General features: G+C 45.2%; 2 pseudogenes; both read left to right on the forward strand.

The window, feature by feature from the left end:
• The first annotated feature begins 1,691 nt into the window (after positions 1-1,691).
• On the forward strand, positions 1,692-2,654 carry LOC144160587 (uncharacterized; annotated as a pseudogene).
• Positions 2,655-40,724: 38,070 nt separating this feature from the next.
• On the forward strand, positions 40,725-198,484 carry LOC144160588 (uncharacterized; annotated as a pseudogene).
• The last annotated feature ends 89,874 nt before the right edge of the window (positions 198,485-288,358 follow it).

Raw genomic sequence — 288,358 nt, forward strand, 5'->3', positions numbered from 1 at the left:
GGGTTTAGCGAAGTTGGAAGGACCGGAGAAGGCTTCATGGAGCTAACTAGCGGGCATATTTTGTGCTACAGTGAACCCCAGGGAAAGAATGAACGTGGGGATGGTATTTTTTATCCACAGAGATATACCACGAAACTGTGAACAGTTTTCCAGCATTATCGTTAGAGTCATCACTATCATGATGAAGCTAAACAAGCGATACAGGTAAAAGATAGTGCATGCTTTTGCGCCACCGGCCAGCTATGATTATGAAGCCGTGGACAGCTTCTACGATGACGTCGAATCAGCAATGAAGACGGCAACAACTCAGTTCATGATTGTGATGGGACACTAGCGCAAAGGTAGGTGAGGAACAAATGAGACAAAGGTTAGTGGGAAACTTGGGTATAGAGAATTTCGACAGTCGAGGCGTACACTGGTGGTATTTGCAAAGACAAAAAACATCAGGGTAGTGAACATATTCGTGTGCGAAATAAATATTAGGTAATGGACACGGAAAAGTCCGGATGGTACAACGAGAAACGAAATCGACTTAATTCTAAGTGGCAACCCCGGTATCGTTCAATATGTACAGGTGCTACCTAACAATTTGAGTAGCTATAACAGGATGGTTAGTCCAAGCTGATGCTGACTCCTAGAGTAGGAGGAACGAAACTCGTGAAAACTAAGAAAACCCGCATGGAATCAGTAAGCGCTAGATCGCAGGAGTTTAAATAATTCTTCAAAAGAAATTCTCATTTTTTAACGAGCAGAAGGAGGTCAGTGTTAATAGGCTAAATGACAACCTAATATCGATCCTTAGTGAACCAGCAGCAGCTAAGCAAGAAGAAACTTGCTAGAGTGGGCTGGATGAAGCGGCAGCCATGCAGTCGCTTCAAAACCCTTTCTTGTTCATCGTGCAGATACTGGCGTCCCTCGGCACGTCGCAGCACTTGGATTACACCTACGGAGTTATCATCGAGCCTAGGTCGCCTTGTTACGTCAGCGGCGGGAACAGTACCGATCCCACCTTCCACATGGCGTACATCGTTCCCCGCTTCGGCTTGGCATCCACATCGCCTACGACACCAGTCTGCCAGACCTACTTAAGAGCGACACTTTCCTCGGCTCACTTCAGTGGGCTGGATGAAGCGGCAGCCATGCAGTCGCTTCAAAACCCTTTCTTGTTCATCGTGCAGATACTGGCGTCCCTCGGCACGTGGCAGCACTTGGATTACCCCTACGGAGTTATCATCGAGCCTACGTCGCCTTGTTACGTCAGCGGCGGGAAGAGTACCGATGCCACCTTCCACATGGCGTACATCGTTCCCCGCTTCGGCTTGGCATCCACATCGCCTACGACACCAGTCTGCCGGACCTACTTAAGAGCGACACTTTCCTCGGCTCACTTCAGTGGGCTGGATGAAGCGGCAGCCATGCAGTCGCTTCAAAACCCTTTCTTGTTCATCGTGCAGATACTGGCGTCCCTCGGCACGTGGCAGCACTTGGATTACCCCTACGGAGTTATCATCGAGCCTACGGCGCCTTGTTACGTCAGCGGCGGGAAGAGAACCGATCCCACCTTCCACATGGCGTACATCGTGCCCCGCTTCGGCTTGGCATCCACATCGCCTACGACACCAGTCTGCCGGACCTTCTTAAAAGCGACACTTTCATCGGCTCAATTCAGTGGGCTGGATGAAGTGGCAGCCATGCAGTCGCTTCAAAACCCTTTCTTGTTCATCGTGCAGGTTGGTAAACACGCTTCCTTGCACGCTAAGCGATACAGCAATATTTGGCTGCTGCTCTTTCCAAGCCCACTGGTGATTCTTGGTGACCTGTCGGAGTGCGTGCATGTTGTGAAATTACTTATGTTAGCGGGGGATGTGGAGCTTAACCCAGGTCCCGAAGAAGATATTCTTGCTGCAATTGGCGCGTTATCTGCTAAAACCGACGCACGCCGTACCGAGGTAATAGGGATGCTGTCCGAGGTTTGAGCTAATCAGCAAAAACTAGAGGAAAAAGTTTCCAGCTTAGCAAGTAGGCTCGCAACCGTTGAATCCCTGGTGGAATCATACGAAGCAAATCAGGTCGCTGATGATCTACCAAGAGTTGTTGATGACGCAGTTCGAGACCGAACTACGGCTATAAATTCTCGGCTGGACGAGCTGGAAGACGGGTATCGACGGGAAAATCTTATATTCCACGGAATCCCTGACCTTCTGCCATCTGAGAATTGGTCTGAGTCTGAAACTAAAATTCGAGACTGCCTTTCCAATCTACTTCAGCTAACCTTAACCGACGAAGCAATTTCCCGAGCCCACAGACTAGGTTCCTTCGCAGTAAACAAACATCGACCTATAATCGTAAAATTCTCGTCTTCGAAGCATATACAGAAGGTCTTTGCTGAGCGAAAAGAATTTAAAGGTAGTGGCCTCTCCGTTAGCGAAGATTTCTGCCGTGCCACGCGCTTGTCGCATAAAAAGTTGATCGAATTTGGAAAGGCTAGCGGACAGAAATATTTGCTACGGCTCAACCATTTTCTGATAGGCAAAAAAACGTACATGTACTGCCGGGTAACCGATCGGGTTTGCGAAATCCAGACAAGTGAGCCTCGTGCAATGAATGCTGTCGTAAGCGGGCCCTCGGATGGCCTTAGCAATTCACCAGCATAGCGGAGTCATGGTCCGGTGGCAAAAAAAAATATTCCACTTCTGTATACGAATATTTGCAGCGTCGTCAACAATCGCGATACTTTATCTTCCGTAGTCGACACGTGCAGTGCCGACATTGTTGTTTTGACAGAAACTTGGCTTTCTAGCAAAATTATTGTCCGTGAAATTCTAGAGTGCGAGGGTGCTTACCGTTTCTATCGACATGACCGTGATGTGCGATCTGGAGGTGGCATACTTATCGCTGTTCGTGATTCTTTGATATCCTCTTCTATCCAGCTGACGTCACCACAAGAGCTAGTGTGCGCACGCATAGGCTTTCAGAAAAAACACTTTTTAATTTGCGTTGTCTACAGAGCGCCTTCCTCGCCTAACACATTTTGTTCAGAGCTGCATGACGTTGTAAACAATCTGACAGTAAGGTTTCCTTCCATGCCGCTAATACTCCTCGGGGACTTCAATTTTCCGGGCATTAACTGGCAGAGCGATCCCCCTACAACCCAGGAAAGCTCCTCGGAATATTTTGAATTTTTAAGCCTTTGTCTTGATTTCAACCTGCACCAGCTTGTTCTTAAGCCAACTCGTTGTTCCGCGCAGCCCGCGAATATCTTAGATTCATTCCTCACTACATCACCGGAATTTGTTTCTCCTATGACTTATCTACCGGGTATTAGTGACCATTGTATTTTACAGTGTGATTTGAACTCAAACTTTCCTTCCCTTACCTCGTCCAAAGTAATTCGTGATTAGAGAAGTGCTGACTTTGACGCAATTAATAACGAATAAAAAATTTTCATCGCTGACTACATTCTAAGTTGTCACTCCCGAACAGTCGAAGAAAACTGGTCATTATTCAAAGAAAAAGCTACCTCCCTGATTAACCAATACGTACCACAGAAGCGTATTTACTCCGATTCTCGTGCACCCTGGTTCAACTCGCATCTTAAGCGTTTATTGAACAAAAAGGCCGATCATTTCGGTATTTTCTGATTCTGCGCCTTGCGCCAGTGCTGTTTTTCCTGATGTACCGTACACTTCAATGTCGCCGGTTTTAATTGGTCTTGATGGCGTTGTGAAGTTGATACAGAATTCAAAAGTGTCTGCATGCTCTGGTGTTGACGGTATCAACTCGAAATTTCTTAAGGGCACCATTACTTATTCATCTGTCATCTTGCGTGAAATCTTTGCTCAGTCACTTCAAACCGGCGCTCTGCCAAGTGATTGGAAGGCAAGAATGGTTATTCCCGTACACAAATCTGGTAGTTGTTTCTCTCCGCTCAATTATAGGCCTATATCCTTAACTAGCGTCTCCTGCAAATTATTGGAGCACATAATTTATTCACACCTGGTTTCATTTCTTGAGTCAAACTTATTTGTTCCCCAGCACTAACATGGATTTAGGAAACACTTTTCCTGTGATACCCCGCTTTTGTCTTTCACAAATGATTTATTTCAAGCGATGGACGCTAACATTATTGTAGACTGCATTTTTTTTAGATTTCGCCAAAGCGTTCGATACTGTTTCACACAAAATTCTCCTGGCTAAATTAAGCAAGCTAAACATCGATTCCAGTGTACTTTCTTGGATTAAGGGTTTTTTGTCCGATCGTTCACACTTTATTTTTGCTAACGAATGTTACTCTTCTACTGCTCGTGTAACCTCTGGAGTACCTCAGGGATCTGTCTTAGGACCTCTATTGTTTTTAATTTACATTAACGATCTCCCGGGCCAAATTAACTCGTCAATGAAGCTCTTCGCTGATGACTGTGTTTTGTATCGAGTTATTTCCAATCCTGGTGACTTCAATGCTCTTCAATCAGATATTGGCATAGTAACATCATGGTGCTCTAAATCACAAATGAAGCTTAACATTAATAAGTGCAAGGCATTGGTTGTTTGTCGTGCGTTTAGGAATATTGCTCCTCCTAAGTACAGCGTTAACAATGTAGCTATAGAAAGTGTCTCCTCGTACAAGTATCTTGGTATTCACATTTCACATAAGCTCACCTGGAACACACATATAAATTACATTTACAGTAATACCAGCCGTATGCTCGGATTCTTGCGGCGTAATTTTTCATCGGCAACTCCAGCTGTCAAGTTGCTTTTGTATAAATCCTTAGTGAGGCCTAAGCTGGAATACGCATGCTCTATTTTTGACCCTTCTGCTGTATATCTCAAAAATACTCTTGAATCAATCCAAAATCGAGCTGCTCGTTTGATTCTTTGTAATTATTCTAGTCATGCAAGTGTTTCGGCGATGAAACTAACCCTTGGATTGCCTAACCTAGAATTACGTCGTAAATACTTTCGCTTGTGTCTTTTTCAAAGGATTTATTACTCTAATCAGACCCTCAGGAACCAGCTAATGTCCCCGCCATCATACATTTCATCGCGCACACATCATCGTTTCAAGGTTGAAGTTCCTGCCTCTCGCACCAATGTTCACTTTGATTCGTTTTTACCACGAACAACGAATGACTGGAACCATCTCCCTGCCTCCATCGCTGCTATCACTGCCGCCACTAACTTTAAAAATGTTGTCAATGAATTTGTTTGTAACAATACCCACCCCTCTCTGTAATGCCTGCGGGCCTTGATAGTATGATAATAAATAAATAAATAAATAAATAAATAAATAAATAAACATGTACAGAACAAACTGGAAAATTAACTAAAAAGCGAAGGAACTGATCGCCAAGCGTACTAATATGAAAGTGTCAAGTGAGGCGTTTCGGATTGAATTTTCGAGTTGTCGAAACTGATTAACAGACATACAGCAAAAGGCATTCCTGCTTATAACAAAGCAGTGGTCGGGGAAACGCTGCAACAAGTTGAAAGAATGAAAGCAACTAAGACAAAGATAGCCATAGGCAAAGACAGGATGTACGCACTCACAGATGAGCATGGAAATATTACAAATAACTTAGAGGACTTAACTAAGTTAGCAGAACGATTGTACACCGGGCTACTTTTAGCGATGTTGGACCAGGGGAACCTGTTGAGAATGCAAGCTCAACTTGCAATGTCCCACTAGTAGCTGAGCAAGAAGTATGAATGGCTATCAAAGGTATGAACATAGGAAAAGCTGCAGGTGACGACGGCATAAGCGCAGGTATTATCAGGGGGGAGAAGATACTGAATTGCGCAAGCTAGCTGTACTATTTGCGGAATAAATGATAACTCAAAAAGTGCCATGGCCTGGAAAAACGCCAATAATATTATGAGTAAAACAAGGGCTATCCCAAAAGCCTTAAGAATAATAGACCTATCAGCCAACTCTCAGTTGTTTACATGCTTGTAACACAAGGAATCGTAAGCCCCTTATGTGACAGGCAGGATTTCCTTTATCCTCAGAGCAGGCTGTGTTTAGGAAAGGGTACTGAACAACAGATCACATCCATACCATCAACCAAGTGATTAAACATTTTTCCCAGTACAATAAACTCCTTGACGTGGCATTTATATATTACGAGGAAGCGTTTGATTCCGTACTCACCGCAGCCATGTTAGGTGAAATAAAACCCTAGGAAATACAGGAAACCTATATAAGACTTTTAGATAACATATCTAGGAATCCATGGGCAGGATAGCCCTCCACAAAGAAAGCAATACATTTCCGATTTTGAAGGGAGTAAGACAGGGAGATACCTTCTCTCAAAAAATATTGACAGAATATCTGGAGGGGCATTCAAAAGGCTTCAATGGGAAAACGTACCATTAAGGATACGCGGTGAATACTTGAGCCATATGACGTGCACCGCTGACGTAGCCTTTTCCGAGTGAGACTGCAGAACACATGCAAACAATGCTTAAGGAAACACAGTGAGGACGCATGGCCGTGGGCATGAAAATAAATTTGAATAAATTTTATGTAATGTGGAATAAGCATGCAAAGAACGCCTTTTTTAGCTTAGAAAATGAAAGGACAGCGGAGATAAGAAAACCTAACTAGCTCGGACAGATCTTTAGGGCTGAGCCAAAAGAGAGTGAAATCCAGCCAAGAATAGGCATGGGCTTGGGAGCATTAGGCAAAAAATCCAAAATATTGAAAAGTAAGCTACCTCTGTCACTCCAAAGAAAATTTACAATCACTGCATACTGCCGGTGATCACATACGAAGCTGAAACTTGGCGCTTACTAAACAGATGGAATGCAAACCTAGGACAGCTCAACGGGCCATGGAATGAATACAACGAATTGAACTAATCTTAAGAATAAAACTCAGGGATAAGGAACGAGCTACCTGAATCTCAGAACAAACTATAGTGGACGATATCAAAGTTCCAATAATGAACCAGAAAGGGGCTACGATTGGCCCTGCAGAAAGACGAACCCACAACCAGTGACCAATTAAGGTAGCCTTGTTTATACCAAGACATGGTTCTCGAAGAAAGGAAAGGCCAATATCAAAATGGAGGGATGAAATACAGAAGTTCGGTGATAAAATGTGGACGTTATTAGTGCAGGACATGACGTCCTGTCCACTGGCGGGAGGGAGGTCATTCGTGCAGGATGGTTCGAGGTCCGTGGGAGAGGTCATCGTCCGGCAGTGGACCAGAGCATTGTGATAATGCTAGTGCTGCTGATGATGAATGTATACTGATTGTCTTTGTCTTCTCGCACGAAGTCTCTTTTTTTCATTTTTGAAGAGATGCGACGCAACAGCCAGCAGCCGTCGGAGTGACGCTCCGAAGCAACGCCGGGGCCCTCTTTCGAGACCCCGTCATACAGCGCTTCCGCCATGCCCCAGGCATAACAAGCTTCCGAAGGCCCAGCAAACGAATTCGCCACCCGAATTTTCAATCGCATATTTTATGGTGCTAGGTTCAAACATACACAAATTGGCACATTATCTATTACATTCTTTTTTTTTTTCAAATATAGAAGGGTGCATTCTCGGAAGCTGATTTTGCGGCAGTCGCAACTCGACAGTTCAGAACTCTGGGCGTTCATGATAACGCATCTCTATGCTCATTCTGGTGAGAGATCCTCATTTTTGACGATCCAAGGAGCAACGCTAAAAAGTACTTATTTTGGAGCCGACCCCAATAGAACTAATCTAGCCTGCCCTTTCCTAAATATTATTGAAGTAGTTTTGTTAAAACTTCTGCACAATTACAAATACAGAACACTGTATAATTCCCAACGTTGCTTCTCCGATCGACTGATCAAAACGCTCACATTTCACTTCCTACATTTCGCTAATAAAATTACTGAAGTCTACGCTGTGTACGATTCTCTCACTTCCTTTCACGGACAGCACTGAAGCATGGAAACGGGTTTTCAAATTTCCCGTTTTACCGCAACTGCACTGTCCTCAGCTTTTCAGTATCTTTGTTCACAACATGAATAAAAGCAGCTAACACGGCTTCGAAAAACCCTGCAGATTACACAACATGAACGATAATTTGACATAATGTTTATGAAGCGATCACTGGTACAAACGTGGATGCGTTCTCATCTCCACCTGTGCAGAGGTTGAATTCTCTATCAGGCACATCTACGCTTTTATTTTTCATAAACGTACTTGGTGCACAATCAATGCCCGCATTTGGTTTCCAAGAGTATGTTGTAGTAACCGCAATCTCCGCCATCGCAGACCTTTGAACTGATGTCTATCGAATAAAACATGAAATAATCTTAACTTGACTAACGATCATTTCTTATTTTCGGCAATAGGTAATATTCTCCAGTTTAGAAAGCAAACATATCCTGATAAGGTTAAACTGCTGTTTTCCAAGAATAAAGAAATGGGTTTTACGCCAGGGAAGAATGTCTACTAGCCTGTAGCACAAAAAGAAAATGTAACGGTTGGAGCGGAACCATATAGCATTCGACTATAAATACGTTTATGCATTGTACACCTGGAAGTCTATAGCTTGAAAGGGTTCAATATAATTTATGGCATTTGAATTCGCTGAACCTGCAACAACGCTGCAGAAAAGTGTGCTTTGTTCTGACAGCGTGTGGTTAACTGGACGGGCAAGAAATAAATAAACCAAATTTTTTTTGGTTTATAAGTAAGAAAACGGGAAAATGTGTCTTCTATGGTCCTGTAGAAGATTAGCAGCCATAAATTTGGGGCAATAATCTTCGAGTCGTCTACTACATCAGAATTTTTGTAATCACATCTATGACTATGTGTCTTCCTCCCTTATAATTGTGCAAGGGCATGCCTACATCTTGTGTATCCTTCCTGTTACGTTGTTGCAGTGGTACTGTATACTTGGGGTTATTCCTTAACCGAACTCGTCTTCGCTGGCTTTTCCTCATGTGTTCGTTTATAGCTAATATATATTTGGACTCTTATCAACAACAATATTTCGTTTCCTACCTAAATGTTGTTTTTGGGCTTGTGTATATTCTAGGTAGTATTCTTTTCTATTTTTTTGGTTTTGTTTTCTTTACGGCTATCCGTGCTCGCTCAGCGCGTTTAGTTACTGCTGCGGCACTGCACATTCTGCTGAATGAGAATTTTACTGGCTCGTCGGTATCTTTGACTCTTCGCACCTACAGTTTCTTTAACTCATCACGTATCGCTCCTGGTCTTACCCATAATAACTTCGTCATAACGCCGTTCGTATATCTCTAGGTCTTCGCTACTAATTTTTTATAACCACTTGTATCAGCGTAGGTCGTCTTCCTTCGATTTTTATGTCTTGCTTAGCTATGTTTGTTGGTCTTCTCACTGTATATTTCTTTTGATGGCATTTAAAAACGCCAGGACTTCTCAGGCTACGTATTCCCAATGACTGGCGAAAAATATTTACTTGGTAAGCTATATATTACCTATAATATTTTTCTGTAATATTTGGCATTTGTTTCCTAAATATTTTTTGAAAGTCCTCTTTATATCTCTGAAATTTCTAGCCCCACATTCTGACATACTCATTTGTACCAATTATTCGTAGTCTGAGTACCTTTTCATTAGGGCGCGTCTATAAGTGCTTGCTTTGTGGCCTCTATATTCTTTACTAGAACTGGTTCGATTACAAAACCAGGTGTCGCGCGTTTTGCTTTTTCTATATGCGCGCTTCTTCTACCAATTATTTTCGGTATCGTTTCTACTGCCCTAGGACTCCAACATTTTCGGGGATTTTAACGCTGCTTTGAAAAAAAAAAGGAGTTCTTGCCCTAGAACGCTTTCGTTCTTTTTAATTCTACTTCTTCGCCCTTTCTTTTTAATGGATTCTCTGCCACTACGGGCGATCCCACACTTACATTTTCTGTAATGTTTAGCTAAAAACTATGAGTTAATCGTCTATATTTTTTGTTGTAGCTCATCTCTGAGTCGGTGTCGCCTCAAGGTTATATTTTTATATTACACTGTATTTGCCTTGCGACCTTCTATATCTGTACAACCTTTTTTCTTATTGGTTGTCAGGGAAATAAAGTTTATGTGAGCCGACTTGTGCTCTACCTAAACTAAAATATTACACAAACGGTAAAGGAACAGTTAGCAGAGTGACGTGCATAGATGGGCGTTGGCAAAAAGAATGCCAAGGTGTTCAACTTTCAAGCAGTTTTTATTTGGCGTTAACCCTTCTAGAAACAGAGAATCAAATTTAAAACATTGCCAAACAGGTCAACATATTATTTGTTGGCCCTGCACACACACAAAAAGCACACACAAAAAAAACAAGCCAGACGGTGTAGGGTGCGGCAATATTAGCCAGAAATATTTCACAAGATGTAGGTTTTGCTGCTGAGGTCTTCATGCCAGATATCGCTTTAAACTATCACCTCAAAAAACGGTACTCTGAATTTAAATCGCTCGCTCTTCAGAGATGTAAACTGTTTGGCGAATGACTGTTGATAAAATTGACACCTTGTTTGAACCTTTGTTTTTATAACTTCTCCAAATTTGCCAGTGTACATAATTCTGTAGAATTTTCAACAGAAACTAAGAACCGCGTTTATATTTAGCTACGTAATAATGAACTTTACGACGCGGAACAAATGCTCTGTCAGAAAAGTCTCATGAGTAATAATGTCATAGTAATATATCGCCGTAGTGATAACACAAATGTGTTCTCACATCTAAAACGTTTCTGTCTGTCACCCTAACTAGTTCGTTTATCTTTATAGTTTTTTAGCAACTCTCATCAGACCAGCGGTATTACTGAACGGACGACGCATGTATCCCTAAAGCAAGCTTATCTTTAATTAGGCTTACCGACGCCTGTAAAAAATGAAACGTTGGCATTTGAATGCAAACGGTTGTGTTGCTTCAGACGGTAAGTGGAGTACATTTGTACATAAAATAGGTGGTTTACTTGCGATAGTCCTCTAATGCTGATTTGGCAGCACAAATTAGTATTTACAAATTTCATTCTAAAGAACCTCCGTTTTGTCTCTATTCTCCAAGAATTACCTCTCGTAACACAGCAACTGCTGCTAGCCTGTGCATTATTCCACTGTTTTTGGGTGCTGGATCATTCGGCGTCAAACGTTTAAGGCAGTCCACCCCACTATTTTTTGTTTCGCTATAAAAGACAAGGTCCATCAGTTCACTACATTACTGCTTCTCACAACCAGTGTTTTTTGAGAATTCTCTTTCTCTCTATCTCGCAGAAATTAGCATATCCTGGTTAGGACGCAAAATCTAGGACGCAAAAAGATTGTTAAAGTAAAATGTTACTCAAAACACGTGAAGAATTCCCGGTTCCTAAAAGAATAACCGCGCTTTTTTTCCAGAAGGATTCACAGCTGCTAGTGCGTCTTAGAATGCTTTACGCAGAACCAAATCAGCACTTTTGGCCATGTTTTAGAGCATGTTTTAGAGCTGTAACAACTTGAGAGGGACAACTTGAGATTGAATTGGCCGCTCAGTTGTTCTGTATATTTGAGAGAATGTGCATCCAGTGAAGGTAGTAATCTTGAACGGTCAGCACATTACTTTAGGGACGACGTGTAAGCACATTGTGTTTATGTGCTTACCTCAGTGTGGTGCAGGACCTGTAAAATACACAATTGAGCTCATCTGAAAGGGCGTAGAAAGGAATAAAGCTTGAGTTCTGTTAGCTCTTTATATGACTAAGCGGTACCAACCACGCCGGAGTGGGAGCGAAATCGAAGGCAAAAGGCACCACATGCGCTTACGGAAAACTATGCTACTTTATTCCGGTTCGTAATGTATACAAGGATAAGATTGACAAAACAACATTGCGGCAAATAAAAAGATAAGAAAAAGGAAAGACCAGAAACCAAAGAAAGAAAAACATAAAAATGCAAAACAACGTATATGATTGTAACGGCAACGCTCTAATACTGCAATCACTGAGAAGGGCAATCAGTGTATTCGAGTTCCTTCTGACGTAGTGCCAAAGAGTTCTGACTAACACAATTTTCGCCGCCCTCCTTGGTATAATATCAGGCTAAAAATTATCTCGTGTGACACTGCAAGGCTTGTGTATGCACACCACCACTTTTTTGAAGAACGTAAAAATCAAGCAATAATATGAATATGGCAGGAATTAATATTTTCCTGTCTAAATTTGAGCAAGAAGGGTGTGATAATTTTGTGAACGAGCGCTCCGTTGCATTTGCTTCAGAAGAAACCCGAATACATTTAAGGTGTTTCACAGTGGTTGCATAATAGGTACGTCGCATATACACTTTGTTTTATGGGATAACCATGGTATTGGACAAAACGTAGCTGTGTAAGTCAGATTCGGAGCAGCAATCATGGTTATAAAAATGCTAGGGCTCAATCTAAGAAGAAAAAAATTACGCCCACCTCCCCTCGCGGGAACCCCGGTCTGATGCAACGCATCACATGGGGGGTTCCATAGGCGTTTTCCATCGGATTGATTACGCTTGTAGCATAGACTCTCCCGCGAAGGGGAGGTGGGAGAAATTTTCCATTTTCACCGTGCAATGCACATGCAGTACACGTATGCTCAGGTACGGTCTTTATTGTAGACGAGAATGAGTGCCTTGTGGTACGTAAAGCGCACAGTTAAGGGGTCAACGATTGCATCAAGCAATCGTCGAGTGCTGCGAGAGAGTGCAAGCGTAACGCGGACGACCGTCCATTGAGACCGTCGGAGCGCGGCATGCCGCTTTATATTTACAGCGCCCGAAGGAGAGGTGAGCGCGGAGAGAGAGAGTACTGCACATGTGCAGCGCGCGCAGCGCCGGCCACCGGCGCCTAGCAACGGAGTTGCAGCGCGTTGCGCCAACATGCAGCTGTTTGGGAGAGTGTTCGCTGTCGGAGAGAGGAGAGGAGGAGAGGCGCAGCAGTGCGGACAACGCCAGACAGACGCAGGAAGGTGAGAGGGACGAGCATCAGATGCCGTGCATTTAAAAGAAGGGACCTCCTGAAAATAAGAAACCCCGCGTGTAGCCAGTAAGAGCCAGAGCGAAGGAGGTTCAGTGTTAACAAGCCTAATGTCAACCACACAGCGGCACTCGGTGATTATGTTGCAGCTGTGAGCGAGGCAACCTGTAGTGTCAAAACAAGAATACTAACTAAAAAACAAAATAAATAATAGCGAACCTGTAAAAACATGAAGGTGTCAAGTATGTTGATAGACTTCAATTACGAATCGGTTGAAAATATTACATATAAACATACGACGTTCGTACATATAATATGGCAGCGATCGAGAAAACGCAGGAAATGGGGAAAACCCGCAAGCAACTAAGAGAAAGCCAGCAAGCACAAAAGAAAGGATGTTAGCGCTCAATGACGAATAGGGTACCATAAACCACAATTTGAACTAGATAGTAATGGTGGCCAAAACCACTCTACACCACGCTCTATGACAGCAAACTTAGACCAGTTAAAACTACTAACATTACAAGCTGAACATGCGATGTCGCACTTGTAAATAAGAGGAAGTTGGGGAGACTCTCAAAGGCATAAAAGTAGCAATAGCTGCACGTGACTGCGGAATAACGATAGATTTTCTGACGGAGGGGAAGATATCGCACTGCAAAAGCTTGCTGTAGTATGTCTGGAAAGCTAGAAGACGCAGAAAATTTTCACGTTTTGTAAAAAATGTCAAAAACGTTATGATTTATAGGAAGAAATATCCTAAAAACCCCAAGAATTACAGACCCATTGGCGTACTATCAGCTGTTTACGAGCCCATTACCACATGTTTAGTTAGCCGCATAGGAGACAACCTTGTGGCTACCATCAACACAAAGAGCAAGCTGAGTATAGAAAAGTTTACTCAACCTTGCATCACATCGATGTCACCAATCAAGTCGTATAACAAGCCGGCGAACCCGCCACACACCTTCACAATGCAAAATACGCATCGCAAGGAAGTGTTTGCTCTAGCATTCACCGAAGCCATATCGAAACACTAAAAGACCACGGAATAGAGGAAATCTGCGTATGTATTTTAGAAGAGATTTACACGAGCAGAATATCCCTCCAAAAGAAACGCGATTTATTTCCCATCCAAAATAGAGTAAGATGGGGAGATATATCTCCTGAACTATTCACAGCAAGTCTGGAGGAGGCATTTAGAAAGCTTCACTGGGAAACATTGAAGTAAGGATAAGCACTGAATTCGGGAACCATTTAAGGTTTGCGGACGCCATAGTCTTGTTGAATGAGACTACAGAACACATGAAAAGAACGCTTGAGAAACAACGATCAGAAAGCAGAGCCTTGGGGCTAAATTATATGAATAAATTAACGTTAAAGGGAATAGGCATGCAAAAACGTCCTCTTCAACATATAAAACTCAAACGCTAAGAGTAGCAAAAGAATATAACTACGTGAGACCGATGATTAGTACAGACACCAACCACGAGGGAGATATCCGGTGCCGCATATGCATGGGTTGGTGTGCACTGGGCAAGCATTCGGTAATTATGAAAAGCAAGCTGCGTCGGTCAACAAAACAAAAATCTACAACCAGTGGATACTGCCGGTCGACATACGGCGCCGAAACTTGGCGCCTCACTAAACTTGAAAGCAAACTTAGGCCAGTTCAACGAGCCATCGAACAAAGAAGGTTAGGAAATACACTCAGGACAATAAACTAGCTACCTGCATCTGAAAAAAACTGTAGTGGATAATCTCAAAGTTCGGATAAAAAAATAAATGAAATTGTGCTGACCATGAAGTGAGACAAACGGACACTGCGGCCCAATTAGGGTAACAGAGTGGACAGCACAAGGTAGATCCAGAAGTGGAAGACCAATAACACGATGGATGGATGACGTACGGAACTTCGGGGGTAAACTGTGGACTCGAGCCGCACAGGAGAGAGGGCGTTGGCAGTCAAAGGGAGAAGCATTTACCCTGCAGTGAACCTGAACAGGCTGTTGTGGTTGAAGAAGGAGAAGAGGATGATGATGCGAATTATAAATACCACTTGTCTCCATAAATTTGGTATTCGTGAGTGGGCTAAATTTATTGTGTGTCAATATTCGTCACGTGCCATAAACGGCTCCAAAAACTGCTGGGTAAAGAAGTGACAGTTTTAATTTTCAAACTAAAGGAGTGATGTTAACTTAGTTTCGCATTTACAGTTTTTTTGTTTTTCTTAGTGGTTTTTGTTATGGGGGAGAGCGAGTTTATTTAATCTTTTATCTGCGTAGCCTTCAACATTGTCTTCAATGTTTTCTATGTGTGTTTTCATATATTTCAGTTATTTAGCAGTTTAATTGCGTCTGATACAGGTAATAAAGATGGGGCTCTCCTTGTACCCTTATAAGATGTTTAGTGGTGATTACATAAAAGTAGGCTTAGAACTTTCTATATTAAGCGCATTCAGAGTATAGACTGAAAGAATATTTACTTACAGGTCGCTGGAAAAACAGCCAATCAGTCAGGTGATTGCTTCAGTTCAAAAAAATTACCCCCGAGGCATTAACATTAACACTGGCCTTCAGAATACACTGTTCATGTACACTGCATTTTTGTTGCGTATTTTTTTATATTCAAACTTATACTAAAAGAAATATTGGATTTTTTACCGTTAATTTCTCTTAAGCATGGTTTGCCCAAGTTGGAACGTTTTTCCGGAGACACACATTTTAACCTGGCCATGCAAAGAGAAAATGTGCCAGAGTGAGGTCAAATCAGGTATATTAAGAAAAGTACGTCGGTGGAAACTTCAAGAGCACGAGGCGTTTTCCGCATAAATACCGGCCAGAATTTTGCTTCGTTTCCGGAAACAGTAAGTCAACCATATTTAAACAGTGGATCCTAAACCTTTCTCTGTATAAAAGTGAGAAAGGATAGGCGCACACCTAAACAGAAAGCGGTTATGTCATGATTCCTTGGGATATCGCTAGCCGCTTTCAATGCGAAACACCATAACGATTTTTAAAAATTCGTTTTTTTTTAAGTTTGTCTCTCTCTCCAGAATGGCGCATCTTTCACCAGTTATCTTTCGTCTTTCTTCAGTGTTTCTGGCTCTCCACCGAGCCCACTGTTTCATTTGTCTCTGTTGGGTTCTGTGAAATACGGTTGTGTTCTTCCAAATGTGCTGTAATAGTACCAGCCGAACTCAAGGAAAAATATTTCACATGAACATGCTCCGTGCGTCACTTGAAATTTAAATAGCTCAAACCAGTCACATCAGATAATATTCAGAATTATCGACTCGTCATTTTTTACGCATTGCTGGAAAGCTCAACAAATGGGACCAATCCGGACGCGACCTTCCTGCCCCCAAAACTGCAGGATTACATAGTAAAGCCCAAGAATTATTGTGTAGTTATATCTTCTGATGCTGAATTGATTACGCCTTCCACTTACATATCTGTGGCTGCTCCAGAGACTGCCAAATATAGACACCTTTACAAGTGTCAGAGCATGCCACTTTTCTCTCGTGCAAATTGAGGTACGGCTGCATGCACGCACCTTGATCAGTCTTGATAGCTGTGCAACGCGGTTTTTTTTCGCGTTTGCAACCTGCAAATTGATAATTGTGCCTCATAATTTTAACGTCCCGGTGGCCACGTCTGATAGTTTCAGCGGTGGTATATTATATGGTGCCTTTTTAAACCGATAGGTTTTTTGGCTACCTTTGGAATTTTAACGTGTCCTGCTATCTGTACGTTCTCAGCTCTGCTCAAGAATTGTCCACTGAAGTACATCATAGCTGCAAACAACAACTACAAATGAGGCAGCCAGATATCAGGGCTTCCCATGAGTATAGAACTCCGGGTTATTGTGGAAAGAAAGACCAGGAATGTACGGCCGGGCAAAAAGAAAAGATGCGCACTTTTAGTAGACCCCAAGCCCGTGCAGTGATGTTATTTCTACGCACAGTGTGTATTGTTATGTTCTACAGGCGAGGAGGCTTGATGTAATCGCAATTTTCGCCCCCCCCCCCCACAAAGCGTCTGTCTGACAGCCTAAAATAAGGCCAACAGAAACATCGTGCCACCCAGTTAAAAGGGCGGTCATAGTATTAACGCCCGGTTCTTAGGAATTTCTTTATTGATTGATAATGCCCTCATGGTACATTCAAGGCGCCTAAAGAGGGCAGGAACAAGAGAGAACAAATATACACAAAATGAACTCTATGAAGCAGATGCGAAAAATTCGACTGCAAGAGAAAAATGAAGAAAAAGAGAAATACCTGATACACGAAACAACTAAACCAGGTTTTAAAATGCACTTTTCAATAGTATTGGGTCAGCTATGCTTGTTACGGCGGCCGGTATAGAATTCCACTCATTGCTGGTTCTGGGAAAGAAGGACTGGTGGTACTCCAACTGGTGGTATTCTGAAGTGTTACCGGGAGGCGCGTTCAACTTCTAGTGAAGGATCACGTCGAGATGATATGAATCGCGCATGTTCAATCCAAAGCGAACGAAAACAATAATTGGGGTTGCATATCTTGGGGAAAAGAATATTTCGAGACTGCTTCCGGCTGGAGTAGCAAGGAATGGAAGATGCGAAATAGCTCCCATTAGTTCCACGAACGGTAAATTGATAGTTAGCCAAGATGACTCGAGCCGAGCGGTTTTGTATGGCTTCGACTTTGTATGGTTTTGTATGGTTTAGGACCTCGTAATATAACTATTGGCGAGCGCACCTGGTGCAGAGCAGTAATTTTAATGACTATGCAGCTAAGTAAAAATTCATTTTGAGATAACCTGAAATGCGGTTAGCCTTGGCCGTTAGGTATTCTACATGGGATTTCCATGAAAGTGTGTTATTAATGTGGACTCCCAGGTAACGGTAAGAATGATCTGATTGTAGGCAATTATGTTTTAGGTAATAGATTGCGCACTGTATGTAGGTAAGGTAAACATCCATGGATATACACTTGTTATATTGACGTTCGTTTTCCGTAGATAACACAACTTGGAATTGTTCATGAGGTCTGCTTTGATAGATAAGGTGTGGATATAATTTGAAACTTTACGGAATATCACACAGTTGTCAGCAAAAAGGCATAATTAAAATGAAATGTTGTTAGGCATGTCATTCACGTAAATTAAATGAAATGAGGGACCCAAGACAGATCCTTGGGTAACGCCAGAATAAACTGGGATCAGAGGTGAGTCATTGACCTTTGCATTAACGAATTCCACGCGGGATCTGAGAAAGCGGATCACCCCATTAAACAGTGTGGGGTCAATATTCAGCCCGCTCATTTCGTACAGGCGGGAGTGGTTACTTTATCGAAAGCCTTCGCAAAGACGAAAAATATGCAATGAACCGAATAACCAAAGTCGAGCCAAACATTATTAAGTTTTAGGAGTTGCGAATCAGAGGAAAATGCCTTTCCAAAACCATGCTGATTTATAAAAACAACGTTTTTCTAGAAATTTTAACAATTGTGAAAAAATGTCGTGTTCAAATATTTTACTTGTGACGGAGGGTAAAGTCATTGGTCTATAATTTGACGGTTTATTAGTTTCACCGTATTTTTGAACAGGTACAATTTTTTCTCTGTTCTGGTATATGGGTAAAATACCATAATTATTGGATTGAGAAAACAAGCATTTCGAAATCAGAAAAAAATATTCACACGTATTTAAAAAAAATTGTTAATAATTCCGTCAGTTCTGCAAGGCGAAGTTAGCTTTGAATTGTTACTATTGTTTCAAGGCCAGCATTCACAAAATCTATTCGATCCACTGCAAAATGATTTCGAGTCTCCAGCTCCGGACGGATGTCGGTCTTTATGGGAAACGAGAATGTATGCGCAAACGTTTTATTGAGCACTTCAGAACATAAGTTGCTAGAAATTATTTCACCAGAAAATGTCGCCAAAGAAATTGTGTTAGTCTCTTCGCCTTTAACAGTTGTCCAAAAATGCTTAGTGTTTGTTTGAAAAATATTCCGTAGCGTGGTATCAAAAAAAGTTGATTTACAAACTCATAGGGCAAGTCAATAGGCTTCCCCAGCTTCATTGTAGGCTAACCGGAGAGCGGAATTGCATGAACGCTTTGTTTCCCGAAAACGGCATTTTTTTTTGTTTCAGACCTAAAAAGTTCGGTTCACACAGGCTACCCTTTTGTTAATAAATACGCGTCTGAGTGGAAAGTGCCCATTATTTGCTCGTTTACTTTGTTTTTAAAGATGTTCGAGTTAACTTCAATTGAACATTTGAGAGGATTAGGCAAGAAAACGTCAACAAAACCGCCCCATTCGCTGTATATGGTTGAATAACTAGCGTTGCTATGATCTTTATTCTTTTTGAAACCTTTTTGTGATAACGAACGGGGGAAAGTCAGCGAAAATTGCAGTACATGGTGCTCACGTAAACCCTGCGAGTGAATTATGGTTGAAAAGACATCGGGTGATGACGTAAGTATTAGGTCTAGAAGAGAAGACTAATGTGTAACAGGTTTAGGGTTGATAACAAGCTGCGACCAGTCGAAGTCTGAACAAACAGTGATGAAATTGCTAGACGCGGAGAAAAAATGATCAGAAAACGGAACTGATGTGGACAAAAAAATGTTAGGAAAGTTAGTCTCCCATTAAAGTAATTCTTATCTAAGGGTATCAAACCGTTATAATCTCTTATAAGTCGTACAAAGCCTTACTCAACGATTAATCAGTTGAGGGTGAGTGATAAATAACACCCATCATCATTTTTTTTTAAATTCACTTTCACACTGCACCATATTGTTTCGAGTTCAGAAGAGATGGGAATACAGAAACATTCATAACATTATTTAACAACTAGTAGCACACGACCACCAGTTCGGTTGCCTAGATAACTAGCGATAGTTCAAACACTTATCCTTGCAGCTAATACCTCGCATTAGATGTTTTACTAGTCAACCAAGTATCTGGTAAAGCGATTACTTCGGCGCTTGAGGCAATAAATATTGCACTGAGTTTTTGTCTTTTTTGCGAAATAAACTGCGAATGTTAGTATAAAGGTTAAAAGAAACTGTGTTTTGAAGGCGCAAGCACCACTCCTTTCGTTTCTCTGGTCTTTTGCCTTGAGTACGCTGCCGGAGTGAAGGGTTCAAGGATTGGTTACTTCGGCGCTTACTGTTGAACCAGGAGGGTCTATTTCATAAACAGAGTCATTATCTGGACTGCGTCCGTGCCGTTTTCCGTTCATTGCATGTTTCTTATGCCGAAGTTCAAATGCAACATTTTCCTATTTGCCGTATTCAGTCGATTTTTTCTCGCATTTGGGGTTGCCAAGCGGATCTTTGTTCATGGCCACCTGACTATCCTTAGGAAGTGCACGCTTAAACTGAACGAGTTCATTTGTTTTTGAAGTAAAAAAATTTTACAATTGTTGGTCTACTTTTTTCCCATTTGAATTGACCGATTCTGTGGGCGTGTGATATATTGTCTTCTGGTATGTTTTGTTTAAGGGTGTGTTTTTAAAACTGATCATATTTTTTTCTTCTGATTGTTCGGCGCATGCCATCGCAACATCCGGCATGCCCTGAAAAATAAGGTTGTGGCGAGAGCGGTCTTCCGGGTCATCTAGCCGTGTCCGGAGGCTATACATGGCTTCTTCAATACGCTGGACACTTTCGCGAAGTTCATTAACATCAAATTGCCACTTTTCTAGCACAGATTCCACGTTCTCTTGTTTTATTTTGATATCGAAGAAGGCCTCGAAATCCGAATGTGGTTGTTTTTTTATTCCGCAATAGAATTATATATTGTGATTTGAACACCCTCCATTCTGAGAGAACGATAATTCATAACTTGAACGGTTTTTAGGACCTCGCGAAGTACATTATCAGGACCGGTGTTGCTCTCAACCTCCGCACACACAAGCAAGAAATAAGAACAAAACGGTTCTATCAAGGCTTCGTGGCATGGAAGCACGATTACGAATTGAAGATCTGACTAAGAACAAGATACAACTTTACCGCATTGCGAGGAAGAATTCGTGTACGCTTCTCATCGTGGTCGCGCTTTCATGCCCAATGTCCAGGATGTGTACCGTCCAAAGCTTTAAGGAACTCGCCATGGCATCAGCGATAAAGTTGCGGCTGCGCACTTATGATCGGAGGCGATGCAGTCGACAGCACCGGCAAGATGCGCTCTGGTGTTGTTGAAAACTGGTTCACCATAACGCTTAAATACCAGAATGACATTGAAATATGTACCAAACCCTTGATCTTGACATTTGACAGCTCGATGCTCTCTGAGGTGGGGAATGCCGGTTTTATCAAACGCCCAGTTCGACCTTACATACCTAATCAGCGCCGCTGCTTCAAGTGCCAGCGGTTAGGAAATAGTACAGCCTCTTACCGCGGCAAACAGACTTGAGCGAAGTGTGCCGAACAAGGCCATTCGTCAGAAATCTGCGACTCTATCACCATAACCTGTTCGAACTGCCAGGGATCGCACGCGGCATGGTCCGCAGTTGTGAGAAGTTCCAGCAGGAAAATAAAGTATTCACTTTTAAGGTCACAAACAAAATCACCTTCGAAGAGGTGCGAAAGAGGTTCGCGTCTTTCCCTCTGAAGAAGTGCTCTGACGCAGCTCGCCGAGGGACGGAGTGGCGTTTAGTTTCGGCAGGGACCCAGTACCGAGAGTGGGAGTTGATACCTCCTCATTCCCTCCCTGGCTTGCTTCAGGTAGGCCTACCAGTTACCACACCGCTTGCTGCGCCCACCGCGGGTATGGTGGCAACTGTTGCCAGCGAGACCAATGCGACTCCTGCACCTTCTTAGCAAGCCTCCAGTGGACTGGAGGCATCTTAGAAAATGGACACTGTGACCCCGCATCGGCTCACATTTTCACCAGACCATTTAGGCCAACCCAGAGCGCTCCCGACGCCAGTACTGGTGACGGCTCACTCTAAGGGAACCCGAATGGTCGCCAAGTCCAGGGGGCTCAGTTACTCGCCACCCCTAGGACATGTGATGACTAGGTGTACGCCGGCCCGTTCTTGCCTTCAATGCACCCCAATGAGGTCCCTCCAACGCCAAAGCCAGGAGAAAGGCCCAGAAAGCCCCATCCTAGAGTAAGCATCGAAAGCGAAAACAAGATCGCAAATATACACACCATCTCTAGTAGCTCGTAAATCTCCATAGTGTGACGAGAAAATTTTCAACGGAACTGTACAGGCCTCCTTTAAAATATTGATGATGTCTGAGAAATTGCATTCGAATCAGCCAAGTGAGATTTGTCTTCAAGAAACACATATAAACTCTAGAAACACCAATTTCCTAAAATACGACATGGTAGTTACAAAAGACAGGCATGGTCGTGATACGTCAACAGGTGGTGTGGCGATGTTTGCCCGGAAATTCTTATCCTGTCACCCTGTTCAACTGAACACTCTCCTTGAAGCTGTCGCAATTCGCGCAATTATATGCAACGGGTTAATAATGGTACGCTCCCTCTACATTCGTCCTGATCACGGAAAACTGAGGGCCGAGTTTGAAGCTCTCTTAAACCAGTGACCAGAACCATTTCTTTTATTAGAAGACCTATATGCTCATAACAGCCTTTGGGGTTCTGCTCGCACGGATATTCGAAGACGTGTCATTGAGAAGCTTCTTACTTCATTGGGAACATGCGTTTTAACAAAACAACCACCTACACACCAGATTCTACGGCAAAACATATAGTCATACTTTGACTTGGCACTCGGTTCTGCAGTTCTCTTTCAATCACTCGAAGGGGACGTGGGCGTGCACCCATACCGTAGCAACCCCTTCCCATCCACATAAAATATATATGTAAAGGCCGCTACAGTTCATCTGCCTATACCAAGTTAACGAAGCAAAAGCTTATTGTAGTATTAAAAGCTTATTGTAGTAAAAGTAAAATTGTAGTATGTAAAATCTTATGTAAAAGCTTATTGTAGTATGTAGTAAAAGCTTATTGTAATTTCAAAGATACTATTAAAATACAACACACAGCCACGTAGAGGAAGCCGCTAAATCCTCACGGCACACATTCTTGATGCTGCAAGAAAGTCAATTCCGCAGGCTTCCCGTGCCCCGCGCAACACAAGGAGGCCCTGGTGGAACGAGGACTGCAGGCGAACACGAGAGGCCCAGAACAAGGCGTGGGGTGTCCTTCACCGGTACCCCCGTCGGATAACCTCATCTCTTTTGCGTGTGCACCGTGAGGCAATATTGGAGTGTTGGCACACCTCCCTCGCATCCATAAATTTATATACCGATACTCACAAAGCCTCTGGGTAGTACAACAGGGGACACACTCTAAGACCAGGAAAACACACTTACGCAACACTTCCAGCACGTGTACAGTTCTGAACTTAACACAATAACTTTCATGAAACACAAAATGTCATGCGAAAAGAAGCCCCTGCGTGATAGCTACAAGTCGTACACTTCCTACAGTTCTCCGTTTTCAATCAATGAGGTAAATCGCTGCTCTGACTTCATGCGAAAATTCAGCTCTAGGTGCAGATAAGATTACATATACAATGATAACACCAACAGCCAGACACTCTTGAAATAGTCCTACACCTATACAATAAAATATGAATTTCGGAGACCATTCCATGCTCTTGGAGGAAGACCATAATAGTGGCTTCCTGACCCTTTCTGTCCGGCCAGTTATTGTCACATTACGCTCACAAGCTGCTTTGTAAGCTCTTTGAGAAGATGACAAACAGGATACTCCTGTACGTCTTAGAGTCTACCGGTCTTTTCGAGAGTTGTCAAGCAGGCTTAAGGGCGGGAGATCTACCAACGATCAACTCGTTGCGTAAGAGTAGCATGTGAAGAGGACTGTGATTTGGGCAAGTTCGTGAACGTTCAAGATTGTCAATCCAGCGCGCAAAAACACGGCACAAAAAAGAACGAGAAGTAGACAAGACAGCGCTGCACTCACAACTGCTTTGAATCGGTGGTGAGTGCAGCGTGGCCCTGTCTACTTCTCGTTCTTTTTTGTGCCGTTTTGGCGTCCTGGATTGTCAATCATGATCGTATATCAAAGATGCTTTCCTCCACAAGCAGTACTGTATGACAGTATTCTTTGATCTCGAAACGGCGTACGATACTGCTTGGCGGTACGGCATCCTCAGCGATTTGAAGTCTTTTGGCATGTCGGGTAACATGATGAACATGGTTTCCCGTTATATGTCCGAAAGAACGGTTCGCGTGCGAGTTGGAACTGTACTCTCTAGGGTTTATGTGCAGGAAAATGGTGTGCCACAGCGTGGACTTTTCAGCAGCACCCTTTTATTGTGAAAATTTCTTCTCTGAAGAAGGCACTGCCACCACCGATTTCCTGTTCAATCTATGCAGACTAAGTTCAACTCTCCTGTAAATCCTGCAACTTGTCTGTCTGTGAGCACCAATTGCTTTCCTGTTTAATCTTTCTAGACGAACTTCAACTCTCCTTTAAATCCTGCAACGTCGGTCTGTGAGCAACAAGATCAAGCTCGTGTTAGCAGGCTAGCCGGGTGTACAGATAACAATGGCTTTATTTATTTTAGGAAAGTGCGCTCGTGTTTTTATTCCTACAGGCGTGGCATACGGCCAGACCATGACATTCAACCTAAAGGTGTCTCGATTCTTTTCAAAAAGAAACATATGTTTTTGGGTACAATACATTACGAAAAGCTAACATTCATCCCACACATAAAACCCATGAAACATTTATGCTTAAAAAATGACTATCCGGTAGGTTCTCTTGCACATTTTTTTTGGTGCTGATAAACAAATATTTTACGTGTTTTTACCAGCCTAATGGGTTCTCGATTGTACTATGGTAGCATTTTCAATGGGTCAGCCACTGTAAAATCCTCCAGAATTCTGCACCCTGTGCTTCATTTAGAGCCCCGCTTGGCATGTGAGGCCTTCCTGACTAGTCCAGTTGAAAACCTCAATGTAGAATACAAGACACGGTGCCTAGAACGTCAGCAAGCATACACGGGAATGCTTTATGCTTTTAAAACCTCCTCAATGCCTCATCATTTTTTATGTAATTTTTTCATGATACATCCAGACCTAAACTCCTTTTATTTCGCCCATCAATCTCTGCTCATTCCCACTCAAAGTAAGAAAAAAGCGTTACCACTTGTTGTCATGCTTTCCGACACCATAAAGACCCTCGTTACAAAATTTCTATTACCGTGGCAGTTTCGCCCAATATCATGGCATATATCTTTCTCAAGTGTCGAGAAAAACAGAGTGCCCAGACGCGCGGTCCTGCAACATTTTTTGTCTCTGCAGCACAAATATTGGTGCACTTATTTTTACACTGACGCTTCAAAATATGCCACAACTGTTTCCTGGGCTGCCCATGGTGGCACCTTTATTGTCTGTAAATTTACAAATACAAGTGCAAGTATCTTAACGGCAGAGGCCTATAACGTATTTTTTGTAGGCAGTCAAAATCTTCTTATTCGAATTTTGAAATGCATAATTTATACTGCTTCTTTAAGTGTTGTGCGTACATTTTCATCAGGAAAGTTTAAAAACCACGTGTTCAATGTTGTGATTATATTTTTGTGCCTGTATATGGGTTAAACCTGCATGTGACCATGTGCTGGTGGCCAGGGCACTTCGAGATTGCAGGAAATGAGACCGCACACCGAATAGCTGATCGTGGTGCACTTATAACTACAGTTGATAAAACAATACCCTATACTGAACGCAAGTCATCCATCAGACAACACCTTCGCGAAACATGGCAAGAACTCTTGAATGAACAAACAGACAACAAACTACACGTTATAAAGCCACTCTTGGAAGCACACACCATTGGCACACACAACAGACACAATGAAGTTACCCTGCCTTGATTACGGATAGGGCAAACACATGCCACACACACCCACCTGCTCACAGGATCTCCAAGACCGATGTGCAGCGGTTGTGGAGGCCCTATCCATGACCGACGTGCTACTTCATGGCAAGACACTTGATCCACTTCGACGCAAACAGTTGGCGCTACAATACAGACAACCCATCCGGTTTACTCATCATATTTTCAGGATATGTGTCCATATTTTTCATCAAGCGTGTTTTTAGGTTGATTACTGAAATCAAGTTTTTACATTCATTTCTTATCATGCATCATGACAACCTGGCCCTTTACACCAGTCAGCTTCGTTACCTTGTGTTTTCCTTGCTTTGCTTTTAGTGAAATGGTATACTTTCAAGTCACTGAAATAAACTAAACATCACTTTTCCTTCCTCCACAAAAATTCAATCATCATCCTCATCATGTTATCGGTTACTTGCAGTGGTGTTGAGAGTACATGCCCTTGACACCCGAACTAGATTTTACTTGTTAAAAGTTGATGCTGCGTTATACAGCAATACATTCAAAGGATTGAACTTGTGCCTTCAATACACCTAAGTAAAAACACAGGCGTCCACAAGCTGCTAATGATATCCCGTGTATGGAAGAGGTTTTATGTATGAACGACGAGCCTTTACTCAGCATGCATTTTTCTAGAAAAATAATGTACTTGATCACACCAACGTAACTAAAGAACGTTTTATTACCGTGTCGCAGGCGCACAAATGCATGTTGGAGAGTTTGCCTGTGCGGCATGCATAGAAACTATCACAGTGTTCTCTTGATATTGTCCAGTGTACAGATGCAACCAGTCTCTGGAATACTCACACATGAATCACAAAACATAACCTACGGGGTACCACAAGCGGAATGAGGACATGCAATATTGCATCCGGTTTCTCTATGCTATATTTTCTCGTTAAGTAACAAAGGAATTTCGAGTTTTTATGAAGTGCCCTCAGCCATGCGAAACTTAGTTGCGAAGTCCTTCGTCTAGCTAACTTTTTTGCTGGCGTCGTGTTGTGAAGGTAACAAAAAGATGTCTTAAAGAACAGTTCAAGAAGGTTCTGTCTTGTTTTTATTTTCAGAGTTGCCTTTCAACTGAAAGAAGCCGCAAGGTTTGCACCCATTTGTATTTCCACAGAGAAAAGGATACCGCAGGCCCAATGAAGCAAGAAAAGTGGATTAAGCGAACTTCTGATCACGTGAGAACTCAAAGAATACACAAGCCACAAAGTAGGAGTCGCCCAAAACACGTTCACTTGTGACTATAAGCAAATCAATAGCGTAGCGTTTGCCCTGGGATGTTTTCTTTCTTCACTCAAACGTTTAGAGAGTCGACTTACATCCACAGCAAAGAAGCGAATTCTTATGATTGATTGATTATGGGGTTTAACGCGTCTACACTACAATGGCGATGGGCAGCGCTGGAGCGGAGGGCCTAGAATAAGCTTTACCACCTGGGGATCTTTAAAGTGCTCCGAAATCTTGAATACACGGGCGTTGTTGCTTCTCTCCTACATCAGAAACGAAAAGTATTCTTGTCAAGTGGACGCAGTACATAATCCTCTCTCAATAAAAAAATGGCTTGTGCGGTGTATATAAATAAGACGAAATTCTGCGCTTCGCGTCGAACATGGATAATACCATTAGGCCAGTTCAACCCTGGCAACAAAACACTCAGTAAAAAGCGGAATGGAATATTTGCGGCATTATATTTTCAGTTGTTTTCTGCTCATTTTCACTTCCAAATTATTTTTACAATTCACCTTGGTAACTTCTACAGTATATAAACGCATAAACCGATGTTATCATTTCTTTTGTATAAAAAAATATGTCTGTCTTTATATATTGATTATGAATTTTGGTAGTACCAAGCCGGTGATGTTTAAAAACTGTTTTAACAGATTAGTCATGCAACGCCAGTATAACAAAAGTGGTATAAAAATTGTATTGCTCATGTACTAGAAGATCAGGCAAATATATTTTAACAGCCTTACAAGATCAACATAGAACAGTGGTAATTCATCTTTTATGCGATCTCACAAAACTACATATCCATACACAACGATAAGGTGTGGAGGTGATGATGGTAAATTTTGGGCTTTTGCTGAGTAAAGAAGGGGACAATGACCGCAGAGAACCGTAAAAAGGATGTATTAAGTAAATTCTGTATTAGGTGAGTAGGAATAAATTGTAAAACAAAAGGGAAATTTGATGCATTTGTATTGAACCAGTTATTTGGCGAAATGAAAAACCTTCCTCAAAATAACAATATTTGACAAAAAGTTCAAGACACGCTGAGAAGGAATCATGACATCGTTAAACAAAAAGAACGATAAGTTACGTCAGATACATTGCTTGTAGAGATCTTGGAAGTGCGTGCGACGCGAGGGGTTGTGTTTTTCTTTGAAGTGTTAATAATGGGTAGGCCCTTTTCACCCCTGCTACACAATGGTACTAAACAACCCGTGATAACACGTGAGTGCGTTACATCTTCCGGGCATGTCCTAAGCCTAGCTAAATCAACCTAAGTGTCTCTTGGGTGTGTCAGACCTGCACCCTCTCAGTTGTGGTCTTAGTATCTGAGACCATAGGCCTGTTGCGTGCAGTCCGCTGCCAATAATTATGATGTTTCATGATATGCGGCTTGATTTTGGTGCAGGGTTCTACACTGTACTTGGAAGTGACGCAGCTTTGACCATTTGTTTTGCTGGCTCATTCATTTTCATCCCAAAGTTACTTACAAACACGGTAAAGGTTTGTTTGCGTTTTAAAGCAAATACAGATGTTATTAACCAAAGAAAAGACACGACAGAATTTCGGAGATTTTTCAGGCATTACCTATCGCATCACCACAAAAACTGTATAGATAATGTACCGTATTTGCTCGCATAATGATCGCACTCGCGAGTGATCGCTCCATGAACTAGCCGCAGCAGTATGTCGTATATGTGCAAAGCCTAGCTGATGGTGCTCGTGCGTGCCTCTTTTTTTTTCTCTTTCGAAGAGGACATGTATACGTTATTGCTGCTAACATGCCAATATTAGCGATTTCGGCAAGCATGCGTTCAATATTGATAAGCAGAAAAATATCAATAAATGGAGATAATATATTCACAAGACAGAAAAAACGCGCTCAGGTTGCTGAGTCGGCCATAAAGTCTCTTTTATGTCCCGCACTGTAACAGTGGCCGCCACTTACTGGTCGAACTGTTGCCATCTCTCAGCAGACTCGTACTAGCGCGTTCGATGATTCACAAAGACATCAGCATTTTGCGTCACTTTGCAAAGCGGCTGGCGCCGGTGTGCGGAGTTTTTATTATGTTCTTATTTATTATTCGTATTCTGTTCAAGAGAACTATCGTAAAAGTTTAGCCACAACTTTCTTGCGTTTTCTTTGCTCAAAAATGGTTTGTAAAAATTTTTCCCCGCGTAAAGAACGCACCCCTAAATTTACGTAACTTTTCTTGAAAGTGCGATCATTACACGAGTAAATAGGGTATTTCTTATTTCAGCTTAAAACAATATTTCCAGGCAGTATATTGTAAGCTTCTTGTTTAAAATTACGGCTGTTTCATTCCACATATTTGCAGCCGTTGAATGTGGATTTGTGCGGCGTCAAGCTGCCGAAGTTATTCTTCCTAATAGTATTATTGCTGCACCCCAGACATAAACTTTACGAGTATCTCTCGTCTTTCTCTGGGGTTTTTCTTGATTGTGTCACTTATGGCAAGTCATACGGGTGGAAATTTCTCGTTCTCAAACTTACAGCCAAATGTTTTGGTGGTACTTAAAAGGAGACCAAAAATCATGACTCTGATGTCGTACCTGAATAGAATAGAAGCGAAATTATTAGAGGAATTTAAAGAAGGTAAAATTTGTATGAATGATTGAATCCTCGTTTAAAGGTGTGGTTAGTTATTTGAAAAAGAAAAAGCTTAGTGAGAAAGTTTGTTTTCTGCAAGCTGGACCGACGTTTACATACGAAAATTGTACATGATTTAAATTCTATCCGAACCTTATTTACATACATGAGGCAGGAAACGGAGAGCGGCAGTGCCTTTCGCAGTGAGTTCCCCTTATTGATAAACAATGGGCATTTGGAAAGTCCGGGTTGGGCCAGCCATTTTCTTGAATGTGAACTTTTGAAAGTGCCGACCCGGCTCCCATGAAATATTCGTTTGCACTAGTATCAAGAGTGTGCAACGTGTTAACTGTTACACGATAGGATTTTAGGTCTGCAGAAATGCCGTAAAGCCATTTCGTATCTTAAGATTTCTTGATGTCAAAAAATACGGTCATACAATATTGTTTGTGTGTAAATTTAAATTTTATATATGATTCTAAGCCAACCAGCTGATAATTAGAGGATCGTCCCACCCAGAAGACTCCCTGGCAGCTCTTCAAGAAAGTAAACGATTCCACCGGTTATCACCTTCTTGAGAAGCTTACACCGGTATCTTCTACACGCAATAAATCTATAGCTGGCGGGAGAGGTAGGGTCTTTCACCTGCTTCAAAAAAGCCACAACTATCGCCTCCTCCAGGAGTGTGGAAGATGTTCCGAAAGCCATATCTCGTTGGATAGGGGTGGGGGGGGGGGGGGGTAGGCATGTCTGAAGACTGTCTGCATGTAGGTGCTCTATCATAGTGTATGTGTTGTTGTCTGCACCTGGGGCTGAATACTTACAAGTGACAAGAGAAACCTTTAGCTCATAAAGTGGCAATTCATAGTTATAAGTATATTCTAACTTATTATTGTATTGTAAGGCCTTCTGCAGATGTTTTGGTTGCATGGAAGTGTTTGTTTATTGTGGAGAGTTCGACACGTGTGGTGTGTGTTGCGCATGCGTGTTAGTCTTCCAGTGTGTCCTCTATTGTAGTAACCAGTGGAAGGCTGTGTGTCTGTGGTCCATTTATTTATGTATATGTGCCCATACCTTGGATGTGTCTGTGTACGATTTAAGGGATGTAAGAAAGGTGCACCAACTCTCCCGTTTCGCCTCACGCCATACACGGTTTTCTTGTGCCTTTCCATTTTGACTGTAATAAGGTTATTTTTGTGGGTTTTCGACAGAAGATTCCCCCCGCCTTTTGCTGAGTCTCTCCCCCTCGCCAGAAATCGTTGTTCCAAAAGGGGCCCCTTGCGTTTTGCGGAACACCGGAGGCCTGGAGAAGTGGCTTTCTGGCCGTATCCATGTTTTGTGCACTGAGTAGTTGCGCACCTTTTTTAAAGTGTAGCCTTTTCATGGATGAGTGCTGTAGTTTAAATGTTTCTGTAAATTTTCTCCAACTTCCGCTAGCTTGATTGGCCCTTTATATGAAGGTGAACTGTTCAAGCCTTTACCAATGTGTCCTGATGTGGTTCGTGGTGGTCACAACCATATTCGTTATTGCCACTGTCCCATTCAATAGGTGGAATGAGTACTGCAGAGTCAATGTCCAAGTTGATGTATGAGTAGGTTTTGTGTCCTATGTAATGGTATGTGGGCTTGTTTTATTGAATAGGCCTGCTCTTGAAGATGTTAAAAATATTTCAAGAAGGCGTCCTGGGCCATCTGTGGGGAAAGAGCCCCAGAGTGGATTACGTGCATCGAGGTTGCATAAAGAATGAAAGATTCCGGCAGCTGACCCATAAATGCTTCGAACTGAGAGCTCGAGAGCTGAAAAACTGCAGCAATGTTAACGGAGTAGTGTATTAGCCTATTGAAAATTATGGTACGAACGGGAAAAACCTCAGGACGGTCTTTAATTGAATACTGTGACACGCGAAGGACATTCGGCAATCATGGCCACAGCGTCAGGAGACGTACCACCCAATTTCCTGTCATTATTATACATCAAATTTGTCTGTTTGGAATTTAAATGTGTTTTTTGTAGACACATAATGCTCTGCTGAAGGCACTATAGAATATCCTATACATCATCAAGAGTTTCAAGAAGGCCAATACTGTTTCGTTGAAATAAATTTTCTCTTCCACTTGTGTTGTGTGACAGCTGCTGGAGCGTGTATGTTTATGTGTTGTAATATTGTGCAGTGATTATATGTTTTGCGGCGCTTTTCTGGGCGTTTTAGCGCCACAACACGTTATTTGCTATGCGCCGCGGGCAAGAACCGTCCGACATCTTTTTCATCATCGTCAGACGCCCTCACAGAAGACCCGACGGATCGGGCTCCATAGACCGCACACCCTTCTTGGGGCTCTTTGCTGCAGCCGCCAGCGACAAAGGTGTCGGGGGTGCCACATGCGGCCCGGGCGGTTCAGTTGGGTTGGGTGCTGCTACAGGCTACCCCGTGTCCATCTACTCCACGCTCGCGACTGTACTGTGGGCCGGCAAAGAGGAGACAGCTAGAGCAGCCTGAATCTCGATGGTGACAATTGCGGGTTGGGTTGCCAGAGAAAACTGAGTGCGGGTACCAGGTAAGACTCACTGAATTAGGTTCCCGTGGAAACCAGACGCCGCTGCGTCCTCTGGCGAGTTGCGCCGGTGTATGTCCCCATGTGCAAGCGGCTAACCTCTTTCGTGCCTCTGGGAAGGTAACGTTCCCCGTGACTTTGACATTGATTACGGCTTATCTTTTCTGAACTTCTCGCTTGTTAGCAAGTGAGCCGCCTGGGACCCTCGTAGTTGGCGCAGGTGAGGGTTTGCGACGGACAATTTCTGGATTGGTAGTCGTAATGGCCACACTTTGCAGAGGTACGTCGGCCACGGCAGGAGATAGTACCATGCCCAAACATTTTGCATTCAAAAAAGTGCTCCGGTTGGGAGGTATGGCCGAACTGAACATCAAATAAATTTTGCCTCCATGAATTGGGGGAGTTCTGACCGGCCAAAGATTAAGATCAAGTGTTTGGTAGGGCTTTCTTTGTCTTCTGCGTGTTTCGTGATGCCCCTCACTGTTGTTACGCCCTGAGATTTAGGCCCTCCAGCATGTCGGTATTGGCTGCGTTCGTGAGGTCAGGATCGATGATCACGCCCTGTAAGCTGTAAGGCTTTGGTACGGTGTGACCCTTATGCCAAGCTCTGCGATGCGTGCATGGCTCAGGAGATGGGCTGCCTGCGGCTGGGTATTTCATTCTACCAAACGGTCTTCAGTTCTATTTTAATTTGCTTGTAGGACTCCCCAGATATTCTTTCTACGAGGTTCGTGATCAGGAGCACGAACAGTGGGGCTACATTCGTTTCTCTTTCAATAGATTCAAAGGTCAGGAAGCGGGGTTGTTGTCTGCCTATAATACTTCGGTGCGGACCCTTTTTAGGGTCCGATCATGCGGGTGGGTGTTTTGATTTACCATATGGCATAGAAAAAAGCAGGGAATGAGAGTACTTCCTCCGCTCGGTTTATCGTGATGCCGAGAGGGGTCGCTGTGCTTTCTGTCTGGTAAACAGATATGGGGAAAATCCGCCAGTACTTGACCATGGCTCCGGCGGCCACTGTTTGTCGTTTCTTACCTTTGACGCTTAGACACCTCGCCACGGTACGTTACAGCTTCTGTCGGGGCGCTCGGGGTACGCGGTCTCACCGATACCTTCACCAAGATTACTCAAGATTCCCCATGTTGGACCTACGTGACTTTTATATATCCGGAGAAATGAAGGTAACCGCATATTGGTAAATTCTTCAAGAGCGATGGTAATATTCGGCATGATATGACGAAAAATCACACGCACACGAAAATGCAATCCCCGTTGCAAACCCAAGTTAAAAAAAACAAATTACACACAATTATACCTGATGGGAATCTCTAAACTCAACAATGGACCGATATTTTTTTTTTCGAAAACGTCTCGCAATAATAATTAGGCACCTATTTTGCTCTAAAAGTACATTGTTTAGTTCGCGCGTAGATAAAAAAGACATTGCAAAGCCTGGGAAGGAAAGCCTTAATAGAAGACTGGTTTAGTTTAAAATTCGCAGGTGATTTTCGGAGACTATGGCACTGACTTTGCATGAGCTAAAGTCTCCTGAAGGCATAAAACCAGGTGTAAGTGTTTCGCTGGAGATGGCGACAATACATGCCCTTTAACACAGCACCCACCAGCAGATTCTCTGTTGCTACTCCTACAAATATACCATCAACAATACCTTCCTGGATGCCTTTGTCTGTCTTTGAGAAATGCCACTGTAGTGGCATTTCTAAAAATTAGGGAGAGCCCCAATCCTCTAGTACGTCCTTTTTTTTTCAAATTGCAGTGAGGAGCGGCTTTTACAAGCTGCTCGAAAAGATGTTAAAAGAATACGTTTGCTCCATAGGGTATAATGGTTATGTCGAGAGCTTTCAGGCAGGATTTAGGGTAGGATTACACACAAACTATCAAGTTGTGGCTGTGGAATCGTGCATAAAAGAGGGTATCGATCATAAAGTTTTGCATGAAGGCACTTTTGACCTATTGAAAATTTGTGACATAGCTTAGTATTACGGCTTCCTCTGAGACCTCTTGTCATTCAGTAATATAACAACTTGTGTAGCAGCCTTGGTTGTTAATAATGCGAAGAATGATTTCACATGAGATTTTTTGAAGAGCTATCTCTGGTTTATGTGTTACAAAATGGCAATCCAAAATGCATAGATTTAAGTTGGGCTTTATGGTTACGGAGAACTCTCTAAGAAGTCATTTTTTCCCTGGCATCAAACCCGCCAGAGCGAGCATGCTGTGGTCGTTTGGTCTCTCGTTGGTCTCTCGTTGAAGAGAATTGTGGTGACATTGTTTTCTCGAGTATTGTAATAATTTGTTGTCAGTATTTCAGTTTTACAAAAAGGTCCCATGACAAACAAACGGCTGCCTATCTGCCCTGCGAACGCGGACGTCCAGCGAAGGTTTTTCAAACCACTACAAATGTGGGCGGGTATTGCATGTGCTTAGCCGTCTTGATAAACTTGTCACTTGCGTTCTCATTATCTATCGGAAAAGCCTGCCGCATATGGTCACCGTGAAATGATGTGAGCCCCTTTTTCTCAAGAAAATGAAACCCAAGTCTTTACCACAAACGCTTAAGGGTGTCCCTTTGATCAGAGAAGCTTTATCATCTATTGTGCGGTACCGATGCTTGTTTTGTGGATTTATTGAAACTCCTTCATTCTAGGCTGGAAGCCTGATTGCAAAGAAAACGGGTCCTTGATTCTCAGGCAGCTAATGCTCGGCCCTGCCTAGCCTGACGCATGTGGTGGGCGTCCTCGGTGAGAACTGCTAGATCACGCTTCGGTTGTTTGTATACGGGAGGAAATTTTCCTTCAAGCGAGAGGCAAGCTACCTCACTGTAAACTCTCACACGGAGACAGGCGCAAAAGGATGCAACCATATATATCAGAAAAACACAAGAAATCGCGTTAATTAAACACAAACGAACTAATTTGCGGGAACTGTTATTTATTGGTAGTAGATTTTAAACAGTTTACGGTGCTTGTGTGGACTAAGCAACGTAAACTGTTTTATGTGGACTTTCTTTCTTGTACAGTGCAAGACGAGTACACATAAATTTAAAAGTTACAGGAAAAAGATGCGTTGAGTTTCATTACAAAAATAAAGAGAATGCAACATCTACACACCTATAAAAAATGGTGCGAGTGTTCAAACTTGTAGGAAGGGGTAAGGGTTTCTACATCAAGGAAGAAAAAAAATTTGTTGTTATGTTGGTATCGGAACCATAAAAACTTACATATTGGTGCAGTTTAAGCTGCAGCGCGGAAGCCGTGCTTCATCGTGTCTCTACTGGAACGTCCGGAACTTCGTAACTACAGAACTACTCCTCCGGTTGAAAAAAAGTTCCTGCACGAACTTTTGTTAAGATTGACGAATGTGACGTCGTTGCAGGCAGGCGGTGTGAGCAACTTGCCTTGGGGTGTAACGCTTACGGCAATGGACTGTGTGAGTCTCAATAGGCGTCTGACGGTGGAAAGGGCGCCACGCAGGTCTGGAGGTAGGCAAATTTTAGTTGCCTAAACGGCGAATTATAAAATCGTTTCTACAAAAAGGGTTTGTCTGTTCCCGATAGTGAGGAACGATGATGAGCGACTTTGGCGAAATCTCCAATAAATCGGCGGAAGTAGAACAATAGCCCCATAAATATTCTCTGGCTCTTTAAAGATTTAAAGAGCACCCAGGTGAACCGTCGCTAAATGCAGCAAGTTGTCAGGGCCAGGACAAATTATGTTCTTTGAGACCAGAACATCAAAACTAATATGTGTCTCTCACCCCCCACAATAACGCATATTGGCTTTGAATATAGAACATCAAATGAAATCAAACATTTTTATTTCCATAATGAATTCTAGACGGTTCCCTCACAAAAAGCCGTGGATCAGCTTGATGAAGGACAGAGAACATAATTTCTTTATGTTGTCAAGTACAAGGCAAATGGGTTGGTTTTGCACTAAGAACATTCTGCAAAAATAATGAAGTCGCCAAGATTGCTCATACCTACTTCGTATTTAAGGAGTCTTACGGTGGTGTGCGTGAAGTGCTCTAAAGTCACAGCGCGGTTGCTCAGCTGGGATGGCATTACAATAAATTCCAAGGCACCTGTTAATGTAACGAAGCCTTTCGTTTGGTTTTCCGACTGATGCATCAAAATTTAGTGATAAACACAGCGCAGATCTTCAAATGAACTGAGCGAAGGCGGTATAGGGTTTAATCAATTCCGAGAGGATATTTTTAGAGATTCAGCGGTTGTACATGCAAAATACCACTTTATCTCGTTTTGCACCAAAATAACATGACCAGCCCAAGGAATGCACAACACCTAATCACCTGACTTTGCAAGCGCTCCTTTTGTCTGCCAATTGATGATTTTCCCCCAATCCGCAAAGAAGGTATACAGTTAAAGACATATCTGCGCCGCGTAAACATAGTTCATTTTTGGTGCCTGTGTGCATTAGTGGGTGTAGTGTACGGTTTTTTTTTTCAAACACCGGGAAGGTCAAACACCGGGAAATTCCGTTTCAAAACGCCTTGTGGAGCCCCTTGCCCTATCGTAGAGAGCGATTTGTTTATCATGATATGAATTCAGGCAGTATGGTCTAGACCTGCAGTCCTCCACTAAGAGAAAAGCTCGCCGGGTCTGTTTTCTGGTGGTGCTCCGCCACACCCAGAAAGTCAATTGCAAAAATGACATCGTGGGTCGCATAACGCAGAACAATCATCTCATTCCTGATAGGCTTTTGTAATTGTAATTGTAATTGTTTATTTCATCACTTGAAATATACAAATCAACATCGGGTAAGCCCAAACCATGCAAGGCTCGTCGGGCCGTACCCGGCAGTCAGCACAGGCAATAAGTGCCATTAGTTAGAGGTAGACAAAACAGGAAAATGTTTGCGCAGATATGATCTTAGGCCACGCAGAGAAGAAATAGAAAATATCTCATCGGGTAAGGAGTTGAAAATTTTTGAGACATAGTGAGGTTTAACATAGGATCCAAAACGTGTTTAGCAACGCGGTATGACAAATCGAGGACTGTGTCTGAACGCTCGCACCGCCACAAGAGGGCACAAAAAAGAGCTGGACGAGAAGTTTTTTTAAATAATTGTTTTAAAAAACAGGGCATCAAATGTAGGCAGACTGAACTAAGTGAAGCAATCCACGTTAATGCAGATATCTACATTGTAGGCAACGCTGAGGACAATGTTTATAAAATACAGTTTACTTTGCAACGCCAAGTGAAAGAGCACTGATAAACAAAGATATCCCATATCTGAGGATGCTGTAAGAAGGCGAGTGCGCAATTCGTTTGACCGTTGGGACTGGATAAAGGAACGAACATTATATAAAACGCCTGATACCCCCCAAAGCTTGTTACCAATGCACTTCATCTGGGTGTTCTACGTCATGTCGCTATCAAAATATACACCTAGGTACTTCACGCTTGTCGAGAAGGGAAGAGGGATTCAATGACAATCTTTACGCTTTGATTTATAGAGTCGAATCGGCGTACAAACAATTTTTTGTGAGGGTTATGGAAACACACACATTTTGTTTTTTTTTGTGTGTCAATACAAATACCTTTGTAGGAATACCAATCCATGACCGCAATTGCATCTGTTGGAAGGGAGTGAATTGCTGAACTCTAAAAAGAGTGCGTAGACAGAAGAACAGTGTTGTCTGCATACTGATACAGGCGACTCCTTTTTGTGACAGATCCCAAACCAGTGACGTACACGTTAAATAATGGCGATTAAATAGGCCCCTGCGGCACTCCTGATTGCAAAAAATGTTTGGAAATGGAGAAACCGTTTATCAGCACAATTTGAGCCCGGTTGTTGAAATAGTTTGTTAAAAGTTTAACAAAAGGACCCCGAAAACCTACAAGTTCAAGCTTTTTGAAGCAATAATGAATGAGAAACAGAGTCAAACGCTTGGCTGCCATCCAGGAAAAGAGCACAGGGTACCTTATTATTATCGAAGGCAGAATAAATATGATCACAGAACTCTTCTAAAAGCGTTGTAATATTCTTTCCTGCCCTAAATCCAAACTGGGAATCTGAAAGAAGTTTATTATTTTCGAGAAAACGATTCATTGTACTAAAAAGATGCTTTTCGAAAATATGTGCGTTACAAGGTAGGATAGCTAACGGTTTGTAATTCTCAATCGTTTTAAAGCTTCCTCCTTTTTGGAGAGGCTTGACCAGGGCAATCTTAAGCGCATCGCATAATGAATGAAACCATGTTCTATAAAAGAATTGAGCATTGAGATTATTACGTCGCATAATACGCTGAAGTTTCTCTGAAGTTCAATTACGCAAACACCATCTATACCTGCTGCTTTTTTACGCTTCAAACCTAATATTATTTCATGCTAGCCAGCGCAAGTTAAGGGAGGCAAGTATGCCGAAGCGACGTTGCTATTCAAGGAACGCAGCGCTGCACCGAGGGAAACCTGTGACCGATTTGGAGGTTTCGAGTAGTGGTTAATAAAGTCATGCACGGAGTGACCAACATTACGGAAGAGTTTTGAAATTGCTACATCGATCGAGAGTGATGTTTTCCGGCACAGTAACTGGTTAATGGTTGTCCAAGTTTTCTTGGGGCAGAATCGTTTCTCGTAGAAGTATTTGTTAAAGTACTAACGTTCACCGACCTCAACAGAGCTATAACTTTATTTCGTATAGATCTAAACAACCTCCTTAACTCGGGATTAGAAGAGCTCTTAGAGCGCGTCCAAAGTGCGTCCTTTACTTTTATAGCTTGCAAAATTTCATTTGTTATCCAAGGGCTGTTCATACTGCGCTTCGTTATTACACGGTATTTTGTGTCTTTTGTTTAGGTTGTTTCCATATTTTGAAAACACCTGATACATGTCTTGAATAGTAACCCTCTGTAAAAAAACTTCCCAATCAAAATCAGCTGTGGATTTATGAAATTTTACTTTGTCAAGGATAACCAGCTTCTGCGCAGTAAGATGTGTCCTGTTCGACTCCGGAAAGAAAAGATGACAACCGATGAAATAATTGTCGGCCAGTTTCTGCTTGATAACAGCGGCGGTGACTTCAGATATAGGCGATTTAATGTTCAGATGGTCAAGACATGATGTTACAAATTTGTCCCCGAGGTAGTCTTTCCTTGTGAATGCAGATATGGTAGATTGAATACCAAATTTTGCCAAAGTATTAAGATAATCGCACAAAATCGGTCTCGAGAACGACAAAGTGTCGAGATTGAAATCTCCGACAAAACAAAAAATAGAATTCACAGAAACTGATTGGGTAATACTTTCAAGTTCAGATAAAAAAAAACCTTGGCATTTTTATCCGGAGGTCTGCACACGGCTAAAAGCGTAATGTCGAGCGCAGCCGAAGCTCTTAGTGTACATTTATTTCTGTTAGCAATATTAAATCTAGGACACAACGTGAATTTTCCACAATCGTCAAAAATTCGTCCCAGTGCTGCCTGATACTACCAATGTGTACATGCAAAACGGAAAATGGGTGTCCACCGGTTTTAGTTGACAAACTGTAAAATTCGTCAACGTTAGTGCACTTAAAGAAAGAGCTATGCATATTTAAATAAGGCGCTCTAGATTGAGGCTACTGTAGATACGAAAGGCGGAGGAGGTTTCGGATTTATTCACGAAAATGTTTCCTTGCTTCACCCAGACATACTTCTAGTTCTTTTCCCTTCCTCTTTGCCGAGCTTCCCAAAAAAGCTTCTTGTTCCGGCTGGTCAAGTTGCCGTTAAGAAAAATCAAGGGAATAACATCTTGGTTGCCAAGTGATCAGCTTTTTTTGCGGCAAGACATCTATTTTTTTTATCGCTAACGATACGGAACGAACAAGAACCGTCCGAATGACGTTACGCTTCGCCGGGAGCCGGTGGATAGCTTCGACATCATCGTCGCAGGGTTCAATTTTCAGCTTACCAGCCAAGTCACAAATGACCACAGGCAGGTCCTTGGCAGGACGCATGGGCAAACCTTGAATCTCAAGATTGCACGGTCTGCTGTATTGCTCCACGTGCCCGCGTGTAACGGTTGCTGAGCAGAAACGTAATGGGCGTAATGTGTAAACTGTGACACGAACGAGGAGCGCATTAAATTCGCATGGAAACCCCACTTTACGTGTTTACGATTGTTTGAAATAACGGTTCCAGCGCCCAAACCGCGGCTCCAGTTTCTTTTGCACAGTGTTTTTCCAACGACCAAAAGAAGGATTCGCTTTTTCGTTTAAATAATTACGGCAGGGGAAATGTCTAGGCGGGCGCTGCGAGGAGTTACGGCTGGGGCCACGCAGGAATCATCCTACCCAGGCAAAACTTGCATTGAACGACCCGTAACATCGAGCGGAACAACTGGATACCGAAGTCGTCCAGGTGGGCTCATTTTCTACAAATTTAAAGCTGTTTTTTGACCGACCACGTGGGAGCCACCGCGGCGACGCCGACACCCGGCCGGGCGAAATCGGCCTTCCTAGGACAACATGGCTACTTCCGCGCTCCAATCACGCGGTTACGACCTTGAGACGATGGCGAGGACCTAGGTCTCCACCACCGGTGACCAAAATTTGAAGGATTTTCCGAAAATTTGGAATCAAGCTTTACTGCAAGCGGCTGAACGACGCTCCCAGGACTAAGGCAAGATGACGGCGTCCGACGTCGCACCGGCCATCGGCTCGTCGGTCGGAAAAGTGAACGCTCCCGCGACACGTGCCACGGGAAAAAGGGAAAGCTTTCCACGAAGTGGAAGCGGCGCTAAATGCCCAAACCCGCTCCCGAAGACTAGGTTATAGTCATCAAGCCCAGGCAGCGTGTTTCTCTTCACGATGCGTTCACGGAAACCGGCTACGGCACCACCATCTCGGCGTACCCCGGGCCGGAATGAGACTGCGACATCTCCGTTCTGCCATCACGAGACCAAAACATCATAATCGTGCATACCCCGGACATCGAGGCGCCCGACCGGCTCATCGCGCACTTTGCTGTAAATACCGAGAAGGGATCGGTCCCGCTCCATGGATACCTTAGGCAAGACGGCGTAAACACGTGCTGCGGAGTGACCATGGTCCGTAACACGGATACCTCAGAAACTCTTCAACATCGAGTGTGCTGGCGTGCCGGTATCATCATGGAAATCCGAAAATTCGGATCATCAAACAAGGCACGTATCACCTTCGCGGGTAAGTAGAAGCCCCGTTACGTGCATTATAACAACATGGTCGTCTCTGAGCAAACTATTACAAAACTATCCCGGCCTGCATCCAGTGTAGGCTTGTCGGGCATCGAGCGGATGCATGCCCAAACCTGCAGCCGAACACGTGTGGATTCTGAGGACTGCAAGCTCCGCTAGTGGAGGGGGTGCGGCCCCTCACAACTGTGTTCCCCGGTGTTTTGTGTGTGGTGGCACCGATGTCTCCAACTCTCGCGACTGTGTGGCAAAATTCCGCAAACCCAAGATAGCCGCCCAACCGGGCGGGAAAAAAATAACGCCCAAGAAAAAAAGCCGCCATCTGGGGCCACCACATGACCAGCCTTGCTGGGGAACCTCTAACATCGAAAAACCGCCTACTGGAGGTTATGGAAAGCGTCTGTCGACGGCGTCGCTACCACACGGCGGCCTGGAGAAACGAATGGCGGAGACGCGTGGGGTGACCAGGCCCTGGGTGAAAGCCGTCAAAAACGGACGCCAGGTGAGCGGGTCGGGTGGGGCTGCTTCATCCTGCTCCCTTCTTATTCCCCTCCCAAGGGCGCCGAGCGCCGAGCAAGGTCAAATAGCAGCACTCAGGGTCCAAAACGAGATGCGGCTGAAGAAAAATATTGAATTGGAATCCAAAATCAACCAGTCTCCTTCTCCCACCTCCCCTCCCGCGGCTGAGGATATGGAAAGTGAGCTCGTGGAGCCGAAAGTGGCAACAAGCGCGGAGGTTGCATTCGAGCCCCGTTTTTTCGATCAGTTCCGGGACATAGACGCTCGATTCGCGCCATGGCAAACCAAATCTCACTGATGGTCCACACCATCTCCAAATTGCAAGAGACAATCCCCGCGATGACTGTCCACCCTCTGTTCCGCCCCTCGTGCACAACCGGCGGTCCCTATAAGGACGTATCCGGCCGCCTTGTCAAAAGTTCTAGACGACTCACAGAGGGAGATGATGACAACAGCTGCTCGCTCTCCGGTATAGAAGACGCCCCCCTCACCGCAAGTGCCTGCTCCGGAGCAGCGTCGATACAATCCTGCCTCTACCTAACTGACCACGGGGAGCAGCCCTAAGATCAGGCGCTCCAGGTTTGACTACCAAATTTGACCACCCCTGTTCAAATTGTCCAGTGGAACTGTCGAGGCTTCCGCTACCCCGCAAAGCGGGTGAATCTCCGACTTTTCATTTCAACTCTCGACTCGCTTCCGGTGGTGATTGTCCTCCAGGAGCCAGGGAGTGCCACCACCCTTACAAACTACATCACCTTCCAACAGAGTCCTCTACCTGCGTATGTGTGCATAAAAATTATACGGCTACATTAGTCTACTGTGAACTTCAAACTGAATATTCGTATGTGATGGTGTCAATTCTTCCGTTCAAGAATCAAAATGTACCGCCTCACATACTCAACGTCTACTGTTCCCCCCGACAAAAAATGTAACGTTAGCAGCACTCTTTATCCGCGCTCCAAAGGCTGCGGGGAGGGAGCCCCTGGTGATTGTGTGATTTCAACGCCCACAGCACTCTCTGGGGGTACGTGAATGAGAAGAAACGGGGACGCAAGCTAGCGGAACTCACGTCCACGCTGGGCCTGACTCACCACACGGTCCCTGCATATCCAACGTGGGTGGGTAACTCCGTGACTCGGGATACGTGTCCGAATCTTACCTTTACCAAAAATACCACACACGCAGAATGGGCCAACACCGAGGAAACCCTCGGTAGTGACCACTGCCTTATCAATAGCACCGTAAGGACTAAACCATTGGCATGGCCCCACGCAGAAGCTCGGCTCTCCGACTGGAATAAGTTGCGGCAAAGTTACATCAATTGGGCCTCTATTCACGAACAAGGATACCACGCATGGGCACAAGGATTGGTTACACACCTTCGTTTGGTGGAAACTAAAATTCAACTCTCGGAGGCAACGCCAGAGGTGGACAACCACCTTCTGCATATCTGGGAGGTGCGGCACAGCCTCTGCCGCATATGGCGCCGCCAAAAACATAACAGAAAGCTTAACATTTCTATCGCAGAGCTCATCCAGTGAGCGGCAGAGTACGCGGCCCAACTCGCCGGCTCGAACTAGGTGGACCGCTGTAACACGGCGGCCAGACAAATGTCTAGCCGGAGCACGTGGCGTCTCTTCTGCACCCCAATTGACCCGACTCAAACTTGCGGTGAGACACAAAAACATCTACGAGCTATTTATAGCTTCGATGGAGATACCTAAAAATTAGCGTGAAAGCTACGCGACCAGTATATTTGCACTCAGCAGGACCCCTGAGCGCCCGCGTATTCGTATGCAGGTCCAGAGAACGCGGAGCTGGATCAGCTGTTCCAGCTGCATGACCTGAAGGCGGCCCTAGCTAAAATGAAACGAGCAACGGCACCGCGCCGAGACAAGATAACTTTGAAACTGCTTGCCAATCTTCACGACCCTGCCTATGAGACCCTCCTCGCTTTCATCAACTCGATCTGGCTTGGTAAGGCAACCCTCCCAATCGAATGGAAGACCGCCCTCGTAACTTTAATTCCGAAAGACAGCAAAGCCATAAACACAGATAACCTCCACCCCATCTCCCTCACGTCTCGTGCGGGAAAGCTGATAGGGACCATGGTGCGGGACAGGCTGTCTCTGTTTCTGGAAAACCAAAATGCATTCGCAGACACCCTGTTCTGTTTCCGCCCGCACCGGTCCGCGCAGGATCTTCTGCTTCAACTTGACCAAGAAATTCTCAACCCTGTCGAATACCCCTTCAACGATAAGGCAATGCTCACCCTAGACTTGAAGGGGTCTTTCGACAACGTAAAACACGAAATTATCCTGCAACACCTTTCCCAGAGCGACTGTGGACATAACACCTTTTGGTATATCAAGAAATTTCTCTCGGATCGTCAATCTTTCATACGAATACAAGACAAAGAACACGGTACCTATATACTGGGAACGAGGGGAACCCCACAAGGCGCGGTCCTCTCGCCGTTACTTTTCAATCTGGCTGTGATGAAACTTCCGGCTCAGCGGTCGAAGGTCGAAGGCGTCCAGCATGCGCTATACGCCAACGACATTACCATCCGGGCCAAACACGCATCGATTGGAGACATTGCGGCAAACCTGCAGCAAGCGGTGGAAATTGTGAACGCCTACGCCCGCCGCTAGGGCTTTCAATGCTCCCCGTCCAAATCCGCATTCGAGAACATTTGCCCATCGCCTAAGTGCACCACCACAACGGACGTCTCCCTGTCCGGCCGCCCGATACCCGAACACGTGGAGATTAGAGTAGTTTGCCTCTTTATCCACAAACATCGACGGGTAGATACAACAAAAGCCAAACGGCGTAAGGTGGGGGAACAGGTGGGCCGGATAGTCCGCCGGGTTTCCAACCAACGCGGGGGATTACGGTGCAAAGGTTCCTTGCGGCTGGTGCCTGCATTCGTTATCAGTCGAGTCCTCTACTCGACTCCTTACCTGCACCTGCGCACGTTTGACGAGAACGCCATCGAAGTGATTCTCAGAAAGATGTACAAGCGTGCCCTCGACCTCCCGATAAACACGTCAAACCACCGCCTCAAGGGCCTGGGGATGGTAAACACTTTCACGGAGCTCCGGGAGGCACACTTGACTAATCAATATACAAAACTTTCAAAGACGCCGTCGGGACGCCGTCTATTAGCCCGACTACACATCCACCACACAACACTAACGGAAGAGCGTGTACGCATCCCCGAAGTCTGGAGATACGCCCTGCACGTGCGCCCTCTTCGGGCGAACATGACACGTTAGGACCACAGTGGCAGCCGCCTGGGGTGGGCGGAGGCACCCGCCCGGCACTATGGGAACAAGCACGGAATCTTTTACGTGGACGCCTGCGGCCCTCACCATGGGGGGTGGTACACGGCCGCAGACGTCCACCAAAACGTCGGGGTAAATTGCCTAACATTCAGAGCTCAACACATGACACAGCGGAGGAAGTCACCATCGCGCTAGCATCCGCAGACCAGGAGTCGCGAGTCATCATCACCGATTCGAGAGGGGCCTGCAGAAACATTGAACAGGGGTACATTCCTCACTTTGCTTGTCGCATCCTTCAAAACAGCGACTATTTCGGTGCCCCGGCGTGTCGAACCATCGTATGGGCTCCTGCTCACATGGGCCTCGAAGGCAACGAAACGGCAGACGCCACAGCCCGCGCTCACTCTCCGGGCAACGTCTTCAGACCCTTCCGAAATAGATCCCGAACCCAAACCGGCCGTAACATTTTGAGAAAAAACTGAATTATACCTATTCGGGCACGCAATTTGTCCTAAGCCCTGTAAGAGCCTTACGAAGCCAGATGAACGCACCCTCCTCCGTCTTTACACCAAAACACTGCTGTGCCCGGCAGTTTTAAAACACTTTGATCCTGCCTATAGAGGACAATGCCCGTACTGTGCGGAGAAGTTTTCAGACTTCTTCCAAAGGGTGTGGGTATTCCAATCAACTCCGAACTTCGCCCCAAAACCCAATCCCACCCCGGAGGACTGGGAAGCAGCCGACTCCGGCTGCTCCGGCTGCTCCGACTTAGTGAGCCAGAAGGCCCTGGTCGACCGAGCCCGAGCCGCGCCGATCGCCAATGGGCTTTTGTAATGAGGAGCCCACCTAGTGATTGTGAGAGGTAGCGCCGTCCGGGCCACCTCAAACAGCTTACCTGTATGTATCAGCATTAAAGTTTTTCAGGCAGACAGAGTAAATGCCTAAGTAGATAATTTTGACAACTTCAACCCTGTAGGGAGCCCGGCTGGGTTTTGTAGCCGTGGGAAACGAAAACGCAGTCAAGTGGTTGCAGAGAGAGCTGGGTGCAAAATCTGTGGAGACAGGCTGACGTCTGATGCTTGCAAGCTGTGAAGAAACACCGAAAGTTGGGCGAGTAGGTATATTAGTTTGAAAGGAACACACACACACAAAGCGCTTGTGTTGTACATCCCTCCGTCTTTCGTCCCATTTTTTGCTCGCTGTGTGTATCTTTCAAGAAGCTATGAAGCGTCGTAATGAGCCTTGCTGGTGAAATATTTCAGCATAGGAATAAGTCATGGTGTTCTGTCTGTAGATTGCAACTAGGAGGGGGTAATTGAATATTTGGATACCCACGCCAATAGCAAATTTGATCGATGTGGCCGGACATACAGCTCTAGCAAGCTCAGCGGCCGCACAGTACGTGTCTGAGTGGGAGTGACGTCGCCACGTTGTCGGCGGTATCAAGAACGTATTGGACAGCGGATTTCGTCGTACCCAAATTTGGATATGAAATACTGTGGGGCTAAAAGCAGCAAGCACTTTAAAATCACAGGGAGACCCCTGCAAGATTCTTAATTAATAGGTAACCAAGGTCCACGACGGAGGAGACTCAGAAGAAGCTGCTTGATGAATGGCGTTCTTGCAGTTTACTACAAATGCATCGGCGTAAAGACGCTACGAGGGTGGTTCACAGCTCGCCTTGCAAACTGCTGCTCTCGCGGCCCCTGATGTTTTACCCAATAACCCAAAGTATGGTCTTCAGTAGCGCTGTGCACATAAACTCGAAAGGCTGCAAAATGTCTGTGTAATGCGCCGATTTTTATAGCCTCAAACGTACGCCAGTGCCGCACCACGCAGCAGCTGACTCTGTCTTGCTTGGCGTGCAGAAACATGAAGACGCCTTCGGGAAGGTTTTATGCAGGTGTCACATTGTGTCGACGTGGGACACTGACGTAGGAAAAGCTGACAAATTCAAACTTCTTCACTATTCCTAGCGCGTTTAGCTTGTGATATACGCTCAATGAGCGCGAGTTCTTTATGCATTTTCTGGAATTTCAGTAGCTGTGGCCCTTCATGTTTTGTTCCTAAAGTATTCTCAGGTAGCAAGAGCTGTCTGGTTATTCTCCAACCAGAGGAATGTTGTGCAGTCAGGAAGAAATAAACATTGGCAAACTGCGCCAACTGATTTTGAAGTTTACGCTTGCTCTCTAGGTTGGGATTTTTTAGCCAGTCTTGCATGTCTGTTTGGGCTTAGTCGATAGCATGGGTGGTACACGAGAGTGAGTCCACGCGCGGGTGAATCTGCTGCAGGAACCTGCTCCGTTTCAGTGCTATTCTCTCGAGGCGCGAGATCTTGAGAAGCCTTGTTGAGTGGCTTGAAAAGAAGTAAGGCAATACTTCCTAAGTCGAGGCGTAGTTCATTTTATAACCAGTCTGGACATGCCCAGCACGCTTACCCTGATGTTAAGGATGTAAATGATGGGATTTCTTTATTCGGAATAATAGGGGAAGTCCGGAGATGAGGAAGTCAGGCCTAAACTTGACTAGAGTTACCAGCGTGCTTCCACTTCCTCTTGTACTACCACTGTCTAGGTGATTCCAATATATCTCTGCTTTGCGTGTATGCTACGCCGAATGTGTTCCGCCCCAAATGGTTTACTGAAACTTGAGTTTTGCCTGTGTTCAAGCAGTTCACTTTGTAAAACCACGGGATAAAGTCAGCTTTTTTTATTTACTTCAAAAAGGTTCTCATAATTTAACGTGATGTTAGATAGACAGCGGAAGGAAGCCAAGGTGGTGGAAGGCTGGTTAGACCTAAGATGGGGAAACAGTATGAGAAAACAAACGCAGAATTTTGAACACCATTGAGTCCTCAAAAATGGGTATAATACGAGTTGCACAAAGAAACTAAACAATATGTAACATGGGTTTGGAGGAACCAGCAATATAACTATAATAAATGAGGCAGTTGAAAAATGAAGTGGTTACAGTTAGGACGGGAATCACTAAAGGGGTGTTGTTTTCTCTCCTATGTATTCTACCAGGAGGTGTTGTACACCTAGAGAATCTCAGGGTGGTTGGTAGCTTACTTGGCTGTCACATGTGCTATATCTGTGTCAGAAGCTACTTTGACGCCTTATCGTCAGAATAGTGAAAATTTAGTGGTCTTGCCTCAGGTACGGTGGTCAGCGTTATATATTAGAATAGTAGCTGCCGCAAGATTTGACTTTGAGAGATACTCTGCTTTGATCTTCCGAGTGAGACATAAGGCAGGCAAATTTCACAACCACGATTCGGTTGCCTAGGTTCTTTTTTTAGGTAAAAGGTGCCGCACTAGCTACACAAGGCAATTCAAGTTTTCTTGTGGCTCGTGGTTTTCTGGCAAATATCAGCAGAGAAATCTCGCTGAGCATTGAAGTTGCGCATGCACTCACACCAAAATTTCTTTTCTCGCCGCGCTGCCGCGGGGTCATTGCTCCCACGTGTCCGAGAAATGATACGATGGCACAAATGTTGTTTTGATACCCGTCACCTCGACTCCTGATTGAACGCGTAAGTGCGTGAATTTGGAAACGCATGGCTGGATGATTAGCCCAGTCGCTAGCTGCGACGATTTGTGCAGTTTTGCTGGTGGGAAGGGAATGATTACCAAAATCAAATAATTCAAAAGTCCGCCAAGCAATATCGGCCACCAACTTCTTAATTAGCGGCCCACAAGGCGAACAGGGGCCTCCCAATTGAGTTGATATCTGTTGAGCAAGCGATACTGCCGCTGCTACCTCCACTGCTCCTCGAGGTAACGATGACACCACGAGGAAGTCTTAACCAAGTCTCGAAGAGTATTCACAAAAAAAATCGCGCCAATCCACCCCATGATTGTGGTTGGAAAGCAAAACTGTAAACGGCACCCATAACGATTACCCATGTGACGTCACTTAAATTCACTCACATCGCTCCACAAATAGCAAAACCAGAGAGAAGCGAAATGCACTGAACCACACTATTACCTCAAAGAGATATTCTTGGTAAGGTTAAATCAATGCATGATGCATGAACGATGGTTGGTTGAGATGTACTGGTGTAGTAAAAGAGTGGAAACTCTTTTTTATAAAATAAAAGGAACCTCAAACCCGGTGTTAGACGATATCACTTCTCCATCTCTGCCGCCGTGTATGGAGGCGTCGAGATCGGTTGCACAGACGGAGGAGGAGGAAGAGGAAATACTTCTATTCAGGTTTCTGAATGGTGCTGAGTGCCGCCGAGGACAGTGGTTTCTTCTTCACTCGATCCCATAGGCAGTCTGCGCCACCTGTACTCCGTCTACCATCTGAATCTGGGTAGGTAGAGAAGGCCTGGACAGCAGAATCTCCCATTGCTCTTGTTGTGTAGTTGACGGAAAGAGAGGAGGGTGCTCACGGATAAAGTCGCACACCCCGATGACGGGGCGGAGTGTTCCTACTTCTGAGCAAAATTTACATTCAGCGTCGTAGCGATTCGGATACATTAAGTGAAGACGCGTAGGCTGTGGGATGGAGCCCGGATTGTATGAGCCGTAGGGTAGTTTGTTGTTTCCCGGAAAGGTCATGGTATGGCGAAGGTACGGTCTATCTCACAAGGCGATAATGCTGTGTTATCTCCCTGAACGTGACAAGCGGGTGACTGTCCTCGTGCAGCTCCACAGCACAGGAAGTAAATGCGCAGGCTTGTTGGGTGGGCGTATTTGTTGCCCTCCATTGACCCGTGAGTGGGGTGTCCAGATGAGCTGATTGGAACCGTTTGAGAAGTGGTTTTTTAGCACGTGCAGTGCAGGTCAGGACACCGAACCCTACTGGTAATTACAGTAGGCTTGCTGGGAATCGATGACTACCCTCCAAACCCCGGGTTCAGCGAGAGCCAAGATGATGGCTGCCTCTTCTGCTGCCGTCATGTCTTGGGTCCTAAGCCAGGTACACGCAAGGAGGTTGGTTTTGGAGGTAGCCACAATGATGGCGTACTGCTGCCCTCGATGTTTGGAGGCAACTGCGTGATCCCTACCGAGGGTGGTGTTTAGTGCTTGAGCCCGTGCTTTTCGATGACCCTGGTCATGTGTGGGGTTCATATTTCTCAACAAAGGGAGCACCTTTAGTTTTAGTCGCCAAGAGTCTGGGAGTACGTTAAGCGGAGTGGCACTCTGGGCTGCGCAGCTCATCTGGTGAAGCATGTGGTTACCCACTGCAGTTCTGAGTCGGACCTTCTGGTTAGAAAGATGGCCTTCTATCAGCTCTTCCACAGTGTTGTGGAGACCCGTGCTAAGTAGCCTCATTGTGGACGCACTCATGAGAAGACCAATGGCCTGCTCGACCGCCTTTTTAATCACTATATAAAGCATCTCTACATCTTCCTTGTCCAGAAGACGTAAGTAACTCTCGAGAGGACAAAAGCTTCAATTAATCGAAAGGTACCGGATTCCTTTAGGCCTCCCTTCTTGGTGGCAACTCGCCTGATCGCGTGTGTGATTTGAATAATGGTGTTTTTGAGGCGCTGGAAGGAGACGTCACTCTTGGTTAGCCTCGAGATGTAGGCCGAGGATCTTGATGATGGGGTTTGGTGTGATGGCCTGGCCATCAAGGAGTATTTGAATATATTCCTTGGTTTGGCGCGAGGGCGGTCGACAAGGAGCTGTCATTGTTTACGTGCACACTGGAGGCCACAGGCTTTAGCACATTGGCCTACTAGAAGTGAGATCCCATGCATTGGTGTGAGCTTCCTTTAATTTTTGTAACTTTTACAACATGACCAAGGTGCGCACAGGGCCGCTAGACGGGCGTGAGTGGTCGCGTGACGCTTTCACGTGGCATTCAGCGAGAACACAAGGCGTAAACCTGTCGATGTGCTTTGTGAGTACACCAGCTGTCTTCCCAGTCTTCGCGTGGGCTCGTAGCTAAATCGGTAAGACAACAGGCTCTCGCTTTGTTGGTTTATTAGTTCCAGGTTCGATTCCTAGCAGTGCCAGTAAATTCTTTTATTTGTTCGCGGGATTTTTCTGGTGACACCAACGGTCGCGAAAGAACCCTTGGGGGGTAGAGATAAGAAGCTTTGCTTTAAAACGTGTCCGGCTCCCCGAGGATAAGCACGCATAATCTTAGGCCGCCCAATACTAAACCAGACGGGGCCTCTACCTTCGCTTTATGCGCGGAGTATCTTAGGATCTCACAATGTCGGTCCGCGTCCGTGCGCATAGCATCTACAATGGCAAAAAATCACACAGGCACCGGCAGGATTCGAGGCTGTGTCTGGTAGACCAGACTAAGTTAGTGTCAGTCGTGTTACCCACTGAGCTATGAACGTGAGTTGGTACCCGATAGCCAAACGGCTTCCTCTCTCCCATGTAAACGTGCGGAGTACATTAGGGCCTCCAAATGTCCGTCAGTGTCCATCTGTGTGCACACCACCATCAACCAATTTGGGCAATATTAAAAGAGCAACTTACGGCTCAAATCGAATGGCGGTCGGTGCGCAAACCGGATGTCACTTAAAAATTGGGTCATTTCGAGACCCCGTACTCCGCACCCTCGGCATCTTCCACGGAGGTTGCCATTTTTCCCCAAACGTTGCTACACTAGTGCGAAGCATTTCAGTGCCTTGGATTTGATGCGGACGTGATACACAAGTACACTTTGCTGGATGAAACCTGAAACCGTTGCTATCTCCTCAGGCCCTACCCAAACATGCTACACACTGGTCTAGGAGACACCGTGTACAGATGTGAGTGCATCGCGTGTGCGTAGCCTCTCCGTAAACTGTCCAAGGCGACTACCAGGTTTCTGTTCCGTGTGCGTGTAGGGTGTGGTCCCAAGAGTGATTTTATCACATGAAGTTTGTTGTCTGTCTGTTTACCTTAGTGTGTTTTTGCATAATTTCCAAAAGGCTTGACTGATGTGGAGATGAGGTCCGTCTACCATACTGTGTTCATTTCCTGTGCATTTGTAAGTGCGGCAAGTAGGAGGCGTTGATTCGCAGCCTCATTACAAGCTATCGCAGAGTGGTCAGAGACCCAGCTTATGGGCAGTTCATGTATTCATGCTTAAACAGACGTAATGTTTTTCAAGAGAAAAGTGACTAACTAGTTTTTGCAAGTTGTTTGACACCACAACGTCCGCTCAAAACTCACAGAAGTGGTGTAGATAATGGTTTGTCGGGTGTCACATTGAAGGATATAACTTATCATAAGGAGTATACCATAAGTTTCCGCTGTAAAGATACCGGTATTCCCATTTATTTATGTACACACATGTACATTGGGTGCGGGGCAGCACAGGACACAGAGGCAGCAGTTTTTGATAAGTCATTGTAAAATTGGGCACACTTTTGCTTCAGTTGGAAAGAAAAGAAGTGCTTCAGGAGCGCATATCTTCGGACTCATTTTTTTGCTATATATGTAAGTTACATCACATGATACACGGCGATTATGGAATGGTGCTGTAAAGTCTGTTACGGGAGATTTGATGGTGTCGAAAACGGAGGAAGCAACCTCCGACTGTTCCTCTGTTACTCTGTGAGAGAAGGTAGCAGAAACGGATCGACGATGAAGCAGGAGTTGGGACATGTATGTATTGCAAGAATCTAGCTTAAAAGCATGCTAATGTAATCAGATTTCAAAAGCATAAAGCAGAACTTTGTATGGTCGCTTATGTGCTAGGTTCTCTTCTTCCAATCGACATACAGGCTTTCGGCTGGGCAAGTGCGGAAGGCACCACATGCCAGGCGGAGCCCGAGATGAAAGTGTTTCCACCATTTCGATAAAGTGTTTACTTGCTTACCCACAGACAACACTGCCATTTCCTAATAGTGATATTAATAAGCCAGTAAACACACTTAAAAAAGGGTGCTCTTCAGTACCATAAGAAGTGTGTAAGGGAACCTTTAGTATTGTCATAGCCTCTAAGCAGCATGCTTAAGTTTGATTTTTGGGACGAATATGAGCTTTCCGCCAAGCACTGTACCTGGAAACTTGCGTCTGTTTTTCGTTGAATGGGAGGCATCATTGAGTTTGATGTCTGAATCTGGCAGAATGCGACGTCTCTTGTTAAAGGAAACACAAGTACACTTTGCTGGATGAAATTTAAAAACGTTGCTATCTGCTCAACCAGCCAGCTTGGTAACAGCAAGCTGGACTTCGCATTTGCAGACCGACCGAATAAATGATTCGAATTATAGTTTAACGTGGTCTACATAAATTGCACAGGGAATTCATAGTCGCAATACCTCCTTAAGGCAATTCATTTTCGGTATAAAAATAGTGTAGCGAATGCTACATTGTGTGGCATGCTATGTATTGCACATAAACTCTAGACAGTAAAGTCCAAAGTTCTCCGCGGAAGCTTCTCTAAGGCATGTAACTGGAAAGCGTGCTTATTAAATTACTCGACATACGAAATACCTCCAGGGTGTTGATAATTCCGCACCGAAATGTCGTATGCTACGCTTTTTCTATATCTAAGAATACCGTGATACAGCACAACTTGTAGAGGAAATCATCTTTGATTTATGACTCCAATACAACAGCTTCAAAGTTGGTGGATCTCCACGTCCCGAAGACTGCCTGGCATTCCTCGCCAAGAGCGTTGTATTTTAAGCAGTACACGAGTCTCGTGTTAATCATCTTCTTGATGAGCTTACAAAGGGAGCTTGTGAGGGCGATGGGTCAATAGTTGGGGGCGCAGGATATATCTTTCCCCTCCTTTAAGACTAACGCTACGATGTCTTCTCTCCGAGACTTTGGAATTGGACCGAAAAGCCATACTTAGTTGTAGAAGTGTAGCAGTGTTTCAACTGTGCTTGTAAATAGGTGTTTTACATTGTCTCTGTAATGCTGTCTTCACCTACAGCTGAAGGATTACAAGTGCCAATATCTACAGGCAATGACATTGAAAGGCGGAGTTATACGAGGTCTTCGACCCATTATTATAGCTCAAAGAATGCTTTTCATAGCATGTTCTTGGTTTCTTGAAAGTGTTTGTGTAGTGTGATAACTGGACACGTGTTGGAAGTGTTGTGCGAGTGTTGTAGCCAGGTCTTCAATTGTCTTTCCATTTGTGTAAACAATGGGCAGGCTCTGTGTTTTCTGTTGTTTGAGTTTACGTATACGTGACCAAACCTTGGGTGTGTCTGAGTAGGAGTGTCACGTAAATTAGCCGGGCTAACCGGATGCAGAAACAAAAGATGTTTAATATGGAAGGACAAATTATGCGCACGACCCCACACATCAAACCGCTCCTCACGGCGGTAACGTTAAAACGTTCAGGACGCAAGCAGAATATACAGTTAGCTATCACTCACTTTCTAATTAATGTCCGTTTCTGGTTGTAACTGTAATCCGTAGGGGCCGGTTGTTGACTACCACTTTAGAAGCTTGCGGGACACGCTGCCTGAGACCACGGTGCGTAGCTACAGGTGCCGTTGGAAACTCGTTTCGGGTGCGCAGCTCAAGCGTTCAAGCCAGGGAGTCCCGCTCGTGCTCGTTTTCGAAGCAACCAAGGGTGGGTTAGCGCGCTCAGGATCGTTTTTAGAGCTCAGGAGGCCGGGTGCGGCGCCTTTTCAGGGTCAGTGCCTAGAGCTTCAGCGCGTCTCCTTCACTTGCTCTCCTCGCTCCACGTACCTGCCCCTTCCTCTTGCACTTCTTCCAGTCCCCTCCATGGAAGGGGGAGCGGGGGGTGGGGTATTGCCTATAACATCCCCCGGGTCTCCTTTTTGCTCCTCTTATGTTATTTATTTATTTATTTATTTATTTTTCTCGTGTGTTTATTAATTTAATATTTTGGGTATTTATCTTAATACCCTCATTGCACACTGGGCACCTTAAGGGAAATGGTACAAAAATACGTTAATAAATGCCGAAAAGTACGGAAACATCTGCGATGAATTGCAAGCTAAAGGTGGCACGAATATACAACCCAGTTGTGTAAGAACACTAAAAAACGTTCACGGAACATTCATTTGCACTTGTAAAACGTAGCACTTTGGCACCAACCAAAATTGACTTCATTAAACAAACCTAAAAAATACACAATATCTCAAACAAAAAACCAGGCAAAAAATTTGATACTTAGCGGTGCGTGTAGAAGAATTCAGTTGCTTCTTTAACTGTTCACCTTTGGTTACAAGCATCAAGGAAGACGGCATCTGGTTCCACTCCGCTGATGTTTCAGGGATGAATGAAATGAAGTAGGAAGCAGTACGTCATTGAGGCACGCCAGCTTTTCGCAAATAATCTATGGAGAATGAGATATACCTTGGTGGCGCGAATAATGCGTTCTTAATGAACCGTGAAGCTTATATATTATAGATAAAAGGCACATGTGCTAAATCTTTCTGCGCAAAGAAAGGGCGGAAGTGATAAGGAGTTTTTCATGAGCGTTACGCTTGAATAGCGGTCGTGATTGCAAATAATAAAACGAGCTGCACAGTTTTGAACTGCTTCAAGAGTGTCAATGAGTGATTTAAAAAAAATGCTCCCTTACTGAAGCAGCGCATTCTAGTTTGATACGGATTAGTTACGTATAGAAAAGAAATTATTGGAAGCAGAAGTTCTGGAAAATTTTCTTTTGATGTACCCATGCCGTAAGCGCTAGCCGCGAAAGCAGTGACGTGCATCCTCCATGATAAGTGTGATGTGAGAATAAGACCAATATATATATATATATATATATATATATATATATATATATATATATATATATATATATATATATATATATATATATATATATATATATATATATATTTATATATATATATATATATATATATATATATATATATATATATATATATATATATATATACGACGTTGCGCCTCGTATAAGGAAATTGTTAATACTATAGAAAGAACGGCGTTAAAACCGCATTACTTTAAATTTACGCAAATTTATGGCCTGTTGTCACTGCGAGCACCAGATAGACACTGCGTTAAGGTATTTCTGCAGCAACAAAAAATAATTAGGACCTTTTCTTTTATGGTGTAGTACACAATCATCCACAAAAAGTTTTATAGGAGAAGCTGGATTTGTACGCACATCATTAATAAAAATAAGAAAGGCTAACGGGGCAAGCACAGAGCGTTCAGGAGCACCGGAGGTAACACGAACTGTTGAAGAGTTATGCCTTTAGTACGTACATTATGAAAACGATTAGTCAAGAAACACTCAATCCACGTCAATACATTAGAGTCAATATTACGACAACGCAATTTTTTTAAAAGCAGTTCGTGAGACGCTGTATCGAATGTCTAGCAAAATCCAATTGTATACAATCAACTTTAGAAGCCCCATCAAGCACACAATGGATGTCCTTTTGTAAATATTACGAGCTGAGTTTCGCAGGAAAACCCTTTTCGTCAACCATGTTCAACAGGAGTGAAAAAACCAAATGGTTCGAGAAAGTTTGCTCGGTGTGAAATATGACGTGTCCCATGATCTTACAGCAGATGCTGGTTAATGAAATTGGGCGGCAATTGCCTAATGAATGGAGGCCACTAGAGTAATGGAGTGGAACCACCTTGCCGATCTTCCAGTCGTCAGGCCGATTTACGTTTTCCGGTGGTTGGATAAATATTTTAGTTAATATATTCGCTGAATATGCCTTTGTGTTTTCAAGAATTTAAGCTGTAATATTGTTCGACCACTCGAAGAGGATAATTTTAGACCAGCAATAATGTGTGTAACGTTCCCCTTCATTGGGTCGAGTTCACTAAGTAATGAAACAACATTCCGGTTCTAGTCCTTTCACCTCCTCTTTTCCTCCTCTTCTTGCTGCTGCCCGCCTCCTCTTCGACCTTTTCCTCATCCTCTTACACAGGCCGCCCCTCTGTTGTCAACCCTCATGGGGTGATACGGCACTACGTTGCATATGGACGCAGCTTCCACGATGGTATTATGTCCAAAGTGGAATATGTACTTCAAAATTCCTTGTTTGCGAGCAGTCTTCACAACCATGTAGGGCCCTGAGAAAGGAGCCTTTGAACCCTGCAAGCCTTTCCGGACAAGGACATAATCCCAAACGTTTATTTTCGGAACCTTGCCGGTGTGAAGACAGTCGTAATGCTTCTTCATTGCGATCCCGTACCTTTCATTTCTCTCTCGAACCTTTCTTGTTCACGGAGTGCTATTGAATCGGTAATCCCCAGGAGGTGGATTACCGATTTCCACTCAGATTTCCTATTATATGCAATGTATAGACTGCATAATAAAGCTTCTGTGTGCGAGTGATTGTGGTGTGCTACAGCGGCTTCTAGAGCACATTTCCAGACTTCTTTGAAATATGGATAGAGGGAAATGAACTACTTGAGGTCACGTATAGCTTTCTCGCTAACCCATTGGCTTCAGGCTGGTACGGCGCTGAGTAAGAGAGCTTGATATCGCGCTGGAGAGCCAAATTCTTCAACTGCTCGCTGCGAAAGTCTGGTCCGTTGTCGGCCACAATTGGTTTGGTGTTTGTAAACATATCCCGGTTCAAGAGAGAGATGACGATCCTTGCGTATTCCTTTCCGGCTTTACACGCAACCATTCGCGTGCCCTCATCAATTGCCAGTAGGAACGCTTGCGTGCACCCTCTCCCCTCGCCTTTTTTTCTGAGCTCCGCGAAATTAAGGTGGATCGTTGCGAATGGTTCTTTGGAATGCTCTGCGATGATCATTACACTACTTCTGGGTTTGAACTTGGCCTTGCAGATTTGACACTGGTGACAGTTTCGTACGTATTCAGGGATGCCTTGCTTCATGTTGTTTAAATAAACTCTTTGCTTGATTTTCCAGTATGTGCGCCCAAATTCGTCAAGTCCGCCAGAGTGAGGTGAATCGTTGTAAAGAGCGAAATTGCAAAGAGCGGTACCTGCAAACGACCATCTTTCAGTGACATCGTCTCTGTGCTGTCCCATAAGAGCGCGCTCACGTCCTGATCATCACATGGGGCAGGTATGTAGAGTCGCGACATGGCATCGGCGTCCGGTAGGTTTTCACCTGGTCTGTGAGCAATGTCAAATGCAAACTGCTGCAGTTCGGTGACCCACCTAGGCAGCCGCCTTTTTGGATAGGACAAATTCAGAATATAGACCAATGTTTGATTGTCTGTAAATAATCTGAAGCATACGCCTTCCAAGTACGTTCGGAAGTAACGTAGCGCCATTACTACCGCCATGGCCTCTTTTTCGTTCGTAGAATAATTAATCTCCGCCTTGGTAAACGTGTAAGAATAATAACCAATGGCCCTGAGCTGTCTTTTCGGTGATTCCTTGTCATCTCTTTGGTACAAAATCGCCCCTGCTCCGTAATGTGATGCATCTGTTGTCAGTTCAAACGGTTTGGTGGAATCTGGGAGCGTCCACACTGGGTCCGACTATAACATCTTTGTAAGCTCCTGATATGCGCTGTCGCATTCCTTGGTCCATTCAAAGGGAACATCTTTCTACGTCAATGCTGTGAGGCATTTCGACTTCGTGGTGTAATCCTAGATGAATGCCCTGTAGTGGCCGGCAAGTCCTAGGAAGACGCGCAGAGAATGCACCTCGTGGGGTTTGCATAGCTGTGAAATTCGATTGACGGATTTATCTTTCCTGCTTTTCGTCTTGCCATCAAAAACTAGTCACAGAAAGACAACAGAATTTTTAAAAAACTCACTCTTCTTGAAATTAATCTTCACTTTAGCTTTACTAAGGGCGTCAAGCACCTGTGAGAGATGTGATATGTGCTCATCTCTGCTCCTGTAATAGATTATTAGGTCGTCGACGTACACTCCACAAAATTATCCAGTAAACTCTTGTTGATGGTGTTCATCATTTTCTGGAACCATGCTCCACAATTCTTCCATTCGAAGGGGAGTCTGTTGTACTCATATGTACCAAAAGGAGTCATGAATGCAGTGAAGTGCTTGTATTCCTGCTGAAGTGGTACTTGCCAATACCCTTTGCACAGATCGACTTGAGCAACCGGCGATTTCATTGTTGATGTCGTCTATTCTTGACATCGGGTACGGGAACAGGTCAGTCTGGCGATTTACATGCCTGTAGTCTGTGCACAGCCTACATGTACCATCGTCCTTGAGAACCGTTGTGATAGGTGACGGAAATGTTGATGCCGAAGTTCAGATGACACGATACTCCAGCAGACATTGCAGTTCAGTTTTTAGCCCCTTTTTTTCGTAGGACATGCCATATGATTTTTTTTTCGTACAGCAGTAACATCGCGCAGTTGAAACGGCACTTCTATACTTGCTGTGTCTGGCGGATAAGTGCCTACACATAAAAGTTCGGGATATTGTGAACAGACGTTCTCGCTTGTCTTGACCAGCCTGATGGACGGCTTTGTCTGCGCGCATATCGTCTCAGTGGGACGGTCAACGAGCACCTCATCCTTCCAAGACAGGTTGAGCCTCAATCTCTTCATGTCAGGACGGGCTAGGATGAAATTTAACTTCGCGTCGTGCATTAGTAATGCTTCTACGAGCACTTTACTTTCCTGGTACTCGACTTCGACGCGCGTCCATTTATCAAGAACCCTAGCAGTCCCATCATAGCCATGTACCTGGAAAACCCTACCAGGAAATATGTCATCTGGCGAGGCAGGTCCTGCACTCATGATGCTCACTGATGCTCCGGTTTCCACTAAAACGTTTTCTAGTCGCCCGCTGACATACATTGGTGCATACAGCAAATTATATTCAGATTTAATTAGGTACACAGTCTCGCTTGGGTCTTTGGGTGGGACCGATCACCCTCTTTTACTCGTTTTTTGGATGATGAGCACCACTAAGCGTGCCGACCTATTTTATATTATTCCGAGCAGTGTCGTACTGTCGGCTCTGGCCTATTGGTGGCAGAAGGTCGACGCAGACGCCCCTCAGCGCATGGAGGAGTCCTTCCGCTGTGGTAGTAGCCCTTGGAAGAATCTGGCGTTGAACGGCTTTCGCCATACAATGTATGATGAGTGGTACAATGGACGACTCGGGGAGACTTGAATCGGCAAGCTGCAGGAGTCTTTGCTTCTCCTAGTAGTAGTCCACCGACGTCCCCTTCTTGTGTTTGAAGAAAATGGCCTGATCCCAACGCTCAAAGGGGTTCAAGTCGAATGCGCGGATGAAGCTGGCTTGCCAGTCGTCCCAGGGCTTGTCAGCGTTCCCTGCCATCCGAAATTCATACCACTTCTTCGCGTTCCCCGAAAGTTATACTCGTAGGGTATTTATCCGATCGGAGTCTGTTATCCAGTGATTGTTGGAGCACACGTATTCGTAGAACTGAATTCATGCCGCTGGACTTGAGGTGGTACCATCAAAACAACCAGTCTTAACTTCCTGTCTGTACCGGGACGGATCACGACTCAATTCCCTAAAAGTCATTATTTGCTGTTGCTGCTGAAGTTGTTCTTGGAAACCGAAAATGTGTTACATGATACGCGTGAGTCCCTCTGGATGGTCTGACTTTACATTCACTGGTTCACTTGGCTTAATCACCCAAGCTTGAAAATCAGCGGCGCGCATGTTAACCTTGATGTTACTCTTCGACGGTAAATGGTCTAGCGGCAGTTTAGCTTTCGTGGCAAAGAAAGATATGAAGTCAGGTTTGCTGTCCTTTTCGGGGGGGTTCACGGTGGCATCATCCCCCTCCTTTTGGTAACCGTTGACCACCAGACAACAATTTTCACACTGGGTCAGGTTGAACAGCACCCACATTGTCAGGAAAGGTCGGCTGCGCCAAATGTAACGTTCCCCTTTATTGGGTAGAGTTCACTAAGTAGTCAAACAAGAGTTCGGTTCTCGTCCTTTCACCTCCTCTTCTCCTTCCTCTTCTGGCTGCTACCCGGCTCTTCGTCGACCTCTTCCTCTTGCTGTAACAATGCGTACTATGTCATCAAAGTCAGAACAAATAGGATCCATTGGAAATCTTGCATCGCTGCCGCACTTGAAAAATGATCGGTTAGAATGGCTGGAAACAGCCTTCACAAAAACTTGGTAAAGCGCTTCAGGGCAAGCATTTTCAGCGATTGAGTTACATTGAATATCAGAAAGAAATAACCTTGATCTATCCGCGTCTTTCACAGAGTTACAAAATCGTTTCGGAGCGTTTGATAAAAGCGACAGTACTGTGACATTCACCAATTTTTTCTTCGCATCTTTTAAGGCATTTTTGTACGTCTCACTGGCCATTCATTGGTCTAAGCAGTGCTCGGATCTTCTAGGTAACTTGGTTTTTAAATATTTGTCTTTTCTTTGGGCAAATCGCTTTAAAGCGCGAGTATGCCAAGAAAACTGGCGGTTAGCCGTAATAGCTCTGTGGGGAACGTGTGATGTAATTTGTCTCTCAAAAATGTTTGGATACATGCACCAAATAATATTAACCGACCGTTTATCGAAGTCAACAAAAAAAGTTCGCGGAAAAGTTCTAAGCTGCCGTTGATAGCGCCGAAATTGGCTTTAGCATAATTTTAGATAACCTTTGTCTTCTTTTTTCTTGCGGCATGGTAAGTTGAATGAAATATACAGTAGGCTGTGGAGATGTATTGTATTAGTTCGTTCGCTCTAAAATGACTATTCAATGTTTAATTTAGATTATGCGAGAAATGCGCCATTTGTTACGCAGTCCAAAAAGAGAGACGACATGCGGCTATGCACGATACGGCAGTTCCCGCCATGCCCAAAAAATGCCCTCATGGCGACGCCCCGATCACGCAAAAATGGCGGCACCGTGACAGTGTCGAGAACTTTCCGTCGATAAAACAGTGTAAAGTATTTTCATCGCACTTGATTGCAAACAGTGCTTATCATTCATTCATTGACACTCGCAACGAAGCTTTGAAAGAATAAAAGCAACGTTTCAGTCTTCTTGAGAGATAAGTACGGGTAAATAAATACACCTAGGTAGTAGGTATAAAGAACATTTAGGTTTTTGCGCGTCGTGACCCGTCTGTTATTTTAAACCGCTGCCTCACTGGCTGGTTGAAGCATTTACATAACATTGTAGGGCGTAAAGGCCCGACAATCTACATACTCCACACTTACATTGTTCGTTTCACAGTTGGAAAATTTTCTTCTCCACGCACGAATAATTAAAATAGCAATATATGCCTCCATAAATATGTATTCCCCAGCGGTATAAATGGTTGACGTGTCGGGACTACGTAAGTTTCAAAAACAGCTCCAAAAACAGCCGGTTAGAGTGATTTGAAACGGTAATTTTTAAATAAATGAGTGGTGTCGACTGAGTATAGCAGTTCCACATTTTTTGTTATTGTTTCTTGTTTATACGTGCCGCCTTGGAAGTGTGCTTGTTTTCATATCTAGGCACGATTGAACATCCTGGTTATTTGTAGGCGGTCTTTCTATAAATTAAAATCTCTACATTCTACACAAATCCAGATGTGGTTATCTTAGTAAATTTATATGTTCACTGGGGCCTATGCAGGGCATAGAATAATCTCTAGACTACTACATGCTTAGAAAGAGTATTTGCTTACATTTTGCTTCAAAGAACAAGAAATCACTAATGTCAATGATTCGGTAAAAACAAATTACCCCAAAACCGTGTACTAAAAGGCCCACAAAACAAACGAATGGTGTAAACAGCCTCTTTGTGTTTCGTGAGAGACAATGATAAGTAAAAGGAAAATAGAGTTTTCTTACAGTTTGTTTCTCTCAAGCATGGTGTACGCATGTGACAAGCCTATGACGGCGGCCGGCTTTTTTACTTATTCAAACAAAGACAAAATTCTCAGACATGCGTAGCTTTGCAGTCAATGGCAGTCCTGTAAAAAAAGGTTGCTCTGGAGTTGTTTGGCGAAGATTACTCTTTTTTTTACAACTTATTAAGCCTGTGAAATTTTGCTTTGTTCTTATTTTTAGGTCTCGTAGGTTGGGCGACTAAATTCCTTAGCCAAGGAGACAATCCCCTAGAAATGCACGGGGAGTGCACGCGGAGCGATAGTTAACAGCGAATTAAACAAAAAATATTCAGAATCCTCTTTTATCATTTTCATCTTCACGTGCCCTTTTTGCTTTATGCCAAATGTCGCTTTCCTGAAGTGGTATTGCTAGGTTCCTGACAGGTCGGAATTTTGAGCGAGTAGTTGGGTATCATCAAGGAAAAATTAGTTATATTTAGGGGTTCGCGAAATATTAAAAATTTCGAAAAATACTCGAACTAGAAATATGGTATATTCATATTCGTTTAAAAAAAAATGTATTCGAATTATTTCAAATATTCAAAAGGTTTCGAATATTCGGCTATTATCGTATATTTGGATTGTTAAGGGGAGGACGCGGCTTTTACCTTCGAAACAAATAACCGAAACATCGTTTTTTTGAAAGCCATATATCGGCTTTTATGTTTTCTATCCTGTGCGTTTGCAAAGTGTTTCCGCCGAAAACCGTAGCATATTGAGATAAAAAATTCTTGTGCAGCTGCGGGGACAAAATGTTAGCCTAAAAGGGCGAATAAAAACGCCATGTTTCGGAGCGCTGTATCTCCGCAACGGTGCCACCGGGCGTGGCTATTTTGGTACCATTGGATCGCCCGAGCGATCCTCTTTCCGATCCTGGCCGCCTATTTATCTTAATTTATTCACAAACGCACGAACGGCAGAAAAAGAACAACGCACAAATGGTTTCCCAAAAGTGCTTTTTTGCCACCTACGTCGCCTGTACCACTCATTTCTTCGTGACTGCTAGGTCTATTTTTTATTTCGTTCTTCACGTTACGTTCCTTGATAAACAGTTGAGGTCGTGACACTCTTTGTATTTCTGGTTTAGTTTTTGTGAATTTTTATGCAAATTGTCGTTCTTGGTCTATATGCCTGTTGTACATTCACTTCGGAAAAACTGAAAACAAAGAAAAGAGTTGTAACCAAAAATTTCAAGGCTGTCGCGAGCTCGCCCATTTATTTGGGAACACAAAACACTTTGAACAAGTTTTATATTATGTTTTGTAGGACACTCAAGCTCAGTACAAGGTGAACAGAAAAAAAAATTTAAATAGCAAAGATCTAAAAATATTGCTTTGACATTTTTATGGTGATATCGCGGACGCATTTCCAGTTGCTGTGATAATGTTTAACATAATTCCCGGAACATAAAGAAGTTCATCACGAAAGCCACGTCCCCCTTAATTATTCGATATTCGATTCGATATTAGAAGCTAGTTCTTTGTATTCGATTCGTATTCGAAAAATTCGATATTAGCACACCCCTAGTTATATTTAAAAATGAACAGAGGCAGAAGCCTCAAATGCACGCCGTGTTTTGTGCAATAAAATTGGCGGGTTTTATTGTTTCTCCACGAAATCAGCAACTGCACAATTTCTAAAACCGCCGCATCCTAAGCCTTTGTAAGTATTACTGTGCGAAAAAACACGCCAACACCAAAAGAGGAGTCAGGAGTGTATTTGTTGCTAGGAAAGTCCCTGGCCACTTGTTGGGCGCACGGCCACTAATATTCTGATCGTTTGCCTTCCGTTTGTTAAAACGTTTGATCAGTCTCCCCAGTGTAGTGCGGTTTCTTCTCTGACCAGTGTTCCTGTCGCTCCACCCCGCCACCTGTTTCTCCCGTCTGTGCTGTGTTCTGCAAAATGATCTGTGAAATTACAAGCCGAACTCAACGTATACACCACTACCGTTAGCATTGTTAAAAATAACTTTTGGAGATAAATATGCTCGACGCTCCGCTTGAAATTTAAATATTGTATTGCAGTCGCTTGAGGTAGTGTAGAGAACTATTCGACAGGTCATTTTTACACGTAAACTAAACAATCGCGAACCGGAGGACGCATCCTGTCTGCCCCCAAACTGCGGAATCTCATAGCAAAACGGTAGAAATTGAGACGTTGGTATATCGTCTGGTTCTGAAATTATTACGCTTGTCACCTACATATCTGCGGCTGTTTTAGAGACTTCCAAATTAAAGACAATTTATCGTAACCCTTTTAAAATTACCAGAGCATCTCGTCTTTCTTTTTTGCAAATCAAGAATCGCTCCTATGCAGACACCTTGTTCTGTTTTCTGAACTGTTGAATACGGCATGTTTCGCATGCCCCACCTGCACGATGGTAATCATGTCTTATTCTTTCCCGTCCCGGCTCGTACGTCTATTAGCTGCACCGACGGCATTTAGATATGATTGCTTTTTAAATCGATGGCGTTATTGGGCTTATTTTGCAATTTTTGCGCCCTGCCCGCTGTACGCTATGAGCTGTGCTCAACAAGTGTCCGGTGAAGTACGACATTGTTGCTAACAGAAAAGTACAACTGCGGCAGCCAGATACAAGCGCATGCCTTGAGTACAAAGCAGCGGGATGTTCTCGAAAGACCACGATAATACGGCCGAGCCAAATGAAAACATGCGAAATTGTAGAAAGCTCCGCGACTACGCAGTGGTTTTCTTTTTATGCGCCATGTATAGATTTATGTTCGGCAGATGCGTACTCTTGCGTTGATAGCAACTCCCATCTTCACCAAAGCCCCTGTCCGACGACCGAAAATTGCGCCAGCGCCAAAATTGTGTCATACAATCATAAAATGGCCTAAATATAACGCTAGGCTCTAAATATTCAAGAAATATCTTGACTAGATTCGCAACCGTACCGGAATCTGTCCCAGTAGAAAATAAAACCGAGTGTATTACGTTTAATAAAAAAAATTCGTAAATCGCTTTTCGAATTTCTCGCAGCCTCGTCACCAGTGCAAGCTCTGTATGGCAAACTATGAAAGGAGCAACGCAGCCATAGAAAGAAAAAAAAACCCCTAAAATATGCCATATTGTAATTGCACAGCACCGTCACATAAAAATGCTTGGCAAGGCCCTACAGATAAGATGAAAAGCCGATATCACAATGGCTAACACATCCAGAAGCTCTGACCATTCGGACCACATTTGAATACACCTCTATAGAGTCAGAGCGTGAGTGAAAGACAGGAAAAAACTTAGGCGGGAACTGATCACTAGCGTTATATTGGGCACCCAGCCATACCTGAAACTTATCCGCAAAGAAGAAGGCAGCACAGTAGAACCCTTCATAAAGCAGCTCCTTACCTCACAGTTTCCACGATCCCCCAAGGGTATTTAAACTGTCTAACATGACATTTCAAAAAAAAAAATAAGAGAGCTCCTCTCCTAGCCAAAAGGTAACTTATGAGAAAAAAACAGTAATAGGACTGGTCCTGGTAGTCTATGCAGGCTCAACAAAAAAACAGCTGGACGGCAAGGTGGATATGTCGTCGATCTAGCTCGCTTGTGTAAAAGCCCCCCCTTCCAAAAATACAGATTAAAATCACGCGTGGACGGGAGTCAAGCCAGTATAAAAGTCTTTCGAGGGAAGTACCAAAACTTCAAAACCCGCCGTACATGCCGAGGACAGGACATTCGAAATTACAAAGGTAAGAAATTTTTTTTGTGAACAACCATGGAAATCGCTGTAAAGTCGTTCCCTCCTACAGCCAGGAATAAAGTATGGAAATATGACCTCTCTTTATGGCGACCCACCCGCGGAACGATCGAATAGTTGTTTACCTTCATGGCAAACGGTCGAACGGCTGGTAGGGTTTTAGGGGCTGGCATAGTATCAAACACCCAAAGATAGCTTCTCTTAACCACGATGATGAAAATTAAAATCCCGTAACTCCAGGGCATAAGAGTCCTGAAGAAAGTACGCCGCCTTCCAAGACATACGCGAACTCACACAACGTGCTACGTGTTGTCCATGGCTAAAACATTCGCCTCCCTCAAAAACAACAGAAGACGTCCCCTCAACGTAAGCATATAGCCACTCCTTTTTCACTCGAGCCACCCATTCATTTACACAATGAATAATCGCGAACAATTTAACACACCTATCCACAAATATAGATAAGAGGAATATTTAAAAAAAAATGTTCGATATGCCCTTGGAACTCTTCTAGATTTGGGGAAACAACCACTTTCTTCTACAAAACCTTATCCTCCCTTAGCATATGCCAAGTTGCGAACAGCGTCAAGGAATTCAGTTGCGAACAGCGTCAAGGAAAGTTGCGAACAGCGTCAAGGAAACTGACAGCGTCAAGGAATTCAGTAACTCGCGCACCAATACGTTGGAAATTAACTCATCAGATATCCCATCAGATGGAAGCACGTGACAGGTTTCTAAGCATTCCACCTCGTGTAACACGCGTCCACGTCCCATAGCATTTGTAGATATGAACATCGCATTTACTAACGCACGAAGCCTAATACCGAAGCGCGACGAACTTCAGAGTTTCATAACTGATGTCAGTGCTGACATAGTCGTACTAACCGAAACATGGTTGCATGAAGGTATTAGAGATACGGAGGTGTTCCCAGATATCTCGAATTTCACAATTTTCCGCCGTGACCGCCAAAGCAAGAGAGGCGGTGGTGTGCTTATAGCCATTAGAAATACCTTATCATCCTCACTCGTTCTGATTGACAACAACATAGAATTAATCTGGACATGCATATCTACCGGAGCCCTTACATTCGTTTTTGGCGTCTGCTATAGACCGCCCGATAGCCAGCCAGACTTCTGCGACCTACTCCATCTATCCCTCACTGCAGTAACTAATAAATATCCCAAGGCGCCCATATTCCTCTTAGGAGACTTCAATTATCCATTAATCAGTTGGCTGTTGCTTTCCGTATCGAATGGGTCCTCGTCTAACGAACAAAAATTTTTGAACACTGTACTCGACTTTGATCTTCACCAGACCATAATGTGCCCTACCAGGGGCAACAATACCCTTGACCTTCTACTAACCTCGTGCCCAGAGGACATAAAAACCGTTAATATCCTTCCAGGTATTAGTGACCATAACCTAATCCATATTTGCATAGCCACTCTACTGAAAAAGAAATCACCTACACAGAAGATAATCACGGACTACAAGAGAGGAAATTATGATGCCCTTAATGCCGACCTAACCAATTTCTTAGATAACTTTAGGAACACGTACCTACATCGCAATGTCAACGCTAACTGGGAACTCTTTAAAACAACGATGCTGAACCTTAAAAACAGATACATCCCTACTATTCTTATCAAATCTGATACTAACTGCCAATGGTTTAACAAACAACTAAAATTACTCTGTAATCGAAAAAAACGCCTCTACAGAAAGGCTCACCAAAGCCAATGCCCCGCCGCATGGGAACGCTACCGCTCATGCGCTAAACATTATCTAAACGAACTTAAAGCAACTAAAACGAAATTCTTTTCCAATGACCTGCTATCAGTTCTTCAAACTAATCCTAACAAATTCTGGCGCATGCTCTCCCCTACACATCGATCTAGTCAAATAGATCTTGTTAACAATCATGGAGACCCAATCGATCCCTCCCACTGTGCTTCTGCTTTAAATAACCACTTTTCGTCCGTATTTTCCGCTGCTAACAACAACGACACCGAATCATTGCCCAATCATTCCTCTGTAACAATGCCAGAAATTGATATCAGCCCAGACGGTATATATAAACTGATCAATGACCTCAAACTTTCATCTTCAGCCGGCTGCGACAAAATAAATAGTAAATTGCTAAAGAACACCGCATCAGTGTCAAGCCTAATATTGCACTTGATCTTTACCCAATCACTACAAACAGGAGACGTCCCTGACGACTGGAAGAAGGCTCAGATAATACCAATTTTCAAATCAGGCAATCGCGCTTCGCCAGCCAACTACCGCCCTATTTCCTTAACCAGCATCGCATCCAAACTGCTCGAACACATCATCGCGTCACGTTTAATGACCCATCTGGAATCCATCAATTTTTTCTATCATCACCAACACGGCTTCCGGAAACTTCTGTCGTGCGAAACGCAACTGGCTGAATTTACGCACGATATACAAAACTTCATGGACGATAACATTCAAACAGATGCCGTATTTTTAGATTTTTCAAAAGCATTCGACCGTGTCCCCCATAACCAATTAATCCTTAAGTTGTATAACCTCGGAATCCCTCTCAACATTATTTCTTGGATCAAGAACTTCTTAAAAAACCGCAAGCAATACACTAGCGCAAATAACTACGATTCTCCTCTCTCTGATGTAACGTCGGGCGTCCCCCAGGGTGCCTGTCTGTCCCCTCTGCTGTTTCTAATTTACATTAATGACTTGCCTACTAACATATCATCAAGGTTAAGACTCTTTGCAGATGACTGCGTTATATACTCCCCCATCCGTAATCCAGACGACAGCGCTGCTCTTCAAAAAGATCTCCAAATGATTGCAACCTGGTGTAACAAATCACTCATGCCGTTAAACCTAACTAAATGTAAAGCAATGTCGTTCACCCGCAAACGCACCTCACCTCATTACGCTTCTGCATTCATTCAGTTCCGATTAGCTGTACATCTTCATACAAATACCTCGGATTGCATATGTCATCGTCACTTTCATGGGAAACTCATATACAAACTATGTGTTCCGAAGCCTCCCGCACACTAGGATACTTGCGCCGTAACCTGAAATTAGCCTCACCAGATATTAAAATGTTAGCTTACCAATCTTTTGTGAGACCGAAACTCGAGTATGCCTGTTCAATTTGGCACCCCTGGCAATCATATCTTACTAACAATCTAGAAAGAATCCAAAACCGCGCCGCCCGTTTCATTTGCTCCCAGTATTCTAACAATATCAGCGTGACCGCGCTAAAAGAATCATTGAAGCTGCCATCTCTTGAATCACGTCGCATTGTTTGTCGGCTCAGCCTTATCCACGCTTTCTTCTATCGCCCACAATCACGGCACGCCCTCTTACAGCCATCACACAGAACTTCATCCCGCATTAACCACAGCCACCCTATAGCACCAATCTGCGGCCGCACCTCAGCCATGAACAACTCCTTTTTTCCCAATGGAATTACCCTATGGAACAACCTGCCTGATAACATTGTCACGTGCGGCAACCGCCAAACCTTCCGAAATAAACTTAACAGTCACATGTCACAATCTCAGTAAATAGAGCTAACATATGCCCTTGTAGATTACTTTTTGGAGCAATGTATTTTGCGTTTATGTCTATTGCAACACTTTTTGTGCCACTTTGTTTTTCCTTTTTTCTTTTTTTCCTGCTGTTTGTGTTCCTGGTTGAGCAGAAATTCATACCTTGTACGCCCCCCCTTATGTAATGCCTTCGGGCCTTTAAGGTGGAAATAAATGAAATAAAATGAAATGAAATGAAATTAAAACTCATCTTTCAGTCATATCAATCCATGGCAGGCTGCCCTCCTATTTTCTCACTTTTGTTGCACTAGAAAGGCTGCACGTGGTATTATTACATGCCACGTACACGCGTGCACCTGAATAACGGGATGCGGGCGGCAAAGTGGCGAAGGCATGTGCGAAACGAAATTTTTTTCTCAGGGTAAATATTGCAATATCGCGAAATAAACGCTTTGCGTTGTTTTTCCTCTTTCCTTCCACTCACTTTGTTGGTGGAATAATTTGCAAATATTCCCCGGGATTTCCCACTTATTGCTCACTCATCTGATATCTTTCTGAAATTTTACGTAGTGTACAAGCTTGTGAACGTTCCCGTCTTTACACAAGCAAAACAGCGGCGAGAAATACTGAAAAGACATACATTGCAATTGTTTTCACAGCCCGAATCTAGAAGAGTTCCAAGGGAATACGAACGTTTTTTAAACAAATATTCCCCTTATCTACAATTGTGGATAGGTGTGTTTAATTGTTCGCGTTTATTGTGTACACGTATGGGTGGCTCGAGTGAAAAAGGTGTGGTTATATGGTTACGTTGACGAGACGTTTTCATCAGTAGCGTACATAACGTCATACCGCTTATCTATGTTTGAGTATTGGCTTACCCTTGTTACCAAAAATACTCTTTGCTTGACAGGAACCGTGCGGTTGTTAAAATATTGTAAGCAAGTTATATTTAAGATCTGTAATAAGTCGAAACTGCTTTTTAATGGTATTTAAAACCAAACTTTTGGCACCATGGCAGCAGAGTGGAACAAGACCCACACATACATAAAAAAAAATAAAAAAGAACACTAGCAGTTGTATACAATTTGTGTGAACTAAATAAATAAAAAAAAAAGGTTACTCGGAGAACAAACTAACACCAAATAACAAACCGTTTTCAGTATTAATTGAAACATATCGACTTGGAGAAAATAGATGCTGCAAGCCGAGGCAGTACAATGGCAATTGTTATAAAATATCTTTGTTAATGCTGTTAATGACGAAGAGCAAGAAGACCGAACCTTACAGCGAGCGCGCTTTATTCCACTTCTTCATTAAACGTATCTTTTTTAGGACTCAGTGGACCCGCTTCTCTTACCTAGTAGTGACGTGACCAAGATACTAACTAGTCGCCTTGTCGAAAAGAAACTTCAAAATTCAACTAAGCAACAGAACAGAAACCGCAGCAAAAGGAGCGGACTGCCCTAATCACCCGAAGAGGCCGAAAAGGTCAACAAAGCCTCCGTGACAGGTAGCACGTAAAGCATCATCATTAGCCATCAAGAAATGACCATAGATTTGAGAACGAAAAAAAAGGAAAGTGCTTCAATTGCACATCACACTGCTTATGAACACTGCCTAGAAGCAAATTAATGAAGGGACCAGCAGAGAGGAGACGCTCGCAAATCTATTTCGAAATAAAGGAATAAGTCAAATCGTGAAGATCAAGGTTAAAATATAAAGATTATCTTTCTGAGGAAACAGGGGTGGCCGATCGTGAAAAACTAAGTGAGCATGACAAAAATATATATCCTATATAACATGCTAACAAGTTGATAAGTACAGGACCTGTAAAAATAAATTTCAAGAGCATAGCAAGGCAGGAGCCCTTACCATGTGCACCGCAAAACGCAAAGACGGTAGTTAAACTATCCGAGCTCGAAATGATAGTTTCGCGGAAGAGGCTTAGAGTGACACCGCTACAGGCTCAGTATGTGTGAGCAGAGTCTTTTAGACGTGACAAAAAATGAGGATGTTCGAATATTTGTTAACATCTGTCAGCAGAAAAGCGGCGGCTGCTCTGAAGGGCTTCCGTACTTCTAAGAAATTTACAATCGAGCCATACAAATACTGTCATTATCGATCGCAAATCGATATTCATTTGTGACGCTGCCTATGCGTGAGATGTTGTACATAATTGTACATTTATTTATACACAATACAGTACTCCTAAAACGTCCGTTGAGGGGTTCAAGTATAGGGTAAAAAGCATAGGCCATTGCGCATAAAGAAACTGATTTATTCAGGACAAACTGATGACCCGCGCACACGTTTGCAGGGATCTGCAGATTAAAACACTGGAACCTAAATACAGAAGTTTAAAACCAAGCTTTCGTCCTGTTGTCGTTTTCAGTGTTCAAATAAGCAATTCCGCATGTCTTGTAAGGGGAGTAGAAGTCGAAAGAGTGTATAAGACACATCTCAGCCATACAAGTAAGCGCCTTGAGAACCTAAACATAAAGAAGTGCGCCTAAACGATTGGCAGGCCTGTGGAATTTCCACGGCAACAATTTTGTTTGATTAAAAACACATCACTAACAAAACAAGACACATGCTAAAGCCAAAAATGGCGCCAACTACACACGCAGAACTCTTCAACATGAGCCCCACGTGTTTTATGCAGAACGCTTTTTGCGACACAAATCGTTCGCTTTCCAGATTTATCTCCCCTCTCTTGCTTCAGCCTCCCGTTTTTTCACAATTCATCGCTTTCTTCCACTTTACCCGTACTGCCGTAGATACGTGATCTCCCTCCATCTGTGTCGCCTTTGCAACGGCGCCATATAATCCACCGTCGTCGACTTTGTTTCAGTTTGATTGGATAGGGACATAAAAATCATAGCCATTCTGTGTGACACAAAATGACATGTTTTTATAGTACTTATTGTGGTGGCGTCTTAGAGGTTAGAATATTAAGCCCTACAGTGCTATCCTTTGGCAGTTCCCTAATGCTAGAGCCTGTCTCCGTGCCGGCTACTAAAATTGTCATTATTGGGCTGGTGATGTGGTGCCAGTATAGCGTCTTCAACAGGTTTAATGAATAGTCACCTACGGAGTTCCTTCGCCCAACATAACGAGTTCAGTATACACACACGCACACACAAAAACTGCACAGACGGACCCGGTAAAAGATAAGACTGTCGTGGCTCTCAGCGCTATCATTTTTTCGTACCGACTCCCGGAAACGGCGTTGTTATCCATAGGACGCGGCGGAATTATGAAGCTATCAAGTTTTCTTGAAAAGTTTCCTTACTGTGCGAGAGAATGCATATGAAATTCACAGACCAAAGTCTCTTGCACGAACATAGCTCGCCAATTCTGCTATCTATATTAGTTCAGCTGAAAATCTGCCTTTTCTGCACGCTTCAACACCAATCGACTGAGGGCTGTCGTAGTAGCCTTCCTAAAACCTTAAGAAAGCCACTTATCAACGACTATAGATCACGCTTAAAGTCCACCTGACAAATTCCAGGGAACGAGTCTGTAGAGTACATCTGAATTGCAGGCAATGCAAGGAACGACATGCTAGGTCAGTTTCAAAAACATGTCGCAAGAAAAGCCGGTGCAAGTCAAAGAACAGGGAAGCGATTGTGACGACGCCTACTCTGCAAGCTACTGCAAATCTACAGCATGGTTTTGCGATTTTGCAGAAGGTTGAAGCAAGCTCACAGTTACACGCGTCTGGCCGGAATTGTGTTTTGCACATTCACTGTGGAAGTCATCTGTCTTCATTTCAAATAAATGAAAAAAAAAAACAGGCGGAACGGCGATACGACACGAAATGATGACAACTGACAACTGGGACATTCGTGGGAAACGAGAAAAATTTGTGAAAGTAGGTTCAATGAATACACCAAGGCGAGACAGTGAGGCACCAACAGTAATCGAGGCTCTCCAGGTCGACGTGATATCGCACAGTAATCAGACTAGTCCCATTGGGACTATGAAAGAAGATATAAAATTATGCCTACGACTTTCTGACGACAGGACCACGACAAGAGCAACAGATAGCGTAGTACTAGCACATGGCTTAGAATGTTATTTCGAGTTTTTTACTAGCAGAACATTTCTACCCGAACGCACACTGATGGCAGTCGAGACAAAATATTTCGGCCGCGCAAGTTCCTCCAGACGAAAGTATATCTAGGGTAAAGCAAGACAGGGCAGTCCTTGTTCATAAAGTTCAAGAGGCGAAAATGGAACTCCAAAAGAGGTACATATGTTTTGGGAGATTGAAATCGTCTAATTAATAAGCCGTCAACATAGTCTTCTACAATTCAAAATCCTAAAGAATGGGAATAAAAGAAAAGATTTAAAGCGGGGGCTATCAGGTATGCTTGCAGTGTAAGTACAAAGTTAAGGTGGAGAGCAACAAAGAAAACGCGGCAAAAGACTTTATAAACCAAGTTGTACTACGACACGTCGTGCCTGAAGTCCTAATTACGGACCGCGGAACGGCCTTTACTCTAGAGTTTATGCAAGGAATCTCACCCTACAGCAACACAGAGAACTGAATAATGCCGGCGTACCTCCCCCAAACAAACAGACTAACGGAACGTCTGAACAAGACGGTCACGGATATGCTGTCTATGTACATCGATGTTGTACATAGGTCTTGGGACGGGGTCGTCCTCTATGTCACGTTTGCGTGCAACACAGCGATCCAGGAAACTACGCAGATGACATCCTTGGAGCTTGTCTAGGGAAGCCAGCCGACCACGATGCTTGACGCAATGCTTCCACCCGTTCAAGACGCCGACCTCAACGCCGACCTCTGGATAAAGAACCAGCAGCTTGTGAATGCCGGTCGCTACAACCTCCGACGCCAAGACACCGAGTACCAACCAGGGCATTGTGTGTGGGGTTGGACTCCCATCCGACAACAAGGACTTAGAAGCTTCTCCGACGGTATTTTTTACCCTACCTGATTCTACGACGTGTTGGCCAAATTGTGTACGAAGTGTTGACCGATGGTTATTCGGGCACATCATGATGGCGCACATGACCCGAAGTCGTTTACGTGTTGGTCTCAAACCGTACTGCTCAAGATAATAGACTTTTTGGTTGTTATTCCTTCTTGCTGTTTGGTAAGATGGTAGTTTGATGGCTACGGCCATGCAAATCAGCGTTGAAGGGGAAGATATCTCCCGGGAGGAATTTAGTAACGGCTCCGCATGGAGAACATTGATCAACAAGCGCAAGTCGGCCAGCAAGTATGCGCCCGAGCAGGGCGAGCGAGTCTCGTCCGCACTCCGAGGCAGAAACAGAGACCCTGAGCTGGCGAAAGTGAAGAAAAGTATCAATAGCGCTTCGAGGCTGCCTCGGTTGCCAAAGAAGCATATTTGAATCATCGTTCGCCCCTGAGAAGCTCTGGACATACGGAAGGCGGGCCATCATCGGGTCGCCAAAGCCATAATCACTGCAGCGAACTTGTAAGAGACGAACGTCACGGAGGACATCATGTCCAGAAATGATGCCGAGCGTCATGGTAGCGAGCCCCCCTCGAAGCAAAAAGCCATGGCTTACGCTGGGGTAAAGGACATCAACATCGGCCAAGTCACTTACGAGGTGCGTGCTTACTTCGCTGCTCCCGAGCACTCGTGCAAATGGGTCATACGTGGCATCGATGCCGCCATAAACCACCAGGAGTTACAGCCCAAAAACACCACTGCCCTCTAGGTGAGGAGAATCGAGAATACGAGCACAATCGTAATTCTTTTCGACGGCATTAAAGTGCCTGAATATGTTAAATATAGCCCAAACCTTGTGAAATGCTCGAACTACCACACACACAGCGATATCTGTTACGCATTCGCTAGACTCGTCCACCTAGCCGATATGTCCTGCACCCGAATATGTTATCTGCCTGGGTGCAGCGAAAACAACCCCGAAAACAAACACGACTGCTCTCCGAAATGCACCTTCGGTGGGGAGCCTCACATGAGCGCCGATAAGACCTGTAAGCAACATTACCAGATACCCTCCCTGATCCGTCAACGCCGTAGGCAGAGACACAAGCGCGGCGGCGGCGGCAGCAACACCATCAGCAGACATACGTCACGTAGAAGTTCAGGTGATTGAGGCGGCTCCGGCCAAAGATCCAGAGGACGCTTAAAAGAGCGCTCGTCTTCCAAGCTGCGCAAGCCTTCAAGTAGCAAACAGGGCTCGAGGGGATTCCTTGTGTTCGCATCCAGGTGCCAGCCAACAGCAGCCAATACACCAGCTGTGCTGATCGAGTGAGGGATTTACCACCACCACTACCGAGAAAGGTAACGAAGGGTGTATTTCCAGAGCATGATACGATCGCAGAACTAGAAAAAGAATACGCGTTACTGAGAAGTGCTCTCGAACAGTCTAGGGCAGAGGTCGTAGCACTTAAGACAGTAGATCGAAAGACAATATCAGAGGGCGACAGCCATTCTGAGAAGCCGCCTTCCTCTGAGGATGAGGTTCCCCTGGACGTTCCGGCACCGTAGTCAGTGCTTTTCGTTCAGTCCAAAGGGAGAGCACTCTCTCAGACGGGCGACCAGCCGAAAGGTGATCTTTCCGGCCGAATAGAGAAATTGGAAACCGCGACGTAGAGTCGTTTTGAAAAGATCGGGAAGGCGACGGGCGAAATGCCAGTCGTTTTAGACAAAGTCGTGGATTTTATTCAAACTCTCGTGGCCAGATGCGACAAGTTTCGAGCTGGTGTATCCTCCAAGGGCAAGATGCAATCGTTATAACATTCAACATTGCGGTCCAACACAATAACACAAAAGTCTTGCAATCGAACTGGAGAGTCTTCACCCAAAAAAGGAAGTCCTCAATCAGTTCGATGCACATCGAAGAAGCCCCAAAATATTTCGGTTAAGGAAACTCTCACAGACAAGGTTTCTGTATCTGCTTACAAAGATCACACTTGTCTGGCCGAGTGGAAAGAAAACATCAGTATCCTGGTAAGAAGAACCTCGCTTTCATCATACACAATATCGGCATCGAATACTACAAGGTTGAGCACTTGCACATTGAAATTATACCGGAAAGGCATCTTAAAAACAGCATTTCCGTTCGTAACATGTACAGTTCCCAAGTGACTATGAAAAGAGGTTCACCACTATCATAAATAAGGCAGTCTTTCGGGCAGGGTCAGGTCCGCTTTTAGTGCCAGGGTGGACTAATCCGTAGGAGCACCAAGAAAGTATTAGGAGTTCAGGTAAATGGCAGCACAAAACGTCTTCTCGAGCTGGGTGTACATAACACACTTCATGAGATCATTGAATCGCAACAAACGGCTCAAATATCAAGCCTCTCCAGCCCACCCATGTGGTGTCAGATCTTCGCGGTTTTGGGACTCGACCCCACCGTAGTAGAGGAACGTAAGTGCGCTATTTGGGATCGCCTACGCAAAAAACATCGCGGGTGTACTTTTCCTAAAAACGTAAACCCGCAACACAATTCGGGTAGACGCATAGCACGGGCAGAGGCCCTGCTCAGGAAGATCAAGGACCCCCTCACGCGGTAATCTTCGTGGATGCGGCACAATACAGGCGCACATCTAGCCTCGTTGCAACGGTAGTCAACCATGTAGGCCAGGTACCATGCGGAGCCACCATCAGAGGCTCCATCCCGGCTAGGGCTGAGCACGTAGCGATCGCTTTGGCACTCCAGGACGACGAGAGAGCCTACATATTCACTGATTCGAGGTCGGTGGTCAGGGCATACGCCTCTAGCTTCATCGTCAAAGAAGCTCATAGAATCTTCCAGGGTAGAGTACTCCATTCACATACCATCATGTGGTTCCCGGCACATATCTACTCCCAGCTCTATTCCCTCGCCAACCTCAACGACATCGCCCACCTGCACGCGCGCGTACTAACCCACCACGCGGACGCGAATACGAATCTTTGTCTTGGTGAACCTAGGTTTTTCGAGTTTCGAGAAATTTTTTACACCTTTAATGAGGTAACTAGGCACTACTACCTTGACAGGATATTTTACTCTCCTCCCAGGGTGAACTAAACAGACCGAAAGCTATTACACTGCGTATGCTTCACACAGGATCGTATCCAAATTTGGCTTTATTCTACTCCGTCAATCCAGACGGCTTTATTCCACTCCGTCAATCCAGCCCGGACTGCCCGAGTTGTGGACAGAAAAGTAATTTTGGCCATATGGTCTCGGGATGCCCATCAATACAGAGAGGCCAGAATAGCTGCACAAATGAAGAGTGGAGCTCAGCTCTACGCAGCAGCGAGTTTTCCTGTCGGTTATGCGCTGTCCACGGAGCCCGCGGTGCGGCGGTGAAGCTTGGACTTCCCGTCTCAACGCGGGAGCGGCCCGAGGCTTCTTCACCCCTGTAAAATGGGGGCATCGGAGACTCTCAGGACCACCACTGAAGTTCCTTGTCTGTCTGTTTGTCATCAAGTCGATGCACTCTTAGATGGGAGGCAATGCCGCAAATCATGTAAGGGTTTGTTTATGTTGTTTGTTTTACTACCCGGCCGCGCCCTGCTTTGTTGTCTGTGTCCAAAGCGAAGCCCACGTTCCCCAATTTTTTTACGGTGCATGGGCTATCTCATTGAGATAAGGAGACTGTTTTGCCCTAACCTCACAACCCTAGAATAACCTTCTTTCGTCCACAATGTTCTGGATGTAAATCTACGGCTCGAGAAAGACGCGCGCCGAAAGATAAAAAGACTGCGGAGAAGAAGCCGGGGTATTCGACCCGCCGACGCCCGCATGGGACGTCACTTTGGTCACTGCTGCTTAGGCGCCTGTGTAATAGTTGTTAGGGGAGCACAAGTTCGCTCCAATAAACGTGTTTATCTCGAAGACGACTGCATCGTATTCGGCTTCGTGACAATATATTGGCTGTTACTGATGAATATGAGGACGGATAAGTGCTGAAACTGCGTTTCAAATCCTTTAAAAAGTAAGGGAAACCCTTTTCTGAGCCCAAAGTATATCGTCTACGAACCACCCCACCCTGCGGACAACATCGGCTGCAGGCCGTAATAATCACGTAACCGGTCCAGCGACTCCATCTTTAAACTCCCAATCAGAAACTTGGATTTCAACCTGCCCAAGTAAAGGCAATATGGCAGAATCTAGTTTATTTGAGAAATATTCCAATTTAATAGAGACATACCATGCACCGAATCCAGAATGTACAAAATTAGAGGCTGGAATTGTGGTAGACAACGGTGGAAATTTCGTTGACTGGACGACCTTGCTATAAACGGGAACAAAGTGCTATAAACGGGAACAAAGACGCGGAAGTTTGAGCCATCCTCATGGCACTCCGCTTAGCGAAAATATCCGACAGATGAGTAAACACTATTCCAGACTCTCCAAGGGCGTTAGACTGTTTGTTGCAAAAGAAATACGTAATAGCTTCGGTATGGTACTCCCATATACAATGAAGGAAGTTAACCACATAAGCTGGACAAGACCCAAGGGTCTAGAATAGAACGTAGAGCAGAAGAAGAGGCACGGGAATTCACACGTTCAGCCTTACCAAAACTAACATTACCTACGGGTTCACCTTCTACACCTAGCAGCGCGATCCTTCCCCGTGCCAATGGTTAGTCTCAAGACCGACGATTCGGAAACTTCGTTATGGAAAAAGTAACAGATGTATTTTTTTTAATATTAGTTGCCTGCGGGATAGGTGCATATTAGCAAGATTTACATCAACCTTAAAATATATTAGGGTGGAAATGACATCAAATATAACCTAAAATTTTTGCAAAATTCGGTAAACACGTCACACAATATGGTCAAGTGGAAGTTTATGCTTAAGGAGAACAATTCAAACATTACATATTCTCTTTGTATCAAGCCAAGAAAGCAGCTTTTATAATCGCGTTACCTCAGGATGAGCGCGAGCAGAGTGGGAGCGCAATGGAAGGGGCTACTGAATCTTGGGCGCCACACTCATTTTCTATCTTTGAGCTCATAATATCTCGTTACCTTTGTTCATAAACCCCGACTATTCATCATCTTCTCGCTCAAACTGTACAAGAACCCTAAACCACACCTTTTGTACTGTTATTTCAATCCACAGAAGCACAGAAGGCCTGGGTCGCCAACGGATCAGGCAATTTACCCCTTTTTGATGTCACTCACTTTTTCCCTTAACAAAATTTTCTTTGTAATTTTTATGCCCTGTATCTGACTGACTGATTAAGATATAATTGCAGGCAGATTACTGAACCCAAAACAATATTAGTTTTCTCTACAGCCATGTACAAAATATTGTACATAGCTTCACAGAGATCATCACCTTCAAGTAGAACTGAATGTTTCCACCCACGTGGATATTAGTGTGATACACATGTGTATTTTTTTACGCCCGCAAGTGTTGATGAACAGAGGAGAAATGGCTGAAGGAGCTCACCCCCTCGAGCGTTCCCATGCGCCGCCATTTTGTTTTGTGTGGTCGTATTAATCTTACTAGCCGTGTGATCGCACTACGATTTTCATTGTTCGATGAAGGATATAAATGTATGCGCAACTAGAGAAACTTTAGGTTTTGGCATTTCTTTTTGTAGAAAAACGCAGGATTGAAATGTATACAGTTGTGACATAGCGTACGAAAGGTTTAAACCCCGTTTAGGCTAGAATTTCTCTCTTCGCGACTATCAGTGCTCGTGGGAGCATAGATCGTAAGTGCAGCAGTTCTGTTCTAACATGCGCCCGTAAGTCTAAGTAACGGTATCGCTTAGTACATTTTAAGACGTAAACGCAGAGGTCGTGTGAAACGTTTTGGTTATACTAAATTATGCCCATGGTCTTTGTTCAGGGCCTTCGATGGGTAACCGTGCTTTGCGTGTTCGCAGCGGCTGTGTTTCTTTGAGATTGCTCTAGGCAGCAGTCGCCGGCGCTCTGGCACGTAGTTGGAATTTTTCTACGCCCATGTTAATTGGTTTCGAATATACAGGCTTTTATATATTTTTAAAAGTGTTTATTAGCTAGGTTCACGGCGTATGGGTTGTGGTACACAGTCATAAACGCGTACATAACCATAAAGAAATATTGCATTTGTCTAAGACCTTAAAGCATACCCCATAAGCAGAAACGTACTCACATATACCCCACAATATCGCGAATAATTGTATGAACTCGCTAACTGCTTTTGGTACTCCGGTGGTTTCGTTTCAGCTGCAAGCTGCTCGGGCAACGACGGTTGCACCACACGGTCGATTGAAACATCCCCTAAAATAGGTATCAAAATCCTCCCAGAGAACGGTCACATATTGCGTACTACTCTTGGGTTATTGTGACCTTCACTATAGTGTAAATAAAAAAACACTCCGCGTGGCTCAATAACTTGTTTCTGACAATATGAAGTTTCCAACAAAGAAAAGAGAAGGAATGTGGGAAGAAACGACAAGGCTCATAAATCCACTGAACATAGACCGGATATCGCCCACCCGACCATAGCACAAACTCACCCGAATGATGAAAATAAATAAAGACCACCATGAGTACACTCTGTAGGGCAGCCCTCCACCTAACAATCTTACCATAAGGCACATAGAATAACGATACACAACCGCGGTACCAAAATGGACAACCAAAAAAGCGCGTTGAGGAATGATAAGCCATTTATTTTATGGAGGGAAGAAACTAGAAACTTTGGAATGACGGGATAGAATTTGGCAGCACATCAGCAGGTTATAAATATTCCACAATGAAGAAACTTGACGTTACCTCTGCACTCTGACACTTGGGTCTCGAAAAGCACGAGGCACCAACCAAAAAAAGAATGAGACCTTGCATGTCGTGAATCTTCCAGCCACACCTACAGCACTCCCCGCTCAAAAAAATATTAATGCATGTCTCGTAACCCTACCCCTAGAAACACGATCATCCCCTGTCCTGCAAGTCGGTCTGAAAACCGTAGAATGGCAACCTCTGTGAAGGTAAACCATCACAAGAATCTACAAATAAATGCGGGCGAGGATTTTCGGAGGGAAAATGGTACATAAAGTAACACTCTTCAACATTTGTGGAACATCAACCCTTTTTAACATAACATAAACAGTCACAAGGGTTTGACCAAGATGAAATATTTCGAGTAATACGTATTCCACTATCTAGACTTGGGAGAAAGGTTTACCCCGCTTGTTACTTTACAGTTAGCGCAAGATGATTTGGAGGGCAACAGAAGAAGCTGCTGTATCTCGAGCCTTGGACTTCAAATTGCGTGTTTGAGTTCTCTAACATCTCTTTACGCCCATTTTTCTAAAGCGACACTTTTTTTTCTGAACAAAATTCTCCCCCTCTCTCTATTTTTGGAAAAGAGCAAATATATTCATAACCACAAAGACCCCCAAAAAATAAGGAAGCTCATAAACGCGGAAGACGACGATAGCGAAGCTGTACTCAAAAGTAGCGTGTTTCCGTTTTTCGCCTCAAGGCGTTGTTTAGTGCTCTCCGCTGTACTAGCGACCACATCGGGATGTTCGTCTTTCGCCATCACACACGGTTCGGCGCACCATGTAGCCTCCTCGCCTTTCTTCGTAGAGCACGCTTATCGTAGCAGCTCCGGCCTCCTTGTCTTCCTCCCCCAGGTTCCCCGCACGTCCAGTGCGCGGGTCGTGCGCACGCCTCGGTTTTCCGCTCGCCTATCTCTTCTCTGCCGCCTATCTCTCTCCGCCATCGGGTCGTTGCTCCGTGCCGGCCTCTTGCGGAAGGGGGTGTGGCTCTACGCCTAGCTGCAAAGGTCAAACCTTGTTCCCCTGCGAAGCGTAAGTACCGTAGCGTAGCTTCCGGTATAAAATAAAAAAAAACATTGACACTGCCACTTTCTGTCTCACACGGAACAACACCTCGCATCGGCTAGCTTTTACACTCACATCTTTATCCACAGAACACAAAGGGCCTCTGTTGCTTCCTGCCTAAGGTGATTATGTGTGTTTTCGATGAGCTTCCGAGCTTGAAACATAGTGTAAATGCAGAAATTCTGTTCGAATATGCTACCTGGCAGTCGAAGTAATTTATCCTTCGCACATACTAAGACCGAAAGCAGATATCATCTCCCACGTTTTGTACGGTACGTTCTGCTCGGCATATCAAAGCAGGCCAGTGCAAAGCAAAATGCACTACATTTAGTCATTGCGGCAGCAAACATTGAAGGTGCATGTGCCCACGGATTGACTTTTGCAATTGAGCAGTGGTGTGTGTTTATTCATGAGTGATCGACATCACCAGAGCAGCATATTAGAAGACTGTCTATATCCGACCGCGTCATTTTCGTTTCTATTTTTGGTTTCTAGTCAGTATCAAGTACTCCACTGTAAAAATCAGTAATCATGGTTTTATTCAACTGATGTGCCTACAAAGTTTCTGTTTGGGGTTTGGTGATTCGAAGGTTCGTAATGTCGTGATGAAGGCTGTCTCTAGAAGTGAGTACATGTTGTACAGCACATGCGTGTTGCACTATTTCCCGGATGCTTCAGAACTGGAAAGGTTTCAAATAATGCAGAAAAATGTGAACATCATTCTTAGTTATCAGAAGAAAGGTACTAAGACCTTCACAAGTGAAGACCCATTAACATAATCTCACGTATTAACAAACGCTTTACCAAAGGAACAGCTGGTGGCGTAAATGAGACCGGCTGCCAACAACCCAGTGAGCAGAGTTATCTTTAAAATAATACTTACAATAGATTACATTCGTGCTGTCTATTGAGAAATGGACACATCTGCTGAATACACTCGACCCCACTGTTTGGCCTTTACAGACTATAAGAAAGTTTGACTTACTAAAGGCCGCAGCTCTGCTAAAAGCAAGTAAGGCCAGGGAACAGAAGAGACCTACATAGGACTTCTAGACGACAGTTATCACGAATTTACTGGCAGGAGAGACCTTTACAGGGAAAGCAATAAATTCATGGTCCAGAAAGGAGAACGACAGGGAGATACCGCTTTTCCCAAACTATTCACACCTTGTTTGGAGAGGGTATCCATAAAGATTTATATGGAAAACCTAGGACTAAGAAAAGACTGAGAATTCTTGGGTTATTTGTTGTTTCCCGACGGATAGTCTGGCCCAGTGAAACTGAAAAACACCACCAAGAAGTGCTTGAAGAACTAAAATCAGAAAGCACAGCCGTGGTAATGAGTAATAAGCACTCCAAAACTTTTAGCTTTAGCTTAGGGAGCGAAATGCTAGAAGAAGTAAAAGAAAAATACCTCGGACAGCTGTGCATTGCTGACCGCAAACTAGAAGAAGAAACACTAACTAGAGTAAGAATGGGGTTAAAAAAGTAGCTACCCTTGTCTGTAAAAAGAAAAGTACAGGACCAATGCATGCTGTTGTTGATGACGAAAGGAGCTGAAACGTGCTGGCTTACTGATCACCTGATATGAAACCTACAGCTGGACGGAAATCGAACTAATAATTATAGGAGTAACGGTTAGGGCCATGAAACGAGCTTCCTAGATGAGAAAACAAGTTTGAGTGGATGATACTGTGAAGTCGCAACGAAGGGTCTGTATTTTCAGTGTAGTTACAATAATAGACGGGATAGTGAAGGCAGTAAAGGCTGCTGTGATGTCCCAGGTATTTCACGCACACCAACATCAGCAAGCGTCTTCATCTCCCTCCTACAGCCTATGGGTCCGCTTATCTCAGAGGCGCATACCTGTAGAGAGTGATTGGCGACTGGTTCAGTTTACAGCAAGAAGCCAAGAGAAAAACTGGGGACAATATCACAGCCAAAGCAAAGAAAAATAATTTGACTTAAGCTTGTCATGTAGTGAGGAGAACCGACAACCAGGGGATAATTAGCATGTGCATAGAGATCAGTCTAGAGCAAGATAGATGAAAGACAATACAAGATGGAGGGGTGAAACAGGAGAATTGTGTTTCCAACAGTGGACTCAAGCTGTGCAACAGCGGAGTGGTTGGGAATCATTGGGAGAGGCCTTCAACCTACAGTCGACCTGAGTGGGCTGTTGATCATAAAGGGGACATAAAGTCTAACCTCTCGCCGACTATTCAGAAACGTTTTGATGAACGCCTAATAAGAAAAAGATCATTCAAGCTCAGCTCCATGCGAGAGAAAGAAAATAAAGAAGATAAAAGCTCCGGCCTGGGTTATGAAAGAAGTAAATATGAAAGTCTCAAGGCTAGAAAAGATGACCGAAATTTGAAACCAATGTGGTTGTCTCAGAAGAACTTACTACGGCAATGTTATAGTATTCCGTATACCATAGAAATAGAAAGATCAGACGGGCTTGCGTAGCTCTATATGATGATCTAGTCAAAAAATTTGCATGTACAGCTGATGTCGGGGGTAGTATGCACTGACAATGTCGTACGCAAGCAAATATACACCGACCGTTTACAGTAAAAGTAGTTTGATAACGGTAAAAAGTGAAATGCTGAAAAACTGCTTTAGATAAAATGCTGCGGACATATCAGTATCCCTAGAACTTTTTGGCCACAAGCAAGAAAGCGAAAAGAAAGTGCAAAGGGACTTCCGAAATTCGAAAGCCCCGAGAAAAGGTTGCACTAAAATAACAAAAACCTTAAATTGATGAAGAGCTGTTCGAAGGGAAGGAAGCCCAAGAACAAAAGAATACCGCTAAACAAGGGCGGGGGTAGCGACGTTTCTAAGAAATGAACTCACATTGAATATGCTAAGCCTCTCGTATGCCTGGACATAAATATTCCTAGCGTCATGAATAAACTCAAATATTAAGTGTTGTGAGTACAGACCGCCCCCATAGCCTGATCATTACCAAAAGCTGATTCAATTGGGACACAATCGTCTATGAAGGCCCCCACTCGGCAATAAAATTATTAATAAGATTGAGACAGGCGTGGTGGTGGTGTTGCCCTTAGGTTTCAGTTATCATTGCACGTGATCGTGATAAGGCAAACCAGTAAGGGGGCGTTGAATGTGTCAATTTTAAGTCGGATCTGCACTAGCTAGGTTTGGCTGTTGTCGCATCCTATCGTCATCCGAACTGCGAAAACACCATTTTTTGAAAAAAAAAATTAACATATAATGAGTACATGTGTTCCAGCAATTGTGATAGAGGCATTGTTTTTTTAGCAGTTGTTAGTGCGCCAGCCCATGCCTACGTCCCTTGATGGTAGCTTTTTATTCACCGTTCCCTATTCTGATAGCTTTCCTATTATGTGGCTTGTCCAGCGCCGTTGTAAAGACAGGTATCGGTTCCTCTGTGCCTAAAGCAAAAGCCCCTTGTCCTGTTCAGCCCTGTGGTTAGGCGGCTGTGCATGATAGTATTTATGTATGTACGCATGTTACAGGGGCGGGTACAGATTATCATTTTTGGGGTGGCAACATGCCGGGCGTCATAAACGGGTCCTACCTGACACAAAGTCTCTAAGTTTCTCTGTTCACCTCAAACTAATCGCGAAAGAGGCTGTGCAAGGAAATAATTTTTCTTTTTGAAATGCTTAGGTCTGGCAGAATAAAACCGGGAATACACAGCTTCACGAATATCATTATTGCCTATACGGAGAGTACAAAAGTGCTCTTTGTCATTTCAGAGTTGAAATGGCACAGACACAATGCTGAATAGCTCAAAAAGTCGAAAGCCGTAATACACATCAATAAGAAACAAGGGGGCTGCCGTGGTTACTTTTATATATTATCAAGAATATCTTTGTGTACAGTTGAAAAAAATGGCCAGAAATATAGAAGTAATGTATATACCTGCATAAAACATGTACACGCAAGCAAAGCGTGCCTGGCTGCATCGTAATGATGAGGTAGCAGCGAGAAGGCTTCAGCAGCTCTCAAAATCTTCCAGTCGATTAAACTAGAAACAAAGAACTCACTTTACAACACTGAAAGAAAGAAAAGAAAGTGGGTGTTATTTATTAGTTTTCTTCGATTTTACCACTGTTTCCAAAATTGCAAGCAATTGCTTCGCTGAAAATACCATAGCTTACAATCGTTAGGAGGCGCTTTCTAAACATCCAGTGGAGTCGCCTTCTGCTACGCTTGCTTGAGAATGCTCCTGGTTCAATACCCAGGCTTTGGTTGACGTGGATCAGCAGTAGACGAGCCACTGTTCATCTATCGTCGTCGATCGTGTGAAATTCATATTGCACCTCAACGCAGAACATTTTGTCTTAGCCACAAGTCCTGCAAACAGTATGCTCGGCCTAGTGTGAGGTGATATCATTAAATGTCACCAGGCAATCCCTCGCAGACCACGCGCATGATAGGGATAGAGATTAGGCCCTGCCCGGATCGTGAGCCGTCGGGCGTGCTCATGGACCGTCACGTTTCCCTCGAGGCCGCAATGTGCGGGTGCCCAGGTCAAGGGAATTGCCTGGCCTGGGGATATGGGTAGACATTTTTCTAGAATTTTGAGTGCCACTCGCGATAATCGGCCAGTTGAATTGCGGTCTTTGAATCAGAAATAATTGTCTGGGCGGTGGGATTCTATATTCAGGATGAGGCTATGGCCACCTCTTCCGCAATTTCTGGGCGGTTGGCTCGTATAGTTGCCGAGATTTTAAGTTTTTTAGATAGGTCCGTTATAGCGACTACGTATGCATCATGGTGCCTGTATTCTGCTGCATACACATAGATGGTATTTCGGGTATAGCTGTGTGTTTTGTGATGTCCGGGTATGTGATGTTCGGGGTGCATGTTTCGTGGTAGTGGATTTATTATGAGCCTTTCGTGGATATATGGTGGTATAGGATATAGGTGTGTGTACTTTGTGTGGTGTCCAATATATAAGTCTTGAAGTATGTGTCTCCGTGCGGCTGATCTTGATAGTCTTCCGTACTGGCTCAATAGGTGGGCCTCAATTAGTTAGCTGACTCCATTTTGGAGGCCTAAGGCTTAGAGGCGGGCTGTGGATGTGCAGGGGATGAGGCCAAGTGCAAGTTTTTACGTTCGCCTAATAAGTACATCGACCCGTTGCTAATTTTGCCCAATCAAGAGAAGGTAAGTTAAGGTAAGTTTTACCCAGTCAAGAGTACATGAATCGACTTAAAACGAACGCCTGTAGAATGCTGACCTTTTCATTTTTTTTGCACGCCTTGATGACGCTCTATGATTCTGCGAATTATTTTAGCTGTTTGGGCAGGGTTTCTTTCTATTATGTTTAGGACCTCTCCATTTTTTCAGTCATTTTGAATAAGTAAACCAAGTACCCGGATGCGCGAGATCTCTGAGATTGGGTATTCTAGAATGTGTAGCTTGATGTTTGTCTTCTACGGTTTGAGGGTTTGTTGTGATATCAAAAGTAATTCTGACTGGGAAGGTGACCATGACAGCCTTGCTTTGGCGGCTTCTTCGACCACTACCTGTATGGCTTGGTGGATGTCTTCCTCGATATGCGCATCACGGCCTCGTTTTGCCCAGCGCATTAGGTCATCAGCGTATAGGCTATGGTAAATCCTGGGATTTGGCTGCGTGTTTTGGTATTGTCAGAATGGCCAAATTAAACAGAAGTGGTGATCTGACCACTCCTCTCTGGGCCGTGCCGTGACACCCATGTCAATAGCGCGGGTGTTAAGGCCACCTACATGGAGGGCGCCTGTTCTGTCAGTTAGAAAATCTTTAACATAGTTATAAATTCGTTTTCCTTAGGTTCACTGACTGTAGGCCTTTAAAAACTGCGTCATGGGGGACATTATCAAAGGCGTTTTAGGTCTAGAGTTAGAATTGCCGCAGAGTTGTGAGTGTTTGTACTAGGTTATATAATAAGATAGTGAAGCCGGAGCATCACGTCTTGGGTAGACATGTTTCGCAGGAAGCCCACCATAGTGGGAGGAAATCGATCAGTAGCAGTCATATAATGCATGAGTCGTGCGTGGATGAGATGTTTCATGAGCTTACCCAGACATGATGTCAAGGAGATAGGGTGGAGGTGTTCAAATTGAACGAGTTTATTTGCCTTCGGAATTGGGATTGTTTTGGCGTGCCTCCACGATTTGGGTATAGGGCGTGTTCGCCAGCATTCGTAATATACTGCGTGAGTGATGTGATATATTTATCGTCAAGTTGCGCAATGCTTCATTAGTTATTTGGTCTGGACTAGGGGCTGAGTTGGATCGGAGATCGGCTTGTTCCAGATTGGCTAGTGCCGAGTATGGTGGAAGTGGCGTTTTCGGGGTGTGGGGAAGGTGGATGTTGCCTAGTGCATCTAGGCGTTCTGAATCCTACCCTTGGTACTTCTGTGTTATCTGGGTTAGGCGACCACTTTGTTACATCTTACTTGTACTGGGGTCATTTAGGTGCCTAAGGAGTTGCCACGCCTTCCTAAGGTGTAAGATTCCCTGCAGCTGGTCACATATCTGGTCCCACTGGCTTTGACCGAGCTCCGCTGTGTGTTTTTCGATTTCCGACTGAAGGGCGGTTAGTCGTAGGTTGAGCTTACAATTGAATTTATTAGGTCTCCAGCGTCTTTGATTGCTCTGGAAAGCTTCCCAGACATGGGCAAGCGTGGAGTGCACTGTTACAGGGGGAATATTTTTACCTCTGTTTTGTCACGGTTTTTATATCAGATAAAAGCTGCGCGGCACAGTTATCAATCTTTGTTATGGGGGTTCCTTCTGCATTGTTTCTAGCAGCATGCAAACGTCACCCCACTCCGTGAGTGTTTGTTGTCAGGGGACATATATAATCTTGTCAGTGTGCGCTATATTCTTTTCTATATTATAGGGGTCACTGCCTAACGTATGTCCTCTGTTCGATTTGTCTTGTTTGATGTGTAAAGGGAATATAAGATCGGGGCTGGTGTGTGCCTGCGCAGTATTGCCGACTCTGGTAGCAGTGCTTGGGTCGTTGAGGATATTAAGGTGGTGTTCTTGTATCTTATCCCAGAGGTGTCTCCCTTTTGCACTGCTTTTCTTGTATTCCCATGCAGTGCGTGGGGTATTAAAGTCCCCTAAAATTACGACAGCATGCGGTCCGGCTTCTTTACGACTCAGCGAGAACGGGCGCTTGAATCTATGCTCGCGATGTTTCGGGGAACAGTATACGTTTATAATAAAGATTTTGGTATCGGTCAGGTGTCTGGCGTATACTGTTATTAAGTCGTACTGAATATCAACACTGTCAAACGGCTGCCGGGATGCTGTGAGGTTAGGGTTGACCTGTACCGCCGTTTTGGGTAATTGTGGTTTTAAAATGTCTTGTAGCCTGTTAACCTCGTGTGCGTATCTCTTTTTTGCAACGCATTTATATCGGGAAGGCTGTACTGAGATTTTGCTCAATGCCTTGAAATTTAGTTTTTTGGGGTTGTTCCAACTGGTTGAGCCTATTGTTGATGATATCGATGTTTTCGTCGTGGTCAGTGAGTGTACTAGTTACCTCTTTAGTGATGGGAGCCTCTACAACGCATTTTTTGATAGGAGGAGAGTTCAGTTCTACCGTTGTGGTTGTTGCCTGGGATCGATTGTTGCGCAGTGCCTGATTCTCTGACTGCAAGGTCAATTTATCTTTTTGTAGTTTCGGCGTTGTTTGTTTGAGCGCTTCGATTTCTCCCCGCATGCCAGGTAGTTCTTGTGAATGTGCAAAGGAGGAATTGATTGTTTGGTGTTGATTTTGGGGAGGATGTGAGCACGCGCCGCCCGAGCTGACCTGCTTATTGTTGCGCTGGGTTAGAAGGGGGGTGGTTGGGTTGCTTTCTCTTTTCTTGCAGAGCAACGTTTTTGTTGATCGATGAAGTGGAGCGTCTCCTTTCCCGTTCTGGAAGACCAGGCCAATCTTGTGTGCTACTGAGTTATGGTGGCGTTGGTGGTGGGCGGAGGTGGTTTTTGCCAGGGTAACTGTTTATTCAGGGGTGGTGGTCTCCTGCTTGGCTGGTACCTGGATGGGCATTGCGAAGAGCCGGTGATATGAGCGCCAATACACACAACACATTTGGGCTTGCACGGGTGTTTCGGGTTTGAATTTAGTAGTCCGCTTTTTGGACAATGCACCAGGGAGGTTAGGCAAAAGTCTGGTCGATTTCCTGTGGTCCAGCGTCGGGTGCATGCTTCTGTTCTTTGTCGGAATGGAAGGCATCGGTAGAATGCTCCTCAATATGAGACGTGGAAGGGTGTAATACTACCGTAGAACAGGATTTGCGACGTGATAGAGTTGCGCATTCTTCTGGCGCTTCGAATGCTGCTTATCGGGTTAAAATTTATAAGGCTTTCCGTAATGGCCTCAGGCGACTCGTCAACGGGGACGTTGCATATTATTCCGGTCGCTTTGCGAGATGGGAAAGTGACATTCGTGGTGACCTCGAAGGTTCGGCCTCTGATATTGATGTTTTGATCCAAGCGATTATACTGCATCTCTCCTCCGAAGGGGTGTTGAACATGAAGTAGTTGGAAGCCACGTTCGTTCATAGTTGCTCACCTTGTACATATGATAGCCACACTTCTACATGGCATCCAGGATGCCCGCTTGGCTTGTTGTGCGGAAATTGAGCCCGTCGTAAGGTCGGAAGACGATCTTGAAGTCTTCGTCAGGGAGCTTCTCTGGAGGTGGAATGCGTCGCTTTTGACGAGGGCGATGCTGCTTGAATGCATGTTCGCCAATGCTGTTGAGGTGGGCGCTTCAGCGATTTTCTTGGCGGCCGCATACTCACGATCTGTTTCAACGGCCCGCATACTCGCGATCTGGATGTGTTTCAACCGTCTTTTTGTAGTTCGTCAGGGGGGATGTCTTCCCCTTCCACGACGACTTCCATGCCGCCGCTGGGCATTGGAGTGGAAGCTAGGCCTAACGGGGTAAGCCTAGTTCCGGCGTGGTTTTGTTTGGTGGCAATAGCTCCGGCGATATGAGCCTGGGGTTAAAAAACTCGCGTGGGTCGAACACTTACACAGCACGGGTCCTTTTAGCCAAAACACGCGGTGAAGAACGATGATGTTCCACTCAAACGCCAAAAAATGGTGGAGCCGAAGTGAGGCACGTCATTTCGCTCCGGCGAGATGAGCGCCCACACCCAAAGGGGAGCACGAGCTCTTCGACACCAGCTGCTTCAGTCTGAGTAGAGCGAACATACGACATCACAACCGGGCTGGTAGCTCCTCCAACGAGCAACGACACGGCCAGTGCATGCAAAACGTCTCAGCCGTAATGAACAAGATAGCCGGCACCTGCTGCACCGATGGACATTCATCCGACAAACACCTATTCGTACAAGGGGACACCACCACGGTGAAACGGACGCGGATCGACCGGAACGCTTTCGAGTATGCCGGGACGGGAGAAATGCCGCCCTCAACCTTCTCAAAACAACGGGTAATACAGGAGAGCCAAGTACGACATAGATACGGTGAGAATGACAGCGAATAAGAGATCCAGACGTAGGCCTGGAACGCTCAACCGATGAAGCCATGCTTACGTTGCCAAAAAATGTGGTACCGAACTGAAAAGAGGAACTACGGCGCTTGCCAACCACAACGGCTACATTTCCAAGGCCACCCCGGCGAAAGCGAACATGTAGCCGCAACGAACGCGAGCACGCAGCCATCCGTGGGAACGGCCAATGCGTCAATATGCAGGCGGCTAACCCCTACTGCTAGTTCGCAATGCGGATTCGGCCGTTGGCCAACCCGGCGAAAGCGAGCATGTAGCCGCAACGAACGCGAGCACGCAGCCATCCGTGGGAACGGCCAAAGCGTCAATATGCAGGCGGCTAACCCCTACTGCTAGTTTGCAATGCGGATTCTGCCCTTGGTTTTCTGAGAAGATCATGACATTCAGCCAAAACTGGTCGCCGAAGCTGCGCCACAACTGTCATGGAATAATGGACACACCTGCCGAACTGACGGCATGCCCAATGGCCCTCCAGTCTACGCCTTTCATGACATGCCTTTAAGCGAAGCTTCGATGTCAAAGGTGACGTCAAGCATCTCCAGTTACCTAAACGGCCTTCTCGGGCCACCTTGGTTCAGCGGGCACGGAACCAGCGTTCGCTAGGAAGTACCTAGCCCTATCTGGTACATTAGCCTGCATGTTAGTTACCACCCACCCCTTTACAGAGAACACTAGTGATCGTACCCTAAATCTTTTTGCGTGTACAAAGGTGTTGCTATATATTTTTTGCGAATGAGCGGCTGTCACAAAGCAGCTTTTTGTTTTGGCCGGGGATGTCGAGGAGCACTCTCGTCCTGATAGCAGCCCTGGGTTGCAAACAACGGGTATGACCGAGATAGCAAAAATGGTTTGCGTCTTGCACACTAGAACGGCCAAGATATTCCAAAAAATAGATCCCACAAACCGCATAACATAGATCATAAACTTTGTGACATTGGTAACCGCCTAGTAAACATTGAAGAAAAAAACAGTGGTGATCGATGGTTAGCAGGCCGTCTTCAAACAACCAGCAGAGTGTACATTCCTTCCAGCAGGAGTGGCAAACACTACATTCGCGTCTAAAGGGTGCCAAAGAAAGGTCTCCTCTGGGTAATGTAATTTTCAATGGCGTTTCAGAGTCGTCACAAAAGTTCACTTCACGTTGGGGAGCAAAATATATTTGCATTAGTACCCCAGCCTTAAGGCAATCATTTAGGCACCACTTCTATTGTGCGTGCGCACCGCCTTGGCCGTGCGAGTCATGATCGTGCCTAATCGGTAATTGTTCCGTTCTGTTCACACAAAACCAAACGTCTAATTTTCGTTAACAGTAAAAAACTAAAAACTCCGTAACATTTCAGTACGGAACAACTGTCCTGGTGCAGAATCGCAAGGATAAATCTTCTCAAATACGCTAAAGCCCGAGGTGGTTCAAGGCACTTGAAGTACAAGAAACAGCATATAAATGGAAGGCACTACATGCACCATCACCCCAACAAGACTGTGGTGGAAACTATTTTTCACTCCTATACGTCTACCAATTCTGCATCAACCAGCCAACCCTCCCCCACGTTTCCACCACTTTACTTAAGTTAAGTAACATATGTCGTTAGCGATTGTTGAGGGTTGGTGGATTAGGCAAAATGCTATCAATCATCTACTAATATTCGCAGCGTTCCAAAAACGCGAATTGCTGAGTTTATTCATTGATACATGGTCAGCAGACATCATTGTTCTAACAAAAACTTGAATTTCATGCAAAATACCAGATTCCCAAATACTCGAGTGCAAAAATAAATACAATTTTTATAGTCAGAACTGAGACTACAGATCTCGTGGCGGACTAAACATTGCGGCTAATTCTGAATTTGAATCTTGCCCTATTAACGTCCCCAGCGACCTAGAAATGTTATGGTTGTCTCTAGTAGTTATTAACAACAAAGCTAATATCGGCGCTTGGTACTGTGTGCCTCGTAGTCACAGCTCATTTATTGATATTCTACACGACGTAGTCAGTCACCTAATGGTGCGTTACACCAACCCTCCTGTAATACTTCTGGGTAACTTCAACTTCTCAAACATCACTTCGGCAGACAACTGTACTTGCGCTGCCGCTGTAGGGGAGCCTAACCGAAATCATTTGTTAAACCTTGTAGCACGTTTTAGTTAGCCAGATGGCAACAACGCGGACAAGAAAAAAAGGACGAAAACAGCAAATACACGAGATCTGGTCTTAGCTGCTTGCCACAACATTGCGGTAGGCCCTACCCGGTTACAACTTTTACTACGTCGCGTTCTAAAAAAGTGTAATATATTCAGTACTACTCCTGGGGTGACTACGAAGAAATTATACTGGCCTTATGGTGTTTTATTGGTAACTTTCTAGAAAAATTTGAAAAGCTATCAATACAAAAAAACTGGAACTTATTTAGGATCAAAAGTGTAGAACCAAAAAGTAAGTTACATCCTGCTCAAATTCACTGCAGCAAACGTTCTAACTGGTAGCAACAATGACGAGCATATCGCGTAACTCATTCTTAAGATTTTAAGGCATTGCGTAAATCAAAAACCATTTTATCTAAATTACCCTTCCTTCTGTGCTCTGCAATCAACCACGGCAATATTAGAAAGTGGTAACAGACCCTAACCAGAAAAAATCACGCATAAATCGAAAGCTGATGAGCTGCTGTCCAGCAAGCAGACTGCATCCGCATTCAACTAGTTTTACTGTATCTTTTTTAAACGACGCCCGAGTTACAAACTTGTCACTACAGGGCCCATCCTTTTCCCCTACGCCAGAAATTATCATTCATACCGCCGGTATTTGTAAAAATATTGACTCTTTGAAACTGTCGTCACACTTAGTTATGGGCAATATCAATTGGACGTTACTAAATAATAATAAAATATACTTTTCCATGATTTGGTCTAAAATATTCTAGGAGTCTCAACGTAGTGATGAAATAACGCATGGCAGGAAAGTAAAAAAGGTGGTGCCCATTCACGAATCTGGTGATAACTCATTACCAACTATACCAACTATCGCCCTATTTGCCTAACAACCATTCCTTGAAACGATCTCGAGCACATCATATCGTCTCAAATTGTAGTTCATCTTGATTCTAATTCGTTTTTTTTTTTCAGGTATCTGCACATGGTTTCCACAGACAATATTGTTGTGAAACCCAACTGGCCGTTTTCACTCACTCTCTGCATAGAATTTGGACCGGGGTCAAGTGCTACCTATATTCCTAGACATTTCCGAGAGATTTGACATGTTTTTGAATAATTTTTTTGTTTTTTGAGAAGGTAAACATAACTTGGCTCCTAAAGTCCTTACTGGGCTGCGCAATATTGAACCAGTCGATCGCCATAACTTACAGTTAACCAATGTGATTGGCATATCCTCGAAGTACTATCAGGTGTTCCCCAAGGATCCGAAATCGGACCACCCTTAGTCCCGATTTTTATCATCGACCGACGCGCTAAGCTCAACTCTTCAATTAAACGTTACGCGGAATATTGTGTTAAATACCGCTAAATCTCGAACACTAATGACGCTGATTTACTTCATATTGTCCGTGATACCATTGCTAGATGGTGCCACGATTGGCTTAGGACCGTCACCATAATTAACGCAATGTGATGCAGGCATCCCGGAAGAATTGTCCTCATTTTAATTACGCTTTTTGCAATCCCCTATTACTATCAGTGAATTCATATAAGTATTTGTGAATCTGTATATCAAGCAACCTTTCTTAAGAAGAGCTCTCTAGCGATATAACTGCTAACGCAAACCGAACAGTTGGCTACTAAGAAAAAACTTTCGCACTTTATCTTCATCTTTTCTACTACTCCTGTACAAAAACTTAATAAGGCACAAATAACATAATGCTGCTGCTATCTGGGATCCCAGTGCAAAGTTGAAAAAACGCAGTTGAAGCGGTACAAAACCGTTAGAGCCATTTTATTTTAAGTATTTATCACCGTGGTGTAAGCGTTTTGAATATGAAATCTACATTACTTTTACCAACTCCCAAGGTACGCCGCCAAACTATACGCTCTTGTTTAGTTCAATAAATGTACTATCATTCCAATTTGCGGTATACATTGCTGTGTAGTTCTTCCTAGAATTCCCGGCGCCTGGATGATCCCCACAAGATAAGATAATTTTCATGCTACACCATTACATTTCATCACACAGCTTTCGCTCGAAACGTACAGATTGGCACCACCGTCCCGTACCGCTTGTGTTCATACCAGATATGAAATTATATAAATCAGTATCTGCCGACTTATCAGTGTGACCTGCTTCAAGCGTATTCTACACTCTTGTTTACATGGAGCATGTCATTTTGACTGTTTTTTTGTGGCTGTGTATATTTGTTTTCTATTTATTTACTTATACATACTGCAGCCCCATGGGGCTATCGCAGCAGCAGTGGAGCATACAAAGCATACATCACCCGTACAACATACACTGAAATCTTTCAACAGAACCACACAAAAGAAAAAATAACAGGCACTCCAAATACACACTATAATAAACACAGTGGCGGCATGGATATATTGGTGCCTATTAGCAACAGCAGGTAGAAATGGCGACAAAGAAATAGAGGGGGTGGAGTCAGCAAGTAAGATCCATTGCTCTACAACACTTGGAAAAAAGCTGTATTTGAAAGTGTTGGTGCGGGCGAAGTAGGTGGTCAGGTTTAACTTTGACCGGCTTCTAGTGGTGCGTGATTCTGAAAAAGTTGTAAAGGAATCCTGTGAAAGGCGACGGGAGCCATTTATGATGCAGTGCAGAAATTTCAGAGCGTTAATACGCGTGCGCTCTGAGAGTGGTGCCAAATTCGAAGAAGACAGTGCCGAGGACGGAGAAAAATAACAGTCGTAGCGGTGGCAAATCAATCGTACAGCTTTCTTCTGAATCCCCTCAATTTCATTAATTTCAGTTTTCTTCTAAAGGCTCCAAACTGGACAGGCATATTCGAGAAGCGGTCGTATGAGGGTCTTATATAACGGTAATTTAGTGTCCTTAGGAGTCTTTTTAGTGCACGGTGGAGGTAACCTAACTTTTTTAAGGCTTTTTTGCTGATTTTAGGCTTTTTTGCATACAAGAGAGCTTCCGGGTGAATATAATTCCTAGGTACTTGTATTCTGTGACGCTTTCACGAGTTTTATTGTTGAGAATGTAAAGAAAACGGGAGAAGTGAGGACTGTTAGTGAAGGACAGTAGAATCGTCTTGCGGTAGTTATTTTCATGTACCAGCTATCGCACCAGCTGCAAAACATTGTGAAAGACTCCTGCAAAGTGGCCCGCAGGTGAAGTGATCGTGTGGTACAAAACAGAATCATCAGCATAGAGGCGAATTTTGAGTCAATGTCAGATAGCAAATTGTTAATAAATAGTAAGAAGAGTAATGGTCCCAAGACTGAACCCTGTGCTACTCCCGAAGTCACTTTGACAGTGCTGGAATTTTAGGACTTATAGGACACATATTGATAACGATCTGAAAGAAAACTGGTGATCCAGGTGACAAGAAGGGGTTTTGTAGAATAGCGTTAGTTTAGACAACAATGTAGTACGGGGCGCAGAATCGACGGCTTTAGCAAGGTCAATGAAAATCGCGTTGAAGTGTCTTCCCGCATCAAGGGCAGCTGAAATAACATTAACAAATTCACTCAATTGGGTTAGGGCACTAAACCCCCGCCGGAAACCATGCTGGGTCTTATTCAAAATGTTGTTTTCCTCGAGAAATTTAATGTGTTTGTATATTACGTGCTCTAGGAGTTTACAAGAATAGGGTGTCAAAGAAATTGGTCTGTAATTATTTAAGAGTTGTTTATCTCCCGACCTAAACAAGGGAGTTATCTTAGCACGTTTCCAAGATTTTGGTACAACAACCGTAGCTCACGATTTTCTAAATATAACTGTGAGATATTAGGACATCCATAAGGCATAAAGTACCAAGAATGTGTTAGGTATGCCGTCTGAGCCAGCAGATTTTTTTTATGTCTAAATTGAGAACAAGGTTTATTACTCCATTCTCACTAATATTAATGTCGCGGATGTAAGAAGAGTGATTGGGCACAACAAAAGGGATAACCACCTTACAGTCGCAGGAAAATACGGATTGGCACTAAGCGTTGAAAGCATTTGCTACAGTTACCGCATCATTCGTAGTCTACTACCGACAATGATTGATGTGGTTGACGAGTCGCGTGGCAAGATTGATCTCCACAATTTACGAGGGTTCATTGTTAGCAAGTCATTTAATTCTACGCGGAATAAGAAATTATTTACTGAGCTAATTTTTATTCTAAGTTCTTCCTTTGCCGCGTTAAAACTGGAGACGCTTTCCAGATCGTTCAGTCGCCTGTGTCACACTAATCTAGAAACACGACGGGACAGATGCAAAATCTCTCGCGAAATCCAAGGAATTTTAGCGTTTTTTTTGTTTTAAGAGGAATGAATCGCTTTATGCAAGTTTACTAATTGTTCAAATCGTTCAACCAGTGAATCGACGTCACTCGTTGCGGCGAGTTCATTGAATGCGTAGAAGCTATCCGTCAAATATTCGGTGTTCGAAACATCGTCTGCATTGCTAATGTCCGGGAATGTAGTGTAATTAAAGCTTGATTTGGAGACTAACGAGTTTAAATAAAGAATAACTGCCTTTAGATCCGAAATTCCCTAAATAATTTCACATTCGTACCATGTTTCAGTGATACTAGGGCTGAGGAATACCAAGTCTAAAAAAGCCTGCCCTCTAGTAACAGCGTGGACAATTTGAATGAGGTCGAAGTCCATGGAAAAGTTGATGATGTCACGGCTAACACATGAATAACGGCGGAGTACGTTAAGGTTGGCCAACAAATAGAAGAAGCGTAAAGTCACCTATAAAAATCAGCTAAGAGGAAAACAGATTATGGTCATAAATGTGTTGGACAAGATTGTAGAATACCTCAACTGAAGATACAAGAGGGCGATAAAACACACCGACTACGAAAGTGCGCCCATTCCAATACAGTTTACAAAAAAGGGATTCTGTCTCGATAGGTGCGGATAACACTGAAGACTTGGAATAGCAAGGTGACACCTCCCCTTCTCCCATTTACCCGGTACCTTCGAACAGCAACGTAGCCAGGAGGGATGAATTCCGAGTCATGTACGTCTTCATTTACGCCAATTTGGGTGATACCAATCACATGAGGAGTATAGAAACAAACAGGCGAGAAGAAACTGAGAAACTTGTTATCGATACTTCTGGCGTTAATGTTAACTATTGAAAGTTTGTTCAGTCATTCAGGCGGTGGTGCGGAGGCAGATGATAACAGAACACGGCGAGGAGACGATAAGGTAGCGGCATTAGCAGTGAGATTCGACTTCGCATGCGTTGTTTCCCTCTGTTTTTTCATACAACTAGCAGCTTCGTCCCATTCATACCGAACATCATCAATAAATACATGATCAAGCCTCAAATTCACAGAGGAGACATTATTTCTGAAACACGTGGATGCATCCCAAAGCTTCTTACCGATGGACCGAACCCTGGCAGAAAAATCTTCTGTTACATGCAGACCGAAGTCCTTCAATATAAACGAGTTCTTAAGAATTGAAAATTTGCTGTTGATGTTAAGTAACTTCAGTATCACGGGTCGAGGGTGGCCCTGACGCACCCTTCCAATTCGATGACAGCACTCGATTTAAGGACAGACAACTTTGAGCGCACCAGTGACTAGGCCAGAAACATGGGCTAGAAGATTCGCGCTAGTTTCTTTTGACTGTTCTGCGAAGCCATGAAAAATATTATTGTTACGCCTTGACCTGTTTTCTATATCGTTGTTTTTGAAATGAGGTCTGTAACAACGGCGAAAAAAATTGTCAATTTTGGAGCACAGGTGATCATGAAGCGTACTATTTTCTACCACAGGTATGGACAATTCAAGCACTGCTACGCTGGATTGGAGTTTGTCAAATCGTGAGAGAACCAACTCCTGAAAAGATTTTGTACAGGCGGTATCTTCAGCCATTTTTTTCTGCCCTTCAAGCAGTTCGTTCAACATGCCAAAGACCGTAAAAATTTCAGAGGGATTTGCAGCAGCGATTTGCCGAGCCGAGCTTGAATCTGTTTGGGAGCGAGTAGTTGGACCAGAGCTAGGTCCATCTGCGCTTTGCAAAGTAATGGATGGGTTGGGCTTGGAGGGTGCCGGGTTCTGTTCAATATCTCCGCTAAGCAAAAGGCGATTGGTGCAGAATAAAACATTTGAACACAACGAAACAACGTCAAAGGGCAAGGCAAGAGCAACAGAAAGTGGTCATAGACCATATGCACCGAACATGTTGATAGTAACATACCTGCACCAAAAGTAGACGATGGGTAAATATCGGGCCGGCGTTGCTGCCGCCTAGCCCACTGACGAGAGATGCCGGGTCCTGCTCTTTTATACCCCCTGTGAATGACGTCACGGTCCAGCTGGCGTCTGTGCAGCCTTGATCTGCGCAGGTGACGTTGTACCAAGAGGGCAGCCGAAGAGCGGCAGGCTTGACCGGGTACGCGCCAAGGCAATCGTAGGCATGAGCACCAGACCAGTCTGGAAACACACTGCTACACATAAGCACGCAACCAGCTACACCAGCACAATCGCCAACGGAAGCAACGTGACTAAAGAAACGCCATAAACGCTGCCAAGTTGGTTTCCGAGGTATTAAATCCCACGGAACGCAAAAAAAAACAAGCCGATTTAAAATACCCATACGTCATCACTAGGAACGCCCGTTTAAGGAAGTTTCCACTATCCGAAACAATGATAAACAAACGCCTGCATCGAGCAACTGCGAACAAGCGGACAGTGACGTGGACAAGAATGAACATACATCTACACAAAAGTTAAGTACGCCTTGGAGAACGTAAAACCGTAAGAAGGAGCCTGTCAGCTGGCTCTGGCCATTGGGGAGAATATCTGCGGTGCCGCGAAAAAAAAACGGACGAGCAAAGCTGCCCGAAGACACACCGAAAACCGCAATTTATAGCCACCACCGTGCCGAAAAAGCCCGAAGCCCTCCCTGAGGGCGATGCGCCCCAGTCTCTGTTGTTTTCTGCCTGAGAACACTAGTAGATGCCAGACGCAAAGCGAGGGTTTAGGTTTCCTTTCGCTCTCTCACGGGTGCGTGCCTTCTCATACTTAGTCGCCCTATGACCGCGGACCACGTCAGACATTTTCTTCCCGTGGTCCCCGGTTCTGATCTATATGTACCCTCAGTTTCAAGTGCAGATAACTTTAGGGGCTCACCTTGTCGTCGTAGCACCCTGTAACAGTCTATGTCAAGCGGTAGCCAGAATGGGGTGGCGCCGCGAGTTAACTTACCCAAGTAGAGGACGGCGTGCCGTGGTAGGGCGTACGTTTTTATTTTATTGCCTGACTTAAACAATACAGAAAACACCACAGTTCAGCACTGTCAACGATCATGCAATAACATGGTGAGGTTGGCCGGATGAGGGCTAGTTATGTCCTTTAAAATTCCTTCAATGACATAATCTTCTCCATTTTTGGTAGCAACACAGGCGCTACCTCTTTATAAATATTAACTTCTACAAAGTCCCTTACGCCTTCTCTTAAATATTGCTTTGCTGAAGGGCTAGCGACGTCCCTTTACAGCCTTGGTGTGGGAGAGTGCCAATTGTTGTAGAGGGCCAGCGCCATGACTAAGTCTTTCGGTATTCCATCCTCTTTGTTTACGGAGAGATACCTTATCCCATGAGGGTGTCGCTTGTCGTTTTTGGGAAGTATCCTATGTAGATCATCTAAAAATTATGCGCCCTTTCAATATTAAAAAAAAACGGGATGTGTCGCCTTCAGGGATTGAAAACAATAATCATCTGCCCCCAATGGCACAAAAAGTACCTTTTCTTCCATGTAGGTCCGGAATAATATTGTACCTGTGTGTAGCGGACCAAAAAACCACTTCAGGCCTGGCTGTACTAGCATGCTTTTCACCCACTTCTACACATCCTCGGCGGTTCTCCACAGTACATAGCTCTGTACAAGGACACGAGGAAGATAACATCAACAATATCATTGTTTAGGGTTTTCCACTTCACTGTGCTTAAAAAGTCTTTAAAGAAACTTTCACTCAAAAAGTTCAAACGCCATAGAACGTCTTTATAAAATCTGAAAATACCCTCTGAAAGGTATTCAGTGGGAACCCGATAGTCAGGAAGCAACCTCAGCAGTCTTAGTTGATATACGGTGCGGAGAAAAAGATCATTTACATCCCTTCAGAAATAGGATCGGTTTACTAGCTGTGGGCTCGGTCAGTACTTGGGAGGAAGACGTAGGGCGCCCTTCGGAGGATCGGAAAACCAAGAGGTGTAAATAGTCAACCGTTCGAAACTGGGGAACCAGTGGCGCTTCGCATACATCTCCGCGTGGCTTAGCACAAAAACAACTGCAGGTACATTTAAGGCGGAATATGTGTATCCAACCGGGAGCACCCACGTTCATTTGTTTCCAAGCAGTTCATGAGTTGGTTTTTACGGTAGTATTACTGTTATTATAATATTATATTTTGGTCGCTGTTAACAATATTATAATATTAATATGATTATTATTATTATTATTATTATTATTATTATACTGAATTGCGGGATGCCCTGAAACTCAAGGAACGTGCGCACAGAAAGATGAAGCGCTCTGGTGCCAACCAGTTTGCTCAGGAATTCCGGCGCCTACGTGCCCTATGTAAAATATTGCACAAACGTGATCATACTTCGTACCTGGCGTCGGTAGAAACTAAAGCAACTCACCAACCGGGAGCCTTCTGGAAATACATTAATTCTAGATCTAGTACAACTAAAGATTCTATTCGTCTTCTAGACTCCAACGGAGATGAGGTTGTCAAGGTGGCCGACTGCTTTGCTCGTCAATTTTCTTCTTTTTTTGGGATTAGCGGTGGTAGTGACAACAGCAGCGCCCCTTGTCACCAGGGCGAGAACTCCGGTTGTTTACAACTGGACGAGAACATCATTCGGACCAGCATCAAGCGGCTCAAGCCCTCGCTTTCTTGTGGGCCAGATGGTATTCCTGCTGCAATCCTAAAAACATATGCAAATATATTCGTTCCTGTGTTCACTTCAATATTTAATAACTGTCTCCGGTCGGGAACGTTTCCTCGCTCATGGAAAATCTCTCGCGTATTCCCTGTTTTCAAGTCAGGCCTAAAAACCGATGCTATAAACTATAGGCCTGTCTCGCTGCTTTGTTCTGCCTCCAAAATTTTCGAGTTATCTCTTCATACGGTCTTGTCTTTCTCATTTAAACATGTCCTCATTCCTGATCAACATGGATTTATGCGTGGTCGTTCAACTTCCACGAACCTTGTATGCTTCATGGAGCAGGCTGTCCCAGCAATCGTTGGTAGAAGCCAACTGGATGTGGTCTACTGTGACATGAGCAAAGCCTTTGATGTTGTCAACCACTCGTTATTGCTTGCAAAGCTCACTCTGTTAGATGTACACGCTTCTTTGGTGGGTCTTATACGTTGTTATCTCAAGGAGCGATATAGCTATGTAAGTGTTAACGGTCAAACATCATTTGGGTACAAAGCAACCAGTGGTGTACCCCAAGGCTCCGTTCTGGGTCCCCTTCTTTTTTCCATTTTCATTAACGATGTTGCTTCTGCAATTCAAAATTCTTCTTTTTTGTTGTACGCTGATGATATAAAAATCTTTAGAGAAGTGCGTAGTGTTCAGGACTGTAATTCTCTTCAGGTTGATACAGCGTCATTCCATCGTTGGTGCACCAAAAACGACCTTATCTTGAACCCTTCAAAAACTAAAGTTGTCTCCTATAGTAGAAAAACTCAACAGCTGCAATACTCTTATAAAACTGCAAGCACTGCATTGCCGAGGGTGACTGAAATTCGAGACTTGGGAGTACTATTTGATACTTCTCTGACTTTCTCTTCCCACATTGCACAAATTACCCGTCGGTCTCTTCGTTGTCTGGGTGCTGTTTGCAGGTATTCTTGAGAGTTTAAAGGTCCACTTCCTTTCTTAAAGTTGTATTCGGCTCTCTGCTTACCTCTTCTTGAATACGGGTCTGTTGTCTGGAATGGAACTTGCAAGTCCAATAGTGACCGTATCGAAAGGGTTCAAAATAACTTCCTTTCTATCTTTAAGCACCGCTTTCGTCATGTGCAAGACGACGCAAATGGCATCATGTCTCTTCTGAAAAGCATTCCTTCCCTTCGGTGTCGACGAATGCCAGCTGATATTATCTTTCTCTATAAACTTCTTGATGGTAATATTTTGTGTGGCGATTTGGTTACACTTATCAATGTCAATTTGCTAAATAAACTTTTCAGAAAATTTCCAGCTTTCAGACCAGTTGCTTTAAATAGCCGACGCTCGTCCATCTGCCGAATACAATGTGCATATAATGAATATTCCGTTCGGCTTGATATATTCCAGAGCTCCTTTACTTTGTTCTCTAATGAGTTGAAAACTGTTGTAGCTTAAGTCCTTTATGTCATTCCAAATTTATGTACCCTATGTATTATGTGCAAACTGTTATTGCTTGCTTTTCACTTTTGCTTGTTTTGTGTTTCTTGAATATTTGTACGTTTTTAGTGTCAGTGTTGGTAATGCTGAAGCTTTTCCCTCTTTTTTTTGGAACTCCCTAATATGTTGTTAGAAAACCTTGGCTATATACGTATACTCTATGTCATGTTGATTCAATATTTGCTTGTATAGTTCCTATTTTTCACATCTACTGAACGTTTCGCTGGCCGAGTGGCATGGCTTGCAACACCAGGCCTGCCTATTCTTTTTTGACTTTCTGTTTTTTTTTCCTTTTTTGCTTTCTAAGATTTTTGTAACTATTTTTACTTTATTGTTTATGTCATACATATAGTTTTTGTGTGTTGTCTTGTCTTAATTGTAGTGTTTTTTTTTGTATGCTGTACCAGTACCAAGACCCTAGGGTTGTTCCTGGGCACCGAAAATAAAGGTTGATTGATTGATTGATTGATTGATTGAATATTATTATTATTATTATTATTATTATTATTATTTCTCGCCGCATGATGGCGCCCAGTAAGGACAAGTGCCTCCTCTGCTACCTCGCTTTCTTCGGCAGGCAGGAGTTTTTTCGATGTTCTGCGTGTAAATGCCGTGGGCTCGGAAAGTGCATTGTTCTTCCGGACGAGGAACTGCAGCGTTTGATCTCCGGTGAGCAGCCGTTCGTCTGCAATCTGTGTTTGGCTGCGGCGTCACCCGCTAGGCGTAGCGACCCCAGTGACAAGCGAGCGAGGACGGTGAGCCAGCGAACAACCCGGCCAAACGAGTGGCGTCCCCTGTCGGAGCAAGCTTCAACCCTTCGGCGGACCTACGCGCAGAGGTAGCTGCGTTGAAGAATCTCCTGTCCGAAGCCTGCGCCAGCCTCTCTTTTCTCGGGGATGTTGTGACCTAGCTGCGCGAGGAGAACCGGCTTCTGCGACGGGACAATGTGGCTGGGCTTGCCCATCAGGCTGCAATCGTCGCTTCCCTGCGTGAGGAGGTTCGCTGCCAGCGAGGGGAGCTCGCGCGTCCCCCGCCTTCTCCGCCTGCTTCCCCGAAGCCTGCTAATCCTTTCAGGCCGCCGGGGACGTCACCGCAGTCTGGTATCCCTACGGGGTCGTCGTTCGCCGAAGCCGCCGCCGGTGCAGCGGGTGAAGGTGCCCCCTTCCTGTCCTCTAACACCGCTTCGCCGTTCGTTGACCGCCCCTGCAGTCAACCTGAAACGGTCTTAAGCACTTCGGTTTCCCCTTCGGTCCGCCCTCTGCCCCCGCCTCCTAGGTCCGACACTGCGTTTAATGGCCCGCCGATGAACTTGCAGAAGAAAAGGAGCCCTCCACGCGTGTGTGCGTCGGAAGCTTCCCAGTTGGTTGTGGTACACCGAACACCGAACTCCAGGGCCATCTTTGTTTCAAAACTGTCGGCTAACTCCACATCTGCTCAACTGTTGGCCCACCTGTCAACTGTGCAAGTTACGCCATTGTCATGCAAACGCCTTAGGACCAAATACTACTCCTATTCTTCTTTTTGCGTAACTGTCAACGAGGAGTGTTTGAGGCGCCTGAGCGACCCGTCTATGTGGCCAAAAGGCTGCCTTTTCAAGCCGTCCCAAGGCAAGGTCTACCCTCTTATGCTGCACAGCTGTGAAATAAACTGAAAATGATTATTAAGTACGAGAGTCTCGACATATATTATCAAAACAATCGAGGTCTACGAACTATGTCCTCTCAATTTATTAGAAATATTGTATGCTCTAAATTTTATGCTATTGTCATTAGTGAAACCTGGCTTTCCGATGATATCTCGTCTTCCGACTATTTCCCTTCTAACTACCAAATCTTCAGAAACGACAGAAAATAACTGGACCTAAACAAAAAGGTGGCGGGGTTCTCATCGCCGTTGATCATTCAGTGCAGTGCATGCGGCGTGCTGACCTCGAGACCCAAGACGAATCAGTCTGGCTTGAGGTAGGCCTCACGAGGGGCGAGAGGCTACTCATCGGTGAATTCTATATATCCCCGGATGTATTACCTTCTGAATTTAATCGAGCACTCACATCCATAAAAAATGTCTCGAATGCACACTCCAACCATAAGCTCTTTATACTTGGGGACTTCAACACCCCAGGTATTCGCTGTTACAGTCTTTCCTTTGAGCACGAAAACCATTATGCAGCGCAGAAATGCAGCATGCTATTGGATTTTCAATCGTTCACCTCCATGCAGCAGTTTTCCCGCATAGAAAACTCTAGTGGTAATGTTCTAGATGTGTGCTTCTCAAACTTAAAAAAACGTACAAGTGTGTGCCTCTGAAATATCCCTTGTGCACCCCGACAAGTTTGACCCCCTTCTTATTGTCTCTGTCTCGGTTGCGACCCAGCATCGCTCTGGCAGTGTTGACAATTTTGCAGTTCCGGGATATGCTTTCAAGCGTGGAGATTATGCTGGCCTGTATCACGTTTATTCATGTGCTGAATGGTTTAGTGTTTTGGATGTCAATGATGTTGACGAACAGGTTCGACGCTTTACCGAAATCGTCAGAAGTGGCTTGGAAAAGTACACCCCTTGTTATAAGCCTGTTCCTTCCAAATTTCCCCACTGGTTTTCTAAAGAACTTAGAAGTTCCCTTAACCTAAAGACAGCGCTAACAAAGAGGCCAAGCGTTCTGGGCTTGACAAGAGGTAAGCGGAGTTTAGTTGGTATAGCTCACTTTGTAAAATCCTCTACCGGCGTGACCACCAGCTCAATATAGAATCGTTTGAGGCTGCTGCGTCTCAGAAACCGGCTGAATTCTGGAGGTATGTACGCGGCCGTTCTAAGGCGTCTAAAGAACACGTTAGCCTGCTTAATTCCGATGGTGAAGAGGTTGAGGATGTTGCCACCAGTTTTGCTCAGTACTTTCATTCAGTCTTTCAACTGCCAGATGGCAACTACGAACGCCTATCGTTTAATAACTCTAATTTTAACATACATGTTTGATGAAAAAATTGTCAATGATAGCCTTCAACGCATGAAACCATAATTTTTGTGTGGTGCAGATGGAATTCCAGCAGCCCTCATGAAGGCTTACGGCAACATTTTTGTGCCTGTCTTAACTTCCATTTATAATAACTGCTTACTTTTAGGTAAATTTCCTCGTGCATTGAAGATCGCTCGAATTTTTCCAATATTTAAGCCTGGTGATAAGTCAGCTGTTTCTAACTATCGCCCGATCTCACTCCTTTGGGTCGCCTCAAAACTCTTTGAGTCAGCTCTGCACAATGTTCTTGCTGCCTGCGTCAAGAACGTTGTGACAACAAATCAGCACGGCTTTTTCTCGGGTCGATCGACGGTCACAAATCTTGAAAGCTTTATGACACAGGCTTGGGCTGCAGTTTGTGAAAACGGCCAGTTGGACGTTATTTATTTTGACCTTAGTAAGGCGTTTGATGTGGTTAACCATCAGTTAATAATTAACAAGCTTGCTTTAACATTTTGCAACAATTAACAATTCCGGTGTAGACGCAAGCCTTGTTGCCTTGTTGTCCAACTATCTCCTTGACCGGTCCTTTTATGTAGATGTTAACTACAAAAAGTCTAGTGTTTACCATGTAACAAGTGGTGTACCCCAGGGTTCCGTGCTGGGTCCATTATTGTTTTCTGTCTTTATCAATGATGTGTCAACAGTGTTAACTAACTCTTCTTTTCTTCTCTATGCTGATGATGTCAAACTATTTAGGCACATTAGCGGTGTTCAGGACTGCTGTGCCTTGCAGAGGGATGTGTTGGAATTATCGGTCTGGTGCAGAAAAAAATGCCTAATTTTAAACCCCACTAAAACAAAGGGTGTCACCTACAGCCGCAAAAACCCACCGTCTGCTGTTTTCCTACAGTATTGAGGGAGCTCCTCTGCGAAGGGTTGAGGAGATTAGGGACCTAGGGGTGCTTTTCGACAGTACCCTCTCTTTTTCTCCTCATATTAGGCTCATTACCCGGCGAGCACTCCGAAGGTTTGGAAATGTGTGTCGATCCATTTTTAATGCTATACAATGCAATATGTATACCAAAGTTACAATATGCCTCTGTTGCCTGGAACGGCATCTCCAAATCTAGTAGTGAATATTAGAACGTGTGCAGAAGAAGGTTTTATTCATATTTAGGTACCGTCATCACAATCACAGTTTTCATCCTGATTCTGACTTATCCATAGTCCCTTCCATCCTTTCCTTGAACTGCAGACGTATGCGTGCAGACCTTACATTTCTTCACAAAATTGTTCATGGTGACCTTTCTTGCGCAGACCTGCTTAACTGGTTAGATGTTAGTGTACCACAAAGCCCACCAGGTCGCATCGCCCGTTCTTGACCTCTGCGTGCAACTCCAATCATTGTCGTGTGTGCAGAATACAGAATTGGACAACCGCTTCTTGGAACGCCTTGACATCTTTCAGAAATCCTTTACAATTTAGCGTGCAGCGCTGCTGAATACATTATGTTAAACACCTATGTGATGTCTGTCGGTCTTTTTTTTCTGGAATTTGGTTTCTCTGCGGTTGTGTCTATCCAACTGATAGTTGCCTATTTTTGAAACTGTTTACTGTCATTTGTTCTTCTTATCATTTATCTCTACACTCTTGCCGTTGTTTTTGTTTTATTACTGTCAAACTTTGCTGCTCTGCCAGTCTTGTGACCTTTATGACAGGCAGAGCAACATAGGCATCTTCTTTTTTTATTTTTTACCTGTACCCAGGCTCTGCCTGTGCTTTATTTCTGTCATTTTCACTACTTCAATTTGTGTGTGTCTTGTCGCTTGTTTGTTTCTTGCTATATGTTTCTTGTATTTTGTTTTCAAGTAACTGCCCGTGCGCCAGCACTCAGTCCTGTGGCTGTTCCTGGGCACTTCAATAAACATGATTGATTGATTGAATATTATTATTGTTATTATTACTATTAATATTATTATTATTATTTCATTTTTATAATAATAATATTACTACTTTATCACATTACTAATATTACTACTTTACGCCCTGTTTGCACACCTGGAAGCAGTAGTTACGACTTTGCTCATGGTGACTACATTGGTTTATTTCACTTTCATAGTAACACTGATTGGTCACCAATAGCTAACCTCAACGACGTTGATGAACAGACCGATTTTTTTACTGAAGTTGTTCACGATGGCTTGAGGAGCTTTGTTCCCCGAAAATTTGAAAAGAAAGGCAATTTTCCGCGTTGGTTTTCTGCTGAAGTTAAACGAGCTTTGGGGAGGAAAAATCGAGCGCACAAGCAAGCTAAGATGTCCGCCACAAGCAAGCTAAGATGTCACATGTCCGCCCGCATAGACCATATTTATAAAGTTCGTGAGATAGATTGTAAATCTAGTGCGTTCTTTCACTCATTTTTTCCTAAAACCATTCGTCAGTGGAACAGATTACCTTCTTCCGTGTTTGTACACCATTCTAGTAACACGTTCCTGTCCACAGTTACGTCACTCGAAGGCCTAAACTAACATTGCCATGTGTTTGCTACAGCACAGGTTTCGCTGTTTCTTCAAATCACCTGTCCGCTCACTATTCTGTAATTGCTTCTTTTAATACATGAATTGCATTTTTTCAGCCTCGCCGAACTCACTGTTTTTTTTTGTTTTTTTTTTCAATTATTGTACCAATGCCGTCTTTTCACATGGTGTGTCTGAGGGCTATCGAAAATGTCATATGTCCTTTTCATTGCTTTGTCGTTTTTTGAACCATTGATTCCCGCTTGTGTAAAGTACTTGTGAGTGCCTTTTTCTGAATTATTGTAATAATGCAGTATTTTTTGTGGCCTGTCTTCAGCTTTTTGAAATGTATATATGCGTTCTCTTATAACTTGCTTTCTTGCTTGCTGATAAGTACTTCTTGTGACTGCCTTTTTGTACACCCCCCCCCCCCACTGTAATGCCGCAAGGCGTTGTGGGTACTAAATAAATAAATAATAATAAATAAATAAATAAATACAAAAACGGGGCAGGAAATGTGGCAGAATGAGTTTCGTCAACTCCGATCTCTTTGTAAATGCCTGGTTAGGCACGATAGGTCGAATTACATTGCCGTGGTAGAGGCTGATGCAACACGCAATGCAAAAGCTTTCTGGGGCCACGGCCGTTCTCAAACATGTAAAAATTCACCTGGGAACATTGACCTTATCGATGAACGAGGAGAGAGCATATCGGACGTTGCCAATGCCTTTGCGCGACAATTCCGTTCCACTTATGGCAACAACAGTGCAGCTCGCCCCCCTCCACAATCTCTAGGTTACTGTAAAAACTCAGAAGTGTTGGTTTCGGAAAGTCTCGTTTTGAAAGCTCTGAAACAATTGAAATCGTCATTTTCATGCGACCCTGACGGCATTCCTTCTGCCGTACTGAAAGCGTTTGGTGATATCCTAGTTCCAGTATTGACGTGTATATTTCAAACTTCTCTCAAGTCTGGCAAGTTCCCCGCTCGTTGGAAGAATGCAAGGGTTGTTCCTGTATTTAAGACATGTTCAAAATTGGACCCCACGAACTACCGACCGATATCTATTCTATGTGCTGCTTCTAAATTGTTTCAGTCAATACTGCATAAACTACTCACATTCAGTATAAATACCACATTAATACCTGAACAGCATGGTTTTTTCGCGGGCCGATCGACCACTACCAATCTCGTCAACTTCATGCGGCATGCTTCGGAAGCTGTGCAAGGGAGAGGTCAACTTGATGTAGTCTACTTTGACTTAAGCAAGGCTTTTGATGTCGTCTGCCACGAGCTGTTAGCCAAAAAAACTATCTGAGCTTGATATACAACCATCCCTGATATCTCTTATATGCAATTATCTATGTGATAGGTCATGTTTCGAGCATGTATATGGACAGTCTTCTCTTTCCTATGAGGTCACCAGTGGTGTCCCTCAGGGCTCAGTCCTCAGGCCACTTCTCTTCTCAATCTTTCTAAATGATGTCGCGACAATATTTATTTATTGTAATTTTCTTTTATATGCCGATGATGTAAAAATATTTACATCTGTTTCCAACTCTGCCAGCTGTTCCGCTCTCCAGAGAGCAATCTTGTCCTTCTCGCATTGGTGCTCATGCAACAAACTCCTCATTAATACATCTAAAACTAAGGTAATGACATACACAAGAAAGACTGACAACATCTTGTTTCCCTATACCATCAACGGTGAATTACTCCCACGTGTGGTAGAGGTTAATGACCTAGGCGTCACTTTCGACAGGAAACTGAGCTACTCTCCACATATTCAGGGAATTACTCGTAGAGCTCTTCGATCGCTTGGCGTTGTCTGTCGCGTGTCGAAGGAGTTCAAGGAGCCGATTTCTCTTCTCAAGCTCTACACAACTACATGTCGTCCTCAGCTTGAATATGCATCTGTTGTCTGGAACAGCACGAGTAAAAGAAACTGTAAGCTTGTAGAAAGGGTCCAAAATAAGTTCATATCTATCTTGAACCATCGCTTTGGCGATAGTAGTAACTATAACTCTGGATCGCCCTGTTCATTGACGCTATAATGCTTAGCTTCCAGGCGGAACAAGGCTGATATTCTCTTCCTCTTTAACATTATGCACGGCATAGTGTCTTGTGGTGAGCTGCTACAACATGTTCGTATTTATGTGCCGCAAAAGTGGACCAGGAAACATGATACCTTTTGCAACCCCAATTGTCTTTGTGTCTTGTGCCCGGTGTTCCGACTGCAATGCACGTACCATCGGTATTCGGATTACCTTGATATATTTATTGATTGCCCTACTCTGTTTCGCAAACATGTCTGTGAGTTTGTATTGGCGTAACTGCCAACTTTTCTTATTCTGCATTTGTCTTTTATCCTTGAGTTCATGCACTTAAATGACTTTCATTCCGTAACTTCAACATAAGTATCCATTCGTTTGTTTTTTGTATTTTGTATTTTATTTTGTATTTGAGAGATGTGTACATTATGTTTCGTGTGTTTCTGTTTCCGTGCGCCAGCACAATGGCCCCCCCGGCTGTTCCTGGGCACGCAAATAAATGATTGATTGATTGATAACTAATTCAAAACCTTTTGCCTGCTTGGTGACTAATAATTCAAAGTAGAAGGGTAAATAGTTCGATTGTTGTGACAATAAAAACCTGTCGGTATGTTTCAAGTCGTGACTCGTCATCTGGGGTAAACATCGCGGTAACTTGCTGACACAGGCATTTGGTTGGATTCGGTGGCAAATGTTACCTGTTGCATTACCATACTACAGTAACCATGTAGCTTTTGCAGGTCATAAAGACATTTACAGCACTCGCATGAATATATGCAGTTGAGCAAATTAATCCTAAAATGCATTATCGAAAAATAGTAAATTTGTTACCTTTCCGGCCTGGACAGCCACCGCTAACACCGCCAAAAACTGATTGGCTCTATTATTTGTGTCCTAATATAAGGCGAATTCGGATGGGGCGTTAAATATACGACACTTCAAATGTAGTTTCGAAATGAACGAACGGATTTTCAGTGCCCCATGGTCAATATTACAATCATGAGCATCATCATCATCTCAACCATCATCAGCCTGCTCAGGTGCACTGCAGGACGAAGGGCTCCCCATTGACTGCCAAACACTCCTGTCCTGTGCAAGCTGAGTTTGCTGCTTACCCGCGCAATTTTGTAGTTCATTCCTCCATTGTGTTTTCGGCCTTCCCCTTGTTCAAGACTCATCTCCTGGAATCCACTCTTTTACCCTAATTGTCCACCCGTTGTTGGTTCGTCTGATTACATGACCAGCCCAAGTGCATTTCTCTTTCTTTTTTGAAATATTCATCGTCAACCCCACATTGTTTGCTTATCCAGATAGCTCATTTCTTCTGCCTGAGTGTTATTGCTAACATTATTCGTTCCATGCCCCGTTGAGCCGACCTAAGTTCGAAATCTAGTTGTTAAGTATTGCGCCAAGTTTAAGCACTGTTATGTTCTTGCATGCTTATTCCTCATTATTTTAGATTTATGCATATTTATTTTGTGCCCCGCGGCAGTGCTTTTTGATAATAGTTCCTCTATCATTCTTTGCATGCGCTCTGTAGTCTCACTCAGGAAGACTATGTCGTGCTCAAACCTCAAATGGCTTCAGTATTCCCCGTTTGTCATTAATCGTATGTTTTCCTAGTCAATCTTTCTAGACACCCGCTCCAGACATGCTGTGAATAGTTGTGGAGAGATGGTATCGCCCTGCCACACTGACTTTAGTTCGGTAATTGTTCGCCTTGCTTGTGGAGGGTTATCCAGACTGTGCATCCTTTATAAGTCTTCTAGAAGGCTTAACTACGGGTTCTCTATTCCCTGGTCCTGAATTGCTTGTAAAACGGCATCAGTTAGCCCGGATGGAAATGCTTTCTCATGATCTATCAATGGCACAATAAGGGGTTTATTATTCTCGGCGGACTTTTCTATCACTTGGTTGACGACATGGATGTGATACATGCTTTATCCCCCTTTCCTAAAGTCAGCCAGCTCTATGGGTTAATGGGAATCTAGTGTGTCACCAATGTATCTAACCATAGTTTTGGCAAACGGCTTGTAGACCACGTAAAATAGGATGATAGGTCAGTAAATGTTTAGGTAATTTGTATCTCCCTTCTTGTGTATTAGAATAAGGTTGGCGTTTTTCTAGGTAATGGGCACTTTTTGAGTCTTCAAGCATTCCGAAAATAGTTCAGTGAGTTTTCCAAAACATTGATTGATTTAAAAACATTTATTACGACAGTAAGGCTAGAGGTCCGAGCGAGGTAAAGGGAGAAAGGAGGGAAATAAAGCCCAACCACTTCAGCGCGTGTTCACATTGATGCCTCGATAAAGTCCAATAGTTGAGGAAGTCGTAGGCCAAAGTCATAATATGCCAACTGCTAAATAGTTCCATCATGACAGTTACCGAAGACGCTAATAAACCAGCCGTACTAGCCCAACTCGTTTCTGAAAACGTCGCTATTTGTGCGAGTAAGGACGAGTACAGTAGAGTTCCGTATGGTTCAGGGTTAGGGACGATGAAAATACGGTGGCGACTGAAGACTGCACATGCCCAGCCCCAGTTGCGGAGGTCGGCTGGTAGCCTTGACTGACAATGAGGACGCCGGGGAGAAGGGAAGGCGTGTACCGTTTAGGAACTGTATTCGGTGTGAAGGCACTGTTTGTTTTAAAGTCGTTAAACGAGACCTGGCCACTACGAGGTAAGGGCGGAAGTTTACTAACGTAGCCGACAGAAGTAACGTTTTTTTAGTCGTTGGCATGTATTCTATTTGCAGCGATAAATCCCCAACGACGCAGATGGTGTATACGAACGACACCTTTCCTCGGTAGAGAACAGGGGAGTTTGAGGTAATGTACAGTCGTGTGCGGCCGCATGAGCCGCCTGGTTACCATTCCGGTTCGGCTGGCGGGAAGGTACCCAGTCAAAGCGGACAATGATGTGGTTCCGTTGAAGAATTTCCGCTGGTAGAGAAATTTGTGCACAATGGGTTTACTGGTGGTATGGGAGGAAAGTGCCTGTATGCCCTCGTAAGTGTCCGTGATGATTCGAAGCGAAGCTGGGAGAGCCGTAGTACTGCCATACAGGAGGGAGGTTACAGTGGCGTTCCAAGCGTGCAGTTCCGCTTGAAAACCTTTTATGAGGGCGTCCATATCCCGACACAGCAGCAACTTCGGGGAACGTCCATTCAAGGCCAACGAATTGAGGGGTCACGCTGGCATCAGTGTATACATCGACTGCGCCGTTCTGCTGCGCCGATTGCATCGGCAGAATGCGCCGTCTACGCAAGTGAGGGTTTCTGCATGTGATGGGGTGAGAGTGCGACGCGGTGACGCAATGCGGTCCTGTCTTGTGCAATAGGCACTGGAAAAGTGCATGTTGTGGGGATTTTGCGTTCGTCCCATGCAATCAGTGACATCCCTTGGTCGGTCAGCGTCCGCTTGAAGGAGACCTGTGCTTTGGCCTCTGATGATTGCTGAGGCAGGTGGAAAGGGACTGATTCCTCCAAACTGTGAAGGGGGCGGTGCCGAAGCAGTCCGCTGATCACTCGAAGAATGGCCCTATGTAGTACCTGTATGGTCTTCGTGTGAGTTTTATCGAGGTCGTAAGCCAATGCGCCGTAGGAAAGACTGCTCACTGTGACGGCCCTGGCTAACACCTGTGTGTCGGCTTGATTTGCTCCTTCTTTTTTTGTTAGAGACACACCGAATGTTTTAAAAGATGCCTTTCCGCTTTTATTAGCGCGGTTAGCGCGGTTTTTTGTGCCTATGGGCGGTCCATGCAACTGTATTGGGTCTGGTGAGGTGCTTAACGTCCCGTTTGAAAGTGTAACTGAAATGGTAGGGAATGAAGGAGGCGGTTTGGAGCCGTACACTGCCAAGAACTCCCTTCTCTGGAGCGAGCGTAAGCCCCAACTCCGAAAATGATGAGTTAAGACTGTGGGCATACACTTCAAGTTCGAATATTTAAACTTCAGAAAAGGAAAGTCAGCTGCCTTTGTCTGTATAGTAATGTAATCCGCTTGAATGGTGAAGCGGGCCTCGGTTTGAGTGTAGAGCCAGGGTAGAACCTGAGACATTGCCAAGTTGAACAACAGGGGTACCAAAATTGAGCCATGAGGGACTCCTCTATCCAGGTAGTAAGCAAGTGGATCTCATCCTGGTGATACCCCTGCAGTCATATTGGGCGGCATTGCAAGAAATAGCGAATCCCGGTATGGGCTGGCCTGCAAGGATAGGCTTGGGCTAGATTCTCAAGTATCACCACCTGGCTAACATTGTCAAATGCCCTTCCAAGATCAATGCCCATGACGAGGTTTGGATCTCCTCTGTTGCAATGAGGCTGATTTATGGCGCGCCGTAATACCCACAGTTTCGTGCGTTCCAAAGTTAGGTCGAAGAACCGGTCCGGGCAGGATAAAAGAAGGGTTATTCGTATTCAAGGTAGTAGATAATGCGAACATTCATGCGCATTTCGATTAGTTTGCACAATTCAAAACGAGCTCATCCTACCACAGTTTAGAGCCTGAGTGAAGGCACGGTAACGCGGCCTGCTTGACAATTAGCTTTGAACGTTTAGGCCATGCCATTTTCTCGCGATTCAGCTTCATGGAATGCTTTACAGGTACCCTTGCGACGTTGCATACTAACAGTAAACCAGAGTACACAGCTTTCTATGATTGCCTACACTGCACACCAGCCTCACAGATTATGCTGGTTTTAAAATCTTTTTTGTGGCCCTGCACACAGCCATAAATATCAAGGTGCCACATCAATATTTTGTTCCAGTATTTGTGAACAGCTACATCTAATTGTTGCATTGTTTTTTTTTTCTTTTTGGTGCAACTTGGGGATTTGATCAAAACGGGACAAGGAAGTGCGTGAAGCAAGGATACTTATGCACAATGGGTTCATGAGCAGTCAGCAGCCTACTGCGCTACGTGAAGTATTAAATTGAAAATGTGTACAAAGAGGTGTGGTATATACAAGTGCTTACGGATGCAGGTACCTCTGTTCCGGAGGACAGCAGCTTTACACTTGACATTTTTTGGGAATGTGTTTTTGGCTAGCAAAATAATTTCTGCCATAGCTTTTACATAGTGTGATGATGAGCTGCCTGGTATCAAGTCAACCCGAGATATAACTAACTGCGGTGCTATCATAGACATTACGTCATCGTACACGTCATTGATATTCAACAATGGGTCGTTGGCTGCATAATAGTCGTTACCGCCTATGATGTCACAGGACTTCGACAATATTTCGGTCGCTACAGATTATTGTACAACGATATGTCATTGGCCGAATCAAATTGTTCGCGGTACGATCCCATAACATCATACTCACAAATCGTTGTGAATATTGTATATTTTAAGTAGGAAGTAGGTGCATGCCCCGAACCCAAGCGAGTTTAAAGAGTTCAGAATGGCGGCGCGAACGAGCTATGAAGTAACGCCAGGGTAGTGGGCGCAATCTTAAGTTGTTCGGTCACGCTATCATTTCCTGAGACAAAGAAACTGCTGCCATAACAAATGTTTAGTTCTGCCGACGCAAAAATCCAGAGGTGCGTGGCCACTAGGCAGAAGCTACGTGTTATTGCATAGAAAATTGCCCCACACGCTGCATTCGAATTTCCTATTGGCGAACATGGTGATCGCCAGCAAAAATATTTGCACATTCTTATAAACAAATCATTTTCGGAGTATGCGAGGAAAGAACTCTTGCTTACATCGAGCTGTAAAAAAACACCCTTATGATGTAAATGCGTCATTCAACAAAACCTTCGCCGCAACGTTCTACAGATTCGGCTATATAAGCCATCAAGCTCTTTGCTGACGCTTCGTTTTTTTATATAACAAGAACTGGTATCACAATTGAAACGTTAGTTATACTGAAGTTTCTCTTTGTTGAAACATTGCACGCTACGGTGACAGGCTTAGGTAGATGGGGTATTTCATCACTTCGTCATTCAAACATTGAAACATGCACGCAAACCCAAAAAAAGAAGTCATTCATCATCAACTACAAAAGCGAGAACCACTAGTAGAGGCGGAGTGTTTTGTTTCATTTCGAAAAACATAAGTAAAACCAGTTCTGGAAAGACGCGATGCGGGTGATTACAGTATAAAATTACGAGGGCGGTACACGAACCGCTAAAGGCAGATATGATCGGCTTTGTTGCCATGGTGGCCGATAGACAGCGCGGAGAGGCACCGAAAAGTGCACGCCCGCGCATCACCGTCATTCTTGGATTTCATCGGTGTTAGAACATTTCACACTTTTCCTCCGATTTGTCTGTCTCTTCTTGCTGATACAGGCTCCATAGCTAGCTCTCCTCCTGACGCTCTCTTCCGCCGTCGGTTTTGGGCAGCCAGCTCCAAGCTGCCAAACACATGCGCACGGGCGCGTTCGTCCGGTCACTTTTCTAGTTCCACGCGCCTTCAATGTTTATTAGAACCAAAGCTTGTACTTTTAAGGGTAAGGGTTTAGGTTAAAAAAAGCCTAACCCATCGCTTTTTACACAATTACCTGCAATTAGAATACCATGAAACACTTCGCGAAATGTGCCATGGCAATAACGCCACATTGTTTAACCCCGTTGCGGAGATGACGGAAAAGTAGCACCTGCGAGCCTGTGTTGCGCAATTCATAAAAGGAGCATTACATGGCGTAACAGGCAAAAACAGAGCTACAATTTTGTCCACGATAAAGCGTCTAAGCTAAGCAGACGAAAAAACTTGAACGCAATTACTGCAGCTACTTTACACCTTACCTCCTTTTTGTGTGCATATTCCCGCTAAGAATTACAGGTATTAGCTTATTTTGAGTAACCATAAACGTACATGACAATACAAAATACAGGAAAATAATTTCCTCTCTGAAACCGTGATTGAAAGAAATATCTACGCAAAGCAAGTTCGCAAATCTCTTTGTTGTTCAGTGGTTATAGACCGGCGTATTTTGCTTCCGGTGTGGCGTAGCAATATTTGCACAAAAATTTGCCCCGTCTTACTCAGTTTACACCTATTTCTCCTAAAGGGGGAAGCTCTCCTGAACAAAACAATGAATAAGATATTATATATTTATTTTACTGGCTTCTTAATCAGCTTGTTTTAAGATACAGCACCGAATATTTATTAGAAGAGCTTTCTTTACAGGTATTTGATTTCTCGTTTCATATCACGTACAAACAGTGATTTTTCAAAACAGGTATTAGCGATTGCAGGCGGCATAGAAAGTGTGCCTTAAGACTTGCCCGGGTAGAGCCGCTTTATGGCATGTCCGCCACACTTCCTGGTTCGGGCAGCCGATCATCAGATGGTGAACAGCCAAAATTTGGCCTCCTGGATTGAGTTTTCCCTCCGGCCATACGTTTTCAAAAGATTAGCGGATACCCGGCAGCCAGTTATTCATTTCACTTTCGGCGACCGATTTTCACGAAAAAGAACGGCTGACGTACATCCGTTTTTCCATCGAGAAGTTGTAGTTAAGGAGAAGCACGGCCAGCGGCCGGCAACCGAGTTTTCGCTTTCTTGTGGCAGCTGGCGTTCGGAAGGCGACAGGCCGACACGTGGCCCCTGTGCATCCGCGTCGCCTACGGTGAGCCTCTTTCAGCGGGAGAACGGCATGCATTCTTCTGAGAAAAATTCGTATTCTTCGGGCACCAGTGTTGTGAAGTAGACTGATAGGCGCACGAACTGAGAGCGCAAGTTTTTCATTCCCTAAGCAGTCTTCAGCAGAATCACGGTAAGCGACCAAGAGCAGAGTATTCGGTTTTCGGCACTTGGTGTTCAGATGGAGCTGAGCCGACGTAACTTCCGTAGTTATCCGTCGTGTTTTTTGGTGAGCCGGCCTCATTAAAAGTATTGCGAACTCCCGAGTGCGAAGAACCCCAGTTTAAATCTGGCCAGTAGTGCTGGGAAAGAGACCGGCCCATCTACGTATGGCTTTTCGTTCTGAGAGGAAAAGGCCGCAAGAAGCCTACATATTCACACGCATCTTACTTAGGCCCGGTGTTTCTAGGTATTTTACGAATGAACTTCGTTTGTCAAGTATTAAGGAGTAGTGCCAGATAAATCGGGACGATAGAAGATAGAAGATCCGAACCTAAAATTTGACCTTTCGGGCAACCTGATAACAATTGATCGCAACTAGAAGACTGCCGCTCCGGCAGGTGAGGGCTACCAAGCCTCGACTGCAGCTGCGTCGGTGCAGCAGCTAGACTGTTCGCTTTTCGACCAATGGAGGGTATTATATATATAAGAACACATCCACCGGGCAGAGTTGTGCGACCCTACATTGGCCGCGGTTCGCCGAAAACAACTGGAATACTTGGTAGCCGAGTGAACGGCCTCACACGCGGGCTCACCGGGGGCCACGTAAATGAATCACCACCAAAAGAAGCAAGGCGCAATAAAAGCAAGTCTCTGGTAATTCTGTTAACAAAAATACTACCAAAAATTATTACTTAATATTTTTTTGTTAAAAATCTGGAAGATAAAATCTTGGACTTTTCACGCGACTTCTAGCCATGCACTGTTTTTAATAATCCATTATAGCTGGCTGTTTACAAACAACGCTTAGTTCAGGTATGCTACAACAAGAAAGACTTGTTAATGACAGAAGTTTTATAATTATTTTTTTTATTTTCGCTGCTTGAAGGTGATTCGAGGTACACTTGTGGCGAACACCCTGTGAGAGGTGCCCCTTTGTGGTTATAATTTCTCAAATTAGGAATAGCGGTGTATAAAAAAGATTTTTTCTGTGTAAATTGCCACAACAACTAAAGAAGTGACCAGCCGCAAATGCCACTACTGAAACTGAGAAAGCATTGGTGCTATTCTTACAGCGCAAAGAACTGCTGGCCCTGTCTTCGAGGGCGTGCGAAACATGCCATAAAGCAAAATATAGCGGCATGGTGGTGTGTGCATAAGACCGATACTCAAGTTTGCTGGCCGCAGTTTAGAGGCACAACCATTCAAAGATATAGCAGTGAAATATTCAATATTTTTATTAATCGCAATGATGATGAATAAATATTTGTTTGTCAAGCTGGTGCAGTTGTTAGGGCACCCGCCCGGTGGGGGGCTTCCCTATTCCGGGATACGCTGAGCTCGGCTGGCGGTCCAGGCCCTGTTTACCAGTTCATGCTGGATCCCAAAGACCGGGTTCGTCAGGCGGTTCACCCACTGCTTGTAGGAGGAGGAGTTTATTGGGGCAAGGCCTGGGGTCTTCCGGACTCCCAAATCTGGTGGTACAGTGTACCGGGCGTTGGAGAGAAATTGCAGGTACACGGGTATTGGGTGGGGTAAATCGCACGGAGTAGGGTTCTCTAAGGGTACGTATTTGTCTGTAGTCTTCGAAGGGTGATGGCTTCTGCTCTTGTTAATTGGGAGTGCGGAGTCGGGAAGGTTCTTCGGCCATGACGGTAGTAAAAAAGAATGTCAGCATACCTGACAAGCGGTTCTGTTTTAAGAGCCGCAACCGGTGTTTGTCCCTCTATAGAAATGGTACGGTGTATAAGCGCGCGGGCCGCGGCTTGAGCCGCCTCATTACCTTCGAGAGATTCGTTTTCAGGTATCCAGATCAGCCGCGTGTCAGGTATGTGGGCAGTATTCTTAGGAATTAGAAGTGCCGTTTTTCTGATGCGGCCTCGTTGGTAACTGCGGCGCGCCGCCTGCGTATCCATCAAAATTGTAATTGCATCTGTTCCCGTCGTGATGGCAAGGGTAATAGCAGCTTCTTCAGCAGCTTCCGTTGACGTTGTGCGGATGGTGAGGGCGGTTGTTACTTGCCCTGCTTCGTTGTCGACAAACAAGACGTAGGCTGGCTTGTTTATGTATACAGACGCGTCCGTATACCTTGTGGTTGGATTGTCGCCGTATTTTTATTCATGGCTCGTACTCTTGCTATGCGTCGAGCTTTGTTGTGTAGTGGGTGCATGTTTTATTGGAATGGGGGTTACCCTGATGGCTTGTCTGAGTTAGATTAGAACCCACTCCTTATGGTCTTGCAGTGGCGGTATGGCGTAACTCAGCCGTCGCCGTGTAGCTCGTCCCGTTGGTGTTAGGCGTAAGCGTTCCAGTTGAGAGCTATGATGAACCTTCTGTATTTCCTCCCATGGGTTATGTAGTCCAAGATGCAATAATCTCTTCATCGATGTTTTTGGTGTATTTTAAGGCTGTCTTGTATGCTTGACGAATGACAAAATTCATCATTTTCTGTATGCTTACTACCGATGCCGATCTAGGTATGAAGCAGATTATGAATACTACTCTTATACGTTTCTCTGCGTTAACACAAAATTTGATAGAACTGCAGTGCCCAGACGCTGGACGTTATTCGGGACACCTCTGTAGTTATTTCACATTCAACAACACTAGGGTCACACGCAGGTCTTTAGGGCAATCAATTGGTGCGCGCAAATGTCACGAAAGCTGACTTGCACATTGCCGTATTTCTTCGATCTCTCTTTCAATCAGCCCTGTGAAAGCTCATCAGAAATGTTGATTTACTGTAAAAGTAATCTTTCAATCAACACAGTAAAAAACTGGATATCCTTCTTGCATGAAGGAAATGGTATAGTATATTTAGTCAACGTGGGCAGAAAGTGCACATCCTTCTTGTATGAAGGAAATTGTGTAGATCGATCGTAAGTGTTGTATGGATGGCCAAAACGCCTGCAGAAAGGCATGTATGACGATTTGTAACCAGCTAAACAGTGCGTTCAACTCCCATGAATACAGATGGAATTGTCGAAACATGCAAGTTTCCTGAAAAATTGTCCCTTAAAAATCCGTGAAAGAGTCATTTCTACATCTCTTGAATACAACTTAATTATATTAGCGCCCACCTTCTATGTTTTCACATTCGGGATGCACACAACAAACCAGGCCTAGTAAAGACAATATTTGATCTACAGCAAAGAATACATCCTGCATACGAAAGCAAAGTAGGCGCAGCCAATATAGCGGTGACAAATTGCAAAAGTAAAACAATTTTGCTGTGCGGATCAACAAACAGGGCAGCGGCTAATCATCGATGGCTGGTGGTGTCGTGCGGGAACACATTGGCTTTGGTGCAGTGGCCCCAATGCGGTGGGCTTAACGTGGCGGCACAGTGCGGCTGCGTAATCTGGTTGCGCTGCAGAAGGCGTCGACAAACATCGGGCGGAACTCTAAAGGCCGTCATCCGCCTTGCCTTTGTCATCTGCCTTCCCGGCTGTTTCCCGGCAGGAGGCCGGCCACCGTCCTTGGGCTGACCTCAGGGGGGCCATAGTCCTTCTGCACAATGGCGGCTATCGAGTTGCAGCTGCAAAACGGCTGGAGTCTGGCCGTATGAATTTGACACCGAATGGTGGCGCTAGGTCTGCCCTTGTTAAAAACAGAGGAGCCAGAGATGCATTTAGGGGGCACTTTATTGCATCCTATTCCGCAATAAGAGTTCAAAAACCCAAGCAATGATAGCATGCGTTACAAGGTTCCACGCATCTCATCTGTTACTGCAAGCTCGTTCATCTTATTTTCCTAGTTGCCCTAAATTTGCAATACGCTCCGGGACGACCAGATATGAACAAACTGGTTCTGTATTGGCACCTTAGAATTTAAAATGATGAAACAATTGTCCCATTCGATTCGTCGATTTTACACGAACGAATGGATTCAGCTTGGCTTTTGGAAAGTGATATCCGAAGGGCTCTCCTTACATTGCTCTTGGTGGGCATATTTTCTCAATACACAACGTCTCCATGTTTGACTGCCATGCATGATCATCGATCACAATGCCCATCGCGAAGTTCTTGGAGATACTCGGGTGCATTTTCTGTACAAGTAATACTCTACGGAAGTTGGTGATTACTCCACAAGTTTGTTTAAAGTGCAGTTACACTCTTTGCGTTCTCCAAAGTATCCTAGTCGTCAACGACGTGCCAAACGTAGTGGACATTCTTTTATGAAGCACGTTAAATTCTGGGACGTCATTTTCAAATTTGCGGATCACTGTTAAGTTGGAGTATCGCTTTTTGGAAAGTCCCCGTACTCTTTTACTGCGAACTTGTGTCCATTCAAATCCCATATTTTCTGCTGCAAATTGTTTTTTCCTGTGCTGAATAAGCCGAAATTCTTCTCGAGCATCGTTTGTTTGCTACATCGAACATTGTACTACTATTCGATATATCTGGGGTTGGCGGGGGAATTTACTTCGTCACACACGTCCATGAATCTCTTCGGCATCTCGACTTGCTGAGTGAAACCCTTTTTGTCGTCGGCGAATTTTATTGCGTGCTTCTTGCTTCGTATAACCACGACTGTGTCCTCCAATTCAGCCACTGTTTCATTCCACTTTGAATTCCCCTAGAACCTCTCCTTCAAAGATTTCCTATTCCTGAACCCACTTATAGTTATTTGCTTCATGGTTTCTTTCTTCACTTTATGTTCACGTTAAGAGGTCATACACCCTCTTTTCTTTTTGGATGGGTTAACACCCCGATGGGCACCTGTCATAGTTCCTTTCACCTAGCGTCGCAGGAGCAAAATGGGTGTCACTGTGCAACTATAGTTTCCCTTCTCGGGCTGTAATTCCCGCAGATTCTTCTTACAGAGCTCGAGATCCCGCACTTTATCGAGATCTCGCACACGTCTTCGTATATTTTGCTGACTTTTGTTGCTTGAGGCAAACCTCCTCGAACCACGTCAACGGTTGCGCTTTGAATAAATGGAGTCCGTGAACATTGCCTGATCTCTCGATCCCTGGATCCGGACAGGCCGCCAATGGAATCTGAACCTGGCGACGTTTAACGTGCGAACCTTATCTAACGAAGCAAGTCTCGAGGTGTTGTTCGAGGAATTAAACGGCATTAAATGGGATGTAATAGGGCTCAGCGAGGTTAGGAGGGCAGGCGAAGCCTTTACGGTGCTAAAAAATGGACACGTCCTAGGTTACCGTGGTCTAGAGGACAGAAGAGAACGGGGAGTGGGATTTCTAGTCAATAAAAGCATAGCTGGCAACTTAGACGAATACTATAGCATTAACGAAAGGGCAGCAAGTCTTGTAATTAGGCTCAATAAAAGGTACAAGCTCAAGGTAGTGCAGGGCTACGCGCCCACATCCAGTCACGACGACAAAGTAGTGGAACGCTTCTATGAAGATGTGGAATCGCCAATGGCAAAAGTAAAAACGCAGTATACCGTAGTTATGGGGGACTTCAATGCTAAAGTAGGCAAGAATCATGTTGGAGACAAGGCAGTTGGGAACTATGGTCTGGGGTGTAGAAATAGCAGGGGGGACCTACTAGTTGAGTTTGCAGAACGGAATAACCTACGCATAATGAATACCTTCTTCTGTAAACGGGAGAGTCGGAAGTGGACCTGGAGGATCCCGAATGGGGAGCACAAAAATGAAATAGACTTCATATTATGCGATAACCCTGGCGTCGTGCAGGATGTGGAAGTGCTCGGAAGGGTAAGGTGTAGTGACCACCGTATGGTAAGATCTCGAATTAGGCTAGATTTGAGGAGGGACCGCAACAAGCTAGTACGTAAGAAGCCGATAAATGAGCTAACAGTAAGACGTAAAGAAGAATAATTCAGGATCGCGCTGCAGAACCGATATTCCGCCCTTAACGAGGAAGCCGAGCTTACGACACCGGAAGCCAGCGACAACCTCACACGCATTCTCACGGAGTGTGCAGTAGATGTCGGAGGCACGGTGGCTAGACAGGATACTGGTAAACTTTCTCAGGAGACGAAAGATCTAATAAGAAAACGCCAAACCATGAGAATCTCTACCGCAGCTGACAGAATAGAACTAGCCGGGATCTCGAAGTTAATCAATAAGCGTAAGACAGCTGACATACGGAAGTATAATATGGAAAGGATCGAATACGCTGTAAAGAACGGAGGTAGCCTGAAAGCAGTGAAGAGACGTCTTGGCGTGGGGAAAAATCAGATGTATGCACTTAAGGATAAGCAAGGCAATGTCATCACAAATAGGGATAAAATAGTCACAGTGGCCGAGGAGTTCTATAGGGATCTGTACAGTAGCCGGGACATACAGGATAATGCCGAACGAGACAGTAGCTCAGAGGAGATAGACATCCCACCAGTAACGACGGAAGAATTAAGGAAGGCTTTGAAAGAAATGAAAAGGGGCAAAGCACTTGGTTAGGATCAGATAACAGCCGACCTCTTGAAGGATGGCGGAGAAATTGTACTTGAAAAACTGGCAAACCTGTATACGCAATGCCTAATGACCGCAATTTTACCGGAATCTTGGAAGAACGCGAACATCATCCTAATCCATAAGAAAGGCGACATGAAGGACTTGAAAAATTACAGGCCGATCAGCTTGCTGTCAGTCGTCTACAAGGTATTTACCAAGGTAATCGCTAACCGAATCTCTGCAACCTTAGATTACAGTAAACCAAAAGAACAAGCAGGGTTCCGTAAAGGTTATTCAACAATGGACCATATTCACACGATCAATCAGGTGATAGAGAAGTGCGCTGAGTATACTGAAGCCCTATATATAGCCTTCATGGATTATGAGAAAGCATTTGACTCGGTCGAAACCCTAGCAGTCATTCAGGCATTGCGGAACCCGGGGGTAGATGAACATTATGTAAGAATACTAGAGGATATCTATAATGGGTCAACAGCTACCATCATCCTCCATAGGGAGAGCAGTAAAATACCTATAAGGAAGGGTGTCAGACAAGGAGACACAATCCCTCCAATGTTATTCACAGCATGCTTACGAGAAGTATTCAGAACGTTGGATTGGGAACAGGTGTGAGTAAGGGTAATGGAGAATACCTCAGAACCTCAGATTAGCTGATGACGTTCCCTTGCTAAGTAACTCGGGGGACGAATTGCAAAGCATCCTTTCCCCACTGGGCGAACAGAGTAGAACCGTGGGCCTGAAAATTAATATGCAGAAAACTAAAGTATAGATCAATAACTTAGGGACAGCACAGCAGTTTGAAAAAGATGGCGAGGCAGTGGAAGTGGTAAGCGAATATATATACTTAGGCCAAATTGTGACCCCAGATCCCAACCATGAGGCAGAGATAATTAGAAGGATCAGAATGGGGTGGGGTGCATATGGCAGACATTCTCAGATAATGAATAGCAGCCTACCATTGTCGCTGAAGAAGAAAGTGTGTGACAGCTACATCTTACCGGTGCTCACCTACGGGGCAGAAACTTGGAGGCTTACTAAGAGGGTTCAACTTAAATTGAGAACGACTCAGCGGGCAATGGAGCGGAAAGTGATAGGTGTAACATTAAGGGACAGGAAGAGAGCGGAGTGGGTCAGGGAGCAAACTGGTGTAAAGACATATTAGTAGAAATTAAGAAGAAGAAATGGACGTGGGCAGGGCATGTATTGCGAAGGCAAGATAACCGCTGGTCATTAAGGGTAGCAGAGTGGATCCCCAGAGAAGGCAAGCATTGCAGGGGGCGGCAGAAAGTTAGATGGGCAGATGAGATCAAGAAGTTTGCGGGGATAAATTGGTCACAGTTGGCACAGGACCGAGGTAATTGGAGAATAATGGGAGAGGCCTTTGCCCTGCACTAAGCGTAGATAGGCTGGTGATGATGATGATGATGATATGAAGTCCGTGAACATTCGTACCCATCATCTGTATTCGTGCTGTGTGCATGTTGTGCATCATGGGGTCTGTTTGTGTCGTTCGTGGCACGTTCTGGCCGAACTGCGGCATATTACAATTTGTATGATACGTGATGGCTCTTTGCTTCTTGCATACTGACACTGCTTATATCGCGGGAACTATTTCAATAAATAGTCCCCTCTACGACGGTGTTCGCAGCCGTTAGTGAGTCGTTGAAAGGATTGATGTCTTCGGTGATTAATGTGCATTAAAAGTGCGCTATAATGGGAATGCCTATGGCTCTGTCAGGGTCGATGTCAGCGCTGAAAACGTCAGCGAAAGGAAGCTCGTTCCTCGCCATTTGTTGAGCCGCATGGTGGTCTGGTGGACGAGAAGGTTTCTTACCTCTTTCCTTTAATTCACGTGCTGCGGTTTCAAACAGTCCTTTTCTCTACGAATTGTACACAGTGACACCAACCTTCCGCTATCTTATCAATGAAACGTTGCGTTCGCGTACCCAGGAAGAGTTAGAATTTCGTAACCAATTGCTGCGGTTTCGTGTTTTCGATAGAGCTTCTGTAAAAAAGGTGCGCTGGCTGCCCCCATCTAAACAAATTCTACCAGAACACTTAGTGGCTGTGCCCTTTACACAAATAAGTGTTATTTGCAGTAAACCTGTGCGTTCTGTCTCGTGAGTCGTCGCGCTGGAAACGGTGGCTATCATCTCCGGTGATTCACGTTTCCAATTTGGGTGATGATATGATGATACGATAATATGTGTGTCCACTCCAGTTTACGCAACGTAATCAACCACCAAACGATGAATTGGTGTAGCGGAACGGGACCAACATCCCAGTAAGTGCAGGCGGGTTCCTAATACTTCAATAGATAGCTGACTGATCATGTCCCCCGCAAACAAGGCAGGAATAACGTTTCTGATGTATAGTCAATTCACGCGGAGCCTTCAAAGTTGTCGCTGCTTTGTGTTCTCTCTGCTGGCTTGTGCGGATGGAGTTTGCCATTTGCAGTCATGTGCGCAGATTCTCAGCACCATAGTTCTATATGGAAGATGTAGAGAAGAGAAGGCAAATCGCTATGTTGGTCCCATTCTTTCGTATGATCATGTCCCCCGCAAACAAGGCAGGAATAACTTTTCTTATGTATAGTCAATATACACGCGGAGCCTTCAAAGTTGTCGCTGCTTTGTGTTCTCTCTGTTGGCTTGTGCGAATGGAGTTTGCCATTTGCAGTCATGTGCGCAGATTCTCAGCACCATAGTTCTATATGGGAGATGTAGAAAAGAGAAGACAACTGGCTATGTTGGTCCCATTGCCCTTGCGCAGATTCTTCCGTCAGCGGTGGTCGATTGTATTTCAGTGAAAGCTCATTTCGCTGGGGTCAGTTGTACATGATGACCATCAATGCCCACTCCGACATTTCTTGAAAATCACAGATCAGCTTACACATCCTCCTAAATCCTTTGTAGGGTAATATTTTTGTCACAACGGGTTAAATTTTCCTAAAGTTAGAAGTCTTCTTGTGTGGTCTTTTATTATCAGCGTTGTCTAGCTGAATTAGTGCCTCAGCAGGTAAATCGCAGTTTCGCCGCTTTCGTTTGTAGTTGGTTGTCCACTAATGCTATTTCGGCTTTTCTTTTAAGGTAGCTGCTCAAGTACTTCAATTTACCCACGTCTGCAATTGTGGAATACCATTTGTCCAAAAAAGCAAGCCACTTGGCAATTACCTCCTGAGATTGGTATGTTGTAGTTTGGGTAGCCGCACTTGACCTCGCCCGTGTACCATCGTACGATTCATAACAGGCGCCGCGGCGGTTTGGGAGGTGGGCGTAGAACTCGAAAAAAGGCGATCAGCATGAAACGTCTGAATACAGTCGACTCCTGATAGCTGCTCGCTGTTGTTCTTCTATCCTGTAGATCATTATCTGCATCAAGCTGCTCAATCGCCAGATCTATCGAGAGAAGTGACGCTTCTTTCAGGTTTAAAAGGCGGAGTTTATAGTTATGATCGCCAGTACACATTTGTGGCGTACTCATAAATTTTAATTTGTGGACGTTGATCGCCATTGTTGTTTGTGTCAGGTAAAGGGGACAGTAATAATTTTAGGAAGAAACTCTTTAGGCGAGAGTATGATTGCCTATCCCTAAACCCAAATCAATCTCATTTACATACCAATCTCATTTACATCATCATGACACTTTCATAACATCAATTGCGAACCTAAAAGCAAAAGAATACAAATACCCAACGCGTTCACAAGAGATATGGACTGTACCATTTTCGCGTACTACCTTTGGAAACAACATGATTCGACAAACTTTGCCTTTCTTGTTAAACCACCTTGTCGCCAATGAGATTACCACTGAGCATGCAAACAGCGTTGTATTAAAAAAATTTTTCGTTACAGCGGAATAATTTCTAAAAACTTTGTATAATGAGGCCGCAAAAAAGATTTTCTCTGGAAAGATGTACTTTTGTGATGCCTGTTGCTGTCTGTAACCGGGGCTAGGACTTTGTCAAGTGTATTAATTTCACTTTTTTCCGAGCCCACTGCTTGTCGGAAATAAAGTTTTCTATCTTATCTTATCTAAAATCACACACAACTGAAGCGGCTACAGAGATGAAATAATAACGAAAGGTAAGCGCGCCTAACTCTCAGCAAAATGTTAGAGTTCAAATAAAAGGAGAGAAATTACGTGTTTGTCACCGTTATTGGTACGCCGCACCTCCCTTCTCTTGAAAACAGCCGTATCGTGACATCTGGTTGCGGATGGTTGGGCAACGCGCTGCGAGCTCCTCTCGCTGAAAAGCTAACGCATCTCTCTTGGATTGTCGTTCACTTCTGCCGATGTCAGACGACCCTAATTGCTTGTAGAAGAGGGCGTCAGGGGTTCCGTTGTGTAGGGCCTCTTGGACGTGGGCCGGGTCAGGGCTTTCGGCAACCAGCATTCCTGTCTCTCTTCACCATCTTCTACCTGTTCTCCAACACGGGATGGCCGGCGTCGTAGGCCGCCGTCACTGGAAGCGTTGGATTGACTGGCGGGGAGGGGTGAATGACCGACGCTGATGATGATTGGGCTTTAGGCGCGTAGAGCCTACCCAACCACGCGCGTCTTAGTTATCTTCGTCACCCATTCTTTATGAGTGGTTGATCTTATTATTGCGATTTCTTGGCATGACACTGGTGCCAGAAGGTGCAAACCTTTCTGTTTCAGTCGATCCAGGAAGAACGTCCGACGCATCTGCGAGTTCGGTGGTCTTTGCTGGCCCTGATCATCTTCAGGAGGTTCACTGTTCGGTGGCAGAACAAGGCGGAGGTTCACAAAAGACGGCAAAGACATACTTGTTGATATATTTGCGGCATTATGAATGCGCGTGCGCTAATACGTCGCGAACCTTGTTCATCTGCAGGCTGTCTACTCAACTGCCGATTCCTTTAGATAGCGTCGTCTCTAAGACACACTTCGGGAACATATTCGTGAAATAAAGGCCTTACAAATCACAGAGGACACTCGCTACTGTGCTTAGGCCCTCGACGCGCTCGACGGCTACAGAAGACCCATTTTTTTCTTCTAGCAGGCGCTGGGCTGCGGATAAGCAGCTATGGTGATGCAAAAGCTTCTAATCCTGTAAGTACTGCTCCTCAGCTTGATTTTGTCAAAATAGAAGTAGAGTCAAGAGAGCGCCGGGTAGGTTTCTTGCAAGCAAACGAATTAAATGTCCCTGCCATAGAAAAACACTCGAGCATATGTCGAAGGATTTTATACCTTGCACTATTAAAGAATGTACTTGAATGACGTCTGGAAGTACCGAAACGCTGCCCTCTTTATTCCGCAAATAAAACGATCAATGTACCAATAGCTGCGACACTCACATTGCGATCAGGTAAAAGTGGTCAATGCTTCAGCAAGACTATCAATGTTTCCGCTGTACAGCATGAAATAAGATGGCCAGAAAATACAGCAAAAGGTACTCTGCTCCTAGAGCCACCGCCTGCATGCTTTGACGACTTCCGGGACGGCCTTAGGTGCCAGTATAAGGCCACAAGATCAGCACAGCAACTCGGGTGGGATAAAAATACCCGCATCCCCAACCATTACCGCAAGACAAATGGCCTCTTACAACCGGCCGTGGTGCACGCGTCTTCCCAGAAAAAAGATAATTCTGGCGCGTATCCTGTTTATAGGGGCTGTCCACAAACCCTTTCTAGGCTGGCACAGCCAGAATATTAGCCTGCACCACAGTACACCGTGAAAGACTGTAGTGGGTTTCTTCGCCGCACATGACAAACCAAAGCGGTTCCGTATAGTTGAGACTACCCTAAGTGGAATTAGGAATGTCCCCTCTTTTTAACATCGGCGCCCTTGTTACATAACAAATCTACAACTATCCTATTCTTTCACCTACTGAAAATGCATTGGCATTACTACGTGAATGTGGCTACTGCTTAGCCACACTGGATACACGCTCAATAATTCGTTTCCACATGACATCTATTTTCTCATTGGCACTGAGCATTACTGGAACTTGGTCACAGGACGAACATAATATTAAAAAATGTTCTGAAATTTGTCAAGACAGTTTACTGAATGCCTCTGGGTGGGCATTCTACGGTGACTACCGTATGACATTGTTAACCAACCGAAGTACTAAAATCCTATGCGACCACCGCTGTAAAGTATCTAGAATGGCTATGTGTCAGCAACCGCCTAATAAAAACGTACTGACTCATCTCAACAGGTCTAAACAGCAAATCGAAGGTCGGTACGAAGTACGGCTTATCTAGAAGTCATTAAGCGAGAGGGACGACAAAAATCAAAATGTCAACGACGGCTTACTCAACCTGATCGACAACTTCAAAGACATCCCCACCACAATAGTGAGTTTCAGGCAGTCATCACCAAATATTTTATATCCAGCCATTTCCAAATAGTCAATTGACACATCTCTACAACGATAAATATTTTCACTTTGGCAGAGCTGGTGCGACGAGATTTTTTTAATGAGCGCCAACAAGGACATGGGTGGGTATAGACAACACTGCAGGCATGGTCTATTGCATTCCCCAAAACGTAATCATAAGGGAGAAGCGGGCTACGACGACTCACGTTGTGTTTATCGCATGGTGCACGCACCTGGGCACTCCTCCCTAAACAAAACCACCTTTCGTGGTACCAACCTGAATGCAGACTTAGTACATCGGCTTTGGAAATTTTTTAGGCACTCTTGAGAGTTAGTGGTAGATAGTAATGGCTTTTTTGCCCATCGCTATTCAGAAATGTGACAGAGAAGCTCTGCGTTACCTCCGGTTTGAGAGACCACCCGATAAGTGACCCCCACAGCGGCGAAATAAACTTTGGCCGTTTTTACAACTCCTTGTTCATTCTTACTCTCCGCTACAATCTGGTACATTTTAATAAAATGTCGTCGTAGTTTCCAGACACCGCTGCGTAGTTACAAGAATACATATACGTGCATGGGATTTTAGGAGTAAGCAACACCATTTCCGAGGTTCTGCGTCTGACCACCGAAGCTACAATGCTTTTCTCAATCGCCTCAAAAAAATACACAAGCGGGTACCATTCCCAAAGCCATCAGATATATTCTCCAACAAATGTAATCGTGTTGATATTCCCCAAGACAAAGCTCGTGTATTAAAGTCTTGCTTTGTCTGGCAGGCAGACCGTCCAGCCGGCGTATTCCAAAGAAAACGCGGCTGACTTGGTGCAATATCCCAATGACACCAGTGTTTTGTGGTAAAGTCAATGAACGGGCTGCATGACCCGCTGGGATTTCTGGCACCTTTCACCATCATAGCCAATCTTTGCTTCTAACTTATTTGGAGATTGAAAACATATTTTGACATAACTCTACTACGAGGCATATTGTCAGATTGCCCGAAAATGGTGCAACGAGCTTTTTTTAAGCGAAATTGTATTTCCGCATTTTTACCTATACTATCTTGCGCGAAGAATCGGAATAACTAAAGTCTTTCTTCAGATATTCGCAGATGCCTACCCGAAGCTTATGGCCCCGCCGTTATTTGTGCACTTTAGACCATCATAAAAACTTTCTTGAAGCGCCTGCTGAGAAAGAATCGGATTGATCCTATCGAGGGGATAAGCCTGGAAAGTTCGAGCTGATGGTTTGTCTCGTGGTAACACTGGTCTAAGCCTACATAAAGAAGCACCAGTGAGGCGGTTTTCAGCAGGTACATTTATTGACTGACTCCGTGATGGCGTAGTGCTGGATAAGAGAGATCAACCGGCAGAAAAAATTTTTTACGAAACCAAACTACCTAAATCTACGAGAAGGCGAAATCAGGTTGATGGAAATATTGTCCAGGGAAGGAGAACCCAAGCTTACACGGTCACGAGATGCGCCGTGTCTCAACAGCTAATTTCATCGGTCCTAGGGTTGCATGGAACCTACTGTGTAAGAAATAATTTAGTGAGTTGGATAAAACGACAGGGGTTGAAGCAAAGCGGTGTGATGCTTCGAATGTCCCGAGTAAAGTGCAGTAGAGTAAAATTAATGTCATCACAAATTTTTATACGGAAGGGATATGCCGCCCATTGCCCAAGTACATTTTTTTGAGGTGGTCAAAAATACATTTTTTTTATAATTATGGTTTAGCTATTTCCTCACAGCATCGCAAGTGATTTCTAAGGGCGCGCTAGGGGCGTTTCAGCTTTTTATGAGAAAGTGCGGACACTCTGGAAATTGCACATGATAGGTTCCCACTTAAGGCCTTGTGAAACACAGCCCATTATTCGCTCATATTTGGCAGTTGGACAAGAAAGGTCAATTGCTGTAACTCTGGATTCAAAAAGGTTATCCTGAGCCAAGAAAGCCTTCTTTTGTAGTGATGTTAATCCAGTGTCATATGCCAGTAGCTAGGTCATAGCCTTGTTGGAAAAAAAATTCTGCTGTTTGCCAACAGTCAAATGCATCAACATGGGAGGTAACCATTACCTCTTTTAGTATTCCTGTTTAGCTGACGAAAATTCACGCGGTAGTGGCACGTTACCTTTTCATTATTAACCAACAGGAATCTACCTTTATTATTATATTCACTGTCGAAAATTGCCAGTCGGGCAAGGCGAACACAAATATTTACACCTTACGGAATCATCGCTGCTCGTTATGCGAAGAAACGTTCAGTAGTTACTGCAACAGCTTACCTTACACTGCAAGAAAAAATGTTCGGTTCATTGTGAAATCGGTGTCAATGAAAGTTAGCCTAACGATTTCAGTGCTAAGAAGTTGGTTTTAAATTTTTTTTGCCTAGCACATAGCAGCTCTAAAGAGAACGTTGTTTTACATTGATGCTCGTTACGAGCCCTGTGCGAAAAATTTTCTGATGTACATGCATCCGCTGAGCACGACGTATTAGTCAGCTGGTGCGTACTAGGAGTATATAAAAAAAGAATATAAAAGTATCAGCTCGTAGACCCGGAAAATAAAAAAAAAACCTGCCAACCTACTAAACTGCTTGATGGTGATTGCCAACAGAAGCTTACTGCGTGACTTGACGCTAGTATGTCACTACATTTGCAATACAATTTATGTACACTTTTTGATCAATACGCTGGCAATTATTATTATTATAACTGTGGGTGTTTCCAAACTGTTTTTTTTTAATATTTGATTTATTTATTTCTAGGCACATCACTACGACCTTTAAATCTTTGTGTCAAACCGCGATGAAAACGCGAAGATGTGGGCTACCTGGAAGTGTTTATGTCGGATAGCAGTAATTGCTTATTGATTTATTTTTCCGCTGGCTGTTACTTTCTACATCCTTGCGCGTGTTTTATGAGGCGTGTAGAAGCTGAGTCTTCTTATTCATATGGAGCCATGAATTCTGTGGCTGCGGCGGGCGAGGTTTTTCTGGAAGGTTGAATCCGGACATTCACACCCCCGCCGCTTCCGTGGCACATCTTATCTTCGTCTTCTAAGAAATGGCCTCCAGGCACTATATGCTGAGAAAGTCTCTATTTCCGGAGTTGGGTAACCAGCAACATCAAAAACACGCGAATATAGCTGCTTTCACCACGATTGCCCATGAGGATTTGTTTTTGAGTATTTTTTTTTGCCCACGCACCTGCTCTCATTCGTGCATGTCTTTTCTAAAGTGTGGAGTGAGCCCTCCAATTGCAAACAAGAGGTTACGTTTGCATGAGACGTAAATTGCCTCACCATGACATACCAACATTCAGTCCCCAATGAGAATGTCTTTTACAAATTTGAACAATTGCTTCTCCAGCCAACGTGCATGTAGAGGTTGTCAAAAGCAATAACTATCAGTTTAAAACAAATAAAATGTTCTTAAATGGTCCCAGTGCAAATTCTCCGTAACTTTCAACTTTTTGCTAACCCGCTGGTTGTTTAAAATTGGAAAATCTCGGACAAAAACACCTCGATTGCTACATTATTACATTTCTTTTTCTACAATGCTACATTGGCAAGTTTGGAAAATACATTTGGTGGCCACATGGTGTGGAAGTGCTTTGCGCGGGCCCCAGACTTTGTCAATCATTCAGCAGTTCTTTCTACCCGTAAAAAATGGACCTTACCTGAAATACCACGAGAAACTGGTACTTTGGCCATCCAATACTGGCTAGTAGCTGAAGGGTCTGCGCCAGTTGAGGGAAGTATAGTGGGAAAGAGCGAGTTAAACATACAAAATAGAGTATTTCCACCGATGCTCGATTTATTTAAACTGAAAATTCTGGATCTCGTGTGGCACAGTTCAGTGCTGGATGTGGTGAGAGTGGAGCGTGACATCTCCTGAAAACCCCCACACGATGAGAGACGAAAGCACACAAGCATAATGCAGGAACCTAACATTCACAAACTTTAGACAGGGGAATGAGCCCCGACATCTGCGGAAATATTCTGCGGTATGAATCTGTTCGTTATGACCGTTACCTCACTGCTATTTCGTGCTGCCTGGAAGTGAAGGTGATTCGTCTGCGCGCGCGTAGGAGCATTGTTCTTGTTGTGGCAGGTAGAGCTGGCCCGAAAGGTGATTGAGGTGTGGGATATCAATCATAAAGTTTGAAATCTCAGTGTATGATGGGTAGATGTTAGGCAATGTCGCTCGCCACGACTGCTGTCGAGAAGGTGGGTGTTCTCGAGCAGAGCCGGTTGTGGTAACTGCACAATGCCGTTGCTTTTGGCAGCGAACGACCGGGCGTTCTCGGTGCGGGTGTAGATTTTGTGGAAGATATATTTATCGTTACCACAAACTTCAAATGAGGGTCCCACATCAATTACACAGAATAACATCTCTGCAAAAAATGTGCATAGTGTTAGTAAGGTGAGTAGCCACGACTGCTACGGCGATGGGGCGGGCTACGTATTAGTCTTTTTAATCGTTCACTCAACGTCCCTGCCAGCCGAAGCGAATAAAGCGTAATTGCTGGTCGCAGGCTTGGTTTTGTGAAATGCAGTTCTTGGCCGTGCTGCCTACAAATTGCGGACCTTAAGCAGTGTGACATGAATAGTCCAAGTTAGAATATCTGTAAAGAGTGCACAGAATTTAGAACCTGTCACCAGCCGACAATGCTGCTGTGATAGTTTGACCGTATCATCACTTTTGAATAGAAATGAGGAGACCAGGCTGCTGCTGTGGCAGGCAACTGGCGGACGTTTCTCACCGCTGGCGGCTGATTTGAAATATTGGAAGAAAATCACCGCAAAGTAGTCTTTTCTCCGGCAGTGACTTCTTCAGAGGGGGTGCTGGCTTGATGCCAGATTTGTGCAGTTGTTGCCTCAACGCTGCTGCCTCGTAACGGTCATTTTTTAGTGCGCGCGTTCATTCATAACACGTGTATTAACCGGCACAGCTGGCTTTATACATTTACACAAAAATAGGAGTATTTAGGAACTGTCACTGGTGACGACTGCTCCTTCTAAGGCGCAGTGTCTGGACCAGATATTTTGTGGTAGTTGTCTCACTGGTACTCACAGCAGCAAAGAACCGATGGTCATTCTTCAGCGCAGGTGTTCATCCTTGGCACGCGCAGTAGCCGATAGTGGTAACCTAAATCGGAGTGCTAGTCTAGGATACATCAGACCTAGGGGGAAAACATTCGGTAGAAAATGAACAAAGTAATGGCACTGTTATTGACCATCAAAGTTGCTTCTTTGGTGGGGAATAAAAACCAGTATTTTATGATGGTGATTCACTACCCCTGCCGGAAGCAGGCCATGTACGGTCAATTGTTCATTCAAGCGTCAATTTTTGTACGATCTTGCAGACAGCAATAACGGGTAAAAATGGAGAATCTTGGCTGGGCGGTAAAAATTTAAAAGTTAAAATCTCAGTGCAGAATGACATCATTTAAGAAATCACTAGCCGTCACTGCTGCTGCAAGGGCGGGTTCTCGCAATTATTCTTTTACGGCCGTACTTTGTCTTTATGAAAGCGGAAGCAGATGGACAGCCATTCTTCACCACATGCGTAATTAGTTCCACACGTGGTTGCCACGAATGTTACCTTGGGGGGGGGGGGGTCCTGGGCTGAGCTACATCTACCATAAACCTTAAAGGCTGAGTACCAAATTAGTGAAATAAAGGCCTTGTCACGCACCATGACTGGTGATGCAACGGTTGAGGTTAGGATAACTTTTTGGTCGCTATAATCAACCGACCGTCATTCTTACGCGGACACTTCGAAGGTTGGCACTACTTCGGAGCTTCCAAGGGATGATAGCCTACAACTGCCAGTTTGTCCACGCTTGTGTGCACTTGCAAGCACCCTTGACAAGGCTGCTGAGGAAATCCGCCAGTTGGGAGTGGGGAGACGAACAGAAACGCAGCCTACGCCAGCTGTCGGAAGCTGTCGTAAACACTGCAACGCCTAAACTGCCGGATCTGAACACGCCACTCGTTATCCAGACGAATGCGAGTGACCTCGGCGTAGGGGCAGTTCTCCTCCAGGCGGACGGAGAACAACTGCGACCCGTGCCGTTTTGCGAGCCGTACCGGGATGTCGTTTATGGTTTTAATAGTGGCTCCGAAAGTGGGTTTGGTTATCGACACTGTAAAAAACTTTATGACATCTTTTCTCGTTGAGATGAGAAGTCACTCAAAAAAATGTGTTAACCAGTCCTATGGTTTGTATAATTGATTCAGTAGGAATTGTTTTAGAAATCAGTCACTTGGCAATACCTGATAATGCTAAACACTGGTACTGAAATTTCGGATGGCCTGCATAAAATGCACATAAAGCAATGACTACTAGAACTAGAATCAATTATTTCTACGCCAACGAGACAAACGTTTTAGCCTGGAGATTCTTGTTTGGCCGGAACCACCATTTATTGTCTTCTCAGAATTGCATTATTTACGATTCTCGCAACGAAAGGGGAACAAACCATAGGTGTGCCACATTGCCTGAAGTAAGTTTTACAAACATGGCCTTACGTATTTTAAATTGTTTACAGAGATAGTAAAATTGAGATGTATTGTTAACCACAAGCGCTTTGAATTTTATTGCAGAAAAGGACTTTGCATAGGCATATTTTCATTATTGGGGCATAGTCACGGAAACATCGAATTGAAACCTTAAGGATGGAGCTCGTAACTTTCTCTTCAGCTAATGCTGTTTCTGAAACAAGGGCATGCGTTTTGAAAAAGATGTCGACAGGGGATTTACACCCTGAAGAGAGATTTCTCACATCGCAAAACTGGCCTTGTGTATTGCAGGAATCACGAATGTATGAAGCGCATTTTCTCGAAATGGAAATCAATGTGCTGTCAGCTTGCGTGTGGAGTTTCTTGTGCTCCTGAACTTTCTGTACATGTGCAAAGAGTCTACAAACGCCCCTTGTACGATGACGTGCTGATTGAAACTTCATTGCGCCTGATGTTTCCAGTCATCTAAAATCTTCTTTTTCTTTCTAACCAGCGGCGATTTAGGAAATTGTTTTCTTGTCACTCGCACTTATTGAAATTTACGACAAACCTACGCTTTAGCATGGACGCCAACCAGTCAACTGATGGCATTTTGCTCGATATCTCCAAGGCCGTTCATTGCGCAGGATACTGTCCACTAATATCTAAATTATCAGCTTTTACACTAGAATTACTATCTTTATCTTGGACGGGTAACTTCCTTTCTCTCCATCAACAATTGACACTGGCAATAATTTTTTTTCCTCCCGTGGCCATTTAACTTTCGGTAATCCTCAGAATACTTAGTGTTATTGGGCCCATTATATTTTTTATTGACAAATGCAGAGCAACTGGAGTACCTGCGTTCCGATGATACTCTTCTCGAACGCGTAGGAATTTATTTACTTACCAGTAGTCTTTACAAAGCAGTGTAGACCAGTCTAACAACCATAGTATGGGCCTGTAAATGGATAATTTCTGTTTATAGGGTACAAAAGACTTTCATGGAGGCTTTCGACTCCGCTTCCCTCCTCTTCCAATAACCCCCCAGGGCCTCAGGCTTATTTCTAAATAAAGTCATTCATTCATTCATTCATTCATTCATTCATTCATTCATTCATTCATTCATTCATTTATTCCTTTATTTATTCATTCATTCATTCATTCGTTCATTCATTCATTTATATTATTGACTTACCCCTAAATATATCTACTAGCATGCGCTTATTTGCAGATCATGTTATGATATACCGCACTACCAATAAGTCTGTAGATAAAATGAGCTGTACAAATGGACTTGAACCGTATTTCCCATTCGGTGTGAAATCTGGCTTATGTCTCTCACCCTGTCCAAATGAAAGCTTGTATCTTTCAGTCACAAAAGTTAGAGTTCCACCTTTAAATATGCACAAACCACCCAACTCTCTTCCTAGGCAGTCGAACGTGCATCTAACACACCGTCTTTGTAGGTTCCTGTACCTTAAAATTTTTGTGCAAAAGCCTCCAGGACCTTACGTCGTTATTAAAAACGCTGACCAACAAATGTCAGTAGGCTTGCCTACATAACGTCGGTCCACACAAACTTCAGTGTGCTCCGTCTGCATGGTCTCCTTACCAACTATGATCAAAGCAATAAAAACCCGAAGTGCACTTTTCATGTAAAAATACAGAATTCAACAAAAATAAAAACTTACAACACACTGAACCCCTTAAAAAAAGGCGTTCTGTTGCAATCGTTTCTTTTCTTTAGAAGTATGTAAAATTCCCCTCAAAGCTCCCGTACGCATGTTCAATAGGTTTACAGTCTACGGATTTTCAAACGCATTAAAGGTCACACTTAAGCATTTAATCTGTCTGCACTGCCCACAGCAGTAACACTAGGGAAGGATCTTCCCGACACAATTGTTTCAAATCACAGACCATAGATTGTTTTGCAACCAAGTGTATCAGCATTACTCACGAAAAGTTCGATTGTGCATGCACACTTGTTTTTCATAACCTTTTTGCCGTTTTGAATGCCGTGCGCATGGCTTTGTGCATAGTGAATGTGCTCTTTGCACGATTTGCTCGTGTAGCATCTCCATTTCAACACCTTCCTACGAGGCACCATTAATTGAATTACAGCATGCTTCTTGAAAGCGACTTCTGTTAGTTATTCTGCATTACCACATGGCGTTGTTTTATACTATGCGGAAGCTTTTTATTGGTGGTATTGCGTTTCTCACCCTTGCTTACTCAACGTGACTACACTAATAAATAAATTGTAATAGGTAAAGCGGGTGGCACTAGTTAGGAACTGTGGACAATCTCTTGTAATGGCTATATGCCATCAGACATCGCCATGTGTCTTGCAGACAACCAGCCGCACGTGTGAACAAAAAAAGAAGCTCTGTCGGCGCGGCTTTGGCTGTGATCGCTTGGCGGCTCTCTCTGTGCGGTTCTGGACCTCTGTGACCATCTGTGTCTACCGACAATTACCCCCTTTTTTTGGTGAGGTAGCGGTTGTCCAGCTAAGCCCGTCTCGGTTCCTGACGCAACACCTCAAGGTTCAAGGATAGCGTTGATCCCCGTCGGTCGGCGTCGCTGACGAAGAACTGGAACTACGCAACCGCACCATACCAACGGCCATGCCTGTCAGTAACGCCACGCCCAGTGTGCGTCAGAGTGAAGCTATCATCTGCGCTGGCACTCTCCATGAACGTGCACCTGCCAAGTTCAATGGCAGAGGTGGAAGACTTTGAGGACTGGTTGGCGTTCTCTGAACTCGTGAGTACGCATAACAGATGGGATCACACCATGAAACATAATAACGTCAGCTTTTTTTTGATCGGTCTCACCGAAGTGTGCTAACAACCACGAACCTGGCATTAGCGCCTGGGGGCCTTCAAGACAGAATTAATTGCAGCTTTTGGGCGTCCTGCTGTGCGCAACCTACGCCCCAAAGAACGCTTGCACGGCCTCGCTCAGCAGACAGGCGAGACGTTCACGAGCTACATCGAGGAGGTTTTGGACCTCTGCAAGCGTGTAAACCCATCTATGACAGAGGATGGTAAAATCAAACACGTCATTAAATGCATCGACGAGAGTGCCTTCCAGGTGCTCCTGGCGTGAAGACCGGGCTCCATTGCTGAACTGGTGAATCTTTGCCAAAGTCACGAAGAGCTTCGTAAACAGCGAGTGTGCAAACGAGCACCTCTCTACAAGACGACAGCATAGCGAGATTGGTCCAGGTCCCCGACAGTTCTTCTCTTCTGTTTCACCTCACACAGATGGTGCAGAAAGAAGTCTCCCGTCAGCTCTCCCTGCTGACACACAACCCGGTGTCTTCGTCTTCTTCGGGGCCAACACCCCAAAGCGTAATTCAAGAGCAAGTCGCTGAGGCCATTCCGCGATTCCCACCCGTCATAACTTGAGCGTTATCATGCCGCTCCCGTATGCCGAAAGCGTCGCAAGGACCCCGGTACCGATCGTCACGTTCGCGGACACAGTGGAGAGGGAGAGAGATGAAACTATTCTGCAGCTCAAGTAGGAGCCGCAGCGTTATGAGTCCTAGGAGGAAGGGGGTATCCCACGGTCCTCCGATGGTGGCGGGATTGGCGGAGGTGCACAAATAGTTTCAATGTGGGCAGCCAAGAGGGACCACCGGGCAGCTCGTGGGTTTTCAGGGGGAGCGGCCCAGCTAGACCACGACTAGGGAATATCAGGGGGGAAGGAGTTGGTCGAAATAAAGGTGGAAGACGAGGCAGCCCGTACACAGCGTCAATACGTAAGTTCATTGTCCAGATAGCCACCGCATACCTGACAGTGCGGAAAGGCAGGTGACGTCTGTATATAGTTGAGGAACAGATTGCTGGGAAGGGACAATGTCTGTGCCAGTCTAATATATGCAGCGTGTCTCCGTGACATGAATATAGTTGGGGAGGGACATACCATGCTCGCTTTGAGGAGAGTGCCGAGATGTTCGCGGCGCCTCTTTTGATGCATTGCTCTATCCTCTCTTGGATTGCATTCTTCAGGCCACGGCTTAGGGTCGCCCGCGAAATTAGCGTTGCGGGTCAGACCGTGAGCTCGTTCATTACCCCAAATGCCTTCGTAGCCAGAGATCCATTCAAAGAAAATGTGCAAGTGCGGATGAGCGTGCATGTATGTTGTCAGGCTAGTGCGGACCGCAAATGGAATGTCATTCGAGGCGAAGCTTCTTAGTGCTCCCTTACTGTCCGTGCGGACTGCAATGTGGTGGGTTGGATGCTAGTGAAGTATAAGGGCTTCTCCGATGACTTGAATCACTGCATTCGTGGGCGAGTGGACGTCGACTTGATGCCGTGCGTGAGCTTCGCAGTTTCCAACCGATGCCGTAGTCGTTGTATGGTGCAGAAAACGGGCGACAGTATAGTAGATGTCATGGATTGGTTCGGGCAGGTGCTGAGCGCGAGATGCTACGTTCTTGATCTGTGACTTGAGTCATGTGTTCTTGTACATGTAGCACAGTGATTCTTGCTATGCTTTGCCAGGTTGGCAGCGTGGGACTGATGGGTGGGAGGTGGTCAGTGGGTTACACGAGGGCGCGAAGAATGTCCCGCGCTTGCATTGCAGTTGTTAGTCGGTGGTGCTGAGCTTCATGATAAATAGAGGTTTTTCTTCAAGGGTGTTGTGGAACCTCAAAATGCTGTGGGGGCGTAGAGAGGCACTCCCAATTCTAGGCGTATGCGTTTTCTGAAGCTGTTTCTGTTTTCTTGGCTTGTGTCTTTGTTAGGCGCTGATCAGGGTATGCATACATGACGCGTGAGAACACGGGGATACACTAGTTTGCGTAATTCTTCTTCTTTGAGGCCTTGATGGTGTCCCGTGACACGGGGGAGCATTTGCTGAATTTCGGCAATTTGAGCAATGATGAATTTGATCCATTCTTTTTTTTTAGCGTCTTGTTAGATGATGAAGCCCAGGACTTTGATGTGTGCTGTGAGGGATGGGTAAATTGTTTACTTCCATGGTAATCCGGTTGCGAAATTGATCATTTTTCTTTGTTCTGCTGTCCAGTACACCAACATATACTGATTTCTCGTTTGAGCAGGTGAGTTTGACGTAGTGGGCGTGCCATGTGATAATATCGAGGCTCTGTTGTAACGTGTATTTCTGCTTACCTGGGCTATTCTCTGTACACCACAGTGTGAAGTCGTCAGCGTATATGGCATGTTGAAAATTTGGTATAGCGTTCATTTTGGCGGGGCGATTTTTCATCACCAGATTGAAGAGGGTTGTTGATACTATGAATCCTTGTGGTGTGCCTCAGTGAAGTGGGAAAGGCGAAGATGGTTTCCCATAGGGTCCCAGTATGCAGATAGTTCGGTCTGTTCGAAAATGCTTAATATAATTGGAAATACGTATACCTGGTTTAATGTACGAGAAACGAACTGCAGGAGTGTTTGTACCTGAGCTAGTTGGTTCATTGCCTAAAATTGAACAGCGCATGCTGGATAAAGCTTCCCTGCCAGTTTGCCATGCCTTCATGCATTGTGTAATCCGTTCTCTCATAACCCTGCTAATTTTTGTACCCGTAAAATGTTCTTTCTTTCCAAAAATAAACAGTTGATAATCAGCGCCCGTGTTTGACGCCTCTACTCTTTTTTCGTACCTGCGCTGTTCAATTTCATACCTGGTCTAGTTTCGTTGAGGCTGAGAAGTGTAGTGTCATGCAGTACATTGTCAAAAGCTTTTTTATATCTACTCCTGCGATGGTGCGTAATTGGGCTGGACTGTGCTGTGCGTATACGTCATCATGAATGCGCTTGGCAATGTCCTTTGTGCTCACATGCTTTCAAAATCCCACCATTATGTCATTGCAGTGTAGTGAGCACCATCTTCTTTAGTTTTGGAACACACGATGTTATGGAAAGAGGGCGGAGGCTGGCGGGTGCATTGGATGGTTTACCTCATTTGGGATGAGGGTAACAATACCTTATTTCTATTCGGTGTGTAGGTTTCCTGTTCTACAAGCCCAATTCAGATGTTCGGGTAAGTTCTGCATGTTTCGTGTCAGGCAGGTTGGGATCATTCCGTATGTAATTTTAGCGGGTCTCGGTGCCGTGCTACGAGTTATTTGATGCAGTGCTATGTTTTGTTTTCCGGAGGAAAATTTCGAGTTGACTCCTTTATCCTCATCGTCTGGGGTTGTTTCTATGTAAATAGTATCAATGCTTGTCGTACTACAAGGGGGGTAGAGTGTGTTACGGATCCGTTTCTGCGATATCACGTGGTGTGCGTCCCATCACTAAGCGGAGCAATAAAACGGTGTATTTTGGTTTTTGTTGCCCCAGTACTGTGCGGAACAGTGGCGGAACCCTTGCAATAAGAAGCCTGCCGTTGAGCCCTTCGCATACTTGAAGCCATTTCTGTGTGGCTAACTTTGTCGCCATACTCTTGGGCTTCGTGAGTAAGGCTATGAAGTTGTTTTTATCACGCCGTTATGCTTGTTAAGTTTCCATCGTATGACAATAGCACGACGCTTTCTCCAGAGGGTAAGGAGGTGCTAGTCTACGTAGTGATTGTATTCGGTGCGGGCGATTCGCCTGGTGTATTTACATACCACTTTCCAGATGACTCCGCTCAATTCAGCAAAGTGAATGCCGCTTGTATCAATTTCTTGCAGGTGTTTACCGACATTCGGCAAATTTGTTATACTTGTGCGCCCGTTTGATCGGTTTTGTTTTGAGGACCGAGTGAGAGGGACACTTATTTATATAATGTTGTGGTCGCTCCCGACAGTTTTTTTGGTGTTATCACAGGCGGCTATTAGGGGACCTCGAATCCAGGTAAGATCGGGATTTGTGTCACCCTCCTCATTGGAGCTAAGCCTAGTAGGAAATGTGGTTTCATTCATAAAATTGATGGAGGCTGGTAAATTCGTAAATTTACGCTCTAAAGGGGGCGTTCAAGTGTAGCCCCACACGGGGTAGAGAGATATTAAATCTCCAAGCAATAGGAGCGTGTCTGAGCTACGAATCGCATTACACATCGTATGGAAGGCGGGCAGCGTGGCAATTGTTTGTTTGGGCGGCCAATAGCAGTTTACAATAGTGATGTTATGACCCTCAACTATCGTAGTAGTAGCTACGTGCTATCTTTCAGAGGTATTAGGATGCGTCATATCCAGCTGAACGTTTGCTAGCGCCTCGTCTACGTAGGTAACTGTCGGTATTGGCGGTGTGGATAGTAATTGTGTCTCGTTCCTATTCGGAATAATGCTTGGCTTAACATAGCATTCATATCTCGGAAGGAAAAAGTCTGCTAGTTTCTTGTAAGGTGATATTATCCTGTTTGTTGTCGGTGATGAGCATGTGTTAAAGTAAGTTATTGCGTTTCCGGCAGAGACCTCTACAGTTCAATTGCCATATTGTGAGTGATTGAGAAGTTGGAGTTGATTGGTTGCGCATCCTAGACATGTTCTGCGTTGGTTGGCTCTGGGGTGGCAGGGGTACGGAGCTTGCGGGAAAGGAGCTCCCCTTTTACGACTTGGAGGCGCGCTGTAAACTGTTGTAGCATGTTCTCGGGAGGGGCGAGAGCCAGTTAAATAAGGGAGGCCAGTAATTGCTGTAACAGCCCTGGGAGCGCATGTTGAATGAGCTCGTGCACCTGCTGCTGTATTGCTGAGGGGGAGGATATTTGAAAATTATGTATTGTGTTTGTGTATTGGGTTTAACGTGGGTTGCTTGAGAATCGGGGGTTTAATAAGGAACGAGCATGGGGGGTAGCTGGGCCGCTCACCTGAGGGGGATCTTACTTGTCTTGTAGCGAATCTATATGTGAACGTTGTTCTGCCCATGCCTCTTTGTGGATGAAGCTTGCTCGATGTGCTCGGACGCTTTTAAGGCCATGGCTGCGGTGTTTTGTATGCTCCCGGCTCTTGCTTCGTTCGTGTGACGAGCACAGAAGGTCATAGCGCTTACTTGTGGGGAGCGGTAGCCAAGCGGTTCTTGGCGACGTCGCTCTGTGGCATGGAAGCGGGAGCGGAGAGCTTTTGTAGCGTCGAGCCGTTCTTAATACTTTGCGGATGAGGACTGGTGTTCTCTATTGCAGTTTGCGCAGTGAGCCTCGCATTCATGGAGGGTCGTTGCGGGGTCTAGTTTGGGGGAAACTGCTTGCCGCTGTTCGCACATCGTACGTACTTGTTTTTGTTTGGGAAAACATCGGCGCGATGTTCTATGGCGTGGCAGTGGTGACACTGTTAGCTCTGTGGTTGTTGGGGTAAGATGCGGCAAACGTCGGAAAAAATGTAGCATGTCGGGGCAAGTTACGGCCTTCAACTGTGAATAATATGGTATTTGTCTTCTCTAGTCTCCGGGCAGCTAATTTTTTGCGGCATAAAATGTGAAGCGGTTTACGCAGGGTTTCGTCTGGGACATTGGTGCATATAGCATGGATTACCCCACGAGCATTGGAGCGGCAATTTACTACGTAAGATCAAACTCCGTGGCATTTGCCGTTGATGAGGACTTCTTGTATTGAAATGATTTTGTGCACAGGAATAGGACGCTATGTGTCGATGGCAAGAAGTTTCTCTTAAGCTCGAAGGTTGATGATGTTATCGTTATTTTCAAGTTTACTCCGTGCAGCAGCTTGGAGTATGGCGTTGGAAAGATAAGCGAAGTTGAGTGCAGATAGATTGGTGTTATCCGGGAATTTCATAACCACGCTGGTGGACGTAGCTCTGCGAGGGCGGCCCAGGATGGGGGTTGGTGCCAGTCTCGATGTGATTCAGTCGTTCTGGTCATCCGGTCATCCGGTCGTTCAGGTTGGTTGAATCCATTGAGATAGTAGGGGCTATGAATGCGGAGAGCGGGCAGCAACAGCCGCTCGGCTGGCTGGAAGTTTGGCTGCAAATTAGGCTTAGGCCTGAGCTTTCCCCTAGGGGAGCTGCAGTTGTAGGTTTGTCGAAAAATGCGGGCAGCTGGGCAGGAATTTCCGAATCCTGAAGTGCAGAGCTCGATCACTAGCAGCTGTGATGAGTTCGGCAGGGCTCTGTTGGGAAGAAACGGGGCCTTCAGGAGTTTGAAGCGGGAGCCCCATGAAAGCGCGATCACTGCCACCAAGATCTTTCTCTTCTTCCAGACCCCGTGGGTGTCTCGCCTCACATGGTCCCCATGTCTCACCAACACCCTTTAGCGATGAGGCCACCGCTCTTGTCCTGCCTGGCGTCCCAGTCCAGCTGTTCCTTGTGAACGTGGGACAACCGTCGCATCTGTTCCAATGGCCGTTATGCCGGACATGTCGCCCGATACTGCTGCCGATGCCTGACGCCACTGAACGACAATACAGGAGCCCCTATTTATGGTCTTCCCAGCCGAACGCCACGATAATTCTCCTACGTGTTGACTTTACTGCTGCACCTTTTTATTCCGCATCTTCGCTACCCGTAGCTTGTCCTCCCCTCGTCGTCCGTCTCTTTGTCCCATGCGCCACTGACCAACCGTTAACGAAGACAAAAACTAGTTTACGCAGTTCAGGAGGCATGAACTCCGTTACCAGCGAAATATCCATAGCAATATTTTTATGGGCCTTCGAGTGACCGCATCGAGGACTAGGAGGTACAGCGCTCGTCTCGTATGCTGGAGGTACTGGGTTTGAGCCCTCATACCGGCGGGCACCCACCGGCTTCTTTAGCGTCTACCGGCGTCTCCGGTCGTGTGCGGACCCTTGAAAGGGGAATCCACACCTGGAAAGCTGCCTTTACCCTTGCGAGGGGCCCCTGACGCTTGCCCAGCTGGAGGGTCCTTCGGCCATCATGCCGGGTTGCGCCATTGCCCGGGGTTAATGAGTCTGGCAGCATGTCCTGCCACAGGCGGTTGCAGTTGAGTGTCCACTGTGGCTGTGGAAGGCACCATGTGCATTCGTGCGCTTTGGTGGTGCCGGGCACCTACCCGCAAAATTGGTACACGCGACTCTCTGGCCCCGCAATCAGCCCTTGTGTTGGACAACAACGCTTGGAAAATTTACCCGGTTTGCACCGGAAATCACCCCAATGAAAAGGGGTGGCAGAAAAAACGCAGGTACTTTTTGTCTAATTTTTTGCACTCAAATGTTATCGACGTACTTGTGGAAGGTCTACGTGCATTGGCGTTAACCGACAAGAGCGCTGCTGTTTCACTTATTCATGCCGACCTTTGCCGTGTCCTTAAAAAGTTGGGACGCCATTCCATGGGTTTGCGCTACGTACCGGAAACACACAGCACGTCCATGCGTATGCAGCGTGCACGGCATGAGTGACGATCTAGGATGTTTTGTACGTTGTAGAATTTATCGTGCTACCTTCATGTTCACATGACTTCATAATAGGTTGGAATATTCTCGTTTAGTTGCACCATATTGCGACACGAACCTTAATGAGACCACTGCTGCTATATTGATCGTCAGCGAAAATGCAAAAACTTCGCCTCACTGCCCTGTTTCCATGACCCTGTGCTGTGCGTGAACTGCTGACACAACCATGGTTTTTACGCCGTCTGACCTCTTCATCTGACGGAGACGTCTTCCGCTGCCGTCCGCTCTCTTAACGAACCATGCTGGAACGAGCTGCATGCTTGTTAGTAAATGGTTCTCGGATCAGAATTTCGCTGCTGCAGGTGAGACTATCGACTGAATTGAGCCTGTCGAGCCGGGGGTGGTCATCGCTGTGCCCATTATCACATATGTCACAAAATTAGGTGCCACATCCGAAGCAGAGGTTTTACCTTCCGGCGATCGGTAAGGTAAGATAACCAGAAAGGATGTCTACCCTCTCCCTCGTAATGATGACACCCGCGCCTGCTTGTTGGGTGCGAAATATTTCTCGTCGCTCCAAATGCGCTCTTGGTACAGGCACGAATCTTTGGCAGAGGCTGAAAGCGCAAAGACAGCTTTCATAACACCTGACGGGCTCTACGAGTTTATTGTATTGCCGTTTGGCCTTTGTAATGCCCCTTCCACTTAAGAGCACATGATGGACAGCATTTCGCGCAAACTGAAATAAAAAACATGTCTTTATTTCCTTCACGACATCGTCGTTTTTTTCCAATTTCTAGGCACTATTACGCCCCCTAGAACAAGTTTTGACTTTGTTTTGCTGAAGCAAAGCTGCATCTCAACCTCCAGAAATGTTGCTTCGCCGCTCGGAAGCTCACTATTTTGGGCCACGTCCTTTCGAAGAATAGAGTTCTACCCCACACGTCTCAGCCTAAGGCAGTTGCGGGGTTCCCAGAGCCGACATTTATGAAGGCCCTCAGGAGCTTCCTCGGACTGTGTTCTTACTTCAAACGCTTCGTCCGCCACTTTTTGACCATCGTTGCACCATTTACAAAGCTTCTCTCAGGTACCTCTAAAGACCTCACTACTTGGTCCCCTGCTAGTTAAACACTTTCATGACGTTGCAGAAGCTTCTTACGTTGCCACCTATTTTGCAACATTTCGACCCGAACGCCCCCACCGAGGTTCACACTGATGCCAGCGGTGTTGGTCTTGGTGCTGTGCTTCTTCAGCGAAAGTCGGACTTTGACGAGTACGTTGTCGCCTACGCAAGCCGTATCCCTACCAAGGCTGAGTCCAACTACTCCGTCACGGAAAAAGATTGTTTGACCATAGTTTGGGCACTCGAAATTTCTACCTTACTTATACGGGCCCCTTTCGACGTCGTCACAGATATCCATGTGCTGTGCTGTTTAGCTCGCTTTGCTTTACGGCTACAATTTTATAACATACGTGTCATGTATCGGTCTTGCCACAAAAATTCGGACGCTGCTGCGTTACCTCGTTTTCCAGTGTTATCAGAGGCTGTCTGCATCCTGCCTGCCGACGCTGTTGTGTCGCCTCTCCCTTTCACTGACATGCCCTCTGAACAACGCAAGGACACATGAATTCCTTCGCTCGTCTCTTCGCTCTATGACGTTTCCTGTACTGAACTACCTTGGGCCCTACACTGACAAGCTCTGCACTCGACGCGTCGTGATGGGCTTCTCTACCGGTGGAATTACCTAAACGAAAGGTGAAAGTCGCAGCTCGTAATTGCTCGGCACACCTTCGCACCGACGTTTGCGCTTTACTTCATGCCGATCCAACGTGTGCCCATGCTGGCCTGTGAAAAGGTACCACCGTGTCCGGCTCTGCAATTACTGTCGCGGCATGTACACCTTTGTGCGGAAGTACGTTAGGTCTTGCACTACCTGCAAGCGTCGCAAGTTTCCGCCTTTTAGGAGGGGGGGGGTCCACTGCAGCGGCTTTTTTTTTCCGGAGAAATGTTTTGACCGTGTTGGAATAGATCGGTATGAACCTTTGCCCAACACAGTCTTCTGCAACCGTTGGGTTATCGTCATCGTCGATCGCCTGAGGCAATATACAGAAACTGTGCCGGCCGACACAGCACAAGACGTCGCCTCTTTCATCATACGGCGCTTCATTCTGTGGCATGGGTTGCCCCGTGAGCTCCTTACGTCAGGAGACGTGTTTCTTTTAGGCGTTAGTCGTTCCCTCCTTCTTGAGTGCCGTGTTCATCGCATAAGTACAGCGTTCCATTCGCAGACAAACGGTTTCACTCAGCGCTTCAACCGCGCCCTCGGCGACATGCTGTCGGTGTACATCTCAGCGGATCACGATGACTGGGACCGTGTGCTGCCCTACACGAGTTATGCTTACAATACAGCCATTTAAATCACAACAGGTTTCTTGTCCTTTGTTCGCTTGTATGGTCTCGAGCCGTCATGCACCCTTGATACGGTTCTCCCCTATCGACCGGACCGATCCGAATGCTCCCCCGCTTCTGAAGCTGCCAAGAACGCGGAATAAAGCCGCCAGCTTGCAAGGTCCTTTGCAACTCAAGATCAGTTGCAGCAAAAATCTCGGCACGGCTACACAGCTACCCACCCGACCTATTATGAATGCGGTGGCTGTGGATTCTCTCCACCACACCAGGATTGTGTAGCAAACTTCTTTTTCGGTCTCACGGACCCTGCCGTGTCCTTGAGTGGAGGTCGCCGGTTGAATACGTCATAGAGCCCATGACACCTTCCTCAGACGGTTTTGCTCTGTCTGGAGTGGTATCTTGAGCACCACAATATTTACCCAAACGCTATGGCTGGGTTCCGAAGAGGCCGTTCTTCCATCGACAATGTTATTGACCTTGTGACATTGGTGCCGCACGAGAAATTGCTCACACGTCTATCTGCAGCGCTGTTTCTCGATATTCAAGGGGCTTACGACAACGTACTACATGACGCCCCTTTAAATGGCCTGGACGATGTGGGAGTGGGTGGCCGAACGCACAGATGGATTCAAAGCTTTCCATCTGGACGATCAATTTTTTGTTGACACCACCGACGGCACAACCTCTCAACCCTACGTTTTCCGGGGGGTCCCACAAGGCAGTATTCTTAGCCGGACATTGTTCAATGTCACGTTGATCGGGCTTCCAACAGCCATACCAACCACTGTACATCTCTCCATATATACCGATGATATTTTCATCTGAGCATCACGAGTTTCACGTCCTCAGGTTCGGACGCGCCTTCAAAAAGCCGCGACCCACAAATGCGCTTTCATGCGTTTACAAAGACTTTAAACAGCACCAGAAAAGTGTGCAGTGGTGTCATTTTCTGGTAAAACAATGTTCCAGTATGGCATCTATTTAAAACAACACTCTATTTCTTACGTGAAGCGTCACCGCCTTTTTAGAATCGCGATCGATCGGGACTTATCATGGGCAGCACAAATCCCATCTCTGAAAAAAAGGCTTACGGAAATTATCCAACTTTTCAAATTTCTGCCTTGAAAGACGTGGGGCGTTTCTATTCGCTCAATGCTAAACCTTTACAATGCTATATTTCTCGGTGTTCTACGTTACAGCCTGCCCATTCTGTCCAATACAAGCAAAACCAACTTGCGTGTCATTCAGGCGATGCAAGGCCGAGTTCTCCGAACGTTTCTTCGTCTACCACGTTGCGCCTCTACAGTGGCCACCATATGCACCGCATGAGAACATCCGATAACGACCTACGTGGCAGTGGATGCACTCCGGGCTCACATGAGACATTTCGCTCGGCTGCCTCATCACCACCTTGCATCCTTGCCGTCAACGAGACCACAGCCATTCTTTTCTAAGGTAGTCGCCGCTCACAGCGACAGCCTCCCATCAGGATACACACCAGCGGCAGGACCATCATCGCCCCTTTGGTGCCTCTGGAAGCCAGAAGTGCACCTAACCATCCCGGGAATAACCAAGAAATCGGATGTTTCACCACAAGGTCTCCAACAGCTCTCTATGCACCTTTTACATGAAGCCTATAGAGACAAGAGGCACGTATACACCGATGGCTCGGTGATGAACTCCAGTTCAGCGGGAGCTGTTTGTGCCGGCCACGTCGGTAGACCATAAATTCAAGCTGTCCAATTTAACAACCTCAACTGCATCTGAACTCACAGCCATTCGCGATGCTCTTCTGTACCTAGAGCAAGAATTACCACCAAAATGGGCGCTGCTTTGCGACTCCAGGCCAACTCTCCACAGTATGCTCTCTGCTCTTCGCTGCGGCCCATACGAACAGCTTGTGGCCGATATTCGCCAAGCATATGACTTCCTAACAAGGCATGGGCAGAATAATATTTTTCAATGGCTCCCTAGCCACTCGTCATTTATGGTAATGAATGTGCAGACAAAGCGGCTCATCATGCCCATAAAAGTGCCCAATTGGCCGACATCACGTTGTCGCCCCATGATGCAGCAAGGTCGCTGCTCTCCATCGCCCGCGAAATCACGTTGACCGTTTGGAATACGCCGCAGTTTTCAAACCCCCGCCTGTACTTGCTCGCCACTTACCGACTAACATGCTACGTTCAGATGCCACCCTACTGTGCCGACTGTGGATTGGAGTTGCTTTCACTAAAGCTTACTCATTCACAATCGGCATGACTGACAGCCCGGCATGTGACGTGTGCGCCACGGACGAGACAATAGAACACCTCTTGTGTCACTGTGTCCGGTTTGCAACGCAGGGGCTCCACCTGTGAACCGCTTTCCGGAGACTCGACAACCACCCATCAACTGCGCAAACTGTTCTGTGTCACAGACGTAGCCCATCACAGTCCGAAAAGGCCACAAAAGCAGTACTTCGGTTCTTAAAGAACACAGGCCTGTCTGAACGATTGTAGAGACAGTGTGCACCATGGTTCATTTGTTACACTGTATGTGCACAAACCCTATTGCGATCACCATGAACTGGCCCATGAATTGCAGGTTCCAAGAACTGGCCCAGTTATTGAGTCTACTGAGAATGACCAGCATTTATTTGTTTATTTTCTTTTACCCTCCCTCCCTTTCCCTTTCCTTTCCCCCATCGTGACCAGTGGTCATCCTTTTCTATTACATGTTGTCTCTTTCTCTTTGTTATTTGATTATATTACCGTTTCAGTCGGGGCTTTATTAGTTTTGATTTGTAATTCTTTTCTTGCTCCTCAAGCTCGGTTCCTGTCTTTCCAATACTCTTTCTTTCTCTTTAAATCCCTACTTCCGCACTTTCCATGTGTAGGGTAGCCAACCGGACGGTAACGTCGTGAATCTCCCTGCCTTTCATGCACTGTATTATCCTTCCTTGCTTCCTCAGACCTCTGTCGCCGCGGGAGGGACACTGTTCATGTACAGCGTTTGAAGCCGTAATATGAACCCCTAGTTTCCTGTGCCAAGAGACGCCCCATGATGGTGCTTTTATTCACCGGGGGGGCGTTTTATTGAGACAACGCGGGCTACACTATATAGGAACCGCGGCGAATCTCTGGAAATGGCTATGTTCCATCAGACGTAACCCTTTTGCTGGCAGACAACCAGCCTCTTGTGATCGTGGGTGTGATAATTTGTTGACCGATTTGGGTGTCATTGTTTGTCGGTTCTCACTCCATCTCTATGGGCCACGATGACCATCTCTGCATCGTGGCAAATAAAAACCTTTTTGAAACAAGTTTATAAATAAATAAACCCATAAATAAATAATATACACCAATGAAAGAGCTCAATGGTCACACAAATTCGTACATTAATTGTGTCTGCATACAAGTTAGGCCCATTTGCTCAAAAGGGTCGTGTATTTGGGGTAGGTATTTTGCCCAGTAATTTTGTGTTGTTTGAACAGTATAGATTTGTGCGGGATGTATATTTCTATAGTTGTTTTACACGTACGTTACTGCCTACAAAACTGCGGTGGCCTTGACGAACTCAAAACGCACTTTATTTCATAACTGCAAACAGCTGTACTTACTCCTTTCTGAAAAAAAAATACACATTTGCCAGTTTATTTCTTCTTACTCAGAAGTTTAAATTAGCCATGTGCAAATCCTAGCCCACAGAAAATGATTGTCGAACCTCTCATTTATTAAAGTATTGCGATGATGATGATGCTTTGGTGTTTTGGTGGGATGCGAAATGAGGCAAAGACCACAAGAATAGTGGCAATAAGACGCATAGAAAAAATACATCAACAAGAATAAACAAGATCAGTCAAAGACACGGAGGATGGCTGGTGTAGAACGCCAGGTGGTGATTATGCATGCCATTAAATTAGGTTTAAGAGTTTCTTACTGAAATTTTTTAAAAGCGCACTTGACACAAAACTTGCGGTCGTCAGACCGCAAAACCGATTGGTGTAGTAAGATTTGCTGTCTGTACAGTTGTGGGAAGTGTTTGCATTATGTTGTGTATAGTGCCTCGCATTTATTGCGTGGGTGGATTACGCCTAGGTTTACCACAAAGCTGCAACAGAGAAGGTTTGTTGATCTAGGAATGAGATGCGAGTGTGTCACAAAGGTGGGGCTAATTTGTAACCTAGCCAGGTCCACTTCAGCATGTCTGTACTGTGTGACAGTAGTGTATCGTTCAAACTGTTGTTTTATTAGGTGTAGCTTGCAGTCTGTTTGTTCATTCCCGATTGTTTGCTGTATGTTATTCAGGTGCTGTCAGATTTGTAGCAAGATGCCAGTGTAGGCTCCCACTGTTTTGTTGACGGCGGTCCTCAGTGTAGCAGCCGCGGTAGTCTAAAAACAACCTCAGTACCAGCGATCGCAGCCTTGCGAGGAATCCAGCACATGACCAGGCAAAGGTTTTGTTGCTAAGCCGACATGGATCTGTTAAGACCTAAGTTGACAAATGGGTTTTTACACGGCATTGGAGAGGTCATTCTCGCACAACGCGTATCTTGGATATACATTGAACTTTAGAGTTTTGTGTTCAACTTGGTGTTGTATAATCAGTAGTATGCCATCTCTCCTGAACAGTAAATTGTGGTGTGTGTGGTTATGCTTCTGCACGGCTCAATGCTTGGCCCACGAGCTTCGCAAGACACCATGGTGGACATTCTTAATGCGTCACTGTAAAACTGTGAACGTTGATAATTATATTGAGAGGACAAGAAATCCTGCAGTATTGCGCTTGTTGGCTGTTGATTCTTAAACTTTTTATAAAAGATTATTCCCAACAAACAGGCTGTGATTGAGAAGGTGGTTCGATGTTAATGAGCGATGATGTGCATACGTCTAAAACCCCATAGACATGGCTTAGAAGCCTTTCTCTGACTTGGTATGAGAGGGGCAAACAAACAGATCATCATCATCATCACCAGCCTGTCTACGCCCACTGCAGGGCAAAGGCCTCTCCCATTATTCTCCAATTACCTCGGTCCTGTGCCAACTGTGACCAATTTATCCCCGCAAACTTCTTGATCTCATCTGCCCATCTAACTTTCTGCCGCCCCCTGCAGCGCTTGCCTTCTCTAGGGATCCACTCTGTTACCCTTAATGACCAGCGGTTATCTTGGCTTCGCATTACATGCCCTGCCCAAGTCCATTTCTTCTTCTTAATTTCTACTAATATGTCTTTAACACCAGTTTGCTCCTGACCCACTCCGTTGTCTTCTTGTCCCTTAATGTTACACCTATCATTTTCCGCGCCATTGCCCGCTGGGTCGTTCTCAATTTAAGTTGAACCCTCTTAGTGAGCCTCCAAGTTTCTGCTCCATAGGTGAGTACCGGTAAGATGCAGCTGTCATACACTTTCTTCTTCAACGACAATGGTAGGCTGCTATTCATTATCTGATAATGTCTACCATATGCACCCCACCCCATTCTGATCCTTCTAATTATATCTGCCTCATGGTTGGGATCTGGGGTCACAACTTGGCCTAAGTATATATATTCGCTTACCACTTCCACTGCCTCGCCATCTATCTCAAACTGCTGTGCTGTCCCGAGGTTATTGATGATTACTTTAGTTTTCTGCATATTAATTTTCAGGCCCATGGTTCTACTCTGTTCGCCCAGTGCGGAAAGCATGCGGAAAACAAACAGATAGGTGATTTCAAAAGAGCTGAGTTGAGGATCTACTGTTGAGGTCAGGTTCAAAACGATGGGTATTTATGATTAAACCTTAAAAGCATAAAAGAAATCATAAGTACTCTCATTGGTTGCCGATGTGGAAGGCACCATTTCTTACATTCAGCCTGCAGACTGTTGGCCGTGCTAGTCCGTAATACACAAGATGCAAGGTGAAGGCCCAAGTGGAGTGCAGTATCAAGCATTTTTAGTGTTGGTTCTGATCCCGACGCACACAGAACACTATCGTAGTTTAACCGATACCTGACGAAGGTGGTAAAAACACGCACAAGGATTCCTTGGTCTGCACAACAGCATTGGGAAAAGGGAGGGTAAAATGTTTTTTTTTTCTATTTTCAGGCATTGATGTTTACGTGTTTTGATGTATAGAATAAATTTGACTTTATATATCAAATACGAAACCTAAAATCTTATTCCCCATTTTTAGAGGAATAGATGCACGACTAAGGGTAATCTCGGGTTCCGCATAAATCCCGCGCTTGCAGTAAACACATTGCAAATACCTTTGCCCGGGTAAAGCTTAATACGTTTACGTGCGCCCAGCAAGCAAGTTCTTTGACACCAAGCTATACTTCGCGTTCTCAAATTGAGGGGTTACCGGACTGAAAAGAAGTTTGCACATAATCTGCATAAATCGAATAAGCAATGGTTGGTGGTAATGCCTTTCTGAGGGAGTTCATATTACTCTAAACAATGTGCAGCATGAAACTCCACTTTGCGGTGGGCCATTTTCCTGAACATGTATCCTGAACACTGCTGACTCTAGCTAAGCAAGAAATGTCCTCTTGACATGTCTCTGCGGATAGTATTCAACATTTTACCTCACAAACCAAAGGACTAAAGGTTGCTAAGGATGCCATATCACCACGCTCTATCGTAAGCCTTTTCACTATAAAAATAACGCATTGTAGAACTGGTTGTGAGAACTGCAGGTTTTATGTGGGATTCCTTCGAAACAACCTGTTTGTAGACTCCCAACCCCTAGCGTGTCTTGCAGCTCTTGAAAGGCTATTGTACGTCCAAAATTACACACGTTCTTGCTTCTCATCTTCACAAGACGCTCAAACAAGCAGCTTGTCAGGGCAATGAGTCAGTAGCTTGCTGGAGAAGAAGGGTTAAATCCACTTCTTTGGCCTCGCTCCAAGAACTGAAAATTTGTTTCGAAAGCCATATTTTGGTGCAGAGACTTTTGGAAACACAATCACGACTTTTGATAAGGCCTCTATATTTCAGTGTAGTATATTTTTCCTTCCCACTGTTTACAGTTGGTGGCGACTGAAAATGTGTATGTGTATGAATGTTTATGTCTGGCCTTTTGTGACGGTGAGTCTCGTCATTTTTTTACTTGTCTGGATGTTGTACTACACAACCCGTTCCTCACGCTCTGGCAAAGAGGAAGGCTGCAGCGTCCATGTCTTCGTCGGACATCCTCAGAGTACCTATGAATCGGGCTCTTTGTACCTGACACCCTTGTGGATGGTCTTTGATTCAACCACCACCACCAATAGTACGCCAGTGCCATAGGTGCCACAGGTGGTGCGGCGGCGGTGGCAGCTGTGGCGTGCTCCTCCGTCGCCACCTCCTGCTTACCCTCACGCGGGCTTAGGGCAGGTGAACAGGTAATGATGCAAGTAGCGGCATCCCCAACAAACTTGGCACCACAACCGCTGCTAACAAAGTTCGAATAGTGGTACCACGTACCCGCTGAAACCAGTTGGCACTCCCCCCCTTCGGGGTGTTGCGTCAGCGTACCTCTCCAGGGGGAAGATGCTAACCCCTTTCGCGCCTCTGCGAAGGTGATGTTCTTCGTCACTGTAATATTAGTGACCTGCTTCTCCTGTTTCAACGTTTCGCAGTTCGAGAGTTGGCCATGGGGGGTCCCTGGCAGCTGGCGCAGGTGATGTTTTGCGATTCGCAGTTTCGAGAAGGATTTTTATGCTGGCGGCACTTTTGGCAGGTAATTCGGCCACGGCAGGAGTTTGTGTAAACCTGTGTAAACCACAATGTGTAAAACCTGTGCTTATTGATTCTGGAAGTGTGGGCCGGTCAAAAGTCCGGATGTGTTTAGTTGCTATTTTTCGACATATCGGCGTATGTATATGCGCTTAACAGCTGTGCTACCCTGACCTCTGAAACCTTCCAAATGGTCGAAATCGGTTTCGTTAATCAGGTCTGTCTCAGAGATCCCACTCCAAGTGCTGTCGGGCGGCGGTAGGGTGTGATCCTTGTGTCGAGATTTTTAATGGGCATTTGTTCCAAGAGGGCGTTTTATTGTTCCTGGCTGTGCACTTCAACCCATACTTCACCTCTTCGGGGTTTCGTAGCGCAATACTTTTTGCCAATGACTCAGAGACATTTAAAAACAAGAATATTGACGGTCATGCAACTGGATTTGATTTGTCGATATATTCCACTATTAAAAACGTGGATAGTTATCTCGCTTCGCGAAAGAACTTTCCTGCAGGAGGGAAAAATCACCTTTTGCACGGACTCTTTTATGGTCCGATCGTACTTGGGAGTGGATTTTCGGTTTACCATAAGGCATAAATAAAACAGGGGATGCGGTGTGTTCTCCAGGAAATCTACCCTGACAGTCAGAAAGTTCCCCAACTCCCCTACAGGTGAGCACAGTCAAGCTGTGGCCTACCGGCCAGAGCTTCACTAAGGTTCCGACCGCTCCCGATCGTGGTTTCTCACCCTCCACCCACAAACACATCACCATAGTTTGTTCCAGCTTACATTGGCTGGCTCCGAGCCCGCGGTATGGGCTATACCATCACCATGACTACTCAAGGTGGCCCGTGCTGGCGGGATTGTGTTGTATTGTAGGAGAGTTTGCTTACACGGGCTGGCACTTGTATCTGCTTGTCTAAAAGATGAAATAAAATGTATATATTGCCGAGTGGATTGTGTGTTAAGCAGAAAGGGACCGCGAGAAACAGCTTTTGTGACCTCGGATGGACTTTACGAATTGAAGGTTTTCCTCTTTGGATTGTGCTCAGCGCAGGCTACCTTTCAAAGACTTCTGGACACCGTAAAGTCGGGCCTTAAATGGCAGACATGCTTGGAATACCTCGACGACGTGATCGTATTTCCAACCACGTTCGAAGAACACCTCGAACGTCTTCAGTCAGTCCTCGAGGCCATGAGATCTGCCGGACTTACGCTGAAACCAGAGAAATATCACTTTGGATACGAATAACTGTTGTTCCTTGGCCATGTGGTCAGCTATGCCCGAGTTCTTCGTAATCCTGGCAATGTAGGAAAGTTTCCCACGCCCGTCAACAAGAAAGCCGGGAAGTGTTTTTTAGGCTTGTGCTCCTACTACCAGCGATTTACTAAGACCTTCGCCCACATTGTGGGACCCCTGACGCGTCTTACGCGGGATGATGTTGCATTCCGCAGGAATAACGAACAACAGAGAGCTTTCGACGACCTGCGGCAACGGCTGCAAATGCCACCAGTACTGGACCATGTTGACGAACACGCCGCCACCATGCTCCATACGGACGCCAGTAACGTTGGACTTGGGGCTGTCCTTCTGCAGTGGAAAGATGGTGCCGAGAGAGTTATAGCGTATGCCAACACAACACGGTCACATACAGAAGCCAACTACTCGGCAACCGAAAAGGAGTGTCCTGGCCGTCGTATAGGCCCTGCTGAAATTTCCACCGTACCTATACGGTCGTCCGTTCACGATGGTCAGCGATCACCACTCACTCTGCTTCCTAATGAGCTTAAAAGACCCGTCCAGACAGCTAGCACGCTCGAGCCTCAGGATTCATGAGTTTGATGTGACTGTCGTGTACAAATCCGGTCAATAACACGCCCACGCCGACTGCCTCTCGCGAGCACAAGCTATTCCAGCACTGTCAGATGACTACGGCGATGGCGACACATTTTTCGGCGTGCTCGACGCATCCTCTTTGTCGGACCATCACCATGCAGATCCAGAGCTGCGGCTACTCATCGAATTTTTGGAATCGCGGACCTCTACAGTGTCGAAGCCGTTTCTGAGAGCGGTATCATCCTTCGGGTTCCGCAATGGAGTCCTATACAGGACAAACGTTTCCCCGCATGGCAGAAGCTACCTTGTAGTTCCCGCAGCCCTCCGGGACGACGTTTTGCGGGCTTGCCACGACGAGCTGACAGCGGGTCACCTAGGCTACACCCGTAGTCTGGCCAGGATCCAGCAATCCTATTACTGGTCCCACCTGGCAGCAACGGTACGACACCACGAACGGACGTGTCATGAGTGCCAACGACGTAAGGTGCCGCCACTCCAACCAGCGGGTATACTGCACCCTGTTCAGATACCAGAAAAACCTTTTGAGCAAGTAGGAATGGACCTTTGAGGACCATTTCCGACGTCAGTCTCTGGTAAAAAGTCGATTGTAGTGGCAACGAACTACCTCCATTGGTACGCATAAACGGAAGCCCTGAAGTGGGGAACCGCTCTCGAGCTCGCCCAGTTTTTTGTTGCGGAGATTCTTCTCCGCCATGGTCCTCCTGCTGTCGTTATTACTGACCGATAAAAAGCATTTACTGCTGCTGTCGTCAAAGAAATCATGCAGTTTAGCGGCACCTCCCATCAGAAGTGGACCGGGTACCACCCGCAGACAAACACCCTTACTCAGCGCCTAAACAAGACAATAGCGGACATGCTCAGCATGTACAGATACGTGGGCACAAGACGTGAGATGCTGTGTTGCCTTACGTTACGTTCTCCTATAACACGGCTCAACAAGACACGACAAGAATGACGCCGTTCTCTCTTCTTTATGCCCGACCTGTCACCACCATGCTGGAGGCAATGGTGCCCCATGACACCACCGGCGACAACACGGAGTGGCACGAATTGACGGAACGAGCAGAAGAAGCGCGGCAACTAGCGCTTTTGCGGACAAGATGGCAACAGCTGTACGACTCCCACCGCTACAACCTCCGCCACAGGAATGCCCTGTGCAAACCTGGCGACAGATTCTGGCTATGGGCTCCAGTCCGACGTCGAGGACTCTGTGAAAAACCTCTTAAACGGTGCTTGCGAACATATCGAGTGCTGCGCCAGGTTACAGATGTTACGTACGAAGTAGTGGACAATGTACTCGTGCCACGACGCTGCCGTAACCGCTCCTCTGACGTCATTCATTTAGTGCGCATGAAGCCCTACTTCGCTCGCTGATGGGCTCATTTTGGACAACAACATAAGTGCATCAATGATTTTCGATAACTCTGGGTGCATCGGGGCGATGCTATTTCGAATGGGGGGGGTTTAAATGTCGTGTGGATTCTGTTCAAAGCAGGGCAATCCCCTGTTTTGTATGTGTACCAGTTATTGCACTTGGTACAATCTACAAATGATGGCTACATGTCCTGTTTTCTGGTCAGCCGTCTAGCCCAAAACGACGACATAAACGCGTGCCCCGTAACCTGCGCGCTGGATTCGGTAAGCCATTTTTCACTGAGATCAGGCGTGCTGTCTCCCAATTCCATTTAGGCGCCGCGCCTAATAAATCGATGCAACACCGTACAGCCGATTTTGCCGGCGTGTATCGGGACACAACAATGTGTGTATGTATGCATGTACAAGTTTCTGTGCTGATGTACCGAAGACTCTGCTCGGTGTTTCATGTGCCCGACTTTACTACCTACACTAGATGGGCAAACGTCCAGGTAAATACATCGTTATGCTCGCATCGTAGTGTTTAGGGGCTCTGTATTCCCATCAGTGCGTTATCTCCCACATGCATTTTCAAATGACGTCCTACACGTTAGGGAATTCTTTCGGAATTTTGTTACAAATGGTACTGGCTTGTCATTCGTCGGCACTAGATTGCGGGTTTGCTTGTTGGACAGTTTTGTAAAGTGTTTGCCCCATCACAAAGGTCGGTGGAAACACCGCACCTTGAAAGGAAGCAAAATGTTGGAGTTGTAGCGACCCGACCTAATTAAGAGCCTACCCAAAATTTAGAAAGAAAAAAAAAGACAGCCGCGAAAATACTGCAAAAAAACTCATCACCAAATTGTTAACGCTCCAGGCTTGCTTTAAGGCCACATAAAATTTTTAAAGGCGCACTTACAAGCTGAAATTATTTCTCCCGTGCACTGCCAGCCAGTAATAATGTGGACGCTACGGGGATGCACCATTATTAGACAGAGAGAGAGGGAAATACTTTTGTTGAGTCGTGTGGTTTAGAGATGCGTGGTGGGCACCAGTTGAAGTTTGGCGGGGACGGTGGCACATATTGTGACCAGGAGTGTTTGCACGTCAGGTCCGTGCTGGTCAGCGCACACTCTCACTGCTCATCACTATTTACATACTGGGAGGGGTCTTGGGGCATGCCCAAAATGAGTGAAGTGTGGCGGGGGTGCCACAGAGGAGTCAATTCGGTGAGGGATATTAAGAGTTGCAGACGCGATGGAGTGCTGCCCGACAAGAGAGGGTATTCGTCTGTGAATCACCAGAGCCGTTCCTGACAGTTGGTGAACCCTGGATGAGGAGGGGGTAATCGCGACGGGCGGGGCGGTAATGCACGACGATGTCGTGATTGGTGATAAGTCGGTCCCTTGAGGATCGGGCGCCAGGGTAGGGGTGAGGCTAGCCCAAGCACGGATAGTGATCCCTCGTGCCACATAGTGGCCGCCTCGTTCCCTCCGAGACCAGTGTGCGCCGGGGTCCAAATCACTTCGACCACAGTGTTCGGGGGATTTTTGAAAAGGATTTGGAATACCACCGGGGAAATATGCCCACAGGCGAAATTTTAAATTGTCGTTTTCGATTATGTGCATATAATTGTTGAGGTAGGCCCAGCCGTTAACGCAAGTGCGATTGCAGCCTCCTCCGCCGCCACTGGGGAGCTGGTACACATGCTGAGAGAGGTAACAGAGGGGCTATCCGGGCTATTAAGGGCTGCGTGGGCATTGCCATCGTGATGACGGTAATCTGCCCGTCCACATAAATGATGTCTTGCAGGATGGGAAATATCTTCGTGAGTGCTCGTGCTAGCTTCTCCCAGCGACCCATACGGTACTCAGGGTGCATGTTCCGCGGGAGGGGAAGAACGCGGAGACAGGCATGGGTGGTTCTTGGAATGAGAACGTTCGGGTCGGAGATCTTTGGTGCCCGAATACCCAAATGTTTTAGAATGTGCTCACCTGTGGAGGTAGTGGAGGGTCGGCGGAGTTGGTAGATGTGGTGGGCCTTAATCAGCTCCTGAGCTGTATTGTGGAGGCCTAGGCGTTCAAGTCTGGTAGTGGGTGCATTCTGGGGAATTCGCAGTGCTGCCCTGTATGCCTTCCTATTCATATTGGTAACTTTTGCCTGATCCGCTTTGGTGAGTCTGAGGGAGTGGACGGAAGAAGTAATTCGGCTGATGACAAACGTCTGTACGAGCCCTAGCCTCTCCTCTTCTCTGAGTCCAAGATTTCAACCGGAAATTTGTTTAAGGATTCCAATCGTTTGATTTACATGGGAGCCTAACTTTGAGATGTATTAGGTGTTGCCTCGGTTGCATTCTATTACCAGCCATTGTATTTTAGGGACAGGCACCTCAGGGGTCAGGTGACCATCTATGAAAACTGCGAAGTTTGGGGCTTCGCGATCCGAATGTAGATTATAGGAGTAGCAGTTCGCATTTGGCTGCTGAGCACCACTATAGCTTCTTCCATAATGCTTGTGCCCCTACCTGCAAGGTGTCCTTGGTTTGGACCTCACTACCATATGTTACCGATATCTTTATATAATCCGCTTAGCGACTCTATTGAGGTTGGGTAGTACTTCTAGGTTTTTGGGAATATTAAGAATGGCGAAATAAAGAGTAGGGGTGATGACACCGCCCGTTGCGGTGTACCAGTGGAAGAAAGGGTGAGAATTTTTGATTTTAGGCAGCCTACTTGGAGAAACGCCGTGCTCGCCGAGATGAACGCACGCGCGTAGTTCTTACCAATGGGAGAAAGAGTGAGAATTTTATATGAGATCGATTACTTGGAGAAACGCCGTGCGTGCCGTGAGGAACGTGCGCATGTACTTGTAAGTGCATTCCCCATGAGCTATTGATTCTAGACCATGCCTAATAGCGGCGTGAAAGAACCGTTCGAAGGCTTTTCTAAGGTCCAGAGTGAATATTGCTGATGTGTCGCGCTTGGTAGTAGGTGTCATTATGTCTCGAGATAACTGGAGCAGCACATCCTTGGTGGATAAAGCAGGCGTAAAGCCAACCATTCAATGCCGAAGAGCATCAGTATATGTAAGGTGGAGTGTGAGGCGAGAGAGGTTGATGTGCTCCATGACTTTACCTATGCATGAGGCGAATGAGATGGGTCTGAGGTGATCTATGGTAAGAGGCTTCCCTTGTTCCAACATGCGGGTGATCTGGGCGTGCCTAGATACCAGGGGGACATAACCGAGCTTCCAAAAGTGGTTAAAGTAATCTGTAATAGCTGATATTGAGGAGTCGTCCAGATTACGGAACATTTTAGTGGTTATTACATCCAGCCTCGGGGGTGACCCGGGACAGAGAGCAAGGAGGGTGCTGCGTACCTCTGCTTCTGTGATATCTGCTTCAGGATCAGTATTTGGTGGTCTTTTATATAGAGATATCTGTTGGGTGTCACCAGTGGGGACATCTAGAGAGTAAAGTTTGTCTAGTGGTTATAATGAATTTCTCCTGAACTTTCTTCATCACTATAACACCTCATTTCCTTATGAACACGCAAAAACCGGTAAAAATATTCGAAAGCTGTCGTTGACACAAGAGCATTTAAAAGTTACCCGAAAAAAAAGCAAACTGTTTAAGAAATTCCTACGTACAGAAGATCCAACTGTGCTAGCGGCTTTTAAGAAATTCAGAAATAACCTGAACGCTCAATTAAAAAAAAGCAAAGCCGTCGCATTTCGAAAACATTTTCTCCCATGCATACAGACAGCGCCCTGATGAAGTCTGCAAAATAATTACCCAAACGTTAAAGAAAGAAGCGCACTCTGGCGGTTTGGAACTTCGCATAGGGAGAAAAACATTACTGGTCTTTCTTTAGCCGACCGTTTTTAAACGCATTTTGTGAACATGGTGAAACCTTTCGATAAACCTTGTGAGGTTCCGCTTAGCTATAGATGTAATGAGTCTATTTTTCTTCGACCTACAGAAGAAGCAGAAATGTGCCAGATATTCAACGGCCTGAAAAACAGTTCTTCGACGGATATTAATAGCATCCAAATTAAACCTGTTAAATATGTCATTTGATCTTATTGCTTCTTGCTCGTACACATATTTAACCTTGTTCTGGAGTCGCGATGTTTTCCAGATGCTATCAAAATAGCGAAGGTTTCTGCAATTTATAAGGGAGGGGACAAAAAGAAAACGAACAACTACCGGCCAATTTCCATACTTTCAGTGTTTTCCGAGAAAGTAATTTGATTCCATAGCAATAATTTTTTTAGTAAACACTCTATACTCGCAGAAAGTCAACACGGATTCCGTCAGGGCAAGTCCACTCAGACGGCCCTGTTAACAATGAAATAACTGATCATAAAAAATATTGAACGCAACGAGATCACGTTTGATATATTCATTGACTACAGTAAAGCTTTTGACTAACTAAATCTTAACATGTTGCTTCATATGTTGGATGCGTATGGTGTTCGCGGTGTTGCACATGCTCTGTTTCAATCATACCTTTGTAATCGGATGCAGTGGGTTGCAATTGAAACCTTTGTTTCATCGCAGAGCTAAATATGTTCCAGTGTACCACAGAGAGTCTTTTAGGTCCCTTTCATTTTAATGTGTACGTCAACAACATTGTTAAACTTGACTCAAGTGTTGATTTTATACTTTATGCACGTGACACAAGCCTCTTTATTTCAGGGCCAGATGCAAGTGACGTAGCAACTGGGGCAGAAAAATGTCTGTCATAACTATTCAGATGGTCTAACTGAAATGGTTTAAAAATAAATACGCAGAAAACAAAACTACAAGGTTCAGGGCCAGGAACAAGCAGGCAATGTTAAATAGGCAGCTGACACTTGCGTCTGCCCCTATAGAAATTGTCGGCAGACACAAGATTTTTGGGGTAAATTTTTGTAATGATATGACCTGGACATACCATGTGCAGTCTGTGGCGAAATCTTTATCATCTGCGTCGGGAGCGCTAGATAGATGTCGTCATTTTTTCCCAACAAAAGCCAAGCTGCAAATTTATCATGCCCTATTGGCTTCGCATGTCAATTACTGCACACTTGATTGGTGCACGACTACAGATAAAAATATAAACACAATGCACCTTTAGCAAAAGAAAGCACTGCGTAGTATTGCCAATGTCTCGTTTGCGCACACGACAAAGCCACTGTTTACAGGTTAAAAGAAAATACCTTTTCTGCGAACATACGAGTTTCGTCTGCTTTATTCTTTTTTGTTCTCAAAGCAGAGCTTCACATTATTTTTGCACTCAGTATCTGGGTTAGCCAGAAATTTCACGGAGGTACGCAGTTGATGCAATGACAACTGGCTTGTACCACGCCGACGCACTGACTATGTACTGCAATCACTCGCATACTCACTACCTGTTCTGCTTAATACGTGTGAAAAAAAAGGTGTTGATATTGGAAGTGTTACCCAGAAACAACTGGTGGAATACCTTTTAGACAACTCCTTGTGAACAAATAGTTTGAAGACGTTTTTTTTTTTCTGGTTGAGTGCAGCTTTTTATGTTTGAGCATACGACTTTATGCTACTTTTTTATCGCAAGAACTTTAGGTTGTAAATAGTCCGTTTTACGCAGTAGTTTTTATAGTGAACATGCGGTCGTCCAAGGGTCGTCAGGCACCCTCAAGCAGTACGCAACTGCTTTTCGCCTGATATAACCCCAACCTAGTGTTGAAACAAATAAACCTTTGATTTGATTTGATTTGATAGCAGTTCTTCATTGGTAAAGGGGAAGTTTTGTGTGACCATTGTAAGCCAATGGGACTGCTCGGTCTTCGCACCAGAGGGGTTTAATTAGGAAGCGCGTTTGCAAGAGAGAAGGGGTATAAGGAAAGAGGATATTGTAACGTAGCGAAAAACGACGACGCCGTCTTGTAAGAAAGTTACTTTATTGGAGTCAGATTGCGCTGCCCTAACAACTTTAGGAATACACATGGGACGAAGCAATTGTCGACAAAGGTACGTGCGCAAAGGAGTGCCGTCCGACCAAATTTCGCGGCATATGCTGGGCGAGCTTTTACCTTTCAGCGTGATCATTTCTCGAACCATCTTAATACATAAAAGAACACAATGTATTACATAAGAATATTCTAGTCCGGTAACGAAAAAGCGAAACACTCTCTCTGTCCAGTGAGATAACCCGTGTGTCACGAAAAAAGAAGGGCACGTGCACTCCACTGGGCGGTAAAATACAACACATACATCATGGCAGCATACACTAGGAGTGCAGAACTGAGGAGTAGTGTGACCTGTTGCTTTGTTACCAACGTATTTTTTTTCTGAACACTAGCTTCCAGAAATAGTCTATGTCACATACCGTTTTGCTTCGAACACCTTCTTGTTAAGAAGGGCTCAAAAGTTACCGCTCTTGGAGTTGTATTTTGGAGTTGGAGTTGTATATTGGAGTTGTATATTGTTATAATGCGATGGCCTAGGTTACATTCTTTGTAATCTTGCGTGTGTTTAGGTCAAGGGAGCTTTACCTGTAGAAGTTAAAAATAAATACTTGTACCCTTTTTTTTCACGCAAGAGGAGTTAGGAATGCTTCTTATTGTTGCCCACGCATTGTGCCACTTCTATCGGTAATAATTATGGGCGCAGTTGAGTCTAGATGAACATTTGGCTTAATAATGTTTTAACTAAATTTGAAATGCTTTACCTTATTAGAAAAAACAATATTAGTTCAACGATTCAAAGCCACACCCGAGATATTCAGTGTGCAGTCGTGAAGAACCAGATAATAATTAGGCGGTCTGTGAATCATTCGGGATGACCGGGAATCGTAAAACGCGGGTTTATCTTTTTTTGCATGAATGCGTTATCTACACATTGGAAATTAAAATCGATGTGTATTCACAACCGTGTGCTCTTTTAATTGTATTTGCTTCTGCAACGTCGCCTGGTATTTTGACAGTACTTGAGTTTCCTTATAAAACGCTACTCAATTCTTCCACATTGTCGGCTTTTTAGTGTTGACACGGCTTATTCCAGTGTTTTGTAATGGTTTTTCTACACCGTATCGGCTCTTACAGACAAACAGTACGCACAAATAAATATATACAAAAACGTCTACCACGTTCTTTGTCCTTGCACTAATAAAACACAGTAAACCAGAACCAACCGAGGAATTGGACTCTTAAGATATTTCCACATCGCAGACAAGTTGATTGATTGATTGTGGGGTTTAACGCGCCGACGCAACGCAGGCGATGAGGCGCGCCGTAGTGGAGGGCTCCAGATTAATTTTGACCACCTGGGGATCTTTATCGTGCGCCGAAATCTCGTACACACGGGCGTTTTTGCTTTTCGCCTCCATCAAAAAAGCGGCCGCCGCGGCCGGGAATCGAACCCGCGACCTCGCGCTCAGCAGCGCAACGCCTTAGCCACTGAGCCACCGCGGCGGGTATCGCAGACAAGCTTTATATGTCTTAGCAGAGGGTGCTGAAAATTAAATCTGAGGCGCCCTTTAGGGTTTCTGATTAAGCAATGGGCCTGTTGTTGGCGTTTTGTTGTGTTTTACGTTTAACCATCGAACGCAAAATCTGTAGGAAGAAATCGTGTACTCGGTAGTGCGGTTGCGACCCTCTACATTATCGTTTGATAGGTACGGTTAGAAAGGAGAGCAGCGTTGGCACGAGATTATCCCAGCTTGCAGACATTATTCTAATCTCGAGTGGCAAAGCCAAAGCGCCATTTCACGTTCCGCTTGTGTTGATGCTAAGGGGTCGTTTATGAAGACGGTAGGAGAACGCAGAAGATCTGAGGTCGTCACCACTACAGGGCTCTCTTCTGCGCTGAGTGCATTAAGACGCACACAGAAGCCACAAGCCGGGAAAGATCTACGCACCAAGAGGCGCGTCTAAAACTATGTACAGGTAATTAGAAATGTGTTTCCGCCATCAACATATTACAGACGCTGTCCTGGTAGGTCCCGTGAAAACGTTCGTTGAAAGATTGCCTTCATGTGGTCTTGCCTTGAACTGGTACAGCGGTCGCAGGCGGCATCGAGTCTTGCGCGGCGAATACATCTAGGTGCATTCACAGGCAAAAGAAATGTCATAAAGATCGACTACACACCATCGGCTGCAATCCGGGCGAAAGAAATAGGTGGATGTAATTTGTGCGTGAGGAGAGGCTCCGTTTTGCAGCACGCCCTCTCCTCACACGAAGCACGGCATTGTGTGCGGCTTAGGATTGGCTCTCGATCGGTGTTCGTCCATGATTTGGCGACTGAAGGAAGATTTACTGTTGTCCTATTTATTTAATGTGACGTCTTATTATGCATGAAGCCACATAAGGCAGGTATACGAGTGGTCAATATCCTGCGCACGCTGAAAGGTGGTTGTTGGTGAAACGAGCGAAAGGTTGCTGGGAGAAAACTGGCCACGTCGGCCTCTCGTGAAGGCAGCTGGGCGTTCGGCACTGAACGACGCATGGACTGAGAGGTAAACTGTGTGTGTGTTTTTGCTTGTAGTTGTGACTTACCAAACAGAAACAGGGCATCGTTAGGCGAAGTATCACTTAAAAGCGGAGATTGAATTTTACTATTTATTTGTGGTATCTTTGCTTTTGTGATTCACACCACCTGACGTAATTTATCTGTCCAAAGTATTACTACGTTAGGCTCTGCTGGTGCGTTGTCTACCGGCTTACTCGGTACTTCACTAGCCATTAGGTAAATCCCAGGGATGGCAGTTGCGTGTATAATGTCGTTGCTGCTAAGGACGTCTCGCTCAGATCAGTCACGCTGCTCCTGTGTCTCTAACGAGACGCGAACGGCAGTGACACTGCCCATCGCAGGTGCGTCGTTTTATGTCTCCTCACTGTCCCACGGTATCTGCTGTGCAGCGTAGCACTGAGGTTGGACCGTCCCCGTGCGAAGTTCCTTCGATGGGGCTGGAAGCATCACGGCCGAAGTAAATGGCAGCATAGCTCGAACCAATTTATGAAGCGTGTAGCCACCTCGGTTCTGCCCTGTTTACCTTTGCCTTTGTGGGGCGTGGATGAAGCATGCGAGGAGGCCTGTGGCCGGGGGGCGTACGCAATGCCATCGGTGTGAAATCTTGCTTGAGAAATTGCGAATTAAGCACTGGAGGCATGGCATTGTGGCGTGACGATGGTGCACGGAAGCATTCTGATTCTTATAGTGCTAATGGTACAATGGGCCGACGCAACCTGGTACAGACCATGCGGGTACCGCTTCTGTTGCATGCCGAAACACGTCGTTCCTGAAGCATGATTACGAAGATTGGCCAAATGTGATTCGCGGAGTGTTGGAGTGACGAGGACAAAGCAGCGGTTTGCTGGAAGCACCTCTATACGGATTGATGGAGAGGGGATATTCTGACGTGGTATAGCCAGAATGTGGCCTCAAGCTGCAAATACCAGCTTGGAATATAGCCGGGCACGAGTTCCGTCATAGGTCGTCCGCATGCAAGTGTGTTGCTAAATGAGTGTAAAGCGCGAACTTCCGCATCCAGACCTGTATGAAGCCGTGGACTTGGAAGAGCAGGTTCGGCTTCCCGCGTTCATTGTCGACAAGTTTGTCCAGCCAGAACTGGGAGCCGTGATGACCAGGGACCGCCCAGGGTTGCAACCAAGATCGAGTTCTCGCGTGTCCCAATTTCAAGCTCCAGCACACGCAACACTTATTACGTTGGTAGGATGTCTTTTGAAATTATGCTAAGGCACGGGAAAATATGTAAGGTTCCCGCCACTATAATCGAATTAAGGAATGGTTTTATGGTCCAGCAGACACGTAGCACATATCCAAGGTAGAACCGCCTCTTAGGCACATGAAACCGTAACCCACAAAATCAGTCACTTGGGATAAACCGAGCTGGCAAAAAGAGTAATATTTTTTTTCTGGCGTGCTCAAAGTACACATAAATCTGTGAATAATTACACTAAACATAATTATATAATGAAATTAACCTGCAATGTACGACAGCCAAAGTGGTATATATTGGGCCGCGTTTTTCTGTATGTAGGTTTTTAGTTTGTCTGGGTGTCCGTTGATGCATTTATGGGTTTTGGTAGGTATGTTACAGCTGTTTTACGGCGGTGGCCTTGCATGCCTTAGTTATGAAATTTACGTCATCACTGAATAAACCATTACTTACTGATTTCTGAAACAAAAACACTTAGCGAGTGTATGTTTTGTGGTTACGACATTATGATGAGAATCACCAAATTAATTTACACATAAACTACTTGTAGAAAACCTAATATAAAATTTGTGCTGTAATAACACTTTTGCTGTTGTTCCATACATAATTGACCATCTTGTTCCTACTTTAGGCTACATGGACGCCAAAATCTGTTAGAAATATAGTTTTGGTGGAATCTCGGTTTTGAGGTGATGTTTTGTCTCTTTAGTGTACCAGCCCTGTGCCTGTGTATTCAAGTGCCTCATGTGCCCGTGAGGATACATTTGGATGTTACAAAATGTAAAGGCTCCTTGTTCGCGTGCTTTAGAATGCTCAGTTCCTGTTCGAAAGGTTCTGCCAACCTTTGTTTGGCGTGCGTAAAGACGGCGAAAAAGACGCACCGGCAAACGAAACAAAAAGTGACTGCGGCAGGAACAAGAGTCTGTGAAGTAGCGAACGAAAAATGTAAAGTTAATATGAACAACCCTCCATTCCAGCAAAATGGTGGATCTGCTACCCAAATGGCCAACGTTTTCCAGGACGTGAATGGCCATGCAAAGTTTGTGAAATGCAGGCTACAAACGTGCAAGTGCTAGTTCTATGCGCACCTAGCCACTGATCGTATAGACACTACGGGTTTACCTCGACCGGAAGGATGGCTTGAAGGAAGAAGCAGGGCTGGTAAGACGATATACACAAGACTTGGAGAACTTTGGTTTAGTGTGGCATGTAGTTAATAAGGTACATATTTCCGGTATATCAGAGAAATTATAATTTAATTTATTCATATAGTTAAGGAAGAATGCCTTGAGCAGGGGGAGACAAATGGGGAAAGAGGGAAAAAATGTTCGCAGGTGGCCTCGCTTCTTTTCACACATCTTCCCTACACACGGACTACTTAGTGAAGGTCAGTTTTGTAAAAGTACCTTTCCAAGGGGATCAAATGGCGGCTTGGTGCTTTCTTGAAGTCCACCCCGCAAACGCACAATCTCAAGTCCACGAAGAATATTGCCATCTATCACGAATGACCAGAAGAACATGTAAGTTTTCTCTTGGTTTTGCTGTGGCCTAATACAGCCTTTGTACGTGCGAACATAGTGTGGTTTGTGTCTCCACCCTTCTTTGTCCAGCTCGCCGCGTTCCCATATACGGCTCGAGCTTCGCGATCGCTGCCCGCCTGCCGCCGGGTTTCCGCGGCGTTTACAGCGTGAACGCTCCATGGCTGACAGGGGCTCAAGCAGTGTTTCGGTTCTATTTCGCTTCTCTTCGCCTTTTCACGCCCTAAACAACTTTTTATGGTGATGTCTGCGAACAAAGAGTACTTCAAAAAACAGCTGCGTCTTTGTAGAGGGCTCCAAAACCAACAAGTGCTCCCTGAGAAGGCGGTTCTGCGCTCTTCTCAGCCGTTCCTACGGGCTCCGGTGACAGCAGTAGCATGTCACCGCTTTCCCTGCCGAACACGGCAGGCAAAAGTGAATTTTACTAACGTGTCGTATAGACCTGATGTTAGCACAGTTAGACGTTGGTTTCTTTTTCAAGCGCGGACCGCAAATGCGGCTTTGTTTCGACTATATGCGTCCTAGAAAAATATGTTTCTGGAATCTGATTACTCAATACTTGATAATACCATCTTCTTTTTTGGGGAATATAAGCCACGTTTTAATGTACAGTATGTTGAATGCCTGAGCATCGTTAACTATGTGCCCACTCACGCCTCATCGCATGAACCAAGGTGGGTGAAACTACGGAAAAATGAGTGGTCTTCAAGTCGGGATGAAACATAATCGCTACTTAGGGAATGGAACAAACCCAGTGTAGCTTTAAAAATGCTAGAGTATTTCGTGTACACTTATTCCAGGCTGGCCTCACCACTCCCTATTGTATGCAATGTGCACTTCTGTTTCACAAAACATGGGGGTGGGGAACGTGGACGCTTAGTTATCGTTGTGTTCACATGCGGAGCAAAATCAAGTTGTGGACGTTTTAGTAATCCCACAGGCAAGCCGCGGGTTCACTTTCCAATGGTTTTTGCGAATTTAGTGAACGGCTGATCACTCGGCAAACGCATTTTTGGAAGAATACAGCGGAGGCAGTTCACAAGCGATAAACTTTGTCATTAGAAGAGTGTAGTATCTGACAAGACTATCTGTTGGGTTCTAGATTGTGCCCGCTTCTTTTGTCATATGACGATGTTTCGAAGGAGAGTTCTGTCGCGAATGCGGAATATTCTATAAGCACGTTTCCGCTCTTATCACGGACGATAAATGTAAAAGATGAAATTTTGCGAGCGCTCACCTTGCGGCAAGACGACTCAGCGTTAAATGTTTTTTTGTGTGCTGAGTGCCGAGTATAATGTTGCATAACCCGTCGTATTTCTCTCGTAGGGTGTCCGTGACAGCGTTGCCACATTGGCATGTCCAGAATAGTGACCAATATCACAGGCTTTATACTGGCTAGCGTAATTGACGTGCTATCAGGCATGAGAGCTCCGCTAGGTTATGGAAGAACATACACACAAAACCGATTTGCAACATAGTGCATAGCCGTAGCATGGCCATCTGAAGAAACGCTGCCTATCTAGACACCGTTAGTAAATTGCAGGGCAGTGGATGTACCATCACCTCCAATCAAAACTGGGTTTCGCGACCACGGCCTGTAACACGCACCTGGCGCTTAGACAGACCGAATATACCACACTATAACGGCGACAGAAACATTTACACTCTAATAAATACACCACATCCGCGAATGGAGTGACTGCTCCCCATAAATATGTATTTTCCCCCGTAGGGGGCATCTGCGCAAGCAGATGTTTGGTGTATGTGCGATCCCACGGACCCCGAGCACCCACGTCTAGCCGTGCGTGGCAGAGCCGTGTCCGGGGAAAAGGGGAACCAGGTGGTTGAACCAATGCCGAGTGTTTGGACCTTTAAGGCCCCTCGGCAAAGGCAACACACCACTTTGGCCCACGCTTCACGTAGACGGCACCTCCGGCCTGACCCGTCCGGAGGGAATCGGCAGTCGCCTCTTCCTGTCCTGTACATCTTTTACTTTCCTATCCTCTTTTAACAGCTTTCCTGTCACCTTCTCTCTTCTTGGTTCTTCTCCTTTTCTTGGCGGCTAGGGTTAACCTGGTGTGGCTAACAACCCTGTGTTACGCCATATGTGGTTATAGCCGTGGTGTAAATCTTGCGCAGGCAGGCCTTGCTTGCAAGTACCTGTCGCGTACCCTTGTTGGGCCCCGGGGTGGGCGGATGCACCACGGCCGAATAAAATTTATTAATTCATGGCTTCCTCAAAACCCCCTCCAAACACGATGGGTCCCTGAAAAGGGGCCGCACCGACTTTTCCTTCCCACCACTCCCTGCAATCGCTGCCCCTAAACCGGACAAATACCCCCGCTTCCTAATAATCTTATCAACAGAAAAAGAACACCTCATCTCTTCCAAGTCTGTATTTCTGATCTCGAAATTCCCTGAAAACATTGTGGGCAAATCTTAAAAGGCTAAAAAACAAAGAACTGGTGAACTCCTAGTAGAACTCAATAATCAGCAACAGGCAACAAGTCTTCTCAACCAAACCCGCATGGCCGATCAAGATGTCAGGATCAGACCCCACCGCAGCCTCAACAGCTCGCGGGGTGTGATCTCTCAGACGGATCTCCTAAACGAGACAGACATCGACCTCCTCGAGGGCCTCAAAGATCAAGGTGTGATGGCAGTGAGGCGGATCACCATCCGGAGAGGCAACAAAGAAAGAGCCACGAAGCAGATCATCCTAACATTCGACCTATCCACACTTCCAGAACACATAAATGCAGGATTCATATGTTGCCCTGTCCGTCTATACATTCCGAACCCGTGCCGCTGTTTCAAGTGCCAGCGGTTCGGTCACAGCACTAACGCTTGTCGCGGAAGACTAACCTGTGCCAAATGCGCCCAGAACGATCACCCCACTGATAATTGCAACACACAGGTCTTCACCTGTGCCAACTGCCAGGGACCCCACCCAGCATACTCCCGCACCTGCGAAAAATTCCAAGTAGAAAAGAAAATCATAAACATAAAAGTAACCGAGAACATTTCCTTCCCGGTGGCGCGAAAGAGGTTCGCCTCTTTCCCCCTGGGTAGGTACGCAGACGCAGCTCGCCGGGGGGCGGAGCGGCGTTCTGCTTCGGCAGGGACACGGTACTGTGGCGCAGACTGTGCCCGGCCCGAGCCCCCCGCTGAGTTGCTGTTGGCAGCTCAATCCGTCACCGTGCCGCAGGGGGAACCTTCAGCGGTTGCGGTGGCAACCAACACGGTTGGGAGTGGTGCCGCTCCTTCCGGTTCCACTCCTCTGGCCCCCAGTTCACCTGATGGCACGGAGGAAATGGACGCGGAGGGACCGGCAGGTGCTTCCACCTCCGCCCCACCGCCTGTGCCACCCTTGGCACCCGTGGCGGTCGTGGCCCCAGAAAAGGGCCCGCGAAAGGGTCCACAGTCCAAGGAGCCCGACAAGTCGGCAACTCCGAGGACATCTGAAGAGAAAATGGACGTCAATCCGTTCGTCTCTCCTGCGCAGCGGAAGGGACGGGTCACAATCCCAAGAAAGAAAGAAGCCAGCCAGAGTAACCGCCCCGAACGACACATAACCACACATTCCTGTCCCTCCTAACATAAAATAATGGGAAAAGAAAATTTAATACAATGAAACTGTAGAGGCCTGTTTAAGAACCTGGATGATGTATGCGAGTTACTGCACTCAAATCAGCCTAGTGTCATGTTTCTCCAGGAAACATACTTGAATAAAAGGCACAAATTTCTTAAATAGATACCTGGTATTCCGAAAGGACAGAGACGGCTGCACATACTCTTCTGGTGGTGTGGCCATTGTTGCCCGCAAATCCTTGGCATGTCACACCATCCAGCTGAACACTGTTCTAGAGGCTGTTGCAATCCGAGTAATAAGTTTTAATAGGCTAATCACGGTGTGCTCCCTCTACATCCCACCAGACTATCAATTGTTGAGCTCCGACTTCGAGGCTCTTGTGGATCAGTTACCTGAACCCTTCATTTTAATGGGTGACCTCAATGCACATAATCCTCTGTGGGGCTCTTCTAGAACAGATGCCCGAGGTCGCCTCATCGAAAAGTTCTTAACATCATCGGTAGCATGCCTGTTTAATAAGCAACAGCCTACATACTATAATATAGCGCACAACACCTACTCACACCTTGACCTTGCTATTGGCTCTGCAGCACTCTTTCCATGTCTTGAATAGGGAGTGGACACAAACCCCTATGTTAGTGACCACTTCCCAACATCCTTAACATATATAGGTAAAGGGCCAAACAGTTCTCTTTCCCATAGTAGGTTCAACGAAGCTAGAGCGAACTGGAACACATTCACAGAAACATCTCAACTGCACTACACAGACATTAGACACCTACACGTAGAGGAGGCAACTGAGCTCGTCACGGCACACATCCTCGACGCCGCCGAAAAGTCCATTCCCCAGTCTTCCGAGGCCGTGCGGCGCCCAAGGAGGCCCTGGTGGAATGACGACTGTCGGCGGGCGCGAGAGGCCCAGAACAAAGCTTGGGGTATCCTTCGCCGGTACCTCACATCAGAAAACATGATTTCTTTTAAACGGGCAAAGGCTTTCGGGAAGCGTGCGCACCGTGAGGCAAAACGAGAGAGTTGGCGCGCTTTTCTTACATCAATAAACTCCTACACAGACACACGTAAAGTATGGACAAGGATACGTAAACTGTAAGGACAAAATACACATAGCCTGCCCCTGGTCAGCACAACAGGGGACACACTAGAAGACCAGGCTAATGCACTTCCACAACACTTCGAACACGTCTCCAGTTCATCACACTACACAGACACTTTTATGAAACACAAAACATCTGCCGAAAAGAACTCTCTACGTGACAAGAACAGATCAACTACGTCTTACAACTCTGAGATCTCACTTTTTGAGCTGAGGGCCGCTCTCAAGACTTGTAAGCCTTCAGCTCCAGGCACAGACATCACATACACTATGATACAACACTTACACCGAGACACTTTAGAAACACTTTTACACCTATACAATAGAATATGGATTTCGGGGCGGTTACCTAGGTCTTAGAGGGAGGCCATAGTAGTGGCCTTCCTCAAGGAGGGGAAGGATCCCACCTCCCCTGCAAGTTATCGTCCCATAGCCCTGACAAGCAGCCTCTGCAAGCTTCTCGTGAAGATGATAAACAAGAGACTTGTATATTTCCTGGAATACAACGATCTTCTCGAGAGCTGCCAGGCAGGCTTCCGGGCAGGGCGATCCACAAATGATGAACTCGTTGGCTTAGAATCATATATAAAGGATGCATTCGTTCATAAGCAGTACTGCATTACACTGTTCTTTGATCTTGAAAAAGCCTACGACACCGCTTGGCGCTACGGCATCCTCAGCGATCTGAAGTCGTTAGGTTTGTCGGGCAACATGCTAAACACATTTGGCAGTTACATGACAAAGCGAACCTTTTGTGTGAGAGTTGAGTCTGCACTCTCTAGGGTTCATGTCCAAGAAAATGGCGTCCCTCAAGGTGGAGTTTTGAGCTGCACATTGTTTATAGTGAAGATGAACTCGCTTGGAAAGGCATTGCCACCAACAATATCCTGTTTTATGTATGTAGATGATGTTCAAATATCTTTTAAATCATGTAACATATCTATCTGTGAACGGCAAATTCAGCTTGGTGCCAATGAACTAGCTAGCTGCGCAGACCGAAATGGGTTTAAACTTAATCCAGCTAAAAGCACCTGTGTTGTGTTTTCTAAATTGCGCGCGATCCGGCCCGATCCTAAGATCAAGCTGAATGGCCTATCAGTTCCTGTTAAAAAGGAACACAAGGTTTAAGGAGTAGTGTTTGAGGAAAAACTAACATTTATATCTCACATTAAACAACTTAAACATAAATGCCTAAAAACAATGAACATTTTAAAGGTCCTCTCACAGCAAGCATACGGTGCAGACAAACAACTCCGGCTGCGTGTATTTACCAGCTTAATAGGTTCAAGATTGGACTACGGGAGTGTGGTGTATGGGTCAGCAACAAAAAACACATTGAAAATGCTGGACCCATTGCTGCACTTGGGGCTTCGGCTTGCGTCAGGTGCGTTTCGCACTAGCCCGGTCCAGAGCCTGTACGCTGAGTGTGATAAATGGTGCCTAGAACATCAGCGAATCTACATAGACCTATTATATGCTTGTAAAATTTCATCAATTAGTAACCATCCTTTTAAACCAGTACTTAACGATACTTCCTCATTGCAACTCTTTTTAAATCGTCCATCTATTTCTGTACCTTTCTCCCTTAGAGCGAGGAAGGAAGGTTCTGACTTTGACTTCTCGTTTTTAGACTTATACAATTCATCGTTTACTCACTATTTACCACCGTGGCATCTCCGCCTAGTTTCGTGTGATACATCTTTTACACAAATCCAGAAGAACCGGGTTCCACAAAGTGCGATTCTGCAGCACTTTTTGTCCCTACAGCAAAAGTATCAGTGTTTAGAATTTTATAGCGATTCCTCAAAGACTGCTTCCGCTGTGTCCTCTGCGGCACACGGACCAAACTTAAGCATCTCTAAGACTATGAATTTACTTAGTATCTTCACGGCAGAGGCGTATGGCGTGCTCCTCATTCTGAATCACATCCTTCAACATAAAATACCCAAATCCATCGTTTACACAGATTCTTTGAGTGTTGTGCGGGCGCTATAATCTGGAAAGCCGTCTAAAAATTATGTGATCAATCTTCTTTTTAAGACCATTATGTCCGCGTACGCCTCAAATCTCGAAGTCATTGTGTGCTGGGTTCCGGGCCACTGTGGGATACGCGGAAATGAGCTGGCGGATGAAAGTACCGCCGCTGCTGTACTGACGAACACAGTGGACATAACAGCACTACCTTACAAAGACCTGAAGCCACACATCAGACAATAACTTCACGTAAAACATGGCAAACACAGTGGAGCGAACTGACAGACAACAAACTACACCTAATAAAACCACACTTTGGACGATACACAACAGACACACACAACAGATTCAACGAAGCTACACTAGCCAGATTACGGATAGGCCACACACATGCTACACACTCCCACCTGCTCACTGGATCCCCAAGACCTCTGTGTAGCAGGTGTGGAGAACACCTATCCGTAATCCACATCCTAATTCAATGTAACGCACTCACCACAACTCGACGCAAACACTTTCCACAACTATACAGACAACACATCCCACTCCACCCCTCACATTTTTTAGCCGACAATGCTACAATTCCTTTTAGGTAGGTTTTGAAGTTTTTAAAAGAGATGAATTTTTACAGCTCATTTCATACTGCACGTAATTAGAACCTGGCCCTCTACACCAGCCATCTCCTTTGTTTTTGAACAGCTTCTGCTTTACTTTAGTTTACAATTGTAATTTTAATTCTCATCGCTTTTATTAAATCACAATCGTTTCTGGCGCTCTTTGCCCTCGTCGGCCTTGCGCCATAAAAAGACAATCATCATCATCAAATATGTACTTTCAAAGCTTGGTAACAGTACACCTCAGTCGTGGTCATCACGCAAAAGCAGCGACAACATTGGCGAGCGGGCCAGAGCTTCCTGCGGCTGGTTTTGAAATGGGCCACTAGGGGGATTTCTGTGGCACCCATACAGCCAGCGCTCGAGGCGCATAAGGTGCTTACTGCTGGGTCTTCTGTTGTAAGAAAGGGTGCATGGACGGAAAGGTGGTAGGAGGGTATGGTTCCATCAGGTGTTTTTTTCCCAATCACCGCATCCATTGCCACCTCTCTCTTAAGTCTGCGTGATGGCGTATGCAGTCCGCGATTTCGAGAGTGCGACTTACAGGCAGCGCTCAATGTTCAAACCATATGGTTGGTGACGTACTTTCTTTAAGCGTTGCATAATTTTACGGCATTAGTCATTGAAATGGCGTCTTCGATGACGTCCTGAGGAGGCAACTCAAATGACATGTAGTCTGGAGTGAGGGATTGGCAGCAAATGCCATGTCCTTAGTGACCTTGTTGCGTGGGTTATTCTGTTGTACAGGGGTCCACGAAGATGGTGATACCCTGATGATCAATCATTCGCTGCGCTGTATTGTGAATTGTGGGGGTAAGGTAGCTTGATGGGTTGGGGTTTTGTAGGTCTTTTGTGGTGGATGCCTTGCCAGTATATATATATTCATTCATTTCGGTTTGCGTATAGCTTGAATGCTTTCAATGTGTATACCGAGTTAAGTGAGCGCTTGGAGGACAGGCTACAAATGTATTGTGGTAAGTCCAGTTCAGCTGCAGTGGAGATTGTGACTACCTCCGAGAGTGCTTGGTCAGAATCATGCTAGATGCTCACTACTATGGGTGTTGTTCTTATAGACACGTCAGTGGAAATGGCATACGTCCCTGGCTCTGTGGAGCGATATACCCTAGAGAGTGTTGCTCTTTGACCTCTGTATCTGCGCTTTCACTTGCGGGACCGCGGTTTATACGTGAGTGGTTTGGTCCGAAGCGAAGGTGTATTTCATGGTGTGGCCGGGTGTGTACGTATCGGATATATGCTGATTTTGCGGTTTTCACCATAATGGGCAAGATGTCTGCCCTGGATTGTCAATGTCCTACGGTCTTTAAGGATGCCGTTGGCGTATCATATGAGAGATTTGATTCCGGGTAGCTCGGCGTAGGTATAGAGGTAATCAGTCGTAGTAAGCTTTTGAAGGCCGGTAACGCATCTGAGTAGCTTGTTGTGCAAGATTGTGCGTTGCTTCAGCTGAGTACGAGTCAACTTGAAACCGCCCAAGCAGCACAGGACCGTTGAACCTAACTTCAGCCTGTGTACGTCGGCCGGTGTCCTTCGGCCAGTCGACCAGCCTACGTTCATACAGCCAGATTCTAGCCGTAGCGCACCGGCCATTCCAAAGCCACCCTTGAGCGACCGAGGTACGACAACCGGTTAACAGCCGAGTTGCGGTCGTCGGACTCCAGCCAGACTAAAGCTGCAGGAAATTCGGCCGTGCTACGGGCATTAGAGTTCATCCACAGTACGTTAACTCTACTGAGGCCGGTGGACGACCACTGCATGCAGCACAAGCAGATGACTCACTCACGCTGTGCAGCAGCACAAACCTGGCATTTTGGGTCCACTGCACCCACATCTATGTGAGCTCGCGCACAACCACCCGCTGTCCATCCTTTATCAGCCTCCTTAATTATCAGCGTCAGTTGAAAACAAAATTCATTTATTAAACAGTGGTCACAAATGGTCGTTCCTTAATTGCTGGGCTTCTTTTAGTGCCGAATACATTAAGATTAATTTCTTTGCAGAGCTAGAATCGATGTATTGTCCAGGTATTGATACCTTCCGTGTGGCGGCAAACTGGAATAAACGGGGAAGAAAGGGGGGAGCGGAAGGGCCCTACTTTAGTGACTTGAATTTCACAAAGATGAAAAGGCCACTTTAAGACAATTTCTTTTAGGACAACTTTCCTAAAACCTTTCATGATCTGAATAAATCAGCTATGTTTACAACCGCTGATTGGTCAGTTTTGTTATAAACCCTGCGCGAATGGCTTTACGAAGCGTTTTGGCACTCCACAAAACACTCAGCAGAATTCAATATTATTTTTAACACAAAAAGAATGCGCAATATTTGCCCTTTTTTAGTATTCATACATCAAGCCTTGCATACTGCAACAAATAAAACAATAAATATTTGTTTGTTCAAGTTTGAATGCGTAGTGTTCTCAAACCGTCGGAGGCGAACTTGCATCTTCGCAACAATATTTTTTTATTCATTTATTTATTTATTCATTTATTTATTGTTTCAGAGAGTCGAGGGTCCGTCAAGGAGAGTGGTTTATTCCGAGAGCCGAGCACCCAGGAAGACCCCGTCCGGAAGCGGTGATGATAATGCCAGAAGCCAAGATGATGAAGATGAAGCGATGACGATAGGGCGTCCTATCGGGGCACGGCGATTGTCCCAGCACAGTAGATTGTACCAGGACTGTAGATTCTGCTGATGCTCACACCTATCTCCCCCTCTTCGAAAGCGGTTACCCGGACGCTGTCGAGGTTGTGCCGGACAGCTGGAAATAAGGCTTGAGCCGCAAAACGTGCACGATTTCTTTTCCACGGCAGCGAAGATCGATAACGGCACAGCTTGGAGCCACGCGATTCTTTATAAGAGATGTTTTCTTGAGCACTGTGTATGGTTCGATGGACCGAGAAAGCCAATTTTCTGAGACGCCAGGTTGACGCACAGGAGTCCATAACAAGAGCGCGTCCCCTGGGTGAAACAGGACGTCGCGATGTGAACTCTTCGTACTGAGACTTGCGGGTGTTTTGGCTGGCTTCTGTGTTCAGACGGGCGGGAATTCGGCAGTAAGCGACACGGGAGGCGAATTAGCCCGCAATGAACTAACAGGAAGGGGATATGGAACACAGTGAAATGCTTTTTTGCAGTACAGCAAAATACAGTCAACTACTCTTAGCTTATCTATTGCTAGAGCCAAATCATGCGTGAAATAGACAAGCTGCACTGAGCAACAAAAACCTACGAGATCTGTGTTTACTAGGCTGCTGGCGATTATGTTTAACCAAGTGAACTAAATTAGCAACCCGGCTTCCTCATTCACAAGACACTGGTGTTATGGCAAAATTAAAATCGCATTTCAATCAAAATAGGCACTCATAAAATCTCATGAAGTAACATAGTTCAGGGAACGAAGTTGAGCCTAGCAATGCATGAGCTTAGCGTCTTCTACGCTTATCACCAACAAAATAGTGCACCATTGTTTTTCGCTGTAATATTGAAAGAGCAGAAGCCTCAAACTTGCACTTTTGCGCGCCCTTGCATTTCTTTGGTGGTGAGTCCCAGACATGGAACCGGTTGAGCTCCTGCGTGGTGGCCGCTTGCTCAATCGACACCCTTTAGGGCCACTTATTTTGGTGAACATCTCCGGTCGGAAATCTCTGCCGTGTCGATGTCTCCAATGGTCTCCATTTCTTGAGAGGCCGAATAGCCTCGAGCTGATGCGCCGACGAAGCCGGCTGTGACTGGGGAGGCATAGCTCAAACTTCGGTGTGGCACAGCCTTCTAGTAGCAGTAAATGGCATTCCGATGGTCTAAAATGTTTCCTTATAATGTCCAGTGAGTCCTTGCCCCTTACCCGTTTACCTAGAACACTCATTACGTTTTAACAAACTAAGTTCGTTCATTTCAAATATAGAAACACCCAGCGGATAAAAAAAGCCGTCTGTCTCTTTCGGTTCCCTAATGGCTCTTTCTTCACCCAGGAAAAAACCGGTCCTACACGGGCGGATCTCAAACATGAATTCTCGGGGCCCATACGCCTGCCGTTGTTCAGCTGTACGCCGCTAACCGCAAGAATGACGTATAACTTGAGACCTTACGTAGGCTGCTCTCCTCTTGAACACCGGTTGCCGAAAATTCTATGGCCGTTCGGTGGGCGTATATTCGGGCGAGGACCGCTAACCGAATAAAAAACGTACATCCTGAGTACGTATCTCGGCCGGTCTCCTTTATAACACAGGTTGCCCGAAGAAAACGAATATTCTGCCGGAAGACACGTGGTTCACCGTTGAAAAAGCGAATGCGCGGCACCCGCGCTCCGGCCGGTCTTCTTTAGAACACCAACTGCCACAAGAATACGAATAATCTGCGGCTGGTTGCTTGCCTTGCTTCGGCTGAACACCGCTTTCCGAAGGAAAACATCGGTAGCCGAAAGTGAACTGAATATGTGGCAGCCGGATAGCTGCCGTTGTGGCTCTGAACACGAGTGGCCAGAGAAATACCGAAGCGCTGGTTGTCGAACGTTGGCCGATGGTATGATCAGTGGCTGCCACACCCTGGCTGCTGGCCGGACATGCCAGAAAGCAGCGATGGACGGGCCGGTCTTGGGACACACTTTCTGTGCCCCCTCGGCGGTGCTGTCGAATGTGACCCAGAATGTTAGAACCGCACGACCTCAAAGGCGAATGAATGGCGTGCTGGCCCCAGTAAATTTGTTGCATATTCGTTTGAGAAAGTTTATTGTGGCCTTCCAGTTTTTACGTAAATCTTGAATCTTAGTTGTGCATTTGCTTTTGCTATTGATTGCAACGTCGGGAAGTTCGATATGGCCATTTAGCGGTTCAAAAAGATCATGGCCAACGATAAAGAGGTGAGCATTATCGCGTTCAGTATTACTGTCTTCTATCTCCAGTACCGTAAACTTGTTTGGGGGAGAACTGAAAGCCCGTTGTTGCTTGGATATTGTCATGGCTGAGAATAGTAGTCTGGAGTTCTCTGCGTGAAAATTCAGTGGTGGCGTAGTCCTATTTTTCCGTCCGAAAGGTTGTGTCATCCGCGTAAACCTTTATGCGAGCTGCGGTTTGAATTTGAATTTGAATTGAATTTATTGATCGAGCGTGTACATGAAACGTGAATGGGTACAGATGCACTGGGAGGTCCCAAGGTAAGAACCGCAGGCGGGACCTCCCATGATGATTGTAAAAAAAAGAGCAATCATCAAGCAACACTAGAATACAATGTCAGCAAAAAAACACTTAGCATAAAACAGAGAAAGATGAATACAAAAGACAAAGAAAACCAAAGAATAAATATTACACTAAGAAGAAGGAACACTAAAAAACAAAGAATACAACTCCAATCTATTCAAAAAGGAGATATGAATACAACATCAACAACAAGACATGATACTACACTTACAATTCAATCAAACAGAAGGGCCTAACAAGAAAGTCTTTAATTTGGATTTAAAAACGCAAAGTGAATTACAAGATTTAATATCAGAGGTTAGTGAATTCCAGAGTGAAATGGCGGAGAATCAAATCGTTTGTCTGCCGTAGTTAGTCTGTATACACGGAAGTAACAGATTCTGGCGTGAAGCAAAGCGCGTTCCTTCTTGAATTCCTAAGGCAGGCATTGGCGTGACAATATTAAAGATTAGAGGCGAACTGATGGAGCCCATGGGTACGCTTGTATTGTTGCCAAGTTTCATTGGAAATGGATTACCAGACATGACCTTCAGACTGCAATTTTCTACAAAACTTGCGATGCAGTTGCACATCCAGCTCCGTGGATAGTGGGTGTTCATTTCTTCCGGAATGGCGGCGTGTGTAACTGTGTCAATAGCTTTTCTAGGACAACTGGAACCATTATGTGATAAATGCCGAATTGTCTGCCTCTGGGCGTGGTTTGAGGGTGCTCCGGAGGAGCCATAGACTGTCGCGTGTGCCCACATTATGGGGAAACGCGGTTGGGGCATCCTGAAAGTGTTGTAAAGACTTCTTTAGAGGATGGCTAATTCGGTTAGTGGGCTTCCGTTCGAGCAACTTCCGAAATGTGGATGTTAAGAATATGGGCCGAAGGTTTTCAATGTTATTTTTTCGACTTGGTGTCACCACAAACCCTTACTGCGACAACTGCGGGTCACCGGAAACCGTGAAGCATTTGCTGCTGGAATGCTCTGCATACATACACGCAAGATGCAGTCTTGCGCAGAAACTAGAGCGCCTCAGCCCAGGACCAATAACCTTGAAAGTACTTCTTGGTCCATGGCAATCTCCACCAGCTCAACGCAAAGTACTAGAGGCGTTGTTCGACTATCTGGACGAGATTGGCGTCACTGCAGTGATTTAGAGTTTAGAAGACAGATTTTGTGATCTTACTACTCACAAACTGAGTGTCATTTTCTTGTTATTTTTCTGTCTTCGTTTATTTCTTCTCTTTCTTCCTCTTTCTTCTGCCCTGTAATCTATGGGGCCTTTTCTTTCCCCCTTCGCCTTCCCCCGCCGAGTAGCATGTCGGTGTCGCAATTCCAGCAAACATCTCGGCCTTCTTTTCTAATAGAGAGCCTTCTCTCTCTCTCTCTGAGAGCAGTTGTGGTATGAGTGGATATACCCAAAATTTTTTAGGCACGCAGGTAGCGTTATGGAGTTACACACATCATTAAGAAGGCTAAGCAGGTGTTCTTTGCTTGCAATGTTCATGTTACTGGGCATGGTTCTGTTATTCCATCCTTGCAAGGGGCACTGTTGGCGTTTACCCGTGGAAGTGCTGGGTATTTCCGCCAAAGTGAAGTAGGATTCAGGTTTGTGTGCATTGATGATGGTTTTCCTCGGATATCTAGTGCGAGGCGCTGAAGGAGCAATTTTGAAGTATTCTGGGAAGGGTGTTTTGTTAGTGACTTTTTCTCATTCTTTAGGTGGCAAGCCAGTTGCGAGGGCAATTTTGTTGAAGTTTGAGAAAAATTCCTTCTCGCCGTTCAGAGCCCGAAACGTGCTCCAGAGTTTTACGGCTGCATGCCTTCTAGTCAATAGTTTCGCAGGGCTCCATTCATCCGGCTCCCTCTCGTAGCTTCTGCTTTCCTTGTGTTTCAATTTGTGTTTTTCGAGGTCACGCTAACGCTTGCCGCGGGATTTGTAGAGGTGCATTAGCTCGTGACGCGTTCTGGAAAGTTTCGTAAGATTACGGTAGGGTGCAGGGGGTGTCTATTTCATAAGGGCGTTTTCTGTGCTTGTTCTGTTAGTTGAAGTAATGCACGTGGCAAGGTCGCCAGCCGACGTTGGTTTCTTGGGTTTTTTGCCGCATCTCGAAATGTTTCCCAAATTGTTGTGTAATTAGTTTCGGAATAGGTTTCGGTCGGAGCTTGTCAACTGTGACCATGTAGGGTAGTGATTGCTTCCCGAGGTATTTTTCGATATCACCCACTCTTGGAGACGGCAGCAATCAGTTCAAGTAAGATCAGTAATGGTGTCTCATTCACTGGCATGTAGGTCGCGTCTTGTGAGTGCTTCTGCAGGGTGAAGCGGTGTGTTTCACTCCGCAGTATAATATTTATATAATGCAGTATAAGAATTATAATATTTTACACAGTTAAGCCGTTTGTGTCCATAGTTTCATGGAGTTCATTACCTGGGGTGGGGCGGAGGTGTCTGGATATTTCATTGTGATGTCGGGAATGAAAACGGGAATTGGGAATTTTTTAGACACCGCCGTATTTGTTCTGCAGTCGGCGATTCTGTCAAAGTTGCCAATTTCGACTGGGCGGTCTCGGCTCTCATGTAGGCAGTTGCGAGGAGGAGAGGGCGTGTCTGGCCCTTTTTAAATGGTAGTTGTCTCAAGGTGGCCACAATGTCTTGAATTTCTGGGCTATAACATTAAGTCTCGATTCTTACATACACTGCAGATTGGCCTTGGGGGTTGTCTCCAGGTTTTTGCGGAATTGTTGAACTTTAGAAAACGGTGTATCCTACTACGCTATATGCAGCGCATTTTCCATTTAAATCAGAAAGGCTATGGTGCGTTCTTGCAAAGGGTCGTTCTAGGTTAAAGGCGCCTGTAAGTCGGGTCTGTGGGCTTGTATGACACAGCTGTGCCATTGGTGCATTCGAAGGGTGTTACGTCGCATGTTGTTCTAATTGGATGATGTCGAATGGACGATATTGGCGGCCTTGTGACTAAACAAGGGAGCGACTTCGGCTCGGCTTCATTTATTTTGCTTGTTCTGCATTGTGAGGTTGATGAATTTAGTTTGGCAAGACATCTTCGTACATAGCCGTAAGGCTGCCGGCAGTTCTTTTTTTTGTATCAATTTTGGCAAGGTGTTTTTCAATTTGATCCAGACGTTGAGCTGTCATGACAGATTGGGATTCCTTCATGTGATGCCGGCTACCAAAATGTGCGAAGAACGCTTGGAAGTCCTCTTGAGCTTCTTCGGTAGCGTCATCTACCACCTGCGACTTTGCTTGCATGAGGTAGTTTTGCGTCAGCAGATTTTGCGCCTGATGTGGTAAAGTTAAGCATAGCTTCGGCTCAGATTTCTGTTGGTGCGTTCCTGGGGTGACAATTTGCAAATAATTAGTAGTTGTCACAGTGTTGCTGGTACGGCGGCTGTTCTTTGAGTGTTCACGTTGGCTTTGTGTAAGCGGTTTTATTTCGGACATCGCTTGCTTAATCGTCTTTTCTGCTTAGTCTGTTATACTCTGCAATTTACTGAGTGGTAGTTCAAAGTGCGGAGGGTTAGTCGATGACCTGCGACGAGTTGGGACCATCTAGTAATAGCATTATCATGCTTGCGTGCTTCTCAATCGTATTCTACCCTGGTGCTTCCTGGTGTGCAGCCACGCGCACAATAGGATCACGTTTTTTGCCTTCTTTGTGGGGGTGGTTGAAGGGCTTCTTGTTTTTGTGTCTTCAATGCACAAGGGGCTGATTGCTAAATGGCCATGCTCCAGGCAGACAGCGCAGAGACTACGTTCTTCACAGTTGGCATTGCAATACCATCGTGTTTCTTGCCGAAAGATCAGCAAACTGCGTTTTTGGGGCAATAGCGAAGCATGTGTCCAGTATGGTGGCACTTATACCACACAAACGTTCAAGGCTTGTACGGGTGTATCTTTACCAACTCGTAATGATACCTGACGACGGTGGGAAGCGTGGATTTGGGGAATGTGATGCGTTCTCTTCTGTTCTTTCTCAATCTTTTGAGATCCAGGGTGGTGGTTCTTTCGTTGTAGAGTTGATACATAATGTGCGTCTGAGTGTCCGTCTTTCACTGTGCTCACACCTTTGCTAGTCTCTTTGGTGCTCCGCAAAAGTATCATTTCCACTTCGATATGCACAAAACCGTTTTCGCTTCGCACGGTCACCATCTTTAAGCTGCAATGTCGAGTTGTTTGCTCGTCGCAGTCAAGCATAAACAAGACTGAGTTGGCTTTGTCAATCTATGCGGATAAATTGTTTGCGGATGCAAACAATTTATGCGGATATATCTAGGCTTACTTGCTCTACGGGTCAGAAAGTCCTACAGAGTTTGCCCAGGGATTTTTGCCACGGAAAAATGTTTGAGTGCACGCATTAAAATATAAAAATGGAAAGACTCACCCGGTGCTCGGTGGCTGTGGTGTCCTTGTTCTCTGTTCGTTTCATCTCTCGGAGCTTGTGACGGCTGTGCCAGACACTTGAAAGGTCGTTAGTGTGAGCGTCGTCTTCGCCTTAATGCGGTTCCACGGGTCTCTATTTCCTCAGCTCAGCGGGGTCGCCGAAAGCTTCACACTTGTGCGTGGTGGTATCGTCCATTTCAGCGGGTTCAGAAAGCTGCACTGGTGCTGTGGAGTTTATGTTCTAAAGCGCCGTTCGCTGGGCTCTAATCGCTGCAACGAAGTCCCCCACCGAAAAGCTTGCCCTTTATCGTGGTCGTTCAATAGGGCTAGACCTATCAAGGCCTTGATCCAAAAAGTCACTCGGAAATTGCCGCAAGGCACTGAACTCGCTCGCTGCTGTTGGGGAGATACACTTGTCGCTTATGTACACAAAAAATAGGTTGCGGTAGTACCAATTGAAAAACAGTGGTGAAAACATTACAGTGTCTGGTCTTTTCCCGCCCCCTAACGGAAATCAATGGTGAGAAACAAAATCACCCATAGACCGGTTGTCTTTGAACACATGCCTATGACGAACTGCTGGTGGGCACCAGTTCATTGAACTTCGTGATTTCAAGTTAGAATCTATGCGATTCGGCGTGTTTAAAACCCGAGTGATTTTTACATGTACTTGTTCAAAATAAACGCTTCTACACTTTGTTTTTTCTAAGAAACAGTAGTTCGCAATGTTTCACATTGGTGCACTCGCAAAGTGGAGCTTCTCCCCGTTTGTAATTGGGTTATCCTGCGTGCCGAAGGAGGTGGTCTAGTAGTCTTGACAGTAGTAAATTACCTGCCACGTCGCCTCATTTTGCTTTGCCCACTTTACAACCCCGCTAAGCGCTTTTTCGTGGCAGTAAAAGTGACAAATCTGACGCCCATAAACTTCGTTACCTAACTGTACAATTTGTGTACACCTGTAAAGCCGTACAAAAGGTCCTTTCTCTCCCTACATGGGTACCACAAAGAATCTTGCGGACGGTATTCGGGATACCGCGGACCCCGAACCCCCTTACATAAGCAGTTATCTAACGGAAGGATAACTTTAAAAAGAAGGATTAAAAACCTAGAACGGCGGCAGTCGGAGCCCTGGTCAACTTCCACTGATGAACACCCTATCTGTTTACCAGATTGGGCTCCGGTATCACTCTGGCTTACAGGGAAAGGTTAGACAAAGAAGAAAGAACTCCCGTACCCTGCTTTTTGCAATGTGGAAGATTATTGAATCCCCCAAAGTGTCCGAAGCTCCTTTTAGTCGTTTGCCTGGACCCGCATTTGCGACACATGAATATGATAATTAATTTTATTTAGAAATCAAATCCCATCAAACCACAGTTGTTCTTTCTTATCTCTAAGTTCCCCGAAAGGAATTTCGGATAACGTATAAAGCCAATAAACTCAAAACCAAAAACTCCTGATCCAAGCTTACGAGAATCATCAATCCACAACGTCCTCGCGCGAACCTGCATGGTCAATACAGACATAAAGATCATAACCACTGCACGCTGAACAGCTCCCAAAGAGTCATCTTAGAGCCTGATCTAATAAATCTGCCCTTCGAGAGAAGGTGACTTCGCGACAAGGCGTCTCGGCAGTGTGACAGATACGTCAAAATGATGCTGAAATACGCAGAAAACACATCTTCACATTTCACCGCCTGCCACTCCTGGAGTCAGTCAATGCAGGCTTGACCAGAAACCCGAAACACAGTCAGAACTTACATAACAAACCCCTGCAGCGCATTCAAGTGCCAGTGGCTCCGGCGCGGTACGAACCCGTGCCACGGGAAAACGACCTGTGCCAGACCATCAAACGGAAATCTGCCATTCCACCATCCTGCACACGTGCTAACTGCAGGGAACCGCGCGTGCTATACTAACAAAAACGGCGGAAATTCCAACCGGAAGAGACAATCAATAACGTCAAAGTCACTGAAAACAGCACTTTCCCAGAAGTGCGCAAGATGGTTCCTCTTTCCCCCTTAGGAGGTACGCCAACGCAGCTTGGCGGGAAAGCGGAGGGGCATCTGGTATTGGCAGAACCTCAGTACCAAAAGTCAGACTTCATCCAACCTCCGCGCCTCCGTTGACTCGTCAACGGTATCTCAATACGTCACCACACCACTTCCTGAGTCGGCAACGGTTCTGGCGGCAGCAGTGTCTGTCGGAAGTGATACCACATCCCCTGTTTCCCCTCCACCGGCACAAGTCACACGCAAGGGCCTGCAGGACAGGGAGATGGAAAAAATTATGGCGGCTCCAGCCCCTGCTGCATCGTCTTCTGTTCAAGCCGTGGTACCCCTTAACACCCATGTCATAGGCGGCTGCAGAAATGAGCACTCAGAAAGGTGCGCGGTCATAAACGAACGATTCAATGAGTACTGTAGAGATATCTGACGACGAAATGAATGTCATACCGCTCCTACCTCCGGATTCGCACAAGGAACGGTCCCGACGGCAACGCCTCTAAGAAAGCCTAAAAATCATACAATCGCTTCCCCGGAAGACAACACATAAACACGCACACCCAATCGCTCCTACTCTAAATAATGATAAGAGAAAGCATAAATCAATGGTACTGCGTAGGTCTTCTCAGTATACTTGATGACGTGTACGAGATACTCCACTCCAATCAGCGAGGCGTCATGTGTTTACAAAAAAATATTTAGGTACCGAACATACAAATTACATGAATAGTTAAATGGTATGAAGGAAGGACAGAAATATCCGTGGTAGATGTTCCGGGAGGGTGGCTTTTATCGCTCCAAGGTACTTTGCGTGTCTCAGTTTCTTATTAAAGACCATAGTCCAGGCTCTTCGCATTCGTATTATAAATTTAAATCGGCCAATGGAACTGTGCTCCGTTTACATCCTATGTGATTTCCAGCTCTTGGGCTCTTAGTTCTAAGCTCTGATATATGAGCTGCCTCAATCTTTCATTCTTTTAGGCAACCTCAACACACACATTCCCCTCTGGGGCTCTTTTCCCACGGATGTCCGAGGTTGGTTTATCGAAAAATTTGTAACACCTTCTGGGGCATGCCTATTCTACAAAAACAAATATACGTACCATAATATAGGACACCCACCCTAACTTGCCCATTGCCTCTGCACTTCTCTTTCTGTTTCTTGAGCGGTATGTTGGCACTAACAGATATAGTAGTGACCACTTCCAAACATATTGTCACGTGATGGCAAGACGAATTACTGGAACAATGGTTGAATGCGGAGCGCTATATTTACATCGTCCCGTGCCTCACAGCACCTCAGAGCACAAAGGAAAGTAACGCACCACGGAGATAACTTCGTTCTCTTCGTCTTCTCTTCGTGGCATGCATTTAACGGAACGGATATGTAGGTGGACAACGCTCCACAGGGTCATGACCAATTAGGACTACGACGATGACAATGGAAGCGGAGTGGATGGAACGGGTTCGGTAATGGCAGCCATGTAAGTACTGTACATAGATCGTTATACATTTTAATACATCGCTTCATCTTCAAACAAGGTTTGATTCTTTGATCTGCCGCTATGTAACATTTCGTAAAGGGGCGGGGTACATCCCCATACTGACCGCAGTTTTTCACACCATCTGCATGGACCCAACGGCCAACGTTAAGTGAGCCACGCCAGGTGGCTCCAGCACCCCCTTGCCCAAAGCTCGAATATGTCTTCAGCGTTGTACCCCAGCCTGTGAGAGGCCGATGAAGACCCGCGGAGACCCGCCGTGATGAGACGAACCGCAAACGTCAAAAACCCCAGCCTCTTCGGTCAACGTGGCTCGTAACACGCCGACATCGCTGTGGCTGGGCCAGTATCACCAGGAAAACTAACGTCATCCGTTGCTGTAAGCGACACTTCCTTGTACTTTATCATCACTTTCCTCATTCGCATCAAAAGTTCATCCTGATTAGCTTTTACCGGGCCAGTCTCTCTTAACCGGTATGCCATTACCGGGGAATCATATGAACTCATATATACGCGTACAATGCTCCACAGGGCCATTGCCTAATTGAAACGACCATGATGACAACGACAACGTAGTGGCTTGCGCGGGCTCTCTAATGGCTGCCATATGAGGAGGGGTCAATAGTAACACGTTGAATAAAGTACACAGTGAAGAGCAATGACTACAAGGCACAGCAAAAATCGTAACAAAGTTTCAGAAGAAAACAAAAAAATAAATCTACGTACACGGTGCACTGAGGCAAGCTAAAAGACAAAGTAAGCATACACAAAGGCGAACATATAAGATTAAAGGAGGGCTAGGGCAGCAGGGCCGACATATATGCATTCGTTTACTAGATGGAACAAGAGAAGGGTAATTTACGGGGTACATATTTTAGAGGGCGGAGTGGAGGTGCTCGGCGAGTGATAAATTAGGGAAGGCATTACTGTATGAAGCGATTAAGTTTATCGCGAAAGGTTGAGCGGTTTAGACAGGTAGCAATTCCATTGGACAACGTGTGCCAAAGTATGAGAGAATGTGGGAAAAAGGAGTTATTCGTAGGTGAAGTGCGACCAGCGATGCGCGCTACTCAATGGCTGTGGTTTAGGCGGGTTGTTTTAGCAAAGGGTGCCTCGGCCGTGGGTGATAAAAGAAACAATCGAGTAAGCAAAGACGGGAGATGGTTAGACGCGAAGCTAGCGAAGGGAGGTATAATAAGTGTTCAAGGGCAATCACGCTATGTTGTTGGGATATTGATTACATATAAAGCAGGCAGCTCGGTTCTGGACAGCTTCCAATTTGTTTGTAAGTTTGGCTTTTGAAGGCTCGCAAAAGGGAGAAGCGTATTCTAGTTTGGGTCTGATGAATGTAAGATAAGCTAGTTTTCTAAATCCGGAGGTGGCGATTTTAAGTTCCTAGGTAAGTAGCCGAGAGCCCGTGACCCGTCTGCGAGATTGTTTCCACATGTTTAGTCCAGGACCAAGATGGGGTCATGTGAACACCGATATATTTGTAAGTTGAGGTCGGGTCGTCAGGGACAGAATTAATTTTACAAGTGTAAGAAAAAAGGCTTCTTTGCGCTTGAATGACAATAGCCTGCCCTTAGCTAGATTTAAAAGCATACGTGAACATTCCAACCAATGAAACCGTATTAAGGTGTTCCTGCGGGTTTTCGGACTCTTTCGAACTGTGGATGGACGAATAAACAACACAGTCAACCGCAAAAGGCCTTAAGTTTGCTATGTTACGTGGAAGGTCATGAATGTTCAATCAAGCTAGACCATATAAAGCTAGAGGCAGGCAGGCAGGCAGGCAAGCAAGGGGTTGTTTCATAGTCAGGCAGGCATTTAGGTAGGCAGATGGACAGGTCGACAGGCAGGTAGGTATGCAGCTAGGCCAGTTGTCTTATAAGATAATGCTATGACGCCGAAAGCAAAACCAATATGTAACATAACACGTGAAACATCAGTTTAAGTAACGAGATAAGTGACGCAGTTAAAAGCCACCCTGACACTAACCCTTCACCTTTACAGAATCCAACATACTCAAGAAAAGCAAATTTACAACTCAGTGTTTGCAAAGCATCAGTGACTGACAGAGGTTCTTACCGCATATCTCAGTTTGCGCGTTTCTTCTATTGAGAAACAGGATAACCGTCACACAGAAACTGATCCTATGCCATGCACCTCCAGCTGACGCTAAACAATCTGTGACGTGGCTCGCACTTTCATTTGCCCCTGCGAGGAAAGGAACACCCAAATCTGCTCCGCTTCCGCGTCTTTTACTCTACACTTTGCCCCACCTTACGCTTTCTCTGCCCTATCACCTCTGATATGCGCGTAGGTTGCATCGCTGCATCTGAGCTTCGAGCTGTTTCGCTACCCCGGGTGACAATTACCCACCCAGTCGCATCACACACGACGTGAACAGCCTCTTTTTGATTGGAACCGAGCTCACCCTGAGAAGGCTTCGCTATCCTGGGGCACACTGCTTTTGTGTGTGTTGCGGCTCAGTCCCATTCCACTAGAAGCGTGTGTTCTATTCATCTCACACTCGCTCGGCACCGGTTCTGGCTCTAGTCTCTTGCATACCACTTCTTTGCGGTTAGCCGCTAGCTGCGACTGTGTATGGAGCAGCGTTATACACAAAACACGGCTGCGCTGAATCACCAACCGGTGCCTTCTCAGTATCCGCGTCAACTGGAGTGACCAGAGATGTTTAGGCCGCTTTCCTTCGAGAAGTTGCGACCTCCTCCGTCCCAACGGCACGCTACGTAGTTGCTAGACATCTAGAGTGTCTTTCTCCTGAACGGAAAACAGCTCGACTCCACAAGAGTGGGAGCGCTAGGTGGATTCTTAACGGCCGGAGCAGCCTCACCTGCATCAACTGCTTTATCCGGCTCCTTAAGCTCGCGAGCCTCTACGCGCATTCTCCGGTGTTACACTCCTTAATCTGAGTCGCCCTAAACGCCGACATTAGAGCGGCAACAGTCACAATCCATTTGACCTCACGGATATGGTCTCCGCTCTTATTTATTCCGCGAAACTTCGTTTTCTGTAATGCGACATCCGCTTTGACCGCTACTTCAGCGCTCAGCTCTGCAACGGTTCATTCCGACTGGGGTCGGGTGCCCCATCTACCCGATAGTCTCGCTTTTTGTAATGCGTAATGTGCCTTTCTGAGAGCTAACCTAGCTCTCACTCCTGTTTTGAACACAACGGCACTAACGTCCTTGTCGGTGCATCGACATCCCGCAAGCATATTGGCAATGATTAGCACGGAGAAAAAAATCACGGTCCACCTTTGCTCCATCTGGGTCCAGGCCTTCAAGGTGTTGTTGCTGCGGCCGTTCGCAGAACTGCTGCACCGCTCTCGCCCCTGGATTGGAGCCACGGCTCCGGAGCATCGCACCAAGCAGCCGCTCCGTTCGAGGCTAAGCTGGAATTCTAAGGCAGCCTTCGTCTACGCTTCGCCGAAGATGCTCTTGTTCACTAGAGCGCTCGAACGCCTGTCGTCGCTGGACACGGGAGCTGCCTCCCACAGGGCAGCCCTATCCATCCTTGACGCCATCCTTTTCGCTGCAGCCAGGCGCTTTTGCTCCTTCTGGGTCTCGCACGAAAATGTCACTAGAGACTCTGGCTTGTTGCTGCTGCAGCACGGAACTTCTTCTCCCTGGGAAATCTCCAACGGATGTCACCCCAGCCGTCATGTAGCCTCCTAGTCATCCGTCCGAAGCCTCTGGGCCAATACTGGTCACTCCTCCTGTTGAAATCGTCATCGGTCAATCAATGATGACGAAGATTTTGAAGATAGCTCGTTGATCTAAGGAACATGGCTGACGTGGTGTACTACACAAAAGTACGCTTTATTGCAATATTTGCAACTCTTACCACAGACATCGCAAGTCCGAGATCGAGAACAGCTCGAGACGAGCCCGCTTCATACCGGTCTCTCTTATCTCCTTTCATTGCACGCAATACCTTGCTTTTATTTAAAAAAAAACGCCTCCACGGCAGCCGGCCCTTAACAGACTGAGAAAGATAAATAATTAACAGTTGTGGCAAATCATTGGCCGCACAGCCGGTCACAATCAGAGCGCATCATTAGGCAATTGGCCCATCCCATGTCTTAAACACCTCTCCCATTCCCACGGACACTACACGTCGGCAGCAAAAAACAATTTGCATCGGAACCCACAAGAAAAAAAAAACAACCAGACTAACCCAGTCCTAACGCGTTGTTACACCAAATGCACAGTGTCCAAGCAGTACATCCTCTTAACAGATGCACTCCCCGTCTCCAAATCAGAATACATGGAGAAGACAACGCCAGCAGACGCCATGTTTCGGTCATCACCGAATTACCCGCTCCAAAACAAACCAGAGCATGTTACAGTTTCGAAGAAAGCCGTCGTCGCCGCTGCCGCGGCTCCGACGTTTCGCGTCTTCGTGGCGTGTCGACCCAGGAATATTTGCCCCGGCCGCTTCTGCTTTCTGTACCGCGCCTCCAGTACCGGTGCAGCATTTCGATACAAATGCCTTTACACGCTCTCCCTTATTTTCGATCCGCCAACTACCTCTCGTCGGCAAGCAGACCTGCTTTTCCCATCGCTCCTATTGCTGACTGCATGGTTGGTAAAATCAGTCTGGAGGCCATCCGGCTTCAGGAGACTCTTTGTCGAACAATAATCGACTGAATAGAGGGCTAAACACCAACTCCCAACAGCCAGTTACGTCGAGAACTACAGAACATCCAGCTTTAAAATGGCGCTCTCTAATGACGCAACCGCAGGACATCTCGGTTTTAAAAAAACATACAACCGCAATCGTTGTCACTTCTTTTAGCCCTAGATTTGGACAAGCGTGGCTAAGTACATCTCATTATCTGCCAAATGTCAGCGCCGACAACTTGCTAGGACTTTGTCAGCCGCCATACCACAACCACCACCTTGTCGGTCGGCGTTCTTCGAAAGTGTGACCTGTGCGGCCCGCTTCCAAAGACACCAAGTGGCTGCCGCTGGATAGTGAGTCCGTTCGACAATCTACCCAGCTACGTATAGACAGCCCCTCTACGATGTGAATGCGTGCAGGAAATTGCTGATTTTTTGTTGCAAAATCCCATCCTGCGCCATGGTGCACCCCGCGTCCTTTTAAGCGACTGCGGCAAGGGCTCATTGCCCCGATTTTAGACAGAAGTGCTTCACGCGGTAAATATGGTTCATAAAAAATTCAGTATCTAACACCCTCCGACGAATGGCGTCACCTAATGCTTTCAGCGGGCTCGCTCCGCCTTTTTTTTCCAATTATATCAAACCAGACCAGACCAACTGGGACCACATTGTCCGTTTGTAATCTTAGCCTACAATACACCAATTGAGCGCACCATTATCTACTCAAATTTCCCTGTTTTGTCAGCCGTTTTTCTACCTTTCTCATTGACACTGCTTTCTTAAATGCTCCGGCCTCCCCTGTGACCCCGTTTTCTGGCAAGTTCATTTCTCTGATCAACCACTGGCGACATCTAGCCTGCATTCACACTGAAGCCACGCAGAAAGAACAGAAAGCCTAATACGATTCTGCGCACCACTCCTTGCCATTTCACCACGGTGAAGAATTGCTATTCTGGGACACCGACAGTATCACCAGGCCTGTGTCACTTTTTAACCGCTATATTGGCCCATACACGGCCATTGAGCAATTATCACCCGTAAATAGAGAATTTCTCCTTCAGCTGCTTGACGTGGAACTAAACAATTACATGCTTCTTGCAGGAAGCGTTTCACCTAGTGTGCGCCTTAACAACAAGCGTACAGGCGGCCGTTTCCAATGGAGGGACCAAAAGTGTGAGGGTTGTTTTACATACTCTAAAGGTCCGAAGGAAGATTACATATGGATGGAATTTGCACAACCAATAGTTAAAACGTGTCCAACAGAAGAGAGAAAAGGCATTCGCAGGAAAAGGAACATTTTGATGAACTTGAAACCATGACATGGCGGTTTTAAATCGAGTCAAAGTCGCGTATATTGAATAGTAATTCTCAACATTGGATTATTCGCTTACAATCCCTGCAGAGTTCTTGACTCAAGATAGGGAAAAAGAGCTTTCTCAAATGGAGCAGATTTTCTTATTGCCACAGTCTTATAGCAACACAATATCGAAAAACAAAATTACTGCTGCTTCGGCAGTTATCACTTTTATTGCCGCATCAAAGCGCAATTGTTGTGTCAATACATATGAAGTCCCCGTGATGCTGTGGTGAAGAGAACATGGTTTTTCGTTCCCGTCAAAAGTCATCCCGTAAACGTTCACGCTCACTCATCAGAATTTACACCTGCGGTGATATGTCCGTTGCTCCCTTAGGGTAAGTAGTCCATTATGTCTGTTAGGAGTGACATTGGGCTCATATTAGGCAATTCAATAATGTCCGTTCTGGGTGATATTGGCTTTGATACGACAAAAGAAGTGATACCTTGAGAAGGGGAATAGGTTTGTTTTAGATATTGTATTGCTGCAACAGCACGTGGTAAAATGCAGGATTCCTCTCTGAGCCGTAGGGCTCACGGCGTGACCATAATGAGCCGCGTTGTCGGTGTAGATAGCAGCGAAGCAGCCAGAGGAGCAACTTACAATAAACAGCAGAGAACCGACCTTGCCAAATTTTTTTCACAATAAAAAAAGTACAACTATCATTTTTTGTGACGTTAATGTCGAACGTAAAGTCTACCAAAGAACCCATGCCTCGTATTTTTAATAAACTTTCTTAAAGACAAATTTGCACCTGAATTTAGAGGAAGAGAACGTTTCCACAAGTTTTACAAATGTTCTCCAGAAAGGGCTCAATTTGACTGCTAAAACATATTTTTAAGCTTATGTACATCAAGGGGTGTCACTTCAAAAAAAAATTCGATCCGCACCACGTTGCTAAAGGTATTGGGATAAGTTGTTAAAAATGATCATTTTAGGCTAATTTTCGCAATTATAATGAGCGCAAAGTATCTGTTATTAATATTCAGTTTGAATCGACCATTAGAATCGACCGATTAAACGAAAAAACACAGTTGCCACTACCACACTTTTACTTTTCCATTTTGTCGTAATATTTTTAATTAATTTACAAATTTTGCGCATTTCTTCCAGGTAGTGCTTCTTTAAAGGGTTGTTGCTCCAAAAAACTATTTTTTCCATCGCCAGATTAAAACTAGGCCATTTGTGGGATGCGGCCATGAAAAAACATTTTTTAGGCTTTGATAGGGTCAAGCGCCGCACATTGGTTGTATAACGGTGAATGGCCTTATACTGTGCAGATTTTATGGAAGTGCTTTGTAACTAGTTGTTCGTGCTTAAGTGGTTTTCCGCTTTATAATGCTATCCGGCTTGGCTCAAGTACACTAAAACTATAACTGAAAAGTAGAGTACTTTTATGACCTGTTTTGGCACTAAGAAGATGAGAAGAGTCTAATTAGCATTTTTTTTCTTTGCTGAGGCAAAACAAAACAAAAGCGTTTACAACTGCAACAGCAATAGATATGTATTCACAAAAACTGACAAAAATCTCCTCAATAAACTGGTACATTTAGTTGGTGAAGAAATTTGTTCGTGCAACCGTTATCACTTCTTATGCTTAGAGAAATTGACAAATGCAGAAACGGTTCGAAACATGTAAAAAATCGTATTAAAATGTTGCTTACGCAGATCTGAATGAAAATTAAAAATCAAACGTAAATTCGAATGCATCTTTAAAATTATACAAAATAACTGTAAAATATCACTTGCATTATACCAGACAGTACGTAGCTCTCTCGAAACGAAAAATTGGGGACTAACGCTTCTAGATTGAAACTTTTCCTTCGCCAAGATTTTTAATGCCCACAAGGCGCTCTGGTACTGATTGGCTTGAACTGGTTTCATTTTTTAAGTTTTTGGGGGAAAAGAAAATTACTCTTTTATGATAAATTTTTCCGTGGGCAGGTGTGTCTACATCAAAGAAAATGTACGATGAGAAAACATAAGGAACGGTACTGTAAAAATATTACAAGGAAGCATTTAAAAATCCCTACGAGAAACAAACGATTTTATATGTAAAATATGTTCTGGTGGAGACATCATACTATGCATAAGTTCCCATTATTGATATTTTTAATAGGAGAGAAGGCCTAAGGGCAGTTATGTTGGGAACAACCTATTGAGGGGCAGATGCTTTCAGCTAAAAGCTACTTTAAATAGTCCTTGCTGACAATAGGAACCCATAGTAAAGTCTTGTGATGTCGAGCACCAATAGATGTAAAGCAAGACATAAATGCTCTTTCAAGCAGTTCGCCGTTGTAGCGTAATCACACTGAAACTCTCGTTTGCGAAAGTCTCTTCGCTTCTATTGATGAGGATAGCACACAAAAGAACCTCTGTATAGTTAGACCATTATTTTCGTGCTATTTTTCAATCGTCAGCGCGGTTCCTAAAATTTCTAGATCAAACAAATCTTTGATTTTAACAGGTGAACATAAATTTCTTCACATATTTTCTGAGTCATAAACTCGAAAGACGTGCGGGTGGTAACAATTGCTTCAATCAATACGTTGAAACAAAAGCACAACTCAAGAGAAAAATTGGCATAAATTCGAATATTTCTCCGCAGCGCCTTTTTTCGATATGGCGCCCCAGCAATTCTGTTCATCGAAACGGAAATGCGTTCGGGTCAGAACTTACACTGTTGTGGCGCATTGTCATTATCTTGTTGCGTTGCCACTATCCTCATGATAAATAGATTCCTAAGATCACCATCAGTGGTCCTTGTACTGGCGCGTAAGCAGAGCCACGCGCCACACATTAGATCGACACGACCGTGCGCCTCGGCAGTAGCTCATTTTCGGCCCTCGCACCTGTTCCGGTTGTACGCCATTCTAATACATGTAGGAAGCCGTGTGAGCCACTCCAACCGAATCAGCTTTCCACATGTGGTGACCAGGTGATTCCGTGCCTTATACAGGTCAGCGGCTAACCGACATGGAAACGTGGGGGGACCCGCCGATACCAGCGTTGGACCCGCGGAACGTCAGAGGATGGTTCTTCAAGTTCGAGGCTACCCTCTGGCTCAAACACGTCAGCATACAGCCGGTCAAGCACTCCATCCTGTGGCAGACGCTTCCACAAGCGCTCCGCTGGGTCCTCGCTTGCCGCACAGCGCCACACCCTACGATGACCTTTGGGCTGCCGCGCTTGAGTACTACGGCTATCGAGACGACCCGTCGCCGCCTGCAGCACACAAGGTACTCGCGCGGCTTGCACACGCTACGCCGCCATGCACACTACCATCCGCGCCACCCGCACGCGACGTTTTCTCTCACCGACGCCGACACCCTGCCCCCCATTTTCATCGCTGCAGTCACACCTTCCACGAGAGGACCGATGGGTAACGACATTGTCGGCGCCAACCAAGCACAGCCTGCCTCGTCCGCTCCTACCACATCCCGACCAGGCGCAACTTTACCGAAGAGACTCGCAGCCGATGTCATGGCAGACGCTCGCTAGCCGCACGCGTCCGGCCTTCTCACTTTTTCTACGGCACGCGACAGTACCAGTGAGTCTTTGCTTCGTCTCGAGCGACGTCGAAATAGATGTAATGATGATGCTTAGTGGCTTCTCCTTTGTAACGGGGGGGAGTTGCACAGCGGGCCTTAGTCCCAACGCCACTGTGCAATCATTTCGCCAAAAAATACAAAGAATATATATATATATATAAATATAAATATATATATATCAAAATAAAAAGAAAATACTTCTTCAAAATTTTTGTGCTAGTGTGACATCTCTGTGCGCAAGTCTTCCCAGATTTTCTCTGCTCTTTTCCCACCAAAATTCTAACCTTCGTCTACATACCTCTACTGCTGTCCAATTCACTTTTCCGCTAACCTTACAGCCAAGGACCTCCAGAGGATTGATGGCTCGATCACCGAGGACTGGGCAGATATTTGTGCCCTGCGTTACAATACGTAGCATGGTTTCTCGCTCCTTTCTGCCGCCGGCACATAGTTTTTCATTTAGCGGCCCATGGATTAGCGTTTTTGTCCGCTAGCGAACCGCCCAGGCTTCAAAGAGAAACGCATGCCCCTTGGTATGATCGAATAGTTTTTCCCTTGTGATCTCCTGCTTCCCGATCATGTATATATCTCAGGACTTCTCCGCATCCATGGTCTTTTTCAAGGTCGTTATCTCTGTTTTTTCCAACTCATTTTTATTACCTTGGTCGTTTCCCCTGCTGTTCAAGGTTTCATATACTTTGTCCTGAGCCTTCTGGTTTTTTTTCTTCCATGCGTGTCCACGCTTTTCATGTAAAGATACCGTAACACTTTGGCTGTCCATGTCTGTTCATCAATATTTCTTAGTAGTTATACAAAACATATTTCGCTCTGGGCTTCTCTCTTTTTGAAGGATACCGAACCCATGTGGCTCTGCACTGCCTCATTTGTTGTTTTACTGTGGGTTGCCATATAAATGGACGTATGGCCTTCTGATGTACTTCTAGCACTGATTGAATCTCTGACTTGACACACACTACTGTTTTTGAAAAGGTGAGTGCTGGTATCCCCACAGTGCCTTGTGCTTCATAATATAGGGGTTTCTTTTACCTTTCGTTCCTAAATGCTCCTCGTGCGTTTTTAGATACGCCGGACCTTCGTTTATCCACATGTGCAGATTTTTGTATTCTGTTACCCACAGTACTGCTGCTTGTTGAACGAATACCGATTCCTTTCGGGCGTCGTCACTAAAACACCACAACTCTCGGCTTTGCTCGCTAAACACCAACCCCAGTTAAGTGGCTTCTTCCCCGCCGATACCTGTGAGCTGTTGCAGGCACTGTTTTCTATCTGCTAGAAGGACTATGTACCCGGGATATATTGTTTCACTTCCTGTCCTTTGCTGCTATACCACAGATTGAAACCTATTTTACTGTCTTCAAGCTTTCAAGCTTTCTTTCTAGTGTAGCCATGTACAGCATGAACAGCAATGACGACAGAGAACAACCCTGCTTTAAACCTCTATTGGTGACTACTGGTTCATGCACTTTTGGTCCTCCGACATTTGCCTCCATAGAGGCAAATCGAACAGCGCCACTTAGAGAAGACCGGACTCAACAGCAAGAAAGGTGTGCCACGCAATACACGTTCTCGACGATATTGCATCCTCGACGCTGCGAAAGTATTGTTTCTCGTACGCTGTCATCACGCGCCAGTTCCTGTCACGCTGTCGCTCTCGTCAAGGTCGACGTCATTGGTACCTCTCAAGTTCCTACTTATATGCTCATCCTCAGTCTACCTGCACGCATCGTGAATACTGCCATCTCGATTGAATCATTTGCAGCATAGAGTGATGCAAGTGCCTGTGGTTCCCACCCCGAGCCATCTGAATACCTCAACTCACGTGCACAAGACGCATTTTTGACGACCCGGGCTTGCATTTGATGGATATCCTTGCTCTGCAAAGACTACTGCACAGGCTACTTCGTAAGTGACGCGACAAGCACTCTACAGCCAGACGTCTTGCCACGTCGTCACTTCGACGAATTTAAACAACGATCCGTAAGCGCGACCTAGTCACTATGCACAGCGCACACTCTGGACTAGCCTTCCGTCTCCAAGCCACCGTCGGGCTCACAAGCAACTCGCACGAGAGTGGTTCCATCGACATGCGCCCGAACACAGTAATAGCGACACCCTGTACGTGCTCGATGACTGCGCTGTCGCGTCTTCTTCGGCATGAAAAAGCTGCGACGCGTACCCCCTTACAACGCCAATCTTGCATGTCGGATCCGTTAGCACTGGTTCACCTTACCTGGTAGCAAACGCCGCCGCGGCTTTACCCCGCCTAGTCCTTGCCAAGCACCCAGCCTCACCACCACTAGAGATACATGAAACCGGGCTCCTCTAACGGAACCGACCACGACAGCCTAAGGATCTCCAACTTGGATCCATCTCGCTAATTGCGGCCTCTGCACTAGCTTGTACATAGTGTGTTTTTGTACTTGTTCTGGGCAGTTTTTACTTCGTCGTGCTTCACGCGACGTTGAGATGGGCAGTTGCACATCATCATCTCCTTCTTGCGGCACTAGCCTCATCGGGAACAGATTCGTACCATCATCGTCAGTGGGCCTGGTACTGGTGCGTCAGCAGGGCAATGCGCCCCACAGCAGATCCAGCACGACCAGGTGCCTGGGAAGTAGCTCATCTTCACCTCTCCCACTTCTGGCCGGGCCTACGCCCTTCAAAAAATGTAGGAAGCAACATCAGCCACACCAACCGCGTCTGCGTCCTACAACGAAATAGGCGGTCCGCTTAACAATACAAACCACCGCCTACCATCTCTATACTACGCTCAAACAAGTAGGAAAAGACTGTCCAAAACCATTGCACACACAATTTCTATGGAGATACAGGCTGAATCCTACAAATGGGAGGGCGTAGTACCTTTCTTTTTAAACGCACGCCAATCTGTGGTGCAGAAGATCACAGCAGTCACGTCCAAAAGTACTGCGCTGGGACAAGGACGAAAGCAAAATGAAAAATAATGTACATGCACTGAGTAACAACGGGGCCTGCTGTATTGGGGTATGGAATATATAGAGAAACACGAATGACTTCACAGCACTGAGGTTAAGAAAAAACAAGAACCTAAACAAAAGCACGAAAATAGGAAACGATGGTCACGATGCCCTAGGCCAGGCGCGTATATTGCACTCACTGACATGCACTAGCTGTCTAATTGAGTTTTATCGGCAGCAGGCAGTAGAGGGCGAACATATTTTTCACCTCCTTCAATGTCATGTATGCCTCAAAACTCCCACGCAATGCCAGCTTAACTAGCGCATGAGTAGTATTGTGGCTCCAACTAGTGGCGGTGTGCCACCACAGGAGTTAGTCATAGAAAAAGGTGCTGCCAGTTACGCCCCGTAAAAAACAAGAGTCATTTTATAGGCGCTTGTCAAGACGTTTCCTCCCGGTTTAATGTACGCGGTACAGCATCTGACGGGAATTTCAAAGAACGAGTCGTCGCCCTTGGCGTTGTCATTGCATTCACAGCCTTGCAATGAGTGGCAAACTTCTTATGTGTTGAAAATACGCTGCTTATTCCCTCATCCTGGGCGATGTTTACTTTATGCGACACTTCTACGTCGGAAACGGCGTTTATGCGCCCACGCTTTGCCTGCAGCTACGACGACACGGACGTCGATTTCATCCTTTTAGGACACTCCCCACGACAGTCAAATTTTAAGTTTATGCCGGCCGACGTTTCACCCAAACTCGCCTTGTCCAAGCAAATTTATCAGACCACTGACTAGTGAGGGCTTCCCGTTTGGCTTAGGGAATTCAAAAGTTTTGCTGCCTTCTTACATTTTTTTGCTTAATGCTTATCTTTTTCTTGCGAAGCAACCAGGCTTTTGAAGAGGGGGTTATGGCATGATACAAATGCTGGTTACCCGCAGGGCTATGCCTGAACTGGTGGGCCGGCCTCCATCATAACCCAGCTCGGTGAAGCGTTCGTGGAAGAATTGGAGACGGTTTTCTGGGTCCCGGTTTTTTTAGCACAGCCTCCACATTAAACCGAAGTTTGTAGTAGGAAAGCGATTCGCGTTCCTGCGGGAATTTTTTTTAGCATTTCAGCGCTCTGTTTTCTAACATTCAGGTGTGCTGCAGCAAACATATTCGCCTACTTTCTAACATCTTACCTCAACTTCGTATACTAAATGAAATTGTTCTGCAACAAGAAACTATTTATTCGTCATTCATAGCTCTCATACTACTTCCGACGCCTACCCATACGACTCCGCAGGACATTCTCCACCCGCTCACCTGCTTCATGTTCCTTCAAACGTGGAAGGATCCGTCCCTGGAAGAAGCCACCACGTGTGCCAATTTCACTTCGCCAGACCCGGGACCTTAGATGGACATGCCGCTACTTAAGCCGCAGAAGTCGTCGTGCCCCGTCCAGAGAAAGAGCTGCCTGCATCACAGGAACGCCAAACCCTCATACGCCGTCTCCAGTCGACCACGTTGTGACCGGGGCAGTGCTCTCGCCATCTGCGGAGCATCTCCTGTGCTTCCCGGTGCGCCTGCAAGCTCCCACGTCGCAAGGCGTCCGTTTCTGCGTGCGACCTCTACGCCACTCCCAGGCAAGGCCCCCCGAGGAAAATGTACACACCGGACGCCCTCCCTGGACCGACTAGGACAGTGTAAGGACATTGACCGTGGACAAATCATACCGATCACCGGTGTTGTACATACCTGTACATAGGTTTCACATATTTCTCATAACGCGTTACGCGCTAGGGGGGGAACCCTGTAGCGACACCATCGTCATCGTAATCATCAGTGCCCCAATCATCATCACGGTGCCCGGCCAGCGTCATCAGTTCCACGCGTTACAGATCGAACGTCGAGTCAGCAGCTGGGCGGCCGCACGGCCGCACCGCTCCCACTCCTGGCCGGGCCAACGCGACCTGAATAAATGTAGGAGCCCACCAACCGAGTCAGCCTCCTACAGTAGGTAGGTTGTGTAGGATGGTAGGGAAGGTAGGCACGAAGCAGGCATTCAGTTAATTAGGTTACAAAGTAGGTGGGGAGGTAGGTAGGGAGCAAGGTAGGTACGTAGGTAGGTACCTAGGTAGGTAGGTACGTAGGTAGGTACGTAGGTACGTAGGTGGAAAGGTACAAACACAGGTAGAAAGGCTGGCAACTAGGTATGGAGGTTGGTATGTAGGTAGGGAGGCAGGTATGCTGGTAGGTATGTAGGAAGGTAGGTACGTACATATGTAGGTAGGTAGGTGAGTAGGCAGATGCGCAGGTACATGGGTAGGTATGTAGGTAGGTAGATGGGTAGATAGGTAGGTAGGTAGGTATATAGGAAGGTAGGTACGTAGGTACGTAGGTAGGAAGGTACGTAGGTGTGTAGGTAGGTAAGAAGGCGTGGAGGCAATCAGGCAGGCACGCAGACAGGTGAGTGAGTGGGTGGGTGGCTAGGCTAGCAGCTAAGCAGATAGGCATAAAGGTAGGTAGGTATGTAGGTAGGTAGGTACGCAGGTAGGTAGGTAAAAGAGAGGTAGGTAGATAGGTAGGCAGGCAAATGGGTAGGTAGGTATGTAGGTGTTATATAGGTAATGGTAATTAGGTCCGAAGGTGGGTAGGTATGTAGGCATGCAGGATTGAAGTAAGGTCGGAAGGTAATTAGGTACACAGGAAAGTAGATAGGAAGGTAAATAGGTAGTTAGGAATGTAGCTAGGTACGCAGGGAGGTAGGTAGGCAGTACAAAAGGCATATAGGCACGCATGTATGTATGCAGGAAAATATGTGGGTAGGTACGTAGGTAGGTAGGTAGAAATGTAGGCATACAGGTTGATAGGTAGGTATGTAGCTAGGTAGGTAGGTTGGTAGCTAGGTACAGTAAGGCTTGTAGTTGGGCTAGTTGGTATCAGTAGTTGTACATGGTTGGAAAAGCGCTTTTTTGTAACACAAGGGACAAATGAAGAGCGAAAACCAGACAGAACGAGTGATGCGCTACTAACAACTCAAGTTTATTCAACAAAAAAGAAGGAAATAAATAGACGATCCACCACTTATGCCAACACTGTGCGCATGCGTCAAATTTCTTTGTTATTTATACCGGAGATGCTCCTTTCCTTTCCCTTGCAAGGTAATGGAATGGGAGCTTACGCACTCTGCTTCTATTCCCGATGTCATACAAAATGTCTCCCAAATTTCAGTGGCTATTTTACCATATGATTTGAACAGGACCTCGGAATCATTGAATGCCGGAGCGCATTTGACTGCTTGAGCGGTTTTACAGTCGAAGCAGTGCAATGAGAGATTACTCGAAATGTTCTTCTGCTCACATAGCGCCTGTGCTCCTTGAGCCGCTGATTAGGGCAACGTCCTTTTTAACCTCTATATGCCCGCGTGCACTAAAGAGGGATTTTTTAAACAACACCCATGCAACAGTCAACAAACTTGCGCACTTGCGCTGCACCACAGCTGCGCTCACCAGTCATTCCTCTGCTGTGGCTACCTATCTTCTTATCGATAAATTGCACAACATCGAAAGTTTTCGAGGCATGCAGGCACGTGGTTAGGAAGGTAGCTAGGTGGGCAGGTATGTAGGTAGTTGGTAGGTAAGTATGTATTTAGCTACGTAAGTAGTTGGGTTGAAGGTAGTTAGGAAGCTGGCGAGGTAGCTGGGTAGGTAAGTAAGTAGGTAGGTAGGTAGGTAGGAAGTAAGGAGGAATGTAGGTAGGTAGGTAGGTAGGTAGGTAGGTAGGTAGGTAGGTAGGTAGGTAGGTAGGTAGGTAGGTAGGTAGGTTGATAGTTAGGTAGGTAGGCAGGTAGGTCGGTTGGTAGGTAGGTAGGCCGGCAAGTAGGCAAACATGTAGGCAGGCAGGCGGACAGGTAGGCCAGTAGGTAGGCGAGTAGGCAGGCAGGTAGGTCGGCAGTCAGGCGGGTAGCCCGGTAGGTAGGCAGGTAGGTAGGTAGGGAGGCAGGTTGGTTGGTAGATGGGTAGGTGGGTAGGTAGAGAGATAGGTTGCTGTGTATGTAGGTAAGTGTGGAGGTAGGTAGTTGTGGAGGTTGGTAGTTGTTGAGGTAGGTAGGTAGGTAGGTAGGTAGGTAGGTAGGTAGGCAGGTAGGTAGGTAGGTAGGTAGGTAGGTAGGTAGGTAGGTAGGTAGGTAGGTAAGTAGGTAGGTAGGTAGGTACGCGGGTGGGTAGGTAGATCGGTAGTTTGGAGGGTAGGTAGGTATTTAGATAGGTATTTATGTACGTACATAACAAGGTGAATAGGAATGTAGGTAGGTAGATAGATAGGTAGATAGTAAGGTATCTAGGTACGTGGGAAGGTAGCTAGGTTGATAGGTCCGCAGGAAGGTGGGTAGGTACGTAAGTGGGTGGGGTGGCAGGTATGTATGTATACAATCTTGTAATCACGTAAGTAGTTAGGTAAATATGTACATCGGTAGGTACGTAGGTAGGAAGGTAAGTAGGTAGGCCGGTAGTAGGTAGGTATGTAGGAAGGTATCTTGGTAGGTATGTAGGTAGGTAGCTAGGAAGCTAGGTAGATATGTATGCAGACAGGTGTTGGTAGGTAGGCAGGTTGGTTGGTATGTAGGCGCACAGGGTTGCATTTCAGAGAGGTAGCTAGGTAATTGGGTACATATGTAGGGGTGTTTGCATGTAGGAACCGTGCCAGGTACATAGTGAGTTAGATAGACAGGCATGAAGGTAGTGAGGCAGGCAGGAAGGTATGTAGGTAGGTATATAGGTAGTTAAGTGGACAGGTTGGTTGGTTGTTTGGTTGGTAAGTTGGCAGGTAGGTAGGTAGGAAGGCAGGCACGTAGGTGGGTTAGTGTGTTTTTGGGTGGCTAGGCAGGAAGGTAGGTCGTTAGTAATGTAGCCATGTATGTAGGGAGGCAGGTGGGTAGGTGGTAGGAAGAAATATCGTAGGGAACGAGTGTAGGTGGGTAGGTATGTGTGTAGGTAGGTAGGTAGACAGAAATGAAGGTATGTAGTAGTGTGTAAGTGTGAAGGTAGGTAGGTAGGTAGGGAGATATGCAGACCGGTATGCGGGCAGGTAGTTAGGCAGACAGTTGGTTGGTAGGTTGGTTGGTAGGTAGGTAGGTAGGTAGGTAGGTAGGTAGGAAGGTAGGTAGGTAGGTAGGAGGTAGGTAGGTAGGTAAGAAGGTAGGTAGGTAGGTAGGTAGGCAGGCAGGCCGATTGGAACGTAGGTAGCTAGCTAGGTAGGTAGGTAGGTAGGTAGCGTAGGTAGGTAAGTATTAAGGTGGAAAGGTATGCCGACAAGCAGGTTGGATGATAGGACGGCCGGTAGAAATGTAGGCAGGCTAGGGGGCAGGCAGGGAGGTGCGCAGATAGGCAAATAGGTAGGTTGGTACGTTGGTAGATGGGTAGTTAGGTAGGTATATAGGTATGTATTCAAACGTTTAGGCCGGCAGTCAGGCAAGTAGGTGGGCGGGTGGTTGGATGGGTTGGTTTGTGCGAAAGTAGGTAGGTGGGTGTGTAGGTAGGGAGGTCGATAGAAAGGTATGTAGGTAGATAGATTTTTAGGTAAGTTGGTAGGTAGGTAGGCAGGAAGGCATCTATGCAGCTTAGCACTAAGGAGGTAAGGTTGGTAAGCAGGCATGCAGGCTGGCAGTTACGTGGACAGTTAGGTGATTGGGTACTTTTGTAGTAGGCTAGGTATGTAGGAATCTGCGTACGTATCCAGATGGGTAGGTAAGTAGTTAGAGTGGTAGATATGCAGGTACGTATATAGGTAGCTTTGTAGGTAGGTAGTTAAGTAGGTTGGTAGGCTGAGAGGTAGATAGGTTTTTAGTGGGTAGGTATGTGGGTCGGTAGGTAGGCAGGCAGGCAGGCAGGCCGGTAGATAGGTAGGTAGGTAGGTAGGTAGGTAGGTAGGTAGGTAGGTAGGTAAGTAGGTAGGTAGGAGGTAGGTAAGTAGGTAGGTAGGTTGGTTGGTTGGTAGGTAGGTATGTTTGTTGGTATGTGGGTAGATATGTAGGTGGTTAGGTAGCTACGTCGGCAAGTATGCAGGTAGACCAGTAGGTAGGTAAGGAGGCGGGCAGGAAGGCACGTCGTTGAGTGGGTGGGTGGCTAGGCAGGCAGGTGGGTGGATGGGCTTATAGGTAAGTAAATAGGTATATGGTTATGAAAGTAGGTAGGTAAATTGGCAGGAATTGAGGCTTGCAGTAAGTTACGTACTTTGTTAGGTAGGTACGTAGGTAGGTAGGTATGGGTAGGTAGGCTTCAAGGAAGGCAGATAGGCAGGCAGGAAGGTGTGTAGGTTAGTATGAAGGTAGGTAGGAAGGTAGGTAGGTGTGTAGGTAGGTAGCGAAGAAGGTAGGTTGGTATTAGGTTAGTACGGAGGTAAGCAGGCAGGTTGCTACGTAGGAAGGTTGGTAGATAGTCAAGGAGGTAGGTAGGTCAGTAGGGAGTTGGCAGGAAGGTAGACATGCAAGTAGGTAGGTGGATAGGCAGGTAGGTTGGTGGTCGGTATCTTGGGGCGTAGGGCGATAGGCATGTACATAAATTGAAGGTTCGTAGGCATGTAGGACGGAAGGTAGTTGGGTAGGTGGGCAGGCAGGCAGGTATGATGATGGGGATGCTTGGTGCTATTTGCGCATGACCATCGACGGAAACAGCGCCAGAGAAAAAGAGTTTATGGTTGAAGAGAAGTGTATACCACAAAATGAAGGTACAGAAAATTGTAAACCGGAAATAGTAAAATCATTTAAAGCCAAAGGTGGTGGCTTGTGTATAGGGCCAGATTGGAATATGCATATTATTAAATATGATTTATAAACGTAATGTCTGAAAAATACTCATACACGCGTTTCACAGAAACCATGGCATTGCCAACCAGAAACAACAATGCGTGGTGCGGAATTTGTGACTGTAGAGCTCTATAAAGATTTTGTGTCGTGCTGTGTAGAGTGCCTTCCATTGAATGAGTATGTGAATTACGGACAGGGCCTCTCCGCACCTGCTACGCACAGGTCTAGAAGGCCCTGTGAGCAGATACGAGTATATGACATGTGTGTGCCCTGACGATAGCCCATCAAGTGTACCTTTTGTGTATCTTTTGCGTGTGTCGATGGGGTATTGTCCCAAGAATTGAATTAATAAATGTAACTTGTTATGTGTGTTTTCACTATGGTGCGTTTGCCGTTTTGCGAGGCTTTATGTGGGGATCTATATGAGTATAAGGTAATGTTATTATGTGTACAGCATTCAAGAGGGCAGCAGCAGCAGCCATTTTATCTGCCGTTTCGTTCCCGGCTATCCCACAGTTGCCAGGAACACAGCATACTTATATCAGGAGGATTGAAGTGTATGCCGACATAATGGCCTTAAACACAATATAGGTACAAATTTTTTTGAACGTTTTCTAGACAAAACTTTACGTACAAGGCAAATAGAATGTGTACACAATGGAATTTGAAATTCGATGTTGTGCATTGTGATTTAAAACAAGAAATATGCACTGTGTTTCATCCATGAAAATGCTGTTGTGGGAGGTAATTCTTTTCCAGTCATTGAACTGCAGTCCGTGCACAGCACAAGAGACAGCCGCAGCTGTCTTTGATGCACTGCAGTAATATTCTGCGCACTTGTGCATCTCCAGAAGGAAGAGGACATGTTGCATAATAGCTGCTCTTCGGGAACTGCCTTTGTTGAATTTAAAAAAGGACATGTACCAACGCACAGCCCAGAGTTGCCACGGCGCAATCAAATAAAAAAAATATGTGTCTTGTGGATGTCCAAATATGACGCTTTTATTTCTGAAGGTTCGGCTATCACTCTGAGAGGGAAAGGCATGAAAATAGATGGATGGTTTAAAAACAGTCGCTTTAAGGACGCATCATGAGTGGTCTGTTCAGAAGGATGATTCCCCATAGACCTAATTTTGAAGGCATACAACAGGTCACTGTATTTACTCTGCTGATACAGGAACCCATTCTGACACTCTGCATAAAGGCTTTTAATTGGGCTTGTGCGAAAGGCACCACAGGCAAGACGAAGCCCCAACTGTAGCATCGGCTGAAGCATTTTAGTGCCTTTTTCATTGGTGACTTATACCCGACACCGCCATCATCAAAGCGCGTTCTTACCACTGCAGTATAAAGGTGCAGGAGGAGCCGTTTGTCAGCACCGTAGGACTGCTGTGACCGGACACTAAGAATGTTCACTGATTTTAGATATTTCTTTTTTTACTGCTTGAAGTGAGGAATAAATGTCAGTTTACTATCGAATATTTAGCCCAAAAACTTCGTTCCCCTCTGACATGAATTACTACACCATTAATAGAGATATCAGGGTCCGCATCATTTCCGCGCTTCCAGGAGAACACAACACAAGTACTTTTACAGGGTTCAGTTTAAAATCGTTATGTGTCCGCCACGCTAGCAAGTTTGTTACCCGAATCTGGACTTGGCATTCTAAAATTGAAACCTTACAAGATTTTGAAGATATTTTAACGTCACCTAAATATATGGGACAGAGAATGTTTGGTGACAATGCCTTTCGGAGCGAGTTTTTGTTAACAATAAATAGTGTACAGCTGAATACACCTCCTTGAGAGAGGCCATTTTCCTGCACGTATACATTCAAAAGAGCACTGCTAACCCTCACTCGAAAGGTCCTTTCCGACATGTAGCTAGCGAGGGTGTTCAGCTTTTTGCCGGAAGCACCAAAAAACTTGCGGTCACTCAAGATGACTTACCACCAGGCCGTGTCATAAGCCTTTTTCATATCGACGAAGACTGTAAGGCCAAACTGGTTATGAAAGAAGGCATCCTTCACATACGATTCCTACGCAACCAGTTGATCGTTGGCGGATCTCGCAATCTGAAGCCGCCTGGCAGTTCTCGAGATGGCCACTGTAATCTAAGAAGTACATGAGCCTCTCATTGGTAATTTTCTCGAGCAGCTTACAACGGCAGCTTGTCATGGCGATGGGACGATTACATGTTAGAGAGTTAAGGGCCTTCCCCTCCTTCATGAAAACTACTACGATGGCCTCCCTTAAAAATCCTGGAAGGCACACCGAAAGAAATACCTTCTTGCAGAGATGAAAGAGTGTTTCAAGTGGGTCTGCCTGTAAGATTTATGTTGTCTGCGCCTGGAGATAAAGGTTTACAAACACTGAGTGCGATATTCAGCTCATAAAGTGAGAAGGCGCGCTATAAGATAAAGCCAACCTATTACTATCTCGAAGGAATTGTCACAGAATGTTTTGTGTTTATGATGGTGCCGGTGTAGTGTGCTGAACTGGACACACGTTGGAAGTGTTGTGTGAGCGTGTTAGCCTGGTCTTACAGTGTGTCTCCTGTTACACTAAGCAGGGGAGATCTGTGTTTGTTGTGCTTTGAGTATTCGTATACGTGTCCAGACTTTTGTGAGGTTGGTGTATGAGTTATGGGATGAGAGGAGGGAGCGCCAACTGTCCCTTTTTGCTACACTGGGCGCGCGTTTCCGAAGCGCTTCTGCCCGTTTGAAAGATACATGGTTGTTGGGGTTGGGGCACCGGCAAAGGACACCTTAGGATGCAGTCCAATATTTGCATACCATGGGAAATCTCAGTGGCTGCATGCCGATCTCCTCCTTGGGATTACTGATTCAATAGTAGTCCGTGAACAATAAAGGACCGAAAAAGAAAATGAAAGATATCGCATCACAATGAAGAAGCATTATGACCGACTGCACACAGCCAAGGTTCCGAAAATTAACATTGGGGATTATGTCCCTGTCCGGAAATTCTTGCAGGGTTCAAAGGCTCCTTTTCAGGGCCCTACATGGCTGTGAAGACTGCTCACAAACAAGGAATTTTGAAGTACTTATGCTCCAATGGACCTAATAACATCGTGCTAGCTGCGTCTATGTGCAACGTAGTGCCGTATGAACCCACCAGGGTTGACAACAGAGGGGCGGCCTGCATAACAAGAAGGGGAAGAGGTCGACGAGGAGCCGGGGAGCGAGCCAGAGGAAGAGGAAGAAAGGAGGTGAAAGGATGAGAACCGGACAGTGGTTTGTCTAATTAGTGAACTCGACCCAATAAAGGGGAACGTTACAGGAGATAGGTAGGTAGGTAGGTAGGTAGGTAGGTCGGTAGGTAGGTAGGTACGTAGGTAAATAGGTAGGTAGGTAGGTAGGTAGGTTGGTAGGGAGGTAGGTAAGGTAGGTAGGTAGGTAGGTAGGTAGGTAGGTAGGTAGGTTGGTTGGTTGGTTGGTAGGTAGGTAGGTAGGTAGGTAAGTAGGTAGGTAGGCAGGTTGGTTGGTTGGTTGGTTGGTAGGTAGGTGGGTAGGTAGGTAGGTAGGTAGCAGGAAGGTAGGTAGGTAGGTAGGTAGGTGGGTAGGTAGGTAGGTAGGTAGGTAAGTAGGTAGGTAAGTAGGTAGGTAGGCAGGTAGGTTGGTTGGTTGGTTGGTAGGTAGGTAGGTAGGTAGGTAGGTAGGTAGCAGGTAGGTTGGTAGGTATGTTGCCAGACAGGCACGCTGGATGGCAGGTAGGCTGGCTGGAACGCCGGCAGGCAGGCAGGTTGGAAGGTAGGTAGGTAGGTAGGTAGGAAGGTGTTTTGGCAGGTAGGCAGGTGGGTAGAGAGGTGGGTATGCATGTAGGTTAGTAAGTAGGCAGGTAGGAGGTACAGAGGCAGGTAGGTAGGCAAACAGGCAAGCAGGGAGGAGGGCTGGCGGGTAGATAGGAAGGAGCAGGCAGGCTGACAAGAGGGAGGAAGACAGGTGGTTCAGACAAGTAGTTAGGTAGGTAGGTAGGTAGGTAGTTAGGTAGGTAGATAGGTAGGTAGGTAGGTAGGTAGGTAGGTAGGTAGGTAGGTAGGTAGACAGGCAGGCAGGCAGGCAGGCAGGCAGGCAGGCAGGCTGGCAGGTCGGTAAGTAGGTAGGTAGGTAGATTGGAAGGTGGGTGGGTAGGAGGTAGGTGACTACAGGATTTCCCGCTCAATATAATCCAAACGCCAGTGAATATAATCCCAGCGCCAGTGAATATAATCCAGGCGCCAACCAATATAATCCAGGCGCCAACCAATATAATCCAGGACCCACACAGTGCACACCACATGACAGCGCTTTGTAATTTAGTTGGAAACCAATACCACCCGGGCGCAGTGTATTTTCATCCAAGTTAGATTAACTAGGTTACGTGACCAGTTTAACCAGACGACCTAAGAACTGCGCAATAAAACAGTCACGTGACTATCCAGCACTCTCGCCTAATTACTATGTGAATGCGACGATGGTGTCATGGGTATGAATTATCGGATTTAAATTGCTTGCTTACTCGAAATTTTAGGGGAAACTGCCACAATGCTTAACTCTCGAAACCCAATACGGGCACGTTCGGTTTAATTAATTATCTAATATAGCTACTTAATTGATTATTCGTTAGTCATTGAGTTGGATAAAAGTCAAGTTGATGTAACCAGGGCTTGTGAAGTACCAAAATAATGGTCTCGATAAGGGGAATCACGTGGGAGAAATAAAAAATTGCTTCCTGCTTATGGTCATGAGATAGTCACGTTAGTCATAGATTGGGTTAAATGTCAGAATAATGCCACTAGGGCTTGTGAGGTATCAAATTAAACGTCTCGTTAAGTGGTATCACGTGGGACAAATAAAAAATAGCTTCCCGGTTGTAGTCATGAGGGTCACGTGAGTCATCGATTGGGTTAAAATTCAAATATATGTCACTATGGCTTATGAGGTATCAAATTAAAGGGCTGGATGAGCGGAATCACGTAGAACAAATTAAAATTTGTTCCTGGTTATAGTCACGAGATAGTTACGTGACTCACAAATTGGGTTAAAAGTCAATGTGACGTCACTGGGGCATGTGAGGTACCAAATTAACGGTCTCGATGAGGGGAATCACGTGGGGGAATTTAAAATTTTCTTTTTAGTAATAGTCATGATAATAGTCACGTGATTCACAAAATGGGTTAAAATTTAAAGTGACGCCACTAGGGCTTGTGAGGAATCAAATGAAAGGTCTCGATGAGGGGAATCACGTAGTACAAATGAAAAATGCTTCCTCGTTATAGTCATGAGATAGTCACGTGAGTCATAGATTACATTAAAAGTCAATATGAAGGCACTAGGGCTTGTGTGGTATGAAATTAAAGGTCTCGATGAGGGGAGTCACTCGGGACAAATTAAAAATTGCTTCCTGGTTATAGTCATGAGATAGTCATGTGAGTCATAGATTGGGTTAAAAGTCAACTTGATTCCGCTGGGCCTTGTGAGGTATCAAATTAATGGTCTCGATGAGGATAGTCGCGTGGGACAATTTAAAAATTGCTTCCTGGTTATAGTCATGAGATGGTCACGTGAGTCACATATTACGTTAAAAGTCAACGTGAGGCCAATTTCGCTTGTGGGGTATCAAAATAAAGGTCTCGATGAGGGAAATCACGTGTCACAAATTAGAAATTGCTTCCTGGTTGTAGTCATGAGGTTGTTACGTGAGTCAAAAATTGGTTTAAATTTCAATATGACGCCGCTATGGCTTGTGAGGTATCAAATTAAAGGTCTCGATGAGGGGAGTCACGTGGGGCAAATTAAAAATTGCTTCCTGATTACAGTCATGAGATAGTCACGTGAGTCAGATTGGGTTAAAAGTCAACTTGATGTCGCTAGGGCTTGTGAGGTATCAAATTAAAGGTCTCGATGAGGAGAATCGTGTGGGACAATTTAAAAATTGCTTCCTTGTTATAGTCATCAGATGGTCACGTGAGTCATAAATTACGTTATAAGTCAATGTGGCCACTGGCCTTGTGGGGTATCAAAATAAAGGTCTCGATGAGGGGAGTCACCTGGGACAAATAAAAAATTGCGTCCTGGTTATAGTCATTAGAGAGTCGCGTGAGTCACAGATTAGGTTAAAAGTCAATATGATGCCACTAGAGCTTGTGAGGTATCAAAATAAAGGTATCGATGAGGGGAATCGCGCGGGACAATTTAAAAATTGCTTCGTAGTTATATTCATGAGATGGTCACGTGAGTCACAAATTGGGTAAAACTTAAAGTGATGCCACTAGGCTTTTTAGCTATCAAATTGAAGGTCACGATGAGGGGAAAGACTTAGAACACATGAAAAATTGCTCCCTGGTAATGGTCGTGAGATAGTTAGCGCGAATCATAAATTGGGTTAAATGTCAAAATGATGCCGCTAAGGCTTGTGCGGTATAAAATTTAATGTCTCTATGAGAGAATTGCGTGAGACAAACTAAATAATGCTTCCTGTTTTAGGGATCAGATAGTCTCGTGAGTTATAGATTGGGTTAAATGTCAAAGTGATGCCTCAGAGCTTGTTATCGCCCGCCCGAATGTAAAAAGAAAGTTACATAAGTGAGAAAGAGGCCGATGGTGTGTTGAAAAATTGTTAATTGTATTTCTAATGATGTGGCGTGACTCCTACGAATGATTAATCAGTCACGTGACTTACCATGACGTTTATTTTTCACGAGTAAAAGCATCATCGGTATCAAATGATCGCCATTCATTTGCTTGTTTCGGTATGTGCAAAAAAATTTCTCCTTGCATACATTATTCCCAAAGATGTCGCATGATTTTCATGCGTCATGATTTATTCACGTGACTCACCATGAGGTTAATTACATCACGAGTATTGGCATCATGGGTACGAAAAGAACCCTGTTGAATTGCTTGTTTATGTGATGGGCAAAAACTTTTTGTCATAGTCAACATGTCTCCTTTTGATAGCGCATGACTCCTATAAATGATGAATTGGTCACGTGACTTACTATGAGGTTTATTACACGACGAGTGTTGGCATCATGGGTGTCAAATAAACGCTGTTTTATTCCTTCTATTCGAGATGTGTACGAGAATCTTGACATAGTGAATATGATTCCTTATGATGACGTATGACTCCAATGGATCATGAATTAGTCACGTGACTTACTATGAGGTGTATTACATCACCAGTACTGGCATAATGGGTCTCAAATAAGCGCTGTTGAAGTGCTAGCTTTCGTGATGTGAGGAAAAAGCCTGTTATTGTTAACATGCTACTTTAGAACTCGCATCACACCTATTGATCATGAAATATTTATGCGAGTTATAATGTTTATTATGCCACGAGTAATCACATCATAGGTAAAAAATAAATGCCGTTGAATTGCTGCTTACGTGATGTCAAAATGTTTTTCTTGGTTTGCACGTGAGTACGGATGATATGACATCGTTCCTAATTATCATAAATAGGTAATGTGAAATACCATGAGGCTTATGACGACATGCGTACTCTTACCGTATATATCCAAGAAAACGCCATCACGTGATTTGTGAATACACGCTTTTTGCTATAGTGCCTGATTGCAGGCACTTCAATTTAAAAGCACAAAGAAAGGCGTGGTTTCGCGAATGCTGAAAACACATCGGTGTAGTACTCTTCATGACAGTTCCGACATGGCTAGGCAATATATATATATATATATATATATATATATATAAAACACATCGGTGTTTGTCATGACAATGTGTCATGAAGAGTACTACATTCGCGAAACCAGGCCCAGCTTTGTGCTTTCAAATTGATGTGCCTGCAATCACCCACGTATTCACAAAAGCATGTATTCACAAATGACGTGAAGTACGATTCAATGGCGTTTTCTTGGATATATACGGTGACAGTATGCGTGACTTCGTAAGCCTCATGGTATGTCACATTACATATTTATGATAATTAGGAACCATGCCATATAATCCATAATCGCGTGCACCACAAGAAAAAAAAATTTGACATCACGTAAGCAGCAGTTCAACTGTATTTATTTCATACCTATGATGTGATTAATCGTGGTATAATAAACCTTACCACTCGCATAAATAATTCATGATAAATAGGTGTGATACGAGTTCTAAGGTAACATGTTCACAATAAGAGGCTTTTTCTGCACATCAGTAAAGCAAGTAATTGAACAGCGTTTATTTGACACCCATTATGCCAGTACTGGTGATGTAATACACTTCATCGTAAGTCACGTGACTAATTCATGATCCATTGGAGTCATACGTCATCATAAGGAATCACATTCACCATGACAAGATTCTCGTACACATCTCAAATACAAGGAATTAAACAGCGTTTATTGACAGCCATGATGCCAATACTCGTCGTGTAATAAACCTCAGTAAGTCACCTGACCAATTCATGATTTATAGGAATCATGCGCCATCAAAAGGAGGCATGTTCACTATAACAATAGGTTTTTGCGCATCACGTAAACAAGCAATTCAACAGTGTTTTTTTCATACCCATCATGCCAATGCTCCTGATGTAATTACCCTCATGGTGAGTCACGTCACTAAATCATGACGCATGGAAATCATGTGACATCTTTGGGAATAATGTTTGCTAAGACAAATTTTTTGCACATACTGCAAACAAGCAAATGAATGGCGATCATTTGATACCTAAGATGCTTTTACTCGTGAAAAATAAACGTCATGGTAAGTCACGTGACTGATTAACCATCCGTAGGAGTCCCGCGAAATCATTAAAATCCAATTAACAAGTTTTTCAACACACCATCAGCCTCTTTCTTGCATATGTAACTTTCTTTTTTCATTCAGGCGGGCGATAACAAGCTCTAAGACATCACTGACTTTTAACCCTATCTATAACTCACGAGACTATCTGATGCCTATAAACAAGAAGCAATATTTAGTTTGTCTCACGTAATTCACTCATCGACTCATTTCATTTGGTACCTCACAAGCCCTAGCAACATCATTTTGACATTTAACCCAATTTATGACTCGCGTAACTATCTCACGACCATAACCAGGAAGCAATTGTTAATGTGTTCTAAGTCTTTCCCCTCATCGCGACCTTCAATTTTATCCCTAAAAAGCCCTAGTGGCATCACTTTGACTTTTAACCCAATTTGTGGCTTACGTGACCATCTCATGACTATAACCAGGAAGCAATTTTTAAATTGTCCAACGCGACTCTCCTCATCGAGACCTTTAATTTGATACCTCACAAGGCCCAGCGGAATCAAGTTGACTTTAACCCAATCTATGACTCACATGACTATCTCATGACTATAACCAGGAAGCAATTTTTAATTTGTCCCAAGTGACTCCCCTCATCGAGACCTTTTATTTCATACCACACAAGCCCTAGTGCCTTCATATTGACTTTTAATGTAATCTATGACTCACGTGACTATCTCATGACTATAACCAGAAAGCATTATTCATTTGTACTACGTGACTCCCCTCATCGAGACCTTTCATTTGATTCCTCACAAGCCCTAGTGGCGCCAATTTAACTTTTAACCCATTTTGTGAATCACGTGACTATTATCATGACTATAAATAAAAAGAAATTTTTAAATTGTCCCACGTGATTCCCCTCATCCAGTCCTTTACCTAGAAACTTCGCAAGCCCTAGCGACATCAGGTTGACTTTTAACCCAATCTGACTCACGTGACTATCTTATGACTATAACCAGGAAGCAATTTTTAATTTGTGCCATGTGATTGCCCTCATCGAGACCTTTATTTTGACACCCCAGAAGCCTTATTTGCCTCACATTGATTTTTAACGCAATTTATGACTCACGTGACTATCTCATGACTATAATCAGGACGAGATTTTTAATTTGTACTACGTGATTCCCCTCATCGAGACCTTTAATTTGATACCTCACAAGGCCTAGCGCCGTCACATTGACATTTAACCCAATTTATGATTCACGTAACTATCTCATTGCTACAAGCAGGAAGTAATTTTTAATTTGTACTACGTGATTCTGCTCATCGATGTCTTTAATTTGATACCTCATAAGCCATCGTGACATATCTTTCACTTTTGACCCAATCTATGATTCACGTGACTATTATCATGACTTTAACCAGGAAGGAATTTTTAATTTTCTCACGGGATTCCTCTCATCGAGACCTTTATTTTGATACCTCACACGCCCTAGTGGCATTATATTGACTTTGAACATAATCTATGACTCACACGACTATCTCATGACTATAACCAGGAAGCAATTTTTATTTTTTCCCAGGTGACTCCCCTCATTCGAGACCTTTATTTTGATACCCCAAGAGCCACATATTGACTTTTAACGTAATTTACGACTAACATGACCATGTCATGACTATAACCAGGAAGCAATTTCTAAATTGTCCCACGATATTCTCCTCACTGAGACCTTTAATTTGATACCTCACAAGCCCTAGCGACATCAAGTTGACTTTTAACCCAATCTGACTCACGTGACTATCTCATGACTATAACCAGGAAGCAATTTTTAATTTGTGTCACGGGATTCCTCTCATCGAGACCTTTATTTTGACACCCCACAAGCCCTAGTTGCCTCACATTGACTTTTAACGCAATTTATGACTCCCGAGACTATCTCATGACTATAACCAGGACGAGATTTTTAATTTGTACTACGGGATTCCCCTCATCGAGACCTTTAATTTGATCCCCCACAAGCCCTACTGGCGTCAATTTGACTTTTAACCCATTTTGTGAATCACGTGACTATTATCATGACTATAACTAGGAAGAAATTTTTAAATTCCCCCACGTGATTCCCCTCATCGAGACCTTTAATTTGGTACCTCACATGCCCCAGTTACGTCACATTGACTTTTAACCCAATTTGTGAGTCACGTAACTATCCCATGACTATAACCAGGAAGCAAATTTTAATTTGTACTACGTGATTCCGCTCGTCGAGCCCTTTAATTTGATACCTTATAAGCCATAGTGACATATCTTTGACTTTTAACCCAATCTATGACTCACGTGACTATTATCATTACTTTAACCTGGAAGGAATTTTTAATTTTCTCACGGAATTCCTTTCATCGAGACCTTTGATTTGATACCTCACAAGCCCTAGTGCCATCACTTTGAATTTCAACCCAATCTAGGGCTCACGTGACTCTTTCATGTCTACAACCGGGAAGCTATTTTTATTTGTCTCACGTGACACCACTTATCGAGACGTTTAATGTGATACCTCACAAGCCCTAGTGGCATTATTCTGAAATTTAACCCAATCTATGACTAACGTGACTATCTCATGACCATAAGCAGGAAGAAATTTTTTATTTCTCCCACCTGATTCCCCTTATCGAGACCATTATTTTGGTACTTCACAAGCCCTGGTTACATCAATTTGACTTTTATCCAAATCAATGACTAACGAATAATCAATTAAGTAGCTATATTAGGCAATTAATTAAACCGAACGTGCCCGTATTGGGTTTCGAGAGTTAGGCATTGTGGCAGGTTCCCCTAAAATTTCGAGTAAGCGAGCAATTTAAATGCGATAATTCATACCCATAACATCATCCTCGTATTCACTATAGTAGTTAGGGAGAGTGCTGGATAGTCACGTGACTGTTTTATTGCGCAGTTCTTAGGTCGTCTGGTTAAACTGGTCACGTAACCTAGTTCATCTAACTTGGATGAAAATACACTGCGCCGGAATGGTATTGGTTGCCAACTAAATTACCAAGCGCTGTCATGTGTTGTGCACTGCCTGGGTCTTGGATTATATTGGTTGGCGCCTGGATTATATTGGTTGGCGCCTGGATTATATTCACTGGCGCTGGGATTATATTCACTGGCGGTTGGATTATATTGAGCGGGAAATCCTGTAGTTACGTGGGTAGGTTGGTAGGTCGGTAGGTAGGGAGGTAGGCAGGCAGAGAAGAAGGTAGGGAAATGGTCTGGCATGCACGGAGATAGGCTGGCAGGTAGCGAGGTGGGAAGGCAGGAATGCGGGTAGTTAAATCAGTATGTGGGTAGATAGCTAGGTAGGTAGGTATAGGCAGGTAAGTATGTAGATTGGTCAGTGGGTTGGCATTTGGGAGTGTGATTAAGTAGGTGGGTATAAATGGGACTGAAAAACTATGTCGGCCTGGGGCGTTTCGTGTTATTTTTAAGCTGCCGGGTACATTCTCCATATCCGGTGATAATATGTGTCTTTATTATTTGTTCACTCTCGAAGTCATAATAATTTAGATATCCCAGTAATGTTTCACTTGGAACAATATGCCGTAAAAGTATCCAGTCTCGATGAGCTGTCTTATCTGGCACTTTGAGCTGTCCTTTATGAACAAAGAACCCAATTTCATTGGTTTGCCAACGAGCACTTACCGGTTTGTCGTTCGACATGTTTATATTGGCATGAGTCATACAGTAGCGGAATTTCTTCGTTCTTGTTGGTTTGTGTCCGCACTAGCGCTTTTTTGAGAAGTTACTAGTTGTGAATAAAATCTTAATGCGTCAACTTTATGGGACATATTGCGTAGCTAAAAAAACTTCATTGTTTGATTTTATGGTAAGTTGGAGGAAATCTGAAATTTATCTTACTACGGAAACAGGGCGCTTATGTTCTTGTGATGAAGCTGTCGTTTACATTTCTTTATTCCGGGTTTAAATTTCATCCGAAAATAAGGGGTGCGAATAATAAAAAAATGCGTGAAGGGTGACGGTGCCTACTTTACAATGAGCTGAACAGGCCGCCAACAATACGTCATTTTGTTGACATCCTACATTCACTATTTCACTGTGAAATTAAGAAAAATGCCTTTTATTTTCGCTCCCTCACCAATCTTCAGAGAGGTAGACTAGGACGTCTTCTACAGCAGTTGAAATCGCGTAGACGATCATAGTAGTCGCTTTGGAACTTCTGTGCTCATGCGGTCAAAAACTTAATTCCTAGTGAAGAATATCCACTTAGCTGAAAGTGCTGCCCCTATATTTTTTACTCGGCCCTATGTGACTACTCGGAATTTGTTCAAGGTTTTTCGTTAAAAACACCCGTATAATACCAATAGCACAATATGAAGACACGGTGAGAATAGGAGAGGGCTCAAAAAACTAACCTTTTCTATGAACCAATGCATTGTAAAATTTAGGGACATTCAGACCCCAGGTTTGTGACATGCTTTTAATATCAATTGTTATTATTTACCCAAAAAGAGAGTGCGTAAACTGAAAGGGTAACATAATATATTTTAAGAACCTTTTTTGTTTGTAAGCTTATGATACAGATTAGATTAGCTTATTTCAAACTTCGTTACAATTTTCCAAGTCGTCTTTGATTACCACAAGAACTGCATATGTAAGATGCTTTTTCTTGCCAATATTATTTGTGGCATGTTACTCTACTCGGGTGCAGTACGCGCGTGTGCTAGGGTGTGATTTTATAAACTTTTCTTTCCTTAAGCATTGCTGTAACCAGAGATGCACCACCATCATTCAAGTTTAAAACATGCGCTTACTTATCTTTTAGAGATATAGCTTACCTTATTCTGAAAACAACGAAATAAATTTTACAGTTAATTAGTCATTTTTAAGAGTTCTCAATTTTCCGGTAATAAATGCAGTTTTGTATTCCGCTAGCCACGTTTTCTGCAAAAACGTTTCGGATCTACGGTAACTACTGCAAAGAAACTGCAGATCGGATGTTTTATTTAGCGTCTAGGTTAGTATAGCCCATCGTATCTGCCGTTGAGGTGCTCTTGTTTATTAATATACAAACTCTAGGTTTCGTGTAACAAAACTTTGTATTTGTGACAATGCTCAAAGTGTTGCTTGGGCACAAAGAACCCGCCTCCTTCTAAACAGAATCTCCCCAAACTTGGCCCGTTAAAGGTAAATTGGTATGACACAGTCGTTGTTGTCAACAACTTTTATTTTCATTATGGTCCTCGAATTTTTCGCGCTGTAGGTGAAGTTCGTAGGCAATAAATAAGACATAAAAAGAGTAAGCTATATTCGGAATTGGGAAAATTGGTGGGCACTTGAAGCATATAAGAAAACTTGTTTAAGCGTCGAATCTAAAACTAAACACTGATCAGAAGATGTCTACAAAAATAAAAACTAGACAGACCAGGCCGACTATTACGACTGAGTTCGGTTATAGCTAATGAAACAAAACATGTGCAAACAGAGCATGTGAAAAAAAATCCCATAAAAACGAAAAAACGGATTTCTTAACCAGGCATAGAAATACAACATTAAGGACGCGTATAAAAGAGCTTGCTATGGTGAGGCAGGCTAACCCCCCCCCCCAGAATTGCGCTTCCAATAGTACAATTTTAGCGCAGACTGTGAGAACAGAGGTAGAGACGACACACGTGCCACTAATCTTGATGACTGCATATGCTTCCAACAGTTGTCTCCCCCGCGTATCCTTTAAATGAGGACTGGTATAGCAGGTCCCAACGCATGATCTGCACAACCAGATTTCAAAGGGAATGACCATTTTTTTTACGGTAAACGTGTGCCGACTGCCGATGGGTAGGCCACATTGTCGGGTGTGGGGTTCGACGCATTGCGGAAATATTTTATTCTGAAACAACAATTTTGCCTTCTACAAAGTGCAATAGATTTTTTTCGGCTGCTTCATTACGACGAGATCACCCGGTATGAACTTAAAAAAAATCATTGAGCTGCAGACAGACCGAGCGATTTGTATAGCAGTGCCTTTTGAGCCTACTGCTTTTTATTTTGCCCTATTGCTTAATGCGCACCCTAAAAAGACAAGTGTGCTTGGGGCGGGATCCAATAAAAGGTTCAAAGCGGCCATTCGAGAAGGAGTTTTTCAATAAGGTAAAACGGAAAGGCGAAGTAGCGTTTGGTGGCAAAGTGGCTCCCTCAGAAATAAGCAGTATCCCAACTCTGCTCGTCCGAAAAAAACACGTCAGGCCTTCATCTGCGGAGGCTATTCTCTAAGGGAAGGCACCGAAGAGAGCATCCTGGATTATACGCTTTCGCGAAGACACTGGATGTCTCTACTTCGATGTACCAACGTGGAGGACGTACTGATACCTCACCGGCAATACCGAAGTGTAATGCTTTGTTGTAGTAATTAAAAGTGTAGCGGAAGCTAGCATGGGGTAAATACGCACTTCGTTCTTATTTAACAAACATTTACGTTTTGGCTCACGCCTAATGTCAGGTAGTATACCGTCAGTTGTGGCTATCTTTGATCCCTGTTACTTCCGTGTTTGAGCACAAAACGTATTCCGCATTAAGCGAGTTGTTTAAATTATTGGGAACTAGGCTTTCCCGAGTTTTGCGGCAGAACCGAACTGGTTCAGCTTGTAGCAGCCATTTTAGAGGCACAACAAATCAATTCTTCACACTTGGTGGTCAGCCTAACCGGAGACATATTCAGGTAAATGTTTCAGACGGAGTTCAATCGCTTGAGCGCTGAATGAGCTCTAGAACAAAATGATTATTGAATTCTGGTGAAAACACAGGAAGACTCAATCAAGCAGACAAGTTTAGCGGGGACTAACAACTAATAATATTATCGCTGCAAACCAGTAAATTGGAAAGTATAAAAAACCGAGTCGCTGACTGCAAAATATTTATAGAGTTCGAATGCAATGAAAACAACTCAAGAAAATGCCTAACATTGCAAGGTAAAAGAGAGAATTTTTAACCGCGTAAATAAATTTCACAACCTGCGCAATTTTTTGTAGGATTTCAGACGTACAATGTTTTGCACGCGATAAAGATGAATAATACGACACCGCAGTCTGAATTCCTTTTTTAAATTACCGGCGCTTTCGACCCCCCCCCCCCCCTTGCTATTGACTCTATATTGGGCAGCACACGCTAGCTCCGACGAAATATAATATGAATGACTCGCTATGTATGGATATAGCTTTCTGAAGTGTGCTTTCTTATCACCTATCAACACATAAGTGTTCCTGCTTCGGGCTAGCGGCCACAACATCAAATGGACGCTAAAAGTTAGTAACGTTCCATGTGTCCCTTCGAGTTTTTGTCGGACAGTTGTTTTGGTGACAATTTATATTGGCGCTACCACTGCTTATTCACGCGTTGGGACATTAACGTATAAATTCGGGAGCATCAATTCGCCTCCATTATTTTTCTTGAAACATCACGACAGACGCTTTGACGAGAAAGCGAGCACTGTTTGCACAGTATTTAGAATAACACCTATCCACATAGATAATTTGTGAAAATTCGTGCCGTCTCATACAATACTTTCGGTCCAAAATTACTTCTTCCGTATTCTGCGTATTCACGATCAGCGACACTTATATTCTTCAAGCAGTTACTCCAATCCGTCTGCCGTAGTTTTTGCTAGAACAAGACATCGTCTACTCTGCGACGTAACAAGCACGTTGTACAAATGTTTCGTTATAATGACAATCCGCTTTGCGCTGCTTGTGGGACTTTGGTTTATTTTCAGATAATACTCTGTGTGACAATAAATTTCTACAGAAGAATTGCCAATTTATTCGCGGAGACAAAAACCTAAAGCTGGAGCGCCAATGCGGGATTTATATCTCATACCAGAACATGCCGCCGCCCTTGGATACAGATTAACAAGCACCCCCTTGTAAATTTACCCGCTAAACATATAAATATAAATTCTGTTCGATTTCAGAGAAAAAATTTTGCTGGGATGAATACATCTTGAGAAGTTGTTTATTGACCCGCACAGACACTTACAATGTATTGCGGCTGCACCAATACGTAAGCAGACGGGCGGACGGAGCGAAACTACGGTCCGTGTTTTATTTAGCGTATAAGGATTAGGGTTACTGCTCCCGCTTTAATTCGGTTTGTTAGCGTGAATAGTATATTTCGCAGCGAATATGTCCGCAAATGTTGTTTATTCACAATCAATATCCTTACAACAATTAACCGCCGCGTGAACAGCACCTTTGGCTTGAACACGTCACCGTATAGGAGCACGAAATAAAAAGCCCTGCCTTCCTATTATAACCCATCTTTGTGTCAAATCGATTAGTTTGAAGACAGTAACCTTGGTGGCAATAAATATTCACGAGAAACTGAGAATTTTTAGAGGCTTATTATCTTAAAGCTGTGCGCCAATTATTCAGCAGGTTTTCAACTCATTTTCGATGCGCTGTCTAATACTTATTCAGTGCAGGAGGGACCCCGTGAGTGCTATTGTGTCGTGGACGTTTTTTGTTTGGCGATGATCTTTGCGCCAATCAATTTTCTGTACAATTACATATTCATCCACAAAGACACTAACAATCTTTAAATGGTTCCGCCCCTGCAGACATAGTATCTCTGTAAAACATGACGCGCCCGGAATGACAGAGTAAAAAGAACAGTCTGCTACAAATAACACTGCAAGTGTCACTTTCGTTTGTTCTGATGACGGAATCTCAGTCGCAATAAATTCTTCTCCCGAATTTCTCATTAACCCGCCTGGCCATCTGCCATATTAAACGGCTGTGGCAATGCGTCAACAGAACTTCTTGCTAGAACATCAGGCCACCCTTGTGGAAAAAGTGAGATCACTGTCCGATATGAGGATCATTTTTTGAAAAGCTCGGCAACCTTTTCGTAGAAAAGAGGTGGCAAGAAAATTGTTGAGATAATGCCCCGGAAACGTGTGCGCAGATGATATTTTGTTTCGAAAATGAGTCATATCCTGCTGTGGCGCGAATTGAATGGGGCAAATCGATTTGCCTAATGAGAGTTTCCTTTTGGCGTGGCTGTTCCGACTTTTTTGTGGGTGCTTTCAAAGTTTCTATTTTCAGAGTTGACACAACCAAGATTCAAACTATACCGCGATTGAGGAAACCGTATCTTTTGGTGGAAGAAATAATTCGCTGCCCGAAAGAACCGTGAAAAAAGCCTGGTCTACACTTTACACTCTTCGTGGCAATTCGGGCTTTTTTTCCGATAATACTACTAGTTGCAATAAATATTTCCTCTAAAATTGCCTTTTATTCTGAGGAGAAAATGAAAGCATAAAGCCCTAGAGCACATTCGCAACAGAGTATCTTTAGTAAACTTGAAGCCACCACTGTGCCCGAGTAAAAAGCACCGTATCGTAATTATTCCGTAAACAAATATTTCCCACATTTCTCTTCATGTCACATCGGTTAGCCCTCAGACAATACTCTCTTTCGCTGTAAATATGGCCGCGGGAATTTATTTATAACCAGCAGGGACAGCTACAAAGCTTCGGGAGTAGGGCGTATGCATATGCAGTTTTCTTGCAAAAGCAGAAGCTGCCAGGTTGTTTCACTCGAATCAGAGTATGCTAGTTATTCCTTTAAATAACTACCCCTTTAGCGCTTTTTGTGCAACTTTAATTTGTTCTCAAAGAGTAATTTTGCTCAGATGGGTATTTTTCAGAGAAATGCTTGGGTACGTGCAAGAGCATTGGCAAATTTAAAAGCAAAGCGGCAATGCATGAAAAAATATATTTTCACAACATGACGCCGCTGGGTCAGACGTAGTTAAAGTGTCCGCTAATTGTTCGGAATAGAAGCGATCCTCTTACCGCTGTTGGTGCCACGTCGGGCTTATTGTCAGTAATGTTGTACATCCCAACTGAATATAAAAGTAAGAATTGGGTTTTTACCTGCATTGACACAATCATAAAGGTATAGAATCAATTCGTGAACAGTACTTCTATCTCGAACATCACGCCACCAGCGTGCACGAAATAAAAAGCTCCGTCTTATAATTAAGGTCATCGTGGCCCTTTGACTTGTTCTCAGACGATACTTTTGCTTTCAGTGAATTCGCCCAGAAGAAAAGTTTGTTCACGTACTTTACACTTGAAATGAAAAAGTGGTAGTGTCATGCTAAAACCCACCTTCGCCAGAGCGGGCCGAGTAAAAAGTACTGTGTGTTGTAGCTCAGTATAGTAGCAATATGTTTGAGCGCATTCGGTTTGCAGCAATTCCTTATTCACCCGCACTGACACAAGCTGAAAGCGGTGGCATAATTGCGTGAACAGCATCTCTTTTTCGAAGATGAAGCCTTCAGGGAGAACGCACAAGAAAGCACAGTCTTATAAATAATATCACTCTTCGTGCCACTTCGGTTTAGTCGAAGATGATAATTCAGTTGGAATGAACATGCCCGCGAGAATTGCCTGTTCACCTGCAGAAACACTTGACATTCTAAAGCGGCTGGGCCTATACATCAAACGTATTTCTCGCTGAAAGATGACTCCCTCGTATGGATGAAGTAAAAGATACCCTCGATAAAACATTTTCTATAGCAGCCAGTTACCTGTTCTGTTCTATATAGATTTGTAGATTTGGTGTCGGACAATTCCCTGCTCGCAGTGAATATGTCAAAATATTTTCGGGGTGACACTCACGGACGATCATATATAACAGCATGAAACCCACTGATGAACAGTTTCTCGTCCTAGAAGATGACTCCTCAAGGGTGGACGGAGCAAAAAGCCTAGTCGAATAATCACCACCATTATACGTGTTACTTGCGTTGGTGCTCGCGTTTGTTCTCAGACAAACATCTTCGTTGCCATAAATATGTATACAAAATTGCCTCTTGACACTGGGTACCCTTTTTATGTTAAAGATGACCGCCAATGCGTAAACAATTTCTGCTTGAAGATAACGGCGCCGGTTAGATAAAGAAAGAACTACCGTTTGATAATATTTAAGAGCGGAGAGTTTCAAAAGCTCTATTGGCGTCCATTCTGTTTGCTCCTACACGCTGCTGTTGGCCACAATATAATCCTCCGCAAGAATACATAAGTCCCCTGCAGGAACACTGAATATTATCCCGGTTGCACCAATTGGTTAACAATAACTTTTGCTCAAACATGATGCTGCCCGAGCAAACAGAGTAAAACTTACTATCTAGTAATTACTAGAGCTCCGCATGAAACTTTCGTTTTTCCTTAGACAAAACTCTCGGACTTTGGTTTCGAAAACTTTGGTTTCGAGGAACTGGATGTTAAGCCACAGGGCCAGGTCAAATAACAAAACAGTGGCGCAAATGCGTCACCAGAATTTCTTCCTAGAACATACCGGCGCTGGGTGGACGGATCAACAGGTACCGTATGGTAATTTTTAGGTATAGAAGCGTTGTGCCTAACACTTTCGTGTCAATTCGGTTTGTACTAAGGCAATACTCTTGGTCGCTGTGGACATGTGCGCAATTGTTACTCAACCATTCTCAGGGACGCATACAGCTATGAAGCTGAAGTACGAATCCCCGAACAGTACTTTTTCAAAAGCATGGCATCGCCATGGTTTAATATGTAAGAATACCGTCTGCCGAATATTCAGTATAACCGCGATCTCCTTACGACTGATCTTTTGGGTTGGTTTGCAGAGAAAACTCTACGCTGCAATAAATTTTCCTGCTAAATTTTTTGATTCACCCTCAGGGACACAATAACTTTAATAGCCGTATTGTTAATGTGCCAACAGTATTACTGCTTAAAAATGGCGCCACTACGTGGACTGAGTAAAAACACCGCGAGTTTATTCATCAGCAAACAATATTTCGCGCACTTTTTCGTGTCCTATCGGTTTGTTTCCATCCAATACTCTTGTACGCGAGGTTTTTCTCTCCAAGAATACCGTAAACTTGCAAAGACACATACAATGTTATGGTGGTTACGCCTTTGCGAAACAGCATATCTTTCTATTACACTGTTTACATAATGACATTGCCAGATTTGAAAGAGCAAAACGTACCTCTTTGTAATTATTAGACAAGGCAGTATCACTTTAGTTTGTTGTCGTCCAATTTTGTTTGCTGCAAAAAATTTTCCTGTAGATCAGCTTTTTCGGGCTGAAAACATGCAATACTAAAATGTGCACTTAAATTATTCAGCAGTATTTTTTCACGAACTTGATCGTCTTTCTGTGGACGGAGCAACAGTAACCGTCTGCTAATAATTGTGTATATTACAAACTGTTAATGGCTTTTAGTATAACTACGGTTGGCTGCAAGTCAATAAATTTGTCCACATTATTTTCGTCCTCAAGAATTGCCTATTTACACCCATGGAGACAATTTATCTTATCCCAGCCGCGACAACGCGCGAAGACTGTCTGTGGCTACAGGAAGAAGGCGTCATGAAAGGTGGAGTAAAACCTCACTCTGCTGGGAATTAGCACGCTCGTGTAACTGTGTCTTGTTGGAAGACAATATCCTGGGTCGGAGAAAGTTTTTTCGCAAAAACATTGTAATTATTTCACACGTAGTCTTGACATCTGAAAGAATTAGCAAGGACGAGTCATCCGTTATCCTCAAAAAAACTTGATGCAGCCAGGGTGAACAATATAAAAAGAACATTATGCAAAATATTCAGTATACAAGCAATCTCTTTATGTTTTTCTCCTCGTTTGGTTCTCTGAATATATAATAAGTAGCAAACGTTTGCCAGTAAAAATGCTTATTAAAACGCAAGAACAAGACATATCTCAAGTGAGTAGAGCAAAAGGGTCATCAAAATTTTATTCTGGGAAATGACGGCGTAGAGAGAGCGAAGTAAAAACCATGGACCGGTAATTCATTCATATAGGAGCGTTCAGCTTACCGCTTTTGGGTTAATTCTGTTTATTATCAGACAGTATTCTTAGTCGCAATTAGTCTGGTCGCAATAGTTAACTAGTTGCTCGCACAGTCGCTTACAATAAATCTGTAGCGCTACTGCGTCAACTGTAGGTATTGAAAGAAGTCGATGCCGCCGGTTGCCTTGTGCAGAAAGCACCGTCTGCTAATCCAGTATAACACTGATCTCCTCTGTGGTCTTTGTAGCACTTCGGTTTCTTTTAAACGACAGTCACAATGTTCTGGTGGTTACGCCAATTACTGAACAGTATCTCTTGCTGGAACATGACGCTGTCCGGAAAGACAGTAAAAATATAATGGGCTAATTGTAATAAGGAAGGAAGCAAACTTCATTTCTCCAAGCACCATTAGTCCAGGGCGCCATCTTGGGAAGCTGTGGCCATGGCTTCCTTCGCCCTGGACGTCAGCAGGAGCTGTGTCGAAGTGCTGTGGTGAGCCAGACTTGCCTTATAGCATGCCAAAGTTGCATGCGGGATGCGGGTCCACTTTGGATGTCGATCAAAGGCCAATATTGTGTGGAATATGCTTGGGTGAACCCCACGGAATGGGCAAGTAGGGGTGCCAGGCATATTTCGAAGGCGATGAGTGAGATCTCAAGTGAGCAATGTGTTAGTCTGAATCTCTCGGAGAAGGACGGACTGTTGCCTTGTGAGCGTACGATGTGGGGAGGGATGTACATTCCTCTGCGCGCGAAAAGACTCGGGGTATTCGCGCGTGGGTAAAGTTCGCTGTGCATTGCTTAAGTTTACGAGAGCTGGTCAGGTGCCCAGAAAATAGTTTCTTTGGCGAGCGTATGTGCCCGCTCACTTCCTGCCCAACCAACGTGTGCAGGAATCCAAATATGTGGAACGTGTGCGTGTTGTCGTCGGTCGCGTTTTTAATGAGGCAGGTTGTATGGTGGTGCAGTTGATTTATGATCAATTGTCTGCAGGTAGCTTGCGAATGGCCGACGATGATGGTGGGTGTTTGCGGACAAATTATATGGGTAGCAGCAGCGTACATGGCTCGTGCTATAGTCTGACAGAGCCTGATCTCCTTTGCAGAGTCAGTAGTTTAAACCACAACAAATCATTAGGGCTTCATAACATACACATAAGTGCTGTCTGCCGAAATATTGGGTAATTAAAAGGTGTTATCTTGTTTATACTGAACAACATATTTGAACATTGCTCTTGGCCAGACTGTCTAAAGTGCGCACGCGTGGTCCCCCTTTTTTAAAGCGGCAAAAAAAGACCTTTTAAACTACCGCCCTACATCAGTTGTATCTTGTTTTTCTGAAATTCTTGAAAAGCACATATTGGGTGTGATGACTTCCTTTGTAAACAAACATGAGTTACTGAGTGAACATCAATACGGGTTCATCTCCGGCGTGGGCACGCAGGTGTTACTTAAAGAGTTGTCTCATACCCATCATAACAGCATAGATCAGAATGTGGTTTCGTTTAAGTTATTTCTTGATGTTAAGAAAGTATTTATTACTGGGAAAATTTGCATACTCTGTACTAAATTATGCCGTTATGAATTCCGCGGACCATTTCTACCTGTGCTTCAAAATTACCTTCGGGATGATTCTCATGTGGTGTCACTTGGAAAGGTGTTGAGTGATAGTATCAGACTGATGAGAGGTGTCCCTCAAGGATCTGTTTTGTCACCTCTTCTTTTTAATTTGTGTGTTAATGAATTAGTTACTGTTGTTAAAACTTGGAAAACGTATCAATACGCTGATGACACCCTGCTGGTATCTGGCAACTGTGGATATTTTCTCGCTCTCTCAAATCTTCAATACGATGCCAGAAGGGTAGCGGGTTGGTTTGTAGCAAATATATTAACAATCAATCGTGGAAAAAATCGGCTAATTTGTTTCCAAAATCGACAAAAAACAGTGCCGAACGACTGCTTCTCTAGAATACACTCATCAAATTGTGCACCTTGTTCCTGTGCCCGTATTTTCTTTGTCGAGTCTGTTAAGTACCAAGGTGTACAATTTGATAGGGATCTTTCGTGGAACACACACATGGTTCACTAATGTTAAAAGCTTAGAACTACTGCCTGTATGCTGTACACCTTAAAGTGTTTCTGCCTTTCTCTGTTCGAAAAATACTAGCTCAAACTTTGGGGTATAGTGTTCTTCGTTATGGCATGTGCTGTTTTTCAACTGCTCCACTACGGGAAAAAGAGAGTTACAGAATTTTAAAAACTTAGCCAAGAGTGTTCCTTAAAAGTCACACGGGCCGGATTCAGACAGTGTATTTAAGGCAAGTGCTATACCGTCATTCCATGCATTGTTTAGGCAAATAGTCGTGCAAAAATATTTCTTTTGTACGGATTACCGAACTCCCATTGTTAAACGTATACCTCTGCGGCACATACCTCTATATATGACGCCAAGGGTCCGTACCCATTCCGGAATGGCTGGACGGCAATAATATTTTCCTGCTATCTTCAGTGAATTGCCTGACAAATTGTTCTCTTCAACAACACCGAAACACTTGCGTGCTGCTATGCTGGCATTAGAAATGTGCTGAGCTATGCATGTGTACGCGGTGATTGGTAGCTATTTTTTGTTGTCTAATTGCTTTCTTGTGATGAGGAAAATGCCACCCATGTAGCAGAAACCCATGATTATTTATTGTATCTTTGTTTGTCTGCCTTCGTCTCTTCTGTTTGTCGGTTGTGGTTTGCTTCCGTTTTTTCTTTCCTTTTTTTCGCCTCTCTTTTCCTCTTTCCTTTTTCTCTGATCTTTTTTCTCTTTTTTGTTTGCTTGTCTTTTTTATCTTCCTATTTAGTTACCACTGCCAATGAGTGTTTTTTACAGAAGTGAAGGCCCTTGCTGCCGGACGACGACGCTCAAGCCCACCTGTTGGCTTTGACGGCCCCATTTTGCTTCTGTATGTACTGCTTGATAATAATAAACAATGATTTTATTTGAGGTGATTTTATTCGAGTTTTCTAGGTCGTCGGTAGCGTGAACATCTGGTGCGATCATGCCGAGTTTGTAGATGCGGGGTCCAAAGGCAGCCGTCAGGTTTCCCTCATGTTCCCCAGGATTTGCGTCAACGTAGTAAACGTGCTTGACGGGGCCGAGGTGCTGCTGCAGCGTTCTCGAGACGACATTGGTCCTGTTGAGGCGTCGTTCAGCATTCCGGTCGGGGTCCATGTTCTCTGACAAGGGAGCGATGGTGATGCGTGCTCCGCATCCTTCTTCCTACGATGCGGTTGGTGGTGGTTCCACGGAGTAGCTGATATCACGCAGGATGACCCGGCCATTGTCGGTGCTATGGAGTCGGTTGAACTTTCCTAGGCGCTGGGCACTTAGGAGCGCCGCCAGTGGGTTGGTGAGTCAGGTGGCCTGGAGCGCTTGTTTTATTATATATTGCGGCGCCTCCAGTGCTTGCTTTAAAGCATTCATTCGGACTACATTTAGCCGTTCGAGTTCCGTCTTGGTGGAATTTTTTTATGGGAGGTGATACAATATACGGGAGTCGATGAACGCAGCACTGAGTCGCACAAGGTCGGCCTCTTGCGTTCCGCTGGGCCGCGGCCGAGCACATAAATCACCTTTGCCTCTGGATCAAGCAGCTTCTTTATCGTCGTGGTTTCTTTGGCGTTACTCTGGGTTGTGATACCGAGAACTCTGATGTGAGAGCGTTGACGAATTGGTCTCCCTTTTGTGGTGATGTGCAGTCCTTGTTTCTGATGCGCCGTGTGCTTAGTGACAACCAAGAATTGGAATTTCTCGAGTGAGCAAGAGACGACGCACCGGGTCGCACATCTTGTGGTAGCATAAAAAGCATTTTTAGCACCTGCTCTTTTTCAGGTGGGGATCCTACCTTGGTTCTTATTGTGATGTCGTCCGCCATAATGGAATGTTTAGTGCCAGGTATGCGGCCAATCATTTTGAGCAGATCATTCATGACAAGATTGAGAAACGTTGGAGGCAAGGTGGAGCCCTGCGGAGTGCCTCTGTTTAGAGTTTGGTGGATGCTCAATTCATAAGGTTTGTGAGTGAGCGTTATGCTGCCGTCTCGCAGAAAATCTTTAATGTAATTGTACATTTTCTGGCCGCAATTCGTGCTTTCTGGATTCTGAAGAATAAGTTCATCTGTGACATTTTCAAAAGCAATACATAGGTCTAATGCCAGTATTGACCGCATCTGCACTTAGCTAAGGTAATCCAGGACGTCCTCTTTGAGCTGCAGGAGGCAGTGCTGCATAGATATGCTATTTAAATAACCAATTACTGCATAACGTACCTGGTTTAGGACCATCTTCTCCATCGGTTTGCCGAGGCGTAAGGGATATTGGTTGGAGATTATCTAAGCTGAGCTTCCTTCGTATCATTGGGATGGGGACTACGTTCGCCGTTTTCAGTCGCCCTATCCGCTATTCACTGTTGATATACTACCTCGTAAGTGTTTCCCAGCCCTTGTACGTTTGATTGCGGAGTAGTTTTAAGTGATTTTGTCCAGGACCGAAGTACTGTTGCGCTTTAGCTGCTGTAATGCTGCTTGGACGTCCGCTACCATGATGTGGGCTTCCGTTTCTTGGTCATCCGGCTGGAGTCCAGTGTAACCTCTGCAACGCGTAGCATCTGCGGCAGGTAGCTATTTGCCAGCGAGCTGTTGAAGCAGCACATGGGGTTGTACGCCGTGCTGATGCAAGAGACAGAGGACGTCATTTGTTTGATGCGCCTTCGCCTCATTAAGTTGTATCAGAACCAGTAGCACAGCCCAAGTGCTGCGAATTCCAAGTAACCAACTGACACGTTCGCACAGTGAGTGCCAGTTGTATCGTGTGAGAGATTCAGCCCAGTGCTGTGTTGCAACAGGAAGTTTAGCTATCCGGACTTGAAGCTTGCGGTTGTGCTCATTCTTCTTCCATCTCTTCACGAGTATTCTACCGGCTTGCCAGCGAGGAAAGATGGGAGGGTCGATTTATGGGTCCTATTCTGTTGTCTGTACAATGGTGGCATGATTTACGAGCTTCTCATTTAGTTTCTTTATCCAGTCGTGTACACGGGCTGATGATTTTCCCGCTTGCACTGAACGAAAGTTGTCCCAGTTTGTAATCTTGACTTGCTGTTTCCGGTTCTTCAGCTTGGCTACGTAGGCGCGAGTCTGGATAATATTGCGATCACTCGTAAGTGACTCATGGGAGTTTCTCCATTCTCGTGTGTACTCTCCTTTGAACATGGTGAGGTCAGTGGTGGTGTCTTTTCAGCCGAGTTTTCTTCCCTGGTAAGTTGAGTGATATCATTGAGTAGCGTGTAACCGTGTTGGTTCACACGCGCGTAGAGTTTACGTCTCATCACAGTAATGCGACTGTATACCATGCAGCATGTGGAGAGTTAAAGTCACCCCAGAGAAGGTGTGCAACGCGTTTATTTTTAATATTCTCGATTACTCGAGTGATGGTTTTCTCCATACGCCCGCGGTGGACTCTACAGGTTTGTTATGAATATGCCCTGCGGCTTACTCCGTTTTTTCACCGGCTGCGGTATGATTTCAATGGTTACGGTGTGCAGGCTGTCGTCGGCGTGCGGGTGCACCTCGGTGGCCGTTAGTGACCTATTTACTGGTGTGGCTACCTTGAGTGTGCTGTCCCGCATGTCCGCGGTATAAAATGTTTGGTACCCAACGACACGTGCCTATGTCAGTGTTTTATGCAGGGGAATTACGTCGGGCTTGCGTGAAACATTTAGCAGGTGTTGGAGAAGCAGTCCTCTTTTGGTTCGAAGACTTTTATAGTTCCATTACCAAACTAGAATGTCATCGGCTGGGTTATTACACGGTTGTGGAGGGGAAATGTTGGAGGTCTTTTGTGGTCTAGTTGTCCCCATTGTTGCTGCGTAGAGTGCACTAGCGCTGGGTGGCGTCTAGGGCGTAGGCATACCAGCGGGGTTACGTAAAACGATGTTCTGAGGAGGCTGTTGACTCCAGGCAATCCAAGCGTGTCTGGATGTCCCATTAGGGTTGCTGTATGGCTTTCAACATTTCATCTATTTTCTCCATCATAAAGGCCATTTGAGAGGTTGACTTTTCGGCTTTCTGCTCAATCTCAATAATGGGGTCCTCTGTTGTCTGCTACAACTCCTCTGCCGCTTTCGTGGCCGCCTCTAGCTTTGCAATGATCACACTGATTTGGCTGTGGAGCTCCATGAAGTCGATGTCATGGTTAATAACCACGAGAGCGCGCTGTCGTTTCCAGGGGGGATTGTCCAGTTCGCACTTTTGTGTCAAAGAAATAGAGAGAGATGAAACATTTTTCTGCAGGTCAAGTCTGAGCCGCCGAGTTGTGAGTGTTCGAAGGAAGGGGGTGTCCCCCGGTCCTCCAACGGTGGCGGGCTTGGCGGAGGTGCACAAAGAGTTTCAATGTTGGCAGCCAAGAGGGACCACAGGGACGCCCTTAGGTTTACGGGGGCAGCGGCCACGCTACAGCACAAGAGGGGAATATCGGCGAGAAAGGGGTTGGTCGAAAGGAAAGTGGAAGACGAGGTCGCCCGCACACAGCGCCAATATGTATGCTCACTGTGCGGATAGGCATTGCATACATGACCGTGCAGGCGGCCTCGTGTCTTTTGTATGTAGTAAAGGAACAGACCAACGGGATGGACAATGTCTGTGCCTGTTTTATATATGTAGCGTGTCTCCGTGACATAAATTTAGATGGGGAGGGAAGTACCATTCGTGCTTTGTAGAGGTTTCTGAGATGTTCGCGGTAGTTTTTGTGATGCATTGCTCTAGCCTCTTTTGGATTGTATTCCTCAGGCCACGGCTGAGGCTGCACGGGAAGTGAGCCTCGCGGGCCTGAGCGTGAGCTCATTCATTACCCTCTATGCCTTGGTAGCGAGGGATCCATTTGAGAAAACCTGTAGGTGGGGATGAGCGTGCATGTATGTTGTCAGGCTAGTGTGGACAGGGAATGGAATATCATTCGAGGCGAAGCTTTGTAGCGCTCCCTCACTGTCCGTGAGGACTGTAATGTGGGCGGTCCAATGCTGGTGAAGTATAATGGCTTCTGCGATGGCTAAAGTCTCTGCAGCTGCGGGCGAGGGGAAGTTGACGTGATGCCGTACGTGAGCTGTACAGGGGCCGACCGATGAAGTAGTCAATTTATTGTCCACAAAACGGGCGTCCAGATGTTGCGCGCGAGATTCTCTACGTTGTTGTTCTGTGGCTCGATTCATGTGTTTTGGTATGGATAGCGGTCATCATTGGTATGCTTTCCCATGGTTGCGTCGGGGGAGTGATGGTTGGGAAGTGGTCGGTGGGCTGCCCAAGGGCGCGAAGAATTTCCTGCCCACGCATTGAAGTTGTTATTCGGTGGGGCTCAGCTCCATGATAAACTTACGGTTTTTTTAAGAGTATTTTGAAGGGCAGTGTCATGAATTATTGCCGTTGGAGAATAGAGAGGCACTCCCATTTCTATGAGGATGCATTTTCTGATGGGTATTTCTAATTTGTTGGCTAGTGTCTTGGTAAGGCGCTGAAAGGAATTTGCATATGTGACGCGTGAGAACACAGGGGGTTCCACTACTGTGTGTAATTCGTACTCTTGGAGGCCTTGAGGGGGTCGCGTCATGCGGCGGAGCATTTGGTGAATTTCGGTAATTTGAGCAATGGAGGATTTCACCGAGTCTGTACTTTTAGCATCTGGCTTAAGGATGAAGTCCAGGAACTTGATGTGGCTTTGGTGAGAGATGGGTAAGTTTACTCTCAGAGTAATCAGGTTGCAAAATTGGTTATTTTTCTTAGTTCTGTTGTCCAATACAACTACAACTTCTAATTTCCGGTTTCAGCTGGTGAGTCCGACGTCATGGGCGTGCCCCCTGATGATATCGAGGCCCTGTTGTATCGTGTATTCCTCCTCGCCAGGGCTACCCTTTGCACACCAGAGGGTGACGTCGTCAGTGTATATGGCGTGTTGAACATTTTGGATAGCGTTCACTTTTGTGGGGAGATTATTCATCACCAGGTTGAAGAGCGTTGGTGATGATACAGATCCTTGTTGTGTGCCTATGTGAAGTGGGTAAGGACGACATGGCTTCCCATTAGTTCACAGAGGGTTCTGTCTGTTAGAAAAGTTTTAATGTAATTGAAAATATGGATACTTAGTCTAGTTTCCTTGGGGTTGAGAAGTGTCGCGTCATGCTGCGCTTTGTCAGGAGTTTTTTTTTTATATGTACTCTATGAAGGTGCGTAATTGCGCTGCACTTGGCTGTGTGTACGTCCTCATGAATGCACTTGGAAATTTCGTGTGTGCTCAGGTGCCTTGGAAATCCTACCATTGTGTCTGGCAGGTGACCGTGGTTTTCCGGGTTCCTTTCCAGTCTAGCGAGCACCATTTTCTCCATTAGTTTTCCACCACATGATGTCATGGAAATAGGGCGGAGGTTGGCGGGTGTGTTGGGTGGCTTTCCTAATTTGGGTAGGACGGTAACATGAGCTTCTCTCCATTCGGTGGTCAGGTTTCCTGATCTCCAAGCCCGATTGAAATGGTCGAGAAATTCTGCAAGTTTCCTATCGGGAAGGCTGCGGATCATTCCGTATGAAATAATATGGGATCCCTAGACCATGTTAGGATTGAGTTGATGCAGCGCCATGTTTAGTTCTCCGGGGGAAAAGTCTGAGTTGATTTCTTCAGCCTTATCATTTGGGGCTGATTCAATTTATTTGGAATGTCATTAAGCAAGTCTGTTTGACAAGTTGGTGCATTATGACTGAAAGAAATCGAGTGCGACTTAGACAATTACAGTAAAGGACAATAAAGAAGCGCTTGTCCCTTCGCCCTTCTTTTGTGCCGCTGTCTCAGTGGAGTTGTATTTCTTTAAATCTATGTAAATGATGTCGATGGGTGTGGTTTACAAGGGGGTAGAGTGTGTTGCAGATCTGTTCAGTGATATCATCTGGTGTGCCTTCTATCCCTAAGTGAAGTCGTTGGACGGTGTATTTTGGTTGTTGCCCAAATAGTGTGCAACAAATTGCCAGAACCTTGGCTATTGAAGCTTGCGATTCAGGCCTTGGCATACTTGAAGCAAATTCAGTGTGGCTCACTTGTCGGTATACTCTTGGGCTTCGTGAATAAGGCAATAAAGGCGTTCTTTGAGCACGCCGTAATGCTTGTCACGTTTGCATCGTTGGACAATAGCAGGGTGCTTTCTCCAGAGGGTAAGGAGGTGCGGGTTCATTTTGGGATTGTATTCGGCGCGGGCTATTCTCTTGGTGTGTTTACGTAGCACTGTCAAGAGGGCGTCGTTCTATTCAGCAAGGCAAATGCCGCTTGTGTCAATTTCTTGCAGGTGTTTCCAGACGATTAGCCAATTCGTTATTTTGTGGTGGCCCTGTTCGATCGTTTTCTTTTTGATGACAGAGGAAGAGGGACACTTATTTGGATAATGTGGTGGTCGCTATAGAGAGTTTCTTTGGTGTTGTCCCAGGCGGCAATTAGCGGACCACGAAAACCAGTAAGATCAGGATTTGCGCCAGCCTTATGATTGCAGCCGAGGCTCGTGGGAGATGTTGTGTCATTCATAAGAATGAATTGATGGAGGCTGGTCAATTCGTTCAATATACTCCCTAAGGGGGACATTCAAGTGTAGCACCAGGTGGGGTGGGGAGAAATGAAATCTCCAAGCAATAGCAGCGTGTCGGAGCTACGACGTGCCTAATAAATCGCATGGAAGGTGGGTAGCGTGGCGGTTGTTTTTTTAGACTGCCAGTAGCAGTTTAAAATGGTAATGTTATTACTGCCAACCATCGTAGTAGTAGCTAAAGGCTCTTTTTGAGATGTATTAACATGTGTCTTATCCAGCTAAACGGTGGGGAGCGTCTTTTCTTCGTGGGAAATTGTCATGGCTGCTGCTTGGATAGAGGTTGCGTCCATTTCCTATTCTGGATAAAGCTTTGCCTAACATAGCAGTCGTATCCCGGTAGAGAAAAGTCTCTGTTAGTTTCTTGTAAGCAATAATATTCGGTTTGTTCTTGGTGATGAGCATGTGTTGAAGTTAGTCATTCCGTTTTCAGGGGACACCTCTACCGTTTCATTAGAATATTGTGAGTGATTCAGTGCTGGAAGGTAATTGGTTGCGCATCATAGACATGTTCGGCGTTTTTGGCTCGGGGATGGCAGGTTTATGGCGCTTGCGGGGAAGGAGCGGCTCTTCTACAATTTGGAGGCGCAATGTGAACGGTTGTAGCATGTTCTCGACATGAGTGAGAGCTTGTTGTATTTGGGAGGCCAGTATTTGCTGTAGCAGCCCCGGGAGCGATTGTCGAATGATCATGTGCACCTAGTGTGCTAATATTGAGGGGGTAGGTGGTAAAAGTTTTGTATTGTGTTTGTGTATATGAGCTTTACATGCGTAGCTGGAGAATTGGGGGTTTAATAATTGGGTGTAGGGGGGATAGCTGGGCCGCTCACCTGTGCCGGATCCTGCCTGCCTTGTAGCGGATCCCGATGTCAACCTTCTTCTGCCCATGCCTCTTTGAAGCTAGCTTGATGAAGCTAGCTCGATGTTCCCAGACGTTTTGAAGGCTATGGCTGCAGTTTTTTGAACGATTCCTGCTCTTGCTCTTTTCGTGTGACCGTGACAGAAGGTCAAAGCGGTTACTTGGAGGGAGCGGAGGCCACGCGCGTGCGTCGTCACGTTGCGGGGGGGGGGGTTGTTCTTGGCAACGTCGCTGTGTGGCATGGAAACGGAAGCGGATAGCTTTCGTAGCGTCGATGCGTGCTTGGCACATCGCTAATGGGCACTGGTGCTCTACATTGAAGCTTACGCAGTGAGCCTCGCATTTATGGGGGGGGGGGTGTTGCGGCGTATACGTTTGGGGGAAACTGCTTACCACAGTTCGCAAATCGTACGTACTCAATTTTGCTTGAGCTAACATCGGCGCGATTTCCTATTGTATGCCAGTGGTGGCAATGTTTGTTCTGTGGGTGTTTGTTGAAGATGCGGTAAACGCTGTAGAAAAATGTAGCATGTCGGGGCAAGTTACGGCCATCAACTGTGAATGATATGGTATTAGTCTTCCCTAGTCTCCGGGCAGCTCCTATCTTGCGGCCTGGAATGTGAAGCTCTGCACCCAAGGTTTCTTCTGGGACGTCCGTGGAGATACCATGAATTACCTCACGAGAATTGGAGGGGTCCTTTGCTACCTAACATCAAACTCCATGGCACCTGCCGTTGATCAGGACTTCTTGCATTGAAGTGATTTTTTGTTCTGCATTGGGGCAGTATGTGTCGATGGCAAGAACGTTTTATGAAGCTCGATGCTTCATAAAGGTATCATTCCTTTCTAGTTTATTCAGGGCAGCAGTTTGTAGTATGGCGTGGCATAGATAAGCGAAGTTGAGGGCAGATAGATTGGTGTTATCCAAAAATTTCAGAACCATGGTGGTGAATGTAGCTTGGCGAGGAGCCGTAGTAGCGGAACCGTAGTAGCGCCCCCATATCATGCAAGACGACGTTCTGGTTTTTTGAATCTATGGGGATAGTAGAGTTCATGGAGGTGGAAAGCAGACGGCAACAGACGCTCCGCTGATGTCATGGCCGAAATTTAGGCTTATGCCGGACCTTTCCACGAGGTGGGCTGCTGTTGTCGGTTTGTCAAAAAATGCGGGCCGCCGGGCCGGGATTTCCAAATCTAGGTGTGCAGAGCTCGATCACTTGCCTCTTTGATTACTACATCAGGGCTCTGTGCTGAAGAAACGGGGCTTTCAGCTGTTTGAAGCGGAAGCCCGATGAAAGCGAGATCGCCGGCATCGAGATCTTCGTCTTCCACCTGTGTCGAAGATGTTTGGCGGGGGCAGACCCCTCTTCGCTATTCTGGATCGGGGGGACGTGGCTGCCGTTCATTATATTTGTATCTGCTGTTTTCGACTCATAGGGTGAAGCTCTGGGTGTGTCGTCGGGCCTGCGTCTCAACGACTCATCAATGTTTGGCTTTGGGGAAAGGAACGCTCGTTCGTACGCATCCGACTGCTATGTTTGTGTGGTGGATTTGCGTGTGTTTGGTGTGTTTTTCTGCATTGAGCGGTAAAGGGAGCAAGGGTGACCGACTAACCGAGCTTTCTTCGCTGGATGAGGTTTCGTGCTCCGTGGTTACCATTATTGCAAGCGCGGCAGCCACTTTTTTAAGTGAAATTGTAGAAACCGATCTCTGGGCGAAGACTGAAGTGGGACACTGCTTGGAGAGTTGCCGTGCGCTTATGCTGAATGTGCCCTGCATATCTACCAGAAACCACGAGGCTAAACATGATGCAGCTGTCGATGTACAATACGTCTATTAGAGCAAATGTTTACTCCCCTAACAACAAAAAGAATACACACGCGGTGAAGCAGCGGTCAACTAAGTCACGTGCGCAGGCGACTGTTGGCGAATCGAGTAACACGGTGGCAGACAAGGGAGTATTTATTTTTTGGCGCTACTGTTTCTCGATACGTCAAAATACAACGAGAACACAGGGAATCAAAGAAAATTATCCTTGGGTGGGGATGTCAGGGCCAAACACTCTTCCTTCAAAATAAGATCGCCCGTGTAGTATTCTTAAGAAAGGGAAGGATTCATGCACTCCGATCTTGTTGCAGTAAAGAGAGCGCATGACACGTTTGTCGCCTTTGGCTATCTTATAAACGCAATGCATGGATCGCGCAAATGTCATAAATCGAATGTTCTAATCAGTGACAGTACCACTTGCTTGAATAATACTTCGGACCAGTCGACGGTGTAGCAACAGCATCGAATAATATTTTGTATAGGAGCGTTCGGCTTACCATTTTAATGGCAGCTTTTTTTGTAACTCGGACTATGCCCTTAGACGCAATGAATATGTCCGCCAGAGCTGCTTGTCACCTTAAATGATGCTTAGAGTCTGAAAGGTGTAGCACCAATGTGTCAGCAGTAGTTTTTCAAAAAAAACTTTTGGGCTGCCCGGGTGAACTTAGTAAAACGAGCCTTCGGCTAAAAATTTCAAAGTGTGATTATTACCTTTAAGCTTCTTTCTGTCTCTTCGTTTTTACTAAGACAATTTTTATGACCGCAATATATTGGTACATAAAAACTCTTATTGAAACGCGGGAACATTACAACTTTAAAGTTGAGGCTTCCATGTATACACCATATTTTTTACAAGCACTTGACGCGACCCGTGTAGTTGGAGTAGAATCACCGTCGATTTATTCAGTGCAAAAATGATCCACTTAGTTTCACTTCATTTTATTCTCAAGCAATACTCTTGATTACACTATATTTTCTTCCTAGAACCTGGCTTTTTACTCGCATCGACCCTTATGATCTCAAGACATAAGACCCAATGCTAGAGCAGTATCTGTTGTTAGAACACGACGCCGGACGTTGTTAAACCCACAATTTTTATTATTAACAATCTTTGCACCGCTTCCGTTTGTTCTCAGGCCATGTTCTGGTCGCACTAAACTGGTCTGCAAGAATAGCTTATTTATGCGCAGAGAGACCTAGAATTCCAAAGCAGTAGATGTGTTGTATTACCCGTAGATCTTGCAAAACCTTGGCACCTACTGGGTAAACACCATAAAATCACCGTCTAATTTTTCATTGTGTGAGAGACCCCTATAAATTCTCCCCGTTAATTCGGTATGTTCTGGGCCGATAACCTTCACCGTAATAAATTTTCCATGGTAGTGGGTGTTTTAAAGCAGGTTGAATTACAAACCGGTGAATGCGGTATTCACGACTAGAGTGCACTGCACAGACAGGATCGGTTCTGATTCAGTGAGAAAGGCTTTTGCCTTGTAGTAGGCCTGGGTAGGTCTTGATGAATATGACGATGATAAGACCTCCAATGTCAAGCAATAATACCTATTCCTCAACGGTTTAGATTGGAAGAACTTTCTTTCATATGGGTGGACGGAGTAAATAGTACAGTCTGCTTAAAATTTAACATATCAGCGATTTCCCTGGCGCTATTTGTTCCTTTAAGTTTGTTCTCAGACAGTGCTCTCTTAGCTGACATATACATCTCCCAAAGTAATTCTTATGAATCCGCAGGTACACTTACAGCACTAAATGGTCGTCGCCCATTCATCAACAGTGTGTGTTGTTAGTAATAACGCTGCCCGGGTGGACGGACAGGAAGGCACCCTCTGGTAATTATTTACTCAAGGAGCGGTCTTAGAGCTATTCGTGTCTTTTCGGTTCTGGGCGACTGGGTTCGGTTCGGTTCTGGGTCACTTTGTTCTGGGCGAATATTCTTTGCCGAAATAAATTTGTCCGCAAAACTTGCTTATTCTTTAGGAGGGACCTTCCACAGGTTATAATTTTTTTCTGCAATATTGGCATACCTACGGGCAGGCATACTAAAATTACCTCGGCCGTATAGTGAATGCATTACTTTACTTTTTTGTTGGAATATTGACGCTGGATGGAAGGACGAAGTAAAAAGTACAATCGAAATAAATATTCAATATGATCGATCCCTTATGCAGTCTTTCTGTCATAACAGTATGGTTCGAGAATGTAATCTAGGTCGCAATAAATTTCTCCACAAGTATTGCTCCTCCAGCAGTCGGTAGATTTGTAATCCTAGGTAGTGCGAATTCGTAAACAGTATTTCTTAGTAGAACCGGAATATGTCCGGGTACGTGGAGGTAAAAGTGGCGCCGGGTAATTATTGGTGGGATTCCTGGTTTTTGGTTTTGTTTTCAGACAATACTTTTGAGCGATATAAATTTGTCCTCAAGAATAGCACACTTGCCGGCAGGTACACTTACAATCATTACACGTTAGCGCTAATGCATAAACAGTATTTATCATTACAACTCCTTGTCATCCAGAAGGACAGAGTAAAAAAAAACCAGCTGCTAATTGTTAGCACTGTTCAGTTATTTCGGTTTGTTCTAAAAGAAATATCTTGATTACAGTGAATTTGTCCATGAGATTTGCATGATTTTTGAAAGCAAACCACCCTGTCGTAAAGAGAGCTCTAATCTATCAACAGTAATTCTGGCACAAAATACACTCCCCTCCTGGACAGTTTAAATACTGCAGTCCGCCAAATATTCTGTTCAAGAGTGATCCCATATATTTCTTTGGGTCACTTCTTTGTTCTATGACAACTAAAGTTGCCTAGACAAACGGGCATACTTCCAAATCCAACAATAAAAGAATAACACGCGCAAGCGTCTTCTCAGGACAAGGAGTACGGAGATTGCGACACCTGATAGGCTACATATATTGTCCGCTGTCAGCACACACTGTTTCTTGTTTTGTTCATAACGGCTGACCCATACACTTCACATCGTCAAAATAAATAGCGAGAGACGTTGTACTAATCTGCAGAGGAAGGATGCAGGCAAATTGTGAGCAGCCTTGGCAACGCTGCATGTGCATAGGAAAAGCAGGCTATGTTACCATTTTCCTAAAGGTACGCATAAAAGCGCGAACAAAATGATTAGAAATACTACGAAATTGGCTTCAAAATAAGAGAACTACCGCGATTGTACCATAGCCTCTCTTTCTTCATCCTAGCCTGTTTCCTCGCATATTTTCTTCAAACAGAAATTTACCCTTGAAGGTTCTTGTTCTAGCAGCAGTCAAGGAAAAGCCATGTAACCCGCCAACAAGTCCGCTATTACAGTGCTCACACAGCGTGCTACCGTAAATAAACTCTTCTTTACAGCAACAGAATTAACTTAAAATTTGTTAGGCACCCAGCGGCTTTGCTTGATCTAGTGCACCCCTGCATTCAAAGCCTTTTGGGATGGCTGGATCCTTAGAGAGGATGTGTCGTGCACCAAAAATCTGCCTGCACCTAAATTAGGTGTCATATTTGTTCATTCCACCTCATTTATTTCCACAGGTCACATCTAAACCAGTGGTATCAATACTTTTGACAAGAACTTGCTTCTTCAACGTGTAAATGGCCAGACATAAAAAAGGGCAGAATACAACGAACGGGTGGCTAATACCAGTTTAGCGGCTTTGGTCGGATAAAAAAATAAAGTCTTAGAAACGAACAGTTCACTCGACATATTTTATGAACATTCTTATCTTAGACGGGTTCACAGAAGACAAATGTTGCCCACTGAACTGTTGCGCCATCATTGCCATCGTCGATGTTAGCGACGCTATTATATTCCGCATCTTTTAACAATCATCATCAGCTGTGCCTGGCCAGGTAACAGTTCCACGCGACACGGAGATCGAACTGCAAACTTCTCCAGAATGGTGGTATGCCATCGTCGCTCTCCAGTTCCTGCCGGCGCTTGCACAGAAACAGTAAATATAGGAGGCCGGGAGCATCACCGAGGCCGCGGCTATCTTTCCTGCAAAACAAACGCATAGATCGTATTGTGTACACGACGGCATGATCAAGCAGGTAACGCCCCTACAAGACAATGGGATACCTCGCAAATAAAAAAAAAATTAGACCCACGCTTAGCCCAAATGAGATAAAAACAAAGGCGCCAACTAGTAATTATTATGACAGATTTACTTCTCGCATAGGTATACTGGCTGAAGAGCTCACACCAAGCACTTTGCATAAAATGCGATTTTGCTTTCGCCACGAAGTAAATAATTTCTCACAAGAAGTGTCATATAATGGTATTGATTTCTTTATTTTTTTCTTATAGGCTACAGCCAAACAACGTTTTTGTTTATGTTTAGTTAATGGTTATGTTTAGTACACCTATGTACATCTAAGCATGATAAAAGAGTCTTCGTGCCTGATACCATCACCTCGGTCTGGTGACAAATTCACCTGTCAACAGACCATTGCCAGTAAACATGTATATGAATGAGTGTGTTGCAAACGCGTCGCATTTGCAAAGCATAGACAATACCGTTATCCTCTTTACCACCCATCCATTGTAGAGCTTCGTTTTCGGTACAGTATACTACATTGTTGTTCCTTAACCTGCTCACTCCACCCTGGGCATTTAGTCGTGCCGTAGTGCAATCCTCCAGATTACTTTTGACCACTTGGGCCTCTTCAAGTGAGTCAATCTACCGACACGCGGGTATTTTCGGTTTTCGCCTAAAGTAAGCTGACATGCTAGGAGCGACCAGTTTACTTGTTTTATTAACAACATTCCTACAACAACTGGCATTGTAGCTCGTCGGATATGCAACTATTCGTTATGCACCACGAGTCTACGTATTGTTTATTATTTAGTAATTTATTTATTTTTATTTATTTATTCAGATACCCTCAGGGCCCAATGGCATTACATAGGGGAGTTGGGGATAAAAAAATATTGGAAGAATACACAGAAAGTAAAAATATTATAACAACAGCTCTTTACACAAACAGTGCAGACACTGCGATAGTTATAAAGATGCATGCGTTCGACAAGTTTTCGTAAACACTCATATAACACAGCTTTACTCCAACAGAGTCGACATTGCACAGATTTGACTGGCGACAATACAACGGATCTTCACCTGAGAAGGATAAATAAACAATTAAATACTGCCCAAGTAAGGGAAAGTAAAAAAAAAAACAACATACGGCACACACATTTTTCCTCAATCAGTCTGGAAACTGCCCGCCTAAAAGCTACACCGTCCAAGTTTTCGGTAACTGCATGTGACAGTTGGTTCCATGTAAAGAATGTGCTCGGAATAAATGAGTCGTGAAAACACTTTGTATGACAAGATGGAATACCTACTTTGTATCGATGATCAACGCACGCTGACATGTACGATGGATACGTTAGTAGTCTGTCTTTAAGAATAGAATTCCCATCATATTTTTTGTGGAATAGGCACAAACGCGATATTTTCCTGCGGTGCTCGAATAACGATAGAGACAAAGTTGCTTTCATTGTGGTGACGCTGGACGTTCTATGATGATTTGAAAGTATGAAGCGACATGAACGATTTTGAACCGCCTCCAATTCGTCAGTGAGCGATGCAATCCCTGGATGCCAAACAGCAGCCGCATATTCCGATTTCGAACGAACCAAAGTTTTATAGAGAATTGTTTTCAAAGAGCAAGCTGAAGAATTCAAGTTCCTACGAATATATCCCAACATACGGTTGGCATTACTTACAACATATTCTATGTGTGGTTTCCATGATAAGTTAGAACACACTATACCACCTATATATGTGTACCACGGCACATTTTCAAGACAAACATTGTTTAGTGAGTATTCAGGAGGTGTAGTGTCAACTCTTGAAATGCACATGCTTTTACACTTTTTAATAGTAAGTTTCATTTTCCATTATTCAAACCAATCGGAAATACTGTCAATACCTGATTGCAGAATATGGACGTCGCTGTTGTTAGCGATTTTCCTGTAAATAACACAATCATCGGCTAAAGGACTGACAGATGAGGTGATGTAATTGTATGGTCATTTATATAAATTAAAAATAAAAGAGGCCTCAGGACAGATCCTTGGGGTACACCTAATGAACCGAAGAAGGATGCGAGTCGGTATTGTTCACACTTACGAGCTGATATCGGTTAGTCTAAAACAAACGCAACCACGCAAGTATATTATGATTTAAGTTTGGTTTAGAAAGTTTTATAAATAATAAATCATGCGGAACCGAATCAAACGCTTTAGAAAAATCTAGGAATATGCAGTCTGTAAAGCATCCACGATGAAGCACCGAGTGTACATCATGAGTGAAAAAGACCAGCTGGGTCTCCCAAGAATATTTCTTTCTAAAACCATGCTGCGCTGGGCTGAACAATGAATTGGACTCCAAAAATTATTACAATATGGCTGTAAATGACATGTTTCATTATTTAACACGAAATACTACCTAATGACACAGGCCTGTAGTTACTAGGAGAACATCGATCACCACATTTCTAAAGCGGTGTGATTTTCCCCTATTTCCAATCATCATGGATGCAACTACTGTAAAGCGACTGAGCGAAAAGTTCGGTAAAAACGATAGAACTGTAATTTTTAGGGTTGATAAGGAAGTTTGAGTTTATATTGTCAACACCACATGACGAAGAAATTTTAAGTTTTTCTGTTATACAGGTAACACCTAGTGTGTCGAAAGCTAAGGGTTTTATTGGACAAAAATTCAAGCATATACTGTCTGGAAAAGTAGCTGCACAGCCGGTAGAGTGGTCCGTAGTAAATGCAGTGTTGAAACAATCAGCACACTCATTAGAAGGAATTGTCACACCGTCTGGGGTCTTAAGGTTTATAGTACAAGTATCACGTTTGTTTACAATATTCCAAAATCGCTTTGGGTTATTAAATAATAAGAACGGCGAATTTCCGTGAAAAACAAATTCTTCGCATTTCTTAATTCAGTCCTGTAATTAGCAGCTGCTAATTTATATGCATCCCATCGAAGGTCTAAGTTTTGGGCATTGGCTGAACGAAACAAACGCTTTTTCTTCTTGGAGAGTCTTTTTAGATGCTTAATAAACCAAGGACTCTCCTTAATAGATTTGATAGTTATAACGGGAACTGCTTTCGACAAGAACAACTACCTTCTCCTTCTACGAAATCCAATTTGTGTTGACCGTAGGATTCGGGAATCCTTGCAAGTAATCGTCCAGGAATATTGAAAGTTCGCGATTAATACTATCGAAGTCGGCTCGCTTATAGTCCCTTTTTTGTTTTGCATGCGTGCGGTGGTGAAAGACAGCACGTTTTCCAAGAAATGGAGAACGGAATGATCGCTTAAATCAGGCAGATTAGATATGGGTGAAAACAAGTCAGACGAGGTGGTTAATATCATATCTAAAATACTAATTGTTGTTAACTTAACTCTAGTTGGTTTGTTGGTTTGTTCACAAGCTCAGATAAATTAAAATCTGCACACACAGACAGAAAATTGCTAAATTTGGCTACAGTGCTACCAGACCACTCGATATTCCGATGATTGAAATCACCAACTACAATTATAGGTACATTTGCGAAGCGAACAACGATCTTATTCAGAGCGTTAAGAGTTTGATCGACAAACGTGGCATCGCATGACGGGGGGCGATAACAAAAACCCATGATAAGCCTCCTGAAACCCAAGTCAATTTCTACAAAAAGCAGTTCTAAATTCGTAATGGAAAATATAGGGGCGAAAACCAAGTAATCCGAAACAGCAATTAACACACCACCACCATATCTTTCACTCCTGTCTCGCGTATGTATGTTGAAATGCCTGTTGCTCTCAAAGACTTCACGATTAGCAACATTCGAGGAAAGCCAAGTTTCAGCCAACATTATAATGTCAGCATCGCACGAATCAATCAGCGAACTCAATTCCTCCTTCTTTGGTAGAACACTTCTAATGTTAGTAAAAAAAGGACAATTAACTCTTTGATGATGACGGCAAACCACTACCCCTCGCGTATTCCTATTTCGTAACATCGGGTGAGTTTGACACGCCTGCGCTATCTGAATTCTGGGGCATCGCGTGTCCGCTATCTGATTGGCGAGAACTAGGTGGCTGCATAGGAAAGCCATCTTGCTCAAACACGGTCCCATCGGCATGGTTGTAGCAGTTGCACTTGTCGTTAACGTACAATTTGTTGTAGCGAAGTTTGTAGGTAGCATTCTGTGTTTTTTCAAATTGTGCAAGTTTTTTCCGTGCCTGCCGTGTTGTTACAGAATAGTCTCCGCCGACAGTAACACCCTTGTCTTTTAATTTAGCCGAAGAATTCAGAACTTGTTGTTTGAAATTCAAAGAAGAAAGTTTAACAACGACCGGTGTGCATTTTTCGTCGGAAAAAAGACCCAGCCTGTGCGCCCGTTCAATAGACTGTTTCGAAACCGTAAAGTCAAATGAAGCAGACATGACTTCTAGTATCTTATTTTCGGCCTGATCTCAAGTTTCTAAAGGTTCATCAGCTACTCCATAAAACAACAGGCAGTCCCGTCGCATTCTGTCCTCCATTTCAGCTTGGCACTCCTGAATTTTTGAATGTTCAGTGCTAAGTCTGTCGGCGAGTTGCCTTATTTCGACTAATTCTTGATGCGCGGCGTCACTTGCCAATGTTTTAGCTTCTACTGCCGTTAGTCGTTTGTCTATGTCTTTTATGGTGTTCCGGATGGCTTCTTGGCCTTTTATACCTTCGTTTACAGAATAAGTAGTTCTGACTGACTTTTCTCAATGTTCGCAGTGCGGTCATTCACACTGTGTAAGATATTAAACACGTCATTAGGTGTTTTTTGCTGAGTATCAGTGGCAGTATTGGAATCCTGCGTCCGCGTGGAAGGGCCAGGATTAAGCTCAACATCCCCTGAAAGCAAACTCAACTCACAAATAACAGAATAGCACTCACAAAATTCCGACAACAACACTCCCGGGCGTGGGAACAGCAATAAGCACAGGTTATGAGACTTACGAGAGTACAAAGGTGTACAAGTACTAACCTGCGCAAACAATCGCAGAGTGTTAGACAACCAAATCACGTAGCTGCTCCCACGCCCACTGAAGGGGTCCGGTTGCCACCGTTCGTTTTTATCGGCGTCCAATTGTTGATGCCGTGCTCGATGTGGCCACCAGAAAAGACGGATCCAAATTCCAGTGCGGTTGCGCGGGAAGCACAAACTGGGCGTCTTCTTGAAGGCGAAGCGGCACTGTAGTTGCATCGGAATACAGGGGTTGAAATGATGCAACGCTGATCCAAAGGCACACCAAAGGCGACACCTGCGCAAACTATCGCAGACTGTTAGACAGCCGCATCACGTAGCTCCGCCCACGCCCACTCAATAACAGGAGGCAAAACTTTTGCTGTTAATTGGTGGGAGTGAAGGTGCACTGAGCACAGTGCTTTAAGACTGCGCAGTGCCGTGAAGACTGATACTATCATTTGATTTACCGCATTTACACCGTCCAGTTGCCCTATCGGTCAGGATTACAACTCGAGGTGTCCTGATTGCAGCCACGGTCTACCTTACTTGAAGCACCTGTGGAGAAGGAGCAGATGTACCAACGAAGTTATTGGCTACATCATTGCGTGAAATTAGCAACGTCGAGCAACGCTATAAATCACCAGCACGCTGACGTGACCCGATCGTTCAAGAATGCCTGGGGAGGTGCTAGTCCATTGTTGCTTGCACTGATTGCTTCCATGGTTCACCATGCCTGCGCAAGCTTCTGAGACTCCGCAGCGGTAACTGTGGCTGCGTCCGATTGATGGGGTGGTATTTCCCGAAATCCCAGCGCACTGACAATAATACCAAGACTACCGATTTTACCACGCACGGGGCACCTTGAACAATTTTGTTGACAGTATTCGCGACGCCGCAGACCCCAAGCCCCCAACATAAGAAGTGACCTACCGTGGTGATGTGTTTGAAGGTGAAGGGCAAAACTTCAAACGGCGGTGGTCAGAGCCCACGTCAAGCTCGGGCGGATGGGCTATCGCTCAGTTTACCAGGCAGAGGCTCGGGGTCACCATGGTATCAGGGTAACCCGAGCGAAGCAATCTACCACCGTCCCCTGCTTATATACTATGCCGTATGGTATTTGTACACCCCCATTCCCCAAACGTGATCGCTTCGTGAAAAGAGGCCCACCGAAATATTGTTTGCGTCTTTACCAACAAGCTCTCTCTCAAGGCAAGCAATCTATCCCCGCTTCCTGATAATTGAGTGCAAAAATAGAAAAGCCTGTTGCCTCTATGTCCATTTTCTTGGTCAAAAATTTCACAAAAAGTATAAGAGAATCCTACAAAGCAAAAAAAAATAGAATTGGAGAACTGTTGGTCGATGTCATACCCAGCAGCAGGGAAAACATATCCTGAGCCAGAGAGGCATCGCAGATCTTGGCATCATGGTCACGCCCCACCGAAGCCTTAACAGCTCACAGGGCGTGACCTCAGATCCTGACCTAATGAATGAAAGCGAAACCGGTCTGCTAGAGGGCCTGAAAAGTCAGGGAGTAAAAGCGGTCAGGCGCATAACGATACGCAGAGAAGACAAAAAAATTCTTTCAAACCCCTCATTTTTAACTTTGACCGGTCAACACTTCCAGAGTTCAGTGACGCAGGATACATTCGATGTTTAGTTCTTCCATACGTGCTTAACCCGCAGTGCTGTTTTAAGTGTCCCAGGTTTGGGGGCATAGTACCAACTCCTGCCGTGGCTGACTTACGTGTGCAAAGTGTGCCCGGCACAATCATCCATATGAAAACTGCCCTTTACAGTGCACAGAGATACAGTGCACAGAGCGCTAATTTAAAGACACTCATCTAATTTAATGCAGGTAATTCGTCTGGTAACCTGAACGTTCAAGGTTGCTTCGCGAAGTCCTGCTCCATTGCCGAATGCCCTCTGCGCTTCCACCATCCAACTTTCTACTGGCGCCTACGTGGAATGCATAGCTGTACTTACGGCTGTGTTATCAGCGAAGGCAGCATTGGGCGACAACAGCATTGTCGAGCACTCATATATAGTCCCGCCACGGTTCATATGGGGCCAGTTGAAGCAGGTACAGCGTACTGAGCATCAGAAAGAGGATATCATTTTTTCCTGTAAGTACATAGCCGGCTGACCGATTGTTCAAGATTGACTCGTGAGGTGCTGCTCGATCGCGAGTTGGCGGGATTGCTCTATGGTTTATCTTGCTCGTGGCGGTGTCGCAGACTGCGAAGGTACAGGCGCGGCTTTATTATTGGTGAAAACACCATTCGGGGGCACGAGAATTGTCGCACAAGGGTATAAAGGATATAAACTGTTGTTGTGGTACTATTGGCAATAGCATTAGTGCATTGAGCATATCTCCGGACAACCATTTGGATTGCGTTGTCCAGGGCGGGACGGTGACAGATTGCCTAGAGAGGCACTGCTGCCTCTCCGGATGCCGTGATCGCTGTGAAGGTTCTCCTTGTAAGTGGTGCATGCGGAGACTGCGACGCTGTACCCACAGATGCGCTAACGGCGACAATACTATTGGGCGGCCCGAGCATCGTGGAGGAAGGCTTTAAATGGCCAGCAAAGTCAAAGGCGTGACATTTTCAACAGCGATAGAGCAATGTATTTGGGAAGTAGCACTTTCAATTTATCTCAGTTATTTCGGCCTGTTACACAATCGTTGAAGGTTGCCCCGCTATGCATTGCTCCACTAGCGGATGACCTGCTTGCTGTCACGGTAAAGACTGCTCGTGACGCCTTCGGAGATTGAGGAGCGAATCACGCGGCTGCGTTGTTCACGTAAACACCTCTGGGCAGCACCACAATCGTGAAGCAACGGAATAAAGAATCGGCACTGTCTGCGAGGTACCAGTATAAACAGCTATAGTGCACTGAGGATAGGACAGAGACTATCTACTTTACAGCAGTTACTTCTTGCGGTAGCCTCATTGTTCTAGGTGGCCTCTCAGGTGGCCTCTCTAGGTGAGAGAGGCCACCTAGAGAGGCCTCTCTAGGTGGCCTCTCTCCATCGCCAGTGGCCCGATTGCTTTCACTGTCCAATTTGCTCTTGGCGCCTCCGTAGACTGTGGAACTCCACTGACGGCTTCTTTAGTGGCAAAAATGCTTTGGGCTGCATTGACATCGTCGAGCTATGCTATATAATATCAGCACTGTCGACGGGGTGCGATCGGAAACAGTGGTAGTGCACTGAGCATATGGTTGAGAGTATCATCTTCTTTGTCTCTGTTACTTGGTTCGGTTGCCTGACTTTTCAAGGTTGCGTCGCGAGGTGGTGCTCATTCGTCGGATGCCCTGATTGCAGCCACGGGCGCCTGCTGGGACTGCCCAGCTGTACCCATGACTGCGTTGTTGGAGAAGACACGAATTAGCTAGACAAGCATCATCGAACAATCTTATATAGCACTTACACAGCCGATGGGGTGCATTGCGAGTCACTTTGCCGGTAGCCTTTTGGTTCAGGGTTTCCTTGCTAGGGCGCTTTCACCTTCGTATGCTGTTATTTCTGTCACTGTCCACATCTGGTGTCGCCTTCGGAGACTGCCCATCTGTACCCACAGCCGCGTTTTACATATCACCACTGGGATGCACCACCATCGTCGAGCAATTCTATTGCATACCCGCGCTGCGATAAAGTGGCATTGGCAGCAGGGACAGCTCCCTGGGCATGACTGAGGCTGCCATTTTATTTACTCCAGTAACTTGGTCCACACACGTTTGTCCACGTTCGCCCCTTAAAGTGCTGCTCCATCGCTGGTAGCCCCGATTGCTGTAAGTGTCCATCGTGCTTGTGGTCTCTTCGGATACTGCGCAGCTGTAATCATGGCGTCGTTTTCGGCAAATACACTGCTGGGCATTACCAGCACTGTTCCGCAATGCTGTAAAAGACCGCCACCATTGATGGGGTGCCCTTGGCAAATGCTACAGCGCGCGGAGCGTATTGCCGGGACTATCATCAGATTTACTCCAGTTACGTCGTCGAGTAGCCCGATTGTTCACGATTTCCTCGATACTCCCTGCTCCATCACCCGATACCTTTATTGCTGCCACGATATACCTTGGTCGTTTTACAGTTGCTTAAGTTTATTTCAATATGCCTCCCTACGTGAAGTGGTCCCAGGTACGATTGTTGAAAAGTTATTTCTAATAGAGTCAGGCAGGATAGCGTGCTTCAAATACTCTTGGTCTGTAGTGGCTGCTCCTCAAAACCCAAAACGGTTTGAGAAAAGACATTACAGAGTTTTTAATGCTGTGCCTTCTTAGATGGTGCTATTCAGATTGCAGGAGGGTACAGGTACCGCTCTTTGTAACTGAAGCGCCACCAAATCGCTTGTTATAGGGATAAGCCTTCCAAGTTAAAAGCATTTATTTTTAATATTTCAAACCACTATCCAGACTTACTACGATGAGAAAATAATAGAGCAATCAACAGCATTGTTTCCTGATTTTGCAGTCGCTCCTACTTTATTCGGGCGCAAACCGTTCCTATTTGTGCTCATAAAACTTACAGCTTACCTGGCGCTGAAAAAAAGTAGAATATTTCGTAAGCCGATGCATTTTCTTTATTAAACGTTTAACCAAATGTTTTATGGCCCTCTCGTGCACAATGTATGATGAGGCTGCGGCCATGTCGCGCAATGATTGCATATAGCTCACCATACCTATATTAAAGCCTTTTTTGTTATACATCTTCTATTTCGCTAAGGTATAAACAAACTTTTGGTATAATTGGATGTGCAGGACACCTCTTCACAAATATATTTGTGTTTAAAGGCAGCCCCACAAGAGAAATAAGCTTTTGTTTTAAGGGAAGGTCTGACCATAAAATGAAACCAAAAACTCTTAAAACGCATAATCAAAAGACAAAGTAAATAAATTCCCCGCATTTCCCCGAGGGGAAGAATGTGCAAGTGAGAATGCAGCAGTTGAATTTGCGCGTTTCGGTAATGTTCGCGAAATTGAGATCACACACACCCACAAAAACTACAAAGAAAGAAAGATGCATTTATTCACAGACACCTATTTGTGTTGTCGTTGTACTTGATTGCAAGAGCGGATCTCAGCTTTGAAATTTCGTGTCAGTACTCCCTTAAGCGGGTGCATTAGCCCTTCTCACGCCCGATTCCTGGCCAATCCCCCACGTGAGTATGTGCCATGCACAGACACCCATTTGTGTTGTCGTTGTACTTGATTGCTAGAGCGGATCTCAGCTTTGAAATTTCGTGTCAGCACTCCTTTAGGCGGGTGCATTAGCCCTTCTCACGCCCGATTCCTAGCCAATCCCCCACGTTGGTATGTGCCATGTCAGCGGCCAGGCAGCGCGCGTCCATCTCCCCCCGTTGCAAAGGAATACGAGGAGATTCCTGGCCAATCGCCCACGTGGGTATGTGTCATGTCAGCGGCCAGGCAGCGCGCGCCCATCTCCCCCCGTTGCCAAGGAAGACGAGGAGCGAGCGCACCCGCTGCTGTTGCTATGCGGACGGCGGCGGACGCTTCAGGCTCGCTTAAGAAGTGCATTCGCACTTAAAACGAGGCAGCAACCTAATTTAAACAGAATCCGGGAAACATTCCATCAAGAACATAAAAACCGACAGCTACAAAAGCAGGTTTATAGGATTATGCAGACACATCAAATCTCGCTTGATTGATTTATTTATTCTCTGGAACAAATATCTGTGGGCAGTGCTTATATCGAACATCGAAATCCACCTGTAAAAAAATAACATCGAAGTTTCGGCTGAAAGATAATCCTGTATTTGCGACGGCGCCATTATTGCTGCTTCTACACAATGAGCCCACCTTCGTCAGAACAAGATATGCCCTCAGTTGTGTAGTGCCTCATAGAGACCGGAAACTAATACTAAAACATAGAAAACTAAAAATGGTGGTTTTCACTTCATTTGGCCAAAAACCTTGAAATATTGCCACGCACATGCTCACTGAGCTGTAGCTTGAGTCAGAAGGCGGCGGTATTCTCTATTTTTTTCCTTCCACCTAGCATGCTCTTTCCCTGCTGTCTCACTCGTCCCACGAGGAAAACGGTCACCGCGTAAACAAGTGGTTGCAATATTGTTTTTTGAATTAACGTATCTTAACACATTTGAGCTCATGTAGTTCAAGAAAACGAATTATATAAAATATATGCTGCTGACCTCTCTTGCATTGTTAGGTTCATTGCTACAAATTCTTTTGCTACAACTTCATTTTTGCTGTGGTGTTAGCTAGTTTAGACGATAAAAAGTTAAACTTGCAAAGATGGTTGAGTAACTAGCAAGTGCTCCAATAAGCATCTGCGCAAGGAATAATGCGAACAGCTGTACAATACAATCACAAAGAATAAAAAGCACGTGCAAAAAAAGTTCCAGAAACAAGGCGCCCAAGTGAATGACTTCCTGAATATTCCAATCGTAACTCGTAAAAACGAAAAGGGTGCACAGTGATCCACGGAGCTCTCTTTGTGTCCTTCTGCGGTGTTGAATAACATTACAATTCCACTTTATTGCGTGGAAGGATACAGTGGGATTTCGGAAGATGGGTAAATGGGCGACGAGAGCACGAGCAAAACAACGCTATTCGCCCGTTAGCTGGATCCGCCATAGGAAAATAGCGTGTGGATGAGGAACCGGAGGACATTGAAACGCGCGCAGCAAACAAGACCGGCTGAAGGGAAGGGCAGCATTCAAAGTACATCTTGGCTCTGCGAGGGCAAGAATCAATGTCAAAGCGACTATGTAGGAGCGACGGCACGTCGGTGCGCCTGCCGTAGCAGCGAAGATTGCGCCGTTGGCCAGTGGAAACTGTTTCTGCCCCATTCAGAGGCACTCGAGCTTGCGCCGGTTGGCCTGCCCCATGCCCCTTCAGGCGGGGCCGCCTCGTCGTCGGCCAGACCACCCGCTCCTCCGGAGATCGATGTACCCGAGCGATGCGCCTTCGACTCTCGTCAAGAGCGAATAAAAGAGAAACATCTTGCTTCGGTTCAGTGTTGAAAGCTTCCTCTGGATTTTTGAAAGCGCTGAAGCTCCTATTCTTCTTGCAAATTTGCCTTACGGAGATCATCATATCGCTAACACACTGCATCCATGAACACCGGAATTCTAAATCTTCTGTATGCGCTCTATAAAATCAGGCACTTCAGAATAGGAGAAGTTGCCCACATTTTTTGGCTTTTATTTTAGCCTGAATAACATTTGCTTGCCTAAATGGAGCGATCATTTTGTTGCTGACAGGCATTAACCTACACTCGCGAGGAGCTCAGAGAGATTAGGGTCTGCAAATATGGCGGCGCGGGATTCGAAGGCGAAGTTCTACTGGACCAGTTTGTGATAAATCCGTACGGTAGCGAAAGTTCTGGTGACAGAAATTTCGACACCCATTTCAACTAAAGCTGTTTGACTGGTACAAAGAAAACTAGGCAGCTACATAAGAAACTTCGTACTTCAATAACATTTACCCAGTCTACAAGATTTCCCGGTGTTTAACGCTGGTAATTTACTGTGCCACCTTATTTGTGTCCTGAAAACACAGCTGCTAATGCTTCTGGCTTCTTACTGTTAAATATAAGACCACCTATCGGGCTCTGAACGCCGATCGTCTAAAAACAAAAGGCATTACAATTGACACACTAAAAAGAAATAAATACGGTTGATTGAAGTGGCCGAACGTAACTGCTCAGGCCACCCAACACACAATTCAAAACAACGACCGCATACAGCTGCACTGCTCTCGCACTTTTGCCATTCGCAACAGTGTACAAATTGCGGTGATGACGGGCGAAGCTTCAAAACCATTGTACCTTTGAGTGCACGGCAGCGTGTAACAGAAGCCACTCCTGCATTAAAAATAAGCATAATACGTGATTCCTGCTGAAGATCGCTTAAGCTGTTGAATATGCTTCCTCGAAATACAGAAACAGTGTCAAGACTAGCAGCACTGTGTTTCTCGCTCAAAGCCCGCCCCACATCGGTTTGGCAATTATATTTTTGCACGAGACCACGGAGATCAACCCATGTTGAGTGGGAAACTTCACACGCGCATGCCATCTTTGGCGAACCTTCAATAGTGCGATGAAAGTTCCGTCAACAACGACACCTAAATATAAGCAAACATGGAAAGCACCTTTCCTCTGGAAACGCCCCGACGCGGCGAGCGGGCTTAAGATGAAAGCGCCAAACAAATGTGCGATAGTCGTATTCCGTAGTCGTTTTAAAATGGTTCACCACAAAGTCGAACACGACGCATAGCAGATGAACCAGAATACTAAGAACGAAGCTTGAGAATTGCGCAAAAAACACCGAATTTTCTACGTTAGACTTGTCGGCCCCAAATGAAAAGACAACACCCCTTCTGCAGCCTCTGGCCCATTTCCCGCCAACATCGCTTTTAGTAGCCCCGAAACACTGCGTAAACACATTTAAACAACCATTCCGCAAATCATTTCGGCTTTTGGGTAGCTATAAATTAGTATTATAATCTAGTATTACTGTTTGGCTGTTATAACCACGGAAGTTAGATTTAGTAGGTCAAAATTTGCATGTTGGATGTTCAATATTAGCAAAGAGTACATATGCAGCGCTCGAATTAAATATAAAACAGCGACAGACTCTTGAAAGTACTATTCTTCGGCGTTTGAGGTTGTTGCAAGCAGCTGTAATCGATCTCATCTAATTTAGTGTTCGATTTGTCGCTTTTTTCCCCATTCTGTTTTTGCGCCAGTGTATGTTTTACAGTAAATACCAAAAACCACTGCGTATTGTATAGCCATAACACAATGCTGTCACTCCGCTGCAGTCCTGTACTGTAACCTCCTTTGTCGGGGCATTGATCTTCGGCTTCGGCTCATGTATCGCTATGAAGTAAACAAGTTACGTTTTCCCTTTTGCTTCTGGGCTTCTTCGATACAGCAACATTGGCAGGCCACTCGCTTCAAGAAGCTACCGCACGTATGTCGGAGGTGACGGAGCTCGGGTCGGGTTGGTCTTCCCAGATGCAACAACTGGTTGGCAGTAGTCGGATGGCAACTTCGTAACACCTGGAGCCCGCGGTGCGAGATCCAACACCACGGACGTCAAGGTAGCTTCACACTTAGCAGAATTCACGGCAGTCAAAGGTCAGTGCGGACTTTTCTTCACTGAGTTTTACAAGGCTTCTGAGGATGGCTGGTAGGGCGCGCATTTCTGTCGCGTGGGTTATGCGCGCAAAACCATTTTTGAGCAGTGGGAATGGAGTACTTTAGACCGTCCATAAATTTGAAGGCGTTGAAAAAACCGTGTTTGTTGGAGCTTTCAAAGAGTTCCACTTGGATGTATCGGACGCGCTGAGAAAGCCAGAGCTGTTACAGGCTATTCTCGCTGTTGGGACTGACGATGACGAGCTGTGTGAGTGCATTGAAGTGATAAATGGCAGGGCGACCGCTAAACGTCAGGCTGCAGAAGCTGAGCGCCAGCGTGACGAATGGGAGAGGCAGAAACATGAACGAGAACAGCAGCTGGACAGGCACAAGCGGGAACGCGAGGACAAAAAGCGAAAACAGGAGATCGAGAGGGAGAAACAAGAACAACAGGAGGAAAAGAAACGAGAGCATGAGACACTCCTGCTCGAGCAGGCGGAATGAAAGCGACAGCATGAGCTGCAAATAAAGTGTCTAGAGATCGAGGCATGTCGATCTAGGCGTGAGACTGACAACAGCGGGCCACGCGTGCAGTCTGCAACGACTGGGTGCCCCAAATTTAGAATCAGTGAACTAATGCGAGCCTACAAGGAAGAAGAAGGCATCGGTCGTTTTTTGGTCAACTTCGAGCGTACGTGCGAGAGGGCCCAGTTTAGCCGTGACTCATGGCTGCAAAATCTGCTTACGCTTTTGCCATGTGAGGCATCCGTCGTGATGGCCCGGATGCAAGAGGACGGCAAGGAGGATCACCAGAAAATCAAGTCGAACCACCGGCGTAAATACACGCTGTCGGCTGATGCGTTTCGCCAGAAATTCCGTGAAGCGCAGAAAGCTAAAGGCAAGTCGTACTCGACGTTCGCCTATAAGCTGAGGGCTAACATGGAAGAGTGGCACAAAGAGGCAAAGGCCTTCGGAGAGCGCGACAAGGTAGTTGAGTGCTTCGGTCTCGAGCCGTTTTTCCGGACGAGACTCTACCTGAGACTATGGGTGCAAGATAGGCCAGTGCTAATACTGTAGATCATGCAGGTCTGCTAGCCAACGAGTTCGTTGCACGAGGAGGCCCAGAGGGGCCTAAACCCGGCTAAAAAGAGTTCCGCCGGAGACCTGTGAAATCAACGCCGAAAGGCAGAGCTGCCTACAAAAATAGCGCAGCGAAAGTGGCCGATTCCGCGAATAAATTACACGGGCTCATAAAACTAAAAGAGCGCAAACACAGAGGCACAGCGCCGTAAAAAGACTTTCAAAACGCGCAAGAAGTCCGCGTGCTACAATTGTGGCGAGGCGGAATTTCGCCGCGAGTCGCAAAAAGGGCAAGCTTGTCTTTCACATAGTAGACCAAGATGAGAATAGCAGACAACTTTTGGAGCCCTACGTACCTGAACTTGCACTTATCGGCAAATCGTGCCGAGTCGTCGTGTTTCCGCCGCAACGATGAACGTGGTCCTTACGTCCTACGCCGAACCGCACCAATTCACGGGCGACTGCGCGTGGATAAAGCAGACCGCAGAAGCGCAAAGCGTGTAACTTCCGATCGCCAGGATACCCATCGATGGTACCTTTGGAAAGCTCGAAACAGCGGCCGCTGTCTCTCACAGCCTTCTAGCGCAGTATCAGTATCTTTTCTCGAACAGGTCCGATCAGCTGCTGCCCAATAGGGGACTCCTTTTTGGGAGGGGATAGTGTTCGCGCTGATGTGTTCGAAGGCTCGCGAACTCGGAGCGAAGTCGGCTGTTGAAAGCAGAAACTATTCGCGAAGAGAGGAGGTGGTGAACCCTGCTGAGATAAGCGCCTACGTTGGTTCCGAACGCGGCCAGCCTGCCTCCTTAGCGTTTCAGATCGTAGCTGTCGAGCAGCAGCCGCAGCCCACTGAAACAGATGATTCTATGGCAAAGGTTTTTTTAGCACCGACGTCAGAACGTTTTGAGTGGTTGCTGCACCTCCGTATTAGGGCACTGAGCGCAGAGCAAACAAAAGATCGCAGGCTTGAAAAGTTACTGGACAATGTACCTGATGGGGTTCCGAAAAAGAACGTAAGGTTCCAGACGAGAGAGGAGATACTTTATTGCAAGCATCCAGACCGGAGAGGGTTCGAGTAGGACCAATTAGTTACCCCGCTGGTCTATCGTCAGGATTTGTTGCGTCCCGCACACGGCAACTCGTGGCCAGGGCACCTAAGTATACAAAAACAAAAGACCTCCTATTGCAGGAGAACTACTGGCCGGGATGCTTTCGCGACGTCGAAAACCTTGTGCGCGCTATTGATGTGGCCCACAGTGTGGGCAAGGCGGGAGACAAAACCAAAGCCCCCATAAAACTTGTGCCGGTTTTCAATGAACCCTTTCGCCACCTTGTGATCGACATGGTTGGCCCACTGCCCACAACGACCTCTGGCTATCGTCACATGTTGACGGTGCTCTGTCCTTCTACAAAGTTTCCCGAGGCCATACCCTTGAACGAATTGAGCTCGGTGGAAATTGTGAACGCATTACTGTCAGAGTTCGCGGGGGTTGGTTTCCCGGCAAAATACAGCCAGACCAGAGTACGGTTTTTACGAGTGCGACGACATTTTTCGAAAAGTAGGGAATATATCTCTTCCATTGTTCAGTGTACCACCCTCAGTCGAACTCCACGAGAAGCTGAACTCCGAATTGAAGCGCGTTCTAAGATCCATGTGCTATGAACGAAAGGCTGATTGGAGCTGTGTTTGCCGGCAGCGATGTTTGCATTGAGAAGTGCTGCTCAAGCCAGCAGAACGTGTTTCGAGAGAATAGTTATGTTCCCCCTCCGCACCTCCCGGAATCGCGGGAAGCTAGGGGCGAAGACCAGATGGTTGTAGCATGCGTACTCTCGCCGATGGACCGCTTGCACAGGGCACAGCAGCGGGCACAGCGGGCACCGCAATGAGCTCAGCCCAGAGAAAGTCAAAACACTACTAAGGCAAAGGAACCAGGGCACGTCAGTTTCATGTTGGCCACCAGATAATGACTATGTGGACGTCTCAACGCCACAAGCCAGAAGTTCAGTGGGAAGAACCGACAAAAACCTTCAAAAATTATCTGATACCAACTACGTGGTGAGCGCTCTTGAAAAGCGCAAGCTCGAGCAAGTATACCACAGCAACCCACTAAAGACCAACAGGCAGCCGGGAGTGGGGGCGCAAATACTAGTCAACATACCCCAAGAGATGCCCCTCGAGATTCCTGAATTGGGGCCGCTGACTCATGATGGCACGAGTAGACTTGTACACGACCTAGTAGCGAAGGCGGATCTGGAGTCTGATAAAAAACGCGAGTAGCAGGCACTGTTAGAAGAGTTCTCAGGCCGGTTTTTCAATCAACTGAGTAGAACTTCCCTCGTAACTCATGAAATCGCGCTTACGTCTTCCCAGCCTGCGCGTTCAAAGGCGTATTGAGCGTCGCTACGGCAGCGCAAAATTTTTGAAATTGAAATCCAGAAAATGTTGGCTCCAGGTGTGATAGATGCTTTCGAAAGCGACTATACTTCGCCCCTGATACAAGTTGAAGTTCCTGGCAAGGATCCGCGACCGTGTATATAATATAGAAAGTTAAAATTTATCAGTAGACACCGAATCTACCTGATACCGAACATAGAGGAACGTTTCGAGGAAGTAAGCAGCGCTTGCTTTATTTCCACTTTTGACTTAGTGCGGGGCAACTGGCAAGTTCCGCTGACGAAGGAAGCTAACCGATACGCGTAGTTTATTTCATTCATGGGGGTGCTCGCACCAAAGGTTTTGAGTTTTGGGCTGAAAAACGCGCCATACTGTTTTTCACGTCTCATGGACAAAGTGTTACGGGGGTGCGACAAAGTTGCATTGCCCTATTTAGACGAAGTGGCTACGTATTCTGCGTCATTGCCGGAGCATCCGGAGCACCTGCGCTCCGTGCTTCATGTTTGCGTGAAGCTGGCTTAACAATCAAGGCAACTAACGCCAAATGGCACGTGCTCAAGGTACTTACCTTGGTCAGACTAGTAGGGGTCATCGCCACCCTTATGAAGTTAAGGTAGCGGCAATCAGAGACTTCCCACAGCCCTGAACCAAGACAGACATTAGGTCGTTCTTGGGAATCGAAGGTTACCATCACAGGTACATTCAGAGTTACTGTGACTTTGCCAGTCCTTTAAGCGATGCGTTTCGAAAAAAAAAAACGAACCGCTAACAGTTGAGCGGGGCGACACAAAAGAGCAGGCGTTTGCTGACCTGAAAAATGCTCTAACTAGCCACCCTATACTGAACTCGCCACACTACTCAACGCGCTTCATGGTCCAGTGTGATGCTAGTCATCGTGGGATGGTCGTAGTTTTGTGTCAGAAAGTTGACTACAATGAGGAGCACCAAGTATGTACCAAAGTCGTAAGCTGACGATTCTTCAAGAAGCGTACAGTGCCCCCGAAAAGGCATGTGCGTGTCTCGTTTGGTCGGCGCAGAAACTGGCTTGTTACCTCGCCGGCTCGAAGTTTATTGTAGAGACCGTTCACTGCCCTCATACGTGGCTGCACACGAAGCCCTAAAAGAGCGGTCGCATCCTACGCTGGAGTCTGCCTCTGCCACAGTATCCGTTTGAGGTGCGGTACAAAAACAGAAACTGAATGACAATGCCGATGGCTTAAGTCGGAGTCCTTAAGGCAAGAATTGGCCTGTAGAGGTCTGATTTTCTCGTTTGCACGCTTTTTCCGGAAGCATGTTTCGCCCGTTACGTTTATATGTCTTTTTGTGTGGGACATTAACAATCACGCGAAACGTCATCTTTAAAGTTTGTGTGCTTCTTTAAAGTAGGGCTGGGCTAAAATATAACTAGTGTAGTTATTTATTCGAGTATTGCATCGCAACTAAAAGCCTGGTAGAGCTCCCGTGTTGATTTGTCTTCGCACGTGCCGCCGATGACTTTGTGTCTTCCTATGCTGTGCTGTTGCTTTCCTGACCAAGCCAGAGACGTTCTTGGGGCGCCACTATTCGTCCAGTGACTGGCCCGGTGAAGCTCCAGCACGGTGTCGTACAGCATAGGTCTGGAGTCGAGCATCTGGTGCACAGTTCTCTCCGAAAGCATCCCTCCGGACAATGGTTGAAGGCACTTATCCACCGGGATTTCAAACCCCCCTTGGAGAAGCTCTTGCGAATCAGCCCGCCGCTGCGCTTTGTTCAATGCTCATCGGCTGGGCGGCGAAGCCTCCGCTACGTGCACCTTTCATGCAGGCCCCCCCTTCTCGGTGACTCACACTTGCAGCCAACGGCAAACAAGCTGCGACAGGCCCGGATCTCAGGCGCCTCGCTGTCTATCGGCGTGACGTGATTCAAACCAACTTTGGCAGACGAGGTACGCTTCAATCGGTCTGAATGAAGCAGAAGCTGTTGCGAAGACCCCCTGTCTCTCATTTCTCGTACTCAGCGTTCGCCACTACTACCGACTGCTCACAAACTCTGAAAGGAGTGTTGCGTGTGTGCCGTCGGTGTCGTGTGAACAATCTAGACGGAATGCTTGTTTTGACCGTTGGCGATTTGCGTATAAAGACCCGTCCAGGCGCTGTAGTTCATTACGGTTTGAGCAGTGAATCAATGCTATCCCTCTGCTCGAGTCCTGTACTGTAACCTCTGCCGTCGCGACTTTATTCTTTGGCTTCGACTCATCTCTCGCTATGAAATAAAGAAGTTACATTTTGCCTTCGGCTTCTGGGCTTCTTTGAGGCAGCAAGATTGGCTGGCCGCTAGCTTCACCACGCTACCACTTGTATGTCGGAGACTCGCGTAGGCCTTCCCTGTTGCAACGGCGGGTAAAACCGTAAGCAGTAGTAATTACTATCCAGAACTTTTTCTAACCGTTGCAGTCAAGAAACAAGAGTTATAAACAAACCCATTTGTTTTAACAATATTACTTACAAAAAGCAATTAAAACGATGATCGAAAATAAACTTCCCAAACTTAACCTCTTGGCAAGAACATTAAATACGCTCTCGAATCCAATCTTGCGCAGGTAGGCTGTCCGTGCTTCAAAAATTTATGTATGAATTCATGCAGGGCAGATAACACATCAACATAATGTCATCGTCGAAGAAGCGCTACAGACTAAACATGCGCATTTCTACCAATCTACCCAATGTTCGAAATGGCAGCAACGTTTCTAAAGAAGTGCTCTCACATCATTGTTGACTCGTTGGCTTCAGAAATATGTAAATTACGCGTATTCTAAGCTAAAAGTATCGTTTTAAGGCTTATTAGCATAATCCCGCTTACGGCGGACATGTAATAAAAAAGCGAAAAACAGTCCGACTCTCATTTGAATTAACTTGGACTAAAGAAATTCAGCTACTTGACGTCAAGATGAATGAAAATGTAAAAGCTGGATTAAATAGTATAGTATGGAACATTGATGTTGTAAATATTTGGACTAATCAATATAAAAAAGACATTAGGTTATTATCATGACTTATGAAGTTATAGGGGAGTGGTACAACGATTTAGTGTGAAAATCACAGATCAGCAAACATGTGGTTGGACTAAAGCTGGTTATATGGAAATATTCCAAAGGAAGCTGACTGATGGAAACAAGTTTGTGGACAGGAAAAATATGGAGCTTTTATGTCGCGTGCGAACGTGGGTATAAAAGGTTCGTCGGATACTGTATCGACGCGCAGTGAGCCCCGAAACACCGAGAAAAACTTACGTATCCAGAGAAATTTTTTAAAGCACTGAATTGTCACTTGCCGGACTTATTTGCTAGGGTTGATAATGCGTACACCTCTTACTCGTGTGTGTACTCGAGTATAAAAATTATAACGAAAAAATAATACTGATGGTGTTATCCTGGTTCAAGTTCTCTAATAAGGCTGAAAGAAAAAGGGGCAATGCGAAATCAATTGCACCGGCGACTGTATTTTAGCTCTTAACGTACTTGCACGACATCCTGTAGTCCCATGACTGACCGGTAAAAGGCAGAGAATGGTTGGAAAAAAGTGTATGCGAGAAGTTCGGTGGAAAAAGTGTTTTAGAATATTGTACACAGCTGTAGAAAAATAGCGGAGGCTATTCATTTGCGCTGTTCGCTCTGCGTATGTGCCGTACGCTGAGAAGATCTTCCGAGTTGCGGACAAAAGACAACCGGACGCGTTTAGGGAGAAAAGAAAGCCTGCGCTCGTCACCCTCCGCACGGTCTTTATTTAGAAAATGGCGGCAGGTAGCGCGACGCCCTCTCCCCCACCTCCGGTTCAGCTCTTTCGTGGCCAGTAATCACCCTCTGATCGATCAAGTTCCATCCACCTCTTTTTTCACAGCCTAGCATAGCTGGCACGTCGCCCTCACGTAGCGCTCAATATCCGTTCCGTCGCTGAGTGCCTCAGTGAAGCTTTGCAGCAAGGCCCTCTACCCAAGCATACGTCCTTGAGCTCGAACAAGTTTGTAGGGATCTGCGCGGGCACGTGTGTGTGCGTGTGTGCGCGGGCGTGTGAGTTTATGTGCGTTTATGTCTGTGTGTGGGGTGATAGGTGTGAGTGCGTGTGCGTGCGCCGGTGTACGCGTGCGACCCTCCACCCTGGCGGGGGAGGTAAGTGAATTTTCGACCCCGCAAATCGCAAGGGAGCTTTACCCTTACGACTGCAGGGGGCAATCGATCTGCGGGTGTTTCCGCACTTGCGCCTCAAAGCGCATGCCATGCCTTAGTTTTTTAACAGCCCATTTCTGAATTTTCTATGAATTGAATAAAGTTTCTGCGTCGAACCGGATCTTTTGTTTTCTAAAGCGTTGTGTTTAGTGGCAGAAAACATGTACAGCCGGGCTTAGGTGCTTCCAATAGGTTACATACCCGAATAAAGTATTTCCCTAATGTTATGCTTGTTTTGCGTGACAAGTGAACGGCAAAGCATTTGCAAAATTCCTTTGTAGCCGTAAAAACGCCTGCAGCCAAAAAATTATAGACAATCTTCCGGTAGGTTGTACCTTAGGCGAGTTCATCCACATAACCTCCAATAGGTAAAGCACTACACGTTCGCGTATTGGGAAGGAAACCTGATTAAACGCCCCATTGAAACTCTTCCCGAGGTGCCGACTTTTCGGGCCGGAAAGAGCTAGCGTTGTACGCACGTAACAGCAAGAGATGCTATACTAAACTTGCTACAATCCAATATTTCCCTCACAGTGAAAGCTGAGAGGGCGGGACTTCAATCACAGATATGGAGTAATACGCTCTGCAGTGGGATGCTTCCTGGTTTCTTTGCACATGTTTTTGAGAGTGGTACAGCTTGCGAGCGTGCTGGCGCTCCCTTCAAAAAACGCCCACGCTTGCAAAAGACCCGCTGAGTGAAGTGAGTTTCAGGGTTTCGCATTGCGTACAATGCTCTCTGTCAACGCAGTTAGATTTTTAATTTACAACCAACTGTCAGAAAATAAAGTATACTATCGTGTTTAGCGAGATAAACATGGTAGCCAAGCCAAGTTTTAAATAAACGCTTCGGAATGTTTTAGTCGGCTGGTAATTTGCCAATTCGCCCGGTACATGGCGCCACGGTTCCTCGCGTCTTTTTCTCATAATGCTCCCTAAACATTTCGGGCTTGCCTTTTTGGTTTATATCGTGTGTAAAACACCATGAAAAACAGCGGCTAAGAAAACCGGGGACGTTGCACCTATATATTCAGGTATGCGCTACTTTCCCAGTACTTTTTCTAGTATGTATATGGTATTATTAGTGAAAATGGTTGGTATTTATTTCGTAAGTTGCGCTTCATGTAGGCACCCGCATAACTATTGTAGCTTTCCGCAGATCGCCGAACATGCCAAGGTGAATGTCTTTATTAAAGATATAGACATGTTTTCTAGACGATATGGCTTATACCCTAAACAAGAGGTATTCAAATTGTGTAGGAACCTCCACTGAATAAATCAAATGATTTTGGAACATTAATAACACAAAGTAAACCCTTTACGAAGAAACAGTGAGGCAAATCAGGCATCTTCAACGTGGAAATCGTTGGCATTGTCACAAACATTTAAATACTATAACAGGTAGTCCCGCCACATGACGTTGTCGACATTGTGGGCAAAGGTACAAAATTGCGTATGCGTATGCTCTTGAGCAGACACCCGCCACGCATTATACAAACCATCGCCTAATGTCTGAAGTTAGATACCTTACACGTACAAAAACAATAAAATTTCACACTGTTTATTAAATAAAATAAAAACGGTTGTGGCACTGGCCGAACTATTCCCTTTTCAAATTGAATGTAAGTAGTTTGGACAATCTGTCCTTCAATATTGCAAAAAAGCACTGGAAAAATGGGTCAAAAACTCAGACCTCTTTTCACCCAAAATAGTAGACATTGAATGTCTCATGAAGGCGTCTTTCATAGTTATTTACTGCAATGCTCATGAGTTTTCTGGATTATTTACCTACTCTAACAAGGTGTACTGCGTGAGCTAGTTTTGATACGTACCTCTTGTTTAATGTCACAATCATTGTTCCGGTTTGATATTTTAGAAAAGTTTGAACTTTTGTCCGGGTTCACCTGGTTTCTTGAAAACGAAAAATCGAGAGTTTGTCCTTTGTTGTGGCCACTAAAGCATGTGCAAATTTGGATTTCGCAAAGCGAAGATGTATCTCATCAAGATCAGCCGAAAAAAAGCCACTAAGACAAAATAAAAAAGGCTTAGAGAAAATAGTATTACGATGATTTACCCTTCCCGGAAAAGACACAAAATAGCGGGAAAGACATACCAGTTCCGCCTGCCAATGGCCATGAGTACCAAAAAAAAAAAAAGAACACGAAGCATGAGCAGGGGTCTCCAGATACGGCTTGCGAAGAAGAAGAGAAACGGGGGTCCGGGGTTCTATATGACGATCAATACGCGATTGAAAGGTACCGTCAGATTGTCTAGCACACGATTACCAGGCATACCAGTGCTACTCACCCGGCCTGAGGATTCACCGGTTCATATACGAGAACATGGGCTCAGTAGCAGGAGAGTAGAATTTGGGAGCGCTATGGCAAGAAGTACTCGTGGGCATCTTCTGCCCACATTCTTAGTACAAAATATAGCACTCGCCCCACCATTGGGAACGTGAGTGTTTCCAGTTGCCTGGGCCGACCCGCATCGAGTGCACCAACCCCCATTTTTAGTTGTTAACGACGAGGACATTTATCTCCGCCGCAGCCCTCAAAGTCGTGAGGCCTTCTATTTGAGATTTACCATGAAGACTCCGAAATCGAAACGCTTGCGGCACTAGCTGTTCGAGTGCGCTCGTGTTCTAAAGTTGACTTCATTATCGATTTTGTTTCCTTGTCTTTGATTCGGTTTTTACGGAAATATTCTCTGGTCCTATTATGGTCCCCTGAATCATCACTTGTCAAGTGCTCCTCCTAACGCCGCGAAACTGAAATAATCCTTCAAATACAAACAATCCATTCGAAGTAAGTGCCACCAAGTTCGCAGAAATAAAACCAACCTAAGTCTTGTTGAACGCGTTCAGACAAACAAGCTGTTTAAACTGGCAACATGTTCTTATCGGCAGAGTTGTTAATGTGGGCTTCACCATTTGGTGTTTAGCTTGGAGCATTTCCGCCGAGCGAATTACGCCTAGCGTAAACAGATAACTGCCAACGAAATTTCAGGCCATTATCGTAATGAGTGCACCCTAAGATGGCCTTTACTGTGGTGTGATTTGCACAGAAATCTAACGCCGAACGAATTACTCGTGGCCAACCCATAAACGTGCGAGCGTGAATTAAGGTCATCATCAACATACCTCCTTAAACTGGACTTTATAACATCTAACACCAGCAAGTCACACGTGCAAGTAATTATTTTATACCTTGACTTGAAAACAGTTTGATTAAGTTCTCGTACAAACGGTGGCCAACTAGCCAACATCGATTCAATATACTAATTGCCGCATTTTATGTCATTTATTTCCTTCGCCTCAATATGAAATCCAATGGCTCCAACTTAAGGCACAATCATTACAGAGGAAATCCAATGAACCCCTCTTTACACGAATGCCGGCTGAGCTTTGCCAGTGACAACAGCTTGAAGGCATGCATCTCATGCGGTCTTATCAAGCCTCACATGAAATCAGAAAATCAATCGGGTTTAAAATTACTAGGAATCACTGGGTTTGAAACTCCCCATGGCTTAGCTGTACTCTAACTCCTTAGACTCTGAATTTCTCAGCCTCGCACCCATGAAGCCACCCAAGTCTCATCTTCACTCAAAAACTCTTGCAAGAGTTTGCCCTATTTGGGAGGAATGAATAGACTTAGGAGTGAGTCTGCCGGCCTCTGTACCAGACAGAGTGAAAGCAATATGTGAAAGGAGCAGTAGAAAGATTGTCTTTGTAATGGTGTATTAAGGTTTCCTAATGTTCAAATTTCGTCTTTGGAGCGTGCGTGCCATGCCTTATGACGTGTATCTTATACAATGAAGTATGCCATTTTAAAAATAATTGCTTTATTTACTGTAGGGCTAAGAATATTCAGAAATAAGTAGTGTAAAAGTAATGGCTGCCGAGAAATAGCAATATTTAATTACCTGCAACGTGAACATAATCTTTCAATATTCGGGGCCCACTACCGTATTTTGAAAAACACCCCCTTGTTTTTTTACTTACGGAATTATTATTAGCCCGCTTTCACGCGCTAGTAACCGTAGGTACCACGCGATGTCAATCACATATTAATAAAAAGAAACGAACCCAAACAAAATTTTTGAACCTTACCTAAGTAAACGCGGTCAGTAATGACGAGAGTTGGAAAAAAATGCTACACCACACGTAACGCTCATGGTGGGCAGAATATTTGTGCAGCCTACGCTGGAGTTTGGTGGTAAAATCTTCTATGCGCACCAAGTTAGCCCAGGAAATTGCTAGGAATGAAATAAAAGAATAGCCCCATTGTTCAACTTTAGAGCACATCAAAGGAAGCTGCCTATAATTGCTGTATTGTGTAGCGCCGGTAGGCCCTGACTCGTGATGAGAATAACTACGTACACGTTGGAATTCTTGACTGATTGAGTAACTAATATTTTATTTGGACTCCATGAAGTGAACTGTCCCCAAGAAGTGTTTCCTGCAATGACCTTTCTGACTGGTGTTGATAGCTTGAAATTTTCTCTTATTGTCAAAACAACAGTCAACGAAAACAGTCGTTACATATTTGTAGTAGTTGACACAGACACAACGGAATCCTTTTGACGCAAGTTTTTCGGCATTGATTTTCATAATGCATTCTTTGTTTAAGAATCGAACTGACTTTTTTGTTTGTTGAAGACTAATTTACTCACCCGGTAAAATGCGCCCAAACATAAGCGTTTAAAAGAATAATAAAATATGAATTATCGAAGTACAACCTAATGAGCATTAACATTATATTTTTCTATTCCCTCAAAGTGACACCACAGCTGCAACTAATATCAATTTAAACATAGCTGTAAGTCTCAATACTTATGTACAAAAGTTATCAAATGTAGGGCGGCGAAAAATCTGGAATAGCATTTTGAATCCTGTAAAAAATATACACTATTCCCCAAATCCTTTTGCAGACTTTCCAGTGTTCTTAGAAACACTTTAGGTTAAGTTCAAGTCAAAATATTCTAAACTACCGTTGAATTCTGACGTATAACTCAAGAGTCACAAAATCTCTTCATGTATAGGCTATTTCATTGCTGACTGTGAATTAGTGATAGCGGCTGAAAGGTTTTTGAGTGTAAATATATATATGTAAACTGTGATTGAGAGTGAGGAACAGCTCCTTATCGCATTTTTTTAATTTTCATACTGACAGAATATATTGTCACCTCCACCCACGCACTGTACCCGAAATAAACCTTGAGCTAGGGGTAAAACTGTGGAAATTGTTTTACGGCACCTATAAATCAAAACTAAAACTTCAAAATCACAGTAGCTGCTCTTGAAAACCGAATAGAACTGTTTTTGCCCATTCTATTGAGACGCGCGACAATGTTTGGCGATTACAGGATAACTTTATTTCTTCAAGTGCATTGTTTTATTATCACATAACTGTGGTTTGCATATTTTGTAAGTTTTGTAAATGTATTTAACTAGCTCATATTTATTTGCTGTAAAAATACCGAGTATTCCTTAGGTGTTTTGCTAAACGAAAATCTAATTTCGCACTAAGCTTGTGTAATTTCCCTTATGGTTTACGAGTTGAGAAGTTTTCGAGGATGTTTTAACAATTTTTAATAAAACGTTATTATTATAGTCCATTTGTAGAACGTTTACTGCATGAAATTCAATTACGGCAATCTCTCGTACGAAAGCAGTGTTCGTCCTATTTCTTCAACTGAATGCTTCAAGTCTGAGTGCACATTTTTTTATTCCTGTGCATAGGCAGTGCAATGCATACATTTGCACTCGGACCGTACAGCGGTTCCACATGCCATGGGTTATGGCCAATTACATTTTAACAGCGGAGATGATGTTACTGGCCGTAACTTTACTGTTGCAGGAAAAAATACCAAGAAAATGCTGACCGCACGCGAGTGGGCATCTCGCACTCGCGGCAACTGCCGGCCGTCATCGGCGTGCACATTGGCTTTAGCGCTCGCAACGTGTCACCGCCTTTTTCTTGTGTCCTCGTTTTAGTGCGCTTTTTACCATGTCGAAGTCCCATCACCAACTAGCCCAAATTTCCGCCCTGAATGTTTAGAAAAAAAGCTGGCAATAAACCCTAGGAGAGAGAAAATGCCGAACGCTTGTTACCACGGGCCTCGCGGGGACTGTCGACACATTGGCTCTTGTAGGCAATCTCTCGTACGAAAGCAGTGTTTGTCCTATTTCTTCAACTGAATGCTTCAAGTCTGAGTGCGTATTTTTTATTCCTGTGCATAGGCAGTGCAATGCATACATTTGCACTCGGACCGTACAGCGGTTCCGCATGCCATGGGTTATGGCCAATTACATTTTAACAGTGGAGCTGATGCTACTGGCCGTAACTTCACTGTTGCAGGAAAAAATACCAAGAAAATGCTGACCGCACGCGAGTGGGCATCTCGCACTCGCGGCAACTGCCGGCCGTCATCGGCATGCACATTGGCTTTAGAAAAAAAGCTGGCAATAAACCCTAGGAGAGAGAAAATGCCGAACACTTGTTACCACGGGCCTCGCGGGGACTGTCGACACTTTGGCTCTTGTAGGCAATCTCTCGTACGAAAGCAGTTTTCGTCCTATTTCTTCAACTGAAGGCTTCAAGTCTGAGTGCGTATTTTTTATTCCTGTGCATAGGCAGTGCAATGCATACATTTGCACTCGGACCGTACAGCGGTTCCGCATGCCATGGGTTATGGCCAATTACATTTTAACAGTGGAGCTGATGTTACTGGCCGTAACTTCACTGTTGCAGGAAAAAAATACCAAGAAAATGCTGACCGCACGCGAGTGGGCATCTCGCACTCGCGGCAACTGCCGGCCGTCATCGGCATGCACATTGGCTTTAGAAAAAAAGCTGGCAATAAACCCTAGGAGAGAGAAAATGCCGAACACTTGTTACCACGGGCCTCGCGGGGACTGTCGACACTTTGGCTCTTGTAGGCAATCTCTCGTACGAAAGCAGTGTTCGTCCTATTTCTCCAACTGAAGGCTTCAAGTCTGAGTGCGTATTTTTTATTCCTGTGCATAGGCAGTGCAATGCATACATTTGCACTCGGAGCGTACAGCGGTTCCGCATGCCATGGGTTATGGCCAATTACATTTTAACAGTGGAGCTGATGGTACTGGCCGTAACTTCACTGTTGCAGGAAAAAATACCCAGAAAACGCTGACCGCACGCGAGTGGGCATCTCGCACTCGCGGCAACTGCCGACCGTCATCGGCATGCACATTGGCTTTAGAAAAAAAGCTGGCAATAAACCCTAGGAGAGAGAAAATGCCGAACGCTTGTTACCACGGGCCTCGCGGGGACTGCCGACATTTTGGCTCTTGTAGGCAATCTCTCGTACTTAAGCAGTGTTCGTCCTATTTGTTCAACTGAATGCTTCAAGTCTGAGTGCGCATTTTTTTATTCCTGTGCATAGGCAGTGCGATGCATACATTTGCACTCGGACCGTACAGCGGTTCCGCATGCCATGGGTTATGGCCAATTACATTTTAACAGCGGAGCTGATGTTACTGGCCGTAACTTTACTGTTGCAGGAAAAAATACCAAGAAAATGGTGACCGCACGCGAGTGGGCATCTCGCACTCGCGGCAACTGCCGGCCGTCATCGGCATGCACATTGGCTTTAGAAAAAAAGCTGGCAATAAACCCTAGGAGAGAGAAAATGCCGAACGCTTGTTACCACGGGCCTCGCGGGGACTGTCGACACTTTGGCTCTTGTAGGCAATCTCTCGTACGAAAGCAGTGTTCGCCCTATTTCTTCAACTGAATGCTTCAAGTCTGAGTGCGTATTTTTTATTCCTGTGCAAAGGCAGTGCAATGCATACATTTGCACTCGGACCGTACAGCGGTTCCGCATGCCATGGGTTATGGCCAATTACATTTTAACAGTGGAGCTGATGTTACTGGCCGTAACTTCACTGTTGCAGGAAAAAATACCAAGAAAATGCTGACCGCACGCGAGTGGGCATCTCGCACTCGCGGCAACTGCCGGCCGTCATCGGCATGCACATTGGCTTTAGAAAAAAAGCTGGCAATAAACCCTAGGAGAGAGAAAATGCCGAACACTTGTTACCCCGGGCCTCGCGGGGACGGTCGACACTTTGGCTCTTTTAGGCAATCTCTCGTACGAAAGCAGTGTTCGTCCTATTTCTCCAACTGAAGGCTTCAAGTCTGAGTGCGTATTTTTTATTCCTGTGCATAGGCAGTGCAATGCATACATTTGCACTCGGACCGTACAGCGGTTCCGCATGCCATGGGATATGGCCAATTACATTTTAACAGTGGAGCTGATGTTACTGGCCGTAACTTCACTGTTGCAGGAAAAAATACCAAGAAAACGCTGACCGCACGCGAGTGGGCATCTCGCACTCGCAGCAACTGCCGACCGTCATCGGCATGCACATTGGCTTTAGAAAAAAAGCTGGCAATAAACCCTAGGAGAGAGAAAATGCCGAACGCTTGTTACCACGGGCCTCGCGGGGACTGCCGACATTTTGGCTCTTGTAGGCAATCTCTCGTATTTAAGCAGTGTTCGTCCTATTTGTTCAACTGAATGCTTCAAATCTGAGTGCGCATTTTTTTATTCCTGTGCATAGGCAGTGCGATGCATACATTTGCACTCGGACCGTACAGCGGTTCCGCATGCCATGGGTTATGGCCAATTACATTTTAACAGCGGAGCTGATGTTACTGGCCGTAACTTTACTGTTGCAGGAAAAAATACCAAGAAAATGCTGACCGCACGCGAGTGGGCATCTCGCACTCGCGGCAACTGCCGGCCGTCATCGGCATGCACATTGGCTTTATAAAAAGAGCTGGCAATAAACCCTAGGAGAGAGAAAATGCCGAACGCTTGTTACCACGGGCCTCGCGGGGACTGTCGACACTTTGGCTCTTGTAGGCAATCTCTCGTACGAAAGCAGTGTTCGCCCTATTTCTTCAACTGAATGCTTCAAGTCTGAGTGCGTATTTTTTATTCCTGTGCAAAGGCAGTGCAATGCATACATTTGCACTCGGACCGTACAGCGGTTCCGCATGGCATGGGTTATGGCCAATTACATTTTAACAGTGGAGCTGATGTTACTGGCCGTAACTTCACTGTTGCAGGAAAAAATACCAAGAAAATGCTGACCGCACGCGTGTGGGCATCTCGCACTCGCGGCAACTGCCGGCCGTCATCGGCATGCACATTGGCTTTAGAAAAAAAGCTGGAAATAAACCCTAGGAGAGAGAAAATGCCGAACACTTGTTACCACGGGCCTCGCGGGGACTGTCGACACTTTGGCTCTTGTAGGCAATCTCTCGTACGAAAGCAGTGTTCGTCCTATTTCTTCAACTGAATGCTTCAAATCTGAGTGCGCATTTTTTTATTCCTGTGCATAGGCAGTGCAATGCATACATTTGCACTCGGACCGTACAGCGGTTCCGCATGCCATGGCAGGAGGAGGAGGAACAAACGTTTATTTTACATATTTAGAGCAGATGGGCGGCCGCCTTAGTCCAGGTAGCCGCGTGCTGTCGCTGCTCGGGTGGCCCGCTGGATCAGGCTTTGCTGGTCCTGCAGGTCCGAGCTGGTCAGCGCGCATTCCCACTCTCGAGAGTAGGTGTGGGGAGTGGGGAGGGGTGGTTTGGGCAGAAGAATAGGAGGTGGGGGGTTGTGTCTGGGGTGTGGCAGTCACGGTAGTTATAGTAGAAACGGCTGGGGGAGATATGGGAGAGGATGGTGCAGTTGTAGAATGTATTTGTTTGGAGACGTCGCCAGATGCGGGATTCTTCGTTGGTGAGTGCAGGGTGTGGGGGAGGGTATTCTCGGTGGGTGTGGCGATAGTGCGCTAAGATGTCGGTGTAGGTGGCTGGTAGTGGCTGTAGCGTGTCAGTCAGGGTGTCCAAGTCGCCCGGCCTCGTCGGGAGTGCCCGGAAGTGAAGTTCGCGGGCCGCAGCATGGGCTGCTTCGTTCCCGGGGAGGGAGGCATGACCTGGGGTCCAAACGATGGTCACGTTAGGAGGTGATACTACGGCTTGTAGAAGCTTGAGGGCAGGTGGAGGAATTCTTCCAAGGAGGTATCTTCGACAGGCTTGCTGCGAGTCCGTGATAATTGTGAGGTAGTCGCACGTTGCTGTATGCATTGCTAGGGCTATTGCAGTAGCTTCCGCTGCAGATGGGGAGAGGTGGCGGTATGTGGCCGCAGTGTATAAGGTGCCGTTGGTGTCGGTGACCACTAGGGTTGAGTGGGAAGTTGAGTGAGCGATGTCGGTGTAGCGGGTGTCGTTGACCGATGAGTACTTCTTATGTAGGTAGTGAACACGAGCGTTGCGACGTCCTTTGTTGTACTCGGGATGCATATGTCGTGGAATGGGGGTGACTTTGATGGTGTCCCGAATATGAGGTGGTATCGGCTGTAGTGCTTCGTGGGGTTCTGGTGTAGGACGGCCTAAATTCTGGAGGACTGTGCGGCCTGTGGGGGTGAGCGTAAGGCGAGAGAGTTGGCTGGTTCTTTGGGCTTCTATAAGTTCGGAGAGCGAATTATGTATGCCAAGTTGAAGGAGTTTTTGGTGGAAGTGAAAGCCGGTAGTCCCAGGGCTATCTTGTAGGCTCGACGGATGAGAGCATCCAATTTGGAGTGTTCTTGGGGTCGGAGTTGGACATAGGGAGTGCCATATGTAAGCCTGCTGAGCAGTAATGCTTGCACAAGTTGACACGTGTCTTGTTCTTTAAGACCGTGTTTGTGCATGCATATACGACGGATGAGGTGGGCGAGTTGCGATATTGTGGAGTGTAGTTGGGGTAGTAGTGCTCTTCCAGATCCATCGGCGTGGAAGCTTACACCCAGGATTCGTAGTGTCTTCACTTGCGGGACAGGTTCCTGGTGAATCATGACCTGAGGGTCCGGTGCCGGTTCGGGGGGTCTTCCACGGGTACGTGCACGAAGGACGAGAAGGGCTGATTTTGAGTGGTGACAGGTGAGGCCGCGTGGTGCTAGGTAGTTGAGGACGGTGTCCACCCCTTGTTGTAAAGCGGATTGCTGGGTGCCGGGTGATCCTTTGGTGATCCAGATGGTAAGATCATCCGCGTAAAGAGCATGGTGAAGGTTAGGGATCCCGGAAAGCTGCTTAGGCAGGTCTAGAAGGGCGATATTAAACAATAAGGGGGAGATAACAGAGCCTTGTGGGGTGCCCTTGGGGGGTGTGGAGAACGTTGGGGAGATCAATGATCCGAGTCGGATTGTGGCAGTTCAGTCGGATAAAAATGCCCGTACATAGTCGAAGGTGCGTTGACCGCAGCGTGTGGTGTTTAGCCCATTGAGGATGGCTTCATGGGTGACGTTGTCAAAGGCTCCACGTACATCTAAAGCTAAGATTGCGCTGGGATGAATTTTGCTGAGGTTGTCTATGACCTGTTCTTTTAGCTGAAGAAGAACGTCTTGTGTGGAAAGGTGGTTACGGAAGCCAAACATGGTGTGCCATGGGTTATGGCCAATTACATTTTAACAGCGGAGCTGATGTTACTGGCCGTAACTTTAATGTTGCAGGAAAAAATACCAAGAAAATGCTGACCGCACGCGAGTGGGCATCTCGCACTCGCGGCAACTGCCGGCCGTCATCGGCGTGCACATTGGCTTTAGCGCTCGCCCCGTGTCACCGCCTTTTTCTTGTGTCCTCGTTTTAGTGCGCTTTTTACCATGTCGAAGTCCCATCACCAACTAGCCCAAATTTCCGCCCTGAATGTTTAGAAAAAAAGCTGGCAATAAACCCTAGGAGAGAGAAAATGCCGAACGCTTGTTACCACGGGCCTCGCGGGGACTGTCGACACTTTGGCTCTTGTAGGCAATCTCTCGCACGAAAGCAGTGTTCGTACTATTTCTTCAACTGAATGCTTCAAGTCTGAGTGCGCATTTTTTATTCCTGTGCATAGGCAGTGCAATGCATACATTTGCACTCGGACCGTACAGCGATTCCGCATGCCATGGGTAATGGCCAATTACATTTTAACAGCGGAGCTGATGGTACAGGCCGTAACTTCACTGTTGCAGGAAAAAATACCAAGAAAATGCTGACCGCACGCGAGTGGGCATCTCGCACTCGCGGCAACTGCCGGCCGTCATCGGCATGCACATTGGCTTTAGAAAAAAAGCTGGCAATAAACCCTAGGAGAGAGAAAATGCCGAACACTTGTTACCACGGGCTTCGCGGGGACTGTCGACACTTTGGCTCTTGTAGGCAATCTCTCGTACGAAAGCAGTGTTCGTCCTATTTCTTCAACTGAATGCTTCAAGTCTGAGTGCGCATTTTTTTATTCCTGTGCAAAGGCAGTGCAATGCATACATTTGCACTCGGACCGTACAGCGGTTCCGCATGCCATGGGTTATGGCCAATTACATTTTAACAGTGGAGCTGATGTTACTGGCCGTAACTTCACTGTTGCAGGAAAAAATACCAAGAAAACGCTGACCGCACGCGAGTGGGCATCTCGCACTCGCGGCAACTGCCGACCGTCATCGGCATGCACATTGGCTTTAGAAAAAAAGCTGGCAATAAACCCTAGGAGAGAGAAAATGCCGAACGCTTGTTACCACGGGCCTCGCGGGGACTGCCGACATTTTGGCTCTTGTAGGCAATCTCTCGTATTTAAGCAGTGTTCGTCCTATTTGTTCAACTGAATGCTTCAAGTCTGAGTGCGCATTTTTTTATTCCTGTGCATAGGCAGTGCGATGCATACATTTGCACTCGGACCGTACAGCGGTTCCGCATGCCATGGGTTATGGCCAATTACATTTTAACAGCGGAGCTTATGTTACTGGCCGTAACTTTACTGTTGCAGGAAAAAATACCAAGAAAATGCTGACCGCACGGTAGTGGGCATCTCGCACTCGCGGCAACTGCCGGCCGTCATCGGCATGCACATTGGCTTTAGAAAAAGAGCTGGCAATAAACCCTAGGAGAGAGAAAATGCCGAACGCTTGTTACCACGGGCCTCGCAGGGACTGTCGATACTTTGGCTCTTGTAGGCAATCTCTCGTACGAAAGCAGTGTTCGCCCTATTTCTTCAACTGAATGCTTCAAGTCTGAGTGCGTATTTTTTATTCCTGTGCAAAGGCAGTGCAATGCATACATTTGCACTCGGACCGTACAGCGGTTCCGCATGCCATGGGTTATGGCCAATTACATTTTAACAGTGGAGCTGATGTTACTGGCCGTAACTTCCCTGTTGCAGGAAAAAATACCAAGAAAATGCTGACCGCACGCGAGTGGGCATCTCGCACTCGCGGCAACTGCCGGCCGTCATCGGCATGCACATTGGCTTTAGAAAAAAAGCTGGCAATAAACCCTAGGAGAGAGAAAATGCCCAACACTTGTTACCACGGGCCTCGCGGGGACTGTCGACACTTTGGCTCTTGTAGGCAATCTCTCGTACGAAAGCAGTGTTCGTCCTATTTCTCCAAATGAAGGCTTCAAGTCTGAGTGCGTATTTTTTATTCCTGTGCATAGGCAGTGCAATGCATACATTTGCACTCGGACCGTACAGCGGTTCCGCATGCCATGGGTTATGGCCAATTACATTTTAACAGTGGAGCTGATGTTACTGGCCGTAACTTCACTGTTGCAGGAAAAAATACCAAGAAAACGCTGACCGCACGCGAGTGGGCATCTCGCACTCGCGGCAACTGCCGACCGTCATCGGCATGCACATTGGCTTTAGAAAAAAAGCTGGCAATAAACCCTAGGAGAGAGAAAATGCCGAACGCTTGTTACCACGGGCCTCGCGGGGACTGCCGACATTTTGGCTCTTGTAGGCAATCTCTCGTACTTAAGCAGTGTTCGTCCTATTTGTTCAACTGAATGCTTCAAGTCTGAGTGCGCATTTTTTTATTCCTGTGCATAGGCAGTGCGATGCATACATTTGCACTCGGACCGTACAGCGGTTCCGCATGCCATGGGTTATGGCCAATTACATTTTAACAGCGGAGCTGATGTTACTGGCCGTAACTTTACTGTTGCAGGAAAAATACCAAGAAAATGCTGACCGCACGCGAGTGGGCATCTCGCACTCGCGGCAACGGCCGGCCGTCATCGGCATGCACATTGGCTTTAGAAAAAAAGCTGGCAATAAACCCTAGGAGAGAGAAAATGCCGAACGCTTGTTACCACGGGCCTCGCGGGGACTGTCGACACTTTGGCTCTTGTAGGCACTCTCTCGTACGAAAGCAGTGTTCGCCCTTTTTCTTCAACGGAATGCTTCAAGTCTGAGTGCGTATTTTTTATTCCTGTGCAAAGGCAGTGCAATGCATACATTTGCACTCGGACCGTACAGCGGTTCCGCATGCCATGGGTTATGGCCAATTACATTTTAACAGTGGAGCTGGTGTTACTGCCCTTAACTTCACTGTTGCAGGAAAAAATACCAAGAAAATGCTGACCGCACGCGAGTGGGCATCTCGCACTCGCGGCAACTGCCGGCCGTCATCGGCATGCACATTGGCTTTAGAAAAAAAGCTGGCAATAAACCCTAGGAGAGAGAAAATGCCGAA

This window comes from Haemaphysalis longicornis, unplaced genomic scaffold (genome assembly GCF_048455015.1).
Source record: "Haemaphysalis longicornis isolate Haplotype H1 unplaced genomic scaffold, Haemaphysalis longicornis Haplotype H1 scaffold_11, whole genome shotgun sequence".
NCBI lineage: Eukaryota > Metazoa > Arthropoda > Arachnida > Ixodida > Ixodidae > Haemaphysalis > Haemaphysalis longicornis.